This window comes from Lepidochelys olivacea (genome assembly GCF_965140295.1).
Source record: "Lepidochelys olivacea isolate rLepOli2 genome assembly, chromosome: 1".
In the NCBI taxonomy this organism is placed as follows: Eukaryota; Metazoa; Chordata; order Testudines; family Cheloniidae; genus Lepidochelys; species Lepidochelys olivacea.
The window spans coordinates 11,014,085-11,260,527 of NC_140411.1; the positions used below are offsets into that span (position 1 = coordinate 11,014,085).

General features: G+C 52.2%; 2 protein-coding genes across 4 annotated transcripts; one reads left to right on the forward strand and one right to left on the reverse strand.

The window, feature by feature from the left end:
- The first annotated feature begins 5,920 nt into the window (after window positions 1-5,920).
- Window positions 5,921-208,393, forward strand: ARRB1 (arrestin beta 1). Of its 3 annotated transcripts, XM_084626225.1 has the most exons (17): window positions 5,921-6,564; window positions 63,294-63,323; window positions 106,364-106,394; window positions 146,171-146,231; window positions 163,938-163,982; window positions 166,899-167,095; window positions 177,244-177,303; window positions 178,918-178,985; window positions 181,572-181,707; window positions 182,170-182,254; window positions 187,690-187,762; window positions 189,266-189,403; window positions 190,452-190,535; window positions 194,600-194,623; window positions 198,649-198,719; window positions 199,550-199,601; window positions 202,652-208,393. In XM_084626225.1, the coding sequence occupies exons 1-17, from the start codon at window positions 6,545-6,547 to the stop codon at window positions 202,761-202,763; spliced, it is 1,287 nt and encodes a 428-aa protein (XP_084482351.1). In that variant the 5' UTR covers window positions 5,921-6,544; the 3' UTR covers window positions 202,764-208,393. The 3 variants fall into 3 exon arrangements, with proteins under 3 accessions (XP_084482351.1, XP_084482352.1, XP_084482353.1); XM_084626226.1 differs by lacking the exon at window positions 194,600-194,623; XM_084626227.1 differs by lacking the exon at window positions 63,294-63,323 and having other exon boundaries at window positions 5,922-6,564.
- Window positions 208,394-213,133: 4,740 nt separating this feature from the next.
- On the reverse strand, window positions 213,134-230,367 carry WDR73 (WD repeat domain 73). The gene is made up of 8 exons (XM_084624637.1): window positions 230,259-230,367; window positions 229,795-229,862; window positions 226,383-226,471; window positions 224,760-224,848; window positions 222,943-223,010; window positions 221,494-221,658; window positions 217,674-218,048; window positions 213,134-216,281 (listed from the first exon to the last, which is right to left on the reverse strand). The coding sequence occupies exons 1-8, from the start codon at window positions 230,303-230,305 to the stop codon at window positions 216,046-216,048; spliced, it is 1,137 nt and encodes a 378-aa protein (XP_084480763.1). The 5' UTR covers window positions 230,306-230,367; the 3' UTR covers window positions 213,134-216,045.
- Window positions 230,368-246,443: the final 16,076 nt, after the last annotated feature.

The window sequence follows — 246,443 nt, forward strand, 5'->3', positions numbered from 1 at the left end:
GCGATGGGAGCTCCCGCAGCAAGGAGGTGGCTACACTGGAAACCGCGACCCAGAAGTCCTGACTTGCAAGGCAGCTGTTTCACCTTTTAGAATGTGACGCATCTCCTTGTCACTCCAGGAGTGCAGCCCCGAGTCTTCCCAAATTTAGACTCCAGCAACTTACCCGCTCTATCTGGAAGGAAAAGAAACTGAGCCCAGAGAGCTAATTCTCCAGTATGTGGTTAAGCCAAATGCCCTTCCCTGGTTCCGGCCCTTCATGGGGACAATTTTCTCCCTCCAATGGGCTGCCATTGCGCCTCACGCTGTAGGTCCAACGCTGGGCTCTTTAAACGTGACGGAGAACAGAAGCGTCGTAGGGCGGAATCGAAAGTGACCTTGCAAAGAGCAGGGTTAAGAACAGGATGCTACGGATGTGCAGGAGGAAGAGATAATGGGAGCAGGCCGGACAGCCCGTTAGTGAGGGAACAGCGGGGCAGGGAAGCTGCAAATGGTTTATCTTTAAAAAGAAGGCTTCATTTTTTTCTGCAGAGCGATGGTCCCTGATGCCGTAGGGCTAGCTGTGAACTCGGATAAGTTACTGCTCTTTTACTGCCGTCACCGCTGAGATCAGGGCCCTGTTGTCCTGGCAGTTGCATGGATGCCTAGTGGGAGGTAATAGATTAGATGCTCCCAGGGTAAGCTGGGAAATGGATATGGGGGGAGGTCACACAGCTGGTCAGGGGCAGAGATGAGAATAGAACCGAGGTCTCCTGACCTTCAGTTCAGAGCCCTGGCATCTGGTTCACGCTGCCTCAGCATCCTGTGACACTGTCTGTATTGGCTAAGTCAGTGAGTCTGACAGCCTGCAGCCACCCAGGAGAGAGACGATATTGTATCCAAGCTGTAGGCCCTTGGAACGTGGCTGTACCACCTCCCCCGGCAGGGCTGCTCAGGATGCCAGCTCCTCCGGCTGCACAAGCATCGGGCCCTGCTCCGTGAGCTAGAGCAGGATCTCTGTCCACAGTAAAACCCCAAGGACCGACAGCGAGTGGTTCCAGCCTGCCAAAGGCAGCCGTGCTCAGACACGCCCGCCCAGACAATATCATACGGCACAGCAGCGGAAGCTGGCTGATGGATGCACGGTGACTCCTTTCTCCCGTAGTCCTCTTTGCCTGGCTCACAGCCGGTTTGGTTCCCGCAAGTAAACAGGACTCTGTGACTTAGCCAAGATCTCAGCCAACTTTATTATAGCACTGCCCACCCCAGAGTTTACAGTCTACGGGCAAAGGACATTTTCGGAAGACCAAGTGGTTGGTCTAGTCCAATGTCGTGGCCCTTCTTGGACTGGTGCTGTTATCCCTTCGCTGGGCCTCTAATAATTTAGATTTAGAGATGGAAAAGCCTGGTGGAGCAGCAGCCTCTGCCAGTGCAGGATTGGTTCTCCCTTGCACCTTTTCTAAGTGCCCTTCTCAGCGTAATCTTATGTCCCAAATTGCTCCATAGAACTTTTTCAGCATTTTTTCCCCCATTCCTTACATGTCGTAATGCTGTGTCTGCTCTGTTGCCTGCAGCTGCACGCTGAGCAGAGAGATTTTCATGGAGATGTCGATGGTGATGTGCAGGCCACTTTCCCTGAGTGGTTAGTTGAGCTTATTCCCTCCCATGTGCATTGCTTTGCATTTGCCAGCATTGGATTTCACTTGTCATGATGTTGCTCATTCACTGAGCTTGGATAGGTCCCTCTGAAGTTCTTCAGTCTTCTCCGGTGTCAAGTCACCGAAATAAGGGTTTGATCCAAAACCTTTGGAAGTAAAGTGAAGCCTGGCCATGGACTTCACTTAGCTTTGGCTCATGCCTTAATTCTGGGCCATCTGCAAACTTTGTCGGCTTACGACTTGTTGCCTTGTCGAGATCATTAATAAAATGCAGCCCTACGAGGTGGAAGGAGTGGGTGCCATCGGGGGAGCGACTGGGGCAGGTTAATCTGTCACTGGCCTAAAACTCCTGTAAAAACCTGCAACCCCCAAAGGACAATGGCTCGGGAGGCTGAACAGCTCCTTGGTTTTAGCAGCATTTGCGACTCCACAGCAACGAGTTCTGCTGTGACTTTGTCGGGATGAAATAGCTTTGGCCTTAGCCCCAGGTCTGATGATTTGACTCCACATAAGGAGGGAGCTGGGTGCTTGAACTGACAATTTGCTGACTCGTCATGGGACACTTCTGTTTCTCAGGCGGGGATATCACGCCGAGAGCAGCTGACGCTGCTGTGAAATGGATGGCAGGCATCTGCGGGGTGGGGACTGCTGGCTACTTTAGGAGAATATGTTTCCTTTTTTCTGCAGCCTGCTAATGAAGGGAGGAAACATCTTGGCTTTGGGTTTTGTAAGAAATGAAGACCCTCTAAGAAGACACAATGGGCATTCCAACCCTAAGCTGTATGGAGCCCCTGGCTCTGGGACAGTTCAGATCTAGAACCAAACTCTGGGGCCTGAGCCACATCTCGAGACTGTACAAATCCTCCGTGATGCAGGTTGCAGACCCACACTAAGGCTACGGGGGTGATGGAGCAGGCCTGGGCCGATCAAGCAGCTGCAGAGCGTGCTGCATATGGAGGACTTGCTTAAGAGGGGACGCTGCAGGCAAGCTGGGGGATTGTGATGGAGAGGCTGTCTGTGGGTAGGAAGCCAATCAGTAGCTTCTGGGACAGAGGAATCCACAGTGGGGCCTGGGCTGTGGGTACAGCCCGACCAGGTGCCTGACCCCTTTTCCCCTTCCATTCCCCCCCACAAAGAGGAATCACTGCACATTGGGACGGGGGCTGGGGAAGCCCCGATTGTCTGAATAATTTAGACTGCTTGAGCAACCTTCCGCTGTGCCGTGACCATGACCGAAACCGCGGGGAGAACAGAGGAGGTAGGAAGTCGCCAAGGGGAGGTTGGTCTGTGGTATCAGCTAGAGGGGTCTGAGACTCTTCTCACCTCTTCCCCCTCGGGCCCTGGCCTGGGACCTATTGGAGAGGGAGGGCCCGGGTCCCCCAACTGTTCCCTTGCCCTTGTCCGACCATGGGAACCTGGAGACTGTAACTTGGCCGCCAGCCCCTCAGGTTGCCCGATAAGGCTACCGCAGGATTCTGGGATTGCGGAGCCATGGCCAGCCGGCCCCTAAGTGAACCCTGCTCTCCCCTTGTTTGACGAGAGGTGGCTTCCAGGTTGTCTATGAACACACGGGGATTTGTGATTGGTTGCAAGTAGTGCTCATCTGCTGCATTGTGAACCCAAACACCAGCGCACGGGGGCTCAGTGAAGAGAGACGGGACTGGAAGTTAGGACCCTGCTTCCGTTCCGTGCCCTGCAAGTGACTCCAGGCCGGTCATGCGGGGGAAGTGGTTTTGAGATCCAGGGCAGAAAAGTGCTATTCTGGGCACTGCAGTAGTGGCCGGAGGCCTTGTTAATCTGGGCACTGTGCACCTGCAGAGGAAGAGATGGTCCCTGCACTAAATCTAATTTAAGACAAGACTTGACAAGTGGATGTACCAAGCGATCCCTGGGGAGAGGGTGATGAGAACACAGGACTGCATAGGCTAGCTCTAGGGTGACCAGACAGCAAGTGTGGAAAATCGGGACAAGGGGTTGGGGGGTAATAGGAGCCTAGATAAGAAAAAGACCCCAAAATCGGGACTGTCCCTATAAAATCGGGACATCTGGTCACCCTAATCAGCTCAGTGCACTGCAGGTGTCAAGTCAAAAGGTTTTGTTGTTGAGGGTCTCCAGGTCTAAGCACAAAGGCCCGAATGCTTCCCTCTTACACAGAGTCAGAGCTCCACCTGGGTGAGTGGAATTTAACCATATGTTGTTAGAATTAGTGCATGAGAACCAGGAAGTGAAACTGACCAGTCTGGCTTCATCAGCCAAAGGGAGTGAAATGGAAATAAAGGAAACAGATGACGGCAGTGGAAAGAGATTATTTTAAAGATTATTGATATTATTGTAAAGGGTTCCCTCATACACACGCAGCTGGGTGAGGGCTGGTTCTCCACTCACACCTGATTAACAGCGTACCTCTGCCAAAGCCTCTTATGGGCCTCAGCCAAGTCAAGGGCTCCATTGTGCTCTAGGCATAGTAAATGACAGAGCCTGTCCCCACTTGTTGTATCCTTGTAACGAGGCCTGGCTGAAAATTGACTTTCATGGGAGCTAGCTGTGGTTCTTCCGTCAGCTGGGCTATATCGCCCATCATGCCTCAGAGCCAGGGACTCCCATGATGCAATGCCTCCCCTCTGCAAGAAGGGGGACTGAGGTGCATCATGGGTGATGTAGACTGATCTGGGAAACGGAAATATTTGGGGTTTTCAGCCTAAAATGTTTTGGTACTCACATTTGTGCAGAAAATAAACATCTTCTGTGGGAAGAGAGCCCCCGTCTGTAATACTGCGGGGAGCTGAGGAGAGTCAAGCTCGGGATATTTGAATAGCTTCAGCATCTGCCTGAGAAATGGAGATTTGCCTCCTGCCTGTGGGAAGGATCAAGTGGCCCCGTCCCCAAACCCTCTGACTTTAGCTAACCACTCAGCTACACCAGTAGCCCTTCATTCACTGGAGAGCAGCTCTTCACACTGGGCTAGCAGTTCTCAAACCGCGCGCACAAGAACGGGCCACTGCTGTCCTTTTCGAGAATTAAAGCGAGACCTTTAAAGACCTCTGGTGCTTGCCTGGCTGGTTCTTGCTGATGTGCTCAGGAGCTAGTTGATCACCCTGTGTGCAGTCGGGAAGGGATTCCCCCCAGGTCACATGGGCACTGACCTTTGGGGGTGTTTTTTTCTCCTTCCTCTGCAGCATGTGGGGGCAGGTCACTCGCTATCATCGGGGTATGTCTCATTTAATTATTTCCCCGCCATGGCAGGGGCCTCGGGCATTGGTGCACCTTGGAGCCTCCTGTTCTCTGCCTGTGGCGTAGTCCAGTCTCCTGTGGGCTGTAATACGTTGCTCTGATTTGGGTTGCTGGGTTTATATACAGGAGGCCAGACTGGGTGACCTAGTCCCTCCTCTTTTCCATTGTCTCCTAAAGGCGCATTGAACTTGTTCTGTTCAGATGTGGTCCATTACGCGTCACTGTACTGTTTGAAGCTTATCTAACGGACTCATGTGGCTGCATCCATGCCCACCAAGGCTTCCCCCTTCGGCCTACCCAGCCCGGGCCTAGTAGGTGAATAAACGGGCTGTGTCAGGCCAGCAGGGGGCGAGAGGGACAGGGGCTGTAGCATCTCTGCTCACCTGTGCAAAAGCCAGGAGTCATCGGGAGGGTTGAAACCCAGGCCCTCAAACACCACACGGCTGACATCTGCTGCTTGCGTTAAAGGAGTAACTCCCTCCGCTGGCAGCAGTGGTAGGCTGTATTCACTAGAGGGGGATGTGACACACTCTGTGTTCGTGTACATTCCGGTATGGCATGACTGAAGCTCGGATGTGCGCCCGAAGCATGAGGGGAGCTCTGACCTGCACCCAAATTAGAAGCCCGTGCTGGTTACAAGGCACCTACTTTCCCCAGGCGGAGAGCTTTGTGAAGCACTGGGAGGCCGTGTATTGCGGTAGCCATGTTCCACTCCAGAGGTGGCTGCATTTCAGCTGTGGGGAGGGGGAGCAATTCCAGTCTCTCCTCAGTAAAGCCCTTTGGATGCAATGTGCTGCAGGGGAAGGTGGTTGTTAATAAGAGGCTGACCGGGGGTGAGTTCTGGGGGCAGCACTGGAGTGAGACCGGTTGTGCATTGTCCTGCAAGCCAAGCAGCCAGAGTGGGATGGGTTCTACCCAAACCCAGCTGTCTGGCATCAGAAAGAGAAGGGTCACTGAGCATTTCCAGGAAACCCAAACTCCCCTGCGTGGAAATGTGCAACCTGGCCAGCTGCCGAGCACACACACGCTCTGGAGTTCACAGGCCACAAGCAGAGCCAGCCCCCTGCTCTCACGCAGCTCTGGGCAGCTGGAGTGGAGATGATGATGATGATTGCCTGAGCCTGTTCCCCACACTGGCTGCAGCAGCTGTGTACGGCTCCGTCCTGAGCTGTGCAAGCCTGGAGTAGGAGGCAGTGTTGCTCAGAGCCGAGCGAGGGTGGATCTCTCTCCCTAGAAGCAAGAGGGGAAGCTGTCAGTGGGAGAGATGGAGCAGCCGTGTCTGAGAGCAACCTCCCTCTAAGGGATCCTCTGTGTGTGTGTGTGTGTGTGTGTCCCTGTGCCTTGGATTCCCGCCTGTGCCCGTAATCTCATGGCTGGTTTTACATCCGTGCACAACAGCTGGGTCTGTTCCATTCTGTGATCTCCAGAAACAAAGGCACTTCAGAGCTGGACGGACACACGCCCAGCCGCCTTGTTGTTATTAGACACGGAGGAAGGCGACAGCCCCGTGGAGTTCGCTGCGTCGTCTGCAGCTGGGGTTTGTGTGGGTGAGAGCGCGAGCAGCAGTTCCTGCCGAAAGAGACCGCTTCCTTGGCTCCAAATTAACATCTAGTAATTTTCCACACCTCTCTGCTCCTTCTCTGACTCCCTGACAAGTGGCTGGAAGGTTGGCCTGGGCCATGGGAGACAAAGGAACCAGGTTGGTTAATATATATATTTTTGCAATGTGGGTTATTCTGCTGCAGATGGTGATTCTTGCTCTTGCATTATTTGGATATTTGCTGGACTGTAGATACCGCTAAGGAGCTGTCATTCAGCCTGCTAATCCCAGTGCATTTCTATCCACTAGGATTTTTTCGGGGGGGAGATCTAGGCATTTGCTTTGTGTGCAGAGCTGCAGAGCTGTGTGTGGTATTTAATGGCACAGGAGAGAGAATGCAGACTCCAAGCAGTCCGCTCTCAGATGAGGCGTTCTCTACCTAATGCACATTAATAGCCCAATGAATCACACATTATCCTGGGCTCTCGCTCTCGGTAGGCATCTGCCGCTAGCCAGGGTGCCCAGCGTACGTCGCTTTGTTCGACTGGAGCGCTGCAGCTCCAGCCCTTGGGAGATGAGACAGCGTAGGCTGGAAAAACTGGACTTTTCAAAAGTGGGTGGCCTCCTTTGGGTTTTCTCCCTGGCCTGATTCCCCGAGGAAGAGACGAATAGACCGGCGGCGGTTTTGCAACGCGCAGCTCCCTCTCCCGGGCTGTTTGCTGGGGTTGTTGACATGCTGGGGCAGTTGGGAGGTGGTCACATTTTTGAGGGGCAGGCTGCATTTCCCAGCTCGGGCTTTGCCTGGACCCAGTCCAGGGCAGTGTGGGCTGCTAAGGAATCCTTGTGCATGTTGATTTCCTTTCGGAGCCAAGCCCCTGCTGGTCTCTTGCCTGGGGGAGCAGGGCTGGCTCCCCTGTTCAGTCAGGGATTGCACAGCTGCTGGCTGGGGGGTCTGGGGAAACTGGTTCCGTGCCCCCCCCTGCAAATCGCAATAGCTTTCCCATCTGATCTCTCCGGAACACAAAGCAAAGGGGATCAGGGCTGATTGGCTCCAGGCCACGTTTAGATTCATGGCCCGGTCAGTGAGAGCAGATGGACACAACACTGTCCCTGCAATTGTCTGGCGTGGTTTGGGGTTTTGCCGTCTCGTCTGGGAGCGTGCAGGGCTGTGCCATGGCGGGGTCCCTTTGGGGAGGGGGTTAATGGTCACCCCCCACTTCCTGTTCATGTGAGGTGCTGCTGGCTCGCTGGGCAATGTTGTGGTGAGCCATGGCTCTCATGTGGCCCTCATTCAGCAGCATGTGCAGCATTACCCAGTTGGCTTGGCCAGAAGCTGGGAATGGCCGACAGGGGATGGATCACTTGATAATTCCCTGTTCTGTTCATTCCCTCTGGGGCACCTGGCATTGGCCAGGGGCCTTGTAGTGGGTGTTTGGAGTTGGTGCTGGGGAGAGTCTCCCGGGGACAGCTATCAGCCCTGGGCAACTTGAACTTCACTGCTGCTTCCCACGCCGGACCTGATGCTCATAGGTTTGGATCCGGGTGCATGTTTCAAAATCCCCTCCCAGCGCTGCCCCTCCTCCTCCTCCTCTTCCTCAAGGGAGGATGGTCCAGTGGCTAAGACGCTGGTCTAGGACTTAGGAGCTGTTAGTTCAATTCGTGGCTTTACCACAGACTCCCTATATGACCTTGGACACTGCGCCTCTCTATGCCTCAGTTTCCTCACCTGCAAAATGCAGATAAGAATCCTCCCTTTTCCCCACCCACTCCTTGCAAGCTCTAGAATAGGGACTGTCTCTTACTATATATGTGTACAATGTGTCCTCATCTCAGAGTGCAGAGGTTTTAGGAGCTAGGCCAGCCACAAAAATTAGGTCCAGGTAACGGTTCCAGGTCCTTTTCCCTCAGTGGATTATTCTATACACCTAAAAATTGATTCACCCATAACTAAAATGCACCTGTTGTTTTACTCATAACTGAAATGCAGCCACTTCTGGGGTGGGATTGTGGCAGCTGGTTAACAGCTCATAACAACACTACACAACAGTGTGGGAAAAGGAGACTACCCTAATTTCTAACCCCAGACCTGCCCATCTCGGGACTGCCGTCCCACAGCAGTTCCTTGCTAAGAAGTACCATACGTTGCATTATTATTTATGTGTATTGCGGTAGCACGTAGAAGGCTCCGTCGTGGGCCAGAGCCCCATTGTGCTAGGTGCTTTTATAAACACGAGAGGGCCTTGTGCCAGGCCCTGAAAGCAGTTCTACTGGCGTGACTATACCGACCTGATGGATGTGTTCGTTGATGCAACCGAGGAACTGTCAGACTGGATCCCAAAGTTCAGCCTGAGGGAAATTTTCAAGGCACAAATGGAAATGCCTTTGAAAGTTCCCCCCTTTGTGTTTGAAATAAAAAGGGGTAGACTGGAGACTTTCCTTTCGCTGTTAGCAGTGTAGGGCCTAAGCCACACACTGGAGCAGTTGAGAGTCCATCCAGCACAGGGTGTTGGTACCTGTGTGTATGCGTGCTCACACACACTATGGCTAGCGGGATCTGTTTCCACGAACTGGAAGAACTAGTCAGCAACGAGAAGTACACAAGGTCCGAAAGACTCTTTCAGTTTCCCATGAGACTAGAACCTTGGGTGAGATCCGATGGTTGCGTGGCTCTTAAACCCTTTGATAACACAGGGCCAGCCCTCGTGGCCAGCCCCGCAGGTAGCCTGTGTGCATATGTACACAAACACACACTCTCCTTCCAGCCATGGGAGGGAAAGGGTGAAGGCTGTCCAGCCTGATGCTTTGTAGTCACTAAGCTAAGGGAAGGAATAGGATTCTTCTCCTGACAGGTTTCCCTTTCACCGGGACCCCCTTTCTGCACTGCTGTGTTGTGAGTAATAATTTAGGCCTCAGGTACTTAAGGGGCCGTTGCTTCCCATATGTTGCTCCAAGCACCTGAGCTCCCCTGGCCTCTCTCTGCTCTCCGCTGGAGACCAAGCTGGGGCAAGTTCAGCTGCCCAACCGTCCCCTCCCCCATGAGGAAAGTGCCATCGCACCTGGGGAAACTGAGTCACTGAGGTTATTGTGCTGAGAAGAGCCGAACTCTGCGGCCTGTAGGCTTGGGGCACCCTGCCTCCCTCCCTGCGGCACTATTCTGTGGACTGAATCCTTTATGCCCAAGGTACTTAAGGGACCGTCTCACACTCCTTCCATCGAGCCGAGACAGCTGGGCTTCCTCTGCCCTGACGTAGCTGATTCGAGTCTGTGCAGGGCCAGTCAGGCTGGGATGTCTCTTGTAACCCCTTCCGCGACCACACACGAGGAGAGGGTGGGTGTTAGAGTCCAAACACCTCAGGAGCACAGCGATTAACAAATCCAGCTGTGAGGTCGCGGCTGTCACTAGGGTCCGCATCATGGCCATTCTGACCTCCACGGGGCAACAGGACTAGAACCTGGGTCGTCTTTTCCCCCAAGTGCTTAAGCTAAAGGAGACTCTCTCGTGGCCATTTGCAGTAAAGGGGGAGTGACACGCACTTGAGCAGTTCTGATTCCACCGAGTGGGGGACGGCGGCATTGGCCCATATACATTATCAGTTCAGGATGACACGGCCAGCTGCTGGGCCCGGACTGGATCCTATCGGGGCAGGATTGCCCAGTGGGAGACTGGAGGCCTCAGTGCCTGTGGGAGACTGGGGGTAACCTCTCCAGTCAGGGGACACAGAGCCCCCTGCCCCCGTTACTGCTGGAGCCGGAGCCCAGGAAGGCTGCATCAGTGGGGCTCGGGTTCCCGGGGCAGTGACCCCAGGGGCTGATTCATTCCCAGATACACGGAGTTACTCATGGGGGAGGCATTCACAAGTGAGGGCTACCCCAAACTCCAGTGTGTGTGTGTGGGGGGGGTGTCATACCCAGTGTGTCAATGTGTGTGTGTGTGGGGGGGTCATACCCTGTGTGTGTGGGGGTCATACCCAGTGTGTCAATGTGTGTGTGTGTGTGGGGGTCATACCCAGTGTGTCAATGTGTGTGTGTGTGTGTGTGGGGTAGACGCTATACCCAGTGTGTGAGTGTGTATGTGGGGGGGGGGCGAAGATGCCGTACCGTGTGTGTACATGCATGTGCGGGGAAGGGAAGTGCTGTACCCAGTGTGTCAGTCTGTGTGTGTGGGGGGGCGGGGTGCCATACCATGTGTCAGTGTGTATGGGGGGGAAGGCACTGCACCCCGTGTGCGTGTGTGCGTGTGCGTGTGCAGGGGATGGGGGCGTTGTACCCAGCGTGTCAGTGTGTGTGTGTGGGGATGCCGTAGTACCCAGTGTGTGTGTTTGTATGTGGCGGGGAGGCGTCGTACCCTGTGTGTGTGTGCGTGCACGGGGGAGGGGAGGGGGCACCATGCCCAGCGTGTGTGCGGGGTGGCGCTATACCCAGTGTGTGTGTGTGGGGGGGCAGGGTGCCATACCATGTGTCAGTGTGTATGGGGGGGAAGGCACTGCACCCTGTGTGCGTGTGCGTGTGCAGGGGATGGGGGCGTTGTACCCAGCATGTCAGTGTGTGTGTGTGGGGATGCCGTAGTACCCAGTGTGTGTGTTTGTATGTGGCGGGGAGGCGTCGTACCCTGTGTGTGTGTGCGTGCACGGGGGAGGGGAGGGGGCACCATGCCCAGCGTGTGTGCGGGGTGGCGCTATACCCAGTGTGTGTGTGTGGGGGGGGTGCCGTACCCAGTGTGTGTGTGTGGGGGGTGGCACCATGCCCAGTTTGTGGGGGGGTGGCACCGTACCCAGTGTGTGTGTGGGGGGGTGGCACCATGCCCAGTTTGTGGGGGTGGCACCGTACCCAGTGTGTGTGTGGGGTGGCACCATGCCCAGTTTGTGGGGGGTGGCGCCGTACCCAGTGTATGTGTGTGGGGTGGCACCGTACCCAGTGTGTGTGGGGGGGTGGCACCGTACCCAGTGTGTGTGTGGGGGGGTGGCACCGTACCCAGTGTGTGTGTGTGGGGTGGCACCATGCCCAGTTTGTGGGGGGGTGGCACCGTACCCAGTGTGTGTGTGGGGGGGGTGGCACCATGCCCAGCGTGTGTGCAGGGTGGCGCTATACCCAGTGTGTGTGTGGGGGGCGGCACTGTACCCGCTGTGTGTGTGTGGGCGCCGTACCCAGTGTGTGTGTGTGGGGGGGGCGGCACTGTACCCGCTGTGTGTGTGTGGGCGCCGTACCCAGTGTGTGTGTGGGGGGGTGGCACCATGCCCAGTTTGTGGGGGGGTGGCGCCATACCCAGTGTGTGTGCGGGGGGGCGGTGCTGTACCCAGTGTGTCAGTGGGGGGCATCATACCCACCGTGTGGGGGGGCAGCACCTTACCCAGTGTGCCAGGGCAGCAGGGGTGGAGGGTCTCCGTACCTGGTGCGGGTCAGTGTGTGGGTGTCGGGGGGGGGGGGTTATGTATCCTTGGCACAGAACATCCCTCGTGCTGGGCCCTCGGGAGAAGGTCCTGCTAGGTTGAAGAGAAAAGGGCGAGCTTCCCCTGGCTTGGCGCACACCGTGAATACTGCGCGCAGTTCTGGTCACCCATCTCAAATAAGGTATATTGGAACTGGAAAAGGTACAGAGAAGGACAACCAGAATGGTGAGGGGTAGGGAACAGCTTCTGCATGAAGAGAGATTAATAAGACTGGGACTTTTCAGCTGGGAAAAGAGATGACTAAGGGGGGATATGACAGAGGTCTATAAAATCATGACTGGAGTGGAGACAGTGAATCAGGAAGTGTTATTTACCCCTTTCCGTAACACAAGAACCAGGGGTCACCCAATAACACGAATAGGCAGCAGGTTTAAAACAAACCAAAGGAAGTATTTCTTCACTCAGTGAACAGTCAACTTGTGGAACTCATTGCCAGCGGATGTTGGGAAGGCCAAAACTGTAACGGGGTTCAAAAAAGAACTAGATAAGTTGATGGAGGACAGGTCCAACAATGGCTATTAGACAAGATGGGCAGGGACGCAACCCCATGCTCTAGGCGTCTCTAAACCTCTGTTTGCCAGAAGCTGGGACTGGAGGACAGGGGATGGGTCACTCGGTAATTGCCCTGGTCTGTTCATTCCCTCTGAAGCACCTGGTATTGGCTGTTGTGGGAGGGCAGGACACTGGGCTAGATGGACCCTTGGGCTGACCCAGTAAGACCATTCTGATGTTCTTAGGTAGTAGGGAGGCTGGGCTGTTTGGCATCCCCTCCCGCAGGGACTGGTTCCAGTCCTGCCTAGATCCCTAGAGGAGCAAACACCCCCGGCATTTCTAGAGGGGCCTGAGGCATCAGGAGCAACTCGTAGAGAAACCGGTTGGATTTTCCTAGGACACGGCAGGTTTCATCCCTGCTCAGTCCTCCCAGATGGTTCTCTGAGGGCACTGAGCAGCAGGTGGCCCCCCTGGGAGCAAGCAGGGGGAACCCACAGAGCTCATGCATCCCCTGAGATCTGCCCTGTCTGTCTGTGGAGGCCGTTTGCCTTTCTCCTCCCTGGCACCAGGACTCCCACAGCCCCCCGCTACCAGGGCCTCTCCCGCCCTGAAGGGAATTCCCCGAGCAGAAAAGCTCTGGCAAGCTCCACGTGCCTGAGGGAGGGGAAACGGGCGAGGGCTGATGCTGCCCTGGCAATCGACACACAAGAGAGCCTGGCTGCCCTGCTGCCCACAGCAAGGAAGGATGGCCCAGTTAGGGTGCCAGCCTGGGACGTGGGAGACTAGGGTTAAATTCCCACCTCTGCCACAGACGCCCTGCATGACTCTGGGCAAGTTGCTGAGGGCCAGGTAGCCAGCGGGGCTGGTGTGCTTGTGAAAATCTCCCCAGGCCCCTCTTTGCAAGCACCTTGATATCTTTGTCAAGCGGCCCTTAGGCCGCCTTTGCCTCAGTTCCCCCTCTGGGTAATGGGCGTGAGGATACCACCCTGCCTCCCAAGGGGCTGTGAAGAAAAACACATTTGGTGATGGGTCCCTGAAAATGCCTCCACAGGGGTGGGGCTGGGCCTTAGCGGAGGTATGACTTGCCTGGCCACATGTGGAGAACTGTCTGCCCAAGCTGACAGGTTTCAGAGGGGCAGCCATGTTAGTCTGTATCAGCAAAAACAACGAGGAGTCCTTGTGGCACCTTAGAGACTGACAGATTGATTTGGGCGTAAGCTTTCGTGGGCTAAAACCCACTTATTCAGATGCACGAAGTGGAAAACACGGTAGCAGGTATAGTTATACATAGGGCATGAAAAGATGGGCGTTGCCTTACCAGGGGAGGGGGGGCAGTCTAACAAGGCAATTCAATTTGAGGTGCCAGCTGACACCACCAAGTGGCTCCACAGAACCTCTCTAATTACACTTCTCAGAGTAGCAGCCGCGTTCGTCTGTATCCGCCAAAAGAACAGGAGGACTTGTGGCACCTTGGAGACTAACCCATTTATTTGAGCTTAAGCACATCCGATGACGTGAGCTGTAGCTCACGAAAGCTCATGCTCAGATAAATGGGTTAGTCTCTAAGGTGCCACAAGTCCTCCTGTTCTTTTTAATTACACTGTTATCTTCACAGGCAATTAACAGCTCGTCCGGGGTGAGAAATGCTCTCCCCACGGGCAGCAGCTCATATCCCCAAATCCCTGCTCTGGGGTAGCTCACAAGTTCCAGTTGCACTCCTGTTGCAGGGACTGTTTCGTTCCCGCTGGGATAACGGCCAGCAGCCACATGTCCCAGGGCATCTCATGGGGCAGCTTACAAGCAGTAACCTAAACCCTGAGCTGGCATTTTCACTCCCATTGACTTTCAACTGGTAGGCTTCCCTGGGAATCCCAGCTCAAATCTCCTCTGCACCTGAACAGAGCTGTGTGCTGGGAGCAGGTGAGCGAGAAAGTGCAACGGGTCACTTTGTACCATCCCAGCAGAGAGTAAAGCAAAATATGAATGGATCTGATAAATATCTGGGGTGCTTGTCCCCACAGGACTACGATGCCCTTTGTTTTCTGCACACGGCGCCTTTACGTTCTCTGAGCCCCTGCAGACTCTCTCTCTCTCTCTCTCTCTCTCTCTCTCACACGCACACACAGCGCTCTCTCCTGGAGACTTGACTTTTGTTCTTTCTTGTTGTTTCTCCGTGACCTACATTCCACTCAGCCTGAATTGTTCTTTGCTGCTGAGCATGGCAGGGTGGTCTGGCCACATGGGCAGAGGGTGAGGGAACAGAACGTCTCAGGTTGGGGGACCAGGGGACAGAAGGGAGCAGGCAGAGGAAAGGGCTGGCTGTAGAGGAGGAGGTGGAGGTTTGGAGAAGACTCAGCGTAATGCAGACAGCAAAGGGAAGTCAGTATAGAGACTGTGATGGCGGCAGGAGGGGATTGGCCCGGCTGTGCTTGGGATGGACTGGAGCAGGCGGAGATGGGAAGGCGGCAGCAATCACGATAGGGGAAAATTACAATTTGGGGCCCACTGAAATCCTGCCTCACTTTGAGCCCGGCATGGAGAAACCAGAACCCAGGTACCACTGCAGCCTTGCTTCGCTTTGTGCTAGCTCTTGGCACACCCATAGTCACCAGGTTTCTCCTCACCCCTGCCTGAATAACCCTTGCACCACGCCCAAGAAGAAAGGAGCTGCTTCCTGCAGCCAGTCCTTGTGGGGATGAGGCCGTCCTGCTGGCTGCCTGCAAACTGGCTTTGGTAATCGCCGTACCTGGCTGAGCGTCGGGTGCCTCTGGGGGCCGATCTTGTGTCTAGAGGACCCCAGGGATCCGTCAAGCGCCAACGCAGTAGCCACAAAGGAGTGAACCGACACACGGCCTCTATCCCCAATCTCCGCTCCGGTGGGTGCTCGCAGGCCCGGGAGCAGATCGTGAAATTGACATGTCCCTCCACGCTTCCACCCATCATGTACATATATGATCGCCGGCACGCAGAGAGGAATAGATAAGGAAACTTACATTCCACCCTACAAGCCCCCGTCATGTACATACAATCTCACATGTTGTAGATGCTCTCTCTTTCACACACACACACACACACACAGAGGAATAGATTACAAAATTCACACATATCCTGCCACACTCCCCCCTTCATGTACATAGAATCATAGACTATCAGGGTGGGAAGGGACCTCAGGAGATCATCTAGTCCAACCCCCTGATCAAAGCAGGACCAATCCCCAACTAAATCATCCCAGCCAGGACTTTGTCAAGCCTGACCTTAAAAACCTCTAAGGAAGGAGATTCCATCACCTCCCGAGGTAGCCCATTCCAGTGCTTCACCACCCTCCTAGTGAAAAAGTTTTTCCTAATATCCAACCTAAACCTCCCCCACTGCAACTTGAGACCATTGCTCCTCGTTCTGTCATCTGCTACCACTGAGAACAGTCTAGATCCATCCTCTCTGGAATCCCCTTTCAGGTAGTTGAAAGCAGCTATCAAATCCCCCCTCATTCTTCTCTTCCGCAGACTAAACAATCCCAGTTCCCTCAGCCTCTCCTCATAAGTCATGCGTTCCAGTCCCCTCATCATTTTTGTTGCCCGCCGCTGGACGTTTTCCAATTTTTCCACATCCTTCTTGTAGTGTGGGGCCCAAAACTGGACACAGTACTCCAGATGAGGCCTCACCAATGTCGAATAGAGGGGAACAATCACGTCCCTCGATCTGCTGGCAATGCCCCTACTTATACATCCCAAAATGCCATTGGCCTTCTTGGCAACAAGGGCACACTGTTGACTCATATCCAGCTTCTCGTCCACTGTAACCCCTAGGTCCTTTTCCGCAGAACTGCTGCCTAGCCACTCGGTCCCTAGTCTGTAGCGGTGCATGGGATTCTTCCATCCTAAGTGCAGGACTCCACACTTGTCTTTGTTAACCTCATCAGATTTCTTTTGGCCCAATCCTCTAATTTGTCTAGGGCCCTCTGTATCCTATCTCTACCCTCCAGCGTATCTACCTCTCCTCCCAGTTTAGTGTCATCTGCAAACTTGCTGAGGTTGCAATCAACGCCATCCTCCAGATCATTTATGAAGATATTGAACAAAACCGTCCCCAGGACCAACCCTTGGGGCACTCCACTTGATACCGGCTGCCAACTAGACATGGAGCCATTGATCACTACCCGTTGAGCTCGACAATCTAGCCAGCTTTCTACACACCTTATAGTGCATTCATCCAGCCCATACTTCTTTAACTTGCTGGCTAGATACAATCACACATACATGGGTGCGCATCCACACGCACATGCAGGCTGCTGCTTCGGGCCCCTGGAAAGCAATAGCTGCTTGTGGAGTCAGCTGGGACAGCCCGGCAGACCCTTTGATTTCCTGACCCATTATCCTGCTCACTCTTTGTAGAGAGTTGGGTTTTACGCTCTGGGGAGGGTCTGTGCTGTGAACACCATACAAATGCAGCAGTTTGTCTGTGAGCCTACCCTGGGAAGCGGATTTGATATGAGGATGTAGAGAGGGACTTGTTAGGCCTGGCGTGAAGCGGCCTGGAATGGGAGCTTGCAGGCAGTGGTGTGCCCCGCGGCTGCTGTGGATTCTGCCTTAGCAGCCTTCGGTGGTGGTGGTGGGGGGGATGGTGATTGCCAAGCAAAGTGGTGGCATGGGGATGTGCTGTCCAGCTCTGCCAATACACCACAGCCCTCCCCACGTTCTGCTCCTCCTGTGTCTTTCCAGTATGTGAACCAGCTATAAATATTTTACTGGTACGGTGTACCATACAATCCCGCCTACTTGCACCACGGTGTCCCCTCTGTCCCCGCTGTGCAGTCGGGCGTTTACACAGAGCACTGGGTCACAAGTCAGGACGCCTGGGCTCTATTCCTGCCTCCGCTAGTGACACAACACCTATTGGATTTCCTTTTGAAATAATCCATGCCTCAGTTTCTCTACCAGCATAATAGGAATATTAACCCTGACCTAACCTCCCGGGTGGGATTTGAGGCTTAATTGACATTTGTCACATGACTGGATGAAAGATTCCCTAGAGATCTCTCCTTTGGGTGGGTTTGGAAGTGCCGCGCGTTGGCAAGAGAACGGAAAAGCAAGCCTTACCGAAATATTTGCAGGGAAACCGCTGCAACCATTGCCCAGCCTCAGCCAACAGGAATAGCAGCGCGGGGAGAACTGATGTTATGTTAGACCTGTCCACGCACGGCTTCTTTCTCCTACTGCATGCCTTACAGGCCGGCTAGGGTTGGGTTAAACTGACAAATCTCTCCCGCTCGCTCTTTTTCCTTTAATTTTCTGGGTGCATTTCCTCTAGTGTGCAACATTTTGGAATCAAATCCCTTGGAATCTTTTTTTTAAAAAAAAAAAAAAGCTTTGAGGGGTATTAAAATGCCCATGATTAAAATAACATCAGCCTGTATCCTGCAGAGAACAAGCGTGGAAATTAGAAAGAAGCCAGACCCTGGAGGGATCTGTTGATTTGGGGCAGCTGTAATTCATGTTTTGGTTCTGATGTTTCCCTAAATTACAAGGCCCAGGTGTGCCTGGGAGTGTCATTTAAAAGGGGCATGGCCTGGATCTGCTTAGGTATGAAACCCGACCGGTGGTGGGAGCCCTTAAGAAACAAATGTTTAACCAGTATCTGACTTTTCCATCATCTTTCCCACATGGAGAAGTTCCTGGATTTCCAAATGCCCGAGTCAAGCCTTTGAACGGTAGGGCTGCCCTGAGAGCATCACGCTTGTAGCTCACCCACTGAAATCCGCAGGCCTGAAGCTTGGCTCTTAAATTCTGCTCCAGCAGAGTCTGTCTGTAGCACACCCAGCTGTTGAGATCAGGACCTGGATGGGACGGGGAACTAACTGCTGAGAGCTCAGAGTGGGAATGACTAGGGGAAGATCTCTGGCCTTGTATGATGCTGAAGGGCAAAGTAGACTATTGTAATTGTTCCCTCCGGCCTTAAATTCTGAGGGGTTCCCTGGACCACTGTGTCATACCCTGGGGCACCATTGTGCTGTGTATTGTACAAACACACGGAGGAAACAATCTACTCTTCAATCTTACAAACGAAGGCCCTGATCCTGGAATGAGATCCTATGTGAAAAGACCCCAGTGGGAGCGGGGAGCTTATGGCAGGACCAATGCCTAAATTGAAGGTGGATTTAACAAACCCCATGGGTAAAAGGTCTGAAAACAGGGGCAACCCAGTTATCCGGACCTCCACTTCTACAGAAGGGTGGCGTATCCCCCAAGTGCGCCAAACAATTAAGGTTATTAATAATGATCTTGTAGGAGGGTCCCATGAGGTGCAGTAATCATCTTCATCTCCACAAGCTTCTTGCGCTCCCCCGGCAACCCCATAGGAGAAGGGGGGAGTTGGTATCTTACAGCTGAAAGCCCGAGGATGGGGGGTAGTAAATTGAGGCCTGCCATCTTTCTCCAGGTCATCTCTGGCCACCAAAGAGCAAGGGTCTCTGGGAAGCAGGAGGTCTCGGCTTTCAGTGAAGTGCTTTTATTTAACAATTACCTCAGTGACATGATGGATGCAACCAGATTCAGTGTCTGAACCCTGCCCACTTCCGCAACTTTCTCTAGCCCACTTCCGGGGACAGCCGGCAGCATGCACTAGGGGGCGCTATGCCACACCCTGTTTCTGAACGCCTATGAGCAGGCTTGGCAGAATTCAGTTTGTTTTTCATGGGTGTCAGAGTAGCAGCCGTGTTAGTCTGTATTCGCAAAAAGAACAGGAGGACTTGTGGCACCTTAGAGACTAACCAACTTATTTGAGCATAAGCTCAATGATGAAGTGAGCTGTAGCTCACGAAAGCTTATGCTCAAATAAATTGGTTAGTCTCTAAGGTGCCACAAGTCCTCCTGTTCTTTTTGTTTTTTATGTAATTTATGCGGATCAAATCGATGTTTCGTTTTAAGCTTTTAAAAACAATTATGGATTTTTACATTTTCACAATTGTGGGGAAGTATGGGAGGGTCAGACATTGCAGGGAGGGGAAGTCAGACAATAATTATTTAATAACATAAAAATTTAAAGCTTTATAAATGTTAAAACACAAATTGTCAGCATCACATGTCAAAATATACACAGTTGATATCCTTAAATCAGACTCTAAGAAGTTCTCAAGCAGCATTTTGCTTCCTTTGCCTAGCTGCACATTTCGATTATCGGTTTTCCCCGCCGTTTGCGTGTGTTCGGTGAAATCGACATTTACTGACATTTACTGATAATAAACTAACCCTTCCAAGCCTAAGGATCTCTTTTAGAAAGACATCCGGTCTTGATTTAAGGACTCCAAGTGATGGAGAACTTGTCATGTCCCTAACTAAGTCATTCTTCGGGTTAGTTACACGTTGTTAGTGGTGGGAGCTGCCTTTTGCATATTTTGTATTTCAGGTTTTTGTTTTTACCCACAGTTCTATCACTGTGAAATAAAATAGCCCTTGTTTAGGTAGGACCTACGCTATTTTGCATTCTGCAAAGCCAGCATATGGGAGACCAGGTTAACTAACACCCTCCGTTCTCAGGGCAGTGCTGATATCACAGGGGATCCTGGTGTACATTCATGAAAGGGAAAGAACCCCAGCCACAGTGGTTTGTGTTTCACAGGACATAGAGCGGTGTATATGGGGCAAGGGAACAGTTTAGGGGCAGGTATGTTTTTGCTGAGTTTCCACGGGAGTAGGTGAGGTTGTTTTGGAAGGAAGGATGGTCCAGTGGCTGGGCCAAAGGCGTCGGACTCAGCTGACATGGGTTAAAGTCCCTGATTCACCAAGGACGCTGCGTGTGCGACATGAGGCAAATCACGCAGATGCTCTGTGTCTCAGTTTCCCCATTTGTAAAATGAGGTTGATGATAAGAGCTAGGTGTTGTTATTATGAATACTTGAGGGTACCGGTACAGGGAGAAAGGATCCTTGTACGTCTACGTTGCTGCTTCGGTTCCAGTCCAAGATCATTCCCATCTGGCAGCTGTGGCAAGGCCAGTGTGAGCCGTGTTTGGTGGGTCTGGGTCCACTTCTTCCTGGAGCAGCTTCCATATCTCAGCAGCCACCCTCACAACTAGTACCCTTGAATCACGGAGCCTGGCCGTCCCTTCCCCATGTGCTGGAACTGACGGCAGCATCTCCAAAGGAGTAAACAGCGAGGCAGGCAGCTCCTGCTGCTCGTGCGGCCAGGCCGGCACAGTAAACACTCAAACATGTCACCTAATTACTTGCAGCTTCTCTAAACAAGCATCCCCCGATCCTCCCCCAGCACATGTGCTTGCTGTACCCCTGCCAAGGAAAGTCACTGACAACGAGGCAGCGCTTCCAGCCCTGGCCTGCTTTGTTTTCACTAAGGCTCAGACAGGACATGGGCTGGGAACTGGCAGGCCTGGATCCTGCAAAGTGTGGAACCCAGCTTGCTTGTTCCATCCCCCTCCCCGGTAGTACTGATGGAGACCTGGCAAAAGCTGGTGCAAGCGTGTCCCTTTTAATTGCGAGGATCAAGCATCTGGGCCCCAGGGGATTTCCTTCCCCAGCCATCTGGATAAAGGACCCATAGAGGCTCATGCATTCAGCCCCTGAGGTCCAAAGAATAATCCCTGTAGGCAGCCTGCTCAGGGGCATCATTGCATACACGTGTTACGGGGAGTGTCCAACGGAATCATTTCACAGCCACTGCAGTATGTTTCCTCGTAGCCTACAGTTCAGCCACTAGATGTCTCTATGTGCTATATAGAGTTCCTGGTAGACAAAGGAGACAAAGCTGGAACATGAGCTGAGTGGAAGCGTCTTTGTGGTTGTAGAGTGTTGGGATTTGATGAACGCATCCTGTTGAAGGAGGACTGTGATTCCACATATCATAGCAGACCCTCAGGAGAGTCCTCAGGTTGGCTCAGTCCTGTGTTGGGTTATGAAGGGGAGAAATCAGTTATGTTGGGGGGCAAGGAAAGGGAACCTTTTTTCCCAGAAATTCAAAGTCCCAGTCATAATGAGGGCATGGAACTAGCACAAGAGTTCCTACTCTGCAGAGAGACCGGCCTGCCCCACAGTCCAAAGGGATGTGGATATGTTTGAATGCTTCTCCCAGCTTCTGAACCTTTCTGAGGTTTCACCCATCCCTCCCCAAGTGGTGGCGCTATATCATTGCACAGCCCCGGGTGCCTTCTCCATTGCATCTCTCTCTCGCACGCTCTTTCTCACACACACACACACACACACACACACACACACACGTTCTCACTTTCAAAGCCCTTCTCCATCTATCCCCAAGTCACATATCCACCCCAGTGTCTTATCATGTGGTTGACCCCTGTGTTTACTGCCCCAGGATGCCAGCCTAGATCATCTGCTTCTCCCACAAGAATCTTTGTGCTTTCTCCTATGCTGCTGCTTAAACCATGGGAAAACTCCCCATCAACTTCCAGAATGCCGCGGCCAAGTCCTCCTTTGGATCCCTGCTTGGATTCAGAGATTCCAAGGATATGTCTGACCTCCTGTGTCACACAGGCCAGAGAGCTTCCCTGCATTCATTCTGGTTTGAACTAGAGTGGAGCTTTTAGAAAAACAGCCTGTCTCGATCTAAGAATTGCCTGGTGCTTGTGAGGTCAGGAGGCTGAAAATCCAGAGCTGAAACTGGCAGCTGGCCCTTGTGTCTAACGGCCTGAACCAAAACTCCGATCGGAAATCTGGGGACGTTTGGCTGCGGATGGGAGCTCTGAGACTTGGCCTTGCTTCTATTGCCAGACTGCAGGGGCAGCAGGCCTGTCTTAGATACACGGATCCATCCGTCAGCGATGCCTGGACTTCCTCCCTCCTCCTACGCTGCCAGCGTGAGCGATTGGTGCTCCTATGCTGCCTTACAACCCTTCGCAATGCGTACCCCGGCCTGTGCAGCCAGAGACTCGTTACGCTCCTTCTCGCTGACGTTCACCCAGCGAGGTGCTCGGGCTTCTGCCTCAGTGCTGTGGTGGGACCATCAATACCGCAGGGCTGGCGGATCTCGCCGGAGGTTGCAGGGCTCTGGCACAGGGCCTGTGTAATGGGGTAACTGAGACTTCAATCGCTCACACACACACGCATGCCAGGTTGTTTTCCTGCCTCATTACGCTGAGTGGTGGGGGAGATGGGCAGTTTCTGTCATATTAATCCACAGTCATGTTACCGGGGTGAAGTTTAATCTCTGATTAAAGACCTGGCTGGCCACGTCCCCAGCACTGAGCTGCCTGTCAGAGGGGAAAGGATGTGTTAAGCTGGGGCACCTCTGTTTGGAAGCGTACAATACAGGGCAGTGCTGGAGAGGGCAGGTGGGGGACGGGGGGCTGCTGAACAGCCTCTGTCTCTCTGCCACAGGAGTTCTCCACCTGGGGCTTGGAAGCCTGCCTTGCCCATCCTGCAAAGTGGGTGCTGGGGCAATGGGGGGCCCACCCTGGGCTAGTCGTGGTTGTGGGCATGTTACAGTTCTGCAGCGGGCACAGCCAGGCGAAGGGATTCCACGTGGGACGATCAAACTCCCCTAGCGCTGTTCGCAAGGGGTTCCTGCCCGGATTCCAGCCCCGGTGGCTGTTACATCCTCCCTCCCCCTGTTTTCTGGGTAGTTCCAATTTCTGCTGAACCCTCTCCGCCGCCAGAACCTCCCCCAATCCCATGATAAGCAACCTGCCCCCCTGCGAGCTGCCCAAGCGTCTGGCTGCCCCCCTGCATGGCTCCCCTCCCTCCCACAAAGGGCCCCAGCCCCGCTTCCAGTCTTCAGCTAGGCTGAACTGAGTTTGGCCAAGTAAGGGTTAACCCCGCCGGTGAGGAGACCCCAGATCACGCTGAGTGCTTCTGTTAGGTGTCGCTCGCCTCTGGGTTTTCCGGGTCATGCCAACGGCCACCTCCGCCCCACCCCACCCTGCATGTTCTGACACACCTCCCCTCAGTGCCCACACACGTCCCCTGCCCACACCTCGGTCTCCGCGTCAGCTCCCTGGGGCTCCCCCATGAAGCCGGTGCCAGGGCGCAGAGGTGCTGACTTTCGGTTTTGCCGGGGAGTGCTCCTCGCCACGCCCGGCCCACACCTGAGTGGTGAGTGGGGCCTCAGGGGGAAGAGGACAAGCAGGGCAGGGCCTTGGGGTGGAGAACGAGTGGAGTGGAGGGTGGGGCCCACAAAAGATTCATCAGCCCTCTGTGCACTGAGCAGCCACGGAGTCAGCAGCACTGGACTGGGACCAGGGACGTGGGTGCTGAGTGATCTTTGGGCGACCATGGGGTAAGTTCCCCGCCGTGTCGCTGCCCCACAGAGCTGGCAAATCACTTGGCACTGGTTGGCTCTGCCAGCAAAGGCCATTACCCGAGAGTGAGCGGAATTCACGCCTCCCTTCAGCGTTCAAAGGAAATCGATGGCATTGCTTTACTATTCCGGCCTGGCCACGGGCAGCCCTGAGCTACTCATCAATCTTCAGAACAAAGATCAAACAAGCCCCACTCAATTATCCGCCACTAAATAAGTTGCTCGTTAGCGCGGCGCATCCCCGGACATGTGCCTAATGAGCTCATTAAACTACCCAGTGAATCCATGGCCACACACACAAGCATAACCACCGGAGCCCCGGATCCCGTTCTCCACGGAGAGGAAAGAGTCCACGTTGCTCTTCGTTAGCGCTGGGGGGGTGGCCAGCATGTCCCCTCCTGCTCTCACTGGGGGCTGGTTGGCTGCTGCCCTCCGCCGACAGCGTGGCTGTGGGTGCATTTCAGAGGGGCTGCGGGTATGGTGTTTGCCTGGGATCCTCCTTCCAGTAAATGTCTCCTCTGCAGTGTAGGCAGCAGCCCCTCCCACGGCAGCTCTCTCTGTAGGCAGATTGTGCGGGGCCAGTGAGCAGCACGGGCTGGTGATTGTGTGGGAGCCAGAGAGAACCGCACTGTCTGTCCGTGTCCAGCAGCTCCAGCAAAGAATCCCCTGGCTTTGCTCAGCTGCCAGAGGTGATCCACAGCCTGCTTCACTCACAGCAATCAGCTGCCTGTCCCAAGTGTGGTCCCATCCCACCTAGGTGCCCGTTGCTGATGTATGTCAATCTGGCTAACAGTAGCCCATGGGCAGTGGCGGATTACCACATGGGTCCACGGGGCCTGTGCCCAGCCTTGGGCTGCCCTGATGTGCTTGGGCTGCCCTGATGTGCTTGCTGCTTGCCCTCAGAGGGCCTTTATAAAGGTGGCTTTAGCTGGGCTTCTGTGGCTCTTTCCTCATCTTTGTGGATGAAGTTGGGTTGGAAACGTTGTCATTCCTGGTATTTCAGTGATTTCATTTTGGGCCCTGGGCAGAACTTGGAAGAGGGGAGAGGGGGAAGAGTAAAGGCAGGTGTGAGGGCCGGATGGTCTTGTAGGCCTGGCACCAGCTGGGGACTCAGGCGGTCAGAAGACTAGTCAGGACTCTGCCAGAGATGCAGTGTGAGATGGTACTGTGCCTCAGTTTCCCCATTCAGAAAACAGGGGTAATGATTCTTCTCTATCTCAGAGGCTGTGCATGTGTGTGAAGCTTGGTTTGTTCACATTTGTTAAGTGCCATGGGCCTCGCGGGGAGTGGGAGGACAGTATACAGAAAGGCAAAGGACTGTTAGAAATTCAGAAATGCCACACAGTAGTTAAACCATGTTCTTTTCAAATCTCTGGGGAAAAACCAGCTCAGGGCTGAGTTTGAGTTTTGGGTGGGTGAGTTCTTGTATCTGAATGGCTTGGTCTGCTCCTTTCTGCTGTCATTTGTCTCCTGCTGGGGAAGGAGGAAGGCAGAAAGCTGGCCTGGAGCTTGACCCTGTTCTCACGTCAGGAAAGCTCAGAGCTCCTCCCTTATCCGGTCGAGCAGCAGCCAGTTGGAGTCTCACCGCTGTGTGATCTCCATTTCTGCTGTCTTGTCATTACGCAGCATTAGCCGAGGGCCCAGCTAGCTGTCTGGGAGAGTGAAATCTATCCGGGCCTGATGTGGGTGGGCAAGGGAGGGCTACTGTACTGTGGAACGTAGCTGGAGCTCTCAGGGTCCATCAGAGCCCAAGCACCAGCCCAAGCTGCACCTCAATTTGTAGCGTGGTGGCATGTGCCCGAGTGGGTCGCCCCGGGGTCGGACGCTCCCTGCCGCGGGATGCGTCACACGCACTGATCGCTGAGCTGCGCCTGGAGCTCCTGTCAGGTCATTAGGTGTCGAGAGGGGTCTGGACAGCCCAGCCCGGGGGCTCAGCAAGGGAATTCACAACATTTCCCCATGGGTCACTGGTGCACATGCAGCCTCAGGGCTGCTCTCACTTACACATTCTGGCCATGCCCTCCAGCTGCCCCGTGCCCTGTGAGCTGAGCTTGCGCAGATCCCTTGAGCCATTTCTACATGGCCAGGGGGTTCCCTGCACAGGAAGGTTCCGGGGAGTGGGGGGCTGATTATGCCCATTTTGAGACCCCTTTACGCTTCCAGAGCAACATAAAAGGACCTTAAATGTAACTGAGAGGCAGACCCCTAACTGGGAGCTGGGCTCCCTGGATGTGTGCAATTGTCATTGATTAAATGGAAGAGCTCCCCAGACAGGAGCAATAAACTCGAAAAACAATTGCCTTCCACACCCCTGCTGCTGTATTTGGGTTGTTAGAAGATGGCTAGGTGTGTCCTGAGAGCCAGGCACCGGGCATCTGTGTGACAGGCCCACGGCATATTGGGCTGCATTAGTAGGAGCGTTGCCAGCAGATCGAGGGAAGTGATTATTCCCCTCTATTCGGCACTGGTGAGGCCACATCAGGAGTACTGCGTCTAGTTTTGATCCCCCCCAATACAGAAGGGATGTGGACAAATTGGAGAGAGTCCAGTGGAGGGCAATGAAAGTGATCAGGGGTCTGGGGCACATGACTTACGAGGAAAAGCTGAGGGAACTGGGGTTATTTAATCTGCAGAAGAGACAAGTGAGGGGGGGTTTGATAGCAGCCTTCAACTACCTGAAGGGGGGTTCCAGAGAGGATGGAGCTCGGCTGTTCTCAGTGGTGGCAGATGACAGAACAAGGAGTAATGGTCTCAAGTTGCAGTGGGGGAGGTCTAGGTTGGATATTAGGAAACACTGTTTCACTAGGAGGGTTGTGAAGTACTGGAATGGGTTCCCTAGGGAGGTGGTGGAATCTCCATCCATAGCGGTTTTTAAGGCCTGGCTTGACAAAGCCCAGCTGGGATGATTTAGTTGGTGTTGGTCCTGCTTTAAGCAGGGGGTTGGACTAGATGACCTCCGGAGGTCCCTTCCAACCCTGATATTCTGATTCTATGACAGACTGGCCCCCAGTGGTCAGCCCCTCCCTCTATGCAAGTGACCCGTCTCATTGCCTAGGAGCGCTGGCTATGGTCCTGAGTGCAGCACAGCCTGACCTGCTCAGTAGAAGCTGAAAGGTCGTCCCAAGTGCCGGGATGCCTGAGTGTTCGGGGCCCCTTCCCCGTCACCTTATTCAGTCTCACCACCGCTTTGGGCTGTTGCTTCTACCCCTGCACTCCAATGGGGTAGCTTTTTCACAGATGGAATTGGCTGCCGAGGTGCAGGGCCACGGCGAATGGGACCCCAGCAGGTAAAGCAGGGATGAGCAGACGGGTGCCCAGAGACACCTGCATGCATGTGTGTGAGATCCCGTGCTCTCCCCGGCGCGTCTGTGTAGCATTAGTGTCATGAGAGCCATGTAATAATAGAGCCTGGTGTGTTGTCCATGGGCTTGTGAGGTTTACTAGCGTTATTGTTATGCACTGCATGGTGTCCTGAGTGTGGCTCTGAACACGGGGGATTGTGGGGGAGGAGTTCAGTCTCCAGGCTTATTTGGTCCTTGGCTATTCTTTCATAGAGTTTAAGGCCAGAAGGGACCATTGGATCATCTGGTCTGACCTCCTATATGACACAGGCCGTGAAATCCACCCAGTTACCCCTCTGCTGAGCCCCATCACTTGTGTTTGGCTCAGGCACGTCTTCCAGAAAGGCAGCCAGTCTGGATCTGAAGACATCAAGAGATAGAGAATCCACCACTTCCCTTGGTAGTTTGTTCCAATGGCTAATCACCCGCACCGTTAAAAATCTGTGTCTTATTTCTAATTTGAATGTGTCTGGTTTCAGCCTCCAGCCATTGGTGTTTGTTCTTTCTCTGCTAGATTAAGGAGCCCTCTAGTACCCCATGTTTTCTCCCCCTGAAGGCACTTATACCCTATAATCAAGTCAGTCTTCATCTCCTTCTTGTAAACTAAAAAGATTGAGCTCATTCAGTCTCTCACTGTCAGCCCACGGAGCATTTCTGGGGCTCTTTTCTGCCTCCTCTCCAATTTCTCACCATTCTTTCCCATCAAAAACCTTGGGGAAACATTAATTTCCATGTGCTTTTGGTGGTCCAGGGGTTAGGGTGTGTGACCCAGAGATCTCCTGGTGCCAACTGGCAAAGGGCAAAGGGGTCATAATGGTTTCAGGGTCTGGTATTTATGTACTAGGTGCCCAACAGGGTTGTGTAGGGTTTCTACAGAAAGCCTGTGTCACATTGAGCCTCGTAATCATTGTGAAATGTACATACGGATAATAGGGAAAGAGTTACATGTATACACTGAAAATTATGTTCTGAACATCTGTGACTTGGTCCCCAAAAGGTGAGACACAGGTTCCTTTCAGGCAAGAGAGGTTTAGCAATCCATCTGGCTACGTGTAAACTGGGTATTGTATGGTTCACAATGGACACCCATTGACAGCCTGAGCTGAATGCTAGAGAAGGGATTGTGAGATCTTCCAGAGAGGGAATCGACAGGAATAACTAAACCAGCAGGATGGGGTCCTATTTACGAGTGGATTTGGGAGCTGCAACTGGCTTTGCAGAGATACACTCTGCAGCCTTTTCTGAGGGCACTAGCTGAAAGTGTGGCTTGTCTCATGAAAAAGGGGTCGCAGCCTACCTGGCTGAAAAACACTGGTGAGCAATACTAGGGTGTAGAAGGAGTGGTCTGATGGTATTTTAGACTTCCAGCTACCTGGTGTTACTTGACTTTCTGTTCCTTGTTAAATACACTTCTTCTTGGTTTGACTACAAACATATCTCAGTGCTGTGTGTTGAGTGGTGCTGAACTTGGGGAGCTGGGGCATGCTTTTCTCTCGGGAGAAGTGAATCTGTGCATTCTGTGAGTGCTCAGTGGCACAGGGGCTGGGCATTCGGCGGATGTGGGCATTTGAGTGTACCTATTGATAGGCTGTGCAGATAGAGGGGGCCTGCGGAGGACGGGAAGACAGTTCTGTCCTGAACCAGCTCTGGGGCATTCGAAAGTAGAATGTCTGGAAGGGATAGGTGTCTGTTGATGCCATCTAGCCATTGTGTTTTTGGTCTTCCGGGGGGTCTTTTCCATCCTGCTTTAGTGGGTCGAAGTCAAAGCTGACTCTTGCAGAGAAGTTGGTAGGTATTCGGAGCAGATGACAATACCACCTTAGAGAGCACAGGGTGACCGTTTGAGAGCGTGGGACCTGTTTAGTTAGAAAATGGATCTCTTCATTCAGCTTGAATTCCAATCATTTGATGTTTTCGATCATTTGGAGATACTTCATCTGAAAGGCGTCCTACTTCTTTTTAATCTTGACAGCGAGAGGCCATGTTTCAGTCCCATAGGTCAGGATACTGACCACCAAAGCATTGTATAGCCTCAGCTTTATCTCACTACGTAGAAGGATCTATGATTTGCAAAAGATGTTCTTGTTGAAATGCCCCATGACTGTGGACACTTTTGTTATCTACATATTATCTACAGCAGAATGAAGGTAGGTGAAATCACTGACAATCTCAGCTGGGTGGTCACCTGCAGGGGGTTTGAAGTTGCTGCCCGGAATAATTTTGGTTTTACTCCAAGTAAAACTGGAGGTTTTACTCCAGTTTCAGGCCAACTTTTACCATTGAACTTTCTAGGGCTTTAAGTGTTGCAATCAGCTCATCTATTGATTGACAGCCAGCCCTATGTTGTTGGCAAAATCAATGTAAGTGACGTTCTTACCATCCAGGCATGTGCCATAAATTGTTTACTGAGTATCTGGTCAAGCGCGTAGTCTGTAATGGCACTGAAGAGTTCTGGGCAGTGACACATCCTTGTCCTGACCTCACTCGGAAGAAGGCGGTTCTTTTCCCATTCACAGGAACACGACTTGAGCAGTCATCGTATGAGAAACAGACCATTCTACCAGACTTGTAAGTGAGGCCTGTAAGTTTCAAGATCAGCCAGAGCGATGCCCTGTCAACAGAGCCAAGCGCTGCCTGGATATCCACAAGTGTAATGCGAACAGGGTGCTTGAATTCTCATGCCTTCTCCATATGCTGGCTGTCACAGCGTGTGGGGGAGTCCAGGCCCTGCACCCCTCTTCCTGGGATTCACTGAGACTCTCAGCCAGCCAGTAAAACAGAAGATTTATTGGACAACAGGAACACAGTCCAAAACAGAGGTTGTGGGTACCACCAGGACCCCTCAGTCAAGTCCTTCTGGGGGAGCAGGGAGCTTAGACCCCAGCCCTGGGGCTCCCTGCGTTCCTCCATCCAGCACCAAACTGAAACTAACCCCCCCCAGCAGGCTCCCTCCTGCAGCCTGTCTTCACATTCCTGGGCAGAGGTGTCACCTCCCCCTCCCCCTCCTGGCTCAGGTGACAGGCTCTCAGGTCTCCCACCCCCAGGGCACATTCCCAGGTCAACACTCCCCCCTCCCTGGTACGTCACATCCTCATATCTCTCCCCCCTTCGAGACTGAACTGAGTGGGGTCACACTGACCAGTGACCTGGGGAAGTTCGGGGCCCCCTCTCCGGGACAGTGCGTCCGCTATCAGGTTGGCACTTCCCTTTACGTGGACCACGTCCATGTCGTAATCCTGCAGGAGCAGGCTCCATCTCAGGAGCTTGGCGTTGGCTCCTTTCATCTGGTGCAGCCAGGTCAGGGGAGAGTGGTCGGTGTAGACGGTGAAGTGTCGCCCGAAGAGATAGGGCTCTAGTTTCTTGAGGGCCCACACCATGGCCAGGCACTCCTTCTCGATGGCCGCGTAGTGTTGCTCCCGAGGTAGCAACTTCTTGCTCAGGTACACGATGGGGTGTCTCTCTCCCTTTTCATCCTCCTGCATTAACACCGCCCCCAGTCCCGTGTCTGAGGTGTCGGTGAACACCACAAAGGGCTTGTCGAAGTCTGGGTTTGCCAGAACTGGGCCACTGACCAGAGCCTCCTTCAGCGCCTGGAAAGCCTCCTGGCACTGCTCGGTCCAGACCACCTTGTCTGGCTTCCCCTTCTTGCATAGCTCAGTGATGGGGGTGGCTATGGCGCTAAAGTGGGGCACAAATCTTCGGTAGTATCCTGCCATCCCAATAAAGGCTTGGACCTGCTTTTTGGTGTGGGGAGCGGGCCAGTCTCTGATCACCTCCACCTTGGCTGGTTCCGGCTTTAGGCGGCCGCTCCCCACCCGATGGCCCAGGTAAGATACTTCAGCCATCCCCACCTTGCACTTCTCCGCTTTTACAGTCAGCCCAGCCCCCTGGAGTCGGTCCAGCACTTGTCTAACCTGGGACACATGGTCCTCCCAGGTCTGGCTAAAGACACAGATGTCATCAATATACGCCATGGCAAAACTCTCCATCCCCCTAGGAGCTGATCCACAAGGCGCTGGAAGGTGACTGGTGCTCCCTTGAGGCCGAAAGGCAGGGTCAGGAACTCATAGAGCCCCAGAGGGGTGATAAAGGCCGATTTCAGCTGGCCGTCTGCATCCAGCGGCACTTGCCAGTAGCCCTTTGTAAGGTCCATGGTGGTAAGGTACTGAGCTCCTCCCAGCTTGTCTAGGAGCTCGTCTGGCCTGGGCATGGGGTAGGCATCAGATACAGTGATGGCATTGAGCTTTCGATAGTCCACACAGAACCGGACCGACCTGTCCTTTTTGGGGACCAGCACCACTGGCGAGGCCCAAGGGCTGGCAGATGGCTGGATCACCCCCAAAGCCAGCATGTCCCGGACCTCTCTTTCCAGGTCCTGAGCAGTTTTCCCTGTGACTGGGAACGGGGAGCATCTTATTGGTGGGTGTGACCCTGTCTGCACCCGGTGGACAGTCAGATTAGTGCGTCCAGGCTGGTTGGAAAACAGCTGTCGGTACGGATGCAGCACCCCCCTGACCTCAGCTTGCTGGGCAGGGGTTAGCCGATCCGACAGGGGAATTGTTTCCAGGGGGGAACCAGCTCTGGTCCCAGGGAATAGATCTACTAAAGGGTCATCTCCCTGCTCCTCCCACTGTCCACACACGGCCAACACCACATTCCCCCTGGCATAATATGGCTTCATCATATTCACATGGTACACCCGGCGGTGGTGCGCCCGGTTCGACAGCTCCACCACATAGTTTACCTCCTTGAGCTGCTGGACAACCTTGAAAGGGCCCTCCCAGACAGCCTGTAGTTTGTTTCTTTTCACGGGGATGAGAACCATCACCTGGTCTCCAGTGGTGTAGGCGCGGGCCTGCGCCGTGCGGTCATACCAGACCTTCTGCTTCTTCTGGGCTCTGGCCAGATTCTCCCTGGCCAGGCCCATGAGTTCAGCCAGTCTCTCTCGGAAGATCAGGATACTCCACCACTGACTCTCCATCAGGAGTGGCCTTCCCTTCCCACTCGTCTCTCATCAGATCCAGGGGGCCCCATACCCTCCTTCCATATAACAGTTCGAAAGGCGAAAATCCGGTAGACTCCTGGGGCACCTCCCTGTACGCGAACAGCAGGTGAGGTAAGTACTTGTCCCAATCCTGCGGGTGCTGGTTCATAAAGGTTTTCAGCATCATCTTTAGCGTCCCGTTAAACCTCTCCACCAGCCCATTGGACTGGGGGTGATAAGCTGAGGCCCAGTTGTGCCGGACCCCACATTTCTCCCACAAGCACCGGAGCAGGGCCGACATGAAGTTGGAGCCTTGGTCTGTCAAGGCTTCCTTGGGGAACCCCACTCGGCTGAAAATGATCAGGAGCGCATCTGCCATGGTGTCGGCTTCAATGGAAGCTAAGGGCACTGCCTCGGGGTAGCGGGTGGCGAAATCTACCACCACCAGAATGTATTTCTTCCCCGACCGGGTCGTCTTGCTGAGAGGCCCCACGATGTCCATGGCCACCTTCTGGAAAGGCTCCTCTATGATGGGCAAAGGTCTCAAAGCTGCTTTCCCCTTGTCCCAGGCCTTCCCCACCCTCTGACAGAGGTCACAGGATCGGCAATACTGCCGGACCATGGTAAAGACCCCGGGCCAGTAAAAGTTCTGTAGCAACCTCTGCCGGGTGCGCCGGATTCCCTGGTGCCCTGCGAGGGGGATGTCATGGGCCAGGTACAGTAGCTTGCGGCGATACTTCTGGGGGACCACCAGCTGCCTCCTGATCCCACAGGACTCTACTTCCCTTGTGGGAGCCCATTCTCGGTACAGGAACCCCTTCTCCCACAGGAACCTCTCCTGGCAGCCTCTCCTCATGGTCCGTCCCACACTGAGGTCGGCCAGGTCCCTGAGCTTCCGCAAGGAGGGATCTTTCCTCAACTCGGCCTGGAACTCAGCGGCTGGGGAAGGGATGGGGCCCAGTTCCCACTCATTGGCCAGGTCTGAGGCCTCCGCCTCTCTGAGCCGTGCCCCTCGGCCCTCCCTCCCCACCAGGGAAGGGTCCTGTGCCTTCGGTGTGGTACCCTCCCCGAGGTCAGGGCGCAGTGCCCCTCGCCGGCTCTGGCTACGGGTCACAACCAGGGCAGTCTGGGGGTTGCTTGGCCAGTCCTCTAGGTCTCCCCCCATCAAAACTTCAGTGGGCAAATGGTGGTGTACCCCCACATCCTTGGGACCCTCCTTGGCCCCTCATTTCAGGTGTACCCTTGCCACGGGCACCTTAAATGGGGTCCCGCCCACCCCCGTCAGGGGGTCAGGTAAGTGTTGGGCACCACCCAATCTGGGGCCTCCACCTCAGGCCGGGCCAGCGTCACCTCCGCGCCCGTATCCCAGTATCCATTGACCTTCCTCCCGTCCACCTCCAGGGGAACAAGGCACTCTCTCCGGAGGGACAGCCCCGCGCCCACCCTGTAAACCGAGCACCCTGAGCCCAGAGCCTCCAGCCCTCTGGCGGAGTTGGCCTGGGGTACTCTTCCCTCCTGAGCAGGTGGTAAACTGGTAGCCCCCCTTGTCTGGGCCGTCTTTCCCTCGTCCAGCTGGGTCCCTACCCAGTTAACCCTGGGTAGGTTGGGTCTGCTCAGTTTGTCCCTGAGCCCGGGGCACTGGGTCCGTACGTGGCCTCTCTGGCCACAGTGATAGCAGCTCAGGTCACGTTGGTCCCCTCGAGCGGGTCGGAGGGGCCCGACGCCAGGCGTTCCCCTTTGGAGGGGGTTCTCCCTATTTACCCGCTGGGAGGCCCCATGGTGACTCTCTCTCTGCATCGGGGGGGCCTGTCCTTTTGGGACTCCTCCCGGCTACCCCCTGACCGACTGTTCACAAACTCGTCGGCCAGCTGCCCTGCGTGCTGGGGGTTCTTGAGCTTTTTGTCCACCAGCCACAGCCTGAGGTCGGATGGGCACTGTTCATACAGTTGCTCCAGTACGATTAGGTCAAGCAGGTCCTCTTTAGCTTGGGCCCCAGCTGTCCACTTGAGGGCATATCCCTGCATTCGGTTGACCAGTTGTAGGTAGGTGACCTCAGGCGTTTTACGCTGACTCCGGAACCTTCTCCGGTACATCTCGGGGGTCAGCCCAAACTCACGCAGCAGGGCCTGTTTGAACAGTTTGTAGTCCCCTGCCTCCGCCCCTGTCATTTGGCTGTACACCTCCACGGCTTTGGGGTCCAGTAATGGGGTGAGGAACTGGAGCCTGTCTGCAGGGTCAACCCTGTGCATCTCGCAGACATTTTCAAAGGCCGTCAGGAAGCTATCTATGTCCTCCCCCTTCTTCCGCTGGGCCAGGAAGCACTTATCAAAGCTCCTTGCAGTCTTGGGTCCCCCCCACTCACCGCAGCCGGGGCCCCACTGCTCCTCAGCCTGGCCAGCTCCAGTTCATGCTGTCTTTGTTTCTCCTTCTCCTCCTGCTCATGTCTACGTTCCCTCTCCTTCTCCTGACGTTCCCTCTCCTTCTCCTCCTGTTCATGCTGACGTTGTTTCTCCTTCTCCTCCTGCTCATGTTGACGTTGTTTTTCATGATCCTCCAGCTCCCTCATTTTCATCTCCCTGTCCCATTCCAGCAGCATCCGCTCCAGGGATGGGGAGCTCCGCCGGGAGGATCCCCTGCTGGCTGCCGGGGTCAGGGTGCCCTCGGTATTTGCCGGACTTCCCCAAACTCCTCCCCCAGGCCTAGGTAGGAAGGGTCTCGGGGTGTCCTCGGCAGCAGTCTGACCCCTCCCAGCCCGGTCAGGCCCCAGGGCCCACGCTGCGTCCGCTGGGTGGCTTCCCTCAGGGGCAGGGATCGGGTCATCCAAGCAATCCCTTTCCTGCAGCTGGGCAATCAGCTGTTCCTTGGTGGACCTCCCAATACGCAGCCCCCTCTGCCTGCACAGCTCCACCAGGTCACTCTTAAGGCGTTTAGCGTACATCTCCCTGCTGGCCACTCGCAGGCCGGGCAGCTTTCTATGGTTTCCAGGAAGAACCCCTAGTGTGCCAGTCCTTCTTGAGGTCACCACCTCTTTGCCAAGGTCGAGCTGCAGACCCCTCCACCCCTGGGACCGCTCGCTGCAATCCCCTGGGGGACCCTGTTACTGCAAAAGTTCTTCTCTCTGGTCACACACTCCCAGGGGTTAACCGCCCCCTGAAACCGTCTCTCTCTGAATCTTCAGCACGCCTGGTCCCCATCAATCCCCCTTCGTTTTATTGTTCCCCAGTCACTTACTGCAGGAAGCGCCGTTCACGGGGTGCAGTACATCCCACCGCTCCCACCAGTTGTCACGGAGTGTGGGGGAGTCCAGGCCCTGCACCCCTCTTCCTGGGATTCCCTGAGACTCTCAGCCAGCCAGTAAAACAGAAGGTTTATTGGACAACAGGAACACAGTCCACAATAGTGCTTGTGGGCACAAGTAGGACCCCTCAGTCAAGTCCTTCTGGGGGAGCAGGGAGCTTAGATCCCAGCCCTGGGGTTCCCTGCGCTCCTCCACCCAGCACCAAACTGAAACTAAGCCCCCCCAGCAGGCTCCCTTCTGCAGCCTATGTTCACATTCCTGGGCAGAGTTGTTACCTCCCCCTCCCCCTCTCCCTCCTGGCTCAGGTTACAGGCTCTCCGGTCTCCTATCCCCAGGGCACATTCCCAGGTCAACACTCCCCCTCCCTGCTCCATCACATCCTCACACTGGGGTACTGTAAAAGTTGCTCCACCGTGGATCAGCCAGGAGGGAAGGCGGCTTGTTTGCTCTTCTCTTGCTCCTTCAGAGATCAGCGGCTCTGTGCAACAAGACAGAAGCTAAATTGTTCCCGGGACGGATAGAAGAGTAATGGGGCAATAGCCACAACAGACTCATTTGCCGCCTTTGTGTTTCCCAAGAGGGAAAACATGCCTTTCGACCAGTCAGATCAGACTGACTCTGTTCTCCAACAGATAGTGAACACTGTCTGAAACCATGAAAGAATAACCGGGCCAGAGCTTTTTAACAGCTCTGCAGGGATTCCACAGATTCCTGCTACGTTATTTCCCTTAAACGTCTTTGTGGCTCTGTGGCTTTCGTCGATAGTTAATTCAGCAGGAGCATTTTGTGTAGAATGGGTCAACTTGGGGCAGTGCCTTTAATGTCAGGGTCCAGAGAAATTGGGGCTGCAGTTAGCAGCTGGCTGGAATGGTCACTCCGGCGTGCCACGCACCTGGCTTCTGTATTGATTAGCTGACCAGAAGTGGAGTCGGCCACGCTGAGTGAATGATCTTTGTCGTCAGCATGGTCGTGCAAATGTTTATATAAGGAAGTGACGTTGTTCCTGGCAGAAACGTCCTCAAGTGCGATAGCTTTCGCTTCCATAAAAGCTTTGTGGTCAGTGTGTTATTGTGAGCTCCATTTAGCTTATGACACCTCTCAAGCGAGCCGGGTGACTCAGAGATCCAGGGCTTCTTTGCTTGTTTTTTGGCCCAGTGACTGTCATGGTGGCAATGATTATCTGGGACCTGACGTCTGCCCATGCAGACTCAGCATCCGGATGCTCAGGCAGGATCTCAGACTGCGCAGTGGTTTTGAAAGCGATCGATTTTTAGGTTAGAATACTCGACTTTTGGAAACCCAACTGTCACTTTGCCTGCACTTTTTAGTCCAAGATGGAAAATTGCAGGGACTAATTTGTGGTTGGTGTTATTGAGCTCGGCAGTTGCTGATGGACGACTTCCAGCACTGGGAGATGATAATGTCATCAGTCATCTTCTTTGTTTGGCTGTCATTACTCGGCCAAATAAATTGGTGAATTCGCTTCCTGGGAAAGCAGATGTAATGACGAGCTCGTGAGAAACACCCAACGGCAAAAGGCCTTCACCATTGTTGTTTAAGGTCTCTGGGGTAACAGGTCCGATCATGGTTTTCCATGCTCCACTCAAATTATCAGTGGCAGCATTAAAGTCACGAAGGAGAGTGACGGTGTTGTGATTTGAGATTTGGGAGGCCAGGGTTCAGTTCCCTGCTTAGCCACAGACTTCCTGTCTGACCTTGGCCAAGTCACTTAGCCCCTCTGCGCCTCAATTGCCCATGTGTAAAAATGGAATAGCACCTCCCTACCTCACAGGAGAGTTGTGAGGATAAGTACACTAAAGACTGCCAGGTGCTCAAATCCTATGTTAGTGGAGGCCATACATGTATCTAATGGAGAGAGAAAACATTGCTTATATCACAGACCTATTTCCCACTCAGAAAGAAGCTTGTTTGTGCTGAGAAAAAGAAATAAAATGGTCTTATTTTTCCTGGAAAATTGTCCTGTTTATTTTCCACGAAAATTGGATTCATCCACACAGTTTACTGGGCTTCAATACAGGGATAACTGGGTGAATTTCTCTGGCCTGCGCCATACAGGAGGGTCGACAAAATGATCTAATTGTCCTTCCTGGCCTTAAAAATCTTTGAATTCTGCAGCTCTAAACAAAATGTGACTAACTCAATCAAAATGGTGAGAGGCTTTGCCTGTTGAGCCTTCCTAGGCCTCTACCTTGCAGAGCCTTTCCAGGAGAGAAAAGCCCAGCTCCGAGGAGGGTAAGAACTGTGGCTGCTGCTGGGTCTGCGATGCACAGTCCACTTTGGTTGTCACTAGTTTTCTGTGGTTGCTAGGTGTCAATTTCCCAGTCGCCCCATAAATCAGCCAATGAAAACTGGTGCTGATCACGTACTGCATGTGTCAGGGCTGGTTCCCCACTCTGGCACTTCGAGTGCAGAAGTTGGGGGCCCGCAAGGATTCTAACAGTTAATACTGGCCACTCCAGGCTTGTATTAAATGCCCAAGGTTACAGCTTCTCTCTTACCTCGGATGGGTAGATGCTGCCACTACCCAAGTGCAAAAACCCTGTTGAGAACTTAGGAAGGTGTACTTGGCAATTTCTTCCTGTGGGGTACCCTCAAGCCCTTTCATACACACACCCCTCCTGGGGAAGAGCTGAGAAAGAAAAACAAAGGAAATCAGCTGTGGCCACCAGCTAATTAAACAGCATGTGCACAAACCTCTTAGGACACAAAAATCCGATCCTGTTCTTAAAAAAGGTAAATTTTATTAAAACAAAAAAGAAAGAAAATACATTCGGAAACTCAGGCTATTACTAGATTTAAAAAGAGCAACTACAAGGATGAAGCATCAAGAATAGTTCTTGAGGTCCAGCTTTAAGGTTACAAGCAAAACAAAAACACATGGGGTTAACACAGAGGAGTCCACAAGCCATAAAGAAATAAAAAAGAGATAAGCCTAATTGCATCTTCCTAGACATTCCCTGATCTACTTACATATCTGGGGTTTCAAATGAGTAGTTTCTAGGTACGATCTGATGATTTTTCATACCTGGCCCAATGCTTTTTCAGCATCGCTGCTCTGTTCCCTCTCTCCGGAGAATAACAACAGACAGACAAAGGGAAAGTTTTTCCCCCCACTTTAAAAAATTCTACCCTTCCCATTGGCTTTTTTGGTCAGGTGCCCACTCCCTTCCTTTTACCTATGCAGGGAGACTTTTTAACCCTTTACAGGTAAAGCAAGTAGAGAACAACTACTAAGAGGGATTTTATTGCTAACTGGCTGGGTGTTCAAAAAAGGGAGCTACCTGCCCCCCCCTTCATTTATCACAACATGTCACTTCAATAAGTTGGGGTTTTTAAAGAAACTGGAAGTGCTGCTCATTTACTCCTGCCATTTCAGCGACGCTGAATCACGTTAATGTCTCTTAATAAAAGCCAGTTGTTATTTTTCTAATTCCCCTCTGGACACTTCCAATAACATCTGGCTATTCTCTGCTGAGCACTCAGCTGCCACTTGACACAATGCACCAGAGCCGTGCTTCCATAATTCCAAACTTTAATACAGAGACGATTGCATTTTAGCCAGTCATTCAGTCATTTTTTCCTCATCATTTTGCCACAACGTCATTTCACTGACGGAGGGGAAAAAAACGTTGGTCTGGCCAAACAGTCTTTTGAACCAACCGACCGACCAAAAATCCTTCTCCATGTTTGGCCTGTTTCATTATTTTGGTGTGAAGCCTTTTCCCCATCTGTCTTGTTCTAACCTCAGTTGTCTTGCGGCTCCATCATGTCGTTTGTAAAGCTCCAAGAAGCTGCCCGGTAAAGTTGCTTTTGTTCCTTCTGCAACTCACAAATGCTTTGCATTTTCACGGTTGGTTAATGGGGTAGATTTCATGTTGGAAAGGACTCGGAAATGTAAATACTATTAGCCTTTCTTCTCCGCAGGAAAATCACGCGTGCTCTGGACTTGGTAGTTTAAATACCCAGTTGCGTTCTTGGTTCTGTTTTGAGTTTCCTAGAATCATAGAAAGGTAGGACTGGATGGGACCTCAAGAGGTCATCTCACCCCCCGCTGCCCCCGCACTGAGGCAGGACCAAGTAAACCTAGCCCCTCCCCGACAGATGTTTGTCCAGAGGTGTGTGTTGGCAAAGGGGGTGGGGCTGGAGCTGGGTGGAGTTTGGCTGGAAGTTGGCAGTACTGTTAAAAGCATCCGGGCGTTCTCAGTCTCGGCCGTCTGACTCCCAGCTCCTCCGAGTTATCTGATTCTGCCTCTCAGCCCCAGTGACAGTTCCACAATGTCCCTCTCTCTCATCACCCCAACGGACGGACTCACTGTACCCCTCGGAGCCTTGTCAACGTAGGAGAGGATCGCAGGGTTTGTCTCAGCAGCTTGGCCCATTCTGGTGCCCATAGCTGATACTTCAGAGGAAGGTGACGGAAACCTACCGAGAACCTCCCATCTAAGGATCTCAAGGTGTTTTGCAAACACTAACAGATTAAATCTTCCCACCCCCCCAATCTGAAAGCACTCTTCCCATTTTACAGATGGGGAAACTGAGGCAGAGGGGAGGAAACAATTTGTCCAAGGCCCCCCAGTGGTCAGAACAGAATGCAGCTCTTTTAACTCACAGTTCTCACTCTGCTCACTAGGCCATGCTGCCTCTGACATACTGTCACTCTCCTGCAGCGACATTGAGGACTTCAGGCTCTGGGGCCATTCATGGCACATGTATACCCATTAGCCTGTGTCCCCAGGCAGTCCTGAACACAGCGGGAGGAGTCCTGAACCAGAGCCAAAGTGCAGGCCAGCGAGTCAGTGTGGGCCAAATTAATGTCCAAATTAATGGAACTTCACTGGAGTCAATGGCCTTGCCCCCAGGGCCTGTTTGGCCTGCCCTGTCACATTGGCTGTTGTAGTGGTTCATCCTGAGGACTGTTGCCGCGCGAGCATGACCCTGCAGGCTTATTTGCTGAGCAGGAGGGGGATTGTGGGACATTCCAAACCATCTGCCCAAGAGATCTTGGCTCAGCGATGGGCTTAAGGTTTGTGCAAACTGTTTATACAACCGGCAAAGAATGTAACAACCCTTGTCATTCCCATGACGTTCCTCTACGGCAGAGCAAACAACCCCTCAGCCTCCAGACAACCTCCCTGTGAACAGCTGATGGGGCGGGAGGATTTTATATATTGGCAGGGGAAATAAATTGTTGGTGGCATAAAACTGTCCTATTTGCTCTGTAGCAAAAATAAGGCACCTAATGTCCTTGCTCCCATTCCCCCTGCACTATGGATGGCCACTTGGCTCCAAACCTCTCTGTTCCTTTCACTCACGGCCGCTCCAGGAGGTCGGGTTGGATTCCTCTCCAGGATGCCTGGTGATTAAGAGATTAATTGGTCCCAATATTTCCCTTCCCATCCATTTGGTGTGTGGGCAGGAAGCCGGAGCGATGAGCACCTGTCTTTGACTCCTGCATGCATGATCCAGCTGAGGGGGCAATAGGAAGCGTCTGGCTTCTCATCCTTTTCGGGTCAAACTTTGAACCTTGTAGGTTTTCAGGCCCAAGATTCAGCTGGTACACATCAGCACGGTGTGCTGATTCTGTGCTGCTGCCTTATTCTCCAGGAGCTAAGCTTTCATTTCATAAAGAAATTAAACCTCCAGCTGTTACGGCTGCTGAGATTGCCTGGAAAATGTGACCCCGGCGACTGATGCAGTGACGTCTACCTGCATTTGCAAAGAGCCTGAAACCATAACTCGGAGAGCTGTGACCAGCACCATTCATTTCAATAGGGCTAGCTCAGATACCCGATGAGCACAGTGTTAACATGTCGAATATTAACTATTTCACTGCTCATCAAGTGGGGAAAGGGTCCCTTTATGGTGATCTGTCTGCACAATTTACTGTGGCAGGTTTCAGAGTGGCAGCCGTGTTAGTCTGTAGCCGCAAAAAGAAAAGGAGGACTTGTGGCACCTTACAGACGAACAAATTTATTTGAGGCTAGGCTTTCGTGAGCTACAGCTCACTTCATCGGATGCACGCAAGCGTATGCTCAAATAGATTTGTTCGTCTCTAAGGTGCCACAAGTCCTCCTGTTCGATTTACTGTGAGTGACGGTTCGTTCTGGAGCCATGAGTGAGTGGGCTCGGGAGGTACCATCACTTTTCCCCATCTTTCCAATCAGGAAAGAGTCTCGCCTAAGGAGCCTGTCAGAACGCAGCAGGGCCTTCAAGCCCCCCCGCCCCACGGGAACCAATCTCAGTGGGGCATGTGAGCCTCACCGTGGAGAAGCGCAGCAGAGCCCGTGGCTTTACTTGCACCCCAGAGAGGGGGAGCTAAGCTGAGCAGTACTGTGAACAGCTGCAATCTCCTGTGAGTGGCATCTCATGTGGGAGGAGCTTATTTTGGGGGCGGAGCTGAGAAAAATACAACCATCTATTTCCCCCGCAATCTATCTTTTTTTTTTTTTGGCATAGGCCTAATCCCATTAATATCTCTGCTAGAGGTACGGAGGGTCTCGCTTAAGCATCGGCCAACAACGTGTTAACTCCCTGAGATTGGAGTAGAGTCCAGAGGCCCCAGGCAGGGTCAGCCTCCTGTTGAGCTCGCTGCTGTACGCCCACCTGTAAGAGACACAGCCCCTGTCTGGCTAGTTTGCCAAGCCCTGGTTACAGCATCTGATTGCCAAGGTCATGAGCTCGGGTCAGCTGAGCCAGCACAGTCTCCCCCTAGTCCGGACCAGAAGCCACGATCTTTGCAGATGGCCCCGCCGGCTGGTTGTCCCCTAATGCAGTGGATGTGCCGATGACCCAAAGGCCTCTCCTCCTGGTAGCACTATGAGGAGTGGAAGTGGAGCACGAGCAGCAGGTTTCAGAGGGGCAACAGGAACGGAAGGCCAGGCTGCTGCCACTCAAACAGGAGAGGACGATGATGATTTATGTGGGTTTCCGTAGTGCCTCAGACTGCCAGTCACGGGCCAGGACTCCCCTGGTGCTAGGGGCTGTACAAACACAGAACAAAATCACTAGGGCGCTGGGAGTCCCACAATGCACTGAGGCAACCACAGCCGGGCATGGACAGGGCCAAAATTCTTCTGCTGTTTGGGCGGGGGGGCACTCAACACCCATCTGCTTCATACCATCGGTGCCCCTGCCAGGGTTCCCAGAGCGTTTCTCCTTGCTCCCCGGCTGCCTACAGGCCGGGCACACTGGCCTCGTGGTGAGGTAGCCAAGGCCCCGTGCAACAGTGAGCGTGGGCAGCCAGTGACTCAGGGTGGAGCTGCTGCAGGTTGGCAGGGCAGTCGGGGGCTCCCTGCTCAATCGGGTCAATTTCCACGGTGACTATCCTGCAAAGCCAGGGAAATGGTTCCGTTCCCCGGGGTGCGGGGTGCAGTAAAGGTGCTGGCTGCAATGGGATCCTACACAAACCCCAGTGCTCTACGCCCCGTGTATCTGCAATGGGCTGAACCAAGACACCCACCTGGGATCCTCGCAGCCCCTGCCTGGATCCGACCCCCGGAAACCTAGGGACAGTGGGGCCCATCTCTAGTCCTGAGAGCTGGCTTCGGTCTGGCCACGCTACTCCCTAGCTGTGTGGTGGGGAGCCCAGAGCGCAGGGTTTAGCAGAGGCGAGGTCGGGGATGAACCTGCAGCGTCTGACACCTTGTTACTCCAGGCCTGCAGTTACAAGGCCTTACTCAGAGACGTTAAGGCCAGAAGGGACCATCGTGATCATCTAGTCTCACCTCCTGCACATCGCAGGCATTTACACTAGCTCAACCCAGCAAGTGACCCCTGCCCCATGCTGCAGAGGAAGGTGAAAACTACCCAGAGTCTCTGCCAATCTGATTGGGGGGGGGGAATTTGGCGATCAGTTAGACCCTGAGCATGTGGACAGGACCCACCAGCCAGACCCCTGGGGAAAGAATTCTCTGTAGTAACTCAGACCCTCCCCATCTGGTGCCCCATCTCCGGCCACTGGTGATATTTGCTAATAAGAGTCATGGATGGCCACGTGCCATTGTAGGCAGTCCCATCGTACCTTCCCCTCCATAAACTTATCAAGCTCAGTCTTGAAGCCAGTTGGGCCTTTTGCCCCACTGCTCCCCTTGGGAGGCTGTCTCAGAGCTTCACTCCCCCGATGGCTAGAAACCTTCATCTCATTTCAAGCCTAAACTTGTTGACGGCCAGTTTACAGCCATTGGTTCTTGTGTCCACATTGGCCCTTCACTTAAATAACTCTTCTCCCTAAAGCGGCTCCAATAGTGAGGCCTTGGGTGGGGGTCTATTGCAAGAACTGTGGAGGGAGGGGCCAGACTGGAACAGCGGGGGGAATGGGTGGGGGAAGCAAAATTAATTAACAGAGCTCTGGTGTTACCTCCAGAAGTTGAATCCTGGTTCCAGTGAAATCAATGGGAATTTTTCCAATGACTTCAGTGCGGTTGGGATTCCCCCCCAGGAGTAGAGAAGCAAGGGGTGCTGAAAGCCAGGACCAAAGTGCATTGGAATAACTGGGCATCCTGCAGCCTGGGAAAAGGTGCATTGGCAGAGCCGGGTGCTGGGGAGGGGAATAGCTGGGCATGCTGCAGGCTGGGGTACGGTGAACTGGCAGAGCCGGGTGCTGGGGAGGGGAATAGCTGGGCATGCTGCAGGCTGGGGTACGGTGAACTGGCAGAGCCGGGTGCTGGGGAGGGGAATAGCTGGGCATGCTGCAGGCTGGATGTACGGTGAACTGGCAGAGCCGGGTGCTGGGGAGGGGAATAGCTGGGCATGCTGCAGGCTGGGGTACGGTGAACTGGCAGAGCCGGGTGCTGGGGAGGGGAATAGCTGGGCATGCTGCAGGCTGGGGTACGGTGAACTGGCAGAGCCGGGTGCTGGGGAGGGGAATAGCTGGGCATGCTGCAGGCTGGGGTACGGTGAACTGGCAGAGCCGGGTGCTGGGGAGGGGAATAGCTGGGCATGCTGCAGGCTGGGGTACGGTGAACTGGCAGAGCCGGGTGCTGGGGAGGGGAATAGCTGGGCATGCTGCAGGCTGGGGTACGGTGAACTGGCAGAGCCGGGTGCTGGGGAGGGGAATAGCTGGGCATGCTGCAGGCTGGGGTACGGTGAACTGGCAGAGCCGGGTGCTGGGGAGGGGAATAGCTGGGCATGCTGCAGGCTGGGGTACGGTGAACTGGCAGAGCCGGGTGCTGGGGAGGGGAATAGCTGGGCATGCTGCAGGCTGGATGTACGGTGAATTGTCAGTGTTGCAGGGGGCACTGGGTAGCTGGCACTGCCTGTTTGTCTTATGTTTGGGTGAAGCAACAATTTTCATCAGCCCGTCTCCTTCACCCCCCTCCCATCTGCCCATGCTGAAGCCTCACCTGGCCGGACCCGGTAGGCGCGGGGTGCCCTCTATGTGCTTTCTTGCGTGCTCCGAGCTCTGGCAGAGTGCGCGGGAAGGAAGGGCGTGGGCAGTCCCTGAGGGCGCCCATCTCCTTCCCCTGCAGCACAATGCTGTGCTGGCCCCAACCAGGGGTGTCTGGGCCAGGAAGGCAGCAGCAGTGTTTGTGTGCACAGCTCTCTCGCTACCTCCAGATGTTTCCGCTGATACTCTGGCACCCTGCCAGCCCGCTCCCCATGCCACCCTCCGAGCCTGCCAGGGAAAACTCAGGCTGGAGGGTCCCCAGCTCTTGCAGGACATTGTCTGGGCCCACCACTGATCCAGTGTTTTCTCCTTCCACGTCCCTTCATTTCCACCCCTGCCCTGCCCAGGTGGCCCTGGCCCCCACAGCTGGTGTGTGATCCGGGTCCTGGGTGAGGATTAAAAGCCCTGAACCCCTTTACACCTGCAGCCACTGCTGCTGAGTGAGCAGGCTCAGTGCTGGGCTCAGATGTCTGCTGCCTCGGCAAGACCCCTGGGCATTGAGATCACAGAGACCCCCCTCTACTCCCCCACCACAGCAACAGCCCTGCAGTCTGTGCCCCTGGACCTGTGCACCCGGAGGCGCCATGGCTCCTCTCTGCATGGCTCTGCTCATCTTCCATCACCGGTGGTGTTAAGTGCTAAGCTTTTTCTCTCAGGGACGTGCTCCAGCTCTCTCTCTCTCTCTCTCTCTCTCTCAGTGCACCGAGCACCTCCCTGTCTGGAACGTATGTAGCCTCTTCACACCCCGAGGGGTGCTCACCCCCATGGCAAGGGGGAACCGCGGCACACAGAGGCTAAGGGACGTACCCAAGTTCATGCAGGAAACCTGTGGCAGAACAGGTGATTGAAGCCACCTCTCCGCCTAGGACCCTGACCCAGGGACCATCCTTCCTCCTAAGGGGGGAGGGAGTGCACCCCACCACAAGAACTGCATTGTCCACCTCCCTTTGTAGTGAGCGGTGGGAGGTCGAGAGCCGTGGACATTGTGGGCTCAGGTGGTCTAGGCAGCAGTGGGGCAGGCTTCCCCCATAGTGACATGCTGCAGTACTTGCCCAGAGGGGGGGCTCTAGGGTGAATGGGTAGTCCAGGTGCTGTGGGCCATCTGTTCTTGGCCTGTCTATGATGGGGACACTAGTTCATCAGCAGCCACCCATTTGTTTCCCAAATTTAAAACAGGTAAAAGGAAACGCTTTTTTACCCCAGGCACAGCTGGCCTGTGGAACTCCTTGCCACAAGGACTGTGGCCAAGGAAGGAACACCTCCTTAGGTCATCCCATATCTGCCTATGTCAGGGTTGCAATCAGCTGGCTGCGTGCTGTCAAGAGACATGATACGAGGCAGGCCCCTGATCTGAGCTGGTGTGGCAATACTGGCTGATCCTAATGTAACCCAGAGGATAACATTTTCCTGCGAGTGAACTGTTCTGTAACGGCAGGTTATAACAGGGACGTTTTCCAGTCCCCTAGCCAAATGACCACTTAGGCAGATGCGTGTACTTTACCAGACTGGCAGCGTGTGCGCCTGTACGGACATACGCACCCCTGCCCTCTACTGGATGGAATCAGAACTGGCCGCTGTGTGCCACAGGCTCCGTACTGTTAATGGCCGAAGGAGATTCTCCTTTAACTGCAGCTGTGTGGCAGGAGGATCTCAGAGCCATCCCTTCCATCGCTGCGGAGTTCCAAGCGCCCGTGGCGTGAGGCACCCTCATTACTATGATACTTCCGGGGGGCTATCGACTTGGGACAGCGTACATGCGCACAGCCTGCAAAGAGTTAATCTGGGGAGCTGCTGTCAGTTGCCCCTCAACTACGGCAGCCTCCGTACCGCAGTGCGTAATTGCGGCTGGGGGTCGGCCTGGAGGCTGCAATGTGCGGCTCTCTCATAGTGTCTCCAGCAAGGCAAGGGTTTACTGTGTCACATGTCACCTTCAGCGTTTCCTCTCGCTGAGCGGCTCGCAGCTGTTCCCTGTAACAGCAGCCCTCTTTGCACTCGCAGGTCGGATTAGATGGCCGGGAGAGGGAGGAAGCTTCTGAGTTAGCATTGCCATCGGAGTAGCTGGTGCCCCATCCTCGCCCACAGAGGGCGCTGGCATGGACTCGACTCCTGGGTGCCAGGGCAGCTCATGCTGATTGACGCGTCTGACCTGCTTGCGTGATTAGAACCGAGTTGCCGTTTTACAGCCAGATTTTCTCAAGCTCGGCGCCCTGGAGACAGATTTTGTGAGAGATCTCAGCACCCATTCGGACACCAAAGGAAGGGTCAGGTTGTCAGACGTGCTCGGCCCCCCGGCATGCGTTAAATCTTCCCCTTAAACCTGGTATGGTGTTCTTCTGCAAATCTAACCCCAATGGCTAACTGGATCAATCATGTCACCATCCAGTGGCCACAGCCTCCAGCAGTAAGAAATCCTAATGCCCTTGTCCCAAGCACAAATCTTGCATTGCTAGTATAAAATAATCCTATAACGTCACAGAAAGCAAATGCCAGGGCTCCACATTTAATGCGTCCCGGCACAAAGCCCTGCCCTGGGGAATACATTTGCAGGGAACAGCGCTGCACCACCAGACTGGGGGAAGGCGAACTGGCCCAATGGGTCTTTTCAGTCTCTGACGTCCATAACTCTGAAAGCAAAGGTTGTCTTCCCCAATTATTTTCTCATGGAAACAATGTAACCCAAACGTACCTGTCCTGTCTTGGGCACAATATAATGCAGACCCTTGTGTCAGCAGGCGACTGCTGCACCCAGAAGGGTAAAGCAATGGCTGTCCCATCTGAACAGATCTCACTTCTATTCTTAATCGATGTCCCATGCCTAGATGCTAGGGTGATGGGCACTTTAGAAATGCTGGTTAGTAGATGGGTGGGACTTACAGCTTGATTTTTCAGAGGTATTGCTCTCACGTCTTCGTGCTATCCAGAATTAAGGGGCTCCTGAACTAACTGAGCTTGCAAGGCTGAGTCTGTCTGGTAATAGACCAGGCCTGTAAAGCCATTGTCTCTTCATACTGTGGCCCAGCAGGTAAGAGGAAGAGGCTGTCAGATCTGAGATGCCCATCACAGTTCAACCAATTAGTGCCCTCGGCCATGTCTGTCTGCCCTAGGGAGGGGTGACCCTGGTGCCAGGACAGTCAGCCCTTCCCAGACTCAATCCAAACCTGCATGAAGGGCCAGCAGGGTTCAGCAAATGCTCTGGGTTCTTGCCCCAGCTCTGCCACTGATTTGCTGGGTGACCCTGAGCCAGGCTTGCTCACCTGGCTGTGCCTCAGTTTCTCTCTCTGTAAAACAGGGATGTTAATTCCAACCGACCTCAGCAGGAGCTAGATTTTCGACAGCGCAGATTTGACCTGGTGAAGCTGGTGTATGCTTAGCTCCCAATGTGTGTGTGAGGAGCTGGGGCTGCTTGCAGATATAGAGATGGGGTCCGCACCTCGGCCCGCCAGCCCTAAACCCACCGAGTTCTCCCGTCTGAGAGCATCTTTCACTCATAGAAAACAGCCGCCTGCAGTTACAGGGAGCCGTGATTGCAATCACTAAGTCTGGGTCTTACGGGGCAAGTGGGAGGGGCATGTGCAGACCCCACTTCGCATGCTTTAGTGGAGGAAATCTGGGTTTGAGAGCTGCACCCGCAGGCTGCCTGGCAGATGGTTTGTCACAGGTGCTGTTGGTGCAACAAGTCTTTGACAACGTGGTTTCTCTGCGCTGGGACACCCCTGAGCAATTTCCCCTTTGACAAACGGGCATTTTCTGATGGAAAAAAACATTTCACAGGCAAATGCTCAGCCGCCCCTAAGGTGGAACTCTCGCCTGCGTGTGCAGGAGGCTGGATTTGAACCAAAGCACTAAAAGTGACTGGCCTTTGGCAGTACCCAGAGCCATTCATCCGCTATCTGCATTGCCTTTGCCACACCTAACTTTATGGTCAATCCAACGATCTCCAGATTTCCGTCTGGTCTTTGATTGCTTCTCGCATGGAGATCGCCCTGCCAATAACCTGCGGTTATAGAAGGGGGTGGGGTAGTTTTAATTCATCAGCGTTTTTGGAAGTCCATCGAGCTTATAAATTATAGAGTTACCGGAACTTTTATTTCTTAAAGGGAGTATTGACGGGGGGGAAAGGAACCGCCAGCATTAGAAGGCCTGTGCTGAACATACAGAAGGGGAGGGTGCTAGCAAAGAGATCTCTCCTCCAGCCCCAGAGAGCAATTCATAGTGCATCTGATGGCAACCAGGAATGTGAGCCAAAAAGGAAGAAGAGGAGCTGACGGAAGGGGGAAGAGGGAGAAAGCGAGAAGCGCAGTGTTGACAGCAAATCACCGGCCCTGGCCTAGGGCTTAGAAGAGCTTGGCTCTGCTGCCAATTCCCTGTGGGATCTTGAGTGAATCCCATAGGCCATTTATCAAACGTGACTGACAATTTTGGATGCCTCAGTTGTTGGGCACCCAAGTCACTGAGCACTTTTATGGAAGTTGGTTGCAATCGTTCCGTGCCTCGGTTTCCCCTGCATGAAACGGGGATGACAATCCTTCCTGTCTCATTCCCTTTGTCTGTTCAGATTGAGTGTTGCCAACTCTCCCAATTTCGCCCTGAGCGCTGTGATATCTGATGGTTTCCCTTCAATCCCCAGCTCCTGGAGTCATGGAATTATGTACAGATCGCAACTTTCATTTCTTAAAAATAGTAAAGGCCATTGCTAGCCTCCCTGGCTGTGTAAGAAAGACGGGAAAGGGGACATGAGTGCCCCCCAATGATCAAAAACCAGAAAGCAACAACCCCTCCCCAAACTGGTTATTTTAAGCCAATCTCAAGCATTTTGAATGTGGGGGGGTTGGCACTACTGTCAGCTGAGTGCTCTGGGGCAGGGTGTGTGAAGCACCTGGCACAATGGGGGGCTGATCTCTTTTCTTGGGGGGTGGGGCTCCAGAATATAAATGTTAATTCCTTTGGTATTGATGGCAAAGGACACTACTCAACACGATCTCCTCCACCCTGCTTTCTCTTTAAACTCATCTTCTCTTCGGGCTCATTTCCCAGGCTGAGCCCCTCCTGGTCCCCATGGACACTGGGCTCATCTCAAGGAGTGTCAGTTACACCAAAACAAATATCCCAGGGGGACAAAATGATCCGTGGGGGAAGGGGCTAAGAATGGGGTGCACAGGGCTTGTTTGCTTTGGGGCGAACTTGGGCACGGCCTTCCAAAAAAGGGCATGGTCCCTTGTCTCTTAGGCTACATCTGATGTCGCAGTTAGACACCCACAGCTGGCCTGTGCCAGCTGATTCAGGCTAAAGTGCTTGGGCCAAGGGGCTGTTTAATTGCAGTGTAGATGCTCCGGCTCAGGCTGGCACCAGGGGTCTAGGACCCTGCCAGGGGTGAGGGTCCCATAGCTTGGTCTGGATCCAGCCTGAGCCCAAATGTCTGTACTGCAATTAAACAGCCCCTTAGCCCAAGTCAGCTGGCATGGACCACCTGTGGGTATCTAATTGCCTTGCAGACGTACCCTCATACACGTGGGCCTGATTGAATGCCCATTGATGTCAGTGGCCTGGGTTTCTCTCCAAGAGCAAAAACGTCATGGTTGCAGCCAGCTGCGGAGTGTGTGTGTGTGTGGGGGGGCTGTTCTGCAACAGCTGCCCACCCCCCTCCCGGCCATGCCTCGCCTGGGGAAATTCACAGGCTCGCAGCTGGAGAAGCCGCGGCTGCAGCCTGGGTGCCGCTGCTGGTGAAGCGCGGCCAGCGACTTCCGCAGCACCTGCCGCTGGGGGATCTGTTGAATCGCTGCAATCGCTGGCCCAGCCCATGTGCCTCACCCCGCCCCAATACACCCAAGGGGAGAAGAGGAGGTCGGTTCTCCATGGCTCCGTTGATCCTTGGCCCCTCTGCTGGGCTTACCACCATGAGGGCCAAGTTTTGTGGCCAAACGCTAAGTACCTGGGATGGCTTATAATAAAACCGCAGCAGAGTGTAATACACGGTGTGCGTGGGAGAGAGAGAGGAAGCACGCTACCCTCGGCACCACGCCCAGAGACTACAACGCCTGCAGTTCTTCAGCTTGCATGGTGGGCTTTGATCCTGGCTGATGGTGACTGCCATGTCTGTATGAAGCCACGAGGCACTGCGATACCATACTTAGACCATTATAGCCGCACTGGGATTTTTATTTAAAAGTTTTAACTAGGCACAGTTAGATCTGGTACCTCTGATCCATCCCCTTTGAACTTGGATCTGGCTCGGATCTTTGCAGCTCAAACTTAACTCTTAACAATCTAGTTTCCACCCCATGTGACGTAGGGTGGTCAAGTGCCAGGTTTTTGACCGGAAAGTCCAGTTGCTGACATTCTCCAGTCGGATCTACTGACCACACACCCAGTGTCCAGTTACTGCAAGTGGGGGAGGCAGGAAGGTGCCAGGTCATCACCTGCTCCAGTCCCTACTCAGCTGGGGCCTACTCCTACCTTCATCAGTCGGCTGCAGCTTCCAGCCCCGGCTCTGCAGTCCTGACCTGGGGGGGGGCGGGAGGGGAAAAGCAGCGAGCGACGGGGCGGGGGAGGCAGGAAAAGGAGTGGATGGGGTGGGGCCTCAGGGGAAGAGGCAGGGAAGGGGCAGTGGCTTGAGGGAAGAGGTAGGGCAGGGGCAGGGCTTTGGGGGGGGAACAGGCGGGACAGGCGTGGGGCCTCGGGGGAACGGGCAGGGGCGGGGCCTCAGGGAGGTTCCGGGACTCCTGCTGGAGTGTCCAGGTTTTAACTATTACCAAGTTGGCAACCCTAATGTGACGTGTGATTCATTGTCCTCCTTTGCGACACCAGGGGCTGACGGGACAGGGGGTGAACTAGTGTGGCATTAGTTCTGTACAGCTGGACTGGGTTTCATTAGTTCTGTGTGACTGGACTGAGTGTCAGACACAGAGATGAACATAATTTGTCGGGGAAGAGTCAACATGGTTTTTGTAAAGGGAAATCACGCCTCACCAATCTACTAGAATTCTTTGAGGGGGTCAACAAGCATGTGGACAAGGGGGATCCAGTGAATATAGTGTACCTAGACGTTCAGAAAGCCTTTGACCAGGTCCCTCACCAAAGGCTCTTTAGCAAAGTAAGCTGTTATGGGATAAGAGGGAAGGTCCTCTCATGGATTAGTAACTGGTTAAAAGATAGGAAACAAAGGGTAGGAATAAATGGTCAGTTTTCAGAACTGAGAGAGCTAAATAGTGGAGTCCCCCAGGGATCTGTATTGGGACCAGTTCTATTCAACATATTCATAAATGATCTGGAAAAAGGGGTAAACAGTGAGGTGGGAAAAATTGCAGAGGATACAAAACTACTTAAGATAGCTAAGTCCCAGGCAGACTGCGAAGAGCTTACAAAAGGATCTCTCAAAACTGGGTGACTGGGCAACAAAATGGTAGACAAAATTAAATGTTGATAAATGCAAATTAATGCACATTGGAAAACATAATTCTAACTATACATATAAAATGATGGGATCCAAATTAGCTGTTATCACTCGAGAGAGATATCTTGGAGTCATTGTGGAGAGTTCTCTGAAAACATCCACTCAATGTGCAGCGGCAGCCAAAAAAGCGAACAGAATGTTGGGAATCATTAAGAAAGGGATCGATAATAAGACAGAAAATATCATGTTGCCTCTAGATAAATCCATGATACACCCACACCTTGAATACTGTGTGCAGATGTGGTCACCCCATCTCAAAAAAAGATATATTGGACTTGGAAAAGGTTCAGAAAAGGGCAACACAAATGATGAGGGGTATGGAACAGCTTGAGGAGAGATTAATAAGACTGGGACTTTTCAGCTTGGAAAAGAGACAATTAAGGGGGGATATGATAGAGGTCTATAAAAGTATGACTGGTGTGGAGAAAGTAAATAAGGAAGTGTTATTTACTCCTTCTCACAACACAAGAACTAGGGGTCACTGTAACGGGGTTCACTCACCACTGTGGCGTCCCCTGCTGGCTATCTTGGGAATTAGCTCTGTGCCCTCTTCAGGTGGTGTCTCGCCACTGTCATTCCTGCTCTAGGACCCACATCTCTCCAAGGACCGCGGCGTCCTCTTCAATGACACAGCCCTCCGGCTGTGCCGCACACTGTGCTCCCCCCTTCCGGGGGACGTGCAGTCCATTGTTCGGTCACTTCCCTTAGTGGCTACTGTGTCTCACTTCCCCGGTCCCTGCTAGCAGCTCTGCTCTGTCCAGGCCGCTGGCAGTTCTCTAAGCCCTCCAGAGACACAGTCCTTCCTCCCTGGGCTCCCAGCGGATAACTGCCTTCCTCTGCCCTACAACTCCCTTTTTATGTAGGCCTGCTTGGCCCTGATTGGCTGCTCCCTTCAGCTCTTCTCTGATTGCCTGCCTCCTGCGCAGCCTCCCTAGGGCTCTATTAACTCCCTAGAGCCCACTGTAGGGCAGGCACCCCATCATAGTCACCAAATGATATTAATAGGCAGCAGGTGTAAAACAAACAAAAGGAAGTATTTTTTTCACACAACGCACAGTGAACCTGTGAAACTCCTTGCTGGAGGATGTTGTGAAGGCCAAGACTTTAACAAGGTTAAAAAAAGAACTAGGTAAGTTCATGGAGGATAGGTCCATCAATGGCTATCAGCCAGGATGGGCAGGGATGGTGTCCCAAGCCTCTGTTTGCCAGAAGCTGGGAATGGGTGACAGGGGATGGATCACTTGATGATTACCTGTTCTGTTCATTCTCTCTGGAGCACTTGGCATTGGCCACTGTCAGAAGACAGGATACTGGGCTAGATGGACCTATGGTCTGATCCAGTCTGGCCATTCTTATGTTTAAGTCCTAGGAGAAGTGTGTTTGGGGGCCCCATGCTAGTAACTGGAGGACATTAGCTTGCATTACAGACTCATCCCATAATTCAGAACAATTGGCAGCATCTGACCTGAGTAGCTGGTAACAGGAAAGGCAAAGGGTATCGCAGGTCTGGACTGGGGATCAGCAGCAGGGCTCTGTGCATGAGTGGGGGGCTGAGGCCTGCAGGTGGAGACGGAGTTGCATTGGCAGAACTGAAGTGGGGAGCCCGGGACCGACGTAGCATCAACGGAGCTGCGTGTGGATCCAGGCCTGTCTATCTACCAGGAGCCCCTCATCATGAGCTAGTTCAGCAGTGAAGGGCACTGACAGAACAATTTGGAGGGCCCAGACCTGCAGTGGGGGTGCAGCAGGCTGAGAATAAGGCCTGGTGAGGGCCCAGAACTGCAGCCAGTCAGGACTGCAGGTCACTGGACATCTCTGTACTTATATTATGCTGTTCAAGAAACTGCAGGTCCTCCCAGTGTGCCTGTCCTTCCTCAGTTTCTCCTCCCAGAATGTACTCGTGCAGGAAGTTTGTCCAGCAGCTGCCTGGCCCTAAGGTGCTACTAGGCCTCATTTCATGAGTGCTAAAAACGTACGAAATTCTCCCCGTAAAGGAAATAAATAAATCAGCAAAGGGATGAGAGAAGGGGCCGCCTTGCGCTCTGAATCGTGTTTCATCTATAGAAAATAATGAAAAACTTCAGCTGTAACGGCCCTTGGGGAATAGTCTGAGCCTTGTGGCTGGGAATGCAGCGAAATGTATTAACAATTAATAACACATGAAAGCAATAGCCTGAGCCATTTGATGCTTGTAAAAATTTGTTGCTGAGCTGAATTTGTTCTCGTTTTGCCTGCTCCAGTAAGAGGTGTGGAGGTGCTGCACGATCCCCATTTGTTTGCTGACAAGCACCTCTCTTCAGCGATTGGTGGCTGAAGATGGCTTGGCTAAGCCTTTGGAGTGAGCAACGCAGTCATCTTGAACTCGCTTCAGGGCAAACTTTACAGCATGTCACATTATCCCTTACAATCCATAGGCAATACTTTTCTACACAATGCATGATTAACCTGTGGAACACACTGCCACTAGAAGGTATTGAGGCTGGGTGCTAAGCAGGAGTTAAAACTGGATCAGAAGTTTCCAGTTACATTTGACTGGATAAAAACATGGGTGGAAGGAACATAAATCCACATGCTTCAGGACATACACCAATCTCTAGCTGATGGTGGTCAGGAAGAAACTTCTCCTAAGAGAAGGTTATTGCAGAATTGTCTGTTTCAGGATTTCTTTCACCTCTATTTGAAGCATTGAAATCTGAGAGACAGGATACCAGGTTAGATGGACGACTGCTCTCATCCAGTGTGGCACTTCCTATGTCCCTATAAACATTGCTGGCAATGGCAATTGATGCTAGAGTTGTGTGAAAGTGCAAAATGTTGACATTCCACTTTGGGGCCTTCCATCTCACTTTTTTATTCCCTTTCGAAGGCCTGAGGTGGTGTGTAGTTTTGTTCTTTCATATAAAAGCGTGGAGAAAATGTGAATGATCTAGAGTTGGGGGGCTTATTCCTTGCACATCTGTGAAACGATCAATTCCACCTTTTCTTCTCATGGTGAATTGTTCAAAAACAGATCCCAGTTCCTATGAACCGTGCCCAGCACAATGGGGCTCTAGCCTCCAGGTACTTCTCCAATGCACTGGGTAAGCCAAGGGATGCACTTTACCTTCACAAGCATTTGCCAAAGAGTTTTTGTGACCACATTTTCAGCCTATGGGTCATTTGCAAACTGTTTGCTTCTCTGAGGCCCGTGACAATTTCTTGTCCAGTAGTCGTGGAGTGTGACTGGTCCTCACAAGAGGATGTGAATTGTAGCCAAGAATTTTGCAGGAAGTCAAGGAGGGATTGATGGTGATATGGATAACGAGAACATCCAGCATTCTAGCCATTAGTGCTAAGAAAAGAATATTGGCAGGGAAATCAAACCTCATGTTTCAGGGCTTAAACCAATGTCTAAAGATTAGGGATCAGGAGGAGATGTTCATGAGGGGCAGATTATTCCACAGCCGCTGCTGCAGATCCTTCCGCCTTCCTCTGACTCATGGCTTGCTGGCTGCTGTCCTAGCAGGACACTGGCCTGGAAGGACTGATCCTGTCTGGCAATTCTGATATTCCTATCATGTGTGCCCATCACATATTTCTCTGGGGAAGAAGGTACCTTGCTTGCTCCACCATCTGAGCCCTTGGCATGGCCGGTCACACTGCCAGCCGCTGTTCCTCACCACCTGGGCACCCCACCAGTTGCGGTTCCTCTCTGCTGGCCACCCCGCCAGCTGCTGTTGCTCGCCACCTGGGCACCCTGCCAGCCACTCGTTCTGCTCACCACCTCACCAGCCACTCGTTCGCCGGCCGACTGTCAGTTACCTTCTGCTGCCACCTGCCTCTCTGCTGTGACCTCTACATATCATTCTCATAGTGATTGTCGGCTCCTTGCAGGCTGGGCAGAAACACCACCCCACTACCCGTGATTTCAGCTCTCCTTCAAGCACTTCAACATAACAAAAGGCTCCTAATGGAGCCCATTTAGCTCTATCTTTGAACAGTGGGGAGGAATAGATTAAATCAGACTGGGGACCCTTAGGGAGAGTCCACACCTCCTGGCTGGGACACCTGTCTCCACCCCTTTTACTGTCAAAGAGGGCTGGCATTCAAGCCCCTGGCTTAGCGGGTTCCTTTCAGCTGAGGGTGACCCCTCAATCAGGACAAGGTCAGCAGTTCTGCTCCCCTTTGGTCTTACAATGAAGGTAACAACATTTCACTACCCCTGCATTCCATACTAATGTGATTTGTAACCCAACACCAGCCAAAGCTGACCACTTGGAGCTACACAGCTCCGGTCTGCTAGATACCTATGCAGAGTAGGTGTGTTCATGTAAATACAGTTTGTTCCTGAAGTCTTTCCCCCTCTGAACTAGTTGTCAGGGGAGAATTCATTCAGACCCTGATTACATCCAGAATTAACTGTTTCCAGGAACAAAGCCACTGTTCCATACACGCCCCCAGAAATCACAGCCTAAGGTTTGGGTCGAGTGTGGTTCTGTTGTGTGGATGCTGGGATTGGCAGTGGGATTGGCTAAACTGGATCCCTGGGCTGGGTAAACGCTGCAGTGGAGACACCCTCAGAGGCCTATTTGAAGTACTGTTTCAAGCCCTGAATTCCCTAAGGGCTGGTCTGCACTGAAAACTTACATCTCTCGGGTGTGAAAAGTCCACATCCTGGATACGTGCAGCTATGCCAATCTAACCCCAGGTGTAGACAGCACTAGGTCATCATAAGAATTCTTCCAGCGACCTAGTTACCACCTCTCGGGGAGGTGGATTATGTACAGTGACAGGAGAATCCCTCCCATCTCTGTAGTGAGTGTCTACACTGAAGCACTACAGCAGTGCTCCTGTAGTGTTCTAAGTGTAGACGCAGTCTTAGACACCTGTATAGTCCTCCTCATGCACACAAACAGTCCCATGGAAATCAATGGGCTTGCCGTTCCTCTCACTTACAATGGTGACGCTCCATTAACTTCAGAGGAGTGACTCCTGATTCACGCTGGTGTAAAGGAGAGCAGAAACAGACCCAACCCAGAAAGAGGTCAGCAAGACTTTGAAGGGTTGGTCTCTTAGATCTGCAAGCTGTTAAAAGCTGTAGCTGTGATGGGACAGAGGAGTTGTTTGCGTTGAGACTGGGGTCACAGGAGCTTACTTGGGTGTGTTTCCTACACCACAGCTTTGTCCTTTCACAAGCACCCTCCCATGACCCCTGTTCAGAGCTGCTGTGGGAATGATACTGCACATGCTTCCCCCCTTCACAAGCATCTGGATGACAATGTTGTTTTGAAAGAGCCCAGCAAACTTGCTGCGCTTTATTTTAATTGTTTCCCAGGCCTGAAGTGCAGGAGATAATCTTCCAAGATAGCATTAATAGAATTGAAACGTAAGCACAGATTATCCAAGGACAAATCATTATTTGTGGCCTAATGCCAGGCGAGAAAGTTAATAGCATTGTAAATCAGGATGCACAAGGAGATGAAGATCTTTTCAGATCTTCTGCTTTCCTGTCTCCCTTTTTTGGGAGGTGTGGATGTGTTTGCATGTGTCTCCGTGGTCACAGCTGGGAGCTATCCCTGTAAAATATTCCTGGTGGACGGTTTTACAGTTCAGCCCTAGTTTGAAGTGGTCAATTTCTGTGGTCAGTTATACCATTGTCGATACAGGACTTAGACTGTTATGTCTCTGGGGCAGGGACCAACTTTGTGTTCTGTGTTTGGAGTCAGAGTCCCTGAGCAGTTGTACCAGTGTAACGATCTATTTGAGGTACTTCCATGGTTTCCATGGCTGTAGTGTCTGAGCACTCCTCAATATTTAATGTATTTATCCTCCCCCGCGCTGTGAGCTAGGGCAGCGCAGTTATTCAGGTGGTACAGATGGGTTCCCTGGCACAGTGAGACTAAGATCCAGATCGTTAAAGGTATTTAGGTGTCACGTCGCTAAGTGTTGCAATGCCTAACTGACTTAGGAGCCTAAGTCTTACTGAAAGACAATGGACCTTAGGCTCCTAAATCAGTTAGGCATTGCAACATTGAGTGTAGACATGTCCAACCCAGGGCTCCCCTGTCCTAGTTTAGCACCATAACCACCGGGCCATCTTTCCTGCCAGAGAGGAGAACTGAGTTCCATGTCTGCACATAGAAGAGTATAGCACAAGTTTCTGACAACCTGCTTTTCAGACTTTCTGGGTGGGCCCAGCTCCCACTGACTTCCATGGGACTTGTGCGTGCGCCGAGATTCTGAAAATCAGACCCCAAGCGGCTCTCTTCGGCTGCATCTTCCCGAGGGAAACAGCGGTTTTATGAGCTCGCATTCACATCCTAGTGAACACAAGGCAGTTTGTTGTTTTCACCTGTATTCAAGCCTATGGGGAAACTGAGGCTTTAACTCACCTGCTAATTAGGCCTGGTCTATCCTACAGAGTTAGGTCGACATAAGCTGCCTTGCGTTGACCGACTATGGAAGTGTCTTCACTTCAATTTTTGACGTAAGGGCCTCCCTACGCCAATTTAGTAATGCCACCTCTCTGAGCGGCGTAGAGTCCAGGCCGATGTCATTGGGTCGATGTGCTGTCCGTGTAAACACTGCGTCGCTTACGTCGACTGTTCCTGGCTTTCAGGAGCCATCCCACAGTGCCCCACGCTGACAATACAACCGATACAAGCGTTCTGGGTGGGGATGCTCACCGCCGCCACAAGGAGCCAAGTGTCCACCCACACAAGCGATTTTATAACTGCAGTGGCTGTGTGCCGATGTACGTTAGGTCGCCGTAGTTTTGTAGTGTAGACATGGCCTTCGTGTGACAACCACTAACTGTCTGGTCTTCCCTAGACTTTTACCTTGAGTTGAGAACACACCCTTTTTCCCAGTGAAATCAAAGCCTGAGGGTGTGCCCTAGCTCCTCTGCACTCACTCCCCATGCGGACACACTTACTGTGCATTAAGTGTGCATTTGTGCACATTAGCTCAATGCACTTTGGAAGTGTATTAAGCTAAACCGCCCGAGGGCACTCACCGTGCAGCAGGAGTGTGGACATTGGAAGTTAGGGAGGAGTAGCTAGTGTGCTTTGAATGCAGACCTTGGCTCACTGCTCACTAACTTCCCCATGTAGACAAGCCCATGGTTACTGCAATAATGGAGTCTAGGGGCTCAAATCCTGATGTAACATTCTGTCCGAGGGCCTAGCCTGGCAAGGTGCACCATTAGTGGGCGTTAAGGAGGCTCGGGATTCCCCTGGAGAGGTTAGCAGTTGGTGGGGCTGGGCTCACAGCTGAGACACGTTGGCTGGGGCAACTTGTGGGATGCTTGCCCTGCTGCTACCCACCACACATTATCTCTCCACTCTGCAGGGCTCTTGCTCTGGGCACTTTTCACCAACCATCCACAGACACAAAATGTCACGAGCCTCACACTGCTCGCACCACAGCCCCTGTATTCTGTTCATGGGGGATTTTGTGCTGCGCCAGACGAGACCTAAGTACTGTTGTAATAGAAAAGAAAACTGGACAGGTGTGAGGTGCGTGTTCACTTCAAAGTAAAAAATACATAGGCCCTCGCAGCGAGCTGCTCAGGATAGATCAACGGTAATCAATACACGCTTGTCACGGCTTTAACTCAGGGAATGGTTGGGCCAACTATCCTACAGCATAGCAATGGGGGCAGCTGCAGGGGGTCCATGGTGGAGCAGTGTGTTGAAGAGGAAGTTCATATGAAAAAGGGTTTTTTTTAGTCCTGGTCTTATTGCCTGCTTCCTGGGAGGGAATTTCTGAGACAACAAAGTGTGAGCCCTCCTGTCTCAGGTGATTTCTTGTGGCTTCCGTGGAGGACTTCTCTGCTATTTTGTCCCATGTGTGTTTAATCACATTTTGCACCATTCATTCAGCACTTGATGCAAGCAAAGGCTTTCCCCACATTAGCTAGATAATGCTCCCTGTGATGACGGCACCGTTGGGAGGGGGGCTATAAAATTATCCCCATTTGACAGATGTGGGAAAGCAAGGGAGAGCAGTTCAGTGTCTGCCTCAGGTCAGAGATATGAGTCATTGTCAGAGGCTGGCTCCTGGCTCCCAGACCTGTGCTCGGCCCAGCTAGTCACATTCCCCTCCTCAGTTAACCCTTTCCTCTTTATCTCACAGACCTCCCAGCATGCAGCACCCAAACAGAGCAGGCTTGTAACAGCCTTCCATGTGTTGGCTTGGGGGAGGAAATCTTATCAGAGCCTGATCTGTAACAGATTCCCATGTGCCTTCCACGTGACAAAGGTCCCTTCATCCATCTCTCTTCCCCTTGTCTCCTCACCTGGCTGCGTCTTATCCTGGCCAGTTTCCCCGCTGGAGGAGAGTGTCTCTGGGGCTTGTGAAGGGCTAGCAGGAGGCGGCCATTCCCAGGAGCCAGGTAACTCCTGGCTGTCACTGGTGCCTCTGTGCAGACAAGTCAGAAGACGTGGTGAGGCGGAGCAGGGCATTCTGGGAAAAGTGAGTTGACGTCCGGAGGAAGAATGGGAGTCTCTATCAAGCAGAGGGATACAGGCACAGGGCAGCATGTGGAAGGAGGGGTGGAGGCAAGCTATGAAGTGGGCTGTGGGTTATGAGGCTTGGGGAGTATTGCAGTAGCGGGTTATTTGTACTAAGTGCTGGCAAACTCCAAGGGAGAGAGACCTTTCCCTGAGGACCTTCCAGTCTAAATAGACAAGACAAAGGGTGTGGGGGAAACTGAGGTACAGAGAAGGGATGTGACTTGCCCAAGGTCACCCAGCAAGTTAGTGACTGTAGCAGGAATGAAACCCAGGTCTCCTGACTCCCTGGGCCCTACACACTGGACCATACTGCTCTGCAAGACCACCCACCACTTTAGTTCCTTTCAGGCCCAATAGAGCCTTTCCATTGGATGGCTCTTCAGTGTCCCATGGGAAAGACATTGAGCTCAGCCTGGTTCCCGAAGGCCAGGTGTTCCCACGGCAGCAGGCGGCCCCGGCAGGCTCAGTGCCAGGATTTGTTCCGGTTCACCAGCAGCCGAGAAACGCGAGTAAAGATGGAAAAACAACGTGAGTAATTTTTCACCCTGTCAGCTCCAATCTGAATGAGGCTGGAGACCAACCTCCCCCCGCACCCAGCGAGGGGTCCCACCAGGTCAGCACTGAGCCTGTTGGCAGGGGCCGATGCGGGGGAAGTGTGGGTTGCAGCCTGCGCCGGGCCTGCACGGTGGAGCTGGAAGGCAGAAAGCTCAGGCCTCCAGGGCTGTGGACCCAGCACCTTTTCTCCAGCCGGAAATTTATACTGGGCCTGATCAAAGCTCATTGACGTCCGTGGGTAATCATTCTGGGCTCTTAAAGGGAACAATGCTGGGTAGCTGTTTCTGGACCCATCAGCTGTTGCATGTTAATATTCCCCTGAGCTCCTCAACACCATCGTGTATTTGAAGTAAACAGACTAACCCCAGAGCCCAGGAGATTGTATCTGGCTGGGGGTGGCACTGGGACGCCCTCTAATTTCGGAGTGTGCAATGCCTGCTCTTCGGTCGCCAACCATCATTAAGTCATTCCGTTGTTTTCTGAACAACGTCCAGGCTCTTTTGAAACGCACCGCGCGTGTGTCCGGGCGGGCGCGGGTCTCGGAACGCATCCCCAGCCTCGGTTTGCACAGCCCAAAGTCTGTGCTGCCTCCCGGATCGCCACCTCGTTGTGCCGCATCCCGTCCTTTCTCCCGCTGGCTGCCACGTCCTAAAGGAGCGGAGAGGGTGCATTTCAATGGCTGTCGTCTTCTTCCTGTGATTATTTCCTCTTTGTCCTCGCTAGCACTGGTTCGTGCAAGAACACCCTCTCCTGGCATTTGTGTGGCCGATAGCTCCATAGATCCCTCTGCTGGCTTTTCTTTCTCGACTTCCCTTTTTCCAGTGCTTTTCCTTCCTACGTGACCACATTAATTCGAGATGCTGTTGTCAGGAAGCTTCTTGAACAGCAAGTTGCTCCTGAGCAGAAGTGTCTGCATTTTGCCTTGCTGTGTCAATGAAGCTCTGGCTGCATAATGAGCACCACGAATATCTGTGGTGGTGGGGAGATGTCCCTGGTCCTATTGAAGTCAGTGGTAAACTGCTCCCAACTTCATTCAGGGAGGTTTGCTACCCAGGCTTATATGGCCGCTGGTATCTCTGCTGAGTGCCAGGGTATGTGCAATTGTGATCCTTTCCGATGGGGACCTCTTGTACGGGACCAGGGTGAAGGCAGTCTGGCCTAACGGTCACAGCTGGGCTGGGGTAGGCGGTGAGCAGGGGTCGGAGAAATCGCTAGGGCCGGGTTCAGTAAGCAAGAGCCAGGGTCAGAGTCGGGCCAGGGCCAGAGATGGGAGATCAGAGGTAGTCCCTGGCTGGGGTTGCAGTCAGACTGGTGATCAGGAGACAAGCTGAAGTCTGCAGTCAGAGCAGGCCTGAAGTCTGTGTGATTGCCCAGATGCCTTCCTGGGGTTAACTAGTATGTTGGGCAGTCAGAGGGCTGCAGGGTGCTGTCATTACGGGTCCTTCGAGAGGGGCTTCCTGCAGCGCCCACTCTCCTCAAGGCTCCCTGGCTGCGGCTCTGCCTTGCCCCCGGAGGTACCCTGGGGCCATCTGCTGTCCCAGGCTCTACAGATCGGGGTTCTCATCCATGGATCTTTACACCCCTCCTACTGGGAACGGGGGCCGTGCAGCTCGTTTGGTACGAGTCGCTGAACAGCCGCCCTGTCCTAGAGCAATGGCATGTGTCCGCTCCCGGAGCTGAGCTGGGAATCGAGAGTGGGAAGGCTCGGCAGCCTGTTACAAGCACTGCCCAGAGGCCTGGGACGCTCCAGGCTAACCATTAATGGGTGCCAAGGAAGAAGAAGGGACGTGTGGATCAGGCACTGGATGGAAAGCAGGGTTCAATTCCCAGCTGTGCCTCAGACTTTCTGTGGGTACCTCAGGCCAGTTCCGTGATCAATCTGTGCCTCAGTTCCCCATTTGTAAACATGGCCGGTGTCCTTCCTTGTCTCCTGAGGGGCAGACCCAGCATAACCCAGTTGCTCAGATGTGGGGATGTGGGGGGGCATGGATAGAACCTTTTATTCTCCTGTGATTGCTTTTATGTGTCTATGTACATTGCCTCTTGGATTCCTGATGCATTCGGAGTCCCGCGGAGTGATTGATGGGGACTTGTCTGACCTTTTGCTAATCCTTGTTTGGAGAGGTTTTGACCATGCTGTTTTCTGCCTTGCTTCTCAGTGGTAACGAGACGGCAGCCTACAAGTACAGGTACCGGCTTTTCTACCCGCGTGTCTGCATGCCTCACGGAATGCTGCATTTCGCCCCCCATTCAGTGCTGCAACCCCCCCCCCCCCAGCTAGTGTGGTCTACCTGAGCATACCTGGTCTATTGAGCACCTCTGCAGGTGTATTCCACCAGCACCGCTTAGGGCATTTCATGCATTTCGTGCATCTGGCGCATCTGCCTGGTCTAATCAGCGGCAAAGCTTTGGATTGCATTATAAATATTTGACTAATCATCTGGGGTTTGTTCTGACACTGGGCAGCCTTTTTGCCAGCACGACACAGTTCTCGAGCTCGATCTCCCCTTCGTGATCCCACTGTGCACTTCATTGGTTTCCGTCTGTAAAAGGGCTTAGGCTGCAAACAGCCTGTGCAGATGGAAAAGCCCATCTGTCAAAAGGCCTCACCTTGTGCTTTCTGCCCGGCAAAGCCGTGGTGAAAGGTTCGTGTTTCTGCAAAGGGAGGGAATGGGCTACCACCGCCGGAGCAGAATAGCAGGGTGACACGCGTCTCCAGTGCTGTTACGGCAGGGACCTCATCCAACTGAATTTGACAGTAGGAGAAGCTTGATGGATCCAACTGGGACGCTGCAAGCGTAGGCTTTTTCACTCCTGCCGAGGTCATAGTGTCCCGGCAGAGTCCCCAGTGGCTGTCTGAGGTGGCCGGTCTGGAGCAGGTCCTTTCTTAGACAGTGGGTAGCACAAACCATAGAGTGAAATGCAAAGGGAAACAGACCCTTTCAGAACTGTGACTAGGCTTGCCAGGCGTCCGGTTTTTGACCGGAACACCCTGTCGAAAAGGGAGCCTGGCAGCTCCGGTCAGCACTGCCGACTGGGTCGTTAAAAGTCCGGTTGGCGGCACACCGAGGGCCTGGGGCTAAGGCCGGCTCCCAGCCTGCCCTGACTCCACGGAGCTCCCGGAAGTGGCCACCAGGTCCTTGCATCCCCTAGGCGCATGGGCAGCCAGGGAGGCTCTGAACGCTGCCCCGGTCCCCAGTGCCAGTTCTGCAACTCCCATTGGCCGGTAACCGCGACCAATGGGAGATGCGGGGGTGGTGTCTGCAGGCATGAGGGCAGCACACAAAGCCTCACTGGCTGCCCATGTGCCTAGGGGCTGCAGGGACCTGGTGGCCGCTTTCTGGGCAACAAAATGTTGATAAATGCAAAGTAATGCACCCTGAAAAACATGATCCCAACTATACATATAAAATGATGGGGTCTAAATTAGCTGTTACCACTCAAGAAAGCGATCGTGGAGTCATGGTGGATAGTTCTCTGAAAACATCCAATCAATATGCAGCGACAGTCAAAAAAGCGAACAGAATATTGGGCATCATTAAGAAAGGAATCGATAAGACAGAAAATATCATACTGCTTCTCTATCAATCCATGGTATCCTCGCGCTTTGCATGCAGATCTGGTCACCTCATATAAAAAAAGATATATTGGAATTGGAAAAGTTACAGAGAAGGGCAACAAAAATGATTAGGGGCATGGATCGGCTGCCATATGAGGAGAGATTAATAAGACTGTGACTTTTCAGCTTGGAAAAGAGACGACTAAGGGGGGTTATGATAGAAGTTTATAAAATCATGACTGGTGTGGAGAAAGTGAATAAGGAAGTGTTAGTTATTCCTTCCCATAACATAAGAACTAGGAGTCACCAAATGACATTAACAGGCAGCAGGTGTAAAACAAACAAAAGGAAGTATTTCTTCACTCAGTGCAGTCAACCTGTGGAACTCATTGCCAGGGGACTTTGTGAAGGCCAAACTATAACTGGGTTAAAAAAATAATCAGATAAGTTCATGGAGGCTAGGTCCATCAATGGCTATTAGCCAGGATGGTCAGGGATGCAACCAGATGCTCTGAGTGTCCCTAGCCTCTGAGTCATGTTCTTAGAGTTCAGACCCAAGATACCTCAATGTTTTAGGGTGCCCAGCATCTCTTCTAGGGGTTGGAGCCATCTGGCCATCCTTGCTTGCCATGTCACGCCCATCACTGTGATGTCTAAGTGCTTGTTGGATATATGTAAGTGACCGCAAGGTCTGGGTGGGTCTGTCTATACTACACGGAGAGCGTGCCTCCCAGCCTGGCGAGACAGACGGGTGCTAAAAAGTAGCAATCTGGACACTGGGGCAGGGGCTAGCCACCTGAATCCACACCCAGCTACCCCTTTGGTCCGAACTCAGGTGGCTTGCCCGAGCCACCACCCATGCTGCAATGTCCACACAGCTCGCGCGAATCTGTCCTCCCAGACTGGGAGGCCCACTGTATGTGTCTCCCTCACTCCCGGAGGCAAGGTTACTGTTGCACTGTTTCACAGCTGTGATTTTGGGGGTGGCTACTGGGCGGGAAGGTCAAAGACAGGCTCGTTCTGCCCGAGCCAAGGGCAGTTCGTCCATGCTAGTCATGCCGGACCTGTCTATGGCATTTGATCTACTGCCAATCACCCAGTTCCCCTGCCCCCAAAGAGCTGCAGGGATGAATGGAAACGGCCTGACATAGCTCAGGTCCTTCCTCTCCAATGAAACCTCGAGGGTCGCTATGTTCCTTTGCCTCCAGCTTCCCACAGGGCTCAGGCCTCTCCTCCGTGTCGTCCAACATCTGTAGGAAGCCGCTGGGGGAGCTGGTGAAATGGCCTGGGCTGAAGTATCCTCAGTACATAGGCAGCAGCCCAGCTTGCCCAGTGCCTGGACAAAGTCAGCCCCTGGGTGGGGAGCAGCTGAATGCAAGCAAGGCTGAGGGGCGCTGCTCGTATGAGGACTGCGGACTTCCCATTGTGCAAGCTCATCCCTTTGGCTTAGCTCCCTTGTCCTTCGCACACTCCCGCACGCCCAGCAGCCTCACCACTCATCACGCTGTTACACCTCCAGCCCGGGAAGGAAGAAAGAAGGAGATTGTTGTTTTAATTTTTAAATACTTGGAGGCACCCGGCACTCCTGAGGCTCCTGTCAGGTGGAGAGGGTTATCTGGTTCTTCCCTTCCACTCCTGCGGACTGAATCCAGACACCGTGGCAGCCCCAGGGCTGGTCGAAGCAATTCTGATATTTCTCCCTGTCATTTGCACGAGCCCTTTGGCAAGGGCTTTGGGACCCACTCGGACGTCAAGGGCTGCACAGATGCAAGTCCGTCATCGTTGCCAGTCCAGCGCTGAACGATGCAACGCAATGGAGCTTCTGCTGCTTCCCACGGGAGGCCGTTTGACAGCCTGATGGATTGCATCTGAAAGGGAGCCTTCCCAAAACTCTGCTCACATTTTTTCTTTGCTTTATTAAACAACAACACTATCCATCTTCAGAGCATGTCACCAGCCTGTACAGGGACTCCTCACTTAATGTCGTCCCGGTTAACATTGTTTCGTTGCTACGTTGCTGATCAATTCGGGACCATGCTCGTTTAAAGAGGCGCAATGCTCCCTTCTAAGGTGGTTCGGCAGCCACCTGCTTTGTCCCCTGCTTGCAGGAAGAGCAGCCCGGTGCACCGAGCGGGTGGGGGCTTGGAACCAGGGTGGGCCGGCAGCCCCCCGATCCGCTCCCCTAAGTTCCCTTGCAGCAGCTGCCCAGCAGGCTACCAATGGCCCGCGGTTCAGCTGTCCCTCCCCCACAGTCCTGTGCTGCTCCTGCCCTCTGCCTTGGAGCTGCTCCTGGGATCCTCCTGCTTGCTGTGCAGGGGGAGAGGGGAACAGGGGAGCTAATGTCAGGGTGTCCCCCTCCCCACTTACCCCTTCTCCATATAGAGCAGGGTGAAGACAGAAAAGGGCTCAGGACGGAGAGAGGGAGAGACCGCAGCTGCTGTCTCAACTTCCTGATCTTTTAAAAGGCAATGTACTTAGGGTGGTGTCAGCATACTTAAAGGGGCAATCCGCATCTCTCTTTCTCTTCTCTCCCACACACAGGGTGTGTGTCTCTGTCTCTCTCTGCCATGCTGTCTCCCCTCCCTCCATTCGTGCTGCCTTGTACAGTGTGAGGCTCCATTAACAACGAGTTAACCCTTGAGGGCTAGTTCATCATTTAGCAGCAAGGCATTCCCTGGGAAATATCCCACTGACTCCACCACCTCAACCAAGCTTCACCATCATCATTGCTGTGTACCAGTATTAAATTGTTTGTTTAAAACTTATACTCTGTGTGTGTGTGTGTGTGTATATATATATAATATAGTTTTTTGTCCGGTGAAAAAATTTTCCTAACCCACCCCCCCATTTAGATTAATTCTTATGGGGAAATTGGATTCGCTTAACATCGTTTCACTTAAAATCGCATTTTTCAAGAACATAACTACAACATTAAGCGAGGAGTTACGGTACGTGTTAATGCTTCACACCCCTGTGGATGAAGGATGTCCTGTAAGAAATCCATCACCACCCAGGGGCTTTGCAGTGAGGTGAAACAAGCATGGCTCTTTGGCACGTCATGGTGACAGCAAAGAACCAAACCCTTAGGTCACCAGTTGCTACAACTTGAGCTGAAGGAGAATCTGACCATTAGCGGTTAGCGATCGAGGGCCTGTGAGACACCCATGCACTAGAGAGGGGGCCATTGCTCATACACACTAACCAGGTGTGACGAGGTGGGGTTTTCCCCCTTGTTATGTTGCATGTGAGCCTTACTGTCCTGTATTAATACTGCGTGTACCTCAGTTTCCCTGTGTACTGCACCAATGCCTAGGTGGTGGGAATTGGGTGTGTGACTTTTCCTGAGGCGCTCAGGGGAGGTGAGGCTGCCCAGCTGCCTGCACATAAGCTATGGCCAATGCCAGTGGAGCCAGGGCAAAAAGCCTACCGTGGCTTCGGCCTTCCTGAGTCTGACCTCAGAGCATTCAGCATCCCCGTTCACCGTGCGCTTCCCACAGCAAGTCCACCTGAGTCCTGACTGGCTTCTTGTAGAGCAATTCCAGAGCATCGGCCCGGTGACACCAGGACATTACAGTATTATCCACATGGAGAAACTGAGGCACAGAGCAGTTACGTGCCTTGCCTGAGGTCACAAAGGCGAGTCCCTGTTAGAGCTGAGATTAGAATTCAAGTGCTCCTGCTTCCTTGTTCGGGGACTGGAGCACAGATCCCCAGCTGCATTCAGCGTGTGGACCCAATCGAGGACAGAGAGACTGGTATCCATCAGATCTCTGGATTCGTATGGGCTTGAGGAATAAAATCTCCAAGCAAGTCTTCACCAAGAGAAGAGACATAGTTTTAGGGCCCAGTGGTTTGTGGGTAGCTCCAGCCATTGCTCATTGCAAGCTGGCTGCAAACCACCAAGGGCAAGCTTTTGCTCAGCATCTTGGCAGCATGATCCAGTGGTTTCATGGATTACCAGAAGGTTGAGCATGCACCTTTAAGGACACCCACCCCGCTCCGAACGCTCAGAGGTATGGATTGTGGCTTGTGGCGAGATGGGCAAAAACAATAACAAGGGAGAGAATATCGCTGAGCGCTTATTTCTTTCTTCAAGGAAATCGTTCATTAACAAAAGCTATTCCCCAAGCACCAGCCCAGCAAGAGCCATGAAACCACTTACGGGGCATCCAGGCAGCCCGCTCCATTGTGCTTTCAATTTGTTTCCCTCCGTCTTTCGCCCACGCTCTCGTCCTTGTCCTCCGTGGCTCAGCGTTTTCCCCGGCAGAGGCTGCTTGCCCGGGGACCCACGCGGGAGGAGTTGGTGGTCTTCGGTTCGGTCCCACACCACAGACACCTGCCGCAGCAGCACGGCCGGTGACTGGACACGGCTCTGTTAGAGGAATGGGGTGGAGCAGGCGGTGTACTGGAGTGAATCGGGTTCAGTGTCATGTCTGCTAAGTGCATTTACGACCACGAGCTCTGCGTTAAACTGACTGCTTGTTCAGGCCTGGCAGAAGGGATCTATATGATCATCTAGTCTGACCTCCTGAGTAGCTCAGGCCAGAGGATTTAGTCCATTGACTCCTGCAGTGAACTAAATACATAGTGGCTGAACCAGAGTGTAGCTTTTAGAGAGACGTCCAGTTTTGATTGTAAGGCCTGATTTTCAGTGGGTGCTCGGCAGATCCTAAAGGCACGCCCCCTTGTAAGATGTCTCAAGTTGAGCACCCAAAATTTGAGGCACCTAAAGCCAGGCCAGGCCTTCACCGCTCTGTGCCTCCATTTCCCCAACTGTCAAACAGGGTGATAATGCAACCTCACCTTGCAGGGGAAGGGGAGGGGTCGGTGACAATCAGTTCATTACTGATCATGGGGCACTTAGATCCAGTGGTAACGAGGGCCGTGTAAGTGTCTAGCTCCCCGTCTCTTAACTGTGTCCATCTGTACGCGCAGTAGAAAGGTCACGCGCCAAAGGCACTGTGCATGCCAGCTCGTTCAGAGCTAGCGTGGGCATGTCTCTTTGAGCTGGGAATTCTCCCTCCAGCTCCAAAAGTAGGCAGACCCTTAGACTGGGAAAAGACCTGTTTAGGCATTTGTCACGTGTCCGTTTCCAGCCCAAATGGAAGTGCTCCATTCCCGAAGGCAACGCTGATGTCCCCAGAATGGCTATGTGCTGTCAGCTGCAGTCACAGGGAAAACATCTCAAAATGCTCGCCTCCGGGAGGCAGAGGGGAAACTCAGCAGCTGGTTTTCTGACACTGATCAATAGCGACAGTCCTGGCAAACTTGTTGTCCAGGAAATTCCACTTGGTTCTCAAAGAACTTTCTGATGACAAATAAACACCCTTGGAATGGTCTAACTTTCCCGCGCCCTGGAGCAATGACAGGAATTCAGATGGAAGGGGGCCGTTTATTCTCTTTCCAATAACAGCGTGAAACGTCGTTTTTTCCTCTCGCACTGAAATATTGGTTTGTAATCCAGACAGTATAAACAGGCATAAATCAGTCACTTCAGTAAATACAAACTATTCATCAAATCCGTCAGTATCAAGAGCAGCTTATGTCATGGTTCGTGCTTTCATTCGTGCTGGAAGTTCTTATGGGACTTTAACAACCAGATACATTCAGCCTGACAGCCCTTGTTATTGGTATCATGGTAGCACACTGAACCCGTGACCAAACTCAGGGCCCTGTTGTGCTAGGGGCTGTAAAAAGAGACAGTCTGTGGCTGCAAAGAGCTTACACTCAATAATGAGGCAGATGAAGGGAGGGGAAACTGAGGCACGGTGATTTGCTCACAGTCATACGGCTCGCTCCTTGATTAACGAGGTCGTTGATCACTTGGTGATTGCCTGTTCTGTTCATTCCCTCTGAGGCACCTGGCGTTGGCCTCTGTCGGAAGACAGGATACTGGGGTGGATGGACCATTGGTCTGACCCAGCGTGGCCATTCGTATGTTTTGATACAGTGGGTCAGCAGCAGAGCTAGAAAGGAAACGCTGCTCTCCTGATTCCCTCTCCAATACTGTCTCCACAGGACCACACTGCCTCTCACTGCCTTTGGGCCTGCAGCCAGGGGGAGGGCTGCCCCTTCTCCAGCTTCCCAGCAATACCACTTCTTCCATGGAAGAACTTGGACAGCTCTCCCCTCCGGCTGGTTCCCTTCCAGGGAGTGGCTTCATTTGCTCTGTTGACACCATATGATCAAGGTGTGAGAGGCAGGGACTGCTGGCCTGGGTCGCCTGAGATGGGGCAGGGTTACAAGAGGTGAATTGTTCCTGTGATGTCCACTCACTCCAGTGGATGCTGTCCTCGCATCTGGAGCCCATGGGTCTTGTAGAAACAAGGCATGGGTTGTGGGTGGCTGTTAGCGGGCGTGGGCCATTCCCTCTCTTGGTCTGGCCTGGCAGGCACCCTGTGGAGCAAACTGCACTAAACCCACCTTCCTAGAAATGCCACGAGCCGTCCCAGAGGCCCTGGCAAGAGCCGAGTCACAAGGGTGGGTCTGGCTCTGGATTTGGAGCCAGCCCTCCCAAAGGAACCAGGGGCGCTTTATCGCAGGACTTCTGTTGGACCCATTTCCAGATCAGCTAGTGTTGGGATCAGAGGCAGGGAAATCCAGCTCCTGGTTCCCATGCTCACGTACAGCGCTGTGCACAGAATGGAGTGGGAAGCCAGGGCCATTGCGGGTTTGGGAAGCAGGACTTAAAGTAAGTGGAAGCTGTGGGTGGCCCTGCCCTTCTCTTTGGGTTGGCAAAGCAGCAGGCCCCTCCTCCTTGGGTGGGGTGGCGAGACCTCCCCCAGCTGTTTCTATCGGCTTTATGGCCTCCTCTGCCCCATGATCAGTGTGGAGAGATCAGAACCTGCTGCTGCTGCCAGGGGCTCCAGAAGCAGCAGACCTAGAGTTTGGTGAGAAGGGATGGGCCAGTGAAATTGTGTCTCCTGGTTCTGCAGTGCCACATTGGTCCAGGAGACCCCAGAACACGGCTGGTTCAGATCCAGGCTCCATCCCATTCCAAGCACCACATCCGATTGGGTGACGGGGAGGGGGTCCCAGTTTGGGACGGTCTATAGCTTTAAGGGAACAGGGAGCAGGCGCATGATTGCTAAGCAGCCCTTTCCCCCCCCCTGCACGATGCAGATCTGGAAGAGCCCAGAGTTTGCTTGTCAGCAGCTTGAGATAATGGCGAGTGGTGCTGACTGTTCCGAATCAGACTGGGTTAAGAAACAGCCTTTCAGCCCGGGAAAAGCTCAAAGGGAAGAGATCTGGCTTGCTTTACCCCTGTACTGTTAAGGGAGATGTATTGCAAAAACACATCGCAACGTGTAAACCACCCGTGGGGGAGTTGCTTTCAGGGGTAGAACAGCAGTAAGGCACAGGTCAGGCTTTGCCGGGGGAAGAGTGGTGTCTGAACGGAGCAGAGAGCGAAGCCCGTCAGAGAGAAGAACACGGTGATTAAAAGCCAAGGAGGAATTGCTGTATTGGCAGAACCTAGAGGGAGCCGTTGTGTGGGGTTAGAGCTGTTTGAGCCAGTTTCTGCCTCGTGAAGCGAACATCCTGCCCTGAGATCCTGTATGTTTCCCTATGCAGGGACGGGCATGGGAATAAAAAATTGGCCACTTTTGGAGGGGCACTTTCTGTGCCCCACGGCCAGAGGAGCTGGTTCTCCTTCCCCGCCGCGGCCAGAGACAACAGAGGTGATGATGGCTCCTGATGGGACAGGCGGACGTAGGAGCAAGCTATGGCGGCTCTACGGCTGCTGGGAACTCCCCCATCTTGGAAAGACCACAGTCTTCACTGGGATTTAGGTTTCACAGGGGGCGAACTTCACCCCAGTGCAGTGTGAAGTCCCCTGGCCTCTGCAGCACTGATCTGCCTGCTGGCCCCTTGCTCTCCGCCTGTGGCTGAGGTTTCCTGGCTAGCCTAAGCCACCCCTGCACAGTGTGTAGCCGCAGCTCAGTTGCTGTTGTGGAGCAGCCCACCAGGGCCTTGCCACAGGAGATCCTGGCTTTGCAGCCTCTGCAGTCAGCTTGGGCTTGCTCAGGGGCTGAGCGGGGCTCCTGGAAATATCCTGTGGATCCTATCGCTCGGGGCATCCCAAAGACAGTCAAATCGGAGGCCCTCCTGGCCAAGCCGGCCTTGGAATGCCGAGAGACCCGTCAGAACGCCCAGAGACCATCATGCGGGCATGACATCACGACTACGCGCTATCTCCGGCTATCCATGTGGCTCTGAATCCCTTCACCGGCGCCAGATCCAAGCTCAGATCAAAGCCAGACTCATGCCTCCCCCAGTTCACCTTATTCTGACTCCCTCAGCACCAGGGGATGGGCTTGGGGCACACGCTGGGCTTTCTCTTCTGCATCCTGCTTACCCTGAGAAACCACCTGGAGCCCTTCCACAGCGGCTGAGCCACGGAGCAATTCCCAGCTAGTTCCCCCTGCTCCCTCCCTCTCCCCAGCTGCTGGAATCCTTCCATGGGCTTTGACCACGAGGGGCCAGGCTGGTAACACTCTTGCAGTGCCTGCCATGTGGATGTGTCCGTCAGGAAGGTGCGAGATGCAGGCATGCTGGGGAGAAACTGCTGACAGCGGCTCCGTTTTCCCGAGGGTCAGTTTCCTCTGGCTCCAGAAGCTCCTGTTACGATGTCTTGCTCTAATGACGGGCCCCAGGGATTATAATGACCGGCTGCTTAGGCTGTGCATACACCAGAAATGCTGGGGCACCATAATGTAGACACTTACTCCAGCGTGGAGGGGTTCTTCCATCGCTGGTCTAGATCCACTACCTCTCCGAGAGGCAGTGGCTAGGGTGACGGGGGAGTTCTGCCCTGGCTTGAGAAGGTGGCACACCCTTAGCCTGGCAAGCCAGCGTGCAGTCGCGGGCCATGTTTTCCGTGGTGGCCTGCTTCGGGGGCTTGATTCCTCCTTGCCCAAAGTGCTGTCGTTACGTTCAGCTGCCCCTAGGAGACCTCGCTGTCCCAGCCGCCCCGCTGCTAACCTTGCTCCACGGAGCCCAGAAGCTGGGAAGGCAGCTCTGATGGCCTCTAACGAGGAAATAGTGGAACTCTTTACAGCTGCTGTCTGCCAGCAGTAAAGAGCAACATCTGTGCTAATGCACATAGCTTGGCTGCCAAGCAGCATTTCCAGAATGCCGTTGGCCGTTCCAGGCAATGCATCGGAAGATTTCAGCAGTGAACATACTGCAGCGAGAGCCAAGCCAGCCTTGGGCTGCTCCCACTGGCAAGAGCCCTTAGGTTTTGCGATGAGGCCTTCCCTTGCGTTGACAATCAGCTAGTAGAAAAGGCATTAGGTGACTCTGCAGGAGTATGGGGGGTTGGAGAGCGTTGCAGTGATTAGATGGGCTACCCTCTGAGGTGCTGAAGAGACAGTTGACCTGGTGCAGGTGAAAGGGGCCAGCTGGAGAGACCTGGAGAATGAACTCCTGTGTTTATCCCCAGGACGGGCACAGCGTGGGTACAGCCTGGCAAGCTTTCCCCGCGGGATGGGAACTATCAGGGCAAACTTCTCCTGCACCCCACTGCAGGCCTCTCCAGTGGGGAAGGGCTTCCAGAGACAAGGCTGTGCCGTGCCGTGACACCCCCAACCTAGAGCCTGATTAAACCACACGCGGTCATGAGTCATTCCTGTGCTAGGCTCTAGCCAATCTGCAAACCAGGAGCTGGTCTGGTGACCCTCAGGCCTGATATATAAGCCCCATGGGAAGAACAGCAGCTCAGTCTGCCCAATGTCACTTCGTGGCTTGGGACTCTCCCCTGCCTAGAGTGGTGAGAGACCCCACAGGCCTCAGCCTGCTCCTGCCTAGCTCCCAGCCCTGCTCTTGCTTCGTTCCCCACCCGCGATTGACTCCTGACTCCAGCTTTGACTTCTGGCTCCGGTTCCTGGCCTGGCTGCCTCTGCTCCAACCATTAGGCCCAACTACCACTGCTCCAACACTAGGCCTGTCCCTCCAAGTCTTGGCTTCCGACAAAGGGAGTCTAAATCTCCACGGGCAGCCCAGTTCTGACCCCCTCAGCGGAGCCAGCTAGCTGTGATGGGGTTAGCCATAGACTAGAACTGATTGGCAATTTTTTGATGCACGGTCTTTTGCCAGAAACGCCGACTCATCAGAACTGAACCCCTTCACGAAACAGCGTCGGCTGAAGGACACTCCTGACGCGAAACTTTTTTTTTTTTTGTAAACAAAAAGTTTGGCGATTGTTGAACTGGACAGGTTCTGGTTTTTGAGACGAAATGACTTTTTGCTTAGAAATGTTGGTAAATATTCACTAGCACAAGATTGAAATCGAAAGAAAACATTTGGAAAGGATCAAAATCAAATGGTGGGAGTGACCCAAACTGAATTTGGTGGGGAGGGGTTTTGGTTCACGGACATTTTTGAGATATGTGTTTTTTGTCCTGATTCAAAATGGGAGAAAAGTTGCAAATGTCAAAAATTCTCAGGGAGCGAGAAAAGCTTTTCCCTCTCAGCCACCGTACAAACCTGCCCACCGAGAGCGGGACTCAGCCCAGGCCACCAAACAGCCATTGGATGATACAAATTCAGATTAGTGGCGTAGCAACAGCAAATGCCGTTTGTCGGTTCCTGGAGCTATGCAGTCTCTCTCTCAGGAGACAGCCATCCACAACTGTGGGCTCATCTTCCTTCCCTTGACACCAATATCTTTTCCACTAATGTCGATGGGGTCAGCCTAGATTTACGCTGGGCTTATCTAGGTGCAGAGTCACCCCGGTTTCAGTTAAGACGTCTTCATTAGAAAGTTGCCCTGGTTTAACTAAACCAGTTTAAAATCACATTTTAAGAGAAACTGGTGGGAAAGTCTGTGTGGACATTTATTTCTGTTTCGATCAGGCTTATTTCAATGTAGTGTGAGTTACAGGCGGTGAGTTTTATTTTTCCCTGTGGGTGCTCCCTGCTGTTCCCCCCAAGGTCCTGCCCCCACTCCGCCCCTTCCCCTGAGGCTCTGGTCCTGCTCCTTCTCTTCCCACCTCTGCTCCACCCCCTCCCCTGAGGCTGCCTGCCCTCTCACTGCTCTCAGCCCTCCCAAGTGCCTCCTGCCTGCCACCAAACAGCTGATCGGAGGCCCCGCGCCAAATAGCCGATCAGCGACCCCATGCTGAACAGCTATTGTTGGTGGGTGCTGAGCACCCAGACTTTCCCCCCATGGGTGCTTGAGTCCCGGAGCACCCATGGAGTCAGCGACCGTGATGTGAGTCGATTACCTAAGCTAAACCAAAATAAGCCACTCTTCACCCAAAAGAGAGTGCACACTGGGTTTTCCACCAGTTCAGTTAAGCCAGTGAACTCTTCTTGCGTGTAGAGAAAGCCTAAGTGAGAGGAGAATCTGGCTGTCCCCCACCCCGAACAATCATTAAACTGTTACAGACTTGAGAGCAGTTTTGATTTAAGTAAAAAAATAAAACCCAGCCACCGCCAGACAAACAGCTGCTTTGCAAAGGGGTTTTGCATGTTGTTTACACAAGCATATAAATGATCCCGCTTCAGGAAGCCCGTGCGTCACTGGAGAAGCTGCTCGCAGCTGGGGACTCTGTGGTTTGGACGGTGCAGGACGGCACTGACTTACTGCGGCCATTGTTCTTTAATTAAAACGCCGCAGTCTGACTTCAGCTGAGGCACAAGGCTTTCCACCACAGTTCTGGGCTGTGCGTGCCAGAGAGGAAGGGAGAACAATGGATCCAAAGAATGACCCACGTCCAGATGAACTGACCCCCGGAGTAGTCTTCTCCCTATTTTTTCCATTAATTTTCTTCTTTTAAAAAGCAATGACCCACGGCCTCATGCGGAGAGGCATGGTGCCAGGCACCAGTGTGGATCAAACCCAGGGCCTTCAGCACTGTTCCTGGCATGGAGTTGAGCGACAGCTCTGGTAGATGTAAGAAGCAGGTTGTTATAATCACTGAGGCCAGCCACAAGGGGGTGATATGATCCCATATACTAAGCTGTTATAAGATGACTCGTCTTCTGACCACCATCACATGTCCATGGAAGCCCCCAAGGACAGGGAAAGATATGTGAGACAGTCCACGCGGCGCACGTTGCAGGAAACAAGCAACACTCTCCCCCTGGGGGAGGAAACGGGCAACATGGAAGGGGGCAGGGGGCCAAGACTCTACAGGGACTGATGGCCCCCAAATCTGTGGCTCATGGGTCATCCTCACATGGAGGCAGCTACTCTCCATTGCTTCCAGTGTCAATCACTCTACTGCTGGTCGGAGTGTCCGTGCTATCTGTCGGTCTTTTGGGGTTTATACGGCCACCCATCACCATAGCATCTGGGCGCCTTGCACGAAAACTCAGTAGCAATAGCAGAGTCCCTAGTGAACTTCATGGAGTCTCTGGTGCTTTTCCCTTTTCAAGGTTCAGACTCTGCCTGGGTAGGGTTTGGGGCGGGGGTTCATTGGGGAGGGAGTTTGGTAGGGGGTTGGGAGTAGAAGGGGTGTTTGTATTGTGAGTCACTTTTGGCAGAAAGGAAGGGTCTGCAGCATTTCCCAAAGACGGTCAGACTCAGTCTCATCGCCTGTGGAAGTTCGGTCCACAGCCAGATCCCCTCGGCCGAGAGTGCTTTGAACCCAGCTCTCATCTGTTCCATCCTGGCCTGAGATTTGCTCCTCACCGGGCCTGTGTGTCAGTTTCTTTCCGGTGGATGAATGCACACAGGGTTTAATGAGTTGCAGGACTGTGCAGCCGGCCCTGTCATCGGGGGGGCGGGGGGTGGCTATGGCAGGCAGAACGGCTCTGTCCCCTCTGAACAGCCACGCCTGCGCCAGATGCAGATGCGAGAGTGGACAGCTTTCCTTCCACCGCTGCTTCCAAGAAGGGAGCATGCCAGCCAGCTGCCTTTCCTCTGTCCACACGTGCCCTAGCCCCAGTGCCGAGCGAGCACTGTGCGTCTGCTCCTAGCGAAGCAGAGAGGCTCCAAACTCCAGTGTGTTGATGGACAAAATCTATCCGGGCCCTAGGGCTCCATGTGAAAGCACTGGAAGGTGAGGAATACGCCTGCAGCTTGAAGTGTGGACAAAGGGGATAACCTTGCCTGGCCTCACGGCACCGTTTAAGGCCAGGTCCTGGTCTCGTCAGGATCATTCAGTCTGACCCCCTGCATAGCCCAGGCCATGGAGTGTCACCCAGCAATCCGGGCAGTGAGCATCATCATTTGTGGTTGAAGAAGCGGGTGGGGAAGGCAGGAAAAACGAGACACAGATTTTAAGAGACTAGCCCCAGTTCTGTCTGTGGCGGAACTCAATTCTCAGGAGTCCTTGCTCTGTGCTTTAACCAGCAAGCCCGTCTCTTGGGCCTTGCCTCCTTGCCAGGGGCGGCTCTACCAATTTTGCCACCCCAAGCAGTCGCCGCCAAATTGCCCCCACCGCATCAGCGTCAGAGCTGCCACCGAATTGCCGCAGGGGGACACGGACTGCCGCCCCATTCTGGACGCGGCCCCAAGCACCTGCTTGGAAAGCTGGTGCCTGGAGCCAGCCCTGCTTATTGCATTTCTAACTTAAGACTCCGTTTGTTGGCAGAGTTTTTTAAACTGGGGTAATGTTCTCTAGAACACTAAACAAAAGGCTCCAAGGAGCTCTCCGATTCAATTGAGAACAGGGGGGCGGGGAAGGAACCCCAACAAACTAAGCCAGTGCTAAATCAACAAAGCATTCCCGGCTATTTACTCAGCTTTCCATTCCATCTCCCTGCAAAGGCAGACTGACGTGAATCCAGTCTCGGCAGCCAGGGGATGCTGAGCTGCTCGACCACAATTTACAGGGTGGAATGACTCCGTCTGGAACAGACTTGTTTATCAGCAGTCCAGCGTAGAAATCTAAATTGGACTTTGCTGACACTCACCACGACCTGTGGATTGGGAGCGTTCTGTATTTCTGCCACTCCTAGAAACATAGAATCATAGAAGATTAGGGTTGGAAGAGACCTCAGGAGGTCATCTAGTCCAACCCCCTGCTAAAAGCAGGACCAACACCTCAAGCTTAGCAGGGTACTATATTTTGGGACGGTTCTTTGGGGAAAGAGAAACAGCAGAGCAAACCAACCCATCCGTTCTCCTGTCCGTCATTTCATTACCTCTGAGATGGCTCATTCTGTGCAGATGTTTGTCCCGGCTGGACATTTCAAAGCAATTTGGGGCCTTGAGACGGATAGACCCCAAGTCTATTGACTCCTACGGTAGAGTCCTCTCCACCAGGCAGCCCTGCCCTGCTGAGTCCCTGAGCAATAACAGGGATCTGGTCTGGGAGAAGAGGAATGTAACCTATCAGCTCCGTGCAGCAAAGAATGGGCAGGGGAGGGAGTGATGTGCAACCTGTGTGGAGGATCGGAGCCCCTAGAGATGCACAGGTCTATTGGGCCATCCAGTCCCAGCTAATGCAACATCGTTCCTTACGGACCGTTCCTTGGCGGCTTTGATGGGCTCTGTCATGGCTCCGCCAGACTCTTCTCTGTGCCTCGCAAGCTGGAAGAGGCCATTCCGCAGCAGCCGGAGCTGGGTGCCCTGCAGAGCTGAATTAAGAAGGTCCCACGAATGGCAGCACGAGCTGAGAACAGGGCTCAGGCCTACAGCGGTGCTGAAGGCCGGCGTGGCTTTGCAATCATAAGTGCCAACTTCCACTCTTCCCGGTGGGTGCTTGACCCCACCCCCACCCTGGCCTGGCCCCTGCACCGCCCTTCCCCCTGCCCCTTCCTCGCCTCGCCTCTTCTCCGCCTCCTCCCCTGAGTGTGCTGCGTCCCCACTCCTCCCCCCTCCCTCCTGGAAAGTCCTAAGCGCCACCAAACAGCTGTTTGGTGGCGGGAAGCGCTGGGAGGTAAACAGAGGAGCGGGGACGCTGCGTGCTCAGGGTGGGGGAGGAGGTGGGGCAGGGGGGTGGGGAGCTTGGTTCCCGGTGGGTGCACAGCACCCACTAATTTTTCCCGGTGGGTGCTCCAGCCCCGGAGCACCCATGGAGTCGGTGCCTATGTTTGCAATCGCTGTCTAGCATCCTGTGTTCGGCCAGTGCGGCTAACGCTTCGGACCACACACCGTGCAATGCATTACTAAAGGCTGTGGCTGGGTCTATTAATCATGTGATGAATATTAATAGACTGTTTATTGGTGGGGCCTTAATTTAAGCTCTGGTTTCACACACACCCCTCCCTTCGGGCTGCTTGGGGAGTGCTTATCAGGCAGATTTGGGTCTGGCTGAAGCTGACTCATTATCGCATTGTAAACAACTTATCCGGCTTGAGAGGAGAAATCAGAGCCCCTTCTGGGCATCTCACTTAACCAAATCTCTGCTAGCCCAGGCAGGGCTGACAAGAGGGGAGGAGAAAGGGCCCTGAGCTCCTGGGGGGCCCCCAAAACGTGGGTAACTGGGATGAAATGGGAGGGGATGGGGCCCCAGAAAACAGCATGTACATTTCGTTTGACGGGCCAGGTTGTAGGGGCCTCAGGCACTGGGGCACACAGTGGTTTAGTCTCCTGAAGTCTGTAATACTTTGGTCTCATTTCAGTCGTTGGGCCTGGTGTGTGTGTGTGTGTGGGGGGGGTGATCTCGGGGATCCAACCTTCCTGAGCTGCAGGTTAGAGAGAATTCTAAACTCTGAAGACATCTACACGCCCACCACAAGGCCTGCATGGTGTCCTCTTACTCTGCCTTTGCACCTGTTGAGTCATTGCTCCGCAGGATCTCACAACGCTGTCTATGGGTGTGTGAGTTGAGACTCTCAATCCCTCTCCAACAGGCAGGACTCCACCTGAGCGGCCTGGCTGGGCTGTGCATTTTCTCTCGTGGCTGCATCATTTGCTCCAGAATCTCAGCTTTCATTTCAGAATGTTTCTCGGGGTGATGTGGCGGCAAGGAGAGCCTTGGAGGGCTATGCTGATGTCTGCCTGAGTCTGCTGAGAGCCTGAAATGAGAGTGCTAAGAGAGGTGGGAACTGGTCCTGCTTGTTGCTATGGGTTGTTGGTTCTGGTAGTGCAGAAGGATAACGCACGTGTCAATATTATTAACCGTTTAGCTGCTGATCAAAGCATGCCCGAGAGAGACTGTTGTAATAGGCAGATCTGCACACTCTAGTGAGAGTGATCTTTCATTTTGGCAGCCCAATTGGGTGGAGCTGGGAGAATCACCACCCTTCTTTTCCCCCAAATTGGATTCCTGGACATGGGCAAGTATCCTGTGATCTCCTGGCTCTCATCCCGGAGCCTTAACTACCTCCCATGCCTAATTAGTGACTACTTTAATTGCACTGTGACAGCTGATATCCAAGATGCAGGGTGACAGGCAAGACAGAGCACAGGTGGATTAATATCCTCTGAGCTCCCCATTCCTTTCTGCCATTGTCAGGAGAGGTGGCTGACGCCTGAGCTCCCGCCAGACTGTCTCGTAGGCCTTCGGGATCTTTTGGAGCCTTTCAGCAGCCCTGGCTAACCATCTTGCCTCCCACTGCTCCTGGTGCCAGCTCCGCTCAGCCTGTGCAGGGGGCCAGGGCTGCAGCAAGCTGAAGAAAGGGAGATAATAGAATAAGGGGGAATATTAAAAAGGTCAGGACCACCCCAGGGCAGCGCTTTGATTCGCAAGGCCCGTTCGGCAGCAGCAGGCTCCCACTGCCGCCCGTTCTTATCCAAGCCTGCAAAGCTCCCCTTGGGCCAGCCCCAGCCCCACTGCGCCGGCGTGACGCCATTGACACAGAATCTGAGAAGTGTCAGGCTCGAAATGTCGTCGAGTCCAGCCCCCTGCGCTGAGGCAGGGCCAAGTACACCTAGACCAGCCCTGACAGGGGTTTGTCCAGCCTGGTCTTACCAACTTCCAGTGAGGGGATTCCGCAACCTCCCTCGGACACCTGTTCCAGAGCTTCACTGCCCTGAGAGTTAGAAAGTTTTTCCTAATGTCTGACCTAAACCTTCCATGCCATAGCTTAAGCCTATTACTTCTTGTCCTACCTTTAGCAGAAATGCAGAACAATTGATCAGTCCTGTTGAGAACAAACCTGAACTGTTCTCAGGTCCTCCCTCAGTCTTCTTTTCTCAAGGCTAAAAACACCCAAGTTTTTCACCTTTCCTTGGGTCAGGTTTACTCAACTTTTTATCATTTTTGTTGCTCTCCTCTGGACTCTCCAGTTTGTCAGCATCTTTCCTAACGTGCGGCCCCCAGAACTGGACACAGTTCTCCAGTTGAGGCCTCACCAATGCCAAGTAGAGCAGGACAGTTACCTCCTGAGTCTTACCTACCACGCTCCTGTTAACACAGCCCAGGATGATGATAGTATTTCTTTGCCGCAGCATCACTTTGTTGACTCATATCCGACAGGTGATCCACGATAACTCCCAGATCCCTCTCAGCAGTGCTGTGAACGGGCCATTTTGACAGTGTTGGAACTTTTTTCTGGTTTTCTTCCAGAATGAAATTCTAGCAAGATTGACCCCGTTTCACAAAGTTCGATTCCAACAGAACCACATATTCTGGTGGAATACGGTCCTGTTGAAATGTCTCCGACCAGCGCTAGGTGATCATTTTACTGCCAATTAAAACTGGGTTGGATGCAGTCATGAGAATGGTTTTTTTGTTTGTCCATCCAGTATCTTTCATCTGCGGATCTCAAAGCAGCATCCAAGTATTAATACCTTCATCCTCCCTCCCACCCTGCCATGAAGTAGGTAAATATCAGGAGCACCATTTACATACGAGGCGCAGAGAATGTAATTGACTTGCCCACGGTCGGACAGAATGTGAGAGGCAGAGGGGGAACTGAAACCAGGGGTCTGGAACCTTCGCCCCATATTTAACCACTTCACCGTGTGATGGCAGCTCTTGGGGTCTAGAGATGCTGACCTCTGCCGCGTGACAGGAGTGCAATGCTTTGTCACCCTTTCCAGCCTCAGGTGACTGGGGCTTGGAGGGAAAGTTCAGTCTCTCCCCAGCACTCCTGTGTCACATCCCAGAGTGCCCGATGTGCGATGTGGCTGAACAGTTGACATTTGTGTAACAGGCTGGTGACGTGCAATGTCCCCCTCCGGTGGCTGTTTGCATCGCGTATAGGGGTTGCTCAAGTGATCGGCGTCTGCGCTTTTCAGTGATGGACATGCCAGGTGCATTCCCTGCTGATGGCATGTGGTGGTGGGAACTCTGTGGGTTCATATGTTAGTGGGAGCTATAGCAGGGGAGTGAGAGAGACAGAGGAAACTGGGGGCTGGATCCTCAGCTAGTGTAAATCATTTGTTGCTCCATTAAAGTCAACTGACTGTGATGCTTTTCACCAGCGGAGGATCTGGTGCAGTAGTTTCATTTCTTCCTCTCCACTCAGCATCACCGCTAGAAATCAGGGCCCTGTTGTGCTAGGCGCTGCACAGATCCGTGTGCCCAGGAAAGCTCCAGAAGGGGGGACAATGGAAATCAGATGGTTGAGCAGGAAACAGGCGAGAGATGATAGGTACAGATCAGAGATTTCAAGGTCGGAAGGGACCATTGTGATCATCCAGTCTGACCCCCTGCATAGCACAGGCCGGACACCTGTCCCCAGATAATTCCTAGAGCAGAGCTTCTTGCAAAACAGCCAGTCTTGATTTAATAATTCTCAGTGATGGAGAATCCATCACGACCTCTGGTAAATTGTTCCACTGGATAATTAACCTCACCATTAAAAATGTACCCTTTATTTCCAGTCTGCATTTGTCTAGCTTCAACTTCCAGCCATTGGACCGTGTTAGATCTGTCTCTGCTAGTCTGAAGAGCCCCTTAAATATTTGTCCCCCATGTAGATCCTTAGACTGTAATCAAGTCACCCCTTCTCTTTGTTAAGCTCAATAGATCGAGCTCTTTGAGCACTACAAGGCAGGGTGTCTAATCCGCTCCTGAGTGTGCAAGTCGGAAGCTGGATGTCATGGGAAAGGAGGATCTGGAGGTTGAGGGAGACGTACAGTTTCTGTCAAGTTGAGTAGACCTCCTGTGGCTGGCAGATGGTGTTGTGGATAGTGGTGGCATGCGGCTCCATTCAACTCTGCCCCCCAGCCCTGTCCATTCTCATTCCCCTAACTCCTCGCTGCAGCTTTTCATGCTGGGCTAGCTAATTGCACACTTAACTTCTTGAGCGCCGTCCCTGGCGAAGTGCCACAGTGTCTCAGCCTGATGGAGCCAACCGGTGATCTGTCCTGGCCCCTTCTTGCCTGGCGCTGGCTGGATTAAATCTACTATGAATGGGGCTTTCTCTGGTTTGACCTGATTGCATTACACTGCCCGCTTTGCCTTCTGCGGGTGGAGAACAGAGCAGTCTGTCTGCCCCTGGCTTGTGGAAGTCCAGCGTTAGAACAGGGCAGCAGCCCTGGTTGTGCTCGTGCTGGGAGTCAGCGGATGGCACCGTTACAGGCAGGCTCTAACTGAATGCGCGGGCAGGTAGATCTGGGAGGAAATGCTGTTGTCAGGCAGTGGCCCATGGAAGCTAGGGCATTCGAGAAATGGAGCCGGTTCACTGAGTCTCCCTGACCGACAGAGCAAAGACAGAGCCGCTGTCGACAGGAGACACCTAGGCAAGCAAATAAAAGCACAGCAGCATCCCGGTGAGGTGGAGGGAAAGGCAGGAAAAGAAAGCAAGGAAGAGATGGAGGTTGAGATGGAGATGGAGATGGGGGTTGCTTTGGGGCACTATCCAAGTAGCCCCATGTTTTATACCAGCCCTGAGAGATGGGTATCAATCCTGCACTGGATCAACTCTTTCTTCTGTGAGTCTGATTGTCTTCTTGAATTAAAAGGCAGCCTTCCATCTGGCAGGGCTTGCCCGGACCTTACTGCCTTCTGAGCAGGTGAAATCTTCCAGCCCTCTCCTGTGGGGTTTGGGTTTCCCAGCATTCCCTTCTGCTCCACCCTTTCCTCCGTCAGCGGGTACGTCTGTACCACAGTCCCTGCTGCTTGTGTAGACATCCCGGGACTACTTTTACTCTAGCTAGCTTGGGTCCTGCTGCAGCAGTGAGGCTATGGTAGCCCAGCATGGACCCTGGGCAATTCCTCGCAGGGTGAGCACAGGCTGCTGTAGCTTCACTGCTAGCTGGATTAAAGCTAGCTCAGGTGTATCTGCTCGAGCTGCAGTCGGACCCAGTGACTGCAGTACAGATATGCCCCCAGGGTCGGTGAAGAGCACAAGCAAAGCAAGAGGAGTGGCTGCAGCCAACCCACCTGCAAAGCGCTCACACAACAGCAGAACCAGACCCTTGTGACCCTGCACCCCTCTAATCTGGTCCTCAGAGGCGGGTGAATCTCCCCTGGGTCCCCACGACCCTCGGATCACTTTGCGCCATAAATCGGTTTGGACCCTCCACCAGAGGGAGTGTGCCATGTAACGGGACCCTGCAGCCCGCTGAGCACCCTGAGCTTGCAGGGAAGTTGCCAAGAGCTGCGAGTGCTCAGTGCCTTGCAGAACCAGGCCCAGAGAGAACTGCAAGCACTCGATCTCTCACTGAACAGGGTCCAGCAGTGGGATCTGTCTTAGGTACTTTCCGGGCCCCCATCACCAGAGCATCTGAGCACCTCACAATCTTTATCCTCACACACCCCATGGGGCTGGGCAGGGCTGTTATCGCCATTGCACAGACAGGGCACTGAGGCACGGAACAACTAAGTGACAAGCCCACGGTCACACACAAAGTCTGTGGCAGAGAAGGAAATTGAACTACGAGCGTTTTCTCTACTGGCTGGAATATCCGACGTGCTCAGGTGTAGAACTATATTGCTCTCTGGTGAGCGGAGGCCCACCCAGGCCACAAGTGCTGAGACCAGTCACAGCTGACAGCCTGAGCACCAAGCGCCAGCATCTCTGGAGTCGGAGATCCTGAAATCTACACCTTCCCCTCCCCGCTTGAGTGTAGAAGCAGGGGAGGGTTTCCGTGTGCACCAGCTTGTAGCAGGAATGCTGGGAGCAGGTCGTGTCCTGTTTGCTAAGCGCTGCCTGCCAGTGCTCTATTGGATTGATGAGCCCGTCCTTTCACCCGGCCTGCTCGCCTACTAAAAATATGCCACCCTGTGGTTTTAACCCTTTGATCCCCAGGCTGCCGAGCTCTCAGGAGTCGCAGGCATCCTTTATTTTTCAGCAGGGCCTGGCTATTTCTATCCCTCTGCGGCCCTCTGCTGAACGGTTAGTGCTGAAGAAAGGTTGGCCCCTTGGCTCCTCAGATCCAACTTATTAGCTTCTGCTGCGTGGAGAAAGCATTGGAGATTTATGATCACATAAAGCAGAGAAGAGAGGGATGGTGCCCTTCCCAGTCCATTAATGTAATGTAGTAGCTTGGTGGGGCCTCCTAGGCCAGGGTTGGATTAATAACTGGAAGGTGGCACCTTTCACTAGGGGAGATTTATGGGAAAGGCTTTATTGAGGGGATCATTACACCCTGCCAGAGCTCTGTTATCTGCCACAGGCCATGATCGTGTGGCGAGGACTGTCCTGACTGTGCAATAAATCGGGAGCTGGGTTTGCACTCGGCTTTGCCTGTGAGGTCTGTGTGACTCCAGCACACGGTTCCTGCAGTGCACGGTGCCTACGAATGAGACTAGCTTCCTTCGGGACGTTCCAGTGGGGTTCAGAGCGTGGCCTCCTCCTAACTCAGCAATATCCCCTCCAGGTTCCTGGCTGGAACTGTGGAACAGCCAGGAAGAGACAGGCAGACCCACCGCCGCCGGCCACCCCTGCAAACCCATCCCCGGTTTTACCCTCGGCCCAGTGCATGCTGGGACAGATCCGTCAGCCCTGTGGGGTCAATGCAGACATTATCATTGGTGCTACGGTAGCCCCTTGTGACGGGGTGTACTGCCCCCCTTGGGGACAGCCTGGTGCACAAAGCCAAAGCCACCTGGGGCAGTCAAGATGCCCTGCCCCTCCTGGGGCTGGGCCCTGTAAACAGGAACATGCAGTTGACTAGGGGACGACCAGAAGCTGAGCTGGCTGCTACAGCTTGCAAGCCCTCTGTCACTGCCTGAGCAGGGCTCCAGGTTTTCTGACTCTAGGTTTGGTGGCTCTGAGGCTAAGGCCATATGAACTGACTTAAGTGGAACCTTGCCCGACCTGCTGCTCGGCGGTCTGCTGGCTGGGGTCAGTTGGGAGGGACACCCCTAGAGGGCCGAACTAAGATCAGGGCCCCATTGTGCTGGACTCACACAGTAAGGGAGAATCTCCGTCCTGAAGGGCCTGCAGTCTAAACCTACAAAGGAGGTGGTTTTGTGTCTATTACACCGGTGGGTAAACTGAGGCACGGAGCTGTAGTGATGCAGGGAGTCAGAGCCAGGAATTGAACTCCCACCTCCCAGTTCCCGGGCTCTTAACTGCAAAATCATCTAAGTGCGTCAGCAGGAGGAGTAAGTAGGAACCTGGACCGTAACACCAGGAGTGTTAGCCCCATGGTATTGCTCTGCATACTTGGGGATTAACTCAGCTCCAGATGGCATCCATCTCCAGCTCAGCCCAGCCTGGCTCAGTAGAGGCCAAAAGGGAGTTTTAGGTTAGTATTAGGAAAAAATGTCGAACTCTAAGGAGAGTTCCGCATTGGAACGGATTCCCGAGGGGGCTGTGATCCCCGTCACTGGAGGTTTTTAAGAACAGGTTGAACACCTGTCAGGGCTGATCTAGGTTTACTTGGTTCTGCTGACATTGCTCCTGGTCTCAGTGCAGTTCCTGAATCCGACATGGCTTTGTCTCAGCCTCCGTCCCTCACAGCTGCACCATCTTAGAGGCAATTTGCTCAAGGTCTTACTGCTCCTTTGACGGTTCTTCCGAGCGGGAGATCAGACAGCTGCGTAGAAAGGCAAACGGGCTACGGCTTCTGGAGGAAGGAAGCAGAGGGACCCTGGTTGTTTCCACGCTGTGGGTCTGTCCCTAGCAAAGGAACGGCCCAAATACGATGAAGAATCACTAACTAGCCAAAGGGTGACAGCTGCATGAGCGCTAACTACCGGGGCCACATGATCTGGTGTCATGTCTCTGGGCAAATTGCCCGATGAGCGAATGAAGGGGGGAAGTAGCAGACCCAACATAGTGGAGCAGAGGGTTTGATACTATGTCTCTCAGAATCTCCCTCAGTGAATTAATTTGAATTGATTTGGGGAGAAACACTGTCTGGTGGTTTGAAAGCTGGCTTCAGTGCTATAGATGGAGAGACAGGTCTTGTCCTGCTGCGCTGCTTTCCTGGACTGGGGAGGAGATCCCTTGTGCGTGGAAATCTCCAGATGGTATAGAACTACTGAAGCTGCTCCTACCCCATCTCCGCGACCAGCCCCAGGAACAGGGGGTGTGGGAGAGGTGTCTCTATGCCCTTTGGGGCCACTGGCAGCTGGTGCAAAGTAGAACAACCCTGAGGCTGCTCCGCTTTATGCCAGAGATCACTTGGGTAACTGGTTGGACCCAGGACTGACAGATGTAAAGATGGTATAAGTCTACCCTCCCCCCTGCCCACCCCCAGCTCTCTGAACTGTGCTGAATGCCACTGCCATGCAGCCACGGATCTGGGCCAAAGTGTAATGCTAAACATTAGTGGTATCTGTTTGGGGGAGTTGCCTGCTGGCACATAACTCAGGGATCGGTGTTGGGTTTGGTCTTATTTACCATCGCCATGAGTGACCTGGAAAAGGGAGCGGAGAGCATGTCCGTGTGCAGCTCACACTGACGCGTGAGGAGCTGCAAACACCCGGACGGAGAAGAAGCCGAAGGGAGTGGGAGAGGTTAGAAACTGCGGAACAGGGACTGGCATGAGGAGAAATGCAGGCTAATGCACTGTGGGGGAGCCAGGTGAAAGCAGAGGAACTGGGAGACTCTCAGGAAGGCGTGACACTGAGCGATAGTGGGGTGAACGTGCCACAGATACAACCAGGGCCAGCAAAGCCAAACGGCAGCAGATGGGCCCGGTGGGGAGCGAGCTGCGTCCGCAGCAGCACAAAGCCGGACAGGAACAGCACCTGGGGGGACTGTTCTGTTCTGGGCATGTTGGGAGCAAGTGTGCCAGGAACTGGATGCCGTTCAGAAATGAGCAGGGGGAAAGACCACAGGAGCTAAGTGCTGTGGGCTCCGTGGTACTGGTGTGGACCCCTGGCAATCAGAGCCCGTACGCTGGGGTTGCAGGGGGCAGAATTTTGCCCTACGTGTATAACATGGCCGAGAGGAAGTTAAATGATGGTGATTTCGCTTAAGGGGGGCTCGCTAGGTAGGGTGACCAGATGTCCCGATTTTTGGGTCTTTTTCTTATATAGGCTCCTATTAACCCCCACCCCCATCCTGATTTTTCACATTTGCTGTCTGGTCACCCTATCTGTAGGCATGATGAGATGTGCCTAAGGAAAGCGTATGCTGAATATCAAGGGGGGAGGGACGCTCAGGGGAGCATGCCTCTGGTGGGGGGGAGCACATATGGCCCCAATGAGCGCCGAGTCTGATCCACAGCTCCCAGGACTCATCCTCTCCTGATGCATCCCGCTTGCCCCAGCATGTCACTGCAAGAAAACATTTTGACCGCTGTCAGCACGAGCATAAAAACTTCCGGTGAATCGCTGGTGTTGGCAGCGACCTCCGTGTGTGCTCCCCTATCTTGCCAAACCTCCCCCCCCCGCCCCCCCCCCCCGCTCCAAGATTGGAAAGTGGCTCTGGAATCTGGTCAGACTTGTTGGCCCATGCAGCAGCGTGAGCTGACTCAGCCTCCTGGCCGGCCGCATAGTGACCCCCATGATGCCCTGAGTGAGCTTAGAGCTGGTTCAGAGCCTGCAGGCCTCTGAATTCTGTCTTGGCAGCTCAGGATTTCAGCTGCCCTTCATTGATCCGTAGACAGGAAATAGCAGAAGACAGCTACGGCTGCCATTACAACGCCAGTGCCCCGTGTTCCCCTGGGATCCAGCGCTGCAGACGCCTTTGCAGCAGGCTCGGCTTCCTTTCTTGCCCACTCCCCAGCCAGAGCCGCGAGGCGGCTGTGATTGGCCCGCTCCCTCAGTTGCGCCTTGATTTCTGTTGCAGTCACATTATGCCGAATTGAAATCCGTTCTATCTTCCCCCCTTCCCGAAGGAGGGAGGGGGAAAAGGAGGAGTGTGGCGATGAAAAATTGATGCAGGTGTAACCCTTCTGCCCGTCAGAGTTGGCAGCAACAAGGGCCGGGTTCAATATCTAGGGGTTCCATTCCAATAACACAATGCAAACCGGCTCGAGCCCCCACCCAGTGACCTGGGAAAAATATATACCACCCCCGCTGGGCGCCTCCAAGAGGCAATACTTCCCCTCTCGCAAGCACATAGTCTGAGTGTAGCAAAAGTCTTTTAATAACAGAGAGAAACAATGTGGCATTATGTTGGGGAAACACCCCCAACAGGATTCATAACACAACCCATGAGCAAAAACAACCCCACCCCAGGCAAATTGGGGCATGCCCTTTTCCCTTTGGTTCTTGAGTCCAGCAACCCCAAAAGTCCAATGCCCCAAAAGTCTCTGTCCCTGGTCAGGGCAGCCCCAGAGTTCGAAAGTTTATCGGCGGAGCTTTACCTCCCAACCTGGGTGGAAATGGGACGGGGGTAAGAGGCACCTTACGTGATCTGAAGCTGACCGCCCCATAGCTCCATAGCGGCGCTCCGCCAGCCGCCCCACGAACTCCTTCGCTCAGCTGCGCTCCGCTCCGTCAGCCGCCCCACGAACTCCTTCGCTCAGCTGCCCCACAAACTCAGCTCCACGGCCCACAAGCAGCTCCTGCCATCCACACACTGCTCCGCGTCGAACTGCTTCACCAGCCGTCCCGCAAACTGCTCCACAATATATCTTCAGGCTCCCCCACTACTTAACACAACACTCAGTGATTTCAGCTCTTAGGTGAATTCAGCTTGTAGCAGGGGAGCCCCAGTGCTGGTGCACTGTCAGCCCAAAGTCAGCTCAGCAGCCTATAACTAGACTTCTAATGAAATCAAAATTAGCTCTGATATTCCACAGTGGAGAGAGGAGGAAGTGCAATCAGCATGTAAGGCCCTCACCAAGGGGCCCATGCCACCAAGTACTACTACTTGTCCCCAGCCTCTCTCCATTCACACAGTTTTGGAACCCATGACCCTTGCCTAGCGAGTGCTACTTAGTTGATGGTGAATCCCTCCATCATAACAAAAGGCCACGTACAGTTCCAAGCACAGTTCCCATAATCAGGGTAATAACAATTTATTCTTCCTGCCCCAATAACAGAGACACTGGGGATCCCACAGCAGCCAAAGTGACCATTTGGGCAGCTATGGTCTCATTCTAGGCGTGGTGGGTGTGCCTATGCAAATGAGATCGGCCCCTGAAGTTCTTTTCCACAACTTGCCACACCTCACCACCAGATGTCAGGGTGGAGCTCATCCTGACACTGCTTACATCCTCCCCCCAGCCGAGACTTTGTCGTCCCGACAAATCACACTCCCTTTATACCAACTCATTGGTTTCCTCCAAAGGGCCTCAGGAAGCCCACTTTAGCTTCCACAAGCCTGTGTGCTAAATGTATTGGCTCCTCACTAGTCACCCCAGGTGCATCATAAGTTAACCGTTTCACTGGTCTTATCACCCTGTCTCGTCTATTGAGAATCTCTGTTGCCGAGGTAGGGGGAACATCCTCTTGAGTGACGGATGGAGAGGCTTCCCTGGAGGGTCCCTCGGCTACTGGCGTAGGCCCCTGCACTCCTAGTTCTAACGCTGGAGGGTCCAAGGTGCCCAGGACATCCTCTACCTGTCTGTCCCCATTGTCCAATAACCTGTGTTTGTCATCACAGGGGGGTCTCATCAGCAGCACCGGGGTATCAGAAAGGGGCCTAAATAGTTCCGCCATTGGGTTTAGGGCGGAAGAGGGAAAACTCTCGTTTGGTTCAGCTGATCGAGACTGAAATCTTGTCTCCATCCCAGGATACACCAGGGTTGTGTCTTCCTCCTCAGACTCACTCTCAGATGTGCAGAATAGGGGTAAGTTAGTTGCAGGGGGCCCACTGTCTGTGTTGGATGGCGGCTTTGGTCTAGCACCTCTGTTCTGCCCGGCGGCCCTGCCGTGGCCCATCTCACAAGGGGTGCTTACCAATTCCCCCACAGGGAGCAAAAGGTTTCTATGCACCGTCTTTATTTGCCCTGGACCGTCTTCAGGTTTGATCTTGTAGACCGGCAGATCTCCCAGCTTTTCCATCACCAGGTAAGGTATTGCCTTCCATCTGTCAGCTATCTTGTGTTTGCCAGCAATACCCAAATTTCGCAGCAGGACTCTGTCCCCCGGCTGGAGCTCCTGCGAACGCACTCTAGCATCATATCGATGTTTGTTGCGGTCTGCGTTCTTCCGAGCCGCAGCGGTAGCTAAGCGATAAGCATCCCGCAGCTTTTCTCTTAGTCGGGATACATACTGCTGATGAGTTTCATAGCTATCTCCATCCTCTGATACACCAAAGCACAAGTCTATGGGTAATCTTGGTTCTCGCCCAAACATCAAGAGATATGGGGTGACTCCCGTAGCATCGTTCTTTGTGGCATTGTAGGCATGCACCAGAAATGCGACATGCTGGCTCCAGGTTGCCTTCTGCTCTGGTCGCAAAGTTCCCAACATATCTAATAGGGTTCGATTGAACCTCTCGGGCTGAGGATCACCTTGGGGGTGATAAGGCGTTGTCCTAGACTTTTTAATTCCTGCTATCTTCAGCACCTCCTTCAGAAGGTGACTCTCAAAATCCCGCCCCTGATCAGAGTGTATCCGAGCCGGGAATCCATAGACTGAGAAATATTTGTCCCACAATACTCGAGCAACGGTGGTGGCCCTCTGATCACGTGTGGGATATGCTTGTGCATACCGTGTAAAATGGTCAGTCACTACTAGAATGTTTCCAACATTCCTCTTGTCTACCTCCACAGACAAGAAATCAATGCATACCAACTCCAAAGGTTTGTTGCTGGTGATGTTCTTGAGATATGCAGCCCTCGTGGGCAGAGTTTTCCTTTGAACACATCGAGCGCAAGTCTCACATTTCCTGCGAACATCTTCAGCCATTCGGGGCCAATAGAACCTACTACGAATAAGTTCCAGGGTCCTCTCCATCCCTAAATGCCCAAAGTCATCATGCAGGGCCCTCATGGCCAGGGCTCTGTACTTTTTTGGCAGTACTAGTTGTGCTCGTTGTTTTTGTAAAGGGTCAGTGGTCATTCGGTGTAGCACTCCCTGAATCAGTTTTAGTTTGGTCCATTCTCTCAATAGTAGTTTACCCTCCGGGTTAGGTGGGACAACCGCAGCTGGGCTTCGCCCCTCCCTTTTGGCAAGTAGTGTATCACGAATGTCAATATCTTGCCGCTGGGCTTCTTGCCAGTCAGCCGCATTGAGCATGGGCAAAGGAGATTGGTCTAATGCAATATAGTTCACCGAAGCAGAAGGCATGCATTCAGGGGGCAGGCCCAAAGCTTCTGCAACACATCCCTGAAAGCCTTCACGGGCCTCTGGCTCTCGGCGACTCACACTGCAAATAGCTCTCACTCCATCTGTGGGTATCACAGCAACTTCTGGAGCCTGCGGACGCCTGGACAATGCATCTGCATCTACATTGCTTCTCCCTGATCGGTACTGAATGCTGAACTCATAGCTAGCCAAGGCGGCCACCCATCTCTGCCCTGTAGCATCCAGCTTAGCACTTGTTAACACATAAGTCAGTGGATTGTTGTCTGTCCACACCTGGAACTGAGCACCATACAAGTAGTCTCGAAATTTCTCAGTGATGGCCCATTTCAAGGCCAAAAACTCCAGCTTGTGGGTGGGATAGCGAGTTTCACTATCAGACAATCCTCGGCTGGCAAAGGCTACAGGTTTACATTTGCCTTCCACTTCCTGGTACAGGACTGCTCCCAGACCCTCCAAACTGGCATCAGTATGCAGGATAAATGGTTTGCTTGGGTCAGCAAAAACTAGGACTGGAGCATGAGTTAGGCAAGTAATGATTTCTTGAAAAGCCCTTTCACATCTCTCATCCCACCGTGGCCCAAATGGTTCAAAGGGGCCATAGTGTCTCTGCACAGGAGGCTTTGGGGACCTCCCCTTATTCTTGGACTTAGATTTGTTCTTGCTGGACTGATGTCCCCTGGTAAGATCATTCAGAGGCTTTACAATCGTAGCATAGTTTTTCACAAATCTGCGGTAGTAGCCACTAAATCCAAGGAAGGTCTTGAGTTCTCTGTAGTTACTTGGACGTGGCCATGTAGTGAGTGCTTCTATTTTATCAGGATCGGTACTCACACCTTCTTGGGACACAATGTGACCCACATACTTCACTGAGGTTCTGCAGAACTGGCATTTGTCAATTGAAAGCTTCAGACCATAATCCTCCAACCTATCAAGCACTTTAAGAAGTCTTTCTTCATGCTCCTCTAAGGTTCTTCCAAACACAATCAGGTCATCCAAATAAACTAACACTTGCAGTAAATTCATGTCTCCCACAACTTTCTCCATGAGACGTTGAAAGGTGGCAGGTGCTCCAGAAATCCCTTGGGGCATGCGTTCGAACTGATAAAACCCTAATGGGCAGATGAAGGCTGTCTTCTCCTTATCTTCTTCTCCCAGAGGGATCTGGTAGTATCCACTTCGAAGATCCAACACAGAGAACCACTGGCTTCCCAGCAAACAGTCTAAGGCGTCTTGCACTCGAGGCATAGTGTACTGGTCGACCACAGTACGGCTGTTTAGGGTGCGGTAGTCAATACACATCCGGATTTTCCCATTCTTTTTGCGGACTACCACAATGGGTGAGGCGTATGGGCTGCGGGACTCTGTAATGATGCCATTCGCAGCCAGCTCCTGAAGATGATGTCGCACATCTTCCATCTCAGAGAGAGCAATCTTCCTAGATCTCTCCCTGAAAGGTCGAGAGTCATGTAGTCTGATATTGTGCTCTACTCCTTTTGCACATCCCACATCCCACTCATGCAGTGAGAAGACCTTGGATCTTTCACAAAGTTTCTTCCTCAGGCGATCTTTCCAGTCCTCGGACACTGGTGAATCTCCAAAGTCAAACTTTGCTGGGTCTATTGCCGAAAGTGGAGTTTCATACTGGGGTTTTACAATCGACTCAGGCTCAAAGAGGTCTGCTATCTTTTGTCCTTGCTTCACAAAAATATCACGACTCGTTTCATTAGCAATCAGTATAGTCACCCTTTCCTGGGCTTCAGCAGGTAGGGTTATGACTCCACTGGGGACCAGCACTCCTTCAGGGAGCTCTCCTCCCATCGGCTGCTCTATCATTGCTAACGTCCCTTTACTGCCTTTCAGACAGGTACTCATGACAAGCACTTCTTGCTCCGTCCTTGCAGGCACTACTAAGGGGGTTGTGCCCGCGTACTTCAGTGCCCCAAGCGGTAGCTCAGATGTGTCCCTTTTAGCGCTCTCAATTTTCCTATAGGCTTCAGCACAAAGCGTATGGATCATCAGGGTATTCAGGTACTGGTCCCCAGCCCGCCTTCTGCAGTAATCCGCGAGTACCTTGAAGAGACTGGAGTTGGTCCCTATCAGCACAGACACATCAGAAGTCCCTTTAGGGTCAGGGCATATTAAGGCAGCTGTGTCTACCTCTTCTCTTACCCCAGCAACCTCCTCTGGGAATTCCAGGTGCACTATGACATACCCTTGATAGGGGTATTCATCCATGCTGAGGCCACATAGGCCAAGGCCAGTCAGTGGCTGTATAGGCAGGTGCCTAAGCATCTGTTGGTAGAATGACTGAAATATAATAGTCACTTGAGATCCAGTGTCAAGCACTGCTTTACACTCCACCCCTTCGATCCTCACCATGACCTCTGCTCGAGGCCCTATCAGTCCTGCAGGGATCCCAGCTGGACAGTCTTTTCTGGGGGAATCTTCAAATCCTGCAGACCTGGGGGGTCCCCGTCCCCAGACCCTCTGGCAGCTACCGGATCTCTCCCAACTGATCCTCAGCTTTCCATACACTAAGGAGGGGTTTTCTTCATTACGGCACTTGGCAGCACTGTGTCCATCCTGACCACATCGGTAGCAGAAGAATTGACCTTTCCCCCTTCGCCTGGGGGGGATGGTGGCTCTAAGTGCGGGCTTCTCAATCGCCACAGTTTGAGGCTTCTTATTCCTAGAAGTCTTAACTCGGTCAACGGTACTTTGCAGCTCAGCTATCCGTTCCGTCAGGACCTGCATTTGTTGGGCAAGTTCCTCTCTGGTGCTCACCATCAGTACACTGGCCATTTGCAGTGGTGTTGTGCTGGCTGGCTCCGATGTTTGGGCTTCCCAAAACTCACTGGCAGCCTGCCTTTCTTCCTCCTCTCTGACCTCTTTTATCAGCTGGGAGTAACTTGGGGGATGTTCCCGTCGTTCTCTTAGCTGGAGATGAAGTAGAATCGGGTTCTGATACTGAGTTCCTCTTACAATTTGAGCCAGTCTGGTCTGATCCATCTGCTCAGCAGTCACTGCTCCCCTCATGACAGCTCTCTGAAGCAGTCTCTCCAGTCTCTGTATGTAGGCTGAAGCCTTCTCGCCCTTTTGTTGTCGGGAATTAAGGAACTTACAGTAGCTGTCTTCAGGGCCCTCTACGCTCCCAAAGTTGTGTTCAAGGGCCTCTAGGCAGTCCTTCACACTGACCCCAGGGTCAATGAGCTTCAGGGTGCGAATCACATCTAATGCTGGGCCGCCAAGGCTCTCTATAAGGCATCTTCGCTTTTCTGCATCTGGTACGGCCCACTCTTGCAGCATTTCAGTGGTATGCTCTAACCAGGGTTCAAACTCCTCCTCCCCAGCAAATAATCTTAACTTACGACAAGAGTCTGACTCAGCATGGGGCAGCACAACCTTTTCCAATATTTGCCCCAGAGCTTTTGTCCAATCATCAGCCGAGGCTGCAGCCTCCGAGCTAGAAGCTGCTGAGCCAGGGCCCAACAAACCTGACATATTAGCCATTATACAAACAGTAATTTCCTCAAAATATAAGCACAAACAAAAAAAAATATAAATTGTTTCCCAATGTAGTGGATCACTCAACAGGTGCTTGCGAGGGGTACTGACCCAGGCGATCCCGGACGAGCCCCCAAAAATGTAACCCTTCTGCCCGTCAGAGTTGGCAGCAACAAGGGCCGGGTTCAATATCTAGGGGTTCCATTCCAATAACACAATGCAAACCGGCTCGAGCCCCCACCCAGTGACCTGGGAAAAATATATACCACCCCCGCTGGGCGCCTCCAAGAGGCAATACTTCCCCTCTCGCAAGCACATAGTCTGAGTGTAGCAAAAGTCTTTTAATAACAGAGAGAAACAATGTGGCATTATGTTGGGGAAACACCCCCAACAGGATTCATAACACAACCCATGAGCAAAAACAACCCCACCCCAGGCAAATTGGGGCATGCCCTTTTCCCTTTGGTTCTTGAGTCCAGCAACCCCAAAAGTCCAATGCCCCAAAAGTCTCTGTCCCTGGTCAGGGCAGCCCCAGAGTTCGAAAGTTTATCGGCGGAGCTTTACCTCCCAACCTGGGTGGAAATGGGACGGGGGTAAGAGGCACCTTACGTGATCTGAAGCTGACCGCCCCATAGCTCCATAGCGGCGCTCCGCCAGCCGCCCCACGAACTCCTTCGCTCAGCTGCGCTCCGCTCCGTCAGCCGCCCCACGAACTCCTTCGCTCAGCTGCCCCACAAACTCAGCTCCACGGCCCACAAGCAGCTCCTGCCATCCACACACTGCTCCGCGTCGAACTGCTTCACCAGCCGTCCCGCAAACTGCTCCACAATATATCTTCAGGCTCCCCCACTACTTAACACAACACTCAGTGATTTCAGCTCTTAGGTGAATTCAGCTTGTAGCAGGGGAGCCCCAGTGCTGGTGCACTGTCAGCCCAAAGTCAGCTCAGCAGCCTATAACTAGACTTCTAATGAAATCAAAATTAGCTCTGATATTCCACAGTGGAGAGAGGAGGAAGTGCAATCAGCATGTAAGGCCCTCACCAAGGGGCCCATGCCACCAAGTACTACTACTTGTCCCCAGCCTCTCTCCATTCACACAGTTTTGGAACCCATGACCCTTGCCTAGCGAGTGCTACTTAGTTGATGGTGAATCCCTCCATCATAACAAAAGGCCACGTACAGTTCCAAGCACAGTTCCCATAATCAGGGTAATAACAATTTATTCTTCCTGCCCCAATAACAGAGACACTGGGGATCCCACAGCAGCCAAAGTGACCATTTGGGCAGCTATGGTCTCATTCTAGGCGTGGTGGGTGTGCCTATGCAAATGAGATCGGCCCCTGAAGTTCTTTTCCACAACTTGCCACACCTCACCACCAGATGTCAGGGTGGAGCTCATCCTGACACTGCTTACACAGGCATGACTAAAATATGAGCTTTTCCAGGAAAATGGAATGCGTTTTCACCTCCTTTGCCTGGGGCGTGCTGTAAAATATGCCGGGGGCTGGATTCAGGTGAATAATGGGGGTGGGCGGGAAGCACTAATGGAATCAGAGCTGCTAATTAAAGATCAACAGCACTAGGTCATCTGTGAGCAGCTCCCCCGTTAGTCCGCATGGGCCCATTCCTGCAGTGCTCCCAGTCAGAGACCACCAGTCCCTGGGTACTGTGGAGGGCAAACTTCGCTGCAACTGCCTTTTAATGCAGGCTCAGGTTGCATTTCAGAGCCATTTAAATCCCCAGCGCACGCCCCACTGTTACCTGAACTTAAAGAAGTAACTCCATTAGCTGGCAGCAGTAGGTGGCTGTTATCCTCTGTGTGGACTAGCCACTAGAGGGGAACATGGCGTACACGGGCCATATTTTTCAGTACTCCCTCCGGACCCGGTTGCTGTACACACCAGCTTGTCCTGCCGGTTGGTTCTTTCTGTGCACGGACTTGATGCTTCCCCCTGCAATCCACCTGGGCAGGTGGGATTGTAAAGCTTCTGGACCATGACTTTCAGTGTGATCATCCCTTGCGTTGAACGGCACCTCGTGGTACAAAATGGAGATGGTCGTACTCTGCCCTGGATTCGTGGGCTTGGATTCGGGTACTTCAGTGGTTTGGGGAGCCTTAGAATGGAGGGCTAAATAGCGATGGTTCGAGCCAGTCGCTGCAGCAACCAGAGGTTAATAGACAGGAGCTGAGTGCTTCCTGTGAAGGTGATGGGAGCTCAGGCTGCTCGCTGGTCCGTAGGGAATGCTGGCGAGCGGGCGTGTGTTCTGTGCAAAGGCCTGGCGGTAGCGCCTCGCTCTCTCCAGGGAAGGAGCTGCGTAGCTGAGTTCCTGGGCTCGGTAATTGCTTGTGACACAGCAAACTGGGTCAGTTGCTGCAAAGGAGAGGGGTGCTCTGCTCTGGGCACGGCAGGCCAGGGAGGAGATGGAAATGCTTCGCTGTCCTCAGGACATGACACCAAGCTGGGCAGGGGGAGAGCTGGGGGTGGGGGGGGGAGGCTGAAAATGATCAGGGGGCTGGGGAACATGACTTACGAGGAGAGGCTGAGGGAACTGGGGTTATTTAGTCTGGAGAAGAGAAGAGTGAGGGGGGATTTGATAGCAGCCTTCAGCTACCTGAAGGGGGGTTCCAGAGAGGCTGGAGCTCGGCTGTTCTCAGTGGTGGCAGATGACAGAACAAGGAGCGATGGTCTCAAGTTGCAGTGGGGGAGGTTTAGGTTGGATATTAGGAAAAACTATTTCACTAGGCGGGTGGTGAAGCACTGGAATGGGTTCCCTAGGGAGGTGGTGGAATCTCCTTCCTTAGAGGTTTTTAAGGCCCTGCTTGACAAAGCCCTGGCTGGGATGATTTAGTTGGGGGTTGGTCCTGCTTTGAGCAGGGGGTGGGACTAGATGACCTCCTGAGGTCCCTTCCAACCCTGATATTCTATGTTTCTCTGATTCTATAACTGAGCAAAGCCAGGCTGTAGAGGGGGTGGGCTAGCTCTGTGTTCGTGGGCACGTGCGGCTGCGTTTTTGGTGGTCAGGTGGGCATGCATCTTTCTGGGTGTGTCTGTGTAGTGCCTCTCTGGGAGCTTTGATTTTCCCTGTGTCAGCATCTCTGTGTTCTGGGTTTGGGCTCACCTGTGTGCGGGGTTCCTTTCCCGGCCTGTTTGTGGGCGCGCGTACCCGCCTGCTCCACTTCCCTGCGTGTGCATAGCGAGCTCTCCGCCTCCCTCGGGCCCCACTGCAGAGCTACCCTCAGTGAGCGGGGAGCAGAGGCCCTGGCCAGGGTTGGCACCTCGCTGGTCATCCGCCAAGCCCCCCTCGCTCTTTTGGCTGAAGGAGCCTGCAAATTGGCCAAAGTGAGCAAGGAGCCAGAGGTGAGTCCCCAGCGTCCCCACCTGCCTTTCTCGCAGCTGTCGCTGGGCCGGAGCAAGGAGCACTGACCCTCCTGCCACTGCCTCTTGCCGCTTCACGCCTGCAGCCTGCTGACGGAGTGGGGGAGCCTTTGCCCTCGAAGCCCAGAGGATGCACAGCGCCATAAACCGGCCAGCGCTCGCTTTGATGACGGAGACAGCTTGGCTGAGGGGCTGATTCCACACAGTCTGCAGGGAGAACCTCTCTCTTTTTCAGTCACTCTGAGATTCCCGGGGTGGCTTTCCCCCCTGGATCACAAAGCTCTGGAAGTGTTCATGAACTGAGCTTCCCAATCCCCCTGGGAGGGTCTAGTACACCCACTCTGTAGCTGGGGGAACCTGAAGCGTGGAGAGACCAAGTGACGTGCAATCACAGCACACGCCAGAGCTAGGAATAAAACCCACGCATCCCGAGCCCTGCTCCTGTGTTCTGACCGCTAGGCTACACTGTCACCACAGTGGTGCACGCTGACCCCACGTACCTTTGCCTCAGGATGGAGGGGAAGATGCCACCCTCTAGCAGTGAAATGGAGAGTGCAGGCAGCGTTCGTTGGGTAGGATGCCACTGCACTGCCTTTGACATGACAAGGAGCCAGCAGAGCTAGCAGGGACCTCAAAGGGAAGGGAAGTATTGTTCCAATTATGCCGCGATTCTCTGAGCATCCGTGAAGCAGTTGCTGCTGCGTAGCGAATGGGGAGCGGAACAGAAGCACAAAGAACCTCTCTCCAGCTGCACTGTGTGCAAACAATAACCCCCAACCTCTGCGGGGAATCCGGCTCTCCACCGGGATGGCACACAACCCATTTGGGAGAACAAGAGCTGAAGATGTGATGTTGGGCAGGGGAGCCTGGGCTGGCAAAGATGTTGACGCTTCTTAGCACTGGGAAAAGCTTCGACACAAAGCATTTAGCTGCTGCTGAGTCAATAAAGCAAGACTGAGTTTGGGTTTCGGCTTGTCATCTTCTCTCTCCCATGCTGTGGTTGTTTATTAGCATTACGATAGAGGCCCTGACACAGATGGGGATTCCATCACGCTGGGTGCTGTATAAACCTGCAGAGAGACCAGCTCTGCCCTGGCAAGCTCGCAATCTATATAGCCAACACAAAGGGTGTGAAGGGAAACTGAGGCACAGAGGGGGGAAGTGGCTTGCCCAAGCTCACCCAGCAGCAAAGCAGGGACTAGAACCCAGGTCCCTGACTCCCGGGCCAGAGCCTGCCCCACTGAAGCACACTGCCTCTCAGTAGCTGAGTCTATGAGCCTTTTCAGAAGGGTGGATTAGGTGGGTGAGAGCTGCCCAATGTTGACAGGTGGCCTCTGAAAGGGGAGGGAGAGTTGGTGAAATTGACACACAAAGGTGACCCGCAAGCTCAGAGGCAATGTATTGTGCTGCGTAACGGTCGTGTTGTGTAGGGTGTGAGACACGTGAAGGAAAGACAGGTCTCCCATAGAGTGTCCTGATTAATGTGACAACCTCACTTTAGAACAGGGGACATAGCGCTGCGTCCCATCAGCTGTGGTGGGCCAAAAGCAACTGAGCTCCTATTCCAATGGGGGGTGACTTGGAACGGACCCTTGGGCTTGTCAGTTCACTCACCGCCTCTGTGGCACCCTGTGACATGGGGAACCTCCTGGAAGGGAAGTAGGTGGCCAACTCCCATTGAATTCCAGTGGGTGCCTAAATCCTTCCAGCCCCTTCAGAATCTCAGCCAAAGTTCCCGCAGTGCGCTGAGTGCCAGCCGGTGCTAGAAGCATTGGAATAGCCTTTGTAAAGGACAGATGTTTTTCTAACACAGAGATCCTGTCTTGGGCTGGCTGACCTGGTCTTTGTCTAACCCGGATTCTGTTAAAACACTTTGGGTATGTTGGATCCAATAGAGATGAAGGAGCAAATCCCAAGCCCTGCCTAGCCCAAGGCAGGAAGGCCACGGGAGCTGGGACCCTGTACACTCCTTGGCATGTTTACCCGTTGTTACAGAGATTACGTGGAGAATAAACTCTTTGGGATAGTCCGTACAGCACCGACAGGGTTCTGGCCCCTGACTGGGAGTCCAACGTGCTGTTCCATACAATGAATCATAGCAAGAACTCATGAGTGATATTCTGAAACAGCCTGTGGAAGTTCTGGCAGATCGTCTCCGCTCCTAGGAGCTGCCAGGCTGGAACAGACCAACACCCCACTGAATCCAGCAGCCCGATTCGGAGCATGGCCAGCACCACGTACTGCAGCAGAAGGTGCAAGAGTCCGAATGACAGGACAAGGAACGATGGTCTCAAGTTGCAGTGGGGGAGGTCTAGGTTGGATATTAGGATACACTATTTCACTAGGAGGGTGGTGAAACACTGGAATGGGTTCCCTAGGGAGGTGGTGGAATCTCCTTCATTAGAGGTTTTTAAGGCCCTGCTTGACAAAGCCCTGGCTGGGATGAGTTAGTTGGGGATTGGACTTGCTTTGAGCAGGGGGTTGGACGAGATGACCTCCTGAGGTCCCTTCCGACCCTGATCTTCTATGATTCTATGAATCTGTGAGTCCCCACAGTGGGCAACGAATAGTTATTTATCAGTGTTAACGTCCGCTGGTGCTTGAGCAGTGGCTGGTCCCTGGGCTGACACCCCGGACATGGAACCAGGCACCTCCAGAGCCAAGGTGCCGGAGTCACGGGCTGTCACAATTTATATCCTCTGTGGGTCCGGCACACAGGGTGACTTGTAACACACTCACGAGTGGGTTATTCTTGCATTATGAAGGGGTAAATAGGAGCAGCTGATTTCTCTTCTCTGCACCAGTCAGCGCGTCCTATACCTCCTCTCATTTGGCTTCTCAGCTACACAACTCCAGTCTTTTCAGTCTCTCCAGCTGTGGGATTCTCGCCAGGCCTATCTAATTATTCTCAGCAGCTGCCCCCTGTCTTTCTGCTCCATCTTTTTGGGAGATAGGGTGACCAGAACTGACCCTGGTACATCTAGATAGCAAAGCACAGGTGGCTTAGAGGGTCTCACTGGGCCCTCCGGGTTTGTCCCCCAAGTGGTTACAGTTCTGTCAGATCCTAGCGATGTATGCCACAATCTCAAATTGCTCCTCCCAAGGCACCTCACTTTGCATTTGCTGGCACCGCCATCACGGTGCCTATCCCCATACCTCCTCTAGATCCCTCTGACGTTCCTCTCTGCCTTCTCTAGCCCTGATTAACCTCAGTGACTTTGTGTCATCTGCACATGTCCCCTGTCCCCATTCTCTCCCTCTTCTAAAGCATTAATAATTACTCTAAACACCATCCCTCGCATGGAGCCTTCTGGCATCTGCTCCCTTTAGCCATGATGAAAACTGACCATTTAGCCCCAGACCTTTGTTTCCTGTCTCTTAGCCCATTGTGAATCTAGGGTGATACTTCACCTCTCAGCCTGCTAGTTTCCCTAATAGCATCTCATGAGGGACTTTCCAAAAGCTTCTTCAAAGTCCAAATAAGTTATATCAACCATAACTAATCTCCTTTATTCCCTGTTCTCAGATAACTCAGGTAGATTAAAGAGACACCAGATTCCTTTCCCGTCAGTCTAGGTGCAGATATTCTAAGCAGACAGAGCTGGGTGCAATGGGCACTAGCCCCATAGGGAGTCCCAGTTAATTTTACCCCACCTCTATCCATGGAATGGACTTAAACGTCCATTTAAACCAAGGGAATGGCTACCTTTGCCTTCAATGGGTGTTGGATTAGGCGCACAGCTTCCTGGAGTCAGGCTGCCTGCGTTCTCTCCCGGCTCTGCTACTGATGCTGGGTGACCATGGCAGAGCTGCTCTGTGTTTACTCCTTGGGAGGCGCTGGGGTCCCTCGGCGATGAGCAGCGTCACAGGCTAGCCAGACAGACGCTCTCCGGCGGCATTTCCTACAGCAGTCAGACTCAGGAGGACGCAGTGAATTATTCCCAACCTGCAGTAGCAAATCCTCTCTACCAGCTCGGCACAATTATCACTCCACCAGCCTCCTTAAAGAAACCCCCAGTGTTTGACTTTCTGATGGCAGCTGGGATCTGGACGTGCAGCGGAAACATGGGGTCCATTGCCAAGCACCAGGCGGTTTGTCACTAGCAGTCAGGTGAGGATTAGCCCCTAGCACGGCTGCTTCTTCCGAGGGATTTTCATCTTCCTCAGCTGCATGATGCTAACATAGAATTGTAGAAGATCAGGGTTGGAAGGAACCTCAGGAAGTCATCTAGTCCCACCCCCTGCTCAAAGCAGGACCAATCCCCAACTAAATCATCCCAGTTGGGCTTTGTCAAGCCAGGCCTTAAAAACCTCTAAGGATGCAGATTCCACCACCTCCCTAGGGAACCCATTCCAGTGCTTCACACCCCCCACCCCCGCCAGTGAAATAGTTTTTCCTAATATCCAACCTAGACCTCTCCCACTGCAACTTGAGACCATTGCTCCTTGTTCTGTCATCTGCCACCACGGAGAACAGCCGAGCTCCATCCTCTTTGGAACCCCCCCCTTCAGGTAGTTGAAGGTTACTATCAAATCCCACCTCACATATCCACCAGGAAGGAAGCTCTCATCCTAGACTTCTCCTGCTTCCTCCCTCAATGCTCCCTGGTTTCTCGCCACCCCAGAGCAAACGGATCAGACTCAGCACAGAGCATCAGCTTTGGAGAGAATGTTTTCTAAGGCCGCAGGCCTAGGGTGACCATACATCCCGTTTTGCTGGGACACTGCCCTTTTTTAAGCCCTGTCCTGGACATGCTGACTTTTTTGGGCAAAAATGGGCATTTGCCCCGTTGTTCTGGCCTGTTGCAAGTTGCTCGGATCAGCTGGCAAGAGCAAAGGGAACAAACAAGTGGGTTGAGCCCCCGTGGTGGTGCAGGGCTCGGGCAGTCAGCCCTGGTGCAGTGTGGAGCTCGGGCAGCCAGCCCAGGGTGGCATGGGGCTCAGGTGGACAGCCCCAGTTCCAGGCGCCGTGGGGCTCGGCAGTCAGTCAATGGCAGCACGGGGCTCGGGCAGCTGACCCTAGTCCGGGTGGCCTGGAGCTCAGGCGAGCAGCAATGCCAAGTGGCTTGGGACAGCCCTGTGCAGGGTGGTTGGTGTCTCAGGTGAGCAGCAACACCAGGCAGCTCAGGACAGCACCGCACGGTATCCTGATTGAACTGGTGACAGGCCCCTTTAAGAGGGAGCAGGGTCCAGAGCACGGTGACTGGCCAGCTGTCTCCCAGCTGGGCTTGAGAGAAGGCACCTGGCCTTTATAAAGGAGAGCTGTGTGACAACAGACTGAGGAGGGACGGAATGAATGAATGAATGAATGAATGAATGATGATGATGATGATGATGATGGAAGGCTCATGCAGTGGGCCCTGGGAAATGAGGGGAAGAACCAGTCTGGCAAGGGCAAGCTGGGCCTAGAAGCAAGGGATTGACTCTGGAGGGGGATCCCCGGAGCAGGGGTAGGACTCTCCAGTGAGGAGGCCTGGGAGTGGAATGCCGTGGGCTGCAGGAGAAGGCTCACGGGGAGACATGGGTCCTGGAAGTCTCAGGGAGGAGACTTGGAGAGTGGGGTGCTGGGAGAGGAGCTGAGAGAAGCAGGGCAGAGGGGTTACTCACCCTCGGGTGAGTCACTTGTGTCTGGGTTTTCCCTTGGGAGGAACTGATTTTCCCATGAGGGGTCTGCTGACTATGGCACTTTGTGAATAAAAGGATTTGAATTTTCTACTGAGAGAGGCAGTATTCCTTTGCATGCGTGACTAAAGGGGACAAAGGCAGGCATCCTTGGGGTATTGGAGTCTGCCAGAGGAGGGGCCACCCTATCATATAGGGAAACTGAGGCTCGGGGGGAGCGATATGCCCAAGGTCACACAAAGCTGGCAATATAACGCGAGTGGCCCAAGCCCTAGCCTAGCACCCTTCTGCTAGACCACACGGCCTCCTGTTAGCTTAAAATAGTGAGTGCTAGCTGCAAAATGTGCTGCCAGAATTCAATCATTGGCTCCCGTCCCCCCCCTTGAGAAGACTGCTGGCTTTAAACAGACTCACAGTCACAACTCAGGCCCAGCTGCTGCTGATTTCAGTGGGTGGCTTGCTTGAGTGATGACTGCACTCCGCTGGGTTTTGTCCAGTTTGGAGAAGGTGTTAAAAGATCAGCTCATGCTGATGGGAGCTTCTAGCAAACTTTAGGGACTCTGGTACTACAGGATTAAGTACTGGGTAGACAGACAGATTCTATCAAAATCCATATATATAGATGCCTCAATAAGCCCTGGGCTTGCCTATATTGTGTTTTGGCTACCCCGGTTTACTATGCCAGTACAGCTGCATGCACCTGTGAAGTTCACCCTGGTTTTAGAGTCTCTCTTCTGTTCTTGCTAACAAATCTTTCCCTTCCTTGTTTTGCAGAGTATTTAAGAAAGCGAGTCCCAATGGAAAGGTGAGTCCATCATCCTTGTATCTTTGGGTTTTGAAAGCCAAGAGCGGGGTGTGTCAAAAGCCATTTTTTCAAGTGTGCCCTCTCAAAATTCGAGGGCCCCTTGTGTGGCCGTGACGTGACAGTGTCTGAATGTGCTGCGAAATGGATGCATGAGGCTTAATGAAGGGAATGCAGAAGTAAGTAACCTGGCTGATACGGCATTTTTAAACCACAAAATGTACAATGCTTGTTTCAAAATAGGGAAGCTTGTTCTTCATTTTATGGTACCCAAATGTCTGCTAGATGCTTCTTGGAAGATATGGGAAGCAATGGCCCCTGCCTCACACTGCAAAATTCTAATCTGGACACAGTCTTGACAGCCCCGGGTGTTCACATATCATGAGTCAGGTCCAAAAAAATCTTGAGATTGGTGTAAAAATAATGAGATTTTTTTTTTAAAAAAATAATGACTTTTGGGCTTTTTTTTTATTTGCCTTTGGTTTCTGAGCTATAAGGGGTTTGTGAGGGGTTTCCCCCCCTCGGGGTGCTGCCTGGAACTGGGGTACCACTGAGCCCCCTGACCCACCAGCCTGGGCTCCCACTCACCTTGTAATGCTGTGACAAACTGCAGACACACTCCTGGTCTCACACTTTCACCAGCACACAGGTAGGGACACACCCAGCTGCAGCTACACACATAGGTGCTGAGATCAGCTCTGCATGGGAAGGATCAGCTAAGGCACCTCCCAGTTCCTAAGGCATGCACCCCCCTCTGGAGTGAAAACGCAAAATTATACTGTTGTGCACTTCACAGAAAACTGTACGGCATAAGCTCATGAAATTCACCTCCTCCCTCAGTGTGGAGAGAGATAGGCAACAGCTTTCTGACCCCAGTTATGATTTCCACACACTGGTTTTAGACAAAACAAAAACAAGTTTATTAACTACAAAAGATAGATTGTAAGTGATTATAAGGGATAGCAAACAGATCAAAGCAGATTACCTAGCAAATAAACAAAATGCTATTTAGACTTAATATGCTAAATAGGTAGGATATAAATTAGGAAATTCTCACCCTGGGTGTTAACAGGCTGGCACATTCATAGATTCATAGATACTAAGGTCAGAAGGGACCATTATGATCATCTAGTCCGACCTCCTGCACAACGCAGGCCACAGAATCTCACCCACCCACTCCTGTGAAAAACCTCTCACCTATGTCTGAGCTATTGAAGTCCTCAAATCGTGATTTAAAGACTTCAAGGAGCAGAGAATCCTCCAGCAAGTGACCCGTGCCCCATGCTACAGAGGAAGGCGAAAAGCCTCCAGGGCCTCTTCCAATCTGCCCTGGAGGAAAATTCCTTCCCGACCCCAAATATGGCGATCAGCTAAACCCTGAGCATATGGGCAAGATTCACCAGCCAGATACTCCATTCTTAAGGCTCAAGCTGCCTTGGCTTTCCCAGGTGTTCATACACAGCCTAGCAATCCCTTAGCATGGGACCATCACTTCCCTCCTGTTCAGTATTCCTCAGGTGTTTCCAGGTGTGTTGTAGGGAGAGTGAGGTACCATCATGATGTCATTGTTGGAATCTGGGTAGAAGCGTCATGAGCACTGTTCCCTCTAAGCTGTGTGCATGTGGATGCGCACACAGATCCTAAACCCCACACACACGGCGAAACACCCTGCTCACAAAAATTTGCACAGAAGAAATTTTTTGCACACACGGCCTGTCAAAAATTAGAGGGAACGTTGGTCATGAGACTGGTCATGGTCAGGTGGATGGCCTGAAGAGTGGGACTCTAGAACAAGGGCAGAACAGAACTAGGAACCAAGGGTTGGGGGATTTCTGGGTGAGGGTAATGGACAGTCATGGGACCTCTATATATTTTACTGCATGAATCAGGCGAGTGGTTGCACCACGAAGGTTTTATGGACTATTGTATGTATAAATGAATAGATTACGTCTGGGGACAGGCCTTGGTATCGGACAGTGAGAGACTGTTCTCTTTTTAATGGCTGGCCCAAAAGGAAACTGGGGCAGATGCACTTACTACATGACCTGCTGCCAGCGGGTGCTGTACGACAACAAGGTGGTATAACAGATATGGACAAGGCTCTGGAGCTTCCCCTCTTAATGAACCAGTTCATCACAACAGCTCTGGGTCAGTAACAGCTTCACAGCAGTGATGACTGCAACATTAGCCCTGAGACCAGAACTCAAGTTCAGTGTCCAACACTGCCACTGTTTTGCTGGGTGACTTTGTTGGTCACTTTCCCTCTGGGTGTGTCTCTTCCCCCGTCCCGCTGTTTGTCTGTTTAACTTGTCAGCCCTGTGTCTCCCTCTGCGTTTATATCCCCTAGTGCAGTGGGGCCACGGCTGAGGCCTCTGGGCAGCACATAACTACAAATATAATACATACTCCTGGGGGAATTCTGTGCTACTGCACATGCACATAATTAATGAGCCACACATATTTTAAAATTTTTGTGCAGAAGAAAGTTTCTGCTGGAATGTTGCTGTAGTTCTGCCTTTTGCCCACCAGAGGGTACTGTGGTGCTAGAACAGAGCCGCAGCTCCCAGCCAGCTAGGGAAGAGAAAGAGCCTGCCTTCTTTGCATCGCCTGTCAGGCCAGGTCAGGAAAAAGGGGCTACTGGGAGACAGACAGTGTGGCATGCTGTGGGGGTCAGGCAGAGGCTCATAAGGGCTAATGGGGGAGGACAGACTGGGGCAGGGGCTGAATGGGAGTGGAGGTGCAAGGCCACAGTGAGGAGGGAGGTGTAGGGCCACATGGTGATGGGGCAGAGGGTGCAGAGCTACATAGGGACAGAGGGTGGCTGAATGGGGGCACAGAGACACATGGGGACAGGGGAGGGGGTTCAGGAACACATAGGGATGTGGTGGCTGAGTGGGGGCACAGACACGGGATACAAGGGGAGGGGGTGCAGGGACACAGGAACAGGAGGTGGCTGAGTGGGGGCACACACATGGGGACAGGGGGAGGTGGTGCAGGGACACATAGGAACAGGGGAGAGGTTGAGTGGGGGGGACAGACACATGGGGACAGGAGGACGGGGTGCCAGGCAACATGGGGATGGGGGAGTGGATGTTTGAGTGGGGGTGGAGGGACACATGGGGACAGGGCAGATGTGCCTGACTTTGAATGGGAGAGGCTAGGGGTCAGCATGCGGGAAGCTCCCTAATAGTCGTCCCCCCCGCACACACACACCCTCAAAAACAAAACAGAACACCTGTTCAATACTTTTCCCACTCATATCCAACAAAATTTCAAGTTCACACCCAGGCTCCTTCCCAGCAATTACTTCCCTCTCCTTCAGCTCCTCTGTTACCTGGACTCCCCCCAGCGTTTACACTTCTTCTGAGGGGTGGAAGAAATACGGTTCTGTATTGTAGTGTAAATGAATTATTACTCAGTTCTGTATTAATATGCTTAGTAAAGAATCTATTTGTCAAAAAAACATTTCCTGAACCTTTTTTGTTGTCTGTATTGTTACAGAAATACTTGCTGACAGGTATTGTGAAATAAGTAACCAAAAATAATTGAAACTATGATTATGTTGTGTTATTTTGACACACAAAATATGCAGAATTTGAAAAATTGTATGCAGAATTTTTAATTTTTTGTTGCAGAATTTTAAATGTTTTTGTGCAGAATTCCCCCAGGAGTTACCACAGGTTGGAAGCCATTTTTGAGGAGGGTGTGTACAGAAATTAGCAGCTGCTTGGCATGAAAGCCAGAAGTTTCATGTATTTGCTAACTCAGAAATGGCCTGGGCAATCTGCTCAGCAGAAATCTAGCCTCTCAGTGCTAAGGGTGAGTATTTGGGCAACATGGACTAGGGTTATTTGGACAAAGTCAGAAGGGAGTAAATACAGGGCTTAGAATGGAATGGATATTGCATCCTTCAATATGGAGCCAACTTTCTTAGGTGCAGAGCCAATGAAATATCGAGAGACTGGATCATAAGGAAATGTGCTTCCTCTTGCATTACATTTGCGCCCATGCAGAGAACCAGTGGAGCATTTTGAGCAGATAGCAGGAAACCTGTGATCGTATTGTCAAATCTAGCGAGTATGCATGCAGCACATTTTACACTGTTATAACTTGGCCAGATGAAAATGAATTTTCACCAGACCACGTCTGCAATGGAAGGACCACACCTCTGCTAAATTTCAAGTTTTGTCTGTGTCCTACTGAGGTGCTAGAACTATGTTTCCAAAATGCAAACTTTCTCCTTTATAAGGATCAAAGAGCGTACTCTGCTTTCTTTGTCCTGGAAAACCAGCGCTCCGTTTCGCTCAAACTTTTCAGAGCCCTGTAAGGGTACATCTATACAGCAAAACAAAAAAAAAGGCCGATATCTCCGCACAGATCAGCTGACTCGGGCTTGCAGAGCTCAAGCTGTGGAGTGACCAAAAGCGGTGTAGATGTTCGGGCCTGGGCTGGAGCCTGGGTTCTGAAACCCAGCAAGCAGGGACGCTCTCAGAATCCAGGCTCCAGCCCGAGCCTGAATGTGTACGTTCCACAGCGCCAGCCTGGCTCAGTGGAGCCCGGCTCTAGGACCTCCTGCTGCAGGGCTGGTTTTGCTGTGTAGGCATAGCCTTAGATGGGAACACAGCAAATTTCAGCCTCAAATGTCCAAGTCTGACAAAACTATAAGTAAAGCGGGGGGGGGAGGGGGGGAATTGTGACCTCCCCCACACATACAGTTTCCCTCCCACCTTTTATAAAGTTTGAAATTTATCGACGTTGGGAAAAAAAGAGATTTTTTTCACATTTCAGAACATTTCAACCAGCTTTGGCATTGGGTGAAAAACGAGGTGGGAAATTTCATCAAAATCTTTCCCAGGTTTATTTTTTTGAATTTAACAATTTGAGAATTTTCATCAAAATCCCCCTGAAAAACCCCCCAGCTCTGGATTAGACACGTCTGAAAAGAGCCCCGGAGACTGGAGATGCCCAGGCAATCTTAACAAGAGGCATTGCTTTGCATGCCACCAGCACCAGATCTCATGTGTCTACTCCTCCACTGCCCAAAAATACGTTTAATATATTTTTTTTTAAAAAAAAGCCTTTGAAGAGACAGGCCTATGTGCACCCCCCTTTTCCCAAAGGATTCCCTGTCTCCGGACCAGATTATTCCACATCCCATCAAACCAAAAGTGAAATCTGATGGCCAGCAAAGCTCTGCGTACCCATCGACACACTAGCAGTGAGCGGTTTCCTATCCTGTGCTTCTCTGCCACTGGATTCAGGCCCTTGTACGGGGTTGGATTCTCCTTTGTGACAGATTTAACTCCACTGGGTGCAATGGGAGTGACTTTCGGATTTGCACCGGTGTAGGTGAGCGCAGAATCGGGCCCAAACTTTATAGCAAGCCAAATAAAGAACACAAAGCTAGAAGCTGCCATGTGTCACAGGTGCATTACGGTGCCCTGGCTCTGCAGTTGTAAGAGAAGCCTTTAGTTGAAATAGTTACTTCTATTGATTGCACACCAGTTGGTTAATGAAGTCCTATTTATGGTGACTATGTAGTGGTTACTCAGCTGTCTGGTCACACTACATAGGACTGCAATAGCCCATAGTACAACTGTCCCACCAAACTTAAAGGATGCCCTTAGACTTCAAAGGCTAGATTTCTTCCAGCCTTCCGCATAGGGGTCAGATTTTCAAAAGGGCTCAGATCCCATAGAGGCCCTTAGAGAAGGGTAGAGTCTCTGTGCCCAGCAGCTCCCTGTGTGACGCCGATAAGCAGTTTCACAAGAGCACCCAATGGGCTGAGCTGCTGAAAATCCGTCCCCTAAATGGGGACTCATCGCTGCAGAAAATCTGGCCCCTAAAGGAAAGTGGGACCCTTTGTCATTTTGAACTTCACTGTTGTGGCCTGAGAAACTGGTAAAGGAGGGTTAGAGCAATCCAGGGGTGTCTGAATAAATGACTGCCATTCATACTGTGCTTTCATTGCCCAAAGCACTTGAAAAATGTACATGTACTCTCTAGCTCTCTACTTCACCCTGCACAGAATGCAGCCACCTCTGGCGTGGAACTCAGCCTCTGCTTAACAGCACACAGTGACGCTACTCAATAGTTTAGGATTGATGGCATGATTCTCAGTCACCCCAAGGACTCTTCAGGCCACTCTGGTAGTGTAAAAAAGCCGTAGACTGGGTGGAAACAACTCCCTGAGAATCCCTCATGTGCTTGAGTCCTTCCTGGCTAGTGCAGAGCTAGTGTGACCAGAGTGCACTGCAGAACAGCTATTCTCCGCTTACCAGGGCCAATAGGTGAGGCTATGGAAAGCACATTGTAAATTAGAGCAGCCCTGAGGCTGCTCTAGCTTGTGCCAGGAGCTGGGGAAACCTTTTTGTGGCCCCAGAATACAGGGAGCACAAAGGTGATTTAAAGCAACCTCCAACCCAATTGCCTTGATCCCAACCCCAGATGCAGTGACTTGGCAGAAATGTGCATAGGAGGGAAGAGAGCTACTGGCTGAGTGGCCAGCCTCACTTCCTGCAGCACCCTGGATTCAGGGGCAGGACTCCTGCCCAAGTGCCCCCCTCGCCTGGCCCTGCTTAACTGAGGAGATCATGACCCAGTGGTAAAGAGACCAAGAAGGGAGGAGTGTGGAGTGAAGGGAACACGGGGAGGGGTGGGGAGGAGATCCAGTGTGAGGGAGAAGAGAGAGAGAGTGGGGAGATGCAGGGTTGGATAAGCACCATTCCTCGCTGCCCCCTGGGCCTGCAGTCTTCCAGCGGTCCTGGCTACAAGGGACAGTCAATGCAATTGCTCAAATGTTGCAAGCTAAGCCTTAAAAGGGGCTGGCCGCGCAGGGAGAGTGTTGAAAGCAGACAATGATCTCTTGAGATCTCTCTGCTGCTAGACAACGAGTCCCACTCGGTCACACCACTGTGAAATTTGGTGCAATGGGCGTGCGCAGAGAGAGCCTAGGGGTGGCAAGGGGAGACTCCAGGGGCTGACATATTTCAGCTGTGAGGCTAGGACATGAAGGGCCAGACTGGGGGCAGGGAGAAGAGCACCACCACGAGTGTGGATGAGATGGTGCTTGTGTGGGGGTGGGGGAGAAGCCGCACAGGGCATTGAGAGTGTAAGGATCTGCCTGAATGAGCTCATAGCAGCTGGTAAGGTGGTAACAATGCTAGATGCGCCCATAAAAGTCTTTCCTCTTGGGATCTAAATGGTAAGCTGGGGAAAGACAATGCAAGCTGCGTCACGTGGCCACTAAGGGACCTGCAAAGAGTGATTTTCCCTAGCAGGTGGGTGGGTGAGGATTTCACCACAGAAGCTGGGAGGAATCCCTGAGGGGCTGGACTCTTGCTGATTCGACTCCCAGAGCTCAGTGATTGCTTATCAGTTGTGTACAGTGCAAATATTTCCACCCTTCTCATACATTGCTGGCCAGGCAAAGGCCTCCCAAGTGCTCATTTCTGACGTCAGAGAGCCCCTGTGCAGCCGAAACGCTGCTCTCTTTTCCGCTCACCCGAGACATTGGAGCAGTGAAAATCAAAGATGACTCTTGAATAGCTGCTGGGCTTGGAAGCTTTAAAGCAATTCACAGAAATAGATTAAAAAAAAAAGTTTCTGCAAATGCCACAAACACCTAAGCAAAGTAGAGCTTTCCACCCAGAAACGTCCATGTGCTTTACAAAGGGGTGGGGTGGGGGTTAGGGTTATTGCTATTTTAGCAGAGGGCAGTTGAAGCACAGATAGATTAAAGGACTTGCCCATGGTCACACACTGAGTCAGTAGCGGAACCAAGGATTCATAGCTTTTAAGGTCAGAAGGGAACATTAGAGCATCTAGTCTGACCTAATGTACAACACAGGCCAATTTCTTGGGGCTTTTTTTTTAATTGGACCATGCCCTCCCCCAGCATGATGCAAACCAGCCTCAGCCCCGGCCCCCACACTGTTCTCTAACCCCACCCTGCGTGAGTTTGGGCTGCTTTATAGACCATGTCATTCTGGGACAAGCCTCTGAGCAGACTCTAGGCCAGGGGTTCTCACAACAAATTTTTAGTGACCTCAGAGCGCGGCCACCAACTCTTGCTGTGGGCCGCCTTGACGGTTTTTCCTAAAATACTTCCGTAACCTAGGATAAAGAAATACGTCTGCACGTCCACGTGCCGGCCTGTCTCTGTCCCTGCAGCGAGAGCCCTTCAGCGAGAGCCCGCCCCGGGGACGGTGGGTCGGGAAGTCACTGTCCGCCTGTGGTGTGCCAGGCTCTTTGGGCCTCGGGCGGAAGCTGCCCAGGGGAGCGCCCCGGTGACCAAATGCTGCAGCTGCCTCCACTGACAAGAGCTGCTTCAGGCACCGCGCCCACCGGCCCCCTGGTGTCTCCAGAGACGCTGCCGGAACCCCTGAGGAGGCTGCGGGGTGCAGGGCACCGAGCCCTGCGGGCGGCACCAGTACAAACACCAAGGTGATGCATCTGGCTGCCCTTGGTAACAGCGATTCAGGAGCACCAGCTGGGCGCTGCAGGGACGGGCCGCTGTTTTCCAGAAGAGGAGGCTGAGGGCAAGGGGGGGTGTGTGTGTGTGTGACACCAGCTGTTTGGGGGGGTGAGTGGCTGACCCTTTAAATTGTGACCCCAAATATCAACATAAACAGTGGCCGCATTTGGAAACACGGCTCTAGGCGTTAGTTAAGGGGGCCTCGCCTAAAACGTCTTTGATGGAGGGCGTGTTCATGCCTCAGCTTGGGAAAGGTGCGATTCGATCTCTGCAGATACTTACATGCTGCTGGGTTATTGTTAGCAGCCGCGCTCAGCCGCTGGGCCGGCACTGGGGACCAGGCCCCAAGAGGGCTGGAAAAGCCAAGGCAGCGGCTGCTTGGGACATGGCTGCTTTGCACAGTAAGGCTGAGGCCATGAATACTCATACCTGGGCGTGATCCACCGGGCTGGGCTCCGTGGAGAGGGGCTGTATTCACTAGGGGGCATTTGTAGTCACGCAGCGTGGCTGCAGAGAAGTCAAAGCCACTGCTTTGCAAGGCGAGGTGGCAAGAAATGCCCAGAAATCGAGGCCACACAGAAGACCGACTGCCGGGGTAATTAATCCGGGAGTTGAACAGAAGCTTGTTTTTTGAATGTCTCTGTGCGTACAGCTGGCCGGTGAGTCATACTGCCGGCTCGCTAGCGTCCGTGCTCTAAATGTGATTGAGATGGAAGTTTATTCAATAAGCTAATCGGATGAATCTTGGGGTCGGGGAGCTAATGAGTTGCATCTGGAATTCCAGGGGCGGTGCGGGCGAATTCCAATCTGGTTTGCTCTGATGGCCAATCAGACATCTGAGCCTGGGTGGCAGGCAAGGCGGGGGATGTGCGTTCTCATGGATAATGAAGAGGTAGGCCAGAATGGGGGGGGGAAGAGGAAATTTAAGGGCCAACCCAACCCTGATGTGACCTATTGACTGCAGTGAGTTTACACTAGGGTTGACTTGATCCTTACAATGGGTTTTGCTGAGGAATAGATTCTTCTCTCTGGTAAACCAAAGAAACTCCAGTGATTTCCACTGGGATGCCCTAGATTTACATCTGTGTAAACGAGAGAACCATTTGACCCACGCTGACTAGCAGCCCCTAACAGATCTAATACATTAGAGGCAGAGGAATGTTGGTTGGTAGTTAGAGCAAAAGACTAGGGGATTCCTGGCTTCTCTTCTTAGGTCTGTTGCTGATATTAGTAAAGTCACTTAGCTGCTTTGTGCCTCAGTTTCCCTTCTGTAACATGGGGATGACAGCACATCCTTCCGGGGGGGTTGTGGGGCTTATTTAATGTTTGCAAAGCGCTCTGGGATCCTGGGGCTAAGGGTGCTGTAGAAAAGCAAATAACGTCACTAATATACTGGTAGCATTGCGACTATTTGAGGCAGCCCTCGGGCAGGAATAAACCACCTGGAAACATTTGAAGCAGTGACTTCACATTTCTGAACCGGTTACTGGAGACTTCCTAGGACATGCTAAGCTGGAGAAAGTGGTATCTTTCACCGCTGACCATAAGAGTGGCACCCATGAAAGCAATCAACCCGCACATGGTCGTTCTACGGAGGGAGCCCGCTCCCCAGAACACGATTTCCAGCAGGGTGGCCGATGAAGGTCCTTAGCCCACTGGGAAGTGCTTGGATTGTCTGTCCTATCACCAAAGCCCCCATCACTGAATTAGCAAAGTTCTGTGCACTCTGGGGAGGATGTAGCCCCTCCTGTGAGTGATGAGCTATGGCCAACGAGTTCCTTTTCAAACTAGCTCCTGAAATGAATAAGCCGGCAGATCTGGAGCCATGGACGGGCTTCCTGGTGTTGCCCGCTAGCCAGTGTGTTATGAATGCCTCTCTGTGCCCAGCCCTCAGAGGAGACAAGTCAGGCACAGTGCCCGGCTAGGCAGCCTGGCTATTTAGATCAAGCAGCAGACTTAGTCATGCTTTCAGCTCTGGGGATGCCTCATTCCATGCCAGGTGTGTTGGCCAAGATGGAGATTGTCCCTTCTGCTCAGACAAGCAGGTGGCAGGAGCATCTGGCCTGTGCTGGGGCATGGGGAGCTGGACCAGTTGGGAAGAGGCGATGAAGATAGGGGCAACAATGCAGCTGTGGGAGTGGCATGTGTGCACAGCACTTCTGAGAATGGGGAAGGATTTGTAGAGCCCTGCAAATCTGTGGATAGCTGCTTTATAGCCGCAGACCACGCTTACGGGTCGTGGGTCGGCTGCGGATACAAATTTTGGAAAAAGGCTAATGTAGTGCCCATTTTTAAAAAAGGGAAGAAGGAGGATCCTGGGAACTACAGGCCAGTCAGCCTCACCTCAGTCCCTGGAAAAATCATGGAGCAGGTCCTCAAGGAATCCATTCTGAAGCACTTAGAGGAGAGGAAAGTGACCAGGAACAGTCAGCATGGATTCACCAAGGGCAAGTCATGCCTGACTAATCTAATTGCCTTCTATGATGAGATAACTGGCTCTGTGGATGAGGGGAAAGCAGTGGACGTGTTGTTCCTTGACTTTAGCAAAGCTTTTGACACGGTTTCCCACAGTATTCTTGCCAGCAAGTTAAAGAAGTATGGGCTGGATGAATGGACTATAAGGTGGATAGAAAGTTGGCTAGATTGTCGGGCTCAACGGGTAGTGATGAATGGCTCCATGTCTAGTTGGCAGCCGGTATCAAGTGGAGTGCCCCAAGGGTCGGTCCTGGGGCTGGTTTTGTTCAATATCTTCATAAATGATCTGGAGGATGGTGTGGATTGCACCTTCAGCAAGTTTGCAGATGACACTAAACTGGGAGGAGAGGTAGATACGCTGGAGGGTAGGGATAGGATACAGAGGGCCCTAGACAAATTGGAGGATTGGGCCAAAAGAAATCTGATGAGGTTCAACAAGGACAAGTGCAGAGTCCTGCACTTAGGACGGAAGAATCCCATGCACCGCTACAGGCTAGGGACCGAATGGCTCGGCAGCAGTTCTGCAGAAAAGGACCTGGGGGTGACAGTGGACGAGAAGCTGGATATGAGTCAATGATGTGCCGTTGTTGCCAAGAAGGCCAATGGCATTTTGGGATGTATAAGTAGGGACATTGCCAGCAGATCAAGGGACGTGATCGTTCCCCTCTATTCGACATTGGTGAGGCCTCATCTGGAGTACTGTGTCCAGTTTTGGGCCCCACGCTACAATAAGGATGTGAAAAATTGGAAAATGTCCAGTGGAGGACAACAAAAATGAATAGGGGATTGGAACTCATGACTTCTGAGGAGAGACTGAGGGAACTGGGATTGTTTAGTCTGCGGAAGAGAAGAATGAGGGGGGATTTGATAGCTGCTTTCAACTATCTGAAAGGGGGTTCCAAAGAGGATGGATCTAGACTGTTCTCAGTGGCACCAGATGACAGAACGAGGAGTAATGGTCTCAAGTTGCAGTGGGGGAGGTTTAGGTTGGATATTAGGAAAAACTTTTTCACTAGGAGGGTGGTGAAACACTGGAATGCGTTACCTAGGGAGGTGGGGGAATCTCCTTCCTTTGAGGTTTTTAAGGTCAGGCTTGACAAAGCCCTGGCTGGGAGGATTTAGTTGGGGATTGGTCCTGCTTTGAGCAGAGGGTTGGACTAGATGACCACCTGAGATCCCTTCCAACCCTGATATTCTATGATTCTATGATTTGTATCCGTGCAGGGCACTCCAGATTTGCCGGCGTAGAGTAGCTAGGATCGGGGAATTTCAGGGTCAAAGTTTATTTACATTTAGCCATAGCTTAAATTTTGGTAATGGCTAGGGTGACAAGACAGCAAATGTGAAAAATCGGGACGGGGGTGGGGGGTAATAGGAGCCTATATAAGAAAAAGACCCAAAAATTGGGACTTGTCCCTATAAAATCAAGACATCTGGTCACCCTAGTAAGGTCTCCCCCTAGAGGGTGAAATTCACCCTGTGCAGAGGGCTAGCCCAAGGCCTCCGCACCGTTTAAGACACTCCTAACTACTCTGTACCACAGCAGCTCCATCTCCAACCCGCCACTGTAAATGTCTAGAGCACACTCTTAGAAGAGGCATTTTTACGGCTTTTCTATCGGAAAGCTGTCGGCATTGCGGCTTTCACCATATAATACACACAGCCCCGCTGTTCCATCCTCCCCAAGAGCTGGAGCAGCTGGAGAAATTCTCCGTGCCTTAAACTCATGCTGTCACGGAGGAAGTGTCTGCAAGGACTGGCTTTGGTTTATTGCGGGTCCTGATTGACAGGCCCTGCGAACCCCCGGGAACGAAGAGCGGGCCTTGGGCAGATGCGTCCGTTGGCATGGACGGCTCTAGCCAGCATCAGTCACCTGAGGACAGGATCGGCTGTTCTGCGGAAGCTTAGAAATGCCACATATCGGATGGAGCTGCTCTCTGAATGCGTTGGTGGCACGAGCTCTCGTAGTTATTGGAAGAATATAACTGGATCTGTGCATTGTACTCTGCTCTGGCTCTGCCTCTGTGCTGCTGGACAATGACTGCAGACCCTGCATACGCATAATACCTGGCTCTTATATGGTGCTTTTCATCCATAGATTTTAAAGAGAGGATATCTCTCACACTGCCTCAGTTTCCCCACCTGTAAAATGAGGACAATGGTGCTTATCCTCCCTTAAAACTTATGGATGAATATCACATCACCCACATGGGCAATGGGTGAACCCCCCTCCCCCCCAGCCTGACCCCCAAGCTGCCCCTGGCCACCAGCACAGATCACTGACCAGCCTAAGCCCTGAGTTCCAGGCCGCTGGCTGGAGCTGAGGACCCCCTGGCTTCAGGGGAGAAGGTTGGAGTAAGGGCAGGGCCTCAGGGCAGAGCAGGGCAGGGCCACAGTCTGGGTTAGGGGAGGCTTAACCTCCCCTGGCCTACGATACCCCCTGCCCACAGTAGCGCTAGGAATAGAACCCAGGTCTTCTGACTCCTAGGCCAGTGCCCCCTAGACCCCACTGTCTCTCCCCCAGAATAGCAAAGATTTTACCTGCTACAGCCTCCTTTAGCCCAAAGGGGTTCAGCTATAGAGCCAAATCCGGACATTCTTAATCAGCTTCTCCAGGGCTAGTCTGGCTTGGCACCAATGTCGCTAAATCAAAATCTGCCTCACAGACTCCCTTAAGCCACAGGTTCAAATCCCGAGAGCAACATGTTGGTCCCCTCATCCTGGTGAGGCAGACAAATGGAGCGCCGGGCAGTTTACGACGTGTGGGTCTTCCTGGATGAGACCTTCAAAATGAAAGTCTGCTCTGCTCTCTATTATTTAGTGACGTTTATAGCAGGGTAGCGGCCAGCGGCACCATCCAGATTCAGGGCCCAGGTGTGCTAGGCGCTGCATGTGCACATAAAATGCTCTATAACTATTTTCCCTTTGCTCGTTTTCATCCCACTGAGCTACGAGCCTTTGGGTCCCCCTGTAGAATTCTTCCCCCTCCTTATTATTTCCCAGAAGGTGAGGACTTGCGAAGGGGACCTTGTTATTCCCGGGGAACAGAAAAAAGCTAAATTCAAATGGCTGGATCACTGAAACGCTTTCCCCAGGCTGTGCTTCTGCCCCAGTGCTGTGTTGCTAGCACTTGGAGCTGTACTCGGAGTGGAAGGGGACCCTCGACTGGCTTGGGTCTGATCCTGAATACGCTGTGGGGAAAGCAAGTCCCTTGAAATACTGACATCTGGTTCTGTGGATGAAGGGAAAGCAGTGGATGTATTGTTTCTTGACTTTAGCAAAGCTTTTGACACGGTCTCACGCAGTATTCTTGTCAGCAAGTTAAGGAAGTATGGGCTGGATGAATGCACTATAAGGTGGGTAGAAAGCTGGCTAGATTGTCGGGCTCAACGGGTAGTGATCAATGGCTCCATGTCTAATTGGCAGCCGGTGTCAAGTGGAGTGCCCCAGGGGTCAGTCCTGGGGCCGGTTTTGTTCAATATCTTTATAAATGATCTGGAGGATGGTGTGGATTGCACTCTCAGCAAATTTGCGGATGATACTAAAGTGGGAGAAGTGGTAGATACGCTGGAGGGCAGGGATAGGAAACAGAGGGACCTAGACAAATTGGAGAATTGGGCCAAAAGAAATCTGATGAGGTTCAATAAGGATAAGTGCAGGGTCCTGCACTTAGGACAGAAGAACCCAATGCACCGCTACAGACTAGGGACCAAATGGCTCGGCAGCAGTTCTGCGGAAAAGGACCTAGGGGTGACAGTGGACGAGAAGCTGGATATGAGTCAGCAGTGTGCCCTTGTTGCCAAGAAGGCCAATGGCATTTTGGGATGTATAAGTAGGGGCATAGCGAGCAGATCGAGGGACGTGATCGTCCCCCTCTATTCGACATTGGTGAGGCCTCATCTGGAGTACTGTGTCCAGTTTTGGGCCCCACACTACAAGAAGGATGTGGATAAATTGGAGAGAGTCCAGCGAAGGGCAACAAAAATGATTAGGGGTCTGGAACACATGACTTATGAGGAGAGGCTGAGGGAGCTGGGATTGTTTAGCCTGCAGAAGAGAAGAATGAGGGGGGATTTGATAGCTGCTTTCAACTACCTGAGAGGTGGTTCCAGAGAGGATGGCTCTAGACTATTCTCAGTGGTAGAAGAGGACAGGACAAGGAGTAATGGTCTCAAGTTGCAGTGGGGGAGGTTTAGGTTGGATATTAGGAAAAACTTTTTCACTTGGAGGGTGGTGAAACACTGGAATGCGTTACCTAGAGAGGTGGTAGAATCTCCTTCCTTAGAAGTTTTTAAGGTCAGGCTTGACAAAGCCCTGGCTGGGATGATTTAATTGGGTATGGGTCCTGCTTTGAGCAGGGGGTTGGACTAGATGACCTCCTGAGGTCCCTTCCAACCCTGATATTCTATGATTCTATGATCTCCAAATCCGGAGACTCGAGATTAAAGCCAGGACACAGCAGCCTTTATTCCCTCCATAATGGATTAGGTTCATTACAGCCCTGAATACCGGCTGCTGGGAACCCTGCTGGTTTGCTTTCCCCACACAGAATCCAGTGGCGTTTAATTGCCTGCAGCTCTCAGCGCATTGGTGTGTCTCTCCACCAAGCAGCACTCTCTTTGCATCATCAGACAATGGCTCTGCTGGCACCTCTGGCGAGCACATCACAGCCGGGGCTCATTTTTGCTCTGTGGATGACAAAGCCCAAGGCTTGCTTGTTTATCTCGCTCTGTACAGGGCATCAAATGTGTTGCTTGAGCAGTGCTCGGGGAGAGATTGCTCTCTTTGTTCCTGGTTCCACTGGGCTCAGCTGGAGATAAGCACAGTGGGAGAGGCACGTTGGCAAGGCCTCCAGATAAACAGCGGGGTTTTGAGTTAATTCCCAGCAGATGGAAGATGCCACATCGACGGCCTTGAAGGATGAAGACGTCTGTGTCTACAGAGCAGGCAACGCCTACAACCTACCGCACCCAGTGTCAGCCCCTGCCCTATCTCGCTGGCCCCACTCCTGGGGTCCGTTGCAGACGCTGGGGAACATCCAACACCCCTCCTTCCAGGATCTAGTTCATTAAACCAACGCAGTTCAATAAAACAAAGGCTGACATCCTGCAGCTTCTTCTGCTATTTGGTCAGGGGCCTCTGAATTTCCCCGGAAGGGCTTTTGCCCTTGCCCCTCACCGCAGGTCATGCCATGCAGGCCGTTCCCTCTGGCTGGCACGCAGGAGTCATATGCTTCCCGTGGGTCTGTCTTGCTGGCTCCCAAATGAGCAGCACATTGACTTCAGCAGAGCTCTGTGGACTTACTCTAGTGGAGAATTTGACCCTATATTGTTGCTTTATTTATTATTTTACCAGCGTAAGCAACCTCCTCTTGGGCTGACAGCAGGAATCGACCCCAGGACCTCCAGCTCTCCAAGTGCCTTGATTGCTTGAGTTAAAGGAGCAGTTTCTACAGGGGGCAGCAGTGGCAGACTCAGAAACCTCTTCTGTGTCTCAGCCAGGAGAGGTGTGTAAAGATGTACGCTCCTTGTGTGTGTGTGTGTGCAACAGTACCATACCCTGCCTTACATATTGACCTGTCCTTGTGTGATCCTGAGACCCCTGCAAGTCACAGCTTCTCCTTACGCCCATTCAGACTCCTTTATACCTACCGGCACCCACAGGCAAGGACGGCTTAGCTGCTGCAGCTTGCTCACCAAGATGTACGTTAATGCAGCTACACCTGAGAGGAGTTCCTGGTCAGCGATGCACAGCACCCTGAGGGCCCAAATGCACTGCCCATCAGACATGCCAAACCCGCGAAAAAAACACAGAAATTGGGCTTGTTTTTGGTTTAATTGGCTTGTGAGTTGCTTGTTGGCTAGTTTTTGGCTTGTAGCTTGTTTGGCTTGTAGCTTGTTGCTTCTTTTATTTTTTTTTTTGATCGGCTCCCGGCAAGCAGGGGCAAGGGCGGGGGAGAGAGTCGGGGTGCACAGCGGGCCCACCACAGTCCCAGACTGCACGCCGGGGGATCTAGTCACGTAGAGTGTTGGGGTTCTTAGGGATTGGCTGGTTTTGAAATGGGATTAGCTTGATTTTTGGCTTATTGTGAAAGTCAGGGTGCTTATTTACCATGGGAAAGTTGGGAGCGTGGTGCCCACAAGATTTTCCATCCGGAAGGCAAAGTGGGGACATAGGCCAGGCAATAGGTTACAACAGAGGGGGGTGACTATGGAACAGCATAGTCTAGTTGCGAGGGCACAGGGCTGGGAGTCTGGAGAGCCAGGGTCTAGTCCTGGTTCTGACCTACTGTGCTCCACGTGACTTCCCCTTTCTGTGCCTCAATTTCCCCCTGCATCGTCCTGTCTATTTAGCTACTCCCTCCCCTGAAGAGTTGACACTCCCTTACTATGTGTAGGCCCAGTGCTGAGCACCCTAGGGCCCTGGGCTCAGTTGGTGCCTTTTGGTGCTACGATAATACAAATAAATAAATAACTGAATCTGAGTTCCTATTGCAGTGAGGTGGTCGCCACAGAAGTGTCGATATGGTGCTTGGATTGGCACAGAGCGGGGGTACCTGCGTCAGCCCAGAGGAAAGGCAGTTTGATTTTTTCCCCCCACTGCCTTCACAGAGAAAGCACACACTTAAAGCGGGTGCAATCAGTGTGAAATATGATTGGAGCTGTGTGGCTGGAATTGGTGTGACCCTGGGGTTAGCTGGAACTGACTTTACAACTGCAGGGAGCATGAGCTCGCCCCGCATGCCAGCTGTAAGCCTTGGAAATAAGAATGCTGCAAGGCTCAAAGAGGGACTTAACCGAGCGATTTAATAGGCGCTTTGCTACAGAATGTCCCATACGCAGACGCTGCTGCAGACAGGAGCAAATGTTTTAGGGGGGTTACATGGGCAGACTTAGATGCATCTCGGGGCCTAGATACCTCAGGGATGGCTGCAGATGGAGCCAGATTTTAGCTTTTTTATGAACCTCTGGGCTGCTGAGTCGTAACATCGGTATTTTCTCAGCTAAAGCAGGCATGGGAGTGCCTAGAGTGTGATGCTGGGAGATCTCCGTTCTGCCCCTGATCCCACTCTGGGACCTTGGCCAAGTGCCTCAGTTTCCCCAGCTACAGTGGGACTGCTGATACTTGCCCACTGCTGCAGTGGCTTTGAGAGCTCTGTCGGGCGCGACAATGGAGAAGAGCTGGGGGTAGGACGTGTGTCTGTAAACTGCTCCTGTTGGCTTTGGATCCTCTGTAAGCTCAGAAGGCTGTGCCATGGGATTTCGCCCTGGCTTTGGGGATGTGCGAGTGACGTCAAGTGACCTAATCCCTCAGTGTCGGCAGATGACAGCCTAGCTACCTCTTGGGGCAGTGGAGTAACTACAGAGACCCCCTCCCCTCAATGTAAGGAGCGTCCACATGGCAGCTGGGCCTCCTTATGTATAGACATAGCCCCAGGCTGCCTGCAGGGCTCTGTCACCAGTAGTTGCCTCCTCTGGAGGGAATACTAGGTGTGTTCGAATCAGAGCTAATTCCTCTGCTTCTCCTCCCATCATGTGTCAATTCCGAGCGGCCTCGGGGAAGGGGAAACGGTTCAAGGACCCCTTCCTGCAGAAGAGCTGGGCCCGAGCCAGCTTGTGGCTCAGGAGCTAGGCTGGATTCAGATCCTGGCTCTGACTTGAGTAAGTCCCTCAATCTTTCTGGGGCCGTTTCCCGTCTGTGAAATGTGGATACTGACTGATCCTTCCATCTCTTGCGGTGTATACACAGTGCCTAGCTCTTGATCAAGGTGCTACTATCATGCACATAATAGTAATATTGAATCTCAGCTGTCTAGCTCCTGTGAAATTTATCCCCCATCCACTCATCTACCCCACATCCTGCCACACAGAGCTGTGTGTGGGAGAGAAGGAGGCCGTGTAGCTGCAGCGTCCCCAGTGGACATCAGCTAGATCAGCAGTGCTCAAAGACGCAGTGGAGACGACTGGTCGTTAGAGCAAAGCCGCACTAGGTCTGCCCTTACAGAAAAGCCCTGTAGCATTTTCGCAGGGTTGGATGGAGACCTATGACCTGAACAGGGAAGGAGATCCTTTGCGCGGGTGGCTGTTGAACCAGCTCATAGCTCGTTCCTGTGGCAGGGACACAATGCCCACTGAAGTCAGTGGAAAGACTCCTAGGAGCTTCCTTAAATCGGGACCATAATTCTCTCTCCCAGTACCGTTGCCTGACCCACAGAACTGGCAGCGGGACCTCTCTGGGGCACTGCAGTCTCTCGAGCTTGCCCACCGTTGTGGAGTTTGTTCCGTAGTCTTTGCCAGCGGGGCACCAGACATGGCTCTCCGCTTGGGCCGTTCCAGCGGAGAGCAGAGCGTGGCACGCTGCGTGCTCCCTGCACGGCCGAGGCCTCGCTAGGTCCCTCCTGGCAAATGCATGAGTGAAGCTGGACTCTGCTGGGAGCTGGCCGTCAGCCTCCCCCGCCACTGCTGCCAGGGCAGAGCAATGGGTCCAAGGGCAGCCGGTGGAGATGCTCCACCCCGCCAGTGCTATGCAGCCGGCTACCCGCTGCCGACAGCAAGACGCAGCCGGGGATAAAGGGCCGCTCCGAGGCTGGCGGAAGGCCGCTTGAGTGTTCAGCTTTAATTGGAGCCACGCTGGCAGGGAACATCAGTCCTCTTCTCTCGTGGCAGAGCCCTGTTGAGCTGGCTGCTAAGGAAGAGCCTCTGACCCCATTCGGAGTGCAGGCCAATGATCTCTTTATGCAAAGCGACCTGTGGCAGCACCTGTAATTAAAGCAATTCCCCAGTTAACACTGTTCTGCCAGGAGACAATTAGAATTGAAACCAGCTCTGTTTTCTTCCTCCTTTCCCCTGTCTCCAGATGAACAGCTTGTTTCTCTCCAGGCTGCCTGCTTCCACTTATCCAGAGAGCAGAGCAGGGGCAGGCTGGTCCTGCCGGCCGCAGGAAGCCTGATCTGAATTTCAGCAGCTCATGAAGTGGGGGGGCATGACTCATCGCGGCAGCGTCCGCCGCGCAGCGGGAACTGTGTGCATCAGTTACCCAGGGGCGTGCATGGTGCACCCTCTCTGCTCCTTTCTCACCAGGAGGCTGAGCTGGGACCAGAACTCGGCTCTCCTGAGTCCTGTCCAGTGTCCTAGCCACTGGCCCACACTACCTCAGCCCAAGCAGGGCTCAAGAGCTGTCCTAACATGGGCTTGTAAGCCCCCACATGGCTAAGCAGGGGGCACATGGATGCTGCTGCTCATTAACCTGAGCAGGCTTGCTTCACTGTTTCCCTTGCCTTCCCCCCACCATTGTGTTACGGGGGAAACTGAGGCACGGAGCATGCCAGAGACTCCTGGAAGGGCACTCGGTTCTTTGTCATTGCGACTGATTTTATGGGGAAGGTGCCCAGATGCTACAGTGATGGGTGATCGAATCAAACACTTGGGGGGAGTTGAACGCAGCACCTCCAGAACTTGCGCACTGCTGATGCTGCTCGCTCGCTGTGTCTGGGTCATTTCTTTGCATTTGCTGGAGTCCCTAAAGGAATCAGAGCTCCCTTGCTCAAGGTGCTGAGCAGACACGTAGCAAGAGCCTGAAACAGGCAAGACAGACAAGGGCTGTAAGAATCATAGAATCATAGAATCATAGAATATCAGGGTTGGAAGGGACCCCAGAAGGTCATCTAGTCCAACCCCCTGCTCAAAGCAGGACCAATTCCCAGTTAAATCATCCCAGCCAGGGCTTTGTCAAGCCTGACCTTAAAAACCTCTAAGGAAGGAGATTCTACCACCTCCCTAGGTAACGCATTCCAGTGTTTCACCACCCTCTTAGTGAAAAAGTTTTTCCTAATATCCAATCTAAACCTCCCCCACTGCAACTTGAGACCATTACTCCTCGTTCTGTCATCTGCTACCATTGAGAACAGTCTAGAGCCATCCTCTTTGGAACCCCCTTTCAGGTAGTTGAAAGCAGCTATCAAATGCCCCCTCATTCTTCTCTTCTGCAGGCTAAACAATCCCAGCTCCCTCAGCCTCTCCTCATAACTCATGTGTTCCAGTCCCCTAATCATTTTTGTTGCCCTTCGCTGGACTCTCTCCAATTTATCCACATCCTTCTTGAAGTGTGGGGCCCAAAACTGGACACAGTACTCCAGATGAGGCCTCACCAATGTCGAATAGAGGGGAACGATCACGTCCCTCGATCTGCTCGCTATGCCCCTACTTATACATCCCAAAATGCCATTGGCCTTCTTGGCAACAAGGGCACACTGCTGACTCATATCCAGCTTCTCGTCCACTGTCACCCCTAGGTCCTTTTCCGCAGAACTGCTGCCTAGCCATTCGGTCCCTAGTCTGTAGCTGTGCATTGGGTTCTTCCGTCCTAAGTGCAGGACCCTGCACTTATCCTTATTGAACCTCATCAGATTCCTTTTGGCCCAATCTTCCAATTGGTCTAGGTCCTTCTGTATCCTATCCCTCCCCTCCAGCGTATCTACCACTCCTCCCAGTTTAGTATCATCCGCAAATTTGCTGAGAGTGCAATCCACACCATCCTCCAGATCATTTATGAAGATATTGAATAAAACCGGCCCCAGGACTGACCCTTGGGGCACTCCACTTGATACCGGCTGCCAACTAGACATGGAGCCATTGATCACTACCCGTTGAGCCCGACAATTTAGCCAGCTTTCTACCCACCTTATAGTGCATTCATCCAGCCCATACTTCCTTAACTTGCTGACAAGAATACTATGGGAGACCGTGTCAAAAGCTTTGCTAAAGTCAAGAAACAATACATCCACTGCTTTCCCTTCATCCACAGAACCAGTAATCTCATCATAAAAGGCGATTAGATTAGTCAGGCATGACCTTCCCTTGGTGAATCCATGCTGGCTGTTCCTGATCACTTTCCTCTCATGCAAGTGCTTCAGGATTGATTCTTTGAGGACCTGCTCCATGAAAAGAAAGGGACTGTTATCCTCATTTTGCTAACGGGAAACTGAGGCACAAAAAGACAACAGCGCAGACCCTCAGTGGTATTTAGGTGCCTCCCTCCCAGTGGGAGTTGCAGAGCCTGCAGTGGGGAGTTTGAATCCAGTACCTACTCATGGTTTTACTGCTGCCTTCCCTCTTTGTCTGACCTGGAGACAGTCAGCTCTCTGGGGCCAGGATTTGGGTGAGACCGGACCCAGCCCAGACCCCCACCTGGGTTTCTCAGGTGCTTCCACAATCTTAAGCCTGCAATCCACTGGGCCGTCGTCATCCAAGCCCTTGCCAGGCATACGTTTGCAGCTCATCCGCCCTGCCTGTTACTCCGCATGGCAGTCGGATGCCCTTGCTGTTTCCTCTCCCCGCGGAGCCGAGAGCCAATGGATTGTGTGCAGGGAGCGTGCGTAGGTGACCTCATTCTGTACAGCAGAGCTGGGCACAGGCCTCCTGGCACCTCCCGTGGCGGTCACAGGGCTTGTTTTATGGGCCGCTAACGATCGCATGTGTTTATACAACCCTCTCCTTCCAAGTGCTGCTGACAAGTGGGCCCGCTTGCGGCCAGGGCTATGAAGGGAAATGGAATTAGCCAGGAGACCATATGTTCCCAGGCCAAGCTGCTTCCCTGGCGTCTTTTCAATCTCATTGTCCTCTCCGCTGATGCCATTCTGGGGCAGTTTGGATTAACCCCCGGCCGCAGGGTCTGACTCTCAGGAACCGCGCACACAGCCTCTCCCACACAGAGCCCTGGGCTGGCACGCTCCAGCCGCCTGGCTCTCGGACTGACCCGCTGTAAGGCTCGCTCCACGGTATCCCTGGGGCAGCGTGGTCCTTGGGCCGGGGCTGGGGGGCTAAGCGGACGCTGTCCTGAGCTGGGGAGCTCCGTTGGGAAGACTTGAGCTTGTAGGAGAGGGAGTTGACCGCAGACAGGGGGGGAATGGCTTTAGTGAGGGATAAAATTCCAGGCACCGGAGCAGGCTTGGGGGTGAGAGCAGGAGAAGGGATGGGGTAGCAGGGCCGGAGGAGGGGGCAGGGGCCGGGAGGGGGCGGTGTTGGGGCTGGATGGGGAAGGCTGGAGGAGCGGGGAGGGGGCAGGGGCCCGGAGGGGGCGGTGTTGGGGCTGGATGGGGAAGGCTGGAGGAGGGGGGAGGGGGCAGGGGCCCGGAGGGGGCAGTGTTGGGGTCGGATGGGGAAGGCCGGTGGAGGCGATGAAGGAATCTGGTGGGATGGGAGAGGAGGGGGCCAGCACTCCTTGTTGCAATAGAGCCGGGGAGAAGCAGGGAGGCATGCAGGAGTCACGGCCACCGGGTCGGAGGAGGAGAGCCAGGAAGAGCTGTGTTAGACACCGCTGGGGACTGGTGCTGCATTGAGAGCTCAGGAGAGCAGTGGCCTATGGGTATTCCTCACCAGGCTGTTAGTGACGACTTCTGGGTGGGGCCAGGAGCTCTGTGTCTATGGCCTCTTCCGGCCAGGGAAGGGCAAAAACTCCGTGACCTCTTCCCAGCCCCACCTAGTCGCACCAGGGAAGGAGACTGGTTAAGGGAGCAGCTGCAGGTCTGGAGTCTCGGTTATAGTCCTGGCTCTATCAGTGTTTCCCTTTGGGCCCTGGGGCAAGTCACGTCACCGCTCTGTGCCTCAGTTTCCCCATTGGGACCATGAGGGTAGTAATGCTGCTCACCCCCCTGGGCAAAGTTCTCTGAGTGCTACACCCTTCCAACCAAAGATGGCAGGTCCCTTTCCCACTCAGGCTTGGATGCCTCCGTATTAGTCGCGACTATCCTCACGGCCGTTCGTGGAGGTGCTTAACGAGTGAGCACAGCAAGTCGCAGCCAAGTACCCGCGACAAGCCCCGGCCCCGACAAGCTGCCAGTCCCTTCTGTGTTTTCATTGGTGGAGTCCCACAGGGCCTCTTCGGTCAAAAGACGGGAGCTAGAAGAGCGGCACAGCGGCATGAGCCTGGCGCCTGAGACCAAGTCCCCTTGCGGCCCCTGCGTCCCATACCCAGAGCTGAGCCTGAGCCGTGCTGACAGCTCCCCTTCCTGCAGGGGGCAGCACCAAGGCCTTGCTCCTTCCCATGCCCTCTCCTAGGGACAAGTGCGGCTTCATGGTTCAAGCCCAGGTCTGGGTGTCTTAGTCTATCTCTTGTGATGCACAGCGGCTAACGGCTTGGCTGGCCCCTCGCCATGCCATCTGGTTAGAGAGCAGCTCCCCCGGGGGATCCTGCCACACAAGCAATCTCGGAGCGCTTTGGCAGGGGCACATCTGGGGAGCTGGCACCGGGGAAATGTTTACAGCACAGCAGAAAGCAAGCAGCCGGGTGGCCAGCTGGTCCTGAGCCACAGCCAGCTTCATCAGCGGGGAGATCGGCAGCTGGGCGCTTGCTGCCGATCGGCTGCCTGGAGTCTGGGCGCCACGCAGGGAAGGAAAACCTACGTAAGGAGAAGCAGGGGCCTCGTCAAGCTAGCCGGGGGTAGGGTTGCCAACTTTCTAATTCCAGAAAACCGAACACCCTTGCCCCGAGGCCCCGCCCCTTCATGAGGCCCCACCCCTGCTCACTCCATCCCCCTCCCTCCGTTAGGACCACACATTATCACAGCTGCAATGGGTCCATTAAAGGCCCATTCCTGAAGCCTAAATACAAAGCCATACAGCACAACCACAGAAATGCCCCTGTCCAGATACCTCTATAAATAAATCTGTAGAAAGTGACTTCCACACCTGTGGGCAGATACACACGTGTATTCATGTGTACACGTCTGGCATGCATTAACACATTTAATATTATTTAATATTACATATTATTTAATATTACAATTGTTGTTCAGTGCCTAGAGACCCCAGCTAAGATCAGGGCTCCAGGGTGGTAGGTGCTGAGCAGACACATAAAAAGAGGGAGTCTGCAACAAAGAGTTTATAATGTAGCTAGACAAAGGTGGGGAGAAATGTCTGGTCCATCGGCTCTTCTGCAATTACTGGTCAAAAACATTCACTTTTTAAGAAATAAATAATACATTGCTTTTAGAGTGCCCTCCTCTTTTAGAAACTTGCTATGAAATGAACACACACATATTTTAGGTCATCAATCTTTTTGTGCGCAGGCCAGCAAAAGGAATAAAAGTCAAAGAGTTAGGCTGCAAACTGTATTCACCCAGGTATACACACATGCGGCAGTACACGCACCTCCCTACACAAAGACACACAGTCTCTTACACACATAACAATGCATGTCCACACTTGCCTACACAGTGCTGCGAATTATACCCGATAGGTCACGCGCAGTTCGAGTCTAGGCTGAGGCACACGAACAAAGTCCACAACTTCAGAGTTCCCAAAGATATTAAGTTTATTACGCTCAAGCGTGGTGCCCCCCTACTAGTCAGAAGGGGACCCCGAATGCAGGTTATACAGAGATTATACACCTTTTAGCAAAGCATGTTGCCCTTGTGCATCGGAAACCTTAGCCAATGGACAAACCCTTTCCTTATCTACCACCTGTCCCTGCTAGGTACATTCCCCGTGCTAGACCATTACTTCAGCTACACAGCATGGGCCCAAAGCAATGCACCAGTAGCCTTTCTTATCAGGATGGGAGGCCCACATCAAAAGGCCAGGAGGCAGGGAGTTAGGAACAGACAAAGAACAGAAACCGGGAGTCGAGACAGGCTGGAGACAAGGGGCGGGGGGGAAGTTCCACAGGAATGCAGTATCTAAGGAACACTCCTCCAGGTGCATGATGTGCTTGCTTTTAGACAATGGTGGGCCCCAAACCAAAATGGAGTCACATATGCTAACTTTTCCTTAACAACAGAGACACTTTTTCCATACATCTTCCCAGGGGCTGCCTAAGTCACCCAACCGGGAAGGGAGGAGGGTGGGCTGGAGGGAAAAAGATGTGGTGGTGGTGAGGGGGAGGGAGTGGATGACGCCCAGATACTAGGGTGTCGGGCATCGTTATGAAACCCTACGATAGATTGGGCCAGGGTGATTTCATATCATTTTCCACTGCAGCTAGAAGTGGAAGCACAGGTCCAAACACACATTCACACCAAAGCACAAAGGAGATTTCCATATTGATCCCTCTGCACCATAAGTATCAGGCCATCCCTGTGGGACCCAGAGGTCAGGACGAGCACTGACAGGATCCCAGCCCTTCCTAGAGAAACACTTGTCTCCCATCACTCAGAGCTGCAGCTCTTTAACCGTAAGTTGGCTGCTTCCTCCCCCTGGGGTCCCTGCAACAGATGAGGGGTGGGGGGCAAGAGATACAGCACACAGCCGAAGTGATCAAGGCGCTGCTAGGTGCCTGGCTTACTCGTTGTTTGGTGTGGTTGGTTCTACCTCCTTCCCGTGTAGATGGACAATGGGTGAAAGCTCCTGTAGCCTGTGACACAAACATTGGTGACTCGTATTTCTTTCTTCAGTGCTGTGTGGGGAATTCAGCTTTCAGAACTTCTCATTTAAGCAGATGATTGTCCTCCAGGCAGGACTTAGGGGCCAAATCGTGATAAAATCGGATGCCGACAAATCAAGTATAAGCCACTGGATTGATTAGGGCTTTGCAAATCTTATTTAAAGCCATGTCAGATGGAGGTGATATATAACAAGTTGTGCTTCCAGAACATCTAAACCACATTGTTTGCTGCCTGATACCATCCGTTGGTTGCATGTATATCTAATAGCTGGTCTCAGAGAGTCCCTCCGACAGCCATATTACACTGAGTCAAATCTTCACCCTTCTGCTCTCCCTGTTTATGGGTTTCTTTTGGAGATGGAGCCAGAGAGACCCCACCCATGCAGGCACCTCAAATAAAACTAACTGGGGTAACTAACTGACTTCCCTCGGGACGTTCCTTCGGCCACAGGGAGAACTGGAAATATGTAACACAGGCAAATAAAGACATGAGGAATCCAGCCTGATGCCCCAGTTAACCACATCAGCTGTGCCAAACAGAGGATTTTCTCAAGCTTGTTAACGCATTTAAAATAAGCAGATTAACTCGAACTGGGTTCCTGGATGCACCTGACTGGATTCTGGCTGCAATCCCAGTGAGCTGCTTTTACCTTGTTACTGTCTAGAAATCCATATGTTGGCTGATGATCATTGCCCTTGGGAATGCGAGCTCGTGAGAGGAGAGAACCCCCCTAGCTAAACTCCAGATAAACCCCAAATCAAGGCAAAATTCAGCCCAAATGGCCAAGTTTTTCCTAGTTCTGGGGTGAAAGCATGATGGACGCAGAGCCTTTCAGGTGTTTCCTGCTTGAAACCATGAATTTCATCACTTGCACCCAAATCCTAACTTGGTGTAGGCCCAGAGTGTTCTATTGATTTGCTTGATACTTATGGTGTATTCAGCAAAGGCTTGGTAATGTACTGACTGCCATCTTGGTCATCACCAGAGATTGGCCCTGGGAACTTCAGAGCCACACAAATCTGCCTCTACAGCTTGAGCTGAAGAACAAGGCCCCTAGCTGGGAGATGAGGCAGCTTCAGCCTGCGCAGAGCAGGCGTGTGGGCTGGTGGGCAAAGGAGGGGGGATTCCTAACAAACGCTGATTTGCGGGTTGCCATAGTGTCAGAAAACCTTTCCACCAATGAAGCTTGAGTTTCAGGTTTGTATTGCATCCGGGTCTCCCCTTTAGGAAATGATCAGGAGACCCAACATGACGGAAACAGATACAGCTCTCTGATCCAGGGAGCAGCCATCATCTGCTGGTGGGAACTGGACTGAGCAGAGGGTAATTGAACAAGAAGTTTTCTAGCTATCCTACCAGGCGAGAGCTGGACGATCCAACTGCACTTAGGGACTGTCCCATGGAACAGATATACACAGCAGCCGAAAGCAAGCACCATAATGGAAACGAGACCCAGGCATGAACTCATAAACCAGCTGTTGTGTTTAATGGGGCTATCCTGTATATTAAAAGAAAATCATTCAATAAATAACCAGGAGGAGCATTGGGAGAGACCTTCCCCAGAGTAGGGTTCTTTACCTCTTCACAAAACACTGAGGATTTTCTTTTTAATGTTAATTCTTGTCCTACTTAAGGACCCTAGTGGTGAAAATTTGGCAAACCCAGAGGTTTTAATGGCTCATTCTTGGCCAATCCAGCCAAATGGGGGACCTGGAGTCGACTATTTAGATCTGGATTAGACCATGAGAATGTCCATACTGGATCAGACCAATGGTCCATCTAGCCCAATATCTTGCTTTTTGACTGTGGCCGGTGTCAGATGCTTCAGAGGGAATGAACAGAACAGGGCAATTTCAAGTCACCCATCCCCTGTTGTCCTATCCCACCTTCTGGCATTTGGAGGTTTATGGGCACCCAGAGCATGAGATTGCATCCCTGACCATCTTGGCTAATAGCCATTGATGGACCTATCCTCCATGAACTTATCTAATTCTTTTTTGAACCCAGTTATGCTTTTGGTCTTGACAACATCCCATAGCGATGAGTTCCATAGGTTGACTGTATGTTGTATGAAGAAATACTTCCTTTTGTTTACGTTAAACCTGCTGGATCTAAATTTCATTGGGTGTCTCCTGGTTCTTGTGTTATGCAAAGGAGCAAATAACACTTCCATATTCACTTTCTCCACACCAGTCAAAATTTTATAGACCTCTATAATATCCCCCCTTAGGTTTCAGTGGTAGCGGTGTTAGTCTGTAACAGAAAAAAAAAACGAGGAGTCCTTGTGGCACCTTAGAGACTAACAAATTTATTTGAGCATAAACTTTTGTGGGCTAGAACCCACTTCATCAGATGTATGAAGTAAAAGATACAGGAGCAGGTATAAATACATGAAAGGATGTGGGTTGCTTTACCAAGTGTTAGAACAGTCTAACGAGATAAATCAATTAACAGCAGGATACCAAGGGAGGAAAAATAACTTCTGAAGTGGTAAGAGAGTGGCCCACTACAGACAGTTGACAAGAAGGTGTGAGTAACAGTAGGGAGAAATAAGTATTGGGGAAATTAAGTTGAGTTTTTGTAATGACTCAACCACTCCCAGTCTTTATTCAGGCCTAATCTGATGGTATCTAGTTTGCATATTAATTCCAGTTCTGCAGCTTCATGCTGGAGTCTGTTTTTGAAGTTTTTTTGTTGAAGAATTGCCACTTTGAGGTCTCCAACGAAGATCGCAGCTGTACATTGAGTGGATGTTTTCAGAGAACTATCCACAATGACTCCAAGATCTCTTTCTGGGGTGGTAACAGCTAATTTAGACCCCATCATTTTGTATGTAGAGTTGGGATTATGTTTTCCAATGTGCATTACCTTGCATTTACCATCGCTGAATTTCATCTGCTATTTTGATGCCCAGTGACCCAGTTTTGTGAGATCCCTTTGTAACTCTTCCCAGGCAGCTTTGGACTTAACTATCTTGAGTAATTTTGTATCATCTGCAAATTTTGCCATTTCACTCTTTGCCCCTTTTCCCAGATAATTTCTGAATATGTTTAGGATTGGTCCCAGTACAGACCTCTGGGGGACACCACTATTTACCTCTCTCCATTCTGAAAACTAACCATTTATTCCTACCCTTTGTTTCCTGTTTTTTAACCAGCTACTGATCCATAAGAAGACCTTCCCTCTTATCCCATGACAGCTTACTTTGCCTAAGAGCCTTTGGTGAGGGATCTTGTCAAATGCTTTCTGAAAGTCCAAGTACACTGTATCCACCAGATCACCCTTGCCCACATGTTTGTTGACCCCCCTCAAAGAATTCTAATAGATTGGTGAGGCATGATTTCCCTTTACAAAAGTCCTGTTGACTCTCCCCCACCAAATCACGTTTATCTATGTCTTATAATTTTGTTCTTTACGATAGTTTCAACCAATTTGCCCACAACTGAAGTTAGACTTACCAGCCTGTAATTGCCGAGATCTCCTCTGGAGCCTTTTTTTAAAATCAGTGTCACATTAGCTATCCTCCAGGCATCTGGTACAGAGGCAGATTTAAGTGATCAAATTACATACCACAGTTAGTAGTTCCACAATTTCATATCTGAGTTCTTTCAGGACTCTTGGGTGAATACCATCTGGTCCTTGTGATTTATTACTGTTTAATTTATCAATTTGTTCCCAAACCACCTCTAGTGACATCTCAATCTGGGACAGTTCCTCAGATTTGTCACCTAAAAGGAATGGCTCAGCTATGGGAATCCCCCTCACATCCTCTGCAGTGAAGACCAATGGAAAGAATTCATTTAGCTTCTCCAAAATGGCCTTATCTTCCTTGAGTGCTCCTTTATCATCTCGATCGTCCAGTGGCCCCACTGTCTGTTTGGCCACCTTCCTGCTTCTGATGTACTTAAACATTTTTTGCTGTCAGTTTTTGTGTCCTTTGCTAGTTGCTCCTCAGTTTCTTTCTTGGCCTGCCATATTAGACTTTTACTTGCTAAAGTTTATTCTCCTTTCTATTTTCCTCAGTAGGATTTGACTTCACACATTTAAAGGCTGCATTTTTGCCTTTAACTGCCTCTTTTACTGTACTGGTTAGCCATGGTGGCATTTTTGGTCCTCTGCTGGTTTTCATTTGTTTGATTGTTTTCTTTTTAATTTGGAATATACCTTTAATTTGCTCCTCTATTGTGGTGTTTTTAAATTGTCTTCATGCGGTTTGCAGGTGTTTCACCCTTATGACTGTTCCTTTTGTCACGGAGTGTGGGGGAGTCCAGGCCCTGCACCCCTCTTCCTGGGATCCACTGAGACTCTCAGCCAGCCAGTAAAACAGAAGGTTTATTGGACAACAGGAACACAGTCCAAAACAGAGCTTGTGGGTACAACCAGGACCACTCAGTCACGTCCTTCTGGGGGAGCAGGGAGCTTAGACCCCAGCCCTGGGGTTCCCTGTGTTCCTCTCCCCAGCCCCAAACTGGAACTAAACCCACCCAGCAGGTTCCCTGCTGCAGCCTCTGTTCACATTCCTGGGCAGAGGTGTTACCTCCCCCTCCCCCTCCTGGCTCAGGTGACAGGCTCTCAGGTCTCCCATCCCCAGGGCACATTCCCAGGTCAACACTTCCCCCTCCCTGCTGAGTCACATCGTCACATCTCTCCCCCCTTCGAGACTGAACTGAGCGGGGTCACGCTGACCAGTGATCTGGGGAAGTTCGGGGCCCCCTCTCCGGGACAGCGCATCCGCTATCAGGTTGGCACTTCCCTTCACGTGGACCACGTCCATGTCGTAATCCTGCAGGAGCAGGCTCCATCTCAGGAGCTTGGCGTTGGCTCCTTTCATCTGGTGCAGCCAGGTCAGGGGAGAGTGGTCGGTGTAGACAGTGAAGTGTCGCCCGAAGAGATAGGGCTCTAGTTTCTTGAGGGCCCACACCATGGCCAGGCACTCCTTCTCGATGGCCGCGTAGTGTTGCTCCCGGGGCAGCAACTTCTTGCTCAGGTACACGATGGGGTGTCTCTCCCCCTTTTCATCCTCCTGCATTAACACCGCCCCCAGTCCCGTGTCTGAGGCGTCGGTGAACACCACAAAGGGCTTGTCAAAGTCTGGGTTTGCCAGAACTGGGCCACGGACCAGAGCCTTCTTCAGCACCCGGAAAGCCTCCTGGCACTGCTCGGTCCAGACCACCTTGTCTGGCTTCCCCTTCTTGCATAGCTCTGTGATGGGGGTGGCGATGGCGCTAAAGTGGGGCACAAATCTTCGGTAGTATCCTGCCATCCCAATAAAGGCTTGGACCTGCTTTTTGGTGTGGGGAGCGGGCCAGTCTCTGATCACCTCCACCTTGGCTTTAGGCAGCCACTCCCCACCCGATGGCCCAGGTAAGATACTTCAGCCATCCCCACCTTGCACTTCTCCGCTTTTACAGTCAGCCCAGCCCCCTGGAGTCGGTCCAGCACTTGTCTAACCTGGGACACATGGTCCTCCCAGGTCTGGCTAAAGACACAGATGTCATCAATATACGCCACGGCAAAACTCTCCATCCCCCTCAGGAGCTGGTCCACTAGGCGCTGGAAGGTGGCCGGCGCTCCCTTGAGGCCGAAAGGCAGGGTCAGGAACTCATAGAGCCCCAGAGGGGTGATAAAGGCCGATTTCAGTCGGGCATCTGCATCCAGCGGCACTTGCCAGTAGCCCTTTGTAAGGTCCATGGTGGTAAGGTACCGAGCTCCTCCCAGCTTGTCTAGGAGCTCGTCCGGCCTGGGCATGGGGTAGGCATCAGATACAGTGATGGCATTGAGCTTCCGATAGTCCACACAGAACCGGACCGACCCGTCCTTTTTGGGGACCAGCACCACCGGCGAGGCCCAAGGGCTGGCAGATGGCTGGATCACCCCCAAAGCCAGCATGTCCCGGACCTCTCTTTCCAGGTCCTGAGCAGTTTTCCCTGTGACTGGGAACGGGGAGCATCTTATCGGTGGGTGCGACCCTGTCTGCACCCGGTGGACAGTCAGATTAGTGCGTCCAGGCTGGTTGGAAAACAGCTGTCGGTACGGATGCAGCACCTCCCTGACCTCAGCTTGCTGGGCAGGGGTTAGCTGATCCGAGAGGGGAATTGTTTCCAGGGGGAAACCAGCTCTGGTCCCAGGGAATAGATCTACTAAAGGGTCATCTCCCTGCTCTTCCCACTGTCCACACACGGCCAACACCACATTCCCCCTGGCATAATATGGCTTCATCATATTCACATGGTACACCCGGCGGTGGTGCGCCCGGTTCGACAGCTCCACCACATAGTTTACCTCATTGAGCTGCTTGACGACCTTGAAAGGGCCCTCCCAGGCGGCCTGTAGTTTGTTCTTTCTCACTGGGATGAGAACCATCACCTGATCCCCGGTGGCGTAGGTACGGGCCCGGGCCGTGCGGTCATACCAGACCTTCTGCTTCTCCTGGGCTCTGGCCAGATTCTCCCTGGCCAGGCCCATGAGTTCAGCCAGTCTCTCTCGGAAGATCAGGACATACTCCACCACTGACTCTCCATCGGGAGTGGCCTTCCCCTCCCACTCGTCTCTCATCAGGTCCAGGGGGCCCCTCACCCTCCTGCCATATAACAGTTCGAAAGGCGAAAATCCGGTAGACTCCTGGGGCACCTCCCTGTACGCGAACAGTAGGTGAGGTAAGTACTTGTCCCAGTCCTGCGGGTGCTGGTTCATAAAGGTTTTCAGCATCATCTTTAGCGTCCCGTTAAACCTCTCCACCAGCCCATTGGACTGGGGGTGATAAGCTGAGGCCCAGTCGTGCCGGACCCCACATTTCTCCCACAAGCACCGGAGCAGGGCCGACATGAAGTTGGAGCCTTGGTCTGTCAAGACTTCCTTGGGGAACCCCACTCGGCTGAAAATGGTCAGGAGTGCATCGGCCACGGTGTCTGCTTCAATGGAAGCTAAGGGCACTGCCTCGGGGTAGCGGGTGGCAAAATCTACCACCACCAGAATGTATTTCTTCCCCGACCGGGTCGTCCTGCTGAGAGGCCCCACGATGTCCATGGCCACCTTCTGGAAAGGCTCCTCTATGATGGGCAAAGGTCTCAAAGCCACTTTCCCCTTGTCCCGGGCCTTCCCCACCCTCTGACAGGGGTCACAGGATCGGCAATACTGCCGGACCTTGGTAAAGACCCCGGGCCAGTAAAAGTTCTGTAGCAACCTCTGCCGGGTGCGCCGGATTCCCTGGTGCCCTGCGAGGGGGATGTCATGGGCCAGTTACAGGAGCCTGCGGCGATACTTCTGGGGGACCACCAGCTGCCTCCTGATCCCACAGGACTCTACTTCCCTTGTGGGAGCCCATTCTCGGTACAGGAACCCCTTCTCCCACAGGAACCTCTCCTGGCAGCCTCTCCTCATGGTCCGTACCACACTGAGGTCGGCCAGGTCCCTGAGCTTCCGCAAGGAGGGATCTTTCCTCAACTCGGCCTGGAACTCAGCGGCTGGGGAAGGGATGGGGCCCGGTTCCCTCTCGCTGGCCAGGTCTGAGGCCTCCGCCTCTCTGAGCCGTGCCCCTCGGCCCTCCCTCCCCACCAGGGTAGGGTCCTGCACCTCCGGTGTGATACCCTCCCCGAGGTCAGGGCGCAGTGCCCCTCGCCGGCTCTGGCTACGCGTCACAACCAGGGCGGCCTGGGGCTTGCTTGGCCAGTCCTCTAGGTCTCCCCCCATCAAAACTTCAGTGGGCAAATGGTGGTGTACCCCCACATCCTTGGGGCCCTCCTTGGCCCCCCATTTCAGGTGTACCCTTGCCACGGGCACCTTAAATGGGGTCCCGCCCACCCCTGTCAGGGTCAGATAGGTGTTGGGTACCACCCGATCTGGGGCCACCACCTCGGGCCGGGCCAGCGTCACCTCCGCGCCCGTATCCCAGTATCCATTGACCTTCCTCCCATCCACCTCCAGGGGAACAAGGCACTCTCTCCGGAGGGACAGCCCCGCGCCCACCCTGTAAACTGAGCACCCTGAGTCCAGAGCCTCCAGCCCTCTGGTGGAGCTGGCCTGGGGTACTCTTCCCTCCGGGGCAGGTGGTAAACTGGTAGGCCCCCTTTCCTGGGTCGTCTGCCCCTCGCCCAGCTGGGTCCCTACCCAGTTAACCCTGGGTAGGTTGGGTCTGCTCAGTTTGTCCCTGAGCCCGGGACACTGGGTCCGCACGTGGCCTCTCTGGCCACAGTGATAGCAGCTCAGGTCACGTTGGTCCCCTCGAGCGGGTCGGAGGGGCCCGACGCCAGGCGTTCCCCTTGGGAGGGGGTTCTCCCTATTTACCCGCTGGGAGGCCCCATGGTGACTCTCTCTCTGCATCGGGGGGGGCCTGTTCTTTTGGGACTCCTCCCGGCTACCCCCTGACCGACTGTTCACAAACTCGTTGGCCAGCTGCCCTGCGTGCTGGGGGTTCTCGAGATTTTTGTCCACCAACCACAGCCTCAGGTCGGATGGTCACTGTTCATACAGTTGCTCCAGTACGATTAGGTCAAGCAGGTCCTCTTTCGCTCGGGCCCCAGCTGTCCACTTGCGGGCATATCCCTGCATCCGGTTGACCAGTTGTAGGTAGGTGACCTCAGGCGTTTTACGCTGACTCCGGAACCTTCTCCGGTACATCTCGGGGGTCAGCCCAAACTCACGCAGCAGGGCCTGTGTCACGGTTCCTCCCCCACTCTGAACTCTAGGGTACAGATGTGGGGACCTGCATGAAAAAACCTCCTAAGCTTATCTTTACCAGCTTAGGTCAAAACTTCCCCAAGGTACAAAATATTACCCCCGTTATCCTTGGACTGGCCGCTACCACCACCAAACTAATACTGGTTACTGGGGAAGAGCTGTTTGGACGCGTCCTTCCCCCCAAAATACTTCCCAAAACCTTGCACCCCACTTCCTGGACAAGGTTTGGTAAAAAGCCTCACCAATTTGCCTAGGTGACTACAGACCCAGACCCTTGGATCTTAAGAACAATGAACAATCCTCCCAACACTTGCACCCCCCCTTTCCTGGGAAATGTTGGATAAAAAGCCTCACCAATTTGCATAGGTGACCACAGACCCAAACCCTTGGATCTGAGAACAATGAAAAAGCATTCAGTTTTTTACAAGAAGACTTTTAATAAAAAAAGAAGTAAATAGAAATAAAGAAATCCCCCCTGTAAAATCAGGATGGTAGATATCTTACAGGGTAATTAGATTCAAAAACATAGAGAACCCCTCTAGGCAAAACCTTAAGTTACAAAAAAGATACACAGACAGAAATAGTTATTCTATTCAGCACAATTCTTTTCTCAGCCATTTAAAGAAATCATAATCTAACACGTACCTAGCTAGATTACTTACTAAAAGTTCTAAGGCTCCATTCCTGTTCTGTCCCCGGCCAAGACGACTACAGACAGACACAGACCCTTTGTTTCTCTCCCTCCTCCCAGCTTTTGAAAGTATCTTGTCTCCTCATTGGTCATTTTGGTCAGGTGCCAGCGAGGTTACCTTTAGCTTCTTAACCCTTTACAGGTGAGAGGAGCTTTCCCCTGGCCAGGAGGGATTTCAAAGGAGTTTACCCTTCCCTTTATATTTATGACAGCCTGTTTGAACAGTTCATAGTCCCCTGCCTCCGCCCCTGTCATTCGGCTGTACACCTCCACGGCTTTGGGGTCCAGTAAGGGGCTGAGAAACTGGAGCCTGTCTGCAGGGTCAACCCTGTGCAGCTCACAGGCATTCTCAAAGGCCGTCAGGAAGCTATCCATGTCCTCCCACTCCTTCCGCTGGGCCAGGAAGCACTTATCAAAGTTCCTTGCCATCCTGGGTCCCCCCGCACTCACCGCAGCCGGGGCCCCACTGCTCTTCAGCCTGGCCAGCTCCAGTTCATGTTGACGTTGTTTCTCCTTCTCCTCCTGCTCATGTTGACGTTGTTTCTCCTTCTCCTCCTGCTCATGTTGACGTTGTTTCTCCTCATGTTGACGTTGTTTTTCATGATCCTCCAGCTCCCTCATTTTCATCTCCCTCTCCCATTCCAGCCGCCTCCGCTCCAGGGATGGGGAGCTCCGCTGGGAGGATCCCCTGCTGGGTGCCGGGGTCAGGGTGCCCTCGGTATTCGCTGGGCTTCCCCCAACCCCTCCCCCAGACATAGGTAGGAAGGGTCTCCGGATGTCCTCAGCAGCAGTCTGACCCCTCCCAGCCCGGTCAGGCCCCAGGGCCCACGCTGCGTCCCCCGGGCAGCTTCCCTCAGGGACAGGGATCGGGTCATCCAAGCGATCCCTCTCCTCCAGCTGGGCAATCAGCTGTTCCTTGGTGGACCTCCCGATGCGCAGCCCCCTCTGCCTGCACAGCTCCATCAGGTCGCTCTTAAGGCGTTTAGCGTACATCTCCCTGCTGGCCACTCGCAGGCCGGGCAGCTTCCCACGGTTTCCAGGAAAAGCCCCTCGTGTGCCGGTCCTTCTTGAGGTCACCGACTCTTTGCCAGGGTCGAGCTGCAGACTCCTCCGCCCTGGGACCGCTCGCTGCAATCCCCCGGGGGACCCTGTTACTGCAAAAGTCTTTCTCTCTGGTCACACATTCCTAGGGGTTAACCGCCCCCCGAAACCGTCTCTCTCTGGATCTTCAGCACGCCTGGTCCCCGTCAATTCCCCTTCCTTTTACTGCTCCCCAGTCACTTACTGCAGGAAGCGCCGTTCACGGGGTGCAGTAGATCCCACCGCTGCCACCAGTTGTCACGGAGTGTGGGGGAATCCAGGCCCTGCACCCCTCTTCCTGGGATCCACTGAGACTCTCAGCCAGCCAGTAAAACAGAAGGTTTATTGGACAACAGGAACACAGTCCAAAACAGAGCTTGTGGGTACAACCAGGACCACTCAGTCACGTCCTTCTGGGGGAGCAGGGAGCTTAGACCCCAGCCCTGGGGTTCCCTGTGTTCCTCTCCCCAGCCCCAAACTGAACTAAACCCACCCAGCAGGTTCCCTGCTGCAGCCTCTGTTCACATTCCTGGGCAGAGGTGTTACCTCCCCCTCCCCCTCCTGGCTCAGGTGACAGGCTCTCAGGTCTCCCATCCCCAGGGCACATTCCCAGGTCAACACTTCCCCCTCCCTGCTGAGTCACATCGTCACACCTTTTAATTCTAATTTCCATTTAATTAGCTTCCTTTTCATTTTGCAGGGTTCCTATTTTTGACGTTAAATGCTACTATCGTGGGTTTGTTAGGCATTTCCCCCCTAAAAGAATGTTACATTTAATTACATTATGGTTGCTATTACCAAGTGGCTCTGCTAAATTCACCTCTTGGACCAGATTCTTTGCTCCACTCAGGACTAAATCAAGAATTGCCTCCCCCCTTGTGGGGTCCTGGACTAGCTGCAGAGGGGTGTAGAGATATAAAGTAAATTATGCGGTGACGTTGCACTCTATATGATTTTATGAAAATATGCTAATGAGTGTGAATATAATGTAACTGGAATATGATTCTTGCAAAAGGTCTCTTGTAAGGTATCATTACAAAGCTTATAATCTACTGAGTGTGGTCATCCTAATTGTATGTACGTATCATTCTTGTATTTGAAACTAGAAATAAGAAATATAACTCTGAGGTCCTATTGTAATTATGCAAAGTGTGGGCCATTAATGGTTGTCTGGAATTTTGATGGCTCCCATTAACTAGGACAATTGACTGTTGATGGCTCTGTTTACTTGTAAGTCTTCCTGTATATCTGTGGGCTGGCAAGTGGGTAGTAAAGTCTTACAAAAAGAAAAGGAGTACTTGTGGCACCTTGGTTAGTCTCTAAGGTGCCACAAGTCCTCCTTTTCTTTTTGCGAATACAGACTAACACGGCTGTTACTCTGAATAAAGTCTTACAGTGACAGTGATCATGTCACCTGAACTGGAATCCATCTTTAACCTAGTGCTTTTCCATTTAGAGGGAGGGATGGGAACCCAGAGAGGGATAAAGGATTCCCACCTTGTGCAAAAGTTATACAAGGGGGTGGAACAGAACAAAGGAGGTTACAATCATGAGAAAGCCCCTAGCTACCACCTGAGCTGGAACAAGGACTGTACCAGGGGAAAGGATTGGCCCAGAGTAGGAAGGAGTCCAGACTGTGAAAAAAGCTTATTGAAACATCTCTGAGGGTGAGATTTACCTGTATTTAGTTTTCTTACTATATTAGGCTTAGACTTGCATGTTTTATTTTATTTTGCTTGGTAATTCACTTTGTTCTGTCTGTTATTACTTGGAACCACTTAAATCCTACTTTTTGTATTTAATAAAACCAGTTTTTACTTATTAATTAACCCAGAGTATGTATGAATACCTGGGGGGGGGGCAAACAGCTGTGCATATCTCTCTATCAGTGTTATAGAGGGCAAACAATTTATGAGTTTACCCTGTATAAGCTTTACACAGGGTAAAACAGATTTATTTGGGGTTTGGACCCCATTGGGAGTTGCGTATCTGAGTGCTGGAGACAGGAGCACTTCTTAAGCTGTTTTCAGTTAAGCCTGCAGCTTTTAGGGGACGTGGTTCAGACCTGGGTCTGGGTTTGTAGCAGGTCGTGTGTCTGGCACAACCAGGCAGGGCACTGAAGTCCCAAGCTGGTAGGGAAAACAGGCTCAGAAGTAGCCTCAGCACATCGGATGGCAGCTCTCAAGGGGGGTTCTGTGACCCAAGCCATCATGTGGGTCTTGCTGTGTCCACCTCCAGAGCTAAAGGAGCACAGTGGCTTCATTAGCAATGCTCCTTGCTGGTGATTCTAAAGCGTCTGTGACAAACGGGGCGGTGAATGATCACTAGTGGCCAAAGAGGCTAAAATCTATTAAAGAATTGTTAATGCTGCTCCTAAAACTGGATATTATGTCCCACCCCTCTGCCCGCCGATGGCCACTCCAGAGATCACATCTCACCAGCGCACAGAACATGTCCTGTCCCATGACCTGGAGACAGCTATCCCAGAAATCACATCCCAACCCACCGCCCCACAGACCATGTTCCTTCCCCACTGCCCCAGAAACCATGGGAAGAGATCATATCCTCTTGTGCCATCCCAGAGAACGTGTCTCATCCCCCAGAGAAGGCCCCATCCCACCACCCTAAAACCCAGAGACCACGGCCCATGTCACCAACCTGGTGGTTACAGTCTTGGAGCGCCACCATCCTGGAGACTTTAGATATTCTGCTTTGGTGGAATTATAGCACTGCTTCCCCTAATCCAAAGGTGAGCATTTTTAACACTTTAAGAGTAGTCTAAATTCACCAGTAAAAAGCAAACAGTCCTAGAGGTTTTAACTGGAAGTGAACTGAAACCACACTGAAAATAAGAGGTCTTGCACCCCATGTAGTCGGGCTGGGAGCCACTGCCTTTGTATTCTGGCCTCTCTTGGACACAAGCGGTGTTGAGGAAAGGTGAAATGATAGCAATGCTTTGTCCTGCCTCTCATTCCCTTTGTGTTTGTCTCTTCTCCTGCCAGCTCACCGTCTACCTTGGGAAGAGGGACTTTGTCGACCACATAGATGTTGTGGATCCTGTTGGTAAGTCAGCCTTCGGTTTGGTTTAGTGCAATGTAACAGGGACTTGATTGAATTCACTGGGCAGACATGATGTGACTAGAAAACCCTGTGTGCTGGTAGAAGGTACTTTTGCTTTGTATTAACTCCAAGTACAGCACGTCCAGAACTTTGTTCTTTCATAACAGGTTTGCTGTACGTTCCAATTAGGCATCAGATTTAGAGGTTTTCCACAGGACCATGTTCCCTCCGTTGCTAATGGGATTTGTTCCAATGCCAATTTTAAGCGTGAGGAGAGAATGTTCTCTCCTCTAACTGCTAACTGATTGGATTCTACACCCCTGAGATCGAGCATTATTGTTACGGTAGCACCCAGGGGCTCAGGATAATGGCCCCACTGGGCAGGATGGTGGAAGACAGTTCATGCCTCAGAGAGCTCACATTATTATGCAAAGGCCCGATGCAAGTTGATTAAGTACTATTATTAAACACTTGGATTGCAATAAACAGTAAGATCCAGATAAAACAATACAGTAGATAGGAACAATCCCAGCTGGCTAGAGGCTTCACAAGAGGCTCTTCAGAGGGGTTTGGAAGGAGACAGGGCAGAGGTTTATGGACTAGTTCTAGCCATAATGATGCAGAGCCCTAGTGTGGACATGCAGTGCCAGCATAAAGAGGGACTTGCAGCTCATGGCCTAGATGGCCGCCTTGACACCGCTTCAGTGCATCAGTAGCCTGGCTTTCCATTGCTGGGGCTGTGTTGTTGTGGCCACTCAGGCAGGGAGACGCCCGCTGCACACAAGCCCTCAGTGACCAGTCGTGCTCTCACTTATCAAAGGCGGTGGCAAAACTCCCCATGACTGTGGTGTCTGCAGGATCGGGCCATCGGTCGGTGCCAGACTGTGCTTCTGACCCAAACTCGGCAAGCAGAGACACCCAGATTTGGAGAACGCTTCCCCTTTAACTCCCCTCCAGTTGCAAATGAGCTGGTTTCTGTGTGTCTAGGCCATGCACGTCCCAGGATAACAGCTGCACGAGCTCTGGGGGGTGGTGGTGGTGGTGGTTATTTTTTGTTTCAGACGTGACATTCCAAAAGCGGTTTCTGATGGAATAAGAGGAGTTCTGGCTGTCCAGCCGCTGCAGCCTAGTATCCCCCTTTGGAAAACAACAACGAACTTGCCGCGTTTTGGGTGCAGTGACTCTTTCATATCAGGATCCCCCTGGGGGCTTGTCACGTGTGCAGCTCACGTGCCTGTGAAGCACTGTCGGGATTACAACACAGCACACAGCCCCCTGGGCTGAAGTGGGCTCCTGGAAGGGTTTGACACAATGGGATTCTGATTTGTGGAGGGGGAACTAGTCCAGCTCCGTTCCCAGCAGAGTTCCCGGGTGACGCTGGAAGATCATTTCCCAGGATTTTACTCCACATTATTTATTATTTGTATTGAAGTTCCACCCAGAAGCCCCGGCTGAATCATAGAAGATTAGAGTTGGAAGAGACCACAGGAGGTCATCTAGTCCAACCCCCTGCTCAAAGCAGGACCAATCCCCCAACTAAATCATCCCAGCCAGGGCTTTGTCAAGCCTGACCTTAAAAACCTCTCAGGATGGAGATTCCAGCACCTCCCTAGGTAACCCATTCCAGTGCTTCCCCACCCTCCTAGTGAAATAGTGTTTCCTAATATCCAACCTAGACCTCCCCCACTGCAACTTGAGACCATTGCTCCTTGTTCTGTCATCTGCCACCACTGAGAACAGCTGAGCTCCATCCTCTTTGGAACCCCCCTTCAGGTAGCTGAAGGCTGCTATCAAATCCCCCCTCACTCTTCTCTTCTGCAGACTAACCCCAGTTCCCTCAGCCTCTCCTCATAAGTCATGTGCCCCAGCTCCCTAATCATTTTCGTTGCCCTCTGCTGGACTCTCTCCAATTTGTTCACATCCCTTTTGTAATGGGGGGACCAGTGCCGAATAGAGTGGAATAATCACTTGCCTCGATCTGCTGGCAATGCTCCTACTAATAGAGCCCAATATGCCGTTGGCCTTCTTGGCAACAAGGGCGCACTGCTGACTCATATCCAGCTTCTCATCCACTGTAATCCCCAGGTTGGAGATTGGAGACATATTGTGCTAAGCACTAGACGCACACGTAATAAGACAGCCCATGCCCCAAAGAGCTTAAAATTTAACCAGACACCAGCCCTGTTATCCTCTCCATTTCCCAGCTTGGAGACTGAGTGCAGAGAGATCCAGGGATTTGCCCCAGGTCACACGGGGAGTTTGTCACAGCCCGGAATTGAACCCACATCCCCTGAGCCGGTGCTACAAGACCAGCCTTCCTACTCCTGTCCCTGGGTAACATTGTCAGAAGTGACTTAGGCACCTACGTCTTTTGAAAATGGGACCTAAACCACATAGTCACTTTTGAAAATGTTCCCCATGCTGTGGCTGTCTCTCACTTGTCTCTGCCTGGGCCTGATCCAAACCCCACTGAAGTCCCTGGGAGCCTTTCCACTCCCTTTGCTGGGCATCGGGTCAGGCTGTCTGAGAATGGGAGGCAGCCATGGAGAGACTGTCACTGTAGAAGTGCCAGTAAGGAAGGAGTGGCTAGCTCGGGGTTGCAAATCCGGCACAGCTCAGCAATAACCAAAAACTGTTACTGTCTGAGGGCAATTAAAAACAGAAGAACAACCAGACTGGGTCAGACCAAAGGTCCATCTAGCCCAGTGTCCTGTCTTCTGGCAGTGGCCAATGCCAGGTGCCCCAGAGGGAATGAACAGAACAAGAAATCATCAAGTGATCCATCTCCTGTCACCCATTCCCAGCTTCTGGCAAACAGAGGCTAGAGACACCATCCCTGCCCATCCTGGCTAATAGCCATTGATGGACCTATCCTCCATGAACTTATCTAGTTTTTTTTGACCCGTTAGTGTCTTGGCCTTCACCACATCCTCTGGCAAAGAGTTCCATGGGTGGACTGTGGAATTTCGTAATTCCCCTGTCATAAGAATTTTGCATCACAAAATCCAGCCCATAGTGGTACAGGATGGGGCGGTCCAGGGAGACCGAACTACAGTGATCACCAAGGGAGTATTGCCATCAAGGAAATAATAGGCAACAGTTTGGAATTGGCCTGACTGAGGGCTGAGTAGTCAGAGAGCCGGGAGCAGTGGTCTCTTGCTATGTGGCTGAGGTGCAACAGGGCCTGGAATATCGTGCTTGGACCCAGGTACCACGTTGGCAGAAATATATTGCCAAATGGGTGGGCATGCCGAGAAGAGCAACAGAAAGGATCAGGAGAAAGGAGGGCTCCATTTATAAGGAGGTGCCATAGGGTGACTGGCCCCTTGAAGGGGAGATGGGGCCAGCCCTACCTGTCCCATAATTAGTGGTCTCCCAGCTTAAGAGGGCAGGACTAATAGGGTCAGATAACAGCCTGTAAAACACCTGAGTGGAAAGACTTAAAGGATACTGAAAGACTTAAGGGAGCCCGGAAGACAAGCAGAAGAGGAGCCCAAGTGGGCAAAAGACCTTATTGTTTGTTGGACTTCGGTTACCCCAAAAGGGGACTGGACTTGGAGCTGCCCAGCTGGTGGGATGAGCCACATGAATCCCTGAGAGATGTAGCACTCTAGTGATGGGGAAACGGAGGCAGGCTGCTACAGTGCCACCCTAGGCCACAAGGGGGTGCTCAGGAGGTGGCTACCCGGCCATGGGAGGACAGATTAAAAGAGATGACAATGTGCAGTTTGGCAAAGTGACCGCTAAGGTGGGGAAGCAGAAGTCTCCAAATACTTGAAGCCTGTGAACAGCAGGAAGACAGGAGAATGACTGAGAGTGGTACCTGGAGGTAGAACTGAGAGGAGCCGGGTGAAATTAAGGCCCAGGTTCAGCAAAGCACTTAGACACCTGCTTGAAATAAATGGGACTTAAAGCACATGCTTAAACTCAGGCACATGCTTAAGTTGCTGCATCTGAGCTTCAGAAAGGAAAGATTGTGGCTGAATATCATCACCTGCTGTCATAAATATAAGGGGAAGGGTAAACCCCTTTGAAATCCCTCCTGGCCAGGGGAAAGCTCCTCTCACCTGTAAAGGGTTAAGAAGCTAAAGGTAACCTCGCTGGCACCTGACCAAAATGACCAATGAGGAGACAAGATACTTTCAAAAGCTGGGAGGAGGGAGAGAAACAAAGGGTTTGTGGGTCTGTCTGTAGTCGTCTTGGCCAGGGACAGAACAGGAATGGAGCCTTAGAACTTTTAGTAAGTAATCTAGCTAGGTATGTGTTAGATTATGATTTCTTTAAATGGCTGAGAAAAGAATTGTGCTGAATAGAATAACTATTTCTGTCTGTGTATCTTTTTTGTAACTTAAGGTTTTGCCTAGAGGGGTTCTCTATGTTTTTGAATCTAATTACCCTGTAAGATATATACCATCCTGATTTTACAGGGGGGATTTCTTTATTTCTATTTACTTCTATTTTTTATTAAAAGTCTTCTTGTAAAACACTGAATGTTTTTTCATTGTTCTCAGATCCAAGGGTTTGGGTCTGTGGTCACCTATGCAAATTGGTGAGGCTTTTTATCCAACATTTCCCAGGAAAGGGGGAGTGCAAGTGTTGGGAGGATTGTTCATTGTTCTTAAGATCCAAGGGTCTGGGTCTGTAGTCACCTAGGCAAATTGGTGAGGCTTTTTACCAAACCTTGTCCAGGAAGTGGGGTGCAAGGTTTTGGGAAGTATTTTGGGGGGAAGGACGCGTCCAAACAGCTCTTCCCCAGTAACCAGTATTAGTTTGGTGGTGGTAGCGGCCATTCCAAGGATAACGGGGGTAATATTTGTTACCTTGGGGAAGTTTTGACCTAAGCTGGTAAAGATAAGCTTAGGAGGTTTTTCATGCAGGTCCCCACATCTGTACCCTAGAGTTCAGAGTGGGGGAGGAACCTTGACATGGTGGCACAGTGGTGGGATTAACCTGAAATCATTTTGAGATCCAGTTGAGATTTTTTGAACTAGAAATACAGATTTTAAAAAGGAATTTTTAGGAAGTCCAGAAGGCAGCTTTGAAACTGAAAGCAGCTTGGTTTCTCTCTGCTTTGTGGCCAAGCAGAGACAAAAGGGGATTATCTTGTGAATTGCAGGTTTTCTTTGCCTAGAGGCAGGGTACTTAACTCCTGCAGGGAAATTCACAGTCCTCCAACCCAGAGGTTTTTTTTTCTTTTCTTCCTAAAAGTAAATAGGGGGTGTGTGCTCTACCCATTTGCCTGGAGACAAAAGTGGCAGGGTTTTTTTAGGATTTTGATTTTTTTTTGTTTTACAAGGAGCACAGGGTTGAAAAGAAATTTTTTTTTTCTTTGGGCTGGGTAAGCAGTTTTCCAAGTAGTTGGAGGTTTTTTGCTTTAATTTGGGCCCAGAGCAGAGACAAGGGAATTGTCTTTTTCTGTAGGCTGACAATCACTATCAGAGAATAGGTATTCTATTCCAGCACAGCAAAATTTTACAGCCAAGTTTTGTTTGTTTATTTCTGAACCTCGGGTGTAAAGTTAGTTAAAAACAGAGAGGTTAGAATGGCCAAATCCTCAACTCGACTACAGCTGGAATTAGCCAAATTTCAGGCTGAGGAAAAACAAAGGGAACATGAAAGACAGATAGAACTCATGCGGCTGAAGGAGGAGGAGAAGGAAAAAGAGAGGAAGCATGTGGAGGAGATGGAGAGGATAAAGGCCCAGCAGAATATACCAACAAACCCTAGCAATCCTTCTCCAGGTACCACTTCCCATCCCAGAAAGTTCCCCACCTACAAGGCAGGTGATGATACTGAGGCCTTCTTAGAAAACTTCGAAAGGGCCTGCCTTGGGTACAACATCTCTACTGACCAATACATGGTAGAGCTGAGGCCGCAGCTCAGTGGACCCTTAGCTGAGGTGGCAGCTGAAATGCCTAAAGAACACATGAACAAGTATGAACTGTTTAAATCCAAGGCGAGAGTCAGAATGGGGATAACACCCGAGCAGTCTCGTCGGAGGTTCAGAGCCCTAAGGTGGAAACCAGACATGTCATTTACCCGACATGCCTACCACATTGTAAAACATTGGGATGCCTGGATATCAGGAGCAAGTGTTGAATCTCCAGTAAATTTGCCCTTCCTAATGCAAATGGAACAATTCTTAGAGGGTGTTCCTGAGGAAATAGAAAGATACATCCTAGATGGGAAACCCAAAACTGTAATTGAGGCAGGAGAGATTGGAGCCAGATGGGTGGAGGTGGCAGAGAAGAAGAAAACTGGTCGCAGTTGGAGCGGAGACCAGAAGGGACCACCCCAGACCACACCCTATTACTGGGGGCCGCCCAAAGCCCCACCTACCTCCCAAAGAACCCTCCAGACCCCTTATCGTCCCACCACCCCGTTCTCCAGCAACCCTCCTCGCCCCAGTGACCCGTCAGCTGGACGATGTTTTAAGTGTAACGAGCTGGGGCATGTAAAGGCCAACTGCCCCAAGAACCCCAACAGATTACAGTTCATTGCACCGGAATCACACCAGAGGTCCACAGGCCCAGATACCTCCCAGATACCCTTGGAGCGGAGGGAAACTGTGAGTGTGGGTGGGAAGAAGGTCACCGCGTGGAGGGACACCGGAGCACAAGTGTCAGCTATCCATGCTTCCTTAGTGGACCCCAATTTAATCAACCCAGAGATCCAAGTGACGATTCAACCCTTCAAGTCCAACTCTTTCAATTTGCCTACAGCCAAGTTGCCTGTCCAGTACAAGGGCTGGTCAGGAATGTGGACTTTTGCAGTCTATGATGATTATCCCATCCCCATGCTGTTGGGGGAAGACTTGGCCAATCATGTGAAGCAGGCCAAGAGGGTGGGAATGGTCACCCGCAACCAGGCTAAACAAGCCGTGAGGCCTAGCTCTGTTCCGGAAACTTCTATCAGGACCCAGTCAGAAGTGATGGACCTGGACCCCAGGCCAATGTCTGCAACAGCAGTAGTGGATCCAGTCCCAGAGACCCAGACGGAACCAGTCCCAGAACCGGAACCAGCCAAACAACCAACACCAGACCCCGTGTCAGCACTGAATCCAGTACTTGCAACCTCAACACCAGAGGGCCCCACCGAACCTGAACTGGCAGCAGCCGATAACCCTACACAAGAGGCTCAGCCGGAGCCTGAATCCCAACATAGTACACCAGCGGAGAGCGGTTCACAGTCAACAGAAACAGCTCCATCCCCTATATCGCTTCCAGAGGGACCAAGCCTAGGTCCACAATCCCATGAGGAACTGATGTCTCCAGCATCAAGGGAACAGTTCCAGACCGAACAGGAAGCAGATGAAAGCCTCCAGAGAGCTTGGACGGCGGCACGGAGCAACCCACCGCCTCTCAGCTCTTCTAATCGATCCAGGTTTGTTGTAGAAAGAGGACTTTTATACAAGGAAACTCTTTCTGGGGGACACCAGGAAGACTGGCATCCTCAGAGACAGTTGGTAGTTCCAACTAAATACCGGGCCAAGCTCTTGAGCTTAGCCCATGATCACCCTAGTGGCCATGCTGGGGTGAACAGGACCAAAGACCGTTTGGGGGGGTCATTCCACTGGGAGGGAATGGGCAAGGATGTTTCTACCTATGTCCAGTCTTGTGAGGTGTGCCAAAGAGTGGGAAAACCCCAAGACCAGGTCAAAGCTCCTCTCCAGCCACTCCCCATCATTGAAGTTCCATTTCAGCGAGTAGCTGTGGATATTCTGGGTCCTTTTCCGAAAAAGACACCCAGAGGAAAGCAGTACATACTGACTTTCATGGATTTTGCCACCCGATGGCCGGAAGCAGTAGCTCTAAGCAACACCAGGGCTAAAAGTGTGTGCCAGGCACTAGCAGACATTTTTGCCAGGGTAGGTTGGCCCTCCGACATCCTCACAGATGCAGGGACTAATTTCCTGGCAGGAACTATGAAAAACCTTTGGGAAGCTCATGGGGTAAATCACTTGGTTGCCACTCCTTACCATCATCAAACAAATGGCATGGTGGAGAAGTTTAATGGAACTTTGGGGGCCATGATACGTAAATTCGTAAATGAGCACTCCAATGATTGGGACCTAGTATTGCAGCAGTTGCTCTTTGCCTACAGAGCTGTACCACATCCCAGTTTAGGGTTTTCCCCATTTGAACTTGTATATGGCCGTGAGGTTAAGGGGCCATTGCAGTTGGTGAAGCAGCAATGGGAGGGATTTACACCTTCTCCAGGAACTAACATTCTGGACTTTGTAACCAACCTACAAACCACCCTCCGAACCTCTTTAGCCCTTGCTAGAGAAAACTTACAGGATGCTCAAAAAGAGCAAAAAGCCTGGTATGATAAACATGCCAGAGAGCGTTCCTTCAAAGTAGGAGACCAGGTCATGGTCTTAAAGGCGCTCCAGGCCCATAAAATGGAAGCATCGTGGGAAGGGCCATTCGTGGTCCAGGAGCGCCTGGGAGCTGTTAATTATCTCATAGCATTCCCCACCTCCAACCGAAAGCCTAAGGTGTATCATATTAATTCTCTAAAGCCCTTTTATTCCAGAGAATTAAAGGTTTGTCAGTTTACAGCCCAGGGAGGAGACGACGCTGAGTGGCCTGAAGGTGTCTACTACGAAGGGAAATGTGCTGGTGGTGTGGAAGAGGTGAACCTCTCCATGACCCTTGGGCGTATGCAGCGACAGCAGATCCAGGAGCTGTGCACTAGCTACGCGCCAACGTTCTCAGCCACCCCAGGACTGACTGAACGGGCATACCACTCCATTGACACAGGTAATGCTCACCCAATTAGGGTCCAACCTTACCGGGTGTCTCCTCAAGCTAAAACTGCTATAGAACGGGAGATCCAGGATATGTTACAGATGGGTGTAATCCGCCCCTCTGAAAGTGCATGGGCATCTCCAGTGGTTCTAGTTCCCAAACCAGATGGGGAAATACGTTTTTGCGTGGACTACCGTAAGCTAAATGCTGTAACTCGCCCAGACAACTATCCCATGCCACGCACAGATGAACTATTAGAGAAACTGGGAAGGGCCCAGTTCATCTCTACCTTGGACTTAACCAAGGGGTACTGGCAGGTACCGCTAGATGAATCTGCCAAGGAAAGGTCAGCCTTCATCACACATCTCGGGCTGTATGAATTTAATGTACTCCCTTTCGGGCTGCGAAATGCACCCGCCACTTTCCAAAGACTTGTAGATGGTCTCCTAGCGGGATTAGGAGAATATGCAGTCGCCTACCTTGACGATGTGGCCATATTTTCGGATTCCTGGGCAGACCACCTGGAACATCTACAAAAAGTCCTTGAGCGCATAAGGGAGGCAGGACTAACTGTTAAGGCTAAGAAGTGTCAAATAGGCCTAAACAGAGTGACTTACCTTGGACACCAGGTGGGTCAAGGAACTATCAGCCCCCTATAGGCCAAAGTGGATGCTATCCAAAAGTGGCCTGTCCCAAAGTCAAAGAAACAGGTTCAATCCTTCTTAGGCTTGGCCGGTTATTACAGACGATTTGTACCGCACTACAGCCAAATCGCTGCCCCACTGACAGACCTAACCAAAAAGAAACAGCCAAATGCTGTTCAGTGGACCGGAAAGTGTCAGAAGGCCTTTAACAAGCTTAAAGCGACACTCATGTCTGACCCTGTACTAAGGGCCCCAGACTTTGACAAACCGTTCCTAGTAACCACAGATGCATCCGAGCGTGGTGTGGGAGCAGTTTTAATGCAGAAAGGACCTGATCAAGAATTCCACCCTGTAGTGTTTCTCAGCAAAAAACTGTCTGAGAGGGAAAGCAACTGGTCAGTCACTGAAAAAGAATGTTATGCCATTGTCTACGCTCTGGAAAAGCTACGCCCATATGTTTGGGGACGGCGTTTCCACCTGCAAACCGACCATGCTGCACTAAAGTGGCTTCACACCGTCAAAGAAACTAACAGAAAACTTCTTCGGTGGAGTTTAGCTCTCCAAGATTTTGATTTCGACATCCAACACATCTCAGGAGCTTCTAACAAAGTGGCTGATGCACTCTCCCGTGAAAGTTTCCCAGAATCAACTGGTTAAAATCGTCCTTGAGATGTGGAAAATATTGTTAGTCTTTATGTACTTGGTAGTATATTTAGAGATGCATGTGTCTTATTAACTCTGTTTTCCTAGAGCTCCAGGAAGAAATCCCAGCCAGTGTTTCACCCTAGCTGAGATTTGGGGGGCGTGTCATAAATATAAGGGGAAGGGTAAACCCCTTTGAAATCCCTCCTGGCCAGGGGAAAGCTCCTCTCACCTGTAAAGGGTTAAGAAGCTAAAGGTAACCTCGCTGGCACCTGACCAAAATGACCAATGAGGAGACAAGATACTTTCAAAAGCTGGGAGGAGGGAGAGAAACAAAGGGTTTGTGGGTCTGTCTGTAGTCGTCTTGGCCAGGGACAGAACAGGAATGGAGCCTTAGAACTTTTAGTAAGTAATCTAGCTAGGTATGTGTTAGATTATGATTTCTTTAAATGGCTGAGAAAAGAATTGTGCTGAATAGAATAACTATTTCTGTCTGTGTATCTTTTTTGTAACTTAAGGTTTTGCCTAGAGGGGTTCTCTATGTTTTTGAATCTAATTACCCTGTAAGATATATACCATCCTGATTTTACAGGGGGGATTTCTTTATTTCTATTTACTTCTATTTTTTATTAAAAGTCTTCTTGTAAAACACTGAATGTTTTTTCATTGTTCTCAGATCCAAGGGTTTGGGTCTGTGGTCACCTATGCAAATTGGTGAGGCTTTTTATCCAACATTTCCCAGGAAAGGGGGAGTGCAAGTGTTGGGAGGATTGTTCATTGTTCTTAAGATCCAAGGGTCTGGGTCTGTAGTCACCTAGGCAAATTGGTGAGGCTTTTTACCAAACCTTGTCCAGGAAGTGGGGTGCAAGGTTTTGGGAAGTATTTTGGGGGGAAGGACGCGTCCAAACAGCTCTTCCCCAGTAACCAGTATTAGTTTGGTGGTGGTAGCGGCCATTCCAAGGATAACGGGGGTAATATTTGTTACCTTGGGGAAGTTTTGACCTAAGCTGGTAAAGATAAGCTTAGGAGGTTTTTCATGCAGGTCCCCACATCTGTACCCTAGAGTTCAGAGTGGGGGAGGAACCTTGACACCTGCCCTTAGCGTGAAGGCCATGAGTCAGCTCCCTGAAACCACCAGCCTCTGGCAGCCAGGCCCCCACAGGCCTCGCCCTCTCTGCACCGGGCAGTGAATGGCACACGCCAACGCCCGCGGCCTCGGAGCGTTCCCTGCAGTGCCCAGCCCCTTCTCACTGGACACTCACAGAACTACCAGGCCGGCTGTTCCCAAAGGAACAGGACGCGCCAGCTTGTAAGATTCAACCTGGAACCGGCACTTTGCTCCACACCACAGCCCTGACCTAGATGCATAGTGAAAACAAGAATATGTTTATTGTCAAAGACCAGAGATTCAGGAGCTAGTGTATAAGGATGTTGGAAGCCAATGGTTACATCTCAAACAAAAACATGCTTTCTAGAGACTAAACTTAACTAACCAGGTTACCCTCCTATTGAAAGACGTTTGCTCCTCCAGCGTCCTCTTCAGCGTTTTCAGCCAAGGTTGATGGAGACCCTGCTTTCATGAATGCAAATGCACGGTGCCTTTGTAATGATGCTTCCTCTGGCAGGACACTTCTGAGAGTACCAATTCAGGACAAATTGCTGAGAGCAGGGCAGTTACAGCGCAGGGCTGGGGTTTCTATGCACACCAAGGCAAACCAAACCAGCCAGACAGAGAGGACTTTGGTTTTACCCCACTGGCTAACCACAAGTCACACAAGCAATTCCCTTAGACACTCCAGTTTCCCAGTATCACCACCAGGGCCACTCATTATGGGGACGAATGGTTATGAAAACCAATACCCCAGTAAAAGAAAAAAGTTCTCCTGATCCCAAAGGACCAAGCCCCAGACCCAGGTCAATATACAAATCAGATCTTACCCACAAATCACGCTGTTGCCAATCCTTTAGAATCTAAAATCTAAAGGTTTATTCGTAAAAAGAAAGAAATATAGATGAGAGCTAGAACTGGTTAAATTGAATCAATTACAAGCAGTAATGGCAAAGTTCTTGGTTCAGGCTTGTAGCAGTGATGGAGTAGACTGCAGGTTCAAATCAAGTCTCTGGAGTCTATCCACAGCTGGCACGGGGCCTTCAGTCCTTTGTTCAGAGCTTCAGTTTGCAGCAAGGTTCCTGCAGAGGTCAGAAGCAGGATTGAAGACCAGATGGAGGAGCCTTTTATAGGCTTTCTCTTGTGGGTGGAAACCCCTTGGTTCTCCTGTGCAAGATCACAGCAAGATGGAGTTTGGAGTCACATGGGCAAGTCACATGTCCATGCATGACTCAGTTCTTTACAGGCCGACACCACTGTTTACATGTTAGTTTGAATGTTCCCAGGAAAGCTCAGATGTGGGTTGGTATCTCCCAGAGTTCACTGTTAGCTAAGTGTTTCTTGATTGGGAACTTACTGAGAATAGTCCCTTCTCAAGAAGCTGACCAAATGCTTCACTGAGGCTACTTAGAATCAAAACACATTGATACAAGTACATAGCCAATATTTATAACGTCAACTACAAAAATGATACACCCATACAGATAGCATAATCACAATCAGAAAATCATAACCTTTCCATAGACACCTTACACGGCAACCTTTGTAAAATATTTGCTGCAAATATATAGCAGTGTTTGCAACAATGATCTATACGTCACAGTTTATGTCAATAACATCACAGCCTTTACTTCCTAGGTGCTGGATCAAGGGGTGTCCTCTTTGTCTTCTAGAAATACCCCCCAAATTCATTGTCTTCACTCAGACACAGGAAACCTCCCGTGGCTTGTTTCTTTTTCTTTGTGCTCCTTTCCCGTGGACTTCACATCTCTTTGTTAACATTTGACTTTATATCCAAACAGGCATCCATTAAAAATACAAAGCTTACTGTGCCTATTTTAAATCCCGACCAAGAGAGAGACATTTCTGGAGGAAAACCTGGTTTTTCTCCCGTGCTAGTGACTAATACTTTGATACAGACTTTAACCATGTATTTTCAGGATACATACATAGCTCTTTACACAGTATCTTTCAGAGTCAAGTTACACTGTTTGTCTTGAGATGCTTCCCGCCCTGTCACCAATGCCTGGGAACGTGTACCAGAGTCAATTTCTAATTCTCATTATTATTTTTATTATGCACTTAGCTTTCCCGGATTAATTACACAGAGTAGCAGAGAACATTGCTTCTCCATTTTCTCTCCTCTTGCACATCGTGGCTTTTTTCATATTTAATTACAGTCCTGCCTTTGATTACTTTAGCTAAGGGAAAAAAAACCTTTTCAAATTGCTAATTTCTCCTCCCTGGGAATTTGCAACCTGACTCATCCGCACATTGAATCTAACTTAACTTAATCCAATTTAACTTTTGCTGATATGGATTCTTCTGCTTTGTTTTCATGTAGCTTTCCCCTGCCCTTCCCCACAACAAACTAATTAATTTCAGCACATGGCTGCCCCTTATTAGTCACAGATTGGAGCACAGGGCCTTCGCTGGCTGACATGTTTGTTTGCTTTGATTCATGTGCGTTGCAATACTTTCCTAGAGTGGGTAGCGCCAGATTGATAGCCCGGAGGTACTCCACGGCATCTCCTGGTGGTGGGCCTCAGCCTTTCCCTGCTGTGTCCATCCTCACGTCCTCCATCAGCACCATAAACACGCATAGGACTTTACAGACATGCCAGGCTATGATCCTGCCCCAAGGAGTTTGCAGTCCTGCTGGGTAAAGTGCTTAGTACACTTGTGTGAAGTTGCTTGAAGCCGCAAGCCCTGTGGCTGAGATTTCTGATGAAAATGTGGGGGAGGTGGGGAGCAGGAATAGTTTTCATCAAACTGTTTAGCAGCAAAATTTGACTTTTCCTCTAAAACCTGAAAACACTCCGGTTGTTGGTGGTTTGATGAAAAATCAAACCTCTAGAAAGAAAGCAGGAGCTCCCTGTGAAAGGGACTGGTTGGTGGCAAGCCCAATTTCCCAGCCAGAAAGGTACAATGGAGTGTCTTGACCAGCCCTAGCTCCAGCTGAGATCAGGGCCCCTTTGAGCTGGGTGCCTGTGAGGATGTGACGCAGCAGGGAGCGGGGAGTGTTGACCTGGGGATGTGCCCTGGGGATGGGAGACCTGAGAGCCTGTCACCTGAGCCGGGAGGGGGAGGGGGAGGTGACACCTCTGCCAGGAATGTGGACGGAGGCTGCAGCAGGGAACCGGCTGGGTGGGTTTAGTTCCAGTTTGGGGCTGGGTGGAGGAACACAGGGAACCCCAGGGCTGGGGTCTAAGCTCCCTGCTCCCCCAGAAGGACGTGACTGAGGGGTCCTGGGTGTACCCACAAGCTCTGTTTTGGACTGTGTTCCTGTTGTCCAATAAACCTTCCATTTTACTGGCTGGCTGAGAGTCTCAGGGAATCCCAGGAAGAGGGGTGCAGGGCCTGGACTCCCCCACACTCGGTGACAACGCCGTAGAGATACCGAGTGGGAGACAGTCCCTGTCCCCACGGAGCTCACCAGCTAAGCAGACAAAATGGACAGAGGGTGGGAGAAAAGACGGATCCTGGTCCCCGTTTTATAGCTGAAGAATTGAGGGGCCTGCTCAGGGTCTTGCCCAGGGAGTTTGTGGTAGAACTGGGAATGGAGCCCCATTCTCCTGAGTCCCAGTGCAGGGCTGTGACTCAAATTCGGCCCATAGGCTTGGCCCCTCTGTGGAGATAAGGCACACCAAGGGATGGTGACAAGTGACCCTGGTGGGTTCTGCGATTCCAGCTCTTGCGGGAAGAGGCGTAGAGGAGATGAGCTTGGCTAGATGTGTGGCTCAGGAGAGGTGTCGAGGGAGGAGTGACGAGCGCAGAGAGAGACTGGGCCAAACCCTCCAGCTGGGGTGGTTCTGAGGACACGCCACCTTCCCTAAACCACAACCAGCAAGCAGATGCCTTCATGCTGTAAATCCGCCCCAGAACTGGGTTGGGGGGGTCTCTCTGGGCTGGGTCCCTGAGCCCTCCTCCCAATCCAGCCTGCTTGTCCTCACTGTCCTGGCATGGCACAGATGGGTCCTGCCTACATCTCACACCTCGTTTCTTCCCATGCTCCTGCTATGCTGCCCTCCTTTAGTGTCCTGCCCCTGCCTTTATCCCCAGCAGTGCTTTGTTAGGAGTGAAATAAGGAAGGTGCAACAGATTTACAGAGGAGACTAGGCAGCGTTTGGGTGCAGCATGTTAACCCGTGGAACCTGCTGCCACAGAGTACTAATGAGACAATCATAGGAGCCAAACAACCTGCCTGGGTCCAGGGTTCTCTAGGGCTCCCTAGTCTAGCGGAGAAGGTGTGGCCGTTTAACAGTGATTAACCCCTGGAACAAATTCCCAAGGGAAGGGTTGGATTTTCCGTCTCTTGACGCCTTCAGAGTCACACTGGCTGCCTTTCTGGGAGATGCTTTAGTCCGGCCCAAGTGACTGGGCTCAAGCCAGAGGTAACTGGGTGAAATTCTCTGGCCTGTGTTGCACAGGAGGTCAGATGAGAGGATCTACTGGTCCGTCTGGCCTTGGGATTGACGGACGATGATTTGACGGTGTTATAATGAGGAGGGCACAACGGATCAGCTGCTGGGGTCAGGGAGAAAGCTTTCCCGCTGCACCCGTGTGGTGTTGTCTAGCAGGTGCATATCGAGGACTGTTGTCCCAGGGCCTGATTCAAAGCCTGCTACGGCCAGCAGGAGTGTTTCCTCCCTTTAAAGCAGGCCTGCAGAAGGGATACCAGGCCTGGATGGACTCTCGTTCTGCTATGGCCAAACCTTTCCCCGCTAACCCTGCATTCTGCGGAGCTGGGAGTGCGAATGGCTCATCTCTGCTGCTGGGAGGAGAGCAACTGTCCGGTGAACGGGCTCAGTTGGTTCGTTCGGCAATGGGACTTGATCCTCACGAGTGATTTCTCTTTGGGCCCAGCGCATTCCACCTGCGCTCGCTGCTCCCAGTGTTGCGCGAGTGGGAGGGTCACGTTTATGAAGTGTGTTTTGTCACCCGGCTTCCTAATTCCCATTGGCAGAGAGGAACCTTTTCTCTACTCCGGAGGCCACCCCTTTATTCACTTTGGTCCCCATCCTCAAGATATTTAGGCACCTCGCTGTCACTGAAATATCAATGGGAGATGGGCACCTAAATACCTTTGAGGATCTGGGCTTTCCTGCTTAGTCCTTATGCACCCCACTGTTCAGTGTGGATTACATGTCCCCCTTGCGGCTAGGTCCACAGAGAGTATAACTCTGCTACGGGTCCCTCCTAAGGGCTTACAGTCCTTTGGCTCAAGCATTAGCCTCTCATGGTTCTTGCTCGGGAGGTCCCAAGTTCAATCCTTGATGATGACCAAGATGATGGTTGGTGCAAGCTCTCTTGGGTTTCCGTGGTAGCTTTGGCCTGGTGTGTGTTTAACCGTCAGTAAAGTTAGTGAGAGCAAGGAGAGGGTAAACACCCTAGAGCTCATGAGGGTCATGTAGAGGGAAGTTTTCCTTGAGTATTTGCTATAAAGTGGATTGGGCATGTAAATCGCAGTGCCTCTGTCACAGGCTGTCCAGCCAGTTGGATCAAGGAGCCTCGCATAATGGCGGGTCAGGCAGAATTGGCAGAACCCTGGGACACTCACGATGGGAGCTGCCTCTGGAGGGCAGTCATCCTCCGTTTGGTATGTGGCAGACAGCCCATGCCCCAAAGAAACGTGCTTGAATTCACAGCCAAGAAAGAGGTGAGCCATAGTCTCCCAGACGAGCTACTGCAGAGAAACGCCTCTCGATGCACTCACCAGTGAGTACATGGCTGGGTGTCAAAGGCTCGGTGGAGGGTGAGAAAACCTGGATTTGTGCTGGAAATGGCCCACCTGATGATCACTTTAGATAAGCTATTACCAGCAGGACAGTGGGGTGGGAGGAGGTATTGTTTCCTATTCTCTGTGTATATATAAAGTCTGCTGCAGTTTCCACAGTATGCATCCGATGAAGTGAGCTGTAGCTCACGAAAGCTTATGCTCAAATAAATTGATTAGTCTCTAAGGTGCCACAAGTACTCCTTTTCTTTTTGCGAATACAGACTAACACGGCTGCTACTCTGAAACTTGGTTCTAATCGCAGCTCTGACTTGTGAGACCTCTGGCAAGTCACTGAAGCCCAGATCCTCAAAAGTATTTAGGCTCCTAACTTCTAAAGAAATCAATGGGAGTTAGGCACCTAAATACCACTGAAGATCTGGGCCTTAAAACTCCCTGTGCTTCAGTTTCCCAGTCTGCAAAGTGAGGATAATATTGCCCGTCCTCACAGGTTCTGAGGCCTAATGCTTGTAAAGTCCTTTTGGATCTCTAGATCTGGTTCTGGTGTAGTGGAGAGAGCTGGACCAAAGGGGAATGAGAGCTGGATCAGAGACGGGGCCCCATGCAGGAGAGAGGGGGCATGACTGAGATGGATGGAGATGGTGTGTGAGGCTGGTGGGGAACAGGCAGACCTGGACTTTCATAATCTGTAGGACGGGATGTTGTGGGACACCAGGGAATTGTGTTTACGGGACACACCTGAGATTCTCCCCGCCGGCCCCAATGCAAGGGAGACCAGTTCGTGCTCTGAGTTTCCCTCCTAATTCTGCCTGTCTTCTCTTTCAGATGGCGTTGTGTTGGTTGATCCGGAGTACTTAAAAGAAAGGAAAGGTAAATGCTTTGCCATTTCATTCCAGCTGACTGCCATGTTTAACTGGGGCTTCAAAACCCACATGGGGGAAAGCAGCCTCTCCCCTGTTCTGCCAGGGCATCCTAATGCGCTTTTCCAGTCCCCTTCTCCAAGCCCATAGGTTACACTGACCAGCAAGGAACAGGAGCCCCACTGAAAACATGCTGGCTTTATACGGCAACAGAAAAGCACAGCCATGGCTCCTACATATCGCTGGGGGTGCATGTAGATCAGTTATCTGCTGCACCAAAGTGGGCCAGGGACCTCCTGACAGCACGGAGACAACCCGGTGCGCAGGGCTCATTCGGGATTAGCAGCCGTGTTCAGCACCTCTACTGGAAGAAGTCACACAGAGAATCTCAGCCTAGCAGAATAGGCGGGAGGGGGGGATTGCCTCCAACTAACCACATCTCCGAAAGGCCCCACGTGGCGATGGCAGGAAACCTCAAGACTAAAATTCTGTTCTCTTAAGGGGTCTTGATTGTGAAGACTGGCGAGTACAAAGCATTTCATTCAGCTGGAAAACTGTGCCCTGGGTCATAGAGAAAGAAGGAGGCTGCTTTGGTTGTTAAGGCACTTGACTAGAACTCAGGGGAGAGCTGGATTTGAGTCCCAAGTCTGCCAGGGACTTCCCCTGTGCCCCTGTGCAACCTCACACTTTCCTGTCTGTGAAACGGGGGTGTGCAACAGGGCACACTTACCCTTGGAGCACCCCCTTGTGTCTGTGTGTGTAATGTCACTGGTGTCCTTGGCCCTAGCGCCTCCTACAGGCTGCCTGCCTCTCACTGGGTCTTCTGGGACTCAGCGCTCTGGCCAAGTCACAACGTTCAGGGTAACTAAAAGGTCCAAATGAAAACCAAATTATCCTTCCACTCCCTGGGGCTATGGAAGTAGTTCTGTGTCCACTTCCCAGTCCCGTCTCAAAGCTCCCTCCCACAGCAGCCTACCCTGCTCCCTGGGGTTTCTTTATGTAGGAGCGTCCTGCCTTGTCTGCTGTCTCCGCCTGGATCTTGCTATCTTTCCAGGGCCTGCTGCAGGATTCATACTGTCCTTGCAGCCTGCCTCGGTCTGCCTGCTCCAGGCCTGTCCCAGAGAGAGGGAGCTCTCCACCACATCTCTCCTGGGTCTTCTCCTTTCACCTGTGTCTGAGTAGTCCTCTGCGGCTGGGGTCAGTCACTCTAACTCCATTATGAACTGCCCCTAGGCTGGGGGCAAGGCTGATGGGTAGCTGCTCAGTCATAGGCCAGGTTTGCCTGCAAGGACCTGCCAGGCTGCGACAGGGTATCACAGGTTGGCTGGCCCTTTAAGGGTAGTTGGGCTCAGCCCTACGTATACCAGATTAGCACCCACTCTTCTCCCAGGTGGGGTGATTTCTTTAAAAGAGCTAAGAAAACTCAGAGTAGAGGAGGAACCTCAGGCAGCAAGTTGGGTGCCTTTGGAAGACCCTGAAACAGGGTCTTGCGGGGGGCAGGGGGTGACTCAAGGGAGGTAGCCCGGGAGTCAGCACTCTGTCCCAGAGCACAGAAATGCAAAGGTAGCCCAGAATGGGCTGGGAGCTCAGCCCAAAGCGAGGGCTGAAGAACCCAAGTGGATCAAAAGAACTTCTTGTTTGTTTGGACTTTTGCTACCCAAAAGGGAACTGAACTTGGAGAGCTGAGCCATATGAACCCCACAGGAGAGACAGAAAGACTTTTGGAGGAGGAAACTGAGGCAGGGAGTGCCTGCAGCACCACATTCAGCCAGCAGGGGGTGCTACAGGGCAAGGGAGGGTATTTCCTTTTAACCCCCTCTTAGCTTGCGAGCGCTCTGCATTGGGGACTGTCTCTTACTACGTGCGTGCGACGCCTAGCACTAGTCTGTTCTGTTCAGGTTTTTATGCAGCGCGCCCGTCCCCGAGCACAGTGACTAGCCCCTGTGCTTTGTACTTTCTCCCTTTGTTTTCCCGGATTGTGCGGGGTCCTTTTCGTATTGTATGGACGCTGTGCTCGGGGCTTTTGTGGGCAAGAGGCCAGGCTGACGCAGCGCCCTCCATCCCAGTTCAGCTCTCTAGGCATGACTGTAATGGAAACACTAATTGTGCTGGAACAGAGATACCGAGCACACAGATAGAGACAGTCCCTGCTCTGCAATCTACGAGAGACAAGAGCAGCAGAAGGATGGGGATCTAATGTCCAAGCTAATGAACAAGGTGATGTTGGCCCAGCTTTGCTAGCGACGTGCTGGAGCGGGGAAGAGACTGGTTCAGCTCTAAAACAATTTGGAGGAGGGGTTGAAATCATTCAGAACCCTCCTGCCCCCACCGTCACCCGCACTCCAGAGGTGGCAGGAGAGGCTGTTATTTAGGCCTTCGGACCTTGCTGCAGGCGGCAGGGCCAGTGAGACTGGAGTCCGCATGGAGCCAGCCGCCCCATCCCCCTAGTCCGAGTTCTTTCTCCTGGGGCTTTGGTTTGATCGTTTCGTTTTCTGTGTGTGACTATGGTACCGTGAGACATTGACGGAAGCAAATGCCCCTCCACTCGTGTCATTAAATCCAGGTTCCCACCCCCGTGTCTCGACTGCCAGCTCCGTCTGTTCCTCTCCCCCCCCTGCACACACATGAAAGTGCTTCTGCACGTGAATCTTTCATCAAACCCACGAAAACCTGCCATGTTAGTGGCTGCCCGTGGCCCTGGGTTACACCAGTGGGAATCAGGAGACCCTCCTTCCTCATTTATGGGCCTGCTCTTGTGGCTAGGCCAGTGGAGTAGGAGGCAGGAGATCTAAGATCAGATGCCAGTTTTGCCACACGTTGCCTGTGGGAACTTGGGCAGAGCACTTTGTCTGTCGGTCGCCTGATGCTGATGGTGGTGAGAGGATTGGTGCTGATCTCTCCCGTTTGATACCTTCTGTCCCCGCAGTCTTTGTCACGCTGACTTGCGCCTTCCGCTATGGACGGGAGGATCTGGACGTGCTGGGACTGACCTTTCGGAAGGACCTGTTTGTGGCCAACATCCAGGCCTTCCCCCCGGTCCCTGAGGAGAAGAAACCCCTGACGCGACTCCAGGAGCGACTGATTAAGAAGCTCGGCGAGCATGCCTACCCCTTCACTTTCGAGGTAGGAGTTCCTCCCATTTCATTGTCCTTTGTCCCCCTTTGTCTCTCCTGCCCCTTGGGCGGCGCCTTCGTCCCAAACCAAGGCAGAGCTGGACCAGATCGGAACGTGGATGAGATGTCTCCACGGAAACTCCGGATCACTGCAGGAAGTGATCCTGGCAACACAGTAGGTGGTGCTTTGCCACCCGTGCTGGGGGGAAAAAAGGGACCACAAGTTTCACCCACAATGTGCTAGGAGCTGCACATATACAGGGAAGGTGCAAATTCCTCCCATCAAAGGGCCCGATCCAGCAACAATTGGCCCTGGTCCATTAAGAGCTGCTCACGCAGTCTAAGAACAACGGCTGTATTGAGCCCATACAGGTCTCTGCAGGAGGTCAGGCTAGATGATCCCAGTGCTCCTGTCTGGCCTTGGCCTCTACAAATCTATATTTACATTTTGGACTTTAAATTCTCCCAATAGGATTCAGGATTCGTTTTCCCGCCGTGTCCCAGGCTGCTGGGCAGGGTTGCTGTGTGCTGTTTAAAAGCTGTTGCTTTCCACGCCTGGGGTGCCTGCGTTTAGATGATAGGGTGACGTGATCCCTTGATAACGCAGTTTTTCGTCTAAGTTTATGGAGCGCTTGGCTGAGAGCCCCTCTCTGACTGTCCATCGTTATTCTCAGCTCAGCGGTTTCAGACAGGTGCTCTGCACCGGGCTGCAATTGCTCTGAGCGAAATGAGCTCTCTCTGGGGTCGGGAATGCAAAAAGGAGCAGCTTGCTGGCTGGCCGGAAAATGTGGTCTAAAATTAGAGAAGCAAAGTGGCCTTCCCTGCGACTTCCCATACTGATTAAAGAGTAACCGACGAAAAGAAAAAATGTCCAGTTACAACGGAGTGGTCTAACATCTGCTCCTGTTGCACCCACTACCTCCCCCGAGCCTGGGCAGGCGCTTGGCTATACTGGTCTGAGCATCACAAGATCTGTCTCTATTCCTGCCTCTCCGCTGACCTGCTGGGTGACCACGGGCACGTCACATTGCCCCTCTATGCCTCGGTTTCCCCTCCCATCCTTTGCCTATTTAGACAGCTCTTTGGGGCAGGGCGTATTTCTCACTGCACGTATATACAGCACGTAGCACAACGGGGCCCAGATTTTGTCAGTAATAAAAACAATAAGCCTTTTCCTGGAGATCGCTGGGCATTCCTGGTTTGAGTCAGATTGAAATCACACACAGAAGAGCCTTTTCTGACTTACATCTTTTGAGAAAGAATCACGCTAGAATAGCATTTCGGCAATACTGCCCAGTTATAAATGTTACACAGAGCCCAGGGCCACGCACGGGGCAATTACACATTGCAGCTAATACCCCACCCACAAGTCATTCACAGGTAAACGGTGCTTTAAGCGTTCTCACTCGCGGATTTGACAAGAAAATGAGGCCTAAATGCATGCCAGGCCGCAAATCTAGATTTCTCAGGTTCTGGATTTATATACTCTGTTTGCCCCTCTACCCTTTGACCAGCCCAAGCGCTAATAGGCTGGATTACAGACGATAGCCCAAATTGAAGAGCTTTCAACTGGAGCAAGTCCCAGGCACCAGGCTAGGGGCGAAAATAAATAAATAAATAACCTCGGTGCTCTATTAAAGCCCCCACCCACAATCCCATGTTCTACCCACCACCCCAGAGCAGCTGCACGTTTCTGCTTTGCCAGCAGCAGGGAGATGGTTAACAGTGTTTATATTATGCTCATTTTGCATCAGAGCAAATGCCCCATTGGTAGCTCATGCCAGTCGTCAGAGCTGCGGTTGCAGGCTCTCTGCAGATTCAGGAAGGCAGCGCTGCAGTGGGCCACGTAGGGAAAGCTTTCTTTGCAACCCTTAGAGCTAGGAACTGTTTGTAACATACATTTTTAAATTCTGCAGTCACTGATGGGACCTTAACAATACCCTGCCTCACATTGGCTCAGTACATCTAGTCTAGCCCAAGATTGTTTCCTACTGCATATTCTCCAGTGCTATGTTCAGTCTAGCTCACAATTACTCAACTGGTGAGGTTTCTGCCTCTTCCATGGGGAAACTATTCCACAATCAAATAGCTCTCACAGCTTCCAGTAACCACACAGACATCCCATTAGAGCCACTAAAACATGCACTGGTCTGAGAATCCTGCAAACACAACAGAGGAGAGGGCAGTCAGGGAAACTTTAATGTAACCAGCAGCCTCTTCTGCTCCCTGAACCAGGGGATAAGGAGGCTGTGGGGTGCCACTAAATCAGGGGTGGGCAAACTTTTTGGCCCAAGGGCCACATCGGGGAATAGAAATTTTCTGGCGGGCCATGAATGCTCACAGAATTGGGGTTGGGGTGCGGGATGGGGTGCAGGCTCTGGGTGGGGCCAGAAATGAGGAGTTCAGGGTATGGGAGGGAGCTCTGGGCTGGGGCAGGGGATTGAGGCGGTGTGGTGGGGGTGAGAGCTCTGGCTGGGGGTGTGGGCTCTGGGATGGGGCTGGGGATGAGGAGTTTGGGATGTCGGAGGGGGCTCCAGGCTGGGACTGAGAGGTTCGGAGGGCGGGAGGGGGATCTGGGCTGGGGCAGGGGGTTGGTGGGGTTGCGGGGGGGGTGAGGGCTCTGGGGTGGGGCTGTGGATGAGGAGTTTGGGATGTCGGAGGGGGCTCCAGGCTGGGACTGAGAGGTTCGGAGGGCGGGAGGGGGATCTGGGCTGGGGCAGGGGGTTGGTGGAGTTGTGGGGGGGGTGAGGGCTCTGGGGTGGGGCTGGGGATGAGGAGTTTGGGATGTCGGAGGGGGCTCCAGGCTGGGACTGAGAGGTTCGGAGGGCGGGAGGGGGATCTGGGCTGGGGCAGGGGGTTGGTGGGGTTGCGGGGGCGGGGGGGTGAGGGCTCTGGGGTGAGGCTGGGGATGAGGGGTTTGGAGTGCCGGAGGGGGTTCTGGGCTGGGATCGAGGGGTTCGGAGGGCGGGAGGTGGATCAGGGTTGGGACAGGGGGTTGGGGCGTGCGGAGAGGCTCAGGGGTGCAGGCTCCAGGTGGTGCTTACCTCAAGCGACTCCCAGAAGCAGTGGCATGTCCCTTCTTTTGAAGAGCGAGAGGGGGCCATTGGAGTGCGTAGGAGCCTGAGCGGGGCCATGCCGCTGCTTCTGGGAGCCGCGTGGTACGGCCCCCGACCCTGCATCCCGGCTGGAGCTCCGGGGCGGGGCAAGCCCCAGACCCCGCTCCCCAGCAGGAACTCGCGGGCTGGCTTAAAGTGGTTTGCCCACCCTTGCATTAAATGCTACAGATTGTAATAGCCGGTGGAATAGGAGAGAAAGCCGTGCTTAGGTACCAAAGTGATATAGACTGCGTAAAGGGAAAGGGCTTGTTCTAAGGGTGAATTATTATTTGTATCACCATAGTGCCAAGGAGACTCAGTCATGGAAGAGACCCAGCCATGGACCAGCCCCATGGGCGGCGGGCATCGTAGGCAAGGGGAGGCTGTGCCTCCCCAAACAGCCTACCATGGCCCCGTTCCCTGTGCAGCCACTCGGGGCCCCCAGGGCAGCTGGTGCTGGGCCGAGCTGCCTGCCCGGTGCTCTGGGGCTGGCTGCGCGAGCACCGGCTCTGGGGGCGGCCTGGGGCTGGGGGTGCGGCAGCCACGCCCCCCGGGGGCTCCGGGCACTGCGGCTGTGATGCGCCAGGGCTGCTGGGGCCTCATCCCCGGCCAGCCAGCGCTAGGGCCAGGGTGCCGCGGTGGGGGTGCGTTGGGCTCCTGTGCGGGAGGGGGAGGTAGAAGGGGGGACAGAAGGGAAGGGGAGGGGAGGGGCCTCCGGCACAAGGGGAGGGGCCGTGGGTTCGCCTCCCCGGGCGGCCGGGTATTGGTTGGCAGGACGAGCTGTGGTCTCTGCCCATCAGTAGCCTGACTGTCCTAGGCCTGCTGGCAAAGCGTGGTGAGGAGGACAGTGAAGTAGTGGTTTAAGATGGCAGGCTGTGCGCAGCCGGCGAGCACATTCGGCTCCACCCCGGCAGAGCAGGAAAGCAAAGCAGCAAGATTTCCCATGAGTGAAGCTGCCGCTAAGCTCCCCGGGATCACCAGATTTGTAAACACTCCCATGCCCTTGTAAAACAACATTAATTCCTCTGCATCCCACAGATTAAAAATGTGTTTATACATTTGATAACCTCTTGGGTTTGGGATATTTAAAGGGCTGCTCGCTTTAAACTAGATCCTGAATTGAGGGGAGGGAGGGTTGTTTGTTTCTTTTTAAAAGTAGGGAGGGTTGCAAAGCCTAATCTGAACAGAAAGTTTTTGATGGTTTCTTCATTTCAGTGAAAATGGTTCCCACCCCACACCCTCCATTTAAACCTGACAATTCCCCATCTCATACTCTAGTACCTGAAAACCAATAAGTGAAACTGACTAGAAATTGACTAATAGTCATGAGGATGAGTTAGTTGTGTTACAGTAATGCCCAGAGCCCCAGTAGGAATAACGTCCCCATTGTGCTGGGCACTGTGGTAACACTTTCAAAAGTGCCCAAGTGATTTAGGAGCCTAAATTCTATTGAAAGTCAACAGGACTTGTGCTCCTTAGTCACATAGGACCCTTAGAAAATGTTACCCTGGATCTATACAAGACAGTCCCTACTCCAATTGGCTATGGAATTAGTGAGCAAGAATAGGAAGGACAGCCCAGTGGTTAGAGTGCCAGACTTAGATTCAAGTCCCTGCTCTGCCACAGACTTCCTGTGCGCACTTGGGCCAGTCCCTTAGCTTCTCTGTGCCTCAGTTTACCATCTGTACAATGGGGACAATGGCCCTGCCCTGCCTCCTAGGGAAGTGAGTGAGGATAAAAACATTAATGATTGTCAGGTGTTCAGACACAAGGGTGATAGGAGCCACGTAAGTACTGAGCACAGGAGGAGGTTAGGGTGAGGCGGAGCCTCTGTGATTTCAGGACTCTGCATGCTACAGAGAGAAGGCTGCCTCGACCTGGTTGGGGAGGTCAGTTCTTTCACCTTTTGCCACTGGTAATTTTGTTTCAGTTCAGCCTTAGTCACTCTAATTTTTTAGTCCCATTAAGTTGTATCTAGAGAAGTGGGTTTGTCGTCGGACTTGTGGGAGAAGCTGCGGGAAGCATGTTTCACAGCATCTCATCAGGGATGGCTCAGCTTCATTCTTATCCGAGGGACTTGTAATCAGCAGCCCCAAAGGAAGACTCCTCGGACGCATCTGCGTCCCTGAGAAACCTGGGAGAAGTGATGCATCGCGGAAGGGAGTGGCATGCGGGAATGTAGACAGGCGACAGGCTGGGGACCGAGAGGTGGCCCAGAACGCGACACAGACCATGACATGAAAAGACACGGGGAGTGGACTGAGCTGTGGCAGGGAATGATGTGGCACAACAGGACGTGCCAACGGGACATAAAACGACGAGGTAGAAATGAGCTGGAACCGAGCAGAGGGGGATAAGTTCCAACCAACCAGGAGCCACCCTTCTCCTTTCTGTCCCTCACCCACTTACTGGCATCTCAGCAGCTCCCTTCAGGACCGTTCCCTGCACCCACTAAAGGCTGTCCGTGTGAAGAGAGACACAAGATAACTATTTATATTAATCAATCTATAATAACCCAATCAAGCCCTCACTGTGCTGGGTGCTGTACACACACACACAAACACAAAGACTGCGGATGATACAAAGCTGGGAGGTATTGCCAATAGAGAGGGGGACCAGGATATCCGACAGGAAGATCGGGATGATCTTGTAAACTGGAGTAATAGCAATAGGATGAAATTTAATAGTGAGAAGTGTAAGGTCATGCATGTAGGGATTAATAACAAGAATTTTAGTTCTAAGCTGGGGACGCATCAGTTGGAAGTAACAGAGGAGGAGAAGGACCTTGGAGTATTGGTTGATCACAGGATGACTATGAGCCGCCAATGTGATATGGCCGTGACAAAAGCTAATGCGGTCCAGGGATGCATCAGGCGAGATATTTCCAGTAGAGCTAAGGAGGTGTTAGTACCATTATACAAGGCACTGGTGAGACCTCATCTGGAATACTGTGTGCAGCTCTGGTCTTCCATGTTTAAGAAGGATGAATTCAAACTGGAACAGGTACAAAGAAGGGCTACTAGGATGATCCGAGGAATGGAAAACCTGTCTTATGAAAGGAGACTCAAGGAGCTTGGCTTGTTTAGCCTAACCAACAGAAGGCTGAGGGGAGACATGATTGCTCTCTATAAATATATCAGAGGGATAAATACCAGGGAGGGAGAGGAATTATTTAAGCTCAGTATCAATGTGGACACAAGAACAAATGGATATAAACTGGCCATCAGGAAGTTTAGACTTGAAATTAGATGAAGGTTTCTAACCATCAGAGGAGTGAAGTTCTGGAACAGCCTTCCAAGGGGAGCAGTAAGGGCAAAAGACCTATCTGGCTTCAAGATTAAACTCAATAAGTTTATAGAGGAGATGATATGATGGGATAACATGATTTTGGCAATTAATTGATCTTTGACTATTAGTGGTAAATAGGCCCAATGGCCTGTGATGGGATGTTAGATGGGGTGGGATCTGAATTACTACAGAGAATTCTTTCCTGGGTGTCTGGCTGGTGAATCTTGCCCACATGCTCAGGGGTCAGCTGATCGCCATATTTGGGGTTAGGAAGGAATTTTCCTCCAGGGCAGATTGGGAGAGGCCCTAGGGGGATTTTGCCTCCCTCTTCGGCGTGGGGCACGGGTCACTTGCGGGAGGATTCTCTGCACCTTGAAGTCTTTAAACCACGATTTGAGGACTTCAGTAGCTCAGACATAAGTGAGAGGTTTATCGCAGGAGTGGTTGGATGAGATTCTGTGGCCTGCATTGTGCAGAAGGTCAGACTGGATGATCATAATGGTCCCTTCTGACCTTAAAGTCTATGAGTCTATGAGACCGATTGGAAGCTCTTTGGGGCAGAGACGTTCTGTGTTTGTGCAGTGCCTGGCACAATGGGGTCCTGGCCCGTTGACTAGCCCCCTAGGTGCATGCGGACTACAAACAATAATAAGACCAGACAGTAGAGCTGACAACAGAAAGACGGGGGAGCGCCAGGGAAACAGAGACAGTTATGCTCAGTGTCATAATCAGGCACAGCACGCCAGCTGAATGGCTGCTGGCTGAGAGTTTTGTAGGAATCGCGGCGGAGGTGAGATTTGAAGGAGGACGTTGTGGTGACTTCCCTTGGATACTGAAATCAGGTGGAAAGGGACAACTAGCACCTGCAGGCTCTTGGGAAGGGAGCTTGTGCTGCCTCTCAGCAGCAAACCTTCGAGCAGGGATGGTTTGTAGCGCGGTGCACTGGTCTGACAGCAGGGCCCTTGTTGTGACTGTCGGTGCAGCCGCTCGCTCTGTGCCCTGTGGGCGCTGGACTGGCATGGCAGGCAGGACTCCAGGGTTCTGCTCCTGGCTCTCACACCGATATCCGGGGTGACCGTGATCATTTAGAGACAGAATTTCAAAAGTGGCCTTTATGTTGGGGTGTCTCTGGTTGCCCCAGGCCTGATTTACGCTCACCTAAGCAGGCGTGGGGTAGGTCAGTACTTGGAGGGCAGGCCTGTGAGGAATATGCAGGGTGGTGCTGGTGAGTCAGTAGGGGGTGCTCTTCCCTCTGAGTCACGGCAGGACCAGTGCCCCAGCGTGGCACTAGGGGGTGCTGTGCTTCGGAAGTCCTATCAGATGAGCCCCGGGCACTGAGGTCTTGCTATTCCTGATCATTAAATACCACATGGCATGTTTGGTAAGAGATTCAGCTCCAACACCCTGGATAACGTCTACTCAGGTAATTCTGTTCTGCCTGTCTACATTTCCCCCTCTCCCATCTGTGCTTTCCATTGGCTACAGCATTCTTCACGCAGCTGTTCTGCGTGTGCTGTGTTCCCCCTCCGAGGTGGCCGGATTTCGGCGGTGGGCGAGGTTCTGTCCCAGGGGTCTGGCTCGTGGGACTTGCTCACATGCTCAAGGTCTAACTGAGCCCTATTTTTGGGGTCGGAAAAGAATGTCCCCCCAGGTCAGACGGGCAGAGACGCTGAGGGGTTTTCGCCTTCCTCGGCAGCTGGGGCACGGGTCACTTGCAGGTTTAAACTAGTGGAAATGGTGGAGTCTCTGGAGCGCGAAGGCTGCAGCCCATGATTTGAGGATGCCAGTAACTCAGCCAGAGGTTGTGGGTCTACTTACAGGAGCCGGTGGGATCTGGCCTGTTGTGGCTAAATTGTGGATAATTGTGCCCTCTAGTGGCTGAGCCGTGGAGCTGCTTCTGTAGGTCCCAGTGCCTTGTCCGCTCATCTCAGCTGGGGCAAGGATCCGCTCCTCCCCTGGGTCAGCCGTCGCAAACGGAGAGGGGCCTGCCGTGCCGGCGGCGTCTGTCGCCCTTCAGCTGGCGTTGCCCAGCACGCTCGTCACATGGGCCATGCAGTTTAACTGCTGTTGCCGTGATGCTGTTTCATTAGCAGCCCCTAGGGGTGAGGGAGAGCTGGGCTTGGGGGATTTGAGGCTGTGGCCCCAAGGTCTCCAGCTCATGCAGAATGTTCCCTGTGATGCTTCCCGGGGTCACTGCCACAGGCCGTTAGCATGAGGAAGCCTGTCTGTGCCTGTCAGGGGTCAGCTCCTTAGCCCCACGGGCCATGGGCAACTCAATCCCGCCCCTCTAGGCCTACGCAGGGACAGGTGCACCCCAATCCCCGAGTCCTTCGAGCACCCCCTGGAGCATCCAGCCCCTGGTATGCTGATTCCAAAGGAGCAGGACACCCCCACTTACCAGTTCCTCCTCAGGTCCCTGCTCTGCTAACACCCAGCTCTTAGATAAGTTTACAGTGAAAACAAGGAAACACTTATTTACCAGTATAGAGACCCAAGTAACCACCAGTAGGAGTATTGGAAGCTCATCTTTATATCTACAATCAAATCATAACACTCCTCCTAGAGCCTAGTCTTACTTAACTACTGCTCGCCGGAGGTCCTTCCAGCCTTTCAGAGCTCTTCAGCTGTCATCTCCCATTCATGAGAGAAGTCCATGCTGCCCGCTAGCCTCCTCAATGAAAGATTCAGGGCATGTCTCTGCATTCCCATAGATACTCCAGCAATCTGATGTCTTTACTCCTGAGCAGGATCCCCTCCTGCTGGTTGTTCTCCATGTAAATGCTCCCCCTTGAAGATTTCACAGTCTGTTCACGAGCGCTTGGTGCAGTATGCAAACAGGTGTCCGTTGTGAGACGTGCAATGCCCAATACACTTGTGACCACACAGGGAGGGAAGCGTCTGTTACTTCCTGGTTTCCTGCCTTCCTTTTCACTGGAGACACACAACTTCTAAATACACACATTTCACAGTGATTACCGTGACTCGTGGAGATGTCGCAAGCCACCTTTTAGTGAATTACACTGCATCTATCTGACCCAGGGGACCCTGTCAAACTCTTTGCACCCTCTGAGACTTTGTTAGCTGGCACCAAGAGGTCTCTGGGTCAGTCCCTGCAAGCTGTGGGCTCGCCTATCACCCCTGGCTTAGCCACAGAACCGTTTGCACACTGAGGTGCAGTGAGAACCTGTGCAGGTCACTGGGGATAGCAGCAGGGCAGAAAGCAGCCCACTGGTATGTGTGTGGGGCTTCTCTGCAGAGGGCAGGGAAAGGAAACACTCGGGAGTTGCCAGGGCTCTCTAAGGAGCCATCTGACCCCAGCTTGCTGGGCCGGCTACAGCAACCCTCAGTAGCCGGGACATGGATGCAGGCCAGGTTGTCTCTTGCTTTCGACTCCAGTACTCCAAGGGGCTGAGCATCTCCTGGGAGATGCCAAGCACCTGCCCTCAGCTGGAGACGGGAGCGCACAACATCCTGCAGGAGGCCTCAGCACCTCCCAGGTTTGGGCCACTCAGAATGGGGGCCAAATTCCCTCCTGGTGTAACTCACCCTTCATGCCCCCAAATTCAACCCTGCTCCAACCTGGGACACTGAGACACCCTGGATGTGCAGGTTCAAGTAACCCCAGGAGGCCAGCTGAGCCCTTCATCCTTCCAAGGTAGATCACTAGAGTCCCAGGCTGCGGTATAGTGAGTGTGTGTGGAGCAGGCAGGTACCTGGTCTCTTCCGTGGGCTACCCCTGGTTACAATCCAACCCTGCCCTTGATTTCTGTTTCAGATCCCTCCCAACCTGCCATGTTCCGTCACGCTGCAGCCTGGACCGGAGGACACGGGGAAGGTAACTTTGTTTGTGTCCTCTCTGTCGGTCAGTAGCTCCCAGCTTCTCCCCATCTCCGCAGAGACATTGCGATAGCTAAGCCGGACTCCTCCGATCCCAGGGGTCTCTCCAGAAGGCCTGGGCTGGCTCAGATGTTCTAAGTGCCCCAGTAATGGGCGGCAGCGTCTCGGAGCGATGGCGCTGTCTCGCGCCACTCGGAGCTCTTCAGGTGTCTGAAGAGCATGGAGCGAATTCCATCTAGCTTCCAGGGGATAATGAGGTGGCCTTAAAGAGGTGGCTCTCTTCTGAAAAGGGGCTGTAAGCCAAAGGCAAAGGGGGGGGAGGGCTCCTCATTTATTGTGTCTCAGTCCTTTCCAGACCAGCTTCAAACAAAAAGATTTCTGCAAAGGGACTCTCAGTACTGGGAGTATCATCCTGGCCCAACTCCGCTGGCGGAACAACGTTGAAGTCGCTACATAGTACAGAGATCCCCAGTGCTGCCATCCCTGCCAGCTCCCCCGGGATCTGAGAGTCAAGCTGGGTTCCTCCCTTCTTATGCTTCATAACCAAATAAATGGTCCACAGGCCAAAAGACACCCTTAATTACCCCACATGAGCCCATTGCTTTCCTGGACTTGCAGAATGGCCCTGTAAATGGAGGACTGTGAACAATTCCATTAATGCCCCAAAAGAAACAGACTCCAGCTTCCTCTCCCAGAGTCCTGCTTGGTCTGCAAAGCTAAAGGGGGCCCAGATTTATTGTGGCCACTAAAGCCAGCAGCTCTGGCTCTGACACGCACAACAGGTGGATCTGCTGAGCAAGGAGGGTCAATTTCGACAAGAACAGCCCCTGGCAACCCGAGGTTGTCCGGTCTCTGCATGCATATTAATGAGCCCACAGTAATAAACTCCATTTCACTTAGCACGGTAGCATTCGCCCCATTGTCTGTACTCCAGTTTTCACCTTCCACCAGCCTGATTTTCAGGTGCTTCTTGTCTGGCACCCTCCATGGCAGGTGGCAAAGAGTGGCAGGAATTCTTCTACCCTGGGGGAAAGTCGAGTTTTCTCCACTCGCTCACCATTGCAAACCAGCTATGGGGATTCTGCTCCAATTCCCCCACATTCCTCCCTCCCGAAAAATGACCCTTTACACTGAGACCAGAGCCTGAACATGTCAGCCCAGAGGATGAGCTTTGTGGAAGGGTAGGAGCATGTGGAAATGGGAATTGGTTACTTGATCTTAGCGATCGCTATGAGACCACAGCTCAGATGGAGATGTTATAATACCTAGGATTCATAAGTGGGCTAACTGCTTGGAACTTCGTGATAATACTCAGGCTAGAACTCAGATCCTTTTGTTTGAAAGGCCCAGACACCCCTGCCACATGCGCTAAGGGAGAATCTCCACTGGCAGTATGGGGGCTATGATACAGTTGATTATTTCTGAGGCCTTCAAATAGAGGATAGTGGTGCATGCAACCGGTCCAGGAGCGCAGAGTGGCACACACACACGCTCCAGCTGGCACCTTACCGCGTACAGACATGTCAAAGCCGTTAGACCCCGCTGGGGAGATAAGGAAGGGCCAGGAGACATGATTTCCCAGCTTCCTACCCCACTTTGTTCTGCTCTGTAGGCCTGTGGTGTTGACTACGAGGTGAAAGCTTTCTGTGCGGAGAACCTGGAGGAGAAAATCCACAAGAGGTAAACAGAGCGATGTTTGTATTGACGCCACCCGGCGGCACTGGGGAGAGGACACAGAGCCAGGGGACGGAGCGGTTCAGCCAGCTGAGAACAGGCCTCAGAAATCAGCTCTTGGGGAAGTCGGTGCTGCGGCCCTGATGGAGCAGCAGAGCTGTTGCCGGCAGTGTCCCCCAGCTGGGGCGAGGAGCGAAGTTCCCACCCAAGTCTGGCCTGCTCCTCCCGGAGCTGGGGTCTGGATCCCAACCGCCCGCATGGCAGCATGGGCCCCAGCTGCGTTCGTTCGCCATGCCAGCCCCTGGTCTGTAACGCTGGGGCGGCTGGTTCCCATTCGTCCGCAGGGCATCCCGACGCTCGCGGATGGGCAGGGACTGGGAACGTTTGCCCCCTCCGCTGAACAGCCATGGGAGGCTAACTCCGTCATCCCCTCGAGCATCTCCTGTCCCCCACCCAGCAACATGCAGCAGCAGTGTGCTTTAACCGTAGCTTCTGCAGGAGCTCCTCAGCCCGCAGGGGGCACAGAGGGTCTCTGGGTGTGCCCTGCTCTGGGGTAGCATCTAGCCCCTCCGAGGTCTCCTGGAGGGGCATGCTGCATGCAGGTGGGGGCAGGGCCCTGCACTAACCCCTCGCGGCCCTTGTTGGATTGCCCAGTGGATCGCTAGCCCGGAGATTACTCCCACTGACAATCAGGGAGCACAGCACTTGGGGCCAGGTGGGGATGGTTCGTGGACCCTCGTAGAAGTGCTAGTCAGAGAGCTCCTGTTAGGGGTATGGTGGGGACGGAGCAGATGCACTGAGGGAGAACAGCCGGTGAGTTTCAGCACTGGCACCCCACCGGGCGGCACGGAAGCTGTGCCCACCTCGGAAACATGGCTGGCTTCACAGGCTCCCCCGCACCCCGCGTCAGAGAGTCATTAAGCTCAGGTAGTACCTGCCCAGGCCTCCGTCTCCAGAGGTTCTAGGCTCTGGTCCCCACTTGTGGCATGGTGTGTCTGTTAGGCTGCCAGACAGATCAGTTTTATCCTCTTTGTTATATAGATGGGGAAACTGAGGTACCTGGGGGGGGGTTGGCACATGTCAGTAATAGTGGGTGCCAACCCACCGTAGCGCATAGGAATTGGGTAGTATTTAAATACTTTGAGCACCCTCTAGTGGGCCTCACTATTGCAGAAGCCACCAGAGCCAATGGGGATGTAGCTAGCTTTGGGTGTTTGTACGTTCATTAACAGGCTGATCTGAAAGCCTGCTGTGTCCCTATGGTTTCCTCGTGCTCGTAATTAGGCTTGGCAGAATTCGATTTTTAATTTTTTCCAATTTGGATGGATATTACTGGTGTTTCTTTCCAAGCATTTTTCCCGATTTTGATCTATTTAAATTCTCACAGTTACAGGAAATTCTGGGGGCTCAGACAATAGTTATGTGATGCCAACAGATGCCGCGATTCCAAAAAGATCACGCGTTAGGCATATTAAAACCCAAATCGTGTCTAAAACTCGAGGGTCTCCAGCAGCCTTTCTCTTTCTTTGCCTAGCTGTAAGTTTTGATTGTTGCCAACTGGAAATCTTTTCGTGTTAGTTTGTGTGTGTCCAGTGAAATTGACAGATAAAAATCGAATCCTTCCAAGCCAGCTGCTAATGTGTGAAAAGCAAAGACACAGGCCCCTTCCCCTCCCATCCCACTCTCGGTGAGGTTGGGCCCAGGTTAGCTGCTGTGACAGGTCCCAGGGTAGTCTGGGTGAACTGATCCTCGCTCTAGCCAACGCTGAACCCAGCTCAGTGGCTCATGGCTCCTAGGGGCTTCCAGCAGCCTGCTGCTCTCAGGGAACAGCGGAGAAGCACCCCCTTTTCCAAGGTGCCTGACAGCGGGAAGGAAACGGGGCGTTCTCTGACTCCACACAGGCTTGGCCCTGGGTGAGAAAGCCAGGTGCACCATCTGGTGGCCAAAGGCGGAGCGACTTGCACATAGACCTCGGAGGCTCTCCTGAGGCACCGTTTCCTACACTGGGGGAGATGCCACTGGCCCTTTTCGATGGGACCGTCTTGGTGTTTCTGGGCGTGTCGTGACAGGGAACCTCGTATTTCATTCACCCCGAGCAAGGTCCTGATGTGCTGTGACCTGAGACAAGCCAAAAGACTGAGTTGCCTAGTGGTTAGAGCTGGAGTGTGGGTGCCAGGATGCCTGGGTTCTGTCCTTAGCACTGCCTCTAAAAAGTCACTTCACCTCTCTCCCTGTGACTGGATAAAGGCGGGATCCATGGAGCCAGCCTGGGCTGGGAAGGGGCTCGTGGAGCCCTGAGGCACTGCCAGGAAAGAGGGGAGTGGGAGAGGGAGATGGAGGGGCCCTTTGATTTCTTGGTGCCATGGCAGGACTGGATCAGGCCCCATGTCATTCTAATCCCACCCCTGGATCTGGGTCTCAGTCCCTCCGTCAGGAAGAGGTGGTTAAAATGCTTCCCCCTCCCCTCCCCAGAGGGTGGATGGCAGGGTTAATTGGTCTATCCGAGTTTGGGGTGCCAGGGAAGCCTGCTGGCACCCCAGGGCAGATCCCCGCAGGCTCAGGCTCAGCCTCTGCCGCCATATGTCCCGGCAGAAATTCCGTGCGCCTGGTGATCCGCAAAGTGCAGTACGCGCCGGAGAGACCGGGCCCGCAGCCCATGGCGGAGACCACCAGGCAGTTCCTGATGTCTGACAAGCCGCTGCATCTGGAGGCATCCCTGGACAAGGAGGTATGACAACCCCCTGCTTCTCCCTGGGGCTGCTGTGTTGCTCGGCCGCGTGGGGCCCTCATGCCGGTGCCTAACGGCTGCCCTGGGCCCTTAGAGCGAGGAGCAGGTCCCAAGGGAAATACCGGGGAAATAGCCTGGTGCCCAAATTCACAGCAGGTGCAAACGGGTTCCACGCCATGGAAGGCCTCACGCCCCCCGCATTTAACTCAGCACCAAGTGCAGCCCTGGGATGGGGGCCGGGTGAACCGACACTGCAAAGGGTTGGCAGAGACCCCGGCTGTTTGATCCCCGCACAGCTCTCGCTGGGGGGAGACCTTCTGTGGGTTGTTGTTAATAAACTTTGGTATGAGGGTAGCCCCCCAAGCCACCCCCTGATTGGGGGGGGTGCCCTGACCTGCACAGCCAGGAAGCCCCCTCCCACCTGCCTGCTGCTGACAGAGGCCGGGGCCCTTGTTCCTGCAGATTTACTATCATGGTGAGCCAATCAACGTCAACGTCCACGTGACAAACAACACAAACAAGACGGTGAAGAAGATTAAAATCTCAGGTAAAGGGGGTGCCCGCATTCCCTGGATCCATCACGCAGAATGGCAGGAGGGGACTGTCACAAGCTGTCGCAGCTGGGCCAACCCTTCCATTGGGGTCCCTGTAAACCCTCTCCCCAGCCTTCCCTGACCCCCAGCAGCTGCCCTGACTCTCCCCCACATGCTGAATCCCCTTCCCACGCCCTCAACTGCCTGACTTCCAGCATCGCCTCCCCCATCCAGCCCCTGCTGGAGCCCTTCCTCCATTATCTATCCCAAGACATCTTCTCCCAACCTGCCTCGCCTCCTGGCTGGCTCTTTTCCCGCACCCCCCGAGATCTGCTCCCACTCGACTCCCCTGGCACGCTCTGGGAGCATCCAGCCATCTGCCTAAGGGCAGAGTCTGGCTGGGTGATCCTTACACGGCTGAGAGCAGTGGTGGGCCAGGGAGCCGAGACCACCTCTATTCCCAGCTGTACCACAGACTGCCCGGGTGGCCCCGGCTGAGTCACTTCACCCCTCGGAGGCCCAGCTCCCCATCCGCAAAGCAGGGAGCACAGTGCTTTCCCGACCTCGCTGGAGAACTGCCAGGGCAAACTGGACCCTTGTGAGAGACTTGGGTACCGTGCTGAGGGGGGCCAGATCAGCCCCCAAATAGCGTTCTCCCCAGAACAGGCACAGTGGGGGCACTGGCAGGACCAATGCCCCTGACCTGCCCCAGGCCTCAGCCTTGACTCCAAGGGACCACCTCTCCCGATACATGGAGCACTTCAGTCCCCAGGCTGCCGCCCCAGCCCCTTCCACCAGCGCTGCATTCGCAGAGCACGGGAAAGGACGTTCCTCCCACTCCAGGGACCAGCTGGGCCATACGGTGCTGACCGAGGCGTTTCCCCAGGGGGCCCTTGAGCCAGGTGGTTACAGAAAGATGCAGCCGCAGGCTCACGAGGAAAGGGGGCTGGAAAGGTGAGATCGGCGAACGGGACATGAGCCCATCACTCTGCTCAGCCACGGAGGAGGGGTGCGTAGGGGAAGGACACCTGAGATCTGTGGCTGATGAGCGAGGTCCGGGGGCTCTCATTGTTCCCACGTGAGGGTAAATGGGGAGGAATGGCCAGCGCCAGTAAGGACTGAGGAGTAACACCCAGGGCATGGACACACTGCGATAAAAACACCCATGGCCCTGAGTCTCAGCGCCCGGATCAGCTGGCTCGGGCTGGGGCTGGGGGGTCGGGGGGGGCTGTAAAATCGCAGTGGAGATGCTTGGACTGGAGCCCAGGCTCTGAGACCCTCCCCCCCCCCCCCCCGTGGTGTCTCAGAGCCCAGATGCCAGCCCGAGCCCGAATGTCTCCACTGCAGTTTTGCAGCCCGAGCCCCACGAGCCTGAGTCAAGTGACCCGGGCCAGCCGTGGGACTTTGGTTTCAGTGCAGACGTACCCACAGGAACAGGCACCGGCCCGGTGGCTGCTCCGGGGCTGAAGCACCCAAAGAAAACAATACTGGGTGCTCAGCACCCACCGGCAGCCCCAGGGATCAGCTCCTCCCGCTCCCTCCCAGCGCCTCCCGCCCACCAGCAGCCCCCCGGATCAGCTCCTCCCGCTCCCTCCCAGCGCCTCCCGCCCACCAGCAGCCCCAGGGATCAGCTCCTCCCGCTCCCTCCCAGCGCCTCCCGCCCACCAGCAGCCCCACGGATCAGCTCCTCCCCCTCCCTCCCAGCACCTCCCGCCCACCGGCAGCCCCATGGATCAGCTCCTCCCCCTCCCTCCCAGCACCTCCCGCCCACCGGCAGCCCCATGGATCAGCTCCTCCCGCTCCCTCCCAGCGCCTCCCGCCCACTGGCAGCCCCAGGGATCAGCTCCTCCTGCTCCCTCCCAGCGCCTCCCGCCCACCGGCAGCCCCCCGACCAGCTCCTCCCGCTCCCTCCCAGCACCTCCCGCCCACCAGCAGCCCCCCGGATCAGCTCCCCCTGCTCCCTCCCAGCGCCTCCCGCCCACCAGCAGCCCCCCGGATCAGCTCCTCCCGCTCCCTCCCAGCACCTCCCGCCCACCAGCAGCCCCATGGATCAGCTCCTCCCGCTCCCTCCCAGCGCCTCCCACCCACCGGCAGCCCCCCGGATCAGCTCTTCCCGCTCCCTCCCAGCGCCTCCCGCCCACCAGCAGCCCCAGGGATCAGCTCCTCCCGCTCCCTCCCAGCGCCTCCCGCCCACCGGCAGCCCCCCGGATCAGCTCCCCCTGCTCCCTCCCAGCACCTCCCGCCCACCAGCAGCCCCCCGGATCAGCTCCCCCTGCTCCCTCCCAGCGCCTCCCGCCCACCAGCAGCCCCCCGGATCAGCTCCTCCCGCTCCCTCCCAGCGCCTCCCGCCCACTGGCAGCCCCAGGGATCAGCTCCTCCCGCTCCCTCCCAGCGCCTCCCGCCCACCGGCAGCCCCCCGGATCAGCTCCTCCCGCTCCCTCCCAGCACCTCCCGCCCACCAGCAGCCCCCCGGATCAGCTCCCCCTGCTCCCTCCCAGCACCTCCCGCCCACCAGCAGCCCCCCGGATCAGCTCCCCCTGCTCCCTCCCAGCGCCTTCCGCCCACCAGCAGCCCCCCGGATCAGCTCCTCCAGCTCCCTCCCAGCGCCTCCCGCCCACCGGCAGCCCCAGGGATCAGCTCCTCCCGCTCCCTCTCAGCGCCTCCCGCCCACCGGCAGCCCCCCGGATCAGCTCCTCCCGCTCCCTCCCAGCGCCTCCCGCCCACCGGCAGCCCCAGGGATCAGCTCCTCCCGCTCCCTCCCAGAGCCTCCCGTCCACCGGCAGCCCCCCGGATCAGCTCCCCCTGCTCCCTCCCAGCGCCTCCCGCCCACCAGCAGCCCCAGGGATCAGCTCCTCCCGCTCCCTCCCAGCGCCTCCCGCCCACCAGCAGCCCCACGGATCAGCTCCCCCTGCTCCCTCCCAGCGCCTCCCGCCCACCAGCAGCCCCCCGGATCAGCTCCTCCCGCTCCCTCCCAGCGCCTCCCGCCCACCGGCAGCCCCGCGGATCAGCTCTTCCCGCTCCCTCCCAGCGCCTCCCGCCCACCGGCAGCCCCCCGGATCAGCTCCTCCCGCTCCCTCCCAGCGCCTCCCGCCCACCGGCAGCCCCCCGGATCAGCTCTTCCCGCTCCCTCCCAGCGCCTCCCGCCCACCAGCAGCCCCACGGATCAGCTCCCCCTGCTCCCTCCCAGCGCCTCCCGCCCACCAGCAGCCCCCCGGATCAGCTCCTCCCGCTCCCTCCCAGCGCCTCCCGCCCACCGGCAGCCCCCCGGATCAGCTCCTCCCGCTCCCTCCCAGCGCCTCCCGCTCATCGGCAGACCCACGGATCAGCTCCCCCTGCTCCCTCCCAGCGCCTCCCGCCCACCAGCAGCCCCCCGGATCAGCTCCTCCCGCTCCCTCCCAGCGCCTCCCGCCCACCGGCAGCCCCCCGGATCAGCTCCTCCCGCTCTCTCCCAGCGCCTCCCGCCCACCGGCAGCCCCCACGGATCAGCTCCTCCCGCTCCCTCCCAGCGCCTCCCGCCCACCGGCAGCCCCCCGGATCAGCTCCTCCCGCTCCCTCCCAGCGCCTCCCGCCCACGAGGATCAGCTGTTCCGCGGTGTGCAGGAGGTGCTGGGAGGGAGGGGGCAGAACGGGGCAGGGCAGGGGTAGGAAGAGTGAGGGCAATGCTGGAGCAACAAGAATTAATGCGATCCTTGTATGTGTAAACCTGCACGTGAGTAGGGAGGCGATTTTACCTCTGTGTACAGCGTTAGTGAGACCAGGACATTGTGAAAAACTGGAGAGGGTGCAGAGCCACAACGCGATCCGAGGGCTGGACAAAATGCTTTAGCTGAGACTCCGAGAGCTCCGTTTGTTGGGTGTCTCAAAAAGAAGGTTGTGAGATGACTTCATGACCGGGTATAAGAACTTCAATGGGGAGAAAATAATTGGTGCTAATAGGCTCTTTGATCGAGCTCAGGGGCTCTCAAACCGTGGGTCGCAACCCCCTGAGTTTATTAGGTGGGGGTCGCGAGTACATGCACGAAACAGAGCAACTGCTATAAATCGTATCATTTAAATCTAGCGTTTTAGAAAATTACACACATCTTTCCCTCGCAACATAGTGCATTTCCTGCCAAAAGTCTTGTAAACGTCTCATGCAGTGATCATTGTTCCTCAACAATATATATATATATATATATACACATATTTGTGTGTGAGTGTGTATTATCACCATGGTAAGGAACTTGGACTCTGAGGAATGCAGTATTGTGTTGTGCAGGTTTGTGGTCTTGAGACTAAAAAGGTGAAACTGAGGCAACACGAGAGGGCCGATATTAACAAACAGACAAAGATGACTTTTCACAGCAGACCCGCTAGCTAGCTAGTCTGCTGTGAAAAGTCATTTCTGTATATTTGTTAATATCACTTTCTGCAGCCTCCCAGCTAGCTAGTAAGTCTGCTGTGAAAAGTGATATAAACAAACATACAAAGATGACTTCGCACCCCGTTGCCCCCCTTACTCCTGCACTGCTGCTGCCCAGCTCTGAAGGCAGCACAGAAGAAAGGGGGGCAATCGGGCGCGAAGTCTGCTGTGAAAAGTGATCTTGACACAGTTTCTTCACGTGTCTCCCCGCCCCCCCCCAGTATTAAACAGTAACTATTAAAAAAATAACTTTTCTGCTTATAACGATCATTAGATGAAAATGTGTTTTAGTCATACTTTCAAAGCAGTGAGAAAAGGTCAATTCTTTTTAAACAATAGGATTATAAATTTAGCATTTAAAATAGTGTTAAATATAAAAACTGTTGTTTTTAATTTATAAGGGGGGCGGTCACCCTAAGAGGCTTGCTGTCTGACAGAGGTCACCCATACAAAGAGTTTGAGAACCACTGATCTAGCTGATGAAGGCAGACCAAGAACCAATGGCTGGAGGCTGAATCCAGATGCATTCAAATTAGAAATAAGATTCAAATGTTTACTCCCAAGGGCTTCTCCGTCTCTTGATGTCTTCAGATCCAGACTGGCTGCCTTTCTTGAAGACGTGCTTTTGCCAAACACAAGTTTAACTTTGCTCAAACACAAGTTAACGGGCTCAGTAGGGAGGTAACTGGGTAAAATGTAATGGCGTGTGATAGACAGGAGGGCAGACGAGATGATCTAAAAATACCTTCTGGCCCTAAACGCTATATAAGATGTTATGGACTAAAGGGCCTGGTGTCTATTCCTGTCCCCATTCTCCTTTATCACTGCTGGGCTGTGTTACCAGGAATAGGGGAAGGGGGTGTTGATCCCTTATGTCTCACTATCCCCAGAAGTGGTGCTGGGACCCCATCGCTTCCCAGCCACCGGTGCCTGGGGTGTTCCTAGCGGCCCAACAACACGGCACAGGCTGGCCGGTGCTCTCACGCCTGCTGCACTGAAGCACACCCTAACCTTGGCCTTCCCTCTCTGTCTGTCTCTCATCCTCAGTGCGCCAGTACGCGGACATCTGCCTGTTCAACACTGCTCAGTACAAATGCCCCGTTGCTGTGGAAGAGGCAGAGTGAGTATGCCCACTCACGTCCTTTGGTAGTATCATGGCCATGGCTCGTCTCCAGGGATCATGCCACATCTCACCGTGCTGGGGCTCCCCACTGAGCCCAAGGTTAGCAGAGGAGCTCGGATTTTCCTGGCTCTCTTCTGCTTCCTACAAGCTCGAGGACCATTAAAGAACCGATCTCCAGGACTATGCAAAACTGGTCTCTTCTGCCCCACAGCCCTGCCCCCCATGTGTGCGTCAGAGTCAGAGCAGCTGACTTTACTTACTTAAATAAGGCTTACGTGATGGGGCAAAGCCCCTCTGGAACCAGGAGGGAAAGAACTCATTGTCTAGAAAAACTGCCAATCAACCAGAGCGACAGGCGGGACTTCTCTTTAGTGTAAAGGATTCTGGGTCAGGAAGCCCGCTATAAATCCTCTGGCTCTGTCCCAGCTAGAGAGTCAGAGCTGTGGGCCTGTTATGACTGGGTAAGTGGAGTGATGGGATAGGATGGAAAGGGATCTGCTGTTGTTCTTTTGATTTTGGGTTTTGTTTAAAAGGAAATTTTGGTACCGTTTCTTTTCTGCTAACCCCCTCTGAACTTGGTCCCGCTGATTTGCCATGGCTTTCCCGCTGTTCGCTCCTGTCGGCCATGTTCTGAGCCCAGGATCTTTATCGTTGCTGGTGTATAAAGACCCCAGCTTGAGTTGTAGGGCCCAGGCTGAGTTTGGTGGAGAAATATCTCTTGACTTGTGATCTGGAGTCCTTGAGACAACAAACGGAGGCCCCACGGTGGTATTTTTACAGCGTCCCTTTAAATCGTGCTGGATGCATACGGGGTGGTTGCATTGCCATGTCGTGACATGGCTCAGAGTTGTGATATTGAACCACCCCGGGGATGTGGCATCAGCATGTGATGACTCTTCGTCGCCGTGGAAAGCTGCTAACGTTGTAACACAGCTTCAGTGCTGCCTGGGCACCCTGCTCACAACAAAGTGATTCTGCTCTGCTTGGGGCCATGGCAGCCTTTGTTCAGACTGGCTTTTGATCACATCTCAAAACTCAGAGTGAGACGCAATCAAAACTACTGAGCTTTACATGGCTCCTGCCTGAACTCTCTCGGTTAGCTGGCAACTTGCTCCGAGTTCCCCTGAGAGATTGGGGTCGTAGATGAACTTGGGCTTTGTCAGGAATCTGCAGCAAACACCGTATCTTGCGACTGTCCTGCGAAGGGTGAGGTGAGCATGTTCAGAGCCCCATGGGTAGTTCTTGCATAAGGATTTCGCTGTGTCACAGAGAGGAGGCCACTTCCCAGCTCCACACCGGGAATCACCGTGACGGTGTCAGGCATTCACATGATCCCCAGTGGGGCTGACTCATCAGGCTTGTATTTGCCGTTGCATTGTGCTTCAGATATTTTCCTTTCTCCTAGAGAGATGGGAGCTCTGGGACCCCACGGGGAGGTGCGGGTGTTGGTTCGGTCCCATACATTACATCAGTTTCATTCACCCACGTTGTTGTCCTCAGTGACGTGGTGGCTCCGAGTTCGACGTTCTGCAAAGTCTACACACTGACCCCTTTTCTCGCCAACAACCGGGAGAAGCGGGGCCTGGCCCTGGACGGGAAGCTTAAACATGAAGACACCAATCTGGCTTCCAGCACATTGTGAGAGCTCCTTCCTCCCTGCCCTGCATGTCTGAGTGGTTTGTTTCTCCCAGCAATGCGGATGGGTCACCTAAAGAATGACTGTCGTGAAGAATCCCGGTGCCACTAAACACCAGCCAAGTCCCCAGTCCTGCAGAGCTCTTGGCATAGCCTTAACTCTAAGTACACGAGTAGCCCTGTTGATGGCAATACCAGTTGGCTTCCATGGCACTGCCTGTGGGCTTAAACATGTACTCAAGTGCTTTGCTGCATCGGGGTTGGAACCTCAGTGTTGGCACCAGGATCAGATGTCGTAGAAGTGAGACATTTAAAAGGGCCCTGGCCAGGGGCCTGTAGAATACCCTCTAGGGGGCAGAACTGTACTGCCTGCCTTTCAAGGGATGGCATGGGAGACCTAATGGTAGCTCTTTCTATTGCTAACTTCTGGGATTCTAAAAAGATGCTGGCCAAAACTTTCACACCTGGCTGCTTAAAGGTAGACCCCCCCAAAATGCCACTCTAGGTTCCCACCATGGATTTAGGAGCCTGCGCACCCAGGTTTGAAAACTTCAGCCAAAGTCCTTAGCTAGTCCCTTTGGGTGGGATTCACAAAGGTATTTAGATGCCTAATACCCCTGGCTTTTACTTTCTGTTGATTTTCGTTTGTGTGTATCTCTCTCTCCATCTGTTATCAGAGGAGAGCCTGGGAGAGCCTCTGGGATTTTTAGAGCGATGAGCCCATTTTCACTTCAAAAACGGTTTGGCTGGTTTTCACTTCCCCTATTATTTGTGGGTGAAAAGGGTGTCATTTCCCAAATTTGGCATCCCTTCCCCGTTAGTCACTTTTCCCTTTTAAATACGTGAAATTTCAAAATGGCGCCTGATTCCCTGGGGAAACTGCCATTTTGCAGAAGTGTGATGAGGTTCGGGGAGTTGGGAGACGGCCCGGTACTGTGAGTCTGTGTTTGGGGTACTTTGCGGGGAAGGGGAGCTACTATTTTCACTCGGTTCTAATAGAAACTCCTGGCAGTCGTGTCCTTACAAATCCCTCATCTGTCCTTGCTTCTAGGCTAAGAGATGGAGCCAATAAGGAGATCCTGGGAATTATTGTCTCGTATAAAGTGAAAGTGAAGCTGGTGGTGTCTCGGGGAGGGTGAGTATCTTCTTCCTTCTGCGGCTAATCGCAGTCAAGAAAAATCAAACCAACCTTTCCTCTGCCCCAACCGAAGGCAAGGGCGACTGGATGCAAATTTATCCAGTCACTTAAATCTCTACCCTCACAGGCCACACCCTTCAGCACATGGCCACACCCCATGGCCGCACCCTCCAGCACATGGCCATGCCCCTAAATTTGAGAAAGAAGCGGCACGGAGCTTTCAAACACACACAAAGGAAGAAACCTTTGTGGTATTTTTTACGTTGAGGGTTTGTTGAATCTTCTCCTGTCTGGCCCTGAATTGGGATAACGTTCACAGGGCTGGGCTATGGGCTCCCTGCTTTGGCCCAACAGCATGTGTTGGTCAACTCTTTGCATGGCCGCCCAATACATGCTCTGAGTGGTGTGGTCCCCATGACCACTTCATTTGGACACACTGTAGCCTGCAGTGATGCTTGTGTTGCTCCAAATCTCACTCTCCTGGCTGTGACCTGCTCCGGCTCGAGTGCAGCTCGAGTGAATTCTGAATGGGTGGCAGTGTTTCCTCTGAGTGACTTCGGTGAGCTTTGGCTCAAAGCCTCAGTGCCTTTCCTCTACGGATCTCAAAGCACTTCACAAGCACAGGTTAATTCTCCCAACACTCCTCTGAGCAGCTTGCCCAGGGCCATGCAGTGAATCAGTGGCAGAACCAGATATGGAAGCTAAGAGTCCCGATTCCCCATCAACAAGGCCTATGACCCATAGCACAGATCAAATGGCCTGGCAGTCACCCTAGATTTTCGGGAACTGGGAAGAGCTTGCTCAAGAGAGGGAGTTGGCGCATAACGCTACTAGGCAGCTGCACTGAACGCTATTTTTGGATAGAATCGGCGACAGATGTTTAACCACTAACTTGTGTTAGCAATAGGTGATGAGCTACAAGGCATGAATATGCTAACCTCTAGGATAAGGGCACCCCAGGATTATACAGGTGAGGAAGTTCATAGAATATCAGGGTTGGAAGGGATCTCAGGGGGTCACCTAGTCCAACCCCCTGCTCAACCAGGACCAATCCCCAATTTTTGCCCCAGATCCCTAAATGGCCCCCTCAAGGATTGAACTCACAACCCTGGGTTTAGCAGGCCAATGCTCAAACCACTGAGCTATCCCTCCCCCTGCTAGTTAGAGCTGGACATGGAAGGCTGGGCTTCTCAATGAATATTCATGATAGTGCCCAGGCCTTATAATAGGCTGTGTAGCAGGAGCTAGCTTTGCATATTTGATTCTGTCTCTTCAGTGGTATCTACCACCAAATCTGGACCACTGGATGCATTGGGCAGGCCAGGGACAGGACTGGTCCTTTGTCTCGCACCACCAGGTCCCCAGGGAAAGGTGGGAATTGGAGCTTTCCGTGGCTAAGGATGGGCAGTGCCCTGTGTGTGCAGGTCTTTGCCATGCAGCTTGGGGTTCCCGACAAGACCTTGAACTTGTCAGTTTTTCTTCTGTGGAGTCTGATTCCGGGGCAAGAACTCTGTTAGCCCTGGCTCATTAAATCAGTGTCAGTCGGTACAATTGTTGTTAACCAATCACAAGGATCAGGCAACAAGGCTAGGGGTGCAGTGTAGACATCCCCTTGTTTACCATGGAAGGGGGTGGGGAGGTTTGAGGGCCAGGCTAAGGGCAGCTTCCAAAGTACAGTGTGGTGCGATCTCTGTAGGGGGCATTGGACCTAGGGGTTACAGTGGATGAGAAGCTGGATATGAGTCAACAGTGTGCCCTTGTTGCCAAGAAGGCGAACGGCATTTTGGGCTGTATAAGTAGGAGCACTGCCAGCAGATCGAGGGATGTGATCATTCCCCTCTATTCGGCATTGGTGAGGCCTCATCTGGAGTACTGTGTCCAGTTTTGGGCCCCACACTACACGAAGGATGTGGAAAAATTGGAAAGAGTCCAGCAGAGGGCAACAAAATGATTACGGGACTGGGGCACATGACTTACGAGGAGAGGCTGAGGGAACTGGGATTATTTAGTCTGCAGAAGAGAAGAATGAGGGGGGATTTGATAGCTGCTTTCAACTACCTGAAGCGGTTCCAAAGAGGATGGATCTAGACTGTTCTCCGTGGTAGCAGATGACAGAACAAGGAGCAATGGTCTCAAGTTGCAGTGTGGGAGGTTTAGGAAAAACCTCCCACACTGCAGGTTGGATATTAGGAAAAACTTTTTCACTAGGAGGGTGGTGAAGCACTGGAATGGGTTACCTAGGGAGGTGGTGGAATCTCCTTCCTTAGAGGTTTTTAAGGTCAGGCTTGACAAACCCCGGGCTGGGATGATTTAGTTGGGGATTGGTCCTGCTTTGAGCAGGGGGTGGGACTAGATGACCTCCTGAGGTCCCTTCCAGCCCTGATATTCTATGATTCTATGATTGGCACGTCCTGGCTGCCAACCTGGGGTGTGAAGAGAACCTTTGATTCACTCCCTCAGGAGCCTCCTTCCAATACAGTAACCCAGGGAGAGCAGGAATTCAGCCAGCAATAAGACCTGGGTTTAATTCCTGATGCTGCCACTGACCTGCTGTTGCCGGCCCCTGAGCCTAAAGAGAGGCCAGTGATACTGATGCCTTGTTCTACACGGAGGGGTGGAGAGCGACTGATCGTGTCTGTGACGAGCTTTGAGATTCTCTCAGGGAAGCTGCTCTAGTAATACAAATCCTGTGTCACCAGGATCTGTCTCTCGTGACAACCCATCGCAAGCAGCTGCGGGGAAGTGATGTGATGAGGCCTTGTTGGTGCTGATTAGATCCCGCAGACAGGTGGGCTCAGCAAATGACAGCCGGGGGAGATGCTTAGCCACTAAAGGATGGCACAACATAGCAGCCACTGGGGAAGGGTCCTGGGAGGAACGTGGCTCAGAAACCCACCCGTGGCTCCAGGGAGCTGCCTAATGGTGGAGACCTGACTCCAAACCCCCCATTCTGCTCCATGGCAGCCCCTGGATCTTTAGGGAGCTCTCACCAGTGGGGCTGATGGGATGCTACGTACTTGCTGGTCACCGTCACTAGCTGGGTGTGGGCTGATGGGTTGGCCCATGATGCTGTTTCCTCCAGTGGGAGGCAGGCTCCTTGGCTGGAGCTTTGCCTTCTGATCCGGCACTAGTCTCTGTTGTTCCTTTTACTAAGCCAGCTCCCAGCTCTGCTCTGACCCCCCTGTCCCACTTACTTGAGCCCTGCCCCTCCTTGCGGGCTCTGATCTAGCCTCAGATTTGAGCCCGTTTCTGGCTAACTGCCCTCGGCAGTCTGGGCTCTAATGCTGTGGTGAGCGCATCACCTGTGCCCTGCCTCTGTCTCTGTGCCGGCTGAATGCTCAGATTCTCAGCCTTAGTCCCGGAGACAGACATCCGTCATCTCTGTCCCAAATCCATCCCTTCCCACCTGTGGGGTGGGACCTGGCTGGGAGGGGCCTGCTCAGGATAGATCCCACGGTGATGGCTGCTTCCGAGGTAGGGGCGTGAGATCTCTCTGCTTGTAGGGGGGAGGCCTCACTTATCTGTTGTGCAACCTTCCCCTGACGTTATCTGCTGACATCCTGCTTGCAGGTCCTGGCAAGTCAGAGGTCAGGAGCCTTTGATGGGCAGGCGCGACTGAGGGACTTGGTCCTGCCTCCGTGCCAGGCTGGTCTTGGTGACCTCTCGAGGTCCTTTCCAGTCCTACATGCCTATGATTCTACCAGCTGCCTGGTGGGGAAGGCTGGTTGTTGTGTCCTGTCTCTAGCCCCCACTTCCCCAGTTCCTCCTCAGGCCCTGCAGCACCCCATAAAGTTCTCTGCTGGTTCCCACGGATCCGGCAGGAAGCGGCACATGTCATAGAGAGGCCCGCTTGAGAGTGGCGTAATGGGGGATCCCAGCAGGACCTGGGCTAGACACACACGTTCAGGGCGGTGTGATCGTGCCAGGGGGCTGTGGAGCTGGGAGTCGATCTCGGGCCTGGTTCCTGCGTTCCGACCTGTTGGCTGCCTGTGCTTTTCTTTTTTTCTTTTTTTTTTTTTAAACTGGTGACTAATTCTCTTGTCTCCTTTGGACTCTGCCAGCCTGCTGGGAGATCTTGCATCCAGGTAACACTTTCCAGCTCTGCCCGCTCTGGCGGTGCCGCGCGGACGCTGGCAGCCCGGCTTTTCATTCATGATCTTTCAGACCCCTCCTTTGTTTTCCTCATGCCCCTCACCAGCTTTTCCTTCGTCCACTTGGTCTTTTCTTTTTCCTTCTGTTCCTTCTCCACCCAAACCCCAGCATGTCTTCCCGGCTTCCCCGCAGGAGGAAGATGACAAACTCTGCCGATAAACCCTTCACTCAGTTCCGTATTTACTGCCTTTGGCAATCCCCAGACTGGGAGGCGCTGCCCTCTGTCGGTTCAGGGACGCTGCCTATGTAACTGCAGGGTCGTTGTAAGCATTTGAGTTACCAGTCGGGACGTACTGGGTTTATCACCCAGCCCTTTCACTGAGGTGCTGGTAGATGCTCTGTGCCCAAAGCAGCCGTGCCCAGGGGTTGCAGAGTGAGGGGAACTAGGCGGTGGCTCCCAGCACTCTCCTGTTGGCCCAGGGCAGGTTGGCTCTGAGTGAGTGAGGGGAAGGGCGCGGAGACAGTCGATATGTGTTCATATGGTAAACCAGCAGGTCTCTGAGCTGTTGTCTTGTTCTTCAGAATCTCCGCTGTCATTTAAACACTCTCCTCCACTGTTTGCCCTGGTGCTGTAGTCCCAGGAGATGAGAGCCACAAGGCGGGTGAGGTAATTACTTTTACTGGACAAACTTCTGTTGGTGAAAGAGACAAGCTTCCGAGCGCCCCAGAGCTTTGTGTCAAAAGCTTGTCTCTTTCACCAACAGGCCTTGGTCCAGTAAAAAATAGGACCTCACCTGCCTCGTGTCTCTCATTTAAAACCAGTGCATCTCTAGCCAGGGCTGCACTACAAACGAACATCGGAAAAATTACCTCGCGCAGAGGTGTGAAAAGTCCACAGCCCTGAGAACCATTGCCACCATGAAAGATTTACTGCTGCTGGGGCATGAAGGTCTCGCCACAGAGTCCGTCTCAGCCAGTGACTAACCACAAAGCTGGTTCGAGCCCCGGGGAGGGAGGTGAAAGGGGAAGAGGGAGGGAGCCCAGTGGAACTGATCTTCTGCCAACTCAGTGGTGCTGAGCCACAAAGAATGGAAACCGGTATTTCCCTGAGAATAAACAAATGCTGGTCAGCCGGTGGGGCTGGGATGACCTTTTATCCGGTGCCATGTCTTTCAATTCGTCTCTGTACCTAAGTCTGTAGGAAGAGGTTGTCCAGCTGGTTATTTAATTTGCAACTAATTAGAGACCGTTTTGCAAATGTCCCAGACATCCAAAGGATAAACTGCAGATCTTGTCAGTGCAGCGCAGACCTAGAAGTTTTGTGCAACCTTCCTATCATATCCTTTTCTCTGTCCTCCTTCCCTGGCCTTCCCTGTCGATCACCGCCTGGTCTGTTACATTGCACATTCTGCGTGCCCTGACTTGTCTACCTGTGCTGGGAGGAATCGGGTTGAATGAGGAGGAGAATAACTGGTGCTAATGATGGGGACCCATGCAAGGGCATGAATCGAGCCTTTCCATTCAGAAATGTGTATGTCACGCCGCGCGACGGCTTTATCACGTATTAAACTCTACCTCACACACACTACGTAGAGCAGTGAGAGGAGCCTGGTACCACCTACAGCATGTCCGGACACAACTAGAAATCACAACTAAAGTGGTCGTTTACCTCCTGCTGGGTAAGCTGCAAAAACCACATGTTCCCAGGCGAGCTCAGACTGGCTGCCTGGACTGGCCCTCTGAGCCTGGGCTGACGTGTGATTGCTGCTTGTCAGTGTATATATGATTTTCCCACCTCACTCAGTAGCAGGTGATCACTGTGCACATGCCTCAGTGTCGGGCTTAGTGCAGCTCGGAGGGTCACTGCTGCAGCGAGAGGTACTCTAGGGAGACCAGCTGCAACGCATGCGTTTAATTACGCGATGGACCTGTTTCTGAGATGGAGGATTCGAGGTATGTCCCTTCTCAGACAGCCTCCCTCTCCACCATTGAAACTGGCTTCTCTCCTGTTGTTTCGTGATGGGGATCAGATGGCTGCTTGGGTTGGTAACAGAGAGAGCACCTGGCGTCTTGTGGCTGCCAGTTCAGATTTAGCATGGGTCAAGAGCTGCTACCCCTTGACAGCGGTGCGTTGGCCAGGTGTAGGCAGCATGTGGCCTCAGTCTGCTCCATCAGAGACAGGTAGCCCCCAAAGCTGTTCTCACATTTGGCTCATTGTTGGCAGCCTTTGGTGGCGAGGCCAAGGATTGAATGGGTCCTTGAGCCTGATCTCCCCTCTCACTCGTAGAGGTGGGCCGTGTGGGGGAAACCCACCCAGTCTCTGCTGATCCCATATTTATGCTGGGACTGAGCCAGATTTCAGTCGGCAAGGCTAGCTCCTTGCACCAGCACTGAAAACCAGACTGACTCGGCCATCTTTGTTTTCACGGGGTCTAGAGGGGCAGCAGCCCTGCAGCTAATCTCAGAGTGAACTGGCTGCAGAGAGCTTCTCGGACTCTCTCCAAATCGAGAAGTTCCTAGTGTAGAAACGCACAGCTCAGCTTTCCGAGTCTCTCCCGCTTCTGCCCCTACAGCCGTTGAGCGTCCTTCGAAGGAGATGACTGGCGATTCGAGCCCAGGAGGAGGGCTCTCAGGCCTTTATAACAGCCAAGGCCACTGAGCCTGCTAGAGGAGGGGTAGAGAGGAGACACTTACCATTTCAGGGGTATAACACTGTTCTCATTAGCTCCAACTTTACTCCTTGAGACTCCATGTACTTCAGTGTCCATGTGTCAGCACGTGGCTTAGTATCACTGCAGTAGCTACTACAGAGATAGGGGCTCCACTGACTTCAACGGAGTCCCGCCTGCCTTAGAATCGTAGCATCATAGAAGATCAGGGTTGGAAGAGACCTCAGGAGGTCACCTAGTCCAACCCCCTGCTCAAAGCAGGACCAATCCCCAACTAAATCATCCCAGCCAGGGCTTTGTCGAGCCCTTAAAGACCTCTAAGGATGAAGATTCCATCACGTCCCTAGGGAACCCATTCCAGTGCTTCACCACCCTCCTAGTGAAATAGTGTATCCTAATATCCAACCTAGACCTCCCCCACTGCAACTTCAGACCATTGCTCCTTGTTCTGTCATCTGGCACCACTGCGAACAGCCGAGCTCCATCTGGGGGACGCTGGGAGATCATTTCCCAGGATTTTACTCTGCATTATTTATTATTTGTATTAAAGTTGCACCCAGAAGCCCCAGCTGAATCATAGAATCATAGAATATCAGGGTTGGAAGGGACCTCAGGAGGTCATCTAGTCCAACCCCCTGCTCAAAGTAGGACCAACCCCAACTCAATCATCCCAGCCAGGGCTTTGTCAAGCCTGACCTTAAAGACCTCTAAGGATGGAGATTCCACCACCTCCCTAGGGAACCCATTCCAGTGCTTCACCACCCTCCTAATGAAACATGGGTGTGAGAGGAGAATCAAAATGGGGACTATAAATCCAGGATCAAAGTGCGCAGGATTTACACTGATGTCACAGGGAGCAGAATCTGGCCTCCACTCCAGTTGAAATGCTTCTTTTGCAATTGGAAAAACACTTCAATCTGTTAAAAACAACGAGGAGTCCTGTCCAAATAAATCCGTCAGTCTCTAAGGTGCCACAAGGACTCCTCGCTGTTTTTGCTGATACAGACTAACACCGCTACCCCTCTGAAACCTGTCTTCCATCTGTTGCGGCCGCCAAAATACTCCAATCCGCCAGCACGTGGCGCGAGAGAGCTGCTGTCAAAGCCGGCTCTCCTCAGTAGTGTCATGTAGACACACTGCAATGCGGTGTCTGTACATCATGCTTCAGGGCCGGAGCCTGCTCAGTGGCGGAATTTCAGTTGGGGGCAGGAATCAGGCCCATCCCGGGGCAGGACAGAGTATTTAATTAAAATACCTGCCGTGTCATTCCGGAACCAGCTATCAAAGCCCCCGCAGGCCTGGTCGCCCTCATCCATCGCTTCTCATCCGGGTCTCCGGGTCTGTTTCAGTGACGTTGCTGTGGAACTGCCTTTCACACTTATGCACCCCAAGCCCAAGGAAGAACCCTTGCACCGGGATGGTGAGTTGAACCCGTTTCTCGTCCCCTCGTGGCTTCGGGACTTGCTCTGCAGTTCTGAACCAAGCCCGCCGGGCAGGGGTGTCGCTGGCTGGGTGGGTTTGTTAGATACAGAACTGGCCTGTGCTGGAACTGAGGTTTCAGAAAAGGGGTCCGTGTAAACACTAACAAGCAGCATACTGGCGGGGAGGGAGGAGTCAGATTAGTAGCCGCTGAAAGTCCCACAGTGTGTGAGCTCCTGCTGGGCCTGCAGATCCTGGAATCGCCTAGAGACCACGTTGCATGTGCAGTGACATAGCTGCAAATGCCCCTTTGCCTGTGTAAATGGTGCAGTAGACGTGGTCCAGGCCCTTCATCCTTCTGAGGCAGATAAATTGACCTCCATGTGGATTGCCATAGAAGAACTCGCTGGTGGCTCCATGTGGATGGTAAAGATCCGTGGTTCTCTTTATATGAGTCGGGGGTGTTGATTCCAGCGTTATGGCTAACGGTTTCCTCTCCCCAGTGCTGCCATACAATCCATAGGCCTGGCAGGGACCCCGAGAAGTCAGCGAGTCCAGTCCCCTGCACTCATGGCAGGACTAAGTATTATCCCATGCGATGTATGGGTTGATTGCCACTCTCCACCCCAGAGATGGCAGCATTTCAGACCTGGGCTGGTGCATCTGAGGCCAAATCCCATTCCCCCACTGATTTCTAAGGGAGTTTTGTCCAAGCAAGGATGGCAGGCTTGTGCCCAGAGCTTGGGGCGCTGTGGGATGAAGGAAGCGGTGTAACGGTTATTCATTATTTTGTCAAGTAACTAACCATGTGCAATAATTTCCTGTGTTTAGTTCCAGAGAATGAAGCGCCCATAGATACAAATCTCATAGAGCTTGATACAAAGTAAGCTAAAATCATCCCAGAGCCTATATGGGAATGTTGACTCATTTGCATATGAACTCAATCAGTGATCCACTCATTTGCATGTAACTCAATACCCAGCTAACTGAGCTAGACATAATTCGGTCAATATCATTTCCATGTAACAGTCAATGATTAACTCACGTGAACGCAACCTTTAATGCATGGGGTGTATGTTTCTTTTCTTTCTTTTTTGGCATGATAACCATCTTGCATGTGTTTTGCAACAGGAAAAGCATAGTAAGAAACCACCTTCTCTGTCTCGGAGTTGTATTTTGCTCTGTTGCATCCATGTCATTGTGTTGTCACAGCCGGCCTTGGACTTCACACAGTGGAATCTGGTTTTAGCGAGTGCCGCTTGAGGGAGACGTTAAGTTCTGTGGATCAAATCGTAGGCCACCCTTGGGTGCCTAAAGCTGAATCCATATTTAGCCACCTAATGTTAAGGGCGGTCTGATTTTTGCAGAGGGGCTGAGCATCTACAGCAGCTTTCGTTGACTTCACCGAGTCCAGCCCCTGCTGTCGCAGGCAACCAAGGCGCAAGTCAGGCGCTAACGGACAAATGTTCAGAAGTGGTCACTGATTTTGGGTGCCTCAAATTTTGGGGTAACATGATGTGGCACCACCAAGCCCTGGCTCCTCAGAGAGGCACATGCAGCTCTTGTGGCCTTCAGTGGGAGCCATGGGCACTCGGTGCTGCTGAAAACCAGGCCCCAGGCTTTTCAAGTTGGGCCTAGAAATTGGGGGGGCCCCCAGATCAGTGGTTGATTGAGATTTTGGGCTGCAGGGCATTATAGGGCACCTCTGAAAACCAGGCTGCTGGGATTTGAAAAGCTCCTCAGACTTAGAGGCTTTGGAAAATCCCACCCCTGGGTGCCTATGGGTGGGCACCCAGAGTGTCAGCCAGATTTCCAAACTCCAGAGCCCCTAGATCCTGACGCATTTACCCCTTGCCTATAAAGATGAGTGGGGATTGGGGCTGACTGGTTTTCTGTGATGTTGTCCAAGTCGAGAAAGGCTCTTGCACCTTTCTGGGGGCCACGAAAAGCATACGGTATTGAATGTTAGAGACCGTGTAATAGTCTGGCAGACCTGCCTTGGTACTAAGATGCCTGTTAGAAACCCACTGTCATGCCACTGTGGAAATCTGGCCTCTCTGGACAATGTGATCCAGGGAGCTTTCTCTCAAGTGGCCTGACGCTGTGGAGGAGTTGCCCACATCACTCCTTTTAACCGAATTCCACTGTGTTGCCCGCCTCAGAGTGAAAATGTCTTTCATTTGGGGGTTAGATCAAAGCCATTTCCCAGATGAGTCGTGAGCCAGTAAATTCTCCATGCGGCATGGAAATTCAGGGCTCTCTTCATCAGAATTTGTCTGGTACCTGTCTGCTGGAAACGCTTTCTCGTTCTTTCTGCCTTCTCTGCTCCTTATTGCATATTCCATGTCCCCTCCACCCTATCTAGCAAATTGGTAGCTTGGAAGCCAAATCAGCTGTATTGACGATACTAAGTCTGCGTCATTCTGTAGAGATTTGCTTGTCTCCATCCCTGTTCCGGTACTTAGACCCCCCGACCCCATTGGAATTTTGGGATCCAGTTCCAGTCGTAAGGCTTTGAGTCAACAATTCACTGGAAGTACCTTTATTTCCCAAAGGCTGATGGGCTTTTTACCAAAAGAAGTACACCCTGTACGCTGTACTCAATGTCACTATAAACCCTGACTATGATCATGCTTCCCTAAGACTAAGCAATACACAGAGCTGGCAGGAGGACCCACATCATCATCCCGGTGTCCCCGGGTCTTGGGTGTCCAGTGCACCTTCTGAGCTAAAGTGTGATGCTCAAATCCCCTGTTTAGCTTCTGTATCCATGCGCCAGCTGCACTGGTTTGCGTCAGTCAGTGGTTTGCGTCCGCCTGTCTCGGACACATCCTCTTGCAGCGGCTGCAGGCCTTCCTGTAAGAGCAGATTCCACTCAATCCATTTCTGTGTTTTAACGCAAAAACAACCCCTTTAAACAGGCTTAATCTGCCTAACTGCAGGAAAGCTAATGCACTACCTAGCAACTCATCCCTGGCTATTTTTATAGAAAGCGCCATCTTGCATAACCCGTATTCCTCTGCCCCCGTGCCCTCTCTATATGCCACACAGTTCCTGATGAAAAGACCCTTAGTTCCTCTTCAGCCCTGGTTATGAAGGCGAAAAAAGCTCAGAGGATTAAACGGGTTTAGGGGGTGATCTGGGGGCAAAGATCAAAACCCTGGGCCCAAACAACTCCAAACTTTGGGAGTTATTTGAAACTCAAATGCTGCAGGTTCGGACCATGGTTAGTTGGCTGGTGCCAATATCTCCTCCTGCTGTGCCTAGGGTAACTCCCCCACCAAAAATCACTCGGGGCTCACTGGGAGAACCAAGAGGTGACTAGACCTCTGTTTGTGGCTTTGATTTCAGCCCCGCTCTCAGGTCCTGCTCCCTTGCCCGATACGAGTGCGTGAGGTTGTTTCCAGCTGTGATGCCTCACTGGGTGCCTGGCAGGACTGGCCCTCGCAGAGCCTGTACTGAGCAGCGACGGCCTGTGAGGTTCTGATCATTGCAGAAGGCACCTTGCGAACCCTTTGCTCCTGTAACTGACGTCTGATCCCCACTCTTCACTCCTTACAAAACATCACTGCTGACGCGGTGTTTCTTTAGCTCAAGGGGAGCTTCTGCTGTTGTGAGGGTAGGATCCCCATTCCCTTAAACTGAGCTGGCCCCACAGGATGCCCTATATACTCCACATCTCCCCCTCTCTGCTCCCTCTGGCACTCATTTCCCAGGGGCTGCTTTTGCTAGCTGCTCCCTCCACTCCTTTTTCCCCACAGCGAACCCAAAAACAGCAGAGACTGAACGAGACTTCCCAACCTGTATGATCAGGTGAGGCCAGAGCCAGCCCACCTGCCCCTAGTTGCGAAGCAAGGTCCCAGCACGGGCACCAGGGGACGCAGTTGCCTCCCACCCGTTCCATTGTAACCTTCTCCCTGTGTCTTCTGCCAGTGACGACGACATTGTGTTTGAAGACTTCGCCCGGCAGAGACTGAAGGGCATGAAAGACGACAAGGAGGAAGATGAGGAGGGGACAAACTCGCCACAGCTGAATGACAGATAAATGGGATTCTTTTAACCAGTTTTGTTTGTTTCCAGTAACACCTCTGCATTAGGCTTCTTATATTTTGTATGATTTTTTTTTTCTACATGTACCGGGAGCCTATGGATCACCCAGATGGTGACGGCAATTATAACCTTACAGCTGTGCCATATTTATCACTGTGCATCTAGCTACCTAGGCTGAAGTCTCATCAGCTGTCTCGGAGAACGAACACAGGGCGATGGGCCGGATCCTGAGGGGGATTGCAGCAATCAGGTGTCACCGACACTCAACACCTCTTAGGATTTGGCCCCCTCTAGTTCCTGGCCCTGTTTTCACTCTGGAGCAGCTGCTCTCAGCCCTTTCATATGATCTGCATCTTTTATGCATTTTGTATAATCCAGACAAGACAAATCTTTGTTACGGGGGTGGGAGGAAGGGGTAGGGCAGACAATGCGTGTGAAAGGGTTTATTTTCTAGGCAAATTGTTTTCACTGCAGATGGGACAATGTACGAAGCGGGCACAGTTCCACACCCTGGCTGGAGAACAGTTGTGACACCGATCAGCTGACTGCACTGAGTCCCGGGCTGTAACTCGCCCTCCCCGCGGGTCACAGCCTATTGGCAAAGCCTGCAGGTCTGTGCTAAGTGCCTACTCTTAGCACACAGCTCTGTGCCCACGCCCCAACCTGCTGGCCCCCAGCCCCTGTCCCTCACCTGGCTGGCTGATGGCAAGGAACTCCCTCCCTTGAGGGTAACTAGACGCCCCAGTGTGGGTCCCATGCTGGCCTTGCTTTGACTCCCACCAGGATCCTAGCCCCACACAGGGTCTTGCAGGAAGTGGTGGAGGACTGGCGGGGCCAGGGCGCTCCTGCTGGCCACTCAGGGAGGCTATGCAGAGCCCACTGTTAGCTGCAGGTAGGACTGGACAAGGGTTCCTGCCTGGGGGAAGCGTCACCTTACGTGATCCCTGCCCGTTCCACTCAGCTTCTACAGAGTCAGGAGAAAGGGGCTGCTAGAGGATCGACCCCAGTAGCTTAGATTCTTCTGCAACACACTGTGCCCCTAATCCGGCATGTTTAGAGGAGGGATGATGGGAAATGGCTCTTGTGCCCATCACTGGAGAGAGAGATGGTCACCAGCAGTTCAGACAAGTGTGCTGAGAGCGCTGGCCCCCAGTGTGGACATCATAGGGTTGGGGAACCGCTGCTCTGGGATCTCCTTCCCTGAATTGTTGATGAACCTCTGCACTGGGCTTCCCGTCTCTCATCCTGCACCTTGTATGCCGTGCCATGGACTTGGGCTGCTCATGATCACAAGCTGCAGCCGTTCCACAGTGAGTTCGGATGCCCGCTGGCACATGGGAGGCAGTGGGCACCAGCCGGCCCAGCCTCAGCCTGGCAAACTGGAACAGTGGCTCTTTAAGGATGGGGCCGGCTGCGTTTGGCCATTGCCAGGAGGCCAGAGGGGCCAGCTGCAGGAGGCAGGAATCAGTCAGTCAGGCGAGTGAGTCGCAGGGTGCGCTGCCAAAGGCGGATAGTCTCTGGCAACTGCTCAAGCTGTTAGCACAGGGACACACGTGCCTCACTGTGAACTCAGCCACCTGCTCGCCCGCCAGCCGGGGCGGAGTTACCGCAGCACAGTGGCTGTGTGTAGCCCAGGCCGTGCGCTGTCCCACGCTGTTCTCCACCCCATAGGCCTGGCGTGTGGCTGGGGTGCTGTGAAGTGATGAGCGCTGGGATCCATAGGTTAAGGGGGGAAGGTGTGAATGGCAATTTCCGGGCCTAGGCGTGACAAGAGAAACAGGCAGGATCGTAGTCCCAGTCCCTTCCATCACGGGAGCAAGGGAATGGTCCTAGGGTGAGGCGTTAGAAGGAGATTCCTGCTCTCTGGGCTTTGCCTTTCTAGTTCCTCCATAAAGGCTATGGACGAGGTTGTTTGAGTCGTAAGGGACCAATCCTGGAGGCCTTGCCAAGGCAAAACGCTCTGAGGCCCGTACGAGGTTTGGCTGGGTTTGGCCTGTAGGACGAGCCCCCGCAGAGTGGCTGGAACAGGGTGGTAAGCTGCACATTCAGTGTTTGCATTTATTCCATTGGAGGTAAACTCTGCTTTGGGCCCCCATCAGCTCCACGGCCGTGCGCACACCTGACCCTAGGAATGCAGGAGAGAAAAATCCTGAAGAGGTCAGTGGTGTTTGATTTCCAGGGCCAATGGGATTGGACAAGGCTGATCCTGTGACTGAAGATAACACTTTGAAGCCAAAGTATCGTCGCGTCTTCGAAACCCATAATGTCTTTATCTTCTGTGCCGGGACTGCAGGGGAGCGTGTGTGTGTATATATATATATATATCTCACACACATACACACTCACTCACTCGTCAATAGTGGCCAGATTAGATTTAAAGAAAACCTTTCACACTGGAAGAAAGCAATGGCCAGCTCTCCTGTGTCAGTCTGCAGCCTGTAATCCATTCCTCCCTCGTGGGCCTGTCAGCCCTTAGGACACTGAGGACTCAGACAACCCCCATCTCCATGCTCTGTACTGAAGGCATCCCTCAGGGCTGGATTTAGTCCATCTTTTCTCCCCTCTCTTCCTCTGCCGTCCAGGATTATTTAACTGTCTAAATGATTTGAGAGCTGGTTTAGAGGAAAGATGCCCCTTAGGATAAAGTTCTGTTGTGGCGATCTGCATCCATGTGGAATCTTCTGGAGAAAGCATGGGAAACCATCTTCTGCTGTCAAGCCCTGGAGAACCCAGGGTGGGTGCTCTCCATCTGATATATTCTCCACGCCTATTCTGGGTACCCTGAGACCTGCTGATACTGGTGTTTGTAGTGTTGTGGCTGTGTTGGTCCCAGGATATGAGAGGGACAAGCTGGGTGGGGGAATAGCCTTTATGGGGGTGGAAGAACCAAGCGTTTGAGCTCCACAGAGCTCTTCTCCAGGACTGGGGCTGGTACTCAGGGGGACACAGCTCAGTGCAAGGTGGAACAGGTTGTTAAGCATAAGGGGGTAACATATTGCCAGAGACCAGTTACAGAGAAGTGGGAAATTAACACCTCCGCAGTTGTAGGACAAAGGCTGGTTTGTAGATTATAAATTGTAACGAGCCATAAAACCAGGACCATGCTTTTTGGTGTCTAGCAGCATTCTCCATTTAAGTTCCCGGGCTCATCTTTTGAAGGCATTGTGACGGTTTCCTTTGAGGAGCAGGAATGAGAGAGCTGATACAGAGCAATCGTGTTGTGAGAAGTGTTTGCCCATGGTGATAGCGTGTTTTGGTCTCATCATTTTGCTGTGTGAGTTCATACGACAGTCTGGTTTCACACACACAGTTATTGTTGGGGCATTTGCTGTAATGGGTCTTATACATCACATGTTGTGATAGGCACGTGTAGGGCCCATGTGTCTTGAAAGGCAGGTTGGGCGGAGTGCTGGTCATTGTAGCAGCGGAGAGATGTCTGCAGGTTTCACATCTGTTGTTTTGGCAGAGTCTGGTGCCGCTTTGAGTGGATGGGTCTGGATCTGTCTTGCTTCTGCTGATGAGGTTGGTGGGTTTGGGGGTTGTTTGAAGGCCAGAAGAGGGGGTTCAGGAAAGATTGAAATGCTGGGACTCTTTAGAGTGGAGATAAGTAAGAGAGGGCATGAGGAAGGCGCACAAAATAATGGGCTGGAGAAAGGAAAGCAGCTGCTCTTATTTACCCTTTCACACTACAAGGACAAGAGGGCACTCTGTGAAACTGAACCGGATTATAACAGATTCCTTACACACAGCACAGAAAAACTTGTAGAACTCACTACCCCAGGACATCCAAGCACAGAGCAGAGTAGGGTTTAAAAGAGGATCTGACAGTCAGATGTGACAACAGCCACAATTTCAGGAGAGGGGCTAAAAATTATAATATTTTTAGAAGGGATCAAAACCTGCAGGCTTCAGGCATTAGCCCACTTCTAGCTGGTGCAGTGGGCAGGAGCAGGCTAGGAAGACATTTCCCCCATGGCAAGAATATTCTATGCACTGGGAAGCTCCTTGCACCTATCTCTGAAACATCTGTTCCTGACCAATGGCGAAGACAGGACCCTGAGCTAGTTGGTCTGACCCACTGGCAACAGAGGATCCAGCTGATTGCTGCCAGGTTGTCACTCCCTTGCGGGCAGAGCCCAGGAGGACTGTAGCATGTAGGCAGTGACTGGGAATGTCACTGATGGTCAGATGGGGCTTAGAACATTCTGTTGACGCTGGTTCGAATCCAGCCCAGGCTAAGATCTCGCAGGGAAGCAATTACACTAACGGCAGCCCAGCGCGCTAGTTTGGGGCAGGGGTGCGGAGTAGCCAAGGAAGAGCCTCCCATTTAGTAAATGCTAAGGAACACCTCAGAGCTGTACCTAATGGGGGGCGGGGGGAGGGAGATGGCCACGTCTTCCCTGGGGATAGGGAAGTTATGAGTGTTTGAGACAGGGAGCAGCGTGCCAAAGAGAGGTGGGGTCAGCATGGAGTCTAGGTTGGGGTGGGGGCTACTTTGACTGACAGCTGCCTGCGACCTGCTTTCCCAGCTATTCGCCTCTCCCCAGGCCCATCGGCATATTTCTTCTACCAGCTTAGTCTCCCTTAAACTCGGTGGGGCGGCGGCCATAGGTGCTGGAACTGGGCGTGCTGGGGGGTGCGACAGGAAGTGGATTCCATTATGTACAGGATTTACAGCTTGGTTCAATGGCTCTCAGCACCCCGCTCAGGTGCTGATCTCATTTGCACAGGGGTAGCTCCAGAATAGCACCACGGACCCCCCAGCAGAGCTGCTGCAGAGCTCACCAGCGTAACTCAGCTCAGAATTTCGCAGTCATTCCTGGTGGAATTGCATTGTACCAAGCCGCGTGACCCCAGGGATTAACGTGCCCCAGTGAAAATTCCCTCGGGCCTGAGCCAAAGCCCACTGAAACTAATGGCAGCCTCATTAAGACTCTGCTTGCCTTCAGAGGGCTTCGGATCAGGCCCTTAACAGTGTGTCACTTCCACCACCACGTATGTGAAATTTCCCTTCCAACAACGGCCTGGATTTGGGGCAACTGCATGTGCCAGTGGGTAATTTACCCCAGTAAGAGGCCCTCTCACAGCCAGCTGTGCTCGCTAGCTTGGCCAGTGGTGCTGGCTCCAGCTAGGGCCAAGCAACTCTGGCTAGTTGGATGTTAAGACCTGTAGTGTTACACCCAATGAAAGCAGTAACAATCCATCCTCCGTGAGAAAAAAAACCCGGACAACAGTGGGTGAGGAGATTGTGTATAGTCAGACAGCTCCTGCTGTCCCATCCCCGACACACTCATCATGACAGTAGCGAGCTCGCCGATGAGTTAGTTCTATTCAATAAAGATCTTTGCCCGTATTCATTACTCACCTGCATTCAGCATGAACGTTTGGAGACCGTGCATTGCCCATTCGATCTTTATATACGCACGTCGGGCACGCTAGAGAGAGAAAACCAACCGTTGTTATTTTTAGGTAACCTGACTGGGCAATGTGGTACTTTTTGTAAAGTGGTTACTTTGTACTGTTCATTGATAACTTGCTTCTTCGGTTTTTCCCCTGTATCTGTGACGTTTCTGTGTTCTGTCAAATAAATTATTCTAGTTTATTAAACTCAGAGAAGGAACCACAGCCCTGCCATGTCTGAGGCTTTGTTTTGTAGCTTAAGGATGGTTGGGTTCACTTAGTATTGTGTCCTGGGAGCCGTAGATGAGGTCATTAAGGGGCACATGCTGATCTGGTTACACTGGTGTAAAGCTGAAAGAACAAAGCTGACAGAACAAGGAGCAATGGTCTCAAGTTGCAGTGGGGGAGGTCTAGGTTGGATATTAGGAAACCCTATTTCACTAGGAGGGTGGTGAAGCACTGGAATGGGTTCCCTAGGGAGGTGGTGTCTCCTTCCTTAGAGCTTTTTAAGGCCCAGCTTGACAAAGCCCTGGCTGGGATGATTTAGTTGGGGATTAGGTCCTGCTTTAAGCAGGGGATTGGACTAGATACCTCTATGAGGCAATGAAAGAACCCCATTGAGTGATGCTGGACTTACAATAATGTAACGGGGTAGAGTTTAGCCAGCAGGGCACTAACTGCTGGCAGATGCAGACATGGCAGCCATTAACTTCCACTGAGGCCCTGCACGTGCACAGAAGAACTCACCAAGATGTGATACCTTCGGCCATGCAGCCCTGACCCTTGGAACCCTCTCCCCCTACTTGCCTTTCAGTAAAGAGCCAACTGTGTGGCCAATGCTCAGTAAATACTCTCATGTACTACCCCAAGGCCTGCCATTTCCAGTTTCTCAGTGATCTCTGGGTCACTTCACATGCATTGTGTAACCTAGCTCCATTTGCATACAGCCCATTGTGTCTGGCTCAAGAGACTCGCACGGGGGTTATACCCATTGATTCTAGACCTGAAGTTGGCCTAAAATTTTTACTCAGTCCATGGCTGGGACCTCCTTGTGCCTGCGGAAATCCATTTTGAATTTGCTTCTTCCCGTTCTGTCAGTGACCTGACCTTTCCGTGGGGCTGCACTCATCACTTGTGGCTCTGACAGTCCTTTTGGACTGAGAAGATTGGCTTCCCCGTGGACTGTGGGGTTTGAAGTATTTATGACTAAAGATAGCGCCAGATGGTGTTCTCTCTCACCCCAGCTGTCTTTGGTGATTGTTATTCTGGATTTAGGCTGGTTTGGCAGAGCAGAGTCTGGCCCCAACTAAGGACCTTTATAAATGATCAAGTCTTCCTGGGTGCTGGAGGCTGAAGCAGCTGAGAAGGACCAAGGTCCTTGAGCCCCATCCTGTCAATGCTGGCATTACATTGATCATGTGGGGTATGCTGCCCTGCCCCTAACGGCACCAGACGAAGGTGCTGAACGTCTATGGTCCCTGCCAGTGTATTCTGGGGAAATGCTCCTGCCCATGTGGTAATCCGTTTCCCCCTCTGTATGTGCAATGAGCCCGAGAGTGGTCTCGGGTCTGTACGGTTGTGAGCACAGCAAACAGGAGGCAGCAAAGCCTGCTACCCTTTCCCATAAGCAGTGGGTGCTGCAGGTGATGGACCGACCAGCACCAGGCTGCTGTGCAGGACAGCAGTGAAAAGTCCCGGGGGGTGGGGGTGGGGTGTCACAGCAGACTGGCCCCCTGTGGCCTCTGGGGCGTGGGGTGGCTCCTGATGGTGGATTCTCTGTGGTGGGAGGAACAGGAAGCAGACCCCTCTCCCTGTCTCTTCCAAGGCTTGATCCTACAGGCACCAGAGCATCGGTCCTGGTTTCAGGGGGTACAGGACCCGACCCCCTGGACTCTGCCTTGTGCTGTCTGGCTGGGGGCAGGCCCAAGGGCCAGGCAGAGGCAGTCCCAGCTCAGTGACGAAGCGATTCAAACAGCCAATGCAGGCCCTGTCTCTTTCCCTGCAGCCACAACGCACCTGGCTGGAAGGGGGTGGTGACAGGCTCTAGGGAAGGGTGCTGCAGACATCGGGGAGCAGATTGTGGCTCTTTTCCTACAGCTTCAGACCTCCCAAGACGAAAAGATAAAGCTGCAACCCGCGGTAAGTCTGGGGTATACACCACCCATCTGTCCCTGTCTCCCGCAGCCATCTGGCTTCTTCTCCGTCACGCTCCTCCATGCGCAGCTTGGGTTTTTCCTCACTGTCTTGGAGAGAGGAGGGGGCTGCTCTCTGCTGGCACATCCCCTCATGGGACAGGAACTCCTCCATTCGCTCGGTCTTTCACGCCTGAATGGGTGGGACTGATGCACACAGGCCTTGCTGGACCGGCCCAGCCCTGTGAGTCCTCCAGCCCAGACACCTGTCACTGAGCCATGAACGCCCAGGGCAAGGTGTAAAACCCCTGCAGCAGCTGTGGGTTAATCTGCCCCCATGTTAGGTTTCATCCTGGGCTCTAATAATTGGAGACCGGCTCAAGCCCCAAAGCGTGAGGTTTAACATCCCTGCCGGAATTGTTGGGAGCATTTGCCTTGCTCATGCTGGCCGTGCTGGTTATCCAGCGAACTACCCGCTCCCCGCTTCGAATCGTAGTTCCTGGCCTCAGGGACAGCCTGAGTTCCCCAATGCCACAGGGATGAGAAAGGATTTCCTTTGCTCAGCTGTGAATTTGCCACCTTTTCATGTCAGTGATTGGCCCCTGGTCCTTGTGTCATGAGACTGAGAGAACCGAATTTTCCGATCTCCTGTCACTGGACCAGTCGCTATTTCGTAGCCTCTTATGTCCCTGTTTAGTCGTCTCCTGCCTAAGGCTAACAAGCCCACGTTTTTCAGTCTCTCGAGTAAGAATCATTTTCCCAGGCCCTCACTCACTTTCAACTCCCATCTCTGAACCGCTGCTAACTCTGCCATACACTTACAGAGCTGGGCTGACCAGTGCAGCTCACAGGCACCAGCTGAGGCCGCACCATTGAGAACAGGATTATACTCGTCCGTGTTTTCTGACCTTTTCCTGCCTGCCTCCAGAGCTGCGCGATGGTATTTCCCACTCCTGACCTACCCTCTGCCCCGCATGCTGGGGCCAGCCCCCCGGCTGTACAGTTGAGCTGGCTGTGGCTAAGGCGGCTGGCGTGACACACAGGGGTGGGGCTGCCTGCAGGACTGTGCACCCTGGGGGTAGGCTGAAGCCCCATGTAATCGGGGGCTGGCCGAGAATCAATGTAGGACGAAAGATGAAAAGAGCTAGAGCTTCCTAGCTTGGCCAAGCACTGGCCAGGACAGTGGGACGTGGGTAGGGGATGTGATACTAGCCTAGTGAAGGGGAGAAAAGGACAGGAAGCGTTTAGTCTCTTCAAGGATGGGGTGGTAGTGACGGCATGTAATTAGGAAACAGTGAAGCGGGAGGCTGAATACCAGGAAAATCTAGGCCATCAGATGGGTTCAGCTGCTGGGAAGTCATGAAACAAACCTTATCCCCCACCTCTGGGTCTCCTTCCCAATGTCCCAAACAACCTGGGGGAGAGTGAACGAGGGAGGGAGCGAGCGGGGGAATGGAGTGAGTGGGGCGAGGCCTCGTGGAAGGGGCAGGGTAGATCCTGGGTTGATTTTAAATTCAAAAAGTAATCTGGTGCATAAAAAGGTGGAGACTACTGTAGATGACGTTCAGTTTATAAAGCGGTGGTAATCCCAACTCTCCTCTACGGCTGTGACACTTGGGTTATTGTAGAAAACACCTGAAAACCTGGAACGCCAGGACAAGCACTTCCTTGGGAAGATCCTCAACAAAGTGGGAGAAAGAAAAGAAGGACTTGTGGCACCTTAGAGACTAACAAATTCATCTGAGCATAAGCCAGGGAGCTGTAGCTCACAAAAGCTTATGCTCAAATAAATGTGTTAGTCTCTAAGGTGCCACAAGTACTCCTTTTCTTTTTGCGAATACAGACTAACACGGCTGCTACTCTGAAACCTGTCAAAGTGGGAGGATCATCACACCAATGTCAGTGTCCTCGTAGAGGCCAACATCTTCAGCACTGAGGCAGATTATCCAGCACTGGCTGAGGTGGAGCGGGCACTGTGTGTGCCTGCCTGATGTATACTTACCAAAACAACTGCCATACGCCCAACTCACCAAAGAAGAAAGGAAATGGGGAGGCCAAACAAAATGTTTTAAAGACCCCCTCAAGATAAACATCAAGAGTGTGGCATCGACACCACACATTGGGAGACAGTAGCCCAGGATAGGCATAGCTGGCAAAGACTTGTCAAAGAGGGAACGTCTATTTTTGAGGAAAATTGACTCTCTCCTGGTCACAGAAAAAGGCCAGAAAAGGAAAGACAACCATCACGCAGCAATCGCGGCCCAACCCTGTCTTCCAACACCACCTGCAATGTCTGCCAACAAGCCTGTGGCTCAAGGATTGGACTCCTCAGTCACCAAAGGACCCATGAAAAATAAAACCTGTGAAAGACCATCCTCAACCTCGCGAGGTCACTGATGATGGAAAACAGAGCCTGTGAAACTAAGCTGCTATCTTTTTTGTTATGAGATTACAAGTTGGTTGATAAAGATAATAACACTGACATAATATACTTTGACTTCTTTAAGGCATTTAACTTACTGCTGCAAATTTTGATTAAAAACTAGAAAGGTATGAAATTAACATGGCACAGAAGTTGATTAAAAGCTGTCTGATAGGTCTCAACATGTAATAGTGAAGGGGGAATTTTCATTGAGCATGTGTTTGTCTACAGGTCCCGCAGGGATCAGTTCTCCACTCTGTGCTAATATTTTTTTTTAATCAATGACCTGGAAGAAAACATAAAATCATCACTGATCAAGTTTGCAGATGACACAGAAGTTGGGGAGAGAGAAATAACGAAGAGGACAGGTCGCTAATACAGAGTGATCTGGAGCACTCGATAAGCTGGGCATAAGAAAACAATATGCATTTTAATACAGTTAAATATAAATGTATACATCTGAGAACAAAGCTTGCAGGCCATACTTACTGGATGGGGGACTCTCTCCTGGGCAGCAGAAAGATTTGGGGATCATGGTGGATAATCAACTGAACAAGAGGTCTCAGGGTGACACTGTGGCCAGAGGAGGCATAAACAAGGGAATCAAGTAGGGGTAGAGGTTATTTTACCTCTATGTTTGGCACTGGTGAGACCACTGCAAGAATCCTGTGTCCAGTTCTGGTGCTCACAATTCAAGAAGGATGTTGATAAATTGCAGAGGGTTCAGAGACGATCCACAAGATTGATTAAACCAGCCTTACAGTAACAGACTCGAAGAGCTCAATCTATTTAGCTGAACCAGAGAAGGTTAAGGGATGACTTGATTACTGCCTATAAGTAGGTACACAGGGAACAAATATTTAATAATCAGCTCCTTAGTCTAGCAGACAAAGGTCTAACATGATCCAATGGGCGGAAGTTGAAACTAGACACATTCAGACTGGAAATAAGGTGTACATTTTTAATGATGAGAGTGATTAACTACTGGAACAATTTACCAAGGGTCATTGTGGATTTGCCATCATTGACAATTTTTAAATCAAGATCAGATTTCTTCTAAGAGCTCTGCTCTAGGAATTAGTTTGAGGCAGGTCTCTGGCCTGTTCTATACAGGAGGTCAGACTAGATGATCACAATGGTCCTTTCTGGCCTTGGGATCGGTGTATGTCCTCTACTAGTACTAACATTTTCAATATATACACAATACTGTGCGGGGTGAGCCTGGAGTGCCAGCTAAAGCTTAATCCCCTGGACTCTCTCCCTCCCCATCACCCCAAACACAATCTTGTATGTGTACTCAGTACCACAAACCAAGCAGGAAGGCAGTGATGTTGCAAAGGACAGGCGCCAACTGCTGCTGAAAGAAAACAAGGACAGGCCACAGTCTCATGGGAGCAGAGTTACACACAGCAGGCGGAAGGCAAAGACTGGCTGGAGCTCTGGCTGTGGCTGAAGACAAACATGCTTATGAGCTGAGCCCCGCCCCCACCCAAAAAGAGAGCAGAACCAGCTGAGACCGAGGCCAAAATGGAACTGAAGTGATGCACAGGACCTCTGAACAGGAGTGAATTCTTGTCCCCTATGAATCTAGCTAACTTACTCTCCCCTTGCTCACATTCACTTCCTTCACTGAGACATTCAGCAGCCTTTGCACAATCTAACACACCACTTTGTGACACCCACACTACACAAAACCCTGCAGTTAAACATATGCCAGACTTCAACAGCATATTGTCACGTGTATTTGTTACAACAATTCACCCCGACATCCTCTATCATAAGCTCTGGGCCTACAACTGGAGCCTGTATGCTCACAAGGTGTTCCATTGAAGTCAACGGGGCACTGCTCAGGCATATGTGGCTGCAGGGTTTAGGCATTCGAGTGTAAGATATTTGGGGCAGGGATTTCTGATGAGAAATCTGATGAGGTTCAATAAGGATAAGTGCAGGGTCCTGCACTTAGGACGGAAGAACCCAATGCACCGCTACAGACTAGGGACCGAATGGCTAGGCAGCAGTTCTGCGGAAAAGGACCTAGGGGTGACAGTGGACGAGAAGCTGGATATGAGTCAGCAGTGTGCCCTTGTTGCCAAGAAGGCCAATGGCATTTTGGGATGTATAAGTAGCGGCATAGCGAGCAGATCGAGGGACGTGATCATCCCCCTCTATTCGACATTGGTGAGGCCTCATCTGGAGTACTGTGTCCAGTTTTGGGCCCCACACTACAAGAAGGATGTGGATAAACTGGAAAGAGTCCAGCGAAGGGCAACAAAAATGATTAGGGGTCTGGAACACATGACTTATGAGGAGAGGCTGAGGGAACTGGGATTGTTTAGTCTGCGGAAGAGAAGAATGAGGGGGGATTTGATAGCTGCTTTCAACTACCTGAGAGGTGGTTCCAGAGAGGATGGTTCTAGACTATTCTCAGCGGTAGAAGAGGACAGGACAAGGAGTATTGGTCTCAAGTTGCAGTGGGGGAGGTTTAGGTTGGATATTAGGAAAAACATTTTCACTAGGAGGGTGGTGAAACACTGGAATGCGTTGCCTAGGGAGGTGGTGGAATCTCCTTCCTTAGAAGTTTTTAAGGTCAGGCTTGACAAAGCCCTGGCTGGGATGATTTAATTGGGGATTGGTCCTGCTTTTGAGCAGGGGGTTGGACTAGATGACCTCCTGAGGTCCCTTCCAACCCTGATATTCTATGATTCTATGATTTCGTCTGTAAAGCGTTACATGCAGCTATGGCTCTGTAACAACAGTGATAAACACAGAAAGGGATTGGAGGCTAGATAAGAGCCTAAACGATCAGACACTTATCCTGATGAAAAGTGCTATGCGTGAGCTATGGGGTATTATCCATACTGTCTGGGCCTTAGTTGCACAAGAGAGGTCAAAACGCCCTTCAGAATTAAGCTAGGTGTCCGAGTGTTGAAAGGCTGCAGCCTACATCACAGGAGCCATAGGCGTGGATTGCCTGGTGCGCTACAGTTTCATCAGTGGAACTATTCTCACGGTATTAAAACTTTACTGAACCGTTGCGGTCTTAGGTTGTAGATTTTCCCCGGGGGTGCGGGAAGCCAGCTCACACCAGCTTGGAGAAGCAGTAAGTGACACCAGCCACATGAGGGCAGCCTGAGGAAGATGCAAGAACTAAAATGGGAAAAATGGCGACAAATGAAACAGATGTTTAAAATTCTTACTGTTTTAAATAATCCAAATTCTAAAACTTATTCTGAACGATGATCTTCAGTCTAGAGTGTCCCATAGACGCAGGGTTACACGTGCAAGGGCAGCAGATTTTAGAGTGTAAATAACAGGAAGACAGATCAACTGTTCTTGTGAGACTCTGCCCAGTCCCAGACATGCAGGGAGCCATCACTTGCTGCTGATAACAACATTCTTGGTTTCCAAGGATGCCAAGCATGTGTTGTAACCAGGGGAAAGTCACTGCCGTTGTCCATGCCACTGAAGAGATGTCCTTTGTGACTAAACAGCGGCTCTGCTTCTCCACCAGACGCAGGCCAGCTCCGTGTGTCATAGATGTGAACGGTTCCATTGAAGCCTTTGTTAAAAGAATAAAAAAGAATGTCAGACTATAGAAATGGGCAACTGTTCAGCTTGGTCCAGGAGCCCTAACTTTTACTTGCCCTACACTGCAAGTTCCACTGCGAGTTCCACTGCGGAACACTGCACTCCAGTTCACACCTTCCACACAGGCAGGACAGGTGAGATCGAACAGGCTACAGGCCTGGAGTCAGAGAGACCAGGTATTTATCCACGACGGGAAAGAATCCAGTGCAGGCTCAGGTAACTTGAGAATTAATTGACCTACATTTGTACCATCCCAGCTGAGACAAGAGCTCACGTTCCTGGTGCCCCAATGGGAACACTGCCTGGTAGCCTAAATCTGCAATTGTGCGCACAGTTGGCACTGTTGAGCAGGCAGCATTTACCAACAGCTTCCACATGGTTACCGGAGTGAATGTGGATTCTCACTAGAGGCGGAAACCAGCTCTTCACATACAACAGGGTGACAGCTACTGGCATATACTACAGCACAGAATCGTAGGCCTGGAAGGGACCTCGAGAGATCATCTAATCCAGTCCCCTGCACTCATGGCAGGACTACGTAATGACTAGACCATCCCTGACAGGTGTTTGTCTAACCTGTTCTTAAAAACCTCCAGTGACGAAGATTCCACCACCTCCCTAGGCAATTTATTCCAGTGCTTAACCACCCTGACAGTTAGGAAGTTTTGCTAATGTCCAACCGAAGCCTCCCTTGCTGCAATTTAAGCCCATTGCTTCTTGTCCTATGCTCACAGGTTAATGAGAACAATTTTTCTCCCAATCCTTGTAACAACCATTTATGTATTTGAAAGCTGTTATGTCCCCCCCCCACCCCAGTCTTCTCTTCTCCAGACTATACAAACCCAATTTTTTCCATCTTCCCTCATAAGTCATCTTTCTAGACATTTAATCATTTTTGTTGCTCTTCAGGAAAGATGTGGACAAATTGGAGAAAGTCCAGAGAAATGAGGCCCCCAGAACTGGACACAATACTCCAGTTGATGCCTAATCAGCGTGGAGTAAAGCAGAAGAATTACTTCTCGTGTCTTCCTTACAACACTCCTGCTTATACATCCCAGAATGATGATTTTTTTTTTTAAACACACACACACACACACACACACCTGAGTCTGGCCAACACCAGGGCTGAGTCTGGCCCAACAAGTTTTGTTGTCATTTTAGCACTCTGGGAGATGAAACTAACAGCTTATCTCCATCATGGTCCTAGGGATCACCAGTCACATAATCTCACTCCAAACTGACAAGCCACATTATAACACAAGGCATCATGGGTAGACAGATCGCCATTGGACAAGGCTTTCAGTGCAGAGTCAACCAGATTTGAAAACACATGGCCAACAAATCCCCACCTCCCAAGAGTTACCTGAAATGGCAAGGCATCCGTCCAGAACAGGAGCCCAGGAGACGCGCAGGAACTCTGTGCTTGGGCTGGCTGCAGAAACTTTGCACTTGGCCGATTTCAGAGGCTTTGGGATATTTCTCAAGTCTGTTAGTATGAGCTGTCCTCCAGACGAGAGGCGAGCTATAGTGGGTGCATTCACATCAGAGCCCTGCAGACCAGGACCGACACCCATGCACCACTGCGCCCCACTGAGTGCCGAAGGAACAGACGTATCACCCAGGGGACTCTGCGGCTGTCGAACATCTGCCAGGCACAGCTGCCCCTTCACGCAGCAGGCCAGCAAAGTATTACAGTCCAGGAATTCCAGGCCGCTGACCTCATCGCTGCTACTGGAGGCTAAGAGAGGAGGAAGAGAACCTCAGACTTCACAGGATGCTCAGCTACAACTGCTAGGTTCATAAATTGCAGGGGTGACAAACAGATCAAACACAGGGTTAAACACATTCCCTTCTGTGGAAGCAGATTTGGAAGCTGCTTTAGAAAGTTTTCAGGCAGGACTAGTAGCAGGGAGCTGGTATATGCCCTAGGTTTATTATGGTACAGGCTCAAATGCTAAGGGCCAGGTTCTGCTCTTGCTGGGGGGAGTTAACCCCTGGGCAGAGGATGTGCACAGGTGAATCTACCCCAACACAAGGGTAGTTCCAAACCCAAATCCCCCACTCATCAAACTGCATAGGAGTAAGACTACAAGACCTTCATGACAACAGGGAGTCCCGCAGCAACCCAGTCTCCACAGGCGGCAGGGGACCCTCCTGCAGCTGACCAGCTGCCATGGGGATGGGGGAGGAGAGGGCGGGGGAAGGACCCTGCAGCTCCCAGCCACTGTGGGTGGCAGGACCCCTGTAACTGACCGGCCACCAGCAGGGCCCCCTGAGCTGTCCAAGGGCCCCCCTGCAGCTGCTGCAAGCAGCCAGCCCCTGCCTCCCCCCTCACAGCTAGTGGCAGAAGGACCCCGGAGCGGCTCAACCGCCTCGGGTGGTGGTGCCCCTCACCCCAGCTACTGGACAACAGGGTCCCCGCAGCTCCCCATTTTGTCAGGGATGTTTTTAGTAAAAGTCAGGGACAGGTCACAGCTTCCATGAACTTTTGTTTATTGCCTGTGACCTGTCCATGACTTTTACTAAAAATATCCATGACAAAATCATAGCCTTACACATGAGCCCCCAAGCTATACTCTCGTCTTCACCACTCAGAGCTCCCCTACTGACAGAAAAGCAGCACGTTGGTATGGTATCACGGAGACACAAATGCACAACGCCAGCTACCTTTCACTATCGACCTGCACTTCCCAGTGCCCCCTCAGTACAACCAGCCCCAGCTGCTGAACATCTGTAAGCCACTGGGACTGGTAATTCAAGTGTTGTCCCTCGGGAGTTGGATCTGTTGGCAGTGAAGACTTATTTAGGCCTGACAGAAGCCTGCTGTGGATTTTAAGATACTGTTCTGTTAGTGTGTAACCCAGTAAGCAAAAGGAGAACGGTGTATGTGTAAGAAATTGCAGAGTAATTATGTTTGAGAGAACAAGAAAAGATAAATTAACTAAGAATCTAGAAAAGACCAGTGTGAACTAACACTAAACCTGTACTGATGGGAGAGGAGAGTTAACAGTGGTGAGATTTTCCTGATGAGCTTCCAGCTGGTGAGTAACTGACAACTACTTGCTAAGTGTTTTGCCTTACAAGATTATGTAGACCCATCTGCTGAGTAAGTGAATATCAGTCCAACAGGGCAGAGAACCCGGATCCTGGAATGTGGAATTATCCAGGCTTTGGACAGAGTTAGGGTAACATTTACAGAAGGGGCTAAGATCCACTGACTTTCAATGAGATTTAACTACCTAAATCACTATGGCCCCTGCGCAGTGGAGTTCAGAAGTGCCAACAGACAGGTCATTCTGAGACTTTTGCATTGTGGGATTGCAGCTGGGGGACTGCTTATACTGGTACAGGCGTGCGTTCGTGCTGTCATTGCGCCAGCAGAACTTTACCAACTGGGAGCTTGTGTCACTCTGAAACGGGGAATAACCATGCTGGAAGAAATGGAGGATTTCGTCAGTAGGAGGAAAAATTAAGTGTGGATACGCACCAGGCCGTGCTCAAAAAAGGGGAGTTTTGCTGGTACAATTTTCTAGCATAAACCACAGCTGTCATAAATATAAAGGGAAGGGTAACCGCCTTTCTGTATACAGGGCTGCAAAATCCCTCCTGGCCAGAGACAAAATCCTTTCACCTGTAAAGGGTTAAGAAGCTAAGGTAACCTCACTGGCGCCTGATCCAAAATGACCAATGAGGAGACAAGATACTTTCAAAGCCGGAGGTGGGGAACAAAGGGTTTGGTCTGTGTAATACCTTAGCCGGGAACAGATCAAGGATGCAAGTCCTTCAACTCCTGTACAGTTAGTAAGTAATCTAGCTAGAAAATGCGTTAGGTTTTCTTTGTTTTGGCTTGTAAATTCGCTGTGCTGGAGGGAATGTGTATTCCTGTTTGTGTCTTTTTGTAACTTAAGGTTTTGCCTAGAGGGATTCTCTGTGTTTTGAATCTGATTACCCTGTAAAGTATTTACCATCCTGATTTTACAGAGGTGATTCTTTTACCTTTTCTTTAAATAAAATTATTCTTTTAAGAACCTGATTGATTTTTCATTGTTCTTAAGATCCAAGGGTTTGGGTCTGTGTTCACCTGTACCAATTGGTGAGGATATTATCATCAAGCCTTCCCCAGGAAAGGGGGTTTAGGGCTTGGGGGGATATTTTGGGGGAACAGGATTCCAAGTGGTCCTTTCCCTGTTCTTTGTCTAAATCACTTGGTGGTGGCAGCATACTGTTCAAGGACAAGGCAAAGTTTGTACCTTGGGGAAGTTTTTAACCTAAGCTGGTAAGAATAAGCTTAGGGGATTTTCATGTGGCTCCCCACATCTGTACCCTAGAGTTCAGAGTGGGGAGGGAACCCTGACAACAGCCTAGGAGCAACTGAAAACATTCTGCTTGGTCTACAGCACAGGTTCATAGAATCATAGAATATCAGGGTTGGAAGGGACCCCAGAAGGTCATCTAGTCCAACCCCCTGCTCGAAGCAGGACCAATTCCCAGTTAAATCATCCCAGCCAGGGCTTTGTCAAGCCTGACCTTAAAAACCTCTAAGGAAGGAGATTCTACCACCTCCCTAGGTAACGCATTCCAGTGTTTCACCACCCTCTTAGTGAAAAAGTTTTTCCTAATATCCAATCTAAACCTCCCCCACTGCAACTTGAGACCATTACTCCTCGTTCTGTCATCTGCTACCATTGAGAACAGTCTAGAGCCATCCTCTTTGGAACCCCCTTTCAGGTAGTTGAAAGCAGCTATCAAATCCCCCCTCATTCTTCTCTTCTGCAGGCTAAACAATCCCAGCTCCCTCAGCCTCTCCTCATAACTCATGTGTTCCAGACCCCTAATCATTTTTGTTGCCCTTCGCTGGACTCTCTCCAATTTATAATTTCTGACTCAAGGTTCAGAACCTTGGGGTTATATCTGGGTTCATGGCATTGCAACCACCACCCGCTCTTCTTGGCTAGGTAAGAGGATGCCAAAGCTATGTTCTGCTGCGACATGAGGTCAACATATGGAAAAGTTTGAAGATAAATTTGTTGTAAGTGCCTAAGGGACTCAGGTGCCTAAGTCTCATTGGCTTTCATTGTGATTTAGGCACTTTTGAAAATGTTCCCCTGAAAACCACTGGCTTAAAGAGTGCACTGTTTAGGTAGTCTATTGTGAAATCTCCCCCCAGCCCCAGCTTTAAATACCTGCTGTGTAGATGTTTTTCTTTGATTCAATCTCTGTAATTTGGACATTGTTGACTCTTGAGCCATGAAGGACACAGGGGGTTCTGGCCAAAGTGGTTGCAATTTTAGTCCAAGGTTTCTTGCTGTCATTTCCCGTGGGGATGGTACTTACGGATTTAATAACATCTATTTGAAAGAGACACATAATGAGCTATAACAGTGCAAGTACTGAATTACCAGTAGTTACGTTTTTGAAGTGTTTTGTGAAGATGCATTACAATTCAACCCACAGTTGATATTTTAAATCCTCTTCCAAGGGCACAAATACCTTTCACAACAGTTGAGAAGGTATGGTAAAATGGTCTATTTAGAAATCTAGACAACCCAATATAAAAGTGTTAAGCAGGTCACTTGTTTTCAGTAAATGACAGAATAAAGTAATTGCAATAAATACTTAGCACTTCTCTTCCATAAACTTCACAGTGCTTTACAAAGTGGGGATCCCCATTTGACAGGTGGGAAACTGAGGCACGGAGCAGTGATATGATTTGCAGTAGGTCACAAAGGGTCAGAGTGTAGAGCCCTTGTTTATACTGCTGAAAGCCAATGAAGTGAATGGGACAACTCCTGTGAGTAAGTGCTTGCAAACAAGACTAGGGGATTTACAATCCATCCCAAAGCAAGACAAAGACAGTAATGGGAACAGATCTGAGGTGTTCTAACTTTTAGTCTGACTGGGCTGCCGCCCTAGTGACAGCACAGAACACACCAGTGGTTAAAAACATGTAATTGTCCTTTCAGCTAAACATCTCCGAGGCCAGTTGCAGTGCAGGGAATTCAGCCATGTAATTAGTAACAATGAGTGAAGATCAACTAAATGCATCCACAGACACGTGCTGAAAATGGACTCCAGGACCTATAATCTGCTCTGTCCAGGGGAAGCTTCCCAACAATGGAAAGCTCAGATGGTGGGTCAGAGCCCCAGCTTGCTCCTGGCCAACTGCGGCTCTCTACACAACAATTTCACATTGACATACAGGCCAAAATTTCCAGTGACTAGTGATTTTGGGGGCTCAATTTGAGACACCTTAAAGAGGCCCTATTCTCAGAGATGCCGCTCACCCGCCCTTCCAGGGGGTCTCCGTTTGGGCCCCCATAATGACCAACCTTCTTTGTCCTCCATAATTCCAGGGCACTTCAATGAGAAACATTAACACTCTGCCCTTCTCTAGCACCTTCCACCCAAGAGCCTCCAAGTGCTCCACAACTAGGAGAGGATTAATACACATGACCCCCTGCCTCCAGTGTAGTAGGGAAGCTCTAGCCCTCTTGGGCAGCAGGGCTGAGCGAGTTGCCAATGGTACTTTATACGTCACCTATGTTGCAGGAGGACTGTGCAGAGAGGAGTTAGCGGCAGACTAACTCCTACCAATTTAAACTTGTGTAAGAGCTGCTCAGACATGCACTCACCAGTGTCCTCCGCTGCCAACTGCCACACTTGCAGGGAACTATCTGGTGGGCCACTTGTTACCAGCAAGCTGTGAAAACAAGGAAACCAGATGCAAGCTCTTCATGAATGGGAAATGGCCTTTCCCTTCAGGGCTGGTACATGCTGGTGATGACAGGCATGTCTGTTCTCTGCGTTTCCTCCCACCATGCCCATGGCTCAGTTACTCCCATCCTGCACCTGGGGCAGGGACAGGCACACCTGCGGCATTAAGCTATGCTAGTGCTTCCTGTGTTTGGGGACCTTGCAGGAGTCTGCCTGGTTCCCACCCCACCGTAGTTAAAGCAGCCCCAGGGTGATGTCATTTATTTAAAAAGAAAAGGAGGACTTGTGGCACCTTAGAGACTAACATTTATTTGAGCATGAGCTTTCGTGAGCTACAGCTCATGTCATCGGATGAAGTGAGCTGTAGCTCATGAAAGCGTATGCTCAAATAAATGTGTTAGTCTCTAAGGTGCCACAAGTCCTCCTTTTCTTTTTGCGAATACAGACTAACACGGCTGCTACTCTGAAACCTGTCGTTTATTTAGCATATTTGCAGCACATACCAAGACTGAGCAGAACAACATGAGCAAACACTGAGGAAGGGAGACTAGCAGAGGGGTGTGTGTGTGCATGGGGTGGGGAATCCGCTGAAGAGGTGGGGCGAACAGGTAACAGAAGTTGGCTGTTTGCATGGCCCTTGAATGGCCATGAGAAAATCCTTGCAGAGCGTCCAGCATTCTACTTGGCAGGGACACTCCGGCCCAAGAGAAGTGAGAGTCCAAGGCATAGAAGACAGTGCCAGTTGCTCAAGTCCTTGGAGAGCCATTGGGACGTAACGGACACCGAGAGCTGCTTTGCCTTTTCATTCCTGCCCTGCTTTAACGTCAGCAATGGACTCTCTGCCTCTAACACTAGTCTGAGCAAAGCTCTGGAAAATATCCAGAGAATGATCTGTGGGGGCTTGGGGAGAGGAGAGGGGAAGTGGAGAAGGAGCTTGGGTCAGTGAAGGAGGCTGTTTGCAGGAGCTGCCTCCTAAAAATGCCACCACCAGGGCAGTCTTTCTGTCCCCTATGGAGCTGTCAGTGGTTTCTCACCAGGAGGGGGTGCTGCTAACACTGCCTCTTCTCTACAGCTGCTCCCTTTCTGCTGGCTCCTCTGATGTCCCCTTCCCTGCGTGACACACGACAGGACAGCAAGAGTAGAGCGACCAGCTGCCCCATGAACCCCACCACACAAGCTTGAGCACTTCTGTACTGGGGAGGCAGGGGAAGGAGATATCCCAGCGGGTGAGATACCTAATGCACCTCTCCTGGGCAAGGCCATGTAGAAAAACTCCATAAAGGGAGGACTGCCAGAGGAAGAGAAAGAAGTGAGCCAATGGACTGCACAGGGGAGTATACACAGGAGCGCATGGGGGAGGGGCCAGGAGAGGCAACATCACATCATAGAGGGCAAGGGGGGGAAGATGGTGAATTGGGGCAACAGCAAGAGAAAGTGAGAGAGGAAACTGACCTGGCACTGAAGGGAGAAGGACAGAGCCAGAGCCCTTTCAGCTAGGGGATTTTCACATATGTTCCTGTTTTACTGGACCTCCCTTGGCAGATCACCTGAGTGTTTGGGGGGGAGGGGGGTTCTTTAGAGCCCTTGCTACATTCATTTTGCTGGCCAGCTATGTTAAAAGCTGGCAAGTCTTGTCAGGTGGCTCTTAAACTGGCCAGGGAAGGGGGAGTTTTCATCGAACAAAACAATTCAACACATCCATTCAACAGGAACCAGAAACTCCCCATCCACATACCTGGTGTCTGGCACATGCCGCAGGCTGTACACAGGGCGGTCGGAAAATCCACCACGTTCCACCTTGAAATCTCTCTCGGGACACACACCCTACAAACCAGAAGCAGACAGATGTTGTTCTTTAGCACATAATGCCGCTAAATTCAACATACCCTCACTCTTTCAAGGTAACCAGGCAATACATCAAGGTCTGTAAGGGCTGAAGTCCTCCGTCACAGTTAATACGGTCGATTTATGCAGTATTTTTCATCCCGAGAGATCCCAAAGCACTTTGAAAAACGGATATGCAGGGAGTGTTTCTGCACCCAGCTCTGGGGAGAAGCCTAGCATATGACCATTGCACAGTCTGAGACAAGACACGAGGAATACTACATCCAATACAACTCCAAGGGGATGACCAGAGCTGGGGTGTGGCCAGGCACGAGGGTTTAGCATTCCTGCTCCCAGAGTCACTGGAGGTTCCAAGGCATTTCTCATTAGCAGCCATGACTTTGGATTTACAACTCACCTAAAAGACAGCATCTCCAACAGCAGAGTGCCCCGTTCCCTCACGCTGGGGCACTGGCCAGCGGGGAGCATGCCACCCAGTAACCAAGCACCATTTTCTGCAGCACTGGGAAGCTCGTCCATTTAAGTACTAACTTAATCTGCTTCCGCTCTGCCTGGGAGATCAGCAGACAGCACAGCACAAGACGGTACAGGAGAGGTACCAATACGAAAACGTTTGTCGGGGGTTACTATGGTGTTTGTTCTAAGTGCAGAGAAATGCTAGGGGTTCCTTCAGAAACCCAAGGGTGCGAATCTGAAATGCTGCCAGTGCTGCCAGATCACAAAAGTTTCTGTTCTTGGGGTGGGGAGGAGAGTTTGTCAGAACTGAGCAGAGGTTCTCAAATGACGACACAGGGAGCAAACTGGCAGGGTGGTCTAGTGGACAGAGCACTGGATTGGGACTCAGGAGATGTGGATTCTATTCCCTACTTGCCTGCTGGGTAACCTGAGACCAGTGGCTTTGCTGCTCTGTGCCTCAGTTTCCCTGTATGTAAAATGAAGACAATGAAACTGATGTTGGATGCAGAGTGCTTTGAGATCTATAGAGAAAAGTGCTAGAAGAGCTAGCTATTCTTATTCTGCATGAGGTTCTGCATGCAGGACTGGGCACTTAGTGAGGTAGAGGAGCCCAGATTTGACTGCAAATGGATTATTTAAACTAGCTGAGTAACGAGGGTAACAAGGAAAGCAGCCCAGGAGTCTGCACGAACTAACTCCAGAGCAGCTGCCCTGCGACAAGAACCTCCTCCTAAAACTAATTCACCAAGTCACTTCTCTCTCCTCTTTCAATTCCTCCTGAAAACTTACCCCAGCCCTATGACAAGTCAGTCCACGCTCACAACCACAACGCCATACACAGATGGAAACGTCAAGATGCATCCATGCCTTCAGTGAGTGATCTCAAGGTATCTCTTGTTCTACCTTGTGTATCTAACCAGGTCATGTCTACATGCACCCTGTAAGTTCTTCAGGGGGTGGACCCTGTCTTTTTGCAGGTTTCTGTAAAATGCCTGCTGGCTGCACACATTTGGGGGAGATAAAGAATTTGAAATGAATACCACACAGCCATCATCACCTGCTTCTCTTTCACATACAGTTTTTGAGGCAACAGGAGCTGGAGAATTTCATTTCTTCTGGAGTTTTCATATCCCGCTACACAGACACCTAGAGTTACAAAAGAAACAATGATGAGATGAGTTCAGGATGAGCCTGCTCATTCACTGGGAACAATCCTCTGATAGGGAATTTAAGGATTACGGTTTTAGCTGTACTGTGGGAAATCTGTTTCAAATCACAATGTGCTGCCATTGGATCAATTTACCTCTCTCCTCTACATCTGCAGAAGTCTCACCCTTCTAACCCGTTTCTTTCTTCTACTCTGGTATTTTTTACCCCAACAAACTTCTCTTTCATTGTTTTCCCATCTCATTTTACTCTCCACAGGATCACACCGCTGTCTCAGCTACGCTAGTGCTTGCCTAGAGGCAGCAACTGGAGTTGCTGACACACACCCAACCAATTTCACTCCGCTAATGCTGCTGGAGAAAGTGTTACGTGCACAGTCCAGGGGGTGAAAGGTCACAGTAACGTAGGAGAAGCATCGCCATACAGCAGCATTCCCAATCCCCTACAGCAGCCGAGGACTGAACCTGGGTCTGGGCACCAGCATGTAATGCCTCCTCAGCAGAATGAGCTTGACAAAGATCCTGTCCCTCTCCACTGCTGCTCCTGTGAAGGCCACAGGGAGGGTGTTGCAGACACCAGCACAATTTTCTTAGACTGAGGTAAGGTTGTAGAAACAATAAAGGCTTTTATGGCAACAGCCCCTTTGGTTAACCAAAGCACTAGACTTGGCCAGTCTCCTGCTCCCTCAGAAAGTCCTGGACTGTAGGGTATGTATTACAGGGGACAGACAGAGGCAGCTTTCGTAGGGATGGCAATGTCTGGGGATATGGAGGGAGGCGAACATAGATCCACAGGAGCTGAAGGAAGAAGCTACAGGATCTCTTGAGCTGAGTTGCTGCATCAGTTTCAATAACCCTTCTCCCTCTTAGATCCTCTCCAAAGTGCCTATCCCCATGGTGTCTGGGGTTGAAGGTTTGTAAGATCTGCATCTCCTCCGTCTAGTCTACAAGACCCCAAAGTCTGCAGTTTCAGGTTAACATTTCCTAGGAACAAAAAGGTTAGATGTACTGCTGCAGAGGAGAACCGACACTGCAAAATAGTGATTCCAGCTCAGATTTCTGCTCTGTTTGTTTCAGAAAAAAATATTTTGGTTTAGCCAAACTAAAAAGTTGGTTTTGCAAGAGCACTCTCACGCTTCATGGGCACATAATTCTGAATCATCCCTCCACCAGGAATGAAAGCATGTAAACTGCTCCAGGAAGATCCACGTAACGTGGCAGGTCAGGAACACAGCTACTATAGCCAACATGAGTATACACCAATTGTTACTGCAGCCTCCCGTCCTATAGTCTCCTTTTTGTTAACAGTTCCGTGTACAGGGTCTGTTACAGAGTCTGTCTTATTACACAGACAGAGGTCAAATTGCACCTGCTTGCACTATCCCTGAATTCGGCTCAAGGTCATTGTAAAGTTTTAGGAAATGCACATGGATCTAGGAGAAGAGGCATTAAGAAAATTAATATGAAGCAAAATGAATTAATTAAATGGCCAACAAGCCATGGGTGTGGATGCTTCAGGGGGATGTTAATGGGATACAGAACATTTCAACTAGTGTCCGGTGATTAAAAAACAGTTCATAGGAACATAGAAACTGCCATACTGGAACAGATGAGCAGTCCATCTAGCCCAGTATGCCGCCTCTGACAGTGGCCAGAACCAAATGTTTCAAAGAAAAGTATAAGAACTTTTCAGCAGTAAATGTATAATAATCTACCTGAACGTAGGTCTCTTCCTGATCTCTAATAGTGATTGGCTTAAACCATGAAGCACAAAGCTTAAATCCCTGCCAACATTTTGTCATTAATTATAACATTGAATACTCCTGAAACTCCTATCTACCTTCTCTAGATCATTCATTATTTTATACACTTTTATGATGTCCTTTCTTATTCACCTCCTTCTAAGGTAACAATCTAATCTTTTCAATCTGTCTTTTTAGTAGACAGGTTTCAGAGTAACAGCCGTGTTAGTCTGTATTCGCAAAAAGAAAAGGAGTACTTGTGGCACCTTAGAGACTAACCAATTTATTTGAGCATAAGCTTTTGTGAGCTACAGCTCACTTCATCGGATGCACACTGTGGAAAATACAGATGATGGTTTTATACACACAAACCGTGAAAAAATGGGTGGTGATCACTTCAAAAGGTTTTCTCTCCCCCCACCCCACTCTCCTGCTGGTAATAGCTTATATAAAGTGATCACTCTCCTTACAATTTCTTCTGCAGTTTCCACGGTATGCGATGAAGTGAGCTGTAGCTCACGAAAGCTCATGCTCAAATAAATTGGTTAGTCTCTAAGGTGCCACAATTACTCCTTTTCTTTTTGCGAAGACAGATTAACATGGCTGTTACTCTGAAACCTCTCCTTACAATGTATATGATAATTAAGGTGGGCCATTATCATACACATTGTAAGGAGAGTGATCACTTTAGATAAGCTATTACCAGCAGGAGAGTGGGGTGGGGGAAGAGAAAACCTTTTGAAGTGATGATCACCCATTTTTTCACAGTTTGTGTGTATAACAACATCTTCTGAATTTTCCACAGTATGCATCCGATGAAGTGAGCTGTAGCTCACGAAAGCTCATGCTCAAATAAATTGGTTAGTCTCTAAGGTGCCACAAGTCCTCCTTTTCTTTTTAGTAGAGTGTTTGTAGGCCCTTGACTGTTTTCATTGCTCTTCGAACCACCTGTAACTCTAGTTGCTTGTAAATTATCACCATCTAATGGCTGTTGAGTGGCCCGTGTGAAGTACGTCTGGGGTCCATATCACAAAATTTACCGTAGTTGATTATCTGCAGTGTTGTTGTAGGCATCCCAAGATATGAGAGAGACAATGTAGTGGAGTGAAGTGAGCTGTAGCTCACGAAAGCTTATGCTCAAATAAATTTGTTAGTCTCTAAGGTGCCACAAGTCCTCCTTTTCTTAATGTAGAGGAGGTAATCTTTTATTAGACTGACTTATCTGGGTGGAAGATACAAACTTTTGAGGTACACAGAGCTGTGTGACCCAAAAGCGTGTACCTGCCACCAACAGAAGCTGATCCAATAAAAAATATTACTCACCCAACTTGTCTCTCTCCAGATTAATTAGCAGATGACCTATCCACAATCTTTCCATGGAATCGTCTGGAAATCTATTCTGTACCTATTTCTGTGGATTGACAGAAGAGTTCATCTCTCCAGGGCTGTTAAATGGGCAACTTTCACCAGCACTAAACTCACCCAAAAATAAATACGGGAGCCACCAAGTTCCGAAAACAGCGACTAATTTTGCCAAGCAAACACAAGCGAAACGACTCACTTTTTTCTCCTGCCCATTCAATGACTCTTGTCGGCTCCTGCAGCTCAAACACATGCAAGTCATGATATCTGAAAGCCACACCAACACAGCGGCATTAGACCCGGGGTGCTGGAAGAACCGGCGGGGCGCGGCGGGTAAGAGCCGCGGAGCCGATCTGTAACCCCAGGACACGGCGGAAGCCCCTTCCGGCCGGCACCCGCCCCCGAGGCCAGCCCCCCAGCAGGCAGTCCGTGTCCCTGGCAGGCAAGTCGCCCCTGCCGGGGGCTACGGCGCCGACCCGGCGGATGGCTCAAGGCGCTGTGCCCCCCAGGGCGCTACCCTCGGCCCGCTGCCCACACGGGGACCCTGAGGCAGGGGGCAGGGCCCCTCTGGGGGCGGGGGCGGGGGCTGCCCCCCCCCCCCCGCTGACCCGAGCGGCGCTGACGTGCGAACGGGGGCTCGAGCCCGGGGGGCGGGGCACTCACAGCCGCAAGGACTCCAGCAGCCAGGCCTCCGCAGACTCCTCCGCCATCCCGCGCGCCGCCCGACGAGTCACATGACCCCTCCCCTCCACGTGACGCCCGGCTGCCACGTGACACTCCCACACGTGACGCCTCTGGGCGCCTGTGATTCCTCCCCTGGCGAGGCGGCCCCGCGCCGGTCCAGCTCCTCGCTCTCCCAGCAGCCCCGAGCCCGCCCACTGCGGCTGCGCAGCCTCCGCCTCGCCCGGGCCCCTTCCACGCCCCCGACCTCAGCCGCGAGCACAGGCCTCCCTCCCTCTGCGCATGCGCACCCACCGCTCCGGCCTCGGGCGCGGGGCTGGGCCTTGTTCCCCGCCGCGGCCCGGCGCCCTGCCCAGCCTGGCCGGCAGCCCCTGGGGCACGGGTCCTCCGTAGGCTCGTGGGGCTGGCGGGGAGCGAGGCCGGTCCCCTGCCCTCAGGGCGGGGCGAGGCGTTATCGAGGTCGGGGCCGGCGAACTTGCTGGCCTGGGGGCCAGGCCGGGTAGGGGAGGCTGCGCCCCCCCCACCCGCCGGGCGTGGCCCCCCCGGGACCCCTGCCCCCCCCCGGGACCCCCCCGTCGGGGGCTCGCACCCCAGGGGGCAGGTTCGTTGCCTGGCCGCGGAGACAGGCAGCGCCAGCGCGGGCCGAAGGCGAGCTCCTCACTGAAGCGTGCAGGCAGCACCAGAGAGCGGCCCGTCCCCGGGGCGAGCCGGCTGCCCCTCGGCACAGCGGGTAGGGCGTGATAGACAGGCCCCTCGCCACGGTTTATTCACGAAGTCGCCCAACCCCCCCGCCCCCCCCATAGCTTTTAGCCGGTCCGCGTGCCTCCCCGACTTCCCTGTCCATCCAGTTCTCAAACAGGAGACCAGCGGTGAAGAACATACATGACACCTGTCATACATGACACAGACACAGGGAGTGGAGACAGTGTCTCGCCTCTAAGCAACCCCTTCCCGGAACATGCAGGTCTCCCCCGTATCTCGCTCCCTGCACGTTAAACCCCTATTTTCATTCTTCCTATCTCGTTCAGGGACTTTCCCAGCAACCTGCATTGGCCTGACTTTGGTTCGGTTGGCATAACTGCTTCATGTTTAATTTTTCCACTTAACACCTCCATTCCCTGACAGCCCCCCCCCCCCCCAGGACCCCTACCCCATCCACCCCCCACCCCACTCCCTTTCCCCTGACCCCCTGACTGCCCCTCGCCATCCCATCCAACCCCTCCTCTCCGTCCTGACTGCCCCCTCCCAGGACCCCTACTCCATCCACCCTCCCTGTCCCCTGACCGCCCCCAGAACCCCTGACTGCCCCTCGCCACCCCATCCAACCCCTCCTCTCCTTCCTGACTGCAACCCCCAGCACCCATGCCCCACCCAACCACCCCTTCTCCCTGTCCCCTGACCGCCCCCAAAACCTCTGCCCTTGACTCACCACCCCATCCAACCCCTCCTCTCCTTCCTAACTGCAACCCCCAGGACCCATGCCCCATCCAACCACCCCTTCTCCCTGTCCCCTGACTGCCCCCAAAACCTCTGCCCTTGACTCACCACCCCATCCAGCCCCCTCTCCTTCCTGACTGCAACCCCCAGCACCCATGCCCCATCCAACCACCCCTTCCCACTGTCCCCTGACCGCCCCGGAACCCTTGCCCCTGACTGCCACCCCATCCAACCCCCTTCTCCTTCCTGACCCCGATTCAACCCCTCTGTTCCCTGCCCTCTGACCACCCCAAACCCTATCCACACCCCCACCCCCTGACCAACCCCCCCACTCCCTGCCCCTTTACCATGCTGCCTGGAGCACCGGTGGCTGGAGGTGCTACAGCCGTGCCGCCCAGCTGGAGCCAGCCATGCCACCGTGCAGCACAGAGCGCCGAGTCAGGCCACGCTCTGCAGCTGCGCTGCCCCCGGAGCTCACAGCCCTGCTGCCCGGAGCATTGCACCAGTGGCGCAGTGACCTAAGGTTGCAGGGGAGGGGCCGGGGGCTAGCCTACTGGGCCAGTCGCTCAGGGGCCGGGCAGGAGGATCCTGTGGGCTGGATGTGGCCCATGGGCCTTAGTTTGCCTACCTCTGACCTAGACCATCCCTGACAGGTGTTTGTCTAACCTGCTCTTAAAAATCCCCAATGATATAGACTCCACCACCTCCCTAGGTAACTTATTCCAGTGCTTAACCACCCTGACAGGAAGTTTTTCCTAATGTCCAACCTAAATTTAATCCCATTGCTTCTTGTCCTATCCTCAGAGGTTAAGAAGAAAAATTTTTCTCCTTCCTCCTTGTAGCAACATTTTATGTACTCGAAAACTGTTATCATGTCTCCTCTCAGGCTTCTCGTCTCCAGACTAAACAAACCCAATTTATTCAATCTTCTCTCATAGGTCATGTTTTCTAGACCTTTAATCATTTTTGTTGCTCTTCTCTGGACTTTCTCCAATTTGTTCACATCTTTCCTGAAATGTGGCACCCAGAAATGGACACAATACTCCAGTTGAGGCCTAATCAGCACGGAGTAGAACGGAAGAATTACTGCTCGTGTCTTGCTTACAGTACTTCAGCTAATACATCCTATAATGATGTTTGCTTCTTTTTTTTTTTGGCAACAGTGTTACCCTGTTGACTTATATTTAGCTTGTGGTCCACTCTGACCCCCACATCCCTTGCCACAGTACTCCTTAGGCAGTCATTTCCCATTTTCTATTTGTACAACTCATTGTTCCTTCCTAACTGGAGTACTTTGCATTTGTCTGTATTACATTTCATCCTATTTACTTCAGACCATTTCTCCAGTTTGTCTGATCATTTTGAACTATAAGCCTATCCTCCAAAGAACTTGCAACCCCTCCCAGTTTGATATCGTCCACAAAGTTCATAAGTGTACTCTCTATGCTGTTATCTAAATAATTGAAAAAGATATTGAACAGAATCGGACCCAGAACTGATCTCTGCAGGACCCCACTGGTTATGCCCTTCCAGCTTGACTGTGAACCACTGGGAACACTTTTCCAACCAGTTACGCACCCACCTTATAGTAGCTCCATCGAAGCTGCATTTCCCTAGTTTGTTTATGAATTTACCTAGTTTTTTTTTAAACCCTGTTATAGTCTTGGCCTTCACAACATCTGAAAAGAGTTCCACAGGTTGACTGTGTATTGTGTGAAGAAATACTTCCTTTTGTGCGTTGTATGAAGAAATACTTCCTTTCCTTATGTTTGTTTTAAATCTGTTGCCTATGTCATTGGGTGATCCTAGTTCTTCTGTTATGTGAAGGAGTAGATAATTCCTTTTTTCATTTTCTGTACACCTTTCACACTTTTATAGGCCTCTATCATATCCCAGTTTAGTCATCTCTTTTCCAAGCTGAAAAGTCCCAGTTCTATTAATCTCGTCTCATAACTAAGAGGATTATGGTGTAAGATTATAAAATATTTCAATTGTCTTTTCCAGACTAGGAACCTTCAAAGAGCCTTGGGAAGCAAGAATGTCACATTAGCAGTTTGTTGCTTATATATAGTCAATATCAAAGTCTCTTCAATTTAGTTGTAACCCTTCTGCCAGGTGGTGCCAGCAGCTACCAGGGCTGGGTTCAATGTCTAGGGGTTCCTTTCAAACAATACAACACAGAGCCAGTTCGAGTCCCCAGCTAGTAACCTACAATTACAAACCATCCCTAGGCGCCTCTGAAAGGCAATATTTCCCCATTCGCAAACAGAGTCTGATTGTAGAAAAGCAACTTTTAATGAAAGGAGGGAAGTCACCTAACATTAATTAGGGGAAATGCCACAAGTAGGATTCATAAACAAAACTGTGAGCAGGACACCCACCCCAGAGTGCGTGGGGCAGTGTCTTCCACCTCATGTTGAGTCCTACACCCAAAAGTTCCTTTACTGTGCCCTTCTCTGCTCCCTCACCATACCCCACTCACAGTGGTTGTCCTTGTTCAGTGAGGACCCAGGGGTCAGAAGTGCAGCTGTGTGAGTTCACCTCCTATGTGGGGAACAAGGCACCTGGCTTGCTCTGCCATCTGAACACTTGTTCTGGCTGGCTGGCTGGCTGCTCCGCTGGCCACCCTGCCAGCTGCCTCTCTGCGGTGACCTCTGCAGGTCAGTCTTGTGAGATTCCACACAACTCTTAGTGATTGCCAGCTCTTAGTGGGGAGAACCTGAAGCAGACTAGGAGGAAATGCTGACCTACCACAAGTGATTTCAACTCTATTGAGCACTTAAAATAACAAAAGACTCCCTGTCATAAATATAAAGGGAAGGGTAAACCCCTTTGAAATCCCTCCTGGCCAGGGGAAAGCTCCTCTCACCTGTAAAGGGTTAAGAAGCTAAAGGTAACCTCGCTGGCACCTGACCAAAATGACCAATGAGGAGACAAGATACTTTCAAAAGCTGGGAGGAGGGAGAGAAACAAAGGGTCTGTGTCTGTCTGTAGTCGTCTTGGCCGGGGACAGAACAGGAATGGAGTCTTAGAACTTTTAGTAAGTAATCTAGCTAGGTATGTGTTAGATTATGATTTCTTTAAATGGCTGAGAAAAGAATTGTGCTGAATAGAATAACTATTTCTGTCTGTGTATCTTTTTTGTAACTTAAGGTTTTGCCTAGAGGGGTTCTCTATGTTTTTGAATCTAATTACCCTGTAAGATATATACCATCCTGATTTTACAGGGGGGATTTCTTTATTTCTATTTACTTCTATTTTTTATTAAAAGTCTTCTTGTAAAACACTGAATGCTTTTTCATTGTTCTCGGATCCAAGGGTTTGGGTTTGTGGTCACCTATGCAAATTGGTGAGGCTTTTTATCCAACATTTCCCAGGAAAGGGGGGGTGCAAGTGTTGGGAGGATTGTTCATTGTTCTTAAGATCCAAGGGTCTGGGTCTGTAGTCACCTAGACAAATTGGTGAGGCTTTTTACCAAACCTTGTCCAGGAAGTGGGGTGCAAGGTTTTGGGAAGTATTTTGGGGGGAAGGACGCGTCCAAACAGCTCTTCCCCAGTAACCAGTATTAGTTTGGTGGTGGTAGCGGCCATTCCAAGGATAACGGGGGTAATATTTTGTACCTTGGGGAAGTTTTGACCTAAGCTGGTAAAGATAAGCTTAGGAGGTTTTTCATGCAGGTCCCCACATCTGTACCCTAGAGTTCAGAGTGGGGGAGGAACCTTGACATGGTGGCACAGTGGTGGGATTAACCTGAAATCATTTTGAGATCCAGTTGAGATTTTTTGAACTAGAAATACAGATTTTAAAAAGGAATTTTTAGGAAGTCCAGAAGGCAGCTTTGAAACTGAAAGCAGCTTGGTTTCTCTCTGCTTTGTGGCCAAGCAGAGACAAAAGGGGATTATCTTGTGAATTGCAGGTTTTCTTTGCCTGGAGGCAGGGTACTTAACTCCTGCAGGGAAATTCACAGTCTTCCAACCCAGAGGTTTTTTTTTTTTTTCTTTTCTTCCTAAAAGTAAATAGGGGGTGTGTGCTCTACCCATTTGCCTGGAGACAAAAGTGGCAGGGTTTTTTTTAGGATTTTGATTTTTTTTTTTTGTTTTACAAGGAGCACAGGTTTGAAAAGAAATTTTTTTCTTCTTTGGGCTGGGTAAGCAGGTTTCCAAGTAGTTGGAGGGTTTTTGCTTTAATTTGGGCCCAGAGCAGAGACAAGGGAATTGTCTTTTTCTGTAGGCTGACAATCACTATCAGAGAATAGGTATTCTATTCCAGCACAGCAAAATTTTACAGCCAAGTTTTGTTTGTTTATTTCTAAACCTCGGGTGTAAAGTTAGTTAAAAACAGAGAGGTTAGAATGGCCAAATCCTCAGCTCGACTACAGCTGGAATTAGCCAAATTTCAGACTGAGGAAAAACAAAGGGAACATGAAAGACAGATAGAACTCATGCAGCTGAAGAAGGAACAAGAAAGGGAGGCAGAACAACACCAAGAGGCTGCCCACAAGAGGGAAATGGAGGCAAGGAAGCATGTGGAGGAGGAGAGGGAAAAAGAGAGGAAGCATGTGGAGGAGGAGAAGGAAAAAGAGAGGAAGCATGTGGAGGAGATGGAGAGGATAAAGGCCCAGCAGAATATACCAACAAACCCTAGCAATCCTTCTCCAGGTACCACTTCCCATCCCAGAAAGTTCCCCACCTACAAGGCAGGTGATGATACTGAGGCCTTCTTAGAAAACTTCGAAAGGGCCTGCCTTGGGTACAACATCTCTACTGACCAATACATGGTAGAGCTGAGGCCGCAGCTCAGTGGACCCTTAGCTGAGGTGGCAGCTGAAATGCCTAAAGAACACATGAACAAGTATGAACTGTTTAAATCCAAGGCGAGAGTCAGAATGGGGATAACACCCGAGCAGTCTCGTCGGAGGTTCAGAGCCCTAAGGTGGAAACCAGACATGTCATTTACCCGACATGCCTACCACATTGTAAAACATTGGGATGCCTGGATATCAGGAGCAAGTGTTGAATCTCCAGTAAATTTGCCCTTCCTAATGCAAATGGAACAATTCTTAGAGGGTGTTCCTGAGGAAATAGAAAGATACATCCTAGATGGGAAACCCAAAACTGTAATTGAGGCAGGAGAGATTGGAGCCAGATGGGTGGAGGTGGCAGAGAAGAAGAAAACTGGTCGCAGTTGGAGCGGAGACCAGAAGGGACCACCCCAGACCACACCCTATTACCGGGGGCCGCCCAAAGCCCCACCTACCTCCCAAAGAACCCTCCAGACCCCTTATCGTCCCACCACCCCGTTCTCCAGCAACCCTCCTCGCCCCAGTGACCCGTCAGCTGGACGATGTTTTAAGTGTAACGAGCTGGGGCATGTAAAGGCCAACTGCCCCAAGAACCCCAACAGATTACAGTTCATTGCACCGGAATCACACCAGAGGTCCACAGGCCCAGATACCTCCCAGATACCCTTGGAGCGGAGGGAAACTGTGAGTGTGGGTGGGAAGAAGGTCACCGCGTGGAGGGACACCGGAGCACAAGTGTCAGCTATCCATGCTTCCTTAGTGGACCCCAATTTAATCAACCCAGAGATCCAAGTGACGATTCAACCCTTCAAGTCCAACTCTTTCAATTTGCCTACAGCCAAGTTGCCTGTCCAGTACAAGGGCTGGTCAGGAATGTGGACTTTTGCAGTCTATGATGATTATCCCATCCCCATGCTGTTGGGGGAAGACTTGGCCAATCATGTGAAGCAGGCCAAGAGGGTGGGAATGGTCACCCGCAACCAGGCTAAACAAGCCGTGAGGCCTAGCTCTGTTCCGGAAACTTCTATCAGGACCCAGTCAGAGGTGATGGACCTGGACCCCAGGCCAATGTCTGCAACAGCAGTAGTGGATCCAGTCCCAGAGACCCAGACGGAACCAGTCCCAGAACCGGAACCAGCCAAACAACCAACACCAGACCCCGTGTCAGCACTGAATCCAGTACTTGCAACCTCAACACCAGAGGGCCCCACCGAACCTGAACTGGCAGCAGCCGATAACCCTACACAAGAGGCTCAGCCGGAGCCTGAATCCCAACATAGTACACCAGCGGAGAGCGGTTCACAGTCAACAGAAACAGCTCCATCCCCTATATCGCTTCCAGAGGGACCAAGCCTAGGTCCACAATCCCATGAGGAACTGATGTCTCCAGCATCAAGGGAACAGTTCCAGACCGAACAGGAAGCAGATGAAAGCCTCCAGAGAGCTTGGACGGCGGCACGGAGCAACCCACCGCCTCTCAGCTCTTCTAATCGATCCAGGTTTGTTGTAGAAAGAGGACTTTTATACAAGGAAACTCTTTCTGGGGGACACCAGGAAGACTGGCATCCTCAGAGACAGTTGGTAGTTCCAACTAAATACCGGGCCAAGCTCTTGAGCTTAGCCCATGATCACCCTAGTGGCCATGCTGGGGTGAACAGGACCAAAGACCGTTTGGGGGGGTCATTCCACTGGGAGGGAATGGGCAAGGATGTTTCTACCTATGTCCAGTCTTGTGAGGTGTGCCAAAGAGTGGGAAAACCCCAAGACCAGGTCAAAGCTCCTCTCCAGCCACTCCCCATCATTGAAGTTCCATTTCAGCGAGTAGCTGTGGATATTCTGGGTCCTTTTCCGAAAAAGACACCCAGAGGAAAGCAGTACATACTGACTTTCATGGATTTTGCCACCCGATGGCCGGAAGCAGTAGCTCTAAGCAACACCAGGGCTAAAAGTGTGTGCCAGGCACTAGCAGACATTTTTGCCAGGGTAGGTTGGCCCTCCGACATCCTCACAGATGCAGGGACTAATTTCCTGGCAGGAACTATGAAAAACCTTTGGGAAGCTCATGGGGTAAATCACTTGGTTGCCACTCCTTACCATCATCAAACAAATGGCATGGTGGAGAAGTTTAATGGAACTTTGGGGGCCATGATACGTAAATTCGTAAATGAGCACTCCAATGATTGGGACCTAGTATTGCAGCAGTTGCTCTTTGCCTACAGAGCTGTACCACATCCCAGTTTAGGGTTTTCCCCATTTGAACTTGTATATGGCCGTGAGGTTAAGGGGCCATTGCAGTTGGTGAAGCAGCAATGGGAGGGATTTACACCTTCTCCAGGAACTAACATTCTGGACTTTGTAACCAACCTACAAACCACCCTCCGAACCTCTTTAGCCCTTGCTAGAGAAAACTTACAGGATGCTCAAAAAGAGCAAAAAGCCTGGTATGATAAACATGCCAGAGAGCGTTCCTTCAAAGTAGGAGACCAGGTCATGGTCTTAAAGGCGCTCCAGGCCCATAAAATGGAAGCATCGTGGGAAGGGCCATTCGTGGTCCAGGAGCGCCTGGGAGCTTTTAATTATCTCATAGCATTCCCCACCTCCAACCGAAAGCCTAAGGTGTACCATATTAATTCTCTAAAGCCCTTTTATTCCAGAGAATTAAAGGTTTGTCAGTTTACAGCCCAGGGAGGAGACGACGCTGAGTGGCCTGAAGGTGTTTACTACGAAGGGAAATGTGCTGGTGGTGTGGAAGAGGTGAACCTCTCCATGACCCTTGGGCGTATGCAGCGACAGCAGATCCAGGAGCTGTGCACTAGCTACGCGCCAACGTTCTCAGCCACCCCAGGACTGACTGAACGGGCATACCACTCCATTGACACAGGTAATGCTCACCCAATTAGGGTTCAACCTTACCGGGTGTCTCCTCAAGCTAAAACTGCTATAGAACGGGAGATTCAGGATATGTTACAGATGGGTGTAATCCGCCCCTCTGAAAGTGCATGGGCATCTCCAGTGGTTCTAGTTCCCAAACCAGATGGGGAAATACGTTTTTGCGTGGACTACCGTAAGCTAAATGCTGTAACTCGCCCAGACAACTATCCAATGCCACGCACTGATGAACTATTAGAGAAACTGGGACGGGCCCAGTTCATCTCTACCTTGGACTTAACCAAGGGGTACTGGCAGGTACCGCTAGATGAATCTGCCAAGGAAAGGTCAGCCTTCATCACACATCTCGGGCTGTATGAATTTAATGTACTCCCTTTCGGGCTGCGAAATGCACCCGCCACTTTCCAAAGACTTGTAGATGGTCTCCTAGCGGGATTAGGAGAATATGCAGTCGCCTACCTTGACGATGTGGCCATATTTTCGGATTCCTGGGCAGACCACCTGGAACATCTACAAAAAGTCCTTGAGCGCATAAGGGAGGCAGGACTAACTGTTAAGGCTAAGAAGTGTCAAATAGGCCTAAACAGAGTGACTTACCTTGGACACCAGGTGGGTCAAGGAACTATCAGCCCCCTACAGGCCAAAGTGGATGCTATCCAAAAGTGGCCTGTCCCAAAGTCAAAGAAACAGGTTCAATCCTTCTTAGGCTTGGCCGGTTATTACAGACGATTTGTACCGCACTACAGCCAAATCGCTGCCCCACTGACAGACCTAACCAAAAAGAAACAGCCAAATGCTGTTCAGTGGACCGGAAAGTGTCAGAAGGCCTTTAACAAGCTTAAAGCGACACTCATGTCTGACCCTGTACTAAGGGCCCCAGACTTTGACAAACCGTTCCTAGTAACCACAGATGCATCCGAGCGTGGTGTGGGAGCAGTTTTAATGCAGAAAGGACCTGATCAAGAATTCCACCCTGTAGTGTTTCTCAGCAAAAAACTGTCTGAGAGGGAAAGCAACTGGTCAGTCACTGAAAAAGAATGTTATGCCATTGTCTACGCTCTGGAAAAGCTACGCCCATATGTTTGGGGACGGCGTTTCCACCTGCAAACCGACCATGCTGCACTAAAGTGGCTTCACACTGTCAAAGAAACTAACAAAAAACTTCTTCGGTGGAGTTTAGCTCTCCAAGATTTTGATTTCGACATCCAACACATCTCAGGAGCTTCTAACAAAGTGGCTGATGCACTCTCCCGTGAAAGTTTCCCAGAATCAACTGGTTAAAATCGTCCTTGAGATGTGGAAAATATTGTTAGTCTTTATGTACTTGGTAGTATATTTAGAGATGCATGTGTCTTATTAACTCTGTTTTCCTAGAGCTCCAGGAAGAAATCCCAGCCAGTGTTTCACCCTAGCTGAGATTTGGGGGGCGTGTCATAAATATAAAGGGAAGGGTAAACCCCTTTGAAATCCCTCCTGGCCAGGGGAAAGCTCCTCTCACCTGTAAAGGGTTAAGAAGCTAAAGGTAACCTCGCTGGCACCTGACCAAAATGACCAATGAGGAGACAAGATACTTTCAAAAGCTGGGAGGAGGGAGAGAAACAAAGGGTCTGTGTCTGTCTGTAGTCGTCTTGGCCGGGGACAGAACAGGAATGGAGTCTTAGAACTTTTAGTAAGTAATCTAGCTAGGTATGTGTTAGATTATGATTTCTTTAAATGGCTGAGAAAAGAATTGTGCTGAATAGAATAACTATTTCTGTCTGTGTATCTTTTTTGTAACTTAAGGTTTTGCCTAGAGGGGTTCTCTATGTTTTTGAATCTAATTACCCTGTAAGATATATACCATCCTGATTTTACAGGGGGGATTTCTTTATTTCTATTTACTTCTATTTTTTATTAAAAGTCTTCTTGTAAAACACTGAATGCTTTTTCATTGTTCTCGGATCCAAGGGTTTGGGTTTGTGGTCACCTATGCAAATTGGTGAGGCTTTTTATCCAACATTTCCCAGGAAAGGGGGGGGTGCAAGTGTTGGGAGGATTGTTCATTGTTCTTAAGATCCAAGGGTCTGGGTCTGTAGTCACCTAGACAAATTGGTGAGGCTTTTTACCAAACCTTGTCCAGGAAGTGGGGTGCAAGGTTTTGGGAAGTATTTTGGGGGGAAGGACGCGTCCAAACAGCTCTTCCCCAGTAACCAGTATTAGTTTGGTGGTGGTAGCGGCCATTCCAAGGATAACGGGGGTAATATTTTGTACCTTGGGGAAGTTTTGACCTAAGCTGGTAAAGATAAGCTTAGGAGGTTTTTCATGCAGGTCCCCACATCTGTACCCTAGAGTTCAGAGTGGGGGAGGAACCTTGACACTCCCGATGGAGTCTATTTAGCTCTATCTTTGAACAGTGAGGAGGAACAGGTTAAACCAGACAAAGGACCCTTAGGGTATGTCTACACTATGAAATTAGGTCGAATTTATAGAAGTCAGTTTTGTAGAAAGTGTTTTTATACAGTCGATTGTGTGTGTCCCCACACAAATGCTCTAAGTGCATGTAGTCGGTGGAGTGCGTCCACAGTACCGAGGCAACCGTCAAATTCCGGAGCATTGCATTGTGGGAAGCTATCCCACAGTTCCCGCAGTCTCTGCCGCCCATTTGAATTCTGGGCAGAAATCCCAGTGCCTGACAGGGCTAAAACATTGTCGCGGGTGGTCCTGGGTACATATCGTCAGGCCCCCGTTCCCTCCCTTCCTCCGTGAAAGCAAAGGCAGACAATCGTTTTGCACCTTTTTTCTTGAGTTACCTGTGCAGACGCCATACCACGGCAAGCATGGAGCCCCCTCAGCTAACCGTCACCGTATGTCTCCTGGGTGCTGGCAGACGCGGTACTGCATTGCTACACAGCAACAGCTTATTGCCTTTTGGCAACAGACAGTGCAATACGATTGGTAGCCGTCGTCGACATAGTCCTAGGTGCTCTTTTAACCGACCTCGATGAGGTCAGAGGCGCCTGGGCAAACATGGGAGTGACTCAGCCAAGTCATTTCTCTTTTAAGTTTCGTTTCATGGTGATTGAGTCCTACCGGCAGTGCACTGTCTTTTAATCAGCAGCCAGCAGAAGATGATGGCCAGCAGTTATACTGCACCGTCTTCTGCCGAGCACCCAGGAGATGATGGCGGCTAGCGGTTGTACTGCACAGTCTGCTGCCAGCAAGATGAAGTGGCTCAAAACAAGAAATAGACCAGATTTGTTTTGTATTCATTTTCTCCTCCCTCCCTCTGTGAAATCAACGGCCTACTAAACCCAGTTTTGAGTTCTATCCTTGAGGTTTTGAGTTCTATCCTTGAGGGGGCCATTCAGTTTCTCGCAAAGCCACCCCCTTTGTTGATTTTAATTCCCTGTAAGCCAACCTTGTAAGCCGTGTCATCTGTCGCCCCTCCCTCCGTCAGGGCAACGGCAGACAATCGTTCCGCGCCTTTTTTCTGTGCAGACGCCATACCACAGCAAGCATGGAGCCAGCTCAGATCACTTCGGCAATTAGGAGCACATTATACACCACACGCATTATCCAGCAGTATATGCAGCACCAGATCCTGGCAAAGTGCAACCGCGCGAGTGGGCGACGTCAGCGCGGTGACGGGAGTGATGAGGACATGGACACAGACTTCTCTCAAAGCATGGGCCTGGCAATGTGGGCATCATGGTGCTAATGGGACAGGTTCATGCGGTGGAATGCCGATTCTGGGCTCGGGAAACAAGCACAGACTGGTGGGACCACATAGTGTTGCAGGTCTGGGACGATTCCCAGTGGCTGCGAAACTTTCGCATGTGTAAGGGCACTTTCATGGAACTTTGTGTCTTGCTTTCCCCTGCCCTGAGGCGCAATAATGCCAAGATGAGAGCAGCCCTCACAGTTGAGAAGCGAGTGGCAATAGCCCTGTGGAAGCTTGCAACGCCAGACAGCTACCAGTCAGTCGGGAATCAATTTTGAGTGGGCAAATCTCCTGTGGGGGCTGCTGTGATGCAAGTAGCCCACGCAATCAAAGATCTGCTGATATCAAGGGTAGTGACCCTCAGAAATGTGCAGGTCATAGTGGATGGCTTTGCTGCAATGGGATTCCCTAACTGTGGTGGGGCCATAGACGGAACCCATATCCCTATCTTGGCACCGAAGCACCAAGCCGGCGAGTACATAAATCGCAAGGGGTACTTTTCAATAGTGTTGCACGCTCTGGTGGATCACAAGGGACGTTTCACCAACATCAACGTGGGATGGCCGAGAAAGGCTCGCATCTTCAGGAACTCTGGTCTGTTTCAACAGCTGCAGGAAGGGACTTTATTCCCAGCCCAGAAAATAACCGTTGGGGATGTTGAAATGCCTATAGTTATCTTTGGGGACCCAGCCTACCCCTTAATGCCATGGCTCATGAAGCCATACACAGGCAGCCTGGACAGTAGTCAGGAACTGTTCAACTACAGGCTGAGCAAGTGCAGAATGATGGTAGAATGTACATTTGGACGTTTAAAAGCGCGCTGGCGCAGTTTACTGACTTGGTTAGACCTCAGCGAAACCAATATTCCCACTGTTATTACTGCTTGCTGTGCGCTCCACAATACCTGTGAGAGTAAGGGGGAGACGTTTATGGCGGGGTGGAAGGTTGAGGCAAATCGCCTGGCTGCTGGTTACGCACAGCCAGACACCACGGTGGTTAGAAGAGCACAGGAGGGTGCGGTGCGCATCAGAGAAGCTTTGAAAACCAGTTTCATGACTAGCCAGGCTATGGTGTGAAAGTTCTGTTTGTTTCTCCTTGATGAAACTCCCCACCCCTTGGTTCACTCTACTTCCCTGTAAGCTAACCACCCTCCCCTCCTCCCTTCGATCACTGCTTGCAGAGGCAATAAAGTCATTGTTGCTTCACATTCATGCATTCTTTATTAATTCATCACACAAATAAGGGGATAACTACCAAGGTAGCCCAGGAGGGGTGGTGGAGAAGGGAAGGACAAGGCCACACAGAACTTTAAAAGTTTAAAACGTATTGAATGCCAGCCTTCTGTTGCTTGGGCAATCCTCTGGGGTGGAGTGGCTGGGTGGCCGGAGGCACCCCACCACGTTCTTGGGCGTCTGGGTGAGGAGGCTATGGAACTTGGGGAGGAGGGCAGTTGGTTACACAGGGGCTGTAGCAGCGGTCTGTGCTCCTGCTGCCTTTCCTGCAGCTCAACCATATGCTGGAGCATATTAGTTTGATCCTCCAGCAGCCTCAGCATTGAATCCTGCCTCCTCTCATCACGCTGCCGCCACCTTTCAGCTTCAGCCCTCTCTTCAGCCCGCCACCTCTCCTCCCGGTCATTTTGTGCTTTCCTGCACTCTGACATTGTCTGCCTCCACGCATTCGTCTGTGCTCTGTCAGTGTGGGAGGACAGCATGAACTCAGAGGACATTTCATCGCGAGTGCATTTTTTTCGCCTTCTAATCTTTGCTAGCCTCTGGGAAGGAGAAGATCCTGTGATCATTGAAACACATGCAGCTGGTGGAGAAAAAAAAAGGGACAGTGGTATTTAAAAAGACATATTTTTAGAACAATGGCTACACTCTTTCACGGTAAACCTTGCTGTTAACATTACATACATAGCACATGTGCTTTCGTTCCAAGGTCGCATTTTTACTCCCCCCAGCGCGTGGCTAGTCCCTTCCCCCTCCCCTTGGCTAACAGCGGGAAACATTTCTGTTCAGCCACAGGCAAACAGCCCAGCAGGAATGGGCACCTCTGAATGTCCCCTTAAGAAAAGCACGCTATTTCAACCAGGTGACCATGAATGATATCACTCTCCTGAGGATAACACAGAGAGATAAAGAACAGATGTTGTTTGAACACTAGCAAACGTACACTGCAATGCTTTGTTCTACAATGATTCCTGAGTATGTACTACTGGCCTGGAGTGGTAAAGTGTCCTACCATGGTGGATGGAATAAGGCTGCCCTCCCCAGAAACCTTTTGCAAAGGCTTTGGGAGTACATCCAGGAGAGCCGCAAATGCCAGGGCAAATTAATCATTAAACATGCTTGCTTTTAAACCATGTATAGTATTTTAAAAGATACACTCACCAGAGGTCCCTTCTCCGCCTGGCGGGTCCAGGAGGCAGCCTTGGGTGGGTTCAGGGGGTACTGGCTCCAGGTCCAGGGTGAGAAACAGTTCCTGGCTGTCGGGAAAACCGGTTTCTCCGCTTGCTTGCTGTGAACTATCTATAACCTCATCATCATCATCTTCCTCATCCCCAAAACCCGCTTCCATGTTGCCTCCATCTCCATTGAAGGAGTTAAACAACATGGCTGGGGTAGTGGTGGCTGAACCCCCTAAAATGGCATGCAGCTCATCATAGAAGCGGCATGTTTTGGGCTCTGACCTGTTTGCCTCTCTGGTTTTCTGGCAGGCTTGCCTCAGCTCCTTAAGTTTCATGCGGCACTGCTTTGGGTCCCTGTTATGGCCTCTGTCCTTCATGCCCTGGGAGATTTTGACAAATGTTTTGGCATTTCAAAAACTGGAACATAGTTCTGATAGCATGGATTCCTCTCCCCATACAGTGATCAGATCTCGTACCTCCCGTTCGGTCCATGCTGGAGCTCTTTTGCAATTCTGCGACTCCATCATGGTCACCTCTGCTGATGAGCTCTGCATGGTCATCTGCAGCTTGCCAAGCTGGCCAAACAGGAAATTGAAATTCAAAAGTTCGTGGGCCTTTTCCTGTCTATCTGGCCAGTGCATCTGAGTTGAGAGTGCTGTCCAGAGTGGTCACAATGGAGCACTCTGGGATAACTCACGGAGGCCAATACCGTCTAATTGTGTCCACAGTACCCCAAATTCGACCCAGCAAGGCCGATTTCAGCGCTAATCCCCTTGTCGGGGGTGGAGTAAGGAAATTGATTTTAAGAGCCCTTTAAGTCGAAAAAAAGGGCTTCGTCGTGTGGACAGGTGCAGGGTTAAATTGATTTAATGCTGCTAAAATTGACCTCCACTTCTAGTGTAGACCAGGGCTTAGGGAGAATCCACACTG

Coding starts and splice junctions, on each gene's coding strand:
- ARRB1 (XM_084626225.1), top strand. CDS start 6,545: ATGGGAGACAAAGGAACCAG. Junction 6,565..63,293: donor ATGGGAGACAAAGGAACCAG/GTTGGTTAATAT, acceptor CTTGCTTCTCAG/TGGTAACGAGACGGCAGCCT. Junction 199,602..202,651: donor CTCATAGAGCTTGATACAAA/GTAAGCTAAAAT, acceptor GTCTTCTGCCAG/TGACGACGACATTGTGTTTG.
- WDR73 (XM_084624637.1), bottom strand. CDS start 230,305: ATGGCGGAGGAGTCTGCGGAGGCCTGGCTGCTGGAGTCCTTGCGGCT. Junction 223,011..224,759: donor CGGCATGTGCCAGACACCAG/GTATGTGGATGG, acceptor TTGTTTTCACAG/CTTGCTGGTAACAAGTGGCC. Junction 216,282..217,673: donor CGGATGCCTTGCCATTTCAG/GTAACTCTTGGG, acceptor CTTTTAACAAAG/GCTTCAATGGAACCGTTCAC.